Raw genomic sequence first — 288358 nt, 5'->3', positions numbered from 1 at the left:
CTGGACAGTGAACTACCAAAAACACTCGCTATTCACGGTTTCTCCACAAGATGTCGCGATGTTACCGTGAAAATAATAAAGGGTATTAAGTAATGGTCCCTCTATGACAGTCACTGAATTCTACCAGTATTTCATTGCCTATCAACATGATTGATTGGAATTTGTGTTAGTGAGCTCACTCATAAAGCCTTTAATAAAACAATAGCTTTTTGCAATCCCAGGCTGTTGACCTGAAGTCATGCCTGTCAGCTATTTGATTGGACTCAACACAATTGCACTGTGATTATGTTTTTATTTTTATAATCTGTGGCTCAAAGTGTAAATGCAGTTCAGTAAAGTCTTTCATGCAGGCAGGAAACACAAAAAAACAAAGCTTCTTTGCAATTTGTTGGTGTAAAAAATGCCATATTTTGAAATGAACCAGTTGAACTGATCATACACAGAGATCTCCAAAAACGCCTGCGAGTCGACGTCATGCAGTGCTAACCCTATCAAGCCAGCAGTCAGAAGGAGTTCAGGGGTCAAAGTCCCTCCTCACTGAGGGCGTTTGAGGCGTTGATTTGGTGTGTCTGTGCTTCCAGGACTAACAGGGTAGGGTTCTCAGCGTCTGGACTTGCAGCAGTGAAACATGGACCCGCCAACTGGGCCGTCATTGGGGCCTTATGACTATGACCTGCTGGTTATTGGAGGGGGGTCAGGAGGCCTGGCGGTGGCAAAGGTCAGTTTGCTCAGCTCTTACTCAGCTCTGCTGTCAGTCACACAGTATTTACAGTACCTGGCTTTGCTTCCTACTATTCAAGCTTTTTGGCTTCCTGCCTGTCTTTTGAAATAAAATTACGTAAAATAAAACAAGGCAATGGTTGAGTTCATGTTATGTAATGTGAACAATCTTGTCAGTCTTTTTTTACAGGAACAGAACCCGTTTGAGGTGGTTTCTGGTTATCAGTTCTGGAATCTGGGGATGTAATTTAAAGAACTGCTGCTCATCTCTTAAACCCTCAGACTCTGGCCTCAGATTTATTATTGGTGATAGCTGTGGTAATCACCATTGTGTTTTGTATGGAAACACAATAAAGTGGGCTGGTCTTCTCTGGCACAGAGGCGCAATAAAACATTTGTTTATCCATGAAGCCTTTGTTGGAAAGCTTCAACACTACATCTTAATGACGCTGGATTGGAACTTTGGACCCCATGAAACGACTGTCGGATGATTGATGTTCCCTGGGCACGGGCTGAGTTTGGAACGTCAGCGTTTTTCTTTAGTGCCCCAAATTCTTGGAATGATTTTCAAAACACGCTGAAAATCAATGCTCTACTGACCTACTGACACTTTGAAACCACGATCCCAAACGTCGCTTCTTCAATGTGTGACTGCTGTTAACTGAAGTCTTCTTCCTTTTGGGTTTTTTAACCCGTCTGTAACTCGACATCATTATAATTGAGGGCGACCTCAGTGGTTCTTTGAGTTTAAATAACGCTTTGAAATGAAATGAAATTTGAAGATGTCATCTTGGGTTTTTTACATTTTATAGACAATTCAAATTTCTAAACGAGATCTTTTGGGGATAATTTGTGAAGCAAAGATGTTAAAAAGCCTCTCCCGTTCATTATTAGACATAATTCCTGTTATTTTACATTCTTATGTTACTTGTTTAAGGTGTTTTGACGTGCTCTATGTGTAATTCCACATGAACTACCAGTTTGAGGTGAAATTACACTGTGCATTGGCATCATTTATCGTTGCCACGACGAGAGATGACAAGAAATTGACAGGTCGCTTTGGAGAGCTGGCCCTCACAAGATCACGGATGCTGGGAGGGTGTTTGCTCGCAAAGCGTAAACTCATAGAAAGATTTGGGTTCAAATTAAGCTATTAGCTGCACAGTCTGCACAAAGCTTAAAAGCCGGACTGCTAGATATCTCATTTCATTTATCTGAATTTGTGCTTCCTCTAGTTTGAGGTTCCTCTGCATGCATCCGGCTCTAACCCCTGCTGCACTCCCAGTGGTTAGAGGACACTCCACCAACTCAGCCTCGTAATTACTGCTAATCTAGTCAATGAACGCACCCTTTGCCAAAGCACAGCTCAGATAATTATCATATTAATGGGCTTTATGGTAATGGGATGATCTGTGATCAGCTCTAGAGGAAAGTGGGAATGAGATGAAGGGGCAGGAGCTGGGATTGTTGAGAAGGACAAACGCTTAACCCGTTTCAATATTTAATTTCCCTCTTTCTCTTTCGCTGTCTGACTCCATCCCTCTCATTAATCTGTTTTTCTCTCCTCTCGCTCCGTCAGGAGGCTGCAGGGTTGAGGAAAAAGGTGCTGATCCTTGACCTTGCGGCTCCGTCTCCAAGAGGCACCAAGAGGGGTGAGTGGTTGATTCTCACAGTGTGAGGGTTTGTGGTGATTATGAATCATTTCTCTTCTCAGTTTCATGGGTGTGCTCGGCATCATACATTCTGTTCCTACTGACTTGTATTATTGAAACGGGATGATTTTATTTTTTTATTCTATTTTATTTTCATCTTTGCTGTCATGTCTTTCCTCTTGTCTTCTTTTGTCTTTTTCCTCCTCTTTGCTTTCTCTTCCTTCCTCTCCTTTCCGTTTAGTCCTTGTCTTATCTTTTCCTGCTCTCCACTTCCCTCTTATCCTCTCTTTCCCTTTCCTCTCCTCTGCTCCAGAACTGGGAGGTTCCAGTCTCAACACGGACAGGATCAGGAAATTTCTACAACAGGCGTCTCTACTGGGAAAAGCTGTTCAAGACTCCGAGAAATATGGCTGGGGGATGAAAGATCATGGTAATTAAAAAAAGACCATTAATTGTTAATCGTGCTCCTTGTGAAGCTTTAGATGAAGCGACAACTTGGAACAATGCAGCAGCAGAAGACGAAGAAATGTGACAAAATCAATATTATATATTGTAAGAGCCATGTTTTCTGTGTTCGCTTCATGTCAGCGTCTCACGGCTGGAGCGATCTGGTGGAGGCTGTGCAGGAGAAGGTGAAGGCTCGCAGTACGGAGCTGAGGAGGGTGCTGAAGAGATGTGGATGCTTTTACCTCAATGCTCGTGGAGAGATAGTAGCGCCCCACACAGTGGAGGTACACCCTTATAATCCAGCTCTGTGGTGGAAGTATTGCAGGAAACGATGAGTGGTCACAAGGGACGCACTGCATTTCCAAAACCTTTAGGATTATTATTGGTTTTCCATATTATTCAGACAGTTCAGCCCGTATTGGAAGGCACACAGGAGACGATTTACAGGAGCTGATGAGTGAGTGCAAATGTAGCCCCAGAACAGGTGAACAGCTGATTCTGCAGTTTTACTTTATCACTTGCCCTCCTATACTGACTTCTTCAAGAGCCAGAAAATTCAAATTTAGGAAAAACAGTAGAGACTGGGAGGAGTTTAGGAGAGTCAAAAGTCACAACAGCCACTGAGACTGAAATCTTGCTTGACTTTATATTTCTAGAGAGATGTTTCCTGATCACATCCTAAGACTTCTCAGCAAAGCACGTCTGGCAGCAGGTGAAATCTGATGCTTATATTACTGAGTCAGTATAACCATAGAAACCCACACCGATGCTGTATGTTTCTGTGGTGGCACCCTAGTTAACTCTTTATTATTGGAGCCAGCATGCAGTGGCCATTAGCAGGACTGCTTCTTAATGACTTCAGCCTTCAGTGTGGTGGTTCCACACTTGACCCTGACCATCAGGGTCAACTTCAGCAGCAGTGTAAGCTGTGTTTTTTCTTGCTTTTGTTCAGGCGACGGACATGAATGGGGGGAAGAGGCATCTGACGGCAGAGACCCTGGTCGTTGCTACAGGAGACGTACCTCAGTATCTGGGTGTACCAGGAGACCAGGAGTACTGCCTGACCAGGTCAGCCGGCGCTCAGACATTACATCCTGTTCCCACATGCGTCTCAATTAAAAGAGCTGACTGAGCCCCCGCCCTCTCTCACCTCCCAGCGAGGATCTCCTCTCGCTGCCTCACCCCCCGGGCCGGACCCTGGTGGTGGGCGGGTCTGCGGAGGGGCTGGAGTACGCCGGCTTCCTGTCTGGCCTCGGGCTGCCGGTCACCGTCATCCCGCAGCCCGACCTGCTCCAGGGGTTCGATCAGAAAATGGCAAAGAAGATTGAGAAACACATGATGGGTGGTGGAGTGGAGTTCCTCTCTCACTGTTCACTCACCAAGGTACTGAGTAAGATCAGGACAGGGACTGCTGTCAACTACATTACAAAACTGGAAATGGCATTTGATGTCGTCTCGTTTGTGTGTTCATTAGGTGGAGCAGACTGAAGCCTGCAGTCAGGATGCTGTTTCAGGTAAAACAACTATTAAAACCAAGTTTTTCAGGATTATGATAGAAACTGAATATCCAGTTGAAAAAGTACTTAGTGGTATAAGTACTTAGAGGCTAAACATAGTGGTGTGAAGGTCATACATTCTACTCACAACACAAACTACCCCCCCCCAATCTAACCAGAGTTCTGTCCAGGATGTCTTCTGGATTTAACCTCTGCAGCACACAGACAGTGATGGAAAGTAATTGAGTAAATGTACTCAAATACTGTACTTCAGTGTGAAGTATCCAAAGCCAGAAGAAAAGTAAAGAAGAAAAAGCACAGGTTACATTTATGGGGTCAATGCATTGTTACAGAATAAACCAGTGGATTCCAAGCTTTTCAGCTTGGCCCCCTTAGAAAAAAGCACTATTTAATTGGGGCCTTTTGTCACATGTGACATATGAGTTGTTAGCAGCTCCACCACAGTAAGCTTCTGAGACAGTTTTATTTAGATCACAGTTTCAAAGCCCCAAGAGCTAAAACTCAAATATTTGACAAAGAAATTACATTAAATTACATAAAAAATACCAGAAAGCTATGTGTTGCTTTTTCATCTTTCCTGCCCATGCTTATCATGCCATGACCTCTCACGTTTACACTGTGACCCACTGGAGGGGCCCGGCCCTCAAGACAGAAACCACTGGATTCAACTATGTGATAAGTGCATAGTACATGGTGTGATAGTGACAAGATTTCATCAGTATTAATGTCTAGTAGTGTAACATCTGATAATAAAGCAGCCACATGAGTGCTTTTACTTTTACCACGTTTTTACTTCAAATGCACTTCTAAATGCAGGACTGTGATGCAGTATTTGTAAATTGTAGACTTGGTACCTAAGAAAGTGATCAATAAATGATCTGAGTACTGCCTGCAGACCCTTTGATGTCCACCATCACATGACTTATACATCAAACCGTGATCGCCCCACAGCAGATGATCTTTTAAGTTGTCGGATACGCAGTGTTTCCATAGATACCAAATATATTAGACCGAATAGCAGGGAGAAAGCTCTGGCAAAGAAGCAAACTACCCCCAGACATTAATTCTACTGAATGGTGGAACCATATAAAAGAAGAAATGACTGGAATTGACTGACCCTTTTATCAAAAATGATGTATTGTACAGGACTATTGGGTGCTGAGAGCCACAGACAGGGTAGTGAAAGTTTGAGAAATGGACTTATGAACTCAGCCTTTAAAATGGAAATTTAAGGGCTGTAACTGCCATCACCATAAACAGCTACATCTTCTTGAATTACAAGCTATTTATCGTATTATATATTTGATTTTTGAAATCATTTTTCATTTTAATCAGGAACTTCTGAAACAACACCACAGCAGGCCTCTAGGGGGAGACTTCGAGTGACAATCGCCTCCAAAGAAGGCCAAACTAAACAGGACGACTTTGATACAGTCAGTCTAATTAATGCTTTGTGTTGCTCTACAATCATTCTCTTGTCAGTGTTTCAAAGAACAGCAGAAAGCAGCCTTGTTTTTTGGTCATTTCTGTGATTATCCTGCGGCTGTTGAAAGGACAGCTTCCTGGTGAACTGTGTCTTTACACGTCTTTGTGTGTGCAGGTGCTGCTCGCCGTTGGAAGGAAAGCCTCCACCAGCGACATTGGCCTGGAGTGTGTTGGGGTGCAGTGCAGCCAGGAGTGCGTTTAGTCTCTCTGCTTTCATTTTTGCTTCAGTTTGTGCACAGCAGGCTTTGTTAAACAGTCGTGTGTGTGTGTGTGTATGTATTCCTTAGGTTGTGGGGACATAAATCTGTTTACACAGCCACATTGTGGGGACTCGCCCTCCTTACGGGGACCAAATGCAGGTCCCCATAATGTAAATCATTAAATTTAAAGATGAAGACTTGGGTTAAGGTTAGGTTTAGGGTTAGGCAAGTAGTGGTTATGGTTCTGGTAAGTCTCCAGCAAATGAATGTAAAAATGATGGAAACCAGACTGTGTGTTTTTATGTGCGTGCAGCACCGGCAGGATCCTGGTGAACGAGCGGGACGAGACCAGTGTAGATCATATTTATGCCATTGGATCAGTGCAGCATGGACGCCCCTCCACTACAGGCCTCTCAGTGTATGCTGGGACACTGCTGGCCCGTCGACTCTACAGAGAAGACACTAGCTTGGTACACAGTCAGATAATTTTTAAGTCTATGTTGTGTTTTCATTGTATTTTTTAAGGCTTCATTTTTTGGGGGCATTTTTCCATTCTGTGTGTGATTAAAAGCTTGTGTGTGAGCCAGATGTTTTGCCTGCGAGACGACAAAGTTAGAAGTGATTTATGCTAATATCATTTTTCATTTACAGTGTGATTACACCAATGTGCCCACTGTCGTGCTCACTCCACTGGAATATGCTTCCTGTGGTCTGTCTGAAGAGAAAGCCAATCTGACATTTGGAGAAGCCGGTGTAGAGGTACACTGTCACACACACACACACACACACACACACACGCACGCTCACACAAAACAAGAGCTCTCAGCTTGTAGAATTCTCTAAAATCAAATCGTCTGCCTTTTGCAGGTATATCACAGCTCCTACTGGCCCCTGGAGTGGGAGCTTCCTGCCAGGAATAAAAACTCCTGCTACGTTAAAGTCGTCTGCCACATCCCCGACGATGTATGATGCACTAATCAATATTCCCTCAATAACCCTCAGATAATTGTGACTCGTTCTTCAGTTCTCCACAGAGCCTTTTAGCATCTTTTAGCTCATTGTTTTGTACAAGACAGTATAATACAGTCTAGAACAGTATTCTAGTATTAGTATTACTCTCTAATCATATCCAATACTGAGCAGCTAATGAGGCAACTGTGTAGCTCTATGACATCTCCAAACAAACTGAAGGCCCCCACACCTTCTGAAGTGTGATAGGTGGCACAACACCTCAGCTATAAAATAAAGAGATTTTTGTTTTCTTTTCCTCTTGGGATGTTTAGTCAGAATGCCACAAGTCGTGCGATGGTTCTCACCTCATTAATCCACCAACCCTTTGTTGTATTTTTAGCTCTTTCCACAATTGACTTGGCACCACTCGAGATAACTGCATTTCCGAATGCATCTCTGCCAATGTATGAATGTTCTCTGCTCATTTGCACTGATTAGTGTAAATTACACTGCCACCCCCGAGACATTTTAATTGCACTTTATTCCCTGTCTGCAGATAGTGATCATGACTAAAATACGCTGCAGCCATCATAACCGCTAGTCAGCTCTTAATATTTGTCTTTGGTGTTTATTTTTTGTTGCTGTTCTGGTGTGGGTGACCTCCATCAGTCTGCAGACCTGACATGACAGTAACTATTTCAAATTCACATTCAAGCTTGAGAACTCACTGGATGTTATCGCCATGGTAACTAGGATTCACACATGGTGGACTGGGACTCCCGTCAGACATGACCTTGGTGACTTGGGCTCACGCACTGAAGAACAAGTGTTACAAGATTCAGTTCAGACATAGTGACAGTGACTCCGACTGTGACATGGGGACTCGAGTCAGGCAGGCTCTCAGGGACTAGGAACCAGGTTTAGACTTAACCGAGGACTTGGACATGATTTTTCTGACTCACACTGAGTAACTTGAGTATAACCATCTGATTTAACCATCAGAACTCACAGCTCAACCTTTGGTGGACCTACCACAGCACTGCTTTGTCTCAACAGGAGCGTGTGGTCGGTCTCCATGTCATGGGCCCCAACGCTGGCGATATCCTCCAAGGCTTTGTTGCAGCGATGAAATGTGGTCTCACTAAACGACAGCTGGACGCCACAGTGGGCATCCAACCCGGGTCGGCCCAGGTCAGCCTCCCTTTTTCCACTCTATTTCATAAAAAAATGTGGCTTTGATGGCTGTTAAGCATAAAATGGATACCTGCTGCTTTTGACACCTATTGATTTTCCCCCACGGCAGTGATATTAATTCACTGTCACCTCCTTGATGTGCTCTCACTGTGTGTGAGGCTCTGCGCTGAGGTCAGTTTTGAGTTATTACCATGTGTAGTATTTTGAAAAAGCTCTGCTGTCTGGGGTCAATACCGGACCAGCACATTCAAACGAGTCTCCTGCTCTGAGTGCTGCCTGTCTGAATTATTCATGGACAATACTTAATAAACCTCGTCGCTCACAGTCCATCTCCGTGGAGACTGACCCCACAGTACATGAGCGGGTTAATGCTAGACATTTTCAAACTTAATTAACAAAGCATTTAATGGAGTGTTAAATACAGGTCAGTGGTCCTGGTGGTGTCAGCTAAGAAGGCGAACCATACATCCCCCCAGGACTGATTGATTAGGTCAATTGATTGCTCTGAGGGAGGGAGGATCCTGTAATTATGAACCTTTGACTGACAGCATGTTCTACATGTTAGAGCTCAGAGATCTAGACTTCAAAAACCTGCCTGTTTTTCACATATGTTGTCATTTTTTTCACTACATTGAACCATTTTGCAGATTTGCTGATTGATTTTGTCAGTTTCATTTTGTTCGTGGAGAAGGTTCCCCTTTAAGGAGTTGACTGCCAGACCTCTGTCATAGCTGGAAAGTCTGCTAGTTAGCAATCACCATATTATGACAGACATAAAGCACAGACAGACTAGCTGGTGAAGCACTTCAAGGCAATAATAGATAGCGATAAAGCATCTTCCTAGGGAAGGGCCAGATATTTTTGTCAGGAGCTGATGGACTAAAAGCAGAGAGTAAACGTTGGATGTCGTTTCACCGAGTGGACAAACATGTGTGGCCAAAAAACAATAAATGTAGCTCTGTTTTGTGTGTGTGTGTAGAAAAATGTAACAATCTTGCTGAAACTTGGAGCAGTTTCTTGGTTGGATACATGGAGGATTAGTAACGTAGCAACATTGCAGCATTGCTTTATGGCTCTTTTTTGATTCTGCCACGAGAGGAAAGAAAGACATGTTCAAAGCCTACACACGGGGGCTTTAAGCCATTAATTTTGTGGGGAGTTTACATGCTCCGCTATAAATATATGAGTGGCAATGGGTAAATGATCTTACACCTACCTTTGTTTTATAGATCAGTAGTCTTGATTTGGGCTTGCATTTTCAATGAATGAATGTTGCTGATTGATAGAATCTGTTTAATCTTTATATGTAGCAGAGGACAAAGTTAGAGGTAAGTTTTCTCACAGTGCAGTCTGATGCCTGTCTCACAGTACAGTACACTGATGTGGTATTGGTCTCTCTGTGTTGCCTAGGTGCTCAGCTCATTGACCCAAACCCAGCGTATGTCCGAGGCCTTGATGACGCGGGGAAAATGCTGTAGTTAGCCCCCCTGCTGTCAATCACAGTTGCCTATGGCAACAGTGCAAGACAGCAGGGAAGGGCTTGCAATCATCCGGAAGAGTGATGGCGGCAGGATGGCCAACTGACCACACAACGACAGACAGGCGGGCGAGGACCGATGCTCTGCTGCTGACACACTTCTTGTTTTGTGCGCGCTGGAGTCTGTGCTGCTTTTTAGGTTTGTTTGCATTTTTTATGAACTGTTTGCTGCGAGCGTAACTTTGAAATATACAGTACCATTGATGCATTTTCATGGCTTTCAACTTTAAGGAAGATAAGATGCTCCCTAAGGTTCTGTCTCTGAAAACCCCTGTAAGCTTTAATATAGCTGAGTCTTTAAAGGCTGCAGGAGAGTGATAAGACTCTGGGATTTGATGCATTTACATGGAGTGAAAGCTCAGGCTTATGCTCTGTGTTTTTATTGCTATGGCACAAGCCTCAGGGGTTTTACAGCCTTAATTTCATGTAATGAACTAGACGGGGATTATGGAATTACCCAAATTAATTGTGTTTATCGGCAAATGCTCTCACTTTAATTGATGCATGTGGTGTCTTTATTGAGACATTAGGCCAGAGTTCCTGATGCACTCCCTTGTTTGCTTTTCCTCTTTTATATTCCCTCTCTGATTCAGCGCTGCCAAGCGTAGCGTCTGTCTTAAAACAACTGTTGAATATTCATGCGGATCATTAAGTGAAGTGTCTCTGAATGCAGGGACCGGTGTGCAGATATTTCTTAAAAGCATGCCGCTGACCCTCTAAGGTTTGCCCGCCGCCTCAGCTCCACACTCTGCATTTCAATCAGAAAATGTACATCTGTGAGCGTAGAACATGTGTGCGCCCCGTGCAAGGGGCGTCATTTTCATTCCCTTTGTGTTTTGCAGCTTCTCACTAATGCGGCCGCTCCCATCCATTCCATGTTATTGCCCGCGCTGCCGTGCATTGTGCTGTTGCTTGCCGAACGTTGCGCCAGTTAGATGCAAATTTTCCGAGGTTATCCTCCAGACCACCTTCTGATTCTATCCCTGGCGGACCTGCTTGTGTAAGACAGATATCCTAATTAGAAGAAGTGCGCAGGAGTGTCTCTTTTGGCGTGTGCCTGAAAATGCCATTAGGGCATAATTTGATCAAAGCAAAGCAGTTTCTGTGACTTTGTGCAGGTCTCACAGCAAGGTTAAGATGCTGCGTAGAGGTCTATCAATCACTGCCACCTAGTCTTGGACAGCGTTCAGGGCCTCTCACCTGACCCCTGTGCAGTGTGTGCTGTTGCGCCACTAGATGACACTGTAGCTGTATGTGGAATAGGGTAAAAGCACTCTTTTTTTTTTGCATTTTTGCTTGAGAAGAAGAAAATAAAGCTGAATTTTACTGTTACTTGTACTCTGAGCTATATCCATAAACCTCTTATACTATCACTTTCATTACTTACCTCTAGAACTACCACTACTGCAACCAATTATGGTTACTGTAACTTCCACAATAGATAGTTATAGATATTTATATTACTATCACTGCTTGTGCATCATGTGCAATAAACCCATCATGTGTTTTGTATTTGAAATCTTAATTTGTAAAAGTATAAAGAAGCATTACATGGACATGCTCAAGGAGTGGTGGAATATGTGCACATGTACTCCAGTTTTGAGGTACTTATACTATACCAATACTACAGTGCATGCATTCAAACATGCACTCAAGTAAAAGTATTAGCGTCAAAAGTCAAGCACCAACAGAAAAAGTATTCATTATGCAGGTCCATTACAGAACAAGCTATATGACATTGTTGGATTATTTAATTATTGATGTGCTTTTATATTGCAGGTGGTAAAGATGGAGATAATTAAATTACTGTACACACCACTGAGTAGGTGGTGAGTTTGCCCTCAGATTAGAGTTTGCATTACAGTTATCTGACAGCTATTACAAAATATATGACCAACTACAACAGGAAAATGCTACTTACACATTACTGCAGCAGTAATAATAACAACTCTATTTGTATTGTATTGCTCATGCAAAGTTGAGCCCAAAGTGCTTAAAAAAAATGACCAGATGAAAAACTAAAATAACAAAAAAAACACAGTAACAGCAATAAGTGAGAGGAAAAATATAAATACTTTGATCACAATACAATAAAACATTAACTTAAAACATTAAATGAATGATCCAATGATATACAGTAGTAGACTCACACAGTTTGAAAACAGTAAGTTCTTTTTCTTTTGCTGATGATAACTCACATCCACTTTTAAAAGCAGCTTATGAGGTCAGCTTTGTAATTTTTCTGTCACTACTCCAGTAAAGTACAAAAGGGCTCCTAAAATGTATTGAAATACTGTACTTGAGTAAATGTACCTCTGATAAAGCTGCCACTAACTTTCACACCTACTGCAACTAGTTCTGCATTATTAGAAAAAATGGATGACACAGAAGCGGTTTGTATGCCTGTAGTTTTCTCCTAATGGAAACGCTTAAACAGGTTTTAATGCGACGCTCTTGAATAAAATCCCACATCTGGACGCGCTCATTTCCTCCGAGCGGGGGTGCCGCCGCCTTCCCCCCCTCCAGCGGCCCAGCAGTGGTACGCTCCGTGCTGGATGCGTTCAGCTCATTGACCGGCTGACAGTCCTCATCAGTACCACCGGAGCCCCGGAGCGTCCCGCAGACCGGACCCTCATTCCCCCGCAGAGCGAGCAGCACCCTCCAGCCTCTCCGTCCCGTCATGAAACAGACTCTGAGCGAACTGATGAGGATGAGCAGGATATGTCGGATGGTATTTGCCACCTGTTTGGGATCCTTTATTCTGGTCATCTTTTATTTCCAAAGTATGTTCCAACCAGGTAGGATCTCCCTCCTCTCCTGTGTGTGTGCGTGTGTGTGTGTGTGTGTGTGTGTGTATGTGTGTGTGTGTGTGTGTGCGCGCGCGCGCGAATGTGTTGATGTATGGCATCTTGTCTGGCAGCCCTCTGGCATGTTGACACATCGATTTATTTAGGCTGTACAGTAACGCAGCAGATAAATAATTGATGCTTGTGGCGTGTGAGCGCGCGAGTCATCCATCAGGAGCACGCGGCGCTGTCTCCGGTCACGGTGACCAGACTCTGGATCGATCGTCTTGTTGCTCTTTTGTCCGGCTTTTTTTGAGCGGTCTTTTCTTGTGGGTTTGTGCGTTTGGGTGTGATTGGATGTGAGCCGCCGGGCGCTGTTCGCTCGCTTCCTCTCAGCTGACAAGTGGCATGGAGACGGCAGCGGAGGCTTTTTGTCTCCGGAAACGTGGCTTGGCGATGGGAGTCAGTGCACGGGCGGCTGTGGGGTTTCACAAAGTGGGCAGTACAGGCTCGAGCGATCCCACTTTGGTCCGCATAGAGGTTCCTACTGACTGGACTGAAGACCAAGCTATAATGAAAAAATCAATTTGGAACCCACATCTAAATATTAACCTCCTTTTGGGAGCATTTACGACCGATGTCCTCTCTAATCTGTGCGCTCTGGAGACCCGTTAAATATTAATCACACGATAAAGAAAATCCTCCTCGTGCCAGCGGGGGTTCCGGTGGGAGAATTTGCATCAAATTATGTTAAATTAGGAGATTTGCTATGTTGCTTTGCCAAATCTGCGTTACGCCCCTGGATGTGATATCCCAGCGTTGTACAGCGGCGCCTCTGTGCGCCAAAATCAAAGAACGCTGCGTTCAGACGCGCAACGGTGGAGCGCACCGACGCGTCCAGCGGTGTCCAAGCCGTGCTGCTGACACCCACAGCGGCTTTACTGTACGGCGCAGTAGAGACAGTGTTTCTGGGTATTCGCTTTCCACGAACAGAAACGGAATCACCCTCGTGCAGAAATGCCAATCATGTAATGCCGATGTTGGAGACGATTCGCCCGCGAGGCTCAGCGGGTTACTGCTCCCTGCGATACTTCAGGTTAAAGCTTCTAAAATTGATCGGATGCGTGCTTTAGCGTCCACTGGTGAGGTAAAGGATCCAGTGACGGCGGACGTGCAGGATCAGTCCACAGGTGACGGTGTGAACGCACAGAGAAGAGAAACACGAGATGCAAGCTCACAGAAGCCTCATCCACGCAGCGAAACCACACCAGACAAGCGGTCACATCTGTGTTCTCTATCCACCTGCTCCGTGTGAGTCACCGCTGCTGCTGCAGCCTCCAGCGGGGGACAACTCATATTTCTAATCCCCGAAAGGAGAATCAGCACGATACACCACCTCAGGGAAGCTAAATGGCTGCACTGTAACACTGTTGGCGTGAGAAAACACTGAATTCCTGAATCAATGTGCGATGAGAGGGTACCAAACCTTTTGTCAGCTGCTGAGCAGATCAATACTTGGACCATACTCACCCCTCTGTGTTGCTGATATTGGCTTTGACTCCACACGCCCCCACACCTCCACTGCTGTATGCTTAAAGATGATAAAGCTGACTTTTTTCCTTTAATTCTATATTTTCTTTTCTTCTGGCCATACTTTCTTTGCCACAAACTGGGCTTGCACATTAAATAAAGGTGACAAGTCCAGAGATGAGCAGAAGTGTGGTAATATTGTACTTTAACAAATATGTGTTTCTGTTGTTTGCTATAAAAGTCACCCACTAACAAAGAAATGTACAGTAAGTGTTCCTCCACACAGATATTACTTAGACCTTTGGCCATTTAATCAGGACCCAAATAGCACATTAGGGTTAGAGGGTGTTTTGACCTCCATTGCATTGAGATTTTGGGTGTACTGACCCTTTTAATATGATTTAATATGATGCTGACCCTCACCTGAGAAGGGCAGCACAGTGACAGCACCCTGTCGCAGGAACACTGAACAGCGAGACCTTTCCTCTACTGTATACCATTAAAAGAGCTTCCAGGCTGGGAATGGATTGTAAAAATTGAACCAAGACTCCATTAAACCCCTGTCAAGAACCCCTGGACCGTGCTCTCCCAGTTGTGCCAATCTCTGCAGGCGTTGCATCATCTTCTGCCCAGCACACACACACACACACACACACACACACGCATGCACACACAGGTGGATGCTCTGTGTTGTTGTGGTGATGACAGGGTTCTGCATCCAGGATGGTCTGATTGAAGAGGAGATGTGCAAAGCAGGGTGTTTGTGCAGGCGCTGGGATATGAGTTCTAATGCTGCAGTGTGTGTTTATGCGTGATTACACAGGTGAGACAGATAGCGTGTGTTAGTGTTGTTGGCTTCCTTTACGACCCATCTTCTTACCTCTGTCTCTGTCTGTTTACCATCTTTCTCAAATGACTTCATCGCTCTTTTGTAATCCCCTATCTTTGATTTTTTCCCCCCTATTTGCGCTCTCCCTATTCTTGCCTCTTTCTTTCTCTCACACACACACACACACACGGCTGCGCCATTGTTGTCCTTCAGATAAAGGTCCAGGCAAGCATCTCCCTGTTTCAGGCATGTTTCGCAGGCCTGGGAATCCCGGCTGGCCTCCCAGTGTAAACTCTCACCTCTCTCCCAGGACCGGCAGGGTCGTGACCTCTTGTAAAAGAGATTGTGTGTGTTTGTGTGTGTGTGTGTGTGTGTTTGTGTGTGTCTGTGTGTGTGTGTGTGTGTGTGTGTGTGTGTGTGTGAGAGAGAAAGAAAGAGGGGGGGGTAGTGGTATCACACTGTGACCTTAACTAACACACACAAGGCTTAAAGACTTGCTGCGGCCTAATTCCAAATAGAATGGATCTGATGTGTTCATACTGCAAAAAATCAGCTTCACGACCAGACAGAAACGGCACATTTGCCTTGACTGACGGTGTGAAAATACGTCTCTGAACTTGCCAGTGACTTCATTCGTACCCGCCGTCTTCTCCGCTCCCACCGCGGCTCACATGCTCCTCCATCTGGCGCGGCCGCCGGAGAATGAACGAACCTGGAGTACGCTGGCAGTAGCCTGCAGCGCTGTATTCAACAGCAGTTTGAGAGCGTGCCAAATTAGATTTGGTTTGGAGTGTGCTGCCAGTCTTTGTCAAAGCAGACAGAAAGCATGGCGGCAGGGACAACATTATTTAAACCAGTTCTCATGCTCAGTGTCCAGTCGGGCTATTTGTGCCTGTGTGTTAAAGGAATATGCCAATTTTTCTGTTAAATGGTGCCATCCGCCCACTTACTCCTGCTAGATACTAGCCAAGAAGATAGTTTTCACTCTATCTGCTGAGTTTATGTCTATGAGATTTCTGCTGCCATCCAAACATAGTACATGGAGATGAAATTTCTTTTATGCTGCTCAAACTATTGAAAAATTTTAAACTCAGCCACTGCTTGTTGTCCCAGGAACGATGTCTCTGTAACAGTAACCAAAGATATCATTCTGAATTAATTTTTCAGTGCTGTGAATGCACTAAGCTGCTAACTTAGCGACATGCTACAGCATTAGAATGACTGTATTCAGTAGGCTAACAAGTAGTGTGAAGGCATTCAGTGGACTGAGTGCTAGGTGTTAGCTTGGTGTTAGGCTAACTGGCTAACACCCAAGCGAACGTAGGTGAGGATGTACAGTTTCTGCTAAGAACAAACATATTCCTCCCAGTACCTCCAAAGTGGTCTCATTTATGTGTTACGTCTTCTTAGCTGGCTTGCTAACGTTAGCTACTGTGGAGCCTGCAGTCAGGAATGGCCTGGGTTTTGTTTAAAGTTGTCGGCTAACTGCTAACTTTAAGCTAGCTACCAGGAAAAAAACGTAGCTGCTGGGTAAAGACGAAAAGTTAGCACTTTTCTTTGTCAAATGTAATAGTAAGTTTAATATCTTTGCTGTTAGGCTGATGGTTGGACAAACAAGACATTTGAAGCCATCGCCTTAGCCTGAAACTTGTGATGTAAATTTCTGATATTTCGTGGACCGAAGCCTGAAAGAGAAAATGTGTTGTTAAGAAAAATAATATAGTCTTCAGCTAACGTGCCCAACACTATTTGTATTGGTGTGGAGGAACCTCAGAATCAGGGCCAAATACAACCAAAGCTACCTGCATGCACTGATATTAATAGTGATTTGGGTGAATATGCTGTCAGTGAAAGCATCATCATAGTTATCCACCACAGACTAGTGAGTTTGGGCCAAACCTGTCATCACATATTGTATACTAACTGGACAAAATCCCTAAGGGTTTTTGGAGTCCTTTAAGAGTTTATCTTTAAACTGAAATGAAATATCCAGCATTTGTTAAAAGGGAAAAGTAATCTGACAAAATGAGTGCTGGCGTCATAGGAAAGCTTGCATTAGAACATCACTCAAGTTATTTAAGATGCTTACTGACAGCCGTCCTGTCTCCCAGCCTGAAATATTGAGTCATGAATTTCAGGCAGCTAAAGCTTTTTCCAAAATGAACACGGAGGGGCTTTGAAAGCAAATCCCAGCGTACAATGTATTCTCAGCACAGCGCACGCTGCTGCAGAAACACGCCGGCACATAAAACAGCCTGGCGGTGAAACATACTGTAGGTCATTCGCGCCAAATGGAGGTTGTCACGCCTGTTGCTATATTTCAGCCAAAAGGGCCGGCTCATTTAGTTTAGCCCGCGCTCGCCGACAGCCGTGAGCGACGACCCGTGCCCTTCCACCTCCGTCCTGTCTCTGTGAATTCGCTTTGAGCCAAAGGTTACTCTGTGCCTGTGACAGATCGAGTCTGCCTCATCAGTCCGAGTCTCTGCTGCTCCTTTGAAGGCGCTGTAGCTGCCGAGATCAGCATGGCTAATAAGGCCGTTTGCTCTGTGGGCTGCTTGTTTGGTCTCTTTGTGAAGAGCCTCTGGGATATTTTAGAGTTTTTTTGTGTGTGTGTTTGTGTGTGTGTTCGCACACTGTGCTGTGTTTTTGCAGCCTGTGAGTGGTAACCTGCATGTGCACCCAGGCCTCAAAGTCACATCTCCCACAAAGCCTCCAGAGCGGCCAGAGCCAGACCTGAGTGACCCCATTTAAAATCCCAACATGATTTTTTTTTTTTTTTTACTCAATATGTGCCTGTGTGTGTGTGTGTGTGTGTGTGTGTGTGAGAGAGAGAGAGAGATAGAGAGAGAGAGACAGATTCCCACAACAACAGACAAGGCTCAAAGCGATGCTGGTTTGAAGTAAAGACTGGGAAAGTCTTGGGAAAAAATTAACTATTCCTGCCTGGAATTTCGACGGGAAACTCGAAATTCCTCACCTTCGCTGGTCTGTGGTCAGCTGTAACTGATACTGTAGTGCAGAGAGAGCCTGCTGAGTCGCTGGGGTCAGCGACCTCAAACATGAGACCCCGTAATCGCAGAAGAGAACAGTGTCCGTCGCCTTCTGAGAGGCGCAGGTCAAAAAGCGAAAGACGTGGCTCCGGCCATCGATAGGAAGTTTGGTGATGTAGTGACGGCTTGTGAGTCATGTGGCACGGCTAACATGATATCTTTCACCATTCGATCTGTCAGAGCATGTCAGCGTGGCCGTTGCTGGTGAGCAAATGATCAGGATTTGTGAAGATTACCGGATTCAAACCCTGTAGGCAAATTCATCTCTGCTGGGTCATAACTCGAGGTCGACCGATTAATTGCTGCTGATCGTCAACTCTCCATGAAAGTTCAACACAGGTTGACTTCTGTCTGTGATCTTGGTTCTCTATCAGGGATTTTTGGCTCTTTAATCCGGTTTACAGCTCCTCAGGTTTGCGGTGCATCGAGGGGTCGCCCCCACCATGCTCGCGTTCTGATGTTATCACACACAGAGAGGGGATGGCCCGAACAGATGAAATACGATAGCTGTGCCCTGTGTTTGTGTGTGTGATTGCATGCATACTCACGGGTGTGTTTGCGCTCCCCCAGCCCCAGTCATTGTCCCCTGACCCGGCGATGCACTCCTCTGCCCCCGTGCATGTGTGTATTGTGAGAGTGTATCCCGGACGTCCTGTTTTTGTGATCTTAGCGCTACTGCTGTCTTCCTGCCCAACTCTGCCGCTAAATCCCGGATCAAACGTCCCGGCGTTGTGGGGGAGGGGTCGGCCCCCCGCTGTGTCCCACCATGGCATCACAGATTAGCTGCCACACATGCAGTAAACCATTCTGTTTCTGTTACCTGGTATTCGCTGCTTCTTCACCAGGATAATCTGTTGAAGTCCAGGATATTTAAATCTCCCAGTGAAACTAATTCACTGAGTTAGATGTCAGAATATTCAGACTCCACACGCTGGTTTCCCTCTGCTGCTTCTCTGTCTGCCCTCCCTCTCAACCCTCATCGTTTCACATCTAATTCGTTTATTTCAACCAAAACCAGAGTTGGTGGTGATTGTTGAAACAGTGGAAAGATGAACCAAGAAGGTTTTGGTGAGTTTTATTTTCTTCCTGATGAATTTGAATGAAGGGTGTTAACAGTGCTAAAATTACTGTTTCTGTAAATGGAGTCTGGTGGGTTTGGTGAGAGCGATATAGCAGCTGTTTAATTTAACAAAAGGCTCTTACTCTTCAACAAAAAGGTCTTGCTCCGTAGGGATCCCTTCCATAATGTTGTCACACACTTGGAATAACAATCTGAGTCTGTCTGCGGCAAAAACGCCCAGAGAGATTACATCGCAGCCCGATTTGCAACCGCTGCGCTCTCTGGACCAACTTCAAAAGTTATTGTCTTTATTAGTCACGTAGACACAAAAACATGAGAAAATAAAGTCCATAATCATAGTTGATATCTGACCAGAAGTTCACCCGTTCTTCTAGCACATTGAAATTTTCCAGGACCGGCACTAATTCTCACTAACACGTCACTTTCATCTGAAAATGAAATGTAGGTCAGGCTGATACAATAAATAATTGTGGCATTATTTCATTTCTTTTATTATGTGTAGATAGGCTGATCTTTTAAATTACATGTTTATTTTGAAATAATATAGTAGCATGTCTCTGGTTGTATGGAGGACAAGTGCACCAGCACCAGAAACCCTGTTCCAAATGATTCTAACGGCGAGATCTTATTTTGTAGAAATGAGACACCGTGAGGGAAACTGGTGCAGCTACTTGTTGCTTTCACAGCGTTCCTCTCTTTTCTTAACAGTACAACTGGGATGCACCAATGTTGGAAATTGTCATATTGATTATTCTGGCATTCTGGTAAATACACTTATTTGCATTTGTCTCCAAGAGCGAGATAATCTCATGTGTGTGCGTTCAGTACAGAGCTAGAGCCAGGAGGAGATTCATTTAGCTTAGCATAAAAACTGGTTGAAAAATCCACCCACCGACACCTCCAAAGCTCGGCACTCAGCATGCTGATGAACAACAGTGTACACATCCAACCAGCACCTCTGCACCCCACATAGCTCCCCATTAAACAACGACTTTTTGTTTTGTACGTCTCTGTTTATGTACAGATTCAACAAATGTTGGTTATTGAGCTTCAGAGGTTCGCTTCCCCCTGCTTCCAGCCAGCGAGGCCAACCCCCCTCCAGGACCTAGCTCCATGTTTAGCACACAGACATGAGAGGTGGCACTGCAATCCCCTCATAACTCTCAGTGTTATTTCCCAAAATGTCAAACAATTACTATTACACCTGACTTTTGGAAGTGAGCACCTTAATAACCTCCATCGTTAGGTGAGACATCTGAGTCGTAAAGGATCCAATGAATTTATTATCCCATGCACTGAGCCGCCGCCAGTGCCCTTCCATACAATGGCGAGCTAGTGCCCTGGCTCATCTTGTAGTCAACATGCACGCAGCATACATGGTAAACCCCTAACTCATTTGCACAGACTGCTGTAATCCCTCTAAAATCTGAAAAAGCAGCCAGACAGGGCAGAATCTGGCTTCAGATCGTGTTGTGTCTTCCCTCTTTAAGTCCCTTACTGAATCTCTCGCTGAGTGATTCAGAGCAGGCCGACTGCGCCGTCTGGACTGCGGGTCAGGCAGCAGCCGGAGGCCGATGCAGAGGACTCCTCATTTACTACGCCGAGTTGATGACCATCTGCATGAGCGTCTGGACTTCATTAGAGAGGCGATGAAAGGGCTGCCACAAAGGAAGACACACGAACACACACACACTTTTTTGACCTCGATGGAGACTTAAAGGAGCGTGTGAAAGAAGTTAGCCTGGACCGGAAACACTTCCATATTTTTCTAGCCCTCTGAGGACACTTTTGTCCTTGTAAGAATAAAAATGGAACACACACCCACACTAACGCGCACACACACACTCACACAGCCTGTATGACCACAAAGTCATTAACAGAAACAGTGAGACGACAGCTCAGAACAACCAGCTCAGAACAACAAACGGGCTTATTCTGAGAGGAAACAATAGACAGACACTGTCTGCCCTTCAGAGTGTGTGTGTGTGTGTGTGTGTGTGTGTGTGTGTGTGTGTGTGTGTGTGTGTGTGTGTGAGGCCCCTGCAGACATATCTGCCTCCAGCTTTGCATCTCTGATAACTTCATCTGCGTGTCATCAGCAAGGCTTCCCTGTTTCAAGGGATTAACACGCATGAAACACACACACACACACACATACACACACTGAGCCGATCCCTCGCGGCAGACGCATACCGGTAGGGTAGCACATGGGAAAAACGTCATCACCCCGCCTCCCCCCCGAAAAACCACTGTCTGTCTGGAGAGCAGCGGCCTGCTGTGATCCTCCTGATCCGAGGCCAGGCTATACGAGCTCGCGATTGCCGCCAAACTGTGTCAAACAGTGTCGTAAAAGTGTGCGCGTTCAGACTCCAACGGGTGGAAGGCGTGGCCTGCTGTGGCTCAGACGTCTGTATTTAACAGATGACGGTCTCCCAGATGTTTGGGGGGTTTCTGTCAATCCCCCAGGATCGCTCGCTTCGTCCTCCCATGAATCAGAGGCGGGAACATTAATGATAGTAAATGTCGGCATCAGCAGCGCCTCTGTGCCTCGACATCTGCCCGCCACACATCATAAAACGTGTCTCAGGTTGACGGGGCTGTTTAGAGCATGTTTTGACGGGTAGCAATTTGGCTTCATCTTCAGTCGAGCAAGGAGTGGATGCTTATCTGGTTCATATGTAATCACACAGTACAGTTACGTATTGACAGCACCGCTTTTAATGTGATTGGGCTGATGAGCACAGGCGGGTTTAAACCTTGTACAGCAGTAAACTGAAACATGGCTACCATCTGTCAGACTTCCATGTTCCACACTGACATCTGGCCTCTCTGTGGTTGTCCTCGTGTGTGTGTGTGTGTGTGTGTTACTGCTACTGGAAGGAAAAGAGCCAGTACTTAATGGAGTCCCCAAACAAAAGTGGATGCAGGGAGTTTTTAGAAGACGGTCGCTTCAGAGGCAGTGACACAAAAGTGAATTTTAAAGATTTTGGTGACTAAATCGCTCAGCGAGCGTGAGTAAACTTGAGGCATGCTGTATGTTGTGCTTTTTAATGAATAGTAGCAGTGTAGGCGTGAGCTCCTTTCTGTGCCGCTGAGGAAACCATCTAACATATCACTGATTGGTATTGATTTGTCACGTCCTGCGAGCAGACGAGATTTCCTGCCAGAGATCTGCGCTCGGTTCAGAAATGTCCTTAAAAGCTGACAAAAGGTCAGCTTATCTGAAAATAGTGAAAGACGCTAAATGATGTTAAAGATCCTTTTATTTCTTTGGACAGAAAGGAGAAGCTGCGAGAAAGAAATTCCTTGGCCTTATCTGAGCTCTGTGCCTCAGTCATTAATGGCTGGCAAAATGTCACTGTCAGTATGTAGTTCTTTTGAACGCTGCTGTGTTTTCCTGAACAAGTCACAGCAGCGCTGATAACAGCACAATCCAGTTGGAAATCAGTCCTTTTCAGTGGAATCAGTGTGAACAGTGGGTTTGCTCATGGAGACTTTCTTGCAGAGGTGAGCTTTGTTACACAAATCTGTGCAGCTGATAAACTACAAACCAACCATGATACTGAGAAATGAAAATGGAAGAAGGTCTGCTGCATTGCCAGAATTATGCTATATCAAATAATTATGATGTTTTTTGCATGTAAGGGCAAACACTAATCCACGTGCTGCATTTTATGCATTAAAACATGAACCTTTAATTGTAAAAAATTGGGATCTTTGACAAGTTTATCGCTTCATTTGTCTTCTTCTTCACATTCTGTGCCACATGCATCACTGGAATCAAAACTTTAAAAGATCACACACAAGAGAGATTATTTGATAGATGTTTTTCGTGTATGTAATGTTACTTTAGCATTTCAGATAAAGCAGCCTTTGGGATACAAATAAATTATTTCAGAGGATGCAAACAGTGAGCTGTGCACCAGATGTGTATCAGTCCACAGCAGAAAATAGTCCCCAGTGCACTGCACAATGCACGATGCAGTATTTGCTCTCTTTTGAGAGACATTTGTCAAAAACCACGGTGACAAGCTGTTTTGCAAAACTACTTCGCCTTTTTAGAAAATGAAGCTATATATTCATCCATTTTTAAAGATTTATGTCTTTAGCAGGAATGAATGGCCTTGGATTGCCATACACAGGGTAGGAAAGACTGGCAGTATTGAGACACAGTCGAACACATTCTTAGTTTTAGTCTTTTAATGGGATTTGTTCAATTAAGAAAAAAACACTAGACCATTGCCATCCTTTAATTAAATAATAGGAAGAAAAATTAATTGTTATGCATTTAAAATAAAAAAAATACAAACTTTGGGACAGAAATTAATCATTTCCCAAGATGCAAAGCAAATGTATTGCATAATATTTTAATAAAATTACCCCTAAAAAGGACCAAAACTGTTATAAGCCATGTACTACTGCATCTGCTGTGCTCATCTCTGGAGCTACATAATTATAACTTGAGCAAATGGGGTGAAGTATAAGATTTCAATCATGAGACAACCGTCTTCGTTACAGACCCATTGTTTTATTTAGGTTCATAAGATCATTGTGTAGTAACATCACCTGGGTTAAGGTTAGGCTTAGTTTAAGATTAGGCTAAAAATTCACGTTCATCCAAACGGTGGTTATGGATGAATGTTTAGGGTAAGTCTCCGGGAAATCAATGTAAGTCTATGTAATGTCCCCCAAAGTAATGAAATCATGGCTGTGTGTGAGTGTGTGTGTGTGTGTGCATTGACTGCTGGCATGTTGATAAGTGTATAGCAGGAGTGGAATGGTTCCCCATGGTCATTATGCATGGCTGCCCCTGTTTGACTGCGAGCCCTAAGCAGCAGCAGCAGGCTGATAGGAATGTAATCACACCGCCGCTGCCGATAAATATTGATTTGGTTGTTAGGTTTTAGCCCCGAGCGGTAAGTTGGGAGCGCAAGCGTCGCAACGTTAGCCACATTTGGGCATCAATAACGGCAGAGCGGGAGGGAGCTGGGGGGGGGCATTTTTAGGCAGTGACAGAATGGCCTTCAGACCAGATCTTACAGTCAGTGTTTACCTCTGGAGTGCAAGGAGCCAGGGGAGTGTGTGTTTGTGTAAGTGCAGAGCGCCTGAGTGGGCATGCAGTGTGCCCATTATGCGGCAGGTTTGCCCCCAGAGGATAAGGCAACAAGTGTGTGCGTGGCTGGAATCTTTATACTCGTGAATGCATCGATTTAGAAATTAAGGAAGCTCTAACTGGGCACGATGTGGCACTGGCTCTTTGAAAGTCAAAGTGTGTTTGTGTGTGTGTGCTAAAATGAAAAGGGTGACAGTGTGTGCTGGTGTCCTCGGCTGCCAGATGTACTGTAGACTGTATGGCGTAAGAGAAGTGAATCATGACTTTAATTAAGTGGAGGAGGGCTGAGCCGTGTCTCATTTAACGGCTGCTGCAGGAACATTTAGACTTGCCTGCTCTACACCAGCTACTGGGACACTTAACCGAACAACTGGGAGGGATTTTTCCACTCCTCCCCCACCACCTCCTCTCATTCCTCCAGTCTCCCTCTGGATTTTGACTCATTCTTTTCACTGAAGAAAAGGAATAATCCACCCTTAGATACTCTTTAAACACTGCTAAATGTCATTGGTCTTAGCTATTCCAGCCATTCTAGGAGGGCTTTTGTGATAAACGGCTGCAATTAACTTCTTCAATGTACCTATCTTTCAATATGCCACACCTCGCTTTGCTTCAGTTACAGATTTCCTACATTGATCAAATCAGTTGGAGATCAGATTTGAGCCCTCGCCTTCTCCTTAAGAGAAATATTACATAGAAAAGGTTTTTTAGTGGTCTTGAGGAGTATTAGTGAGCCTGGGAATTCACACACATAAAGTCTGAGACTTGCATCATCTTTTATCTTGAATGTCGTGTCCTTTCTCACACTCTCTAATCTTGCCTCTAGTCTAATTTCTGCTACTTTTGCCGTAGAAATCGTGCCTCCGTGTCACTTGCTTGATGGATTTCTCCCTGTAGGACTGCTGAAGATCGGCTGTGGTGCTACATAAAAGCCTCTTTGATTCTGAGAGGCTGACACCAAAACCTGACAAGTATGATGATGTCTCCATCTCCGTTTAGATTGGCTTGCACTTTGTGTGTGTGTGTGTCTTGACGGGGTGAGGCGTTGCATCTTTATTTTGTCCTATGATTGCTATATAGGTTATATAGGCTACCTATTGCTATAACAACTCAATACTACTTAAATGAAGTCATGGAAATGGGGTAAATGTTATGAATATGTGTGTGTGTGTGTGTGTTTGTTTGTTTTGATGAGAAGCTATTTTCCAGCTCTTTTTACTGTGTACATCAATGTCTTGAGTGAAATGACTTTTTTTTCAAAATTGCTGACATGGCAATTCAAATCTGTGGAGATGAAATCATCATGTGCAGCTCTACCTGATTAATTGTGCAGTCAAACACTATTTCCCCCATCATTCACAACTCCTCCGAGTTTTCCCACATCGCTTCGCTCTCCTTTCTCCTTCCATTCATGCATCTCTCTTTCCTATTATCCATCCATCTGGGCTCGGCGTCGGGGGAATTTTCCCAGCCGGGGTTATTCTGCCAGCGTGGCCGCTTTGGCCCGGGGAGATGGTGGAAGCCGCCGCCGGCCTCGCAGACTTCACGGTGTGGTGCTGCATGGCAGCGCAGGGCCCGCTCAGCTGGCCGCTCCGACGGAGACTCAAAGGCTCCTCTCATGTCCCTCCAAAGGGGTCAGGGCGGACATGCTGGCAGGGCCGAGCAAACAAACCTCTCCTCTTCACTGACTCAGCAAGAAGTGGGCATGCGCACACATTACCCTCAACAAACCTCGAAGATGGAGCCGTGGAGCGGTCTGACAAAGCAATCCTGCAGCACAAATGAGCTTATTCTTTCGGAAAGTTGCAGGTTGTGACTTTGAACTGAAAGTAGGGATAGAAATAAGATAAGCAAAGTGTCCAAAATAGAAAGGATTCATCCTCTGAGGATCATGAATGTGAACTAGCCTCACATTAGATTTTGATATTCCAGATACATAACTGGAAACTTAGAAAACGGGCTGTAGAAAGGCCAGGTGACCTTAAATATCCACAACAAATTTCATCAAAATATAGCCAGCAGAACTTCAGTTGCCGTGTCAAGATCAACCACCACCCTCAGTGAGCCCGATGGTCTGCTACCAAATTTCAAGCACAAGAGATGAATGGATGGACAGAACAATGCCATTCTTCAGCCGAGCCAGGTAAAAGTTTGGCAAATTTAAGTAAATATGTGCCGTTCTGTTTAGCTCTCATATTAGTTTGGTCACACAACCTGTCAGTACCAAGCGTCTAGCATCAAAGATTTTGCGATGACGCACCACAAAATTTTGTTTGAGCTTTTCTTCTGCGCTGCTTTTGGACTCACTGGACGCTGTGATTCAGGCTGCTTCCTCTGAGCATGAATATCAAAACCAAATTTGTAAGATATTTAATGTGTTGGGCCGAGACATGGATGGACTGACTAAGCAGCAGTGCCAGTGGTAGGGAGGAAAAATTAAGCCAACTTTAACCAAACACAGTTGTTCTCATGACTTTGCTGTTTGATCCACAAATAATTGTACAACTGTAATTTTCCCATAAGCCTCGCTCTCTGTTTTACTGCACACACAGTCACAATCCCACCTCCCCTTCAAACCACTGTGAACGTAGCGTCTGTGGTGCGGTGTCTGGCTGGGTCACGCCAGGACACACCATGTCTGAACATGGCCCGGGGGGGGGGATATGGGGGAAGAGAAGGAAGGGTAGCAGAGGAAGAGGAGGAAGGCACAAGAAGTTGTGACAGTGATGGAGAGAATGGAGATCGGACAAGGGAGTTGAGGATGCAGAGTCAAGACAACAGGATGAGCAGATGGGCCGAAAAAAGCCCACATCTGATGGGCAGCATTAATCCGGAGCAGACATGCCGTATTCTTTGTTAGGACTGACTGTAGTAAAGCTTGAGGAAATAAAGCTACAGATTCAGGGGTGAAGATGAGCTTCGAAAACCTTTAGCCGTGTTGCTTCCTACCATGACGAGGATGCTGGTGTTTAACTCCCCTCGCTTGTCTTCCTCAGTCGGTTTTCTCTGAAGGCAGACAGACATAGTGGCTTTTACTTCTTCCGCCATCTGCTATGAGGAGAAACTCTAATGTCCAGAGCAGGTCAAAGATTCACAAAGGTGTGAAATGTGTAAAAATGAACTGGTTCCTTCAAAAGTCCAGAGATGCTCCTCTTCCACATACGTTTACGCTCTGCTTTTTAGCAATTCCTGGCTGAAAATTACAGCTGTGCCTAGAGCAAGTTCTCTTCTTAAGTGCTCCTTTTTCTACTAGACGGCTTAAAGGATTAGTTTGACATTTTGAAAAACACACTTATTCACGTTCTTGCCCAGAGTTTGATGAAAATATTGATACCCCTCTTGTTTCTGTGTGTTAACTGTGCAGTTGGAGCCAGGAGGCTTTTAGCATATCTTAGCTTATTATGAGGATCAGAGGGAGGGGGAAACTCGCTACCTGGGTTCTCTCCAGAGTTCAGAAATCTGTGTAACAACAGATCGATCCTGCTGATTAACACGTTATATCTTGTTTCTCTGGCCAGTGTTGACTGTGAGTCAATGCTCCCGGCCAGTAGTTCAGTATGTCACCTCGTGTAAAAGTGCAGCCATTTTTGCACTTTGGGTTTTGTTTTTTAAATTTCAAATTTAAATTGCCTTCTGTACATTGACAGTAAAGTATAACTTAATGATATTCCTTAAGGACCGTCTGCGGTGAGTTTGCAGGGAGAACAGCTCTCTCCTCCTGTTCTGTGCTGTAAAATAATCCATCTTTGTGCTGCAAAGTGCATTTTCCCTTTCAAAATCAAACTGGTGGAGCTCATATACTGCATTTCACAGAGGCTGCCAGAGGCCGTCGGCGTTCTCCGTGATAGCCTCTCTTTACGGGAATTATACTTATGTCTCGAAATGAATGTTCTTAATGCCTTGTTGACATGAGAACGCTGCAGTACACGTAGCACCTTTAAAAGACAAGTTGTTTGCGAGTCTGCTTACTGTACTGGAGAGTCAGAGCCAAACCGCGTCCAGACGAGCAGAGCAGAACGTCATAACACCAGAGGGTTAATGACAGCTGTCTGCTCCTCTGATCTCTACTGTAGTTTGCTTCGCTGCTCCTCTTTTTTCCTTCTCTCGCTCCAGTGTCTCTAACATTTAGAAAACCACAGCCTACTCCTTTCTCCCCCCACACCCTGTTTGTTATTGATATGAATGGATTGATGCAGGTTATTTGACCTGAGCTTTGCTACATATGTGTAGCTTCTATACCTCTCTTGTACTTGCAGCAAATACCATCCCTCTCAACGGTAGATTGATATTTTTCATCACAGAGAACGGTGCATGATTATAGAGCATTAGTAGCTGCATTAACTCTTTATGATGATGACTGAACATGCATTCATGCGGTTCAGCTTCTTGTCTCTCCCAGATGAAACCGGCACTGCAGCAGCCGTTTTTACTGATGTTGAGGCAGAGCTGTCCAAGTCTGTGCATTAAAAGGCATCCAAAATTTATCCTGTGAATATTAAATATTCAGCCGCAGCACTTACATTGGATTCCAATACTGCCCTCTGATAAATCGCTGCATAATCACTGCACAAAACAAGCTCAGCTAGAAGTGACATATGTGGTGATTTCGCAGGCCGGCACAGGCTCCAGATTTCATGGTTATGGCTTCAGGTTGCAGGTGCAGGCTCAGGTGGCTGGAAGGCAAGGCATGAAGCAACACTGATAATCTGGCTATTGACTGGGGAGAAAAGGCCGGCATATACAGTGTACTGCAGGGCTGATGAGGGAAGGTGGAGACGGGGCAGTAGGTGGGAAAAGGGAAAGGGCAGGTGATGCAAAAAGGTGGCACGGGGGGACTGCGGGGGAGGACAGAGTGGCTGGATCTAAAATGATGAGACAGGTGGGACGTGCATGCGGTGGATGGATGCATTTTTGAAGCAAAAATGTACTTGATTCAGCTCACTCACTCTCAGATGTGAATATATGCTGCTTTTCTTTGTTGCATGTTCACAAACTGAACATCTTTGGGATTTGGACTGTCAGCCAGATCAAACGAAGAGCTTACACTTCATAGACACTCGGTTGTTTTAATGATATTTTTGGCCATAGCTCTGTGTCGTCGTTAGAATCCGTTGTCACTGTGACTACAGTTGCTGTCCTCCATGAAAGAGTCAGTCAGAGCAACCTTTCAACAGCCACCTACTGAATCCAGTCCAGAGGGAGCAGGTCTTTGATATAAAGATTAAAGATTTTCAGTGAAATATTTGCTGTGATGTGTTTTGGAAGTACAGACCAAAGCCTCAGTAAATGGAGAGCTATTTACCTCTGACTAATACTGTAGTCTGGTATGAATAGCCAAACACTGGTATGAATGTGTGTCCAATACTCGGCATCATACTAGAATGAAACTGATATTACTCTCTCCTCTCATTCCCTCTGCTCGCCTCTGGCTTTTCCTTTCCTTTCTTCTCTTCTCCACTTTGATCCCGATCCTTTCTCCTCCCTCTTTCTCCTTCTCGCCTCTCCTGTGGTCCCTCGCTTTGTAACCCAGGTGCTTTCACCAGGCACCCCGGGAGAACCTCAAAGTAATCTGTCACCCTCCGCCCGGGAAGGCCCATCTGTCCTCTGCTTGGGCGTATGTGGGAGAACTGTATAAGTGCCCAAAGGTTATCCGTCTGTGTGCTTCATGAATCACCGGCGATGGTGATTAGGAGATATTTATGATGGCTGGCTGGGCATCTGTTACCTGCTGATAGAGGCAGAGAAAGGATGAAGGGCGTGCCAGGTGGAAAGAGGAGCAAAGAATGACAATCCACAAACACACAAAGCTTTTCCACTTTCGTCCTACTATCAGCTTGCTTCGCGGGCGGGATGTGGTTGCCATGGTGATAGGGAGGGAGGGCTGCGAGGGGAGCAGAGCGACGTCCCAGTTGGCTCGGGTACGCCCAACACAGTAGCGTAGCAGAAGTGTGACTTCTCGCTGCGAATGTGTCTGGAAGAGCTTTGTGGGAGTTTATTTTCACCTCACCATTTTGGTGTCGGGGGTTTGAACACATCTGAAATGTAAGGAGATGAGGATGAATAAATTATGGCTGAAGTAAAAGAAATGCCGGTATTTACCATCCCATCATGTCAGCTTTTCAGCGGCTGCAACAGCCTTGTTTACTCCACAACCACGACGCATTTTTGAGTTTATCCAGCGGGGTTTTGAAGGGTTTCATTAGCCCGAGAAAGTGTAATTTTCTCAACCCGTAAAACAGTATCATCCTTTAATTGGGGTTTAAATATAAAATGACCAAATTTGGAGCCTTCAGGTTTCCACGTGGCATTTGCGATGTAAAGGCTAGAAAAGGAAATGAGGTTTGGATGAAGTAATTAAAGATGATAGAAAAATGTGTCATCTACGTGCAGCACTGTGTTTGTTCAGGCATGTGTGTGCTGTAAATACTGGTTTTAGCTCCACTGAAGAGAGCTTTTTTGAATGGGTGTTATAGCAGAGACTTTTATGATATGATATTTTAGGAAGACATCTCCCTCTTTTCTGATCTGCTCCTCTTTTAATTTGCTGCTGCAGCTGTTTGCTTTAAATGCAAACTCAACACTTCCCCCTTTGTCCTATTAAATTCAGCAGATTGTACATTTCCGCAGCGCTAATTCCACCAGAATAATGACTGTCACTCTGTTTTTATGGAGAAATATTATTTCGTATCATTAAAGTTGGGCCAGTTTTGCCATTTTTTTCGATCAGCACGAAGCCACTGTCAATAAAACTCAACACTTCCTGCACAAGTGGTTCACATTAACAGATTCCCAGCAGCTTCAAGGGCATAATCCTTCCCTTTTCTAGTATGATCTTAATGTGAAACATCTGCAAGACCTGGCTTGACACTGAAAAAAAAAAAGGTAACTGCATATAAAGGCTGGTATTTTTCAAACATGCTATCACTCCAGTCAGAGTGTGTGCCATGCTAACTTTACACTCACCGCCGCCATTGTTGAGGTTCAGGAAATACGTCTGTGGCAAAGCGGCATGGACAATATGTAACCTAAGCTCTGCGTGCAGCCACAACTTACCCTGGAAGTTGATCCCTATGCAGTTAGCTTAAATAGATAATCCGTCGGGCCTCTGAATTTACTTTAAGTACAACTCAGTTTAAAAAAAGACCAAATTCAATGCAGAAGAACCAAAGCTATTCTCTTTTTTATTCCATGCTTTCATCTTGTCAAAATCTGGTGCTTACATTACCCATAATGCAATTCAACCAGTTCAGTGAGAGACTGGAGTGTGTTATGCTAGTAGCGGTTAATGTAGCCTGGGGCGGCTAGCCTCAATCAGAAGTGAGGAAAGGACTACAGATGTCTGGAAGATCACTTACTTGCAGCGCCCCCAGATTTTTTAATCGAGTCTTCAGCCCATCAGACTTCACTCGGCTCCCTCTGGAGCTGAGAAAGACTTTCTACAACTTTTTTCACACATGTAGTTTTGCTCCACGACACTTGTAAACACTCTTTGTTGTGTTAAATCAGTTCATTTCCCCTTTAAGAACCAGGTTGAAAAATGCTGGAATTTTTTTCCTTAATGAACTGGAAATGTGCATTATGCTGTACTCCAGTGAAGACCCCTTTGTACCTTTACCAGGGCTTTATTAGGGACCAGCCTTTATTTGTTTATTTGCAGGACTCAAGCTAGTTTTTGACAGTCGCCCTTGATTTAAACTCCAGTTTTTATTTGAGAATGTCAGGTCTGCATCTCTCCCTGTCCATCTCTATAACTTTTCTCTCTGATTCTGATTTGAGATGACTCGAACACATGTTTTCTGTCTCTGTGCCAACCTGAATCGATTTTCCTTTACATCCTCCTGCCAAATCACGGCTGTGGTCAGCTGTAGATCTGACCGACGGACAGCAGAGACACCTAAGATGCTCCTATCCCCTGCTCTGTGTCTCTCAGGGTTCAGCAGCTCCTTGAATCATGCTTGGTTACTCACACACACACACTAACACATGGGCACAAAGGGCCATAATTTCCCCTGCTGTCTATTTTAAGCGAACTTGCAGTCCTCGAAAAAACACACACGCTATAATTTGGCGGTGCATAAGTGCAGAGTTGCGAGAGTAGACAGCATTAAAGGTATCTGAGTGCACTGAGAGAGAAGGACAGACATGCACACAACACACTGGATGTTCCCTCTATCCTTCATTTATCTCTCATTCAGTCTAATGCTATGTTCCTGCAAATTAGCTTTTGCATTTCCTGTAAGTAACTCCGTAAAAAACAAAAATAACACCACCCGCTAAAATAGGCCTGGCTGCGATGGCTCAGTGCTCGCGTGGAGACAGACGCATTTATCGCAGGTCTTGGCTGCTGCGCGGCAATAAACAAATGAAGGCTGGAGTCAATGGCTTGTCCGGTAATCTGTCTTCCTGTTTCTGTGTGGGCCTCAGCGGGGAAACAAAAAGATGAAACAAAGGGACAAAAACACAGCCCTCGGCTCACACGGCTTCCTCCGTGTTTCGTGCGTGAAAGTGTGGCCGGGGCGTCTTTTTCCACAGAAAAACAAGCGAGGATGGTGGTGGGCAGCTGCTGCGTTCAGGTTGTGAGCTCATCTATTTTGGCAGGGCGCCGATGAATCAGGCCGCACGCGACCTTCAAAAGCACTCAGTGTCATGCAGAAACAGTGTTTTTTCAGAGCAACAGTTTTCATTGAAACACAGTTACTCTCTTTAATGGCAAGATAAAGAAAAAATTCTACTAGTTTCATGTCTGTATGATAAATATTGAAGCTGCAGCTAGCAGGCAGTTAGCTTGATTGAACATAAAGGCAGGAAGCAAGGGAAACAGCTAGCCTAGCTTCGTCAAAAGGTTTAAAAAAGAAAGATCAGGCACCAATACCTCTGAATTTTACTGGTTAATAAGTCGTATTTGTTTATTCTGTCTACAGATTTGTGGTTTTGTGGACAGGCTAGCTGTTTCTCCCTATTTCCAATGTTTAGATTAAGCTAGGCTATCAACGTGCTGCTCTAGCTTAATGTTTACTGTAGAGAGATGTTAATTTATCTCACCTAACCTCTGCAAACAAAGTGAACAAATAATTCAGTCATATACTGTTTTTATTCATACTTTCCATAGCTGGCAAGCTGCACCAAATGTAGATGTCTATGAGTTAGCTACGATGGCTAATCTCTAAATAACTGATAACTGATCAGCCTATATTCAGCATTTGACTCTTTTTGGAGAGTCACATTGTTGCACACTGATGCAAAACCTAATGGTAAGCACAGACATATTACAACTACAACCATTAACAAAAAACATGGTTAAACTGAGCATCCTGTGTTTTATATGAAGGATGTGCAAGCTAAATATAAAGGCCGGTTATAAAGGCCAGTCTTTCTCAAATTTAACCAACCAGGTCAAAAAATACAGCTTGATAATGATCCAACTCATTAGTGCTTCTCTCTTCTCTCACATCCAGCAAGCATCATTTCCTGCGTGTGCATTAAATTAGCATATTTGCCTGGAAGGTGAGACCAAGCGAGGATATGGAGGTTATAGAGGAACAGTTGATCTACTTGGTCTGAAATCATGAAAGCAGTGCCAGGGATAGAAAGCGTCAAATGACATTTTTTTGATTTGATGATCTCATTCGTTAACATTAAAAAGCCTGATGACAGGCACATTAAATGTGTGGCTAAAGGTGACCCGCTAGAGCGGTGTTTCATTTCAAAATGAACTCAACGTGCAATATGGAAAAGATTACAGAGAAAGATTCTCCAATGATATTTCTTTAAGTCAGCTCATGATGTTTATAACTAGATAGCTGCAAGATAGTGACGATTTTTAATCTCTAATACAACGTCTGGTTTGTAGACTGTTTGTCCAACTGGCTGCAATCGCAGTCAATGCACAACAGCAGGCCTGTGAATCACTGAACAAACCAGAGATGTGGCCGGTGATTCAGAGGTCTGGAGCCTGGCTGCAGCTGTCAGAAGGTGGTAGAGCTCTTCATGTACAGTAATCCCATTTATGCATCATGGCTGAACTCAAGCAACTCTTCAACTTCTGCACTCTCAAAACAGACTGCAGATCACTTAATAAAGGCAACACCTAGCTCATCAAAGGTGAGAGCGAGGGTGAGCGGAGAGGAATTCCAAGTCTAATGACGGGGGAATGGAGAAGAAAGCCAAAAAGGTAATAGGTTCATTTCATTTGGAGGCGTAATGAGGAATTGATTTCTCTAGATGTAAGCGGAGATGAAAATAAAGTAGCAGCAAGCTGCCGAGGAAGTGGCGCACGGGACTAATGACGAAGAAAATGACAACAGGCGCTCCTGCATGCGAGGGGAGACGCTGCGCGATAAACAACCTATTAAAAGAATTACGCTGCCGATGTGTCTGACACGCTTACACACACACACACACAAACACACACACAGGCACGCAAGCTATTGATTGTATCAGCAAGCTTTTTTATCTGTCAGGAAAACAATTTAAAGGTAATGAGGAAGACTGGAAATAAAGTGACTCATCTTGTTGTCTTTATAATTGTGTGTGCTTGTTGCTACACACGCACACACTCGCACATGTTTAAATGCATGGACACACACCAGCACAAACATACACTCCCGCTGGCCGGTGCACGCTTTCAGTATTATCAATATTTTATAGCCACTGTTGTCCACGTACGCACAAGCATACACAGACACACCATCTGCGGACATACACACTCACTCTGGACCTGTTTTCCAGTGTACACACACATTCATAACCCCACACATTCCAGACTACTTTAAATGGTGCACACACATACACAAAATCTGAGGACATACACATTTATTTTAAGGCTGTTTTCAACCACACACACACACACACATACAGATAGACAATCTAAAAACATACACACTCACTTTGAGGCTATTTTCAACAACACACACACATACCAATACACACACACAGACAGACAATCTAAAGACATACATACTCACTTTGAGGCTATTTTCAACCGCACACACAGACACACACACTGTGGCCTGTACACACACATGTGCATCATTCTTATCCATACACACTCATTTTCTAAATATTTTCAGCTGCAAAGTCATTTAGGTGCACATACATACTCCTACAGACACACACACACATACACACACACGAACACTCATATATCATTCACAATTTAAACCTATTTTCAATGTGCACACACACACACACACACTCCATCCCAAACCCCCACACACATTCACTCCTGTAAGTGTATGTGTGTGTGTATGTGTTTGTGTAGGTCTAAGCAGACAGCAGCAGTATCTCAGTTTAAGTGTACAAACACACACACACACACTCCCCCTCTGCTCCCCGCTGATTAAGGCTTTTATAATTACAGCCCTCCGAGTGCCCAACTTGTTCGCACTTCAAAGCCGCCCAGCCGTGATTGGAGGATGAACTGTCCTATCATTTCTCTCCAATCAATCTGTCATTGTCGCTTTTCCTGTTTTCTTCTTTTTCCTGAGACCAGTGTGTATTTATAGTTCCATCTGCTGTCATAGAAACTCGTAAATACAGCGTATTAATGCCCACTTCAAACGGGCTAACTTAAGGAACAGTTTGGGCTTTTTGACATGAAGTCGGTAATAGCACCTATGGTTTCTTCATTCAGAGCAGAGCGGCAGTCCTTGCTTCGTGATGCAAAGCAGTGGGAGACTTGAGAAAAATAACAGTTGCTTTCATTGCTAAATTAAGAGCTTGTTTCTTTGCTCTCTTGATCTTGGCGTCCATCTGTTGTAAATTCTCATGCATAAATTCCAGTTTATTTTTTCCTGAATAATCAAAACGACTTTTTCCTCAAGTTCAAAGTCAGACATTCTTTCGTCATTAGCTTTGTTTCTGGCTCATTTCTAAACCGTAACAGTTGCTCTAATTTTGAACTTTAAATTTTTTGATTTTGGTTCCTCCAGGAAATTGAGATTAATCTACTATGTTAAACTCATCCAAAAAATCCTATAAAATCCAATATCATCGTGAAGTAGTCCCGCTAATGGATTTGCAGAACAGCCCACAATGGCCTAATACATTCAGACATACAGTTTGTTTGTTCTTTATAGTCTTATTTGACAATTTGTCACTTATTTCACTGTGTGTAATGCTGCTGCTGCACTGCAATTTACCAGCTTGGGATAAATAAAGTATATCTATCTATCTATCTATCTATCTATCTATCTATCTATCTATCTATCTATTATAAGAGCATGTTGCAGAGCCACATTTATTCTATATGCCAGTGGATTTGTTGTTTTTTGGCTTTATTGGGGGGGGTCAAATATGCCAATGTGAATTCATAGAAATGTGTTAAAATTGAGTTATTAAGAGTTATTGGTTGCTGGAATTATTCCTGCTGGATTTTACCTTTGTGGTGTGACCGCAGTGTAAACGATTATCATCCAAACATGCATTCTAGAGTTCAGCTGAAGCTCATTTGAGAGGCGGGCAGTGTATACAAATGAAGTTGTGTTCTTTGTTCTTGTAGTCAACCTTTTTCACAGCGCAGTGCAACATCTGGCAGCACACTGTGATGTCAAATCAAGTAGTAGTTAACACAAAGGCCATAATTCTGCTATGTACCAGTCTTCTGTCTTAGCAACGAACCCGCATGTGACCGTCGTATCCCTCCACCTCCGCTCAGCCAGGAAACATAGAAACAATACAATCACAAACCCACCTTTTAAAGGCATGTAAGGGGAGGTTTGCGAGCTTAATCAATGCACATGCAGAGCTACATGTCCAGGATAGATGACTGCAGTACATCAGGTCCAAAGAATACAAAGGATTTCTATGAGTCTACAAACCCTGCTTCACTCTGCAATGCAAAGTGTGACAGACCTGTGTGTTAAAATCCCTTTAAATTCAAAATTTTCTTCCATATTCACACACAGTGGTCAATAATGGCATCATGAGGTAAATATTCTCAAAAATGTGTAGTACGATGAGACAGTCTATTGAGTCTATTATGTTGCATTATGTTTCTATTATACATACATACATGTATTTGTGCCTCTGTTCAACGTGTGATCGACCTCGATTGGAAATGCAGCGTGTGTCAAATCAAACTATCTTGCGGGCCACCAGCGGCGTGGCTGGCCGTTCGATCGCCATCGATGGTTTGTGTAGACGTTTAGCAGCCAATTGTTAAGTCCCTGCTCCTCTAAAGTGAGCGTGGCTGCTGAGCCAGTGGTAGTGTAAAATCAATCCCATTTGTCTTCCTGTCAGCACCATAACCACACTGACTTTTTTTTTTTTCCCTGCACGTGTTCGATTGGTGGAACCAGGCCGAAACTGGCGGCTTCCTTCTCCATTTGATGCTTCAGCAGCGTCGGTCGCACATGCGATACCACAAATAGAGCCGACGCAGAAAGTTAGCTCCCATCGCTCCAGCTGAGGCCGTGATGTAATCTAAGCCGAAGGCCGCTTTCGCTGTTTTCACCTGGCTCGCTTTGATGCTTTTGCCACGAGATAATTTCATCAGTAAGTCTGCAAAGGAAGTTTATGCTGTCAGACTGAAATTAATAGCTTGATTTATCTTATTCAGCATGTGAGGGGGGTTATTTCTATCAGACCTCAAAACACTGGAGCTGCAAGGTTTGCACACAACAGCAGATATGTGCAGCTTTACAACCTTGGGACAGGAAGTGTGTTTTTACTCCCTCCTTTGTGGTCAAGCACCAGCTCAACACTTGGTGCTGTTTTCTTTAGCTGCCTTCACCATCTCACCACTGCAGAATACATACATACAAGTATCTATCTATCTATCTATCTAAAAGCCACAAAATTGTTTACAACTATTTACATTATAGCACCAACTAGAACAGGGTTCAAACAAACAGTATATGTCCTCTTTTTTCAATGCTTAAATGCAGTAAAAACATCTTTTTTGTGTATTCAAAATTCATTTATTTCATCAAAACAGCCACAAAATTGGCTCACAACCATTACATTGCAACAACAATTAGAACAGGTGTTCTTTCACTTTGACCGGTCCGACGAGAAACCAGTGCTTGCAAAGGTTCCTAGGTGTGTGTTGAATATGCACAAACCGGCATTAGAGGAATGCATGTGCGATTCGGCTGCAATGTGGATTAAAGCGGTGTGATGCGAATTCGCGACAATCGGCGTTAAGGGGTTAAGGAAAGGTGATCTGAGTTGATACCTTGTTTGTTTGAGTATTAGACACACAGACTTAAGACCTGAGCTGCAATACATCAGGACCCTGTCCAACCCAGTTTGACCGAATAGAACCTGGCTTGACCCTGACTCAGGGCTCAGGTCCTGGATCCTAGAAGCAAAGAGGATCAATGAAGATCTCTAATCCAAGATGTTAGCAGTCATCCTCTGAGCAGCATTGCATTCACAAAACTCAGTCCAGAAGACGCACAACAAGAGAACGTGGACTTTCTGAAAAGGATAATGTGGTGCGGTCGTCTCCTGCATCAATAGGTTTGACAAAGCAACCCGAACTCGAGGTTCATTTACCAGCTTCGTTCAACCACATCTCACAGTCCCAGTCATTCATCAGATACTGTAGAGTGTGCCCAGCTGTAATGGAGGGACGACTGTGAGATGCAAATGAAAGCGGTGGAAAAAGCTAGAAAGTGGACCTTACAAACCCAAAAGCTGTTATTTGGGAGCTGAAGGCGGAATCTCGGACGTCTGGGCTTCCCACCAACACTTGAACAGAATGATACACATTAAAGCAAAATGGTAACGTTAAAGAGAACTAAATGGACGACACGTCTCGAGCTAATTTCAAGTCTCTTCGAGTTCACTCCGTGTTGACGTCAACTGAAGCTAATGGCTGACCAGACGATAGCACGAATGCACCCATCGAGCCAGACAATTAGCGTGCTTTGAGAAAACATCACCCGCGATGTGAATGCAATGCAATTAAATGAGCTCCTGGTGCCACAGAGGCTCTGCTGCTGCAGGTTAGAGCGTGTGTGTGCAGCAGGACTGACCGCGGTGCTGCTGCTGCTGTGATCTACTGAGCCTTTTCTGTTTGAGGCCACAGACAGGCAGCACAGCCGGAGCCATCCACAGCGGCGTGTCTTAAATCACCTCACTCCACTGTGGAGGTTGGGATTGTAAAACATGCTCTGTTGTGCTCTCATGCTCTGCTCTTCTCACCATCTTTATTATATTTGTTCCTCCTCCCTGGCTGTGCAACAAGCCAGTTTTTTATCTAAATCGATCTTCCGTGAGCCTCACTATCCGTTTCACCGTTGGGTTTTTTTTCTCGGAATTGCCTCGGCCTGAGCTCTCGCTATATATTTAGTCCCCCGAGGCCAGCTGTGGCTCCAGAGGGGGCTGATCTGGCTCGGGGCCGCCCTCGCCGGGACTCGGCTCTCCCGCAAAACCCTCAATCGTACGGGCCGCACCCCAGAGAGGAGTTAAATGAATGAGATGTTGGGAGGGAGGGAAGAGACCGTGTGGCGGGTGAAAGGTGTAGAACAAGCTGAAAAGCAGATTTGAAAGAGCAGGAGTGTGAAGGGGGGCAATAAAGAGCGGGAGCGAAAGGCAGAAAATGAGCCCATGAAAGCAGCTCATTAGCTTTGAGTAGAAATCTAATTTTCAGCCTCAGATTGAAACAAAAAAGGAGAGAAAAGAGAAACCTGGCGCACAAACACTTGTTTATACCCTTGTGAGGACTTTTAGAGGCTCCATCAACATCAGGTGACTTGCTGCAAACGACTCATGGATGTCCAACTTTTTTTATTTCGTATCATGACTTATTAACAAGGCGGCAATCAATGCCGTTATTAGCATTCTGCGCAGTCTGCAGCAGTGTAACATAATTGCGATTAGCCCTGGTGCTAATATTTATTCATGTCATTCAGTGTCAGATTTTAGTTGTGTGCAGCACAGTGTACATATTTGGCAAGCCGTTCCATCTCCGTGATCCCATGGTGAATAGACCCCATTCACATTAGCCACTCCATCGTATCCCCCCGCCTCAGAAACGTGCTCAGGTTCACTCTCTATGTTGTCCAGCTCACGGGCTGCAAAAGATGCTCCATCCAGTCAGCGTTTACATCAATTCCCCCATGTCTCTGGCGCTGTTCGCATATGACACAGCCCCCGACATGAGCCTGAGATTGTGCATGTGTGTCAGTCCTCTCCGACAAATGTTTCTAGCCTGCACTCCAAGCTGCAAACAGCCAGCAAGGATCAGACACAGTCGAGGATGGGTGAGCACGGCCATGTCTGTGTTTGACACCCGCCTCGGTAGAGGCGGCGTAATAACCTTCCTTGCTTTCTGTCTCTGGGGAACGGGCCCACATGAAGTGGCCGCCATAGTACAGCTCCTGATCTTGATCTCACACTATCCATATTTGCGCCAGTGCTCGTGGCTCTGTGAGGCTGTAGCTAAACATGGCGGTGCTCTGAGATAACTGCTAACTTCAGCATGCTAAGTTATAATGTAAACCTTGTCTTGCATCCTATTTTAATGTCTAAGCATGCTAACATTTGCTAATTAGCGCTAAGCACAAAGTACTGGTGGCAGATGTCGTTAGTTTTGCAGGTATTTGGTCAGAGAGCAAAGCATGTGACAAACTGACAGGTTGACCTAATGATGGGGCATGAGAGTATACCTTAGCAGACGACCGTATGATTTTTTTGTAACAATTCACTTGATCTAGAAACCCCCATTTAAAAAATGTAATAGGATTACATATTTAGAGTGCCTTTAGCGAGTCTATTATTTTGGCCATCAAAAGAGAATTTTACCACATGTCCTTGCCTCTAAGGATGAAACTTTAGACTGAACATCTTGAAACCACTCAGAGCTCAGATTAGAGGTCGCAAACTGGCTGAGTGTAAACAACCAGACACGTACGGCACAGAGGAGCTTGAAAGCAGGAATCTTTTCAGCAATCTAGGGTTTGGCGTCAGATCTCAAGATCACAGAGGCGAGGCTTCTATCTAGAGCCACCATTTTCCACCAACAGTCAACAATCATGCAGTTAGAAATGCATCAGAGAGGAGGCAGGGACCCTTTTCTGCAGCCACAGTAGTCATCACGACCACTCCCTCCTCCCACACGGCTACGTCTTTCCCGCAACTGAACCAATCAGATTTCAGCTGAGTGTGTGTCAAAATGGGCTAAAAATCTTCTGACCGACTCCCAGCACTCACCATAAATAGATGCTGACACACCCATATTTAACCTTGTTTGCACATAAACTGTATTTGTTCTGTCCTAAAGTGTCATGTATAAATGTTAGTGTATAAATCTCTGCTGAGGGACTGTATCCAAACTGAAATATTGTCACTACAGCCCAGCCAGCTCATGCATTATTTGGTGAAACATGCTGAGTGATACATAGTTTCATGGCTTTATAGCAGCTACCAGTTGTTTGTGCATTGCTTTTTGTGTATACACATCCCCACATCTGGCCTTAGGCCCATACATTGTGGCTTGATGAAAGGCATTCTGGGAAGTGTAGGACACCATAAGTGAAGCAGAAACAGTAGGGGCAGCTTTAGGGAATGTGGGTACCTCAAAAAAGCAAAGATTTCATGACAGAAATAACGGATTGCTCTAAGGCGTTGGGTGTCTCCTGCACCCTCATCAGTGCACGATAAAGCCCTGCAGCATCTTTTGCCAGCATTTGTCCTGTTGTCCAGCGCAACCACCATCCAAAAAAAGAAAAGTCCATCAAGATACCCTCAACACATGATCTCTTAAAGCCTGAAGCTCAAACTGCTTCTTACACGGATGAAAGAACAAAGTGAGAACACACACCAGCACACACATGTTATGATCACCTTCCTCATCAGAGGGATGAAGCACATGCACGTGTACAAATAAAACATAAATAGGAGGGGTGCGACAGTGACGGACTCTTTAAAGAGGCCTTCAGGTGCATATGCAGAGAGGAGCGCTGCGGCATGAGAGAATAACAGCATGTCAGCAGCTGTCAGCCATCCTTTCACCTGAATGGCTGACATTGGAGCGCCATTGGCTTCTGACAGAGAGAAATACTGTCGGCTTCCCAGCCTTGTACCACTCACACACACACACACTTTGTGAGAATGTCATCGGTTATTTTACACCCAGCTTTTTCTGCTGACTCCGGCTTTCCGCTCCCCCCTCTCCCCGTCTTTTCTCTCTCTCCTGTTGAAAGACTCACACTCGGTGACGTAGATCAAGGTGTTGTGTCAACAGCACGCTAACGCGGAGGTGACATCAGCCGATCACGCCCTCCGCTCAGAGCGCTTGGCGAGCAGGAAGCTGACAACACAGTTTGTGCACTTGTATGCATGCCCTGCAATTCATCAAGGTTATTTTTGCATGTTTTACTCTTTTTATTACAAATCATGAACATTGTTGCTGACTATTTAGAAAACCACGCTCTACTACTTCATATATTTGAATGGATTTTTTCCCCCGTCCATTGACGACAAACATCCATTAATCTGCTGAGAGACATAAAAAGGCTGTCCCTATAATGGATGTTACCTCATACACATTCCATTTAGACTTTTTATTCAGCATCAAGTATAATACAGGTGACTGATGATACTGGAACCACTGGCACAGCAGCGGGGATTTTCATGGTGCAACAGTAAATAATATTATGTGAAAAACAAACGGGGCTCTGGTGTGTTTACATCACCCAAAGCATGACGGGAGACCTGTTCATAACAGGCCTTTCTTCGGCCATAAAGCTCTCAATAAGCCTGATGACATCATCAGAGTTGTTTTTCTCAGATGTGACAAAAGTGCCTGTTTTAAGTCCAGATTGATTTGAATAGCCTGTTCTCCATTTCCTTATCTAACTTTTACAATAATTAATGTTGACTTAGTATTCCCACTACTAGAGATCTGCTAATAGATTTTGACTGAATGGAAATGAATGAAAGCCTGGAATGTTTGAATCAATACCTGGTTCGCTGTGGTGTCAGGTTCTATAAATGTGATTTGTAGTAAATTGTCTGAAACATGCATCATTTGAAGTGTTCTCAAGGATTAGACTGGCGGTCTACGTAAAGTTTGAATCTTCAAGCTTTAATTGTTACCCCCTCCGTCAGTCGAGTCAGTGTCGTGCTTTTAAAGGTCAGTCGGACCTTCAGCGTGACGCTTACAGGGCAGACTGCCTCTGATCCTCAACAGGTCTCACCATGAGGGCGACAAAAGAAATTCACCTCTTCAAATATGACAGCTGGCTCAAATGTAAGATTAAACGTGACTGAAGTTAATGGATTTTTCAAGCCGCTGCTCATAATACGATGCTGTATTTGATTGTTCCCCCTCAGCCTTTTACAGGCTATCATCATATCAGCTGATGGATGGTGCTGAAGTTTAACATCAGAACAAACAAACATATTTTGAGTTAATTCAATGAAAGCTATAGGAGCAGCTTTGACTGAAGCAGTTCCGTCCTCAGAGGGGCTAGAGATCAGGGGTTCAGGACTGCTGGATGCTTCAGGACCAAGGCACCTTTCTGAAAACACCGCCCCGCTGCCCTGAAATCAATGACGCTGGTTCCGAAGTGCTGCTGCAGCGATGCTGGAGACCTCCCGCGTGGCAGAAGGCTTTGACTTGTTCGCCGTCCCAGGGCACAATGGGAGCTCTGCATGAGGCATTGCTCTTCTCCACAGGGTGCAGGTCATAAACACAGCAGCTCCACGGTTTGATCTGGGGGGCCTGCGAGCGTGTTTGTTCAGCCGGGCTGGATGAAATGTGGGGAAATGAGCATGACCTCATAAAATGCAAATAAGCTGCCTGGTGCACAAAAAGTTACAGAAATGCATTTTCCCACAGTTAAAGGATTATATGGTGGATGACTGTAGAGAGTAGTCATTCTGAGTACTCACACAAAGAGGTGCACAGGGTCTAAACTTTGGAAACATGGAGCATTAGTATTGTAGCAATAACCACTGTTCAGATTGGGGGTTGGTATTTGCATCCACAGTAGGTTGCTTCCCTAACCGAAAAGGAGCACTGCTTATAGAAGCTTTGTGAAGCGCCAGCAACAGTTTACCATTTTCTAAAACTACTGTTTTGTGGCTGTTGTTCAACCAACATGCTGCATTTACTTCATCATAAACTACATTGGTGCTATTTTTGCTCCAAGACGTCATCATCTTGATGGAATCTTGATAGAAGTTTTATGCAAAGATTATTATCAGCTGCTGTGATGGGTTTTGGGAGAAGAACTTTAAAGTTTAGAACATTTTTTCTGGTCTATGGTAGATGCAAAGCGGTCGAAACCATGCATAAACCACGCCTCTCGCCATTTGACATCTATCAAGTTGCTGCAGGTGCAGACAGTTGGTTAGGCTGGGTATCAAATGTCACCCAGATGGAACAGAGACTTGGACCTGGTTTAGCTTTATTTTAAACCTTAAACATACATATTTGACCTTCCTCAACTCAAAGCTGCAATAAATAATATTTTTTGGAAAAAAATAGTTCCAATGACCATGTGAAATGTGAAAGATGTCGCTTGTAGTGACACACGTATCGCCCCACCCTGCAGTTCCCCCCAGCTCTATTGAGCATTATCATTTGATTCAATCTCACTGCTGCCATCAACTGCCTCCTGCTGTAGACAGACAACGTTAGCAGCCAGCTGGTGAACATAGTGGAGCATTAAGAAGCTAAAGAGACTTTAGCTTCTTAATGCTCTCTCCCAGGAGTTGGTGGAGACCAAAACAGAGGGTAAAAGGAGAGTGAACACTGGACTTACATTTATCGTGTGACCACACCGCGACTCCAAATGAATGCTAATGTTGGTCTGTGTCTGCTGGATGTGTGGTTGACAGCTTTATGAGGTGATAAAATGCCTGAAATGTATTTACAGCTTGCTCTGCTCTGCTGTTGTAGGTTATTGCTGCCCTTAACAGTTAAATAAACCAGTTTCGGCCGTTGTCACATAAAATTTCCATTTTGAGGGAATATACTGTAATCCTTACACATAAGTGTCCACAGCGTGCAGTCTTTGCTTCAGGGGTTTGTTTCTGATGTCCTGTGGTTTACACTTTACAGTGAAACAGTCATAGGCTTCCCTAGTGGGAATTGATTCCTAACCACAGGGCTGGGGTCACACTCCTGAACCATTAAGCTATTGAGAATCATTTTGGCTATATAGAGCTTTGCGTGTGTGAGTGTGTGTGTGTACTTGTAAAGCTACCAATTTGAGTTTTAGACCTTGGGAGAGAGGACATTTTTGGAAAGTGAGAACATTTTTGGCCAGTCCTCACTCTCGGACAGACCTTCAGAGTGCTGTTTGAGGATTAAGTCTTGGTTTTAAGGCTTAGGTTAGATTTTGGTTTAGTTAAGGTTAGGGTATAGGGGCTCGGGACTGAGGCTCCCTAGGGCAAAAGCACAAACGTGTGTGTGTGTAACCCCTCTGTGTTATTAAGTGCTTTTCTCCGATTATCAGCGGCCTGCTGAAGCCGTTGAGTAGGAGTTGGACTCCTTCTGGGTATTAACCAGCGTGATTTTTTAATTATCCTGTAATCAATGTGTCTAATGAGCCACATTAAGACAGAATGGAAGGTCAAAGGTCTCAGCTCAGCTACACTCAAGCACTCAGTGTGGGGAGTGAGAGGAATGGGAAAAATAGAGTTCCTCTTGTTTTTGTTGTCTTGTACCCTCTAAGTGCTTTTGACAGTAGTGTATCGTTGGCTGCAGTAAACCTTTGTTATACTCTGACTTGTATTTTTCAAACGGCATCCATGAATACAGATGTTGCGGGCTCCGATATTAGCATCAGAATCTGTCTGGCTCATTATAGTTGCGTTGAATGAATCACATTAATCTTTCATTACTTAACTCATGCACGTTTGTTTTTATTAGTGTGTCTGTCAGCAGGATGTTTGCTAAACTGATGAATGGATTTCCATGGCGACTGGGGAGCAAGTTAGGCTGTTGGCCAAGGAACAATTGATTCAATACTGTTGGGAATCCAGATGTAGTGTTTCTCCAAATGAAACAAATGACTTTCTTGAAGGGTGAAAAACAAGTGTTTGCAATTTGATTTGATTTATTCGGCATATGAAAATATATGTATAACAGCTCGCACACTGCAGCAAATACGAATACACTGAAAATGTCAAGGACACAATAATCCAGCTATCTAGTATCTACAGTATGTAAAGATTATATAATAATAGAATATAGAAAGAGCGTGATTGAAGCTGTTGCTGGTTTTGCAGCAGGACCCTCAGGCACAGCAGGGACGGGTCCAGCAGCCACGCCACCCATTGTTTGCCACGAGAACAGAGAAGGCCAATTAACTGAGCCGAGGATGGGAAGTCACACGCTTCAGCATCTGCTACACCTACACTTCAATCTTACTCTCCCTCCCTCTGCCTCTCTGTCCATCTGTCTGCACATCACTCAGTTTTCAGCTGCCTTTTATAAATCTGTATCTCCAACAGGCCCCATTTCACCTCAGAGAGAGCTTTAATCATCCTTCCTCAGGGACCTCTATGTGTGTGTGTGTGTGTGTCTTCCTAAATTCATTTGACTTTCACTTTGTTGAGTTATTTATTTGAATATTTAATAATGCGGTCATATATCTGAGAGTCTTACCCCAGCAACCTGCTGCTTGTCATGGCTAAAAAGGACTTAGATATATTTTTAATTCAGCAGGTCAGGTACAACTTTGTGGAAGCATTAACTGGATGCAGGCAGTGAAAGTGAAATAAACAATCCCAACAGCAATTTTCTGGCCACTTACTGAGCAAATGATCCCACCGTATGAACAAGCGCACCGGCTTCTAAAACTGAGGGTCAATTAGCATTAAAGCTGTGGTAATCAGTATTTTTATGTAAACCAATCAGTATTGGTTTGTGCTGTTCGGGTTCAGACTCGCTGCTCTAATCTAACTTGCTTCCAGATGGCAGCTGTTTTCACTGAAAAAGCTTCGATCCCGCTGCACACCACCTGTCCAGCACCAGCCTGGACGTATGAATAAAAGGGTGGGTGGGCCACACTGTCTTGTTCACATGAACCAGCACGGTTACTATAATTAAATCCTTTGCATGCTCTGCTGTAGAGGAATGTTGATTAGATTCTCATAGCTCTTCGGGTCACACCTGTTCTGTTGGGGACCGAGCCAGCACAGCGAGGAGCTCCGCGCCGTGTGTGCATTTTCATGCATTTAACCAGCTAAAGCCGGAGCAGCATCGCACTCCACCAGCTCGGTGCACTTGTGTTGCAGTGGCTGATTCAAACAGCACGCTCCCGCACGACAAACCCAACGTCTTTGCTCCCGTTCCAGCATCACTCCAATTACCTCTCTCCAGCGGAGAGGACGGCAGTGCTGGGAAAGTTACAGATTTCAGCTGTAATGGAGGGTTTTAGTATCCCAAAATCTCTGAAATGCTTTTTCAAGAAGCTTTTCCACAAGAGGAAACTTCTGCTCTCTTTAGTCCGTTTTTGATTCATGTTGTGCCAAGAAAATGGTCCAAATTAAAGATATTGAATATTGGCACAAATCTGATTCAAAAAGCCAAATTGCTGGAACCAGGGTGGGTCTGCATGCTGCCTGTGTAGCGGCACGTGTGTTCCTGTGTGTGCCTGTGTGTGCTTGCTTTTGAAAGCCCCCGCCTTGCCTTGGAAGTGTTACAGCTCTCCAGATTTGGAGTAATCTCTCTTGGACGTCCAGCAGCATCTTGCACAAACACACCAAACTCACACTGAATGGAGCTGGACCGGACTGAAAACTGAAATGATAACAGGAGCTGTGCGTATGTGCGTGTGTGTGTGTGTGTGTGTGTGTGTGTGTGTGTGTCACAGTGGGGTGCATATTGCTGCAAGGAAGCATGTTCAAATCTGGACAGACAGCTGCAATCCTGCACTATTAAATATTACATGCAGGCAGTTAAAGAACTGGATAAAGAGAAAATATGAATAAAAGCCGAAAGTCCCACTAGTGACTTTAGTCTGCTCAGTAGACTTTGGGGATGATTATATAGAAGTAGGAATTGTGGTTAGGATGCATCCTCTGTGGAGCATGAATATCCACAGCACATTTAATGGCACTTTGATCCATAGATTTACATGTTGTTCACAAGGACAGAGTAAATTTCTTGGAGGCCAAAAATCTGAAAAATCAGAGCAATGGTGGAGGTTTTTCAGGTTTAGGGTCTTATTTTTGATAGAGTGCAAACATTTTGGTTGTTGGCAAACTTTTTTGAGCTTCCACTATTTGATAACTCCAATAACACTATCAGAGATTGTTTTATCTTTGTCTATGGAGGGTTATTACAGAAGATTCATTGTATACTGCTCATAAAGCTGTCACTGTTGCCTGAGCCAGCGAATGAAAGTGTTACTGACCTAAAATAGTGACTATGCAGCCTGCAGTGTCTGTTCTCAGGCTCACAAACAAAAACTTCTCACATCTGCAAACTACCAAAGGTGAATGTGTGTGCGTGTGTGTTTGTGTGTGTGTGTGTGTGTGTTTTGCACCTGAAACGATAACCAGCCACGGCCCCCACTGTTGCCTTCAGACAACATGGAGCTCGTGCAGCAGAATCCCCCCACAGCTCTCATCACTCATCGTAGAAATGAATAGTGCTATACTGGAGATCTCACACAGTCAATGCCCACCTTGTCAGCCCAGCTGCTGATGACACACACACACACACACACACACTCCCTATCCCTCCAAGGATTTTGAGATAATGTGGAGAATGGATTGTGTGTTTTTGCATGTGGGTTTCAGGGGTTACTGAAGGGTGATGTGTTCCGGAAAGAGGTCAGTTTAGCCCTGGCTAGGAAGGTAAACCGCTAACGTGTGTGTGTGTGTGTGAGTGTGTGTGTGTGTGTGGTTTCCCGTGCTAAGCCGTTTTCACATCAGTGTAATGTTTTGTATTGCCATATTTAGGCTGATGAGCTGGCTGCTATCTGATCTAAAACTTTAATGGAAGTGGTGTGTGCGTGTGTGTGTGTGTGTGTGTGTGTGTGTGTGTGATTCTAGTCACTTAAGATGATTCTTCGTCGTGTGTAGACTGTATCAGCCTGTGGGCGCCTTTGTTTATGACGGGTCTGCATTACTCAGACTGCTTATCTGTCTTATTCCATCCTGTCTTTCTTTTCCTAGTCGAATGTGTGTGTTTGTGTGTGTGTGTGTGTGTGTGTGCATGTGTATGCATGTGTGTATTCCAGCGGCGGTGACCTATCTCATCCCATTATTTAACCTGACTCAATGAGCTGATTCAGCAGCAACAGTGCATGCAGCATTTAGCGACAGCCGGAAGGCGCGTCCCTCCCCGCTGTGCCGTGAACGCAGCACAGCCGCGCTGCCTCCAGTCAGCTGTGTGTGATGACAAGGCTCCCTGCTGGGCTGTGGTCAGGGGCTGCATGGCCAGCCATGTATCATTTTGCAACAGTTTAAATTTCAACAGCAAATACTTCTGGTTTACTGGAAACGTGTCGTACGGCTGCGTTCGCTGGACGCTTTTATCCAAATTGGTTCAAAAGCAGGAAGGTGTATATTTTTAGCATGGGGGGGGAACAGCACAGAGGAGCTTCAAACAGATGAAGAAGAGTGTGTTAGTCATTGATGTTCATGAATTCGTCATCCATCCACAGGGAAAAGTCTGTGCAGCAGCTGGTTAGGACATCAATTCTTATAAATGGTATATTGAGACGCTGAGAGTCTAAAAAGAGGGTTAGATGGGTTTGACAGTGGTCCAAACACACTTCAAGATATAGTTTAAGCCCAGCAGGTTATGAAACAGGCTTAAATTCCCAGTACACTCGCCTTCTTTTTTTTTAAAGCTTAATGCCTAAACTGGTCAGTGTTCAGGCTCATTTGAACTCCCACAGATCATGTTCTTGAACTGTGCCTTTTAGCCAGAACACAGAAAGTACATAGCTTGTACATATCAACACACATCTAAAGACAAACCTGCTCACACCTGGTCAGAAATACTCGCTCTGCACACCTGGCCATTCGCTGTGCATAATGTGCATGCCTGTACGATTGTTTATTTCATAAAGTCTGACATGTCTGACATTGGAAGGTTCTGTTAGAACGTTAGGGTCCGTTAAAAGGTCCGACAAGCTCTGTGTTTAAAACCACAACCACCAGGGACCTGGTTTAACTAAACCACGCTAACAGGATGTTATCCAGCTAAAATGATCCCGTTAACTCTCATTTAGCGAACTTGGTTCATCAAATGCAGCGAAGTGATTGATTTGTTCTTTGATTTGCACACAGTTTCTAAAAACAAAGCTAAGGCTAGCATAGAGTCAAAACAGCGATCAGCTCTTAGCTCTTTGATTGGCAGAGCGCTAGTTGTACTAATTAGCTCATTTAAAGTTAAAGTTGCCCTAAATGATTCCTTTGCAGCATATTATCACCTTGTAAAGGTTTGATGTGCACATGTTTATGAAAGAGGCTACCTATGTACACATCCAACTGATATGTAGCAACGTTAGCATTAATTTAGACCACTCTCCTTGAAGCCCTATTAATGTCTCCTCGAACTCCTTAGGGAAACATCTGTGTATTTAGCAGTTAAATGTTCACTAGCTGATCGCTAATTTTGCCTGTCTGCAGCCTGGTGCTGGACAGACTTTGATCAGACTTTTTTGCCTACAACAGCTGCCTGACACAGCTGGAAAGGAGACTGATGTGAGTTAAGAGCTAAGGGGAACTGCAGAGCTGGGATGTAATTTTCTTTGGGTCTGTCACTACGAGCAGCGCCTTTCACTACATACATGCTCATTTAATTCATTGTTGATTGCTTTAAAGCCACTATGTGTTGAATCTGAGAGGTTTTGATTGTGGCGCCTACCAGTGGTTGAGTCAAATCAATAATCAAATCATGTTGTCTGTCCTGCACCTGGTTTGCATCAGTTACACTAAGATATGCAGCGTGTTTTCTGTCAGTCCAGAAGGAGACAACCCTGATCATTGAGATTAATTCTTGTGGTTTATAATAGCTGTGATGTTAGCAGTCGTGGTCAGTCATTTCTCATCCTGTGCATGCAGGTACTCTCTCTGTGTGTGTGTGTGTGTGTGTGTGTGGCTGATGGAAATTTCACCCTTAAACACTCCAGCGCTGTTAAAAACAGATATTTTGGGCCCATTTTGTTGTCTGGTCACATGCAACTGGCTTAATGTAAATAAATATTGTCGTGGTGAGATGTTTCCAGGAGCTACTGTGGCGTTAAACAGCAGAAAATGTTTGAGCAGAATAAAACATTAGCAGTGAATATGATGCTTCAGTGCGTCAGACAGTAGGGACAGTGAGGACAACAGCCCGTCAGGAGTGACAGAAATGGCCCAAAATGCATTGCAGTCGCATTGGGTTTGACCTCAAGACTAGAACAGACAAGGAACCTTATGCATAAACTACTGACCACACTGATCCTATGAGAACAAGTGTTTTCTCAACACCACACATAATTTGCACTGTATAGACATAAACCCCTTTCAAAAATGCACTCAATTTTGGATGATGGCATCATGTTTGAAAAAGATTCATCTTTCTATAAAAATCTGTCTAATTTAAGAACAAGCATGGAGTAAACATAGGTGGTCCAACTGGTGCAGTGCACGGGGGCCACAAGCTGTCAGGGGCCCATACAGACAAGGCTCAATAATAGTAAAAGCTTAACCCCCTTAACTTTTTCTGTTCATTCTCTGTGGTAGATTTTATCATAGCAGAACTAATATATTTTTGGCCACAAGCCAGCTCCCCCCCTTTAAATAAAAATAAGGAGACCCCCCGTTACTTTTAATGGCTAGAGCCACGAGGTGAGTAGCTTAACTTACTGGAAGCAAGGGGAAACAGCTAATCACTTTATAAATCACAAGTTCTCATCTCTACGTTTCTGTTAAACGAAAATATTAAATGTGTTTATTTGGAAGCTTTGAGCTGCTCTCAGTCTTCATGCACTGAAGCTGGAGGCCTCTGCAGGAGCTGCAGCCTCACACTTCCAGGCGCAGCTTGGCCCGGAAACCTCGCTGAACCCAGCTGCTAGCGCGAACGCAGCCCTCCCTCGCCTGCAGCAGCTGGAGCATCGCTCCACCCGGGCCTCATTCTTCTTCTGAGCTTATTGCCACGGGCAGAGCTGCAGTCGCTCCTTATGTTCAGCTTGAATTGATAACTCATCTTTTTAAGAATCTCTTCACGTCCACCCTTCCTCCATCTCCCCTCTTCTGCTGCTTTTGCCTGATGGATCTGCTGTGTCTGACTCATCTTTCTTCATGTGGTGCTTCTCTGTCTCACTAAATAAACCAAGGACACTGTCATATTCAGGTGCGTTTCTCACATCTATTATTAGACCCCTGCGGTTCTGATCCATGGCCTCTTTATCGTGGGTTGGTGATTTTCAAAATGGAAGGCTTTCCTCAGATTGCGCTTGCTGTTAAGCTCTCCAGACAAACCATAGGCTGGAAGCTGGGATGTAATGTAAATGCATTAGCAGCTGTAGTTGGAAGATTCCCTCAGGTTTTATGCCTCCAGCCTCACAGCAAACTTCAGGAAACAGAGTTTTTCTGTCTGCTGGTCGGGAAAAAAACTCACACCCGGGAGTTTTAGCATTGAATTTATTCATTAGTCTTCTCAGTGTGAAGAACAGCTTTCTGAGCTGACTGAAGGTGACCTTCTGAACGACAATATCTAGAGTTTCGCTCCACAATTAAATATCTGCGATTTGAGCAATGTGACCTCTGCTTCCATGAAATGATGGCAGGTCTGAAGGTAAAAGTCATTATAAAGATAATAACTGTAGCATTAACCCTTTCTCTCAAAGATGCAACCCTTTACTCTGTTAATATTATGCAACAACAATCAGTCATTGGCAAACAGGTGGCAGTCTATGTTGCTGGTCTCCACCTAATGCCACTATGAGGTTGGCTTTTTGTGTATTGAGCCATGCTAGTGCTCTTTGGTGGCGGCATGACTTTCCTCTAGAACCACCATGAGATTTTGGACTGCAACGGAACGTATTTCACACGTTCAAGCCCCCCCTCAGGATCAATTATAAAATCTTTCCATACAGGGCTATTATCAGGCTCTCATCACTCCCATCAGCCTCGGCTGTACTTTTGTTAGTTAGCAAATGCTAACAAGCTAGCATGCTAAACTGAGATGTTGAACATGATAAATATTACACCTGCTAACAATTAGCATGTTGCCATTGTCACTCTGAGCATATTAGCGTGCTAACATTAGCATTTAGCTTAATACACTGCTGCTGCAAGGTTGCTAGCAAGGCTGCAAACTCTTATTTTCTCACATCTATGCTGCAACTTTAATATAAAATGCTTTATACCACTTTACAATAACCCACTTACACTTTTAAAAGCTATTCACCTCATTAATGTTAAATCATATTAAACAGGCTGAAAGATCTTTCATTAAAATAGCTCCGATCCCAGAAAAGTTATTTTTATTCATGTATTTACTTTGACCAATCTGTAAAGTATGAATACGCGATTCCTCATCCATTAATGTAGTCGTTTGTGACTTCACAGATTTTAGGAGTATAGTTATTAACAGAAGGTTTTGATATATGCAGACATATATATTCTGTACTCAAGTTAATGTGTAAACTGTGGTTTTTATTGTGGTCCATTCATGAGCACAGCCCACATGTCGTCATCATCGCTGCTCAGTATCTCCCCTTCCTTGAAGGAGTCTCTCGGCTGAAAACCCTCATAAATTACTCATGACCTCCCGTCAGCTCAGAACGTTCCTCCAACTTCAGATGTTTTATGCATAAGACCCTGGAGTGCAGGCAGAGAGGACCAGGGAAGACAAAGATAATTTCGCTCTGTAGTTTTTTAGGGAATTAAGTGGCTTTGTTGCTGCCGTGCATCATCTGTGGCTTCTCCAGGCCTTCCGTGTCCGCCTGGCTGCCTGTCTGCCTGCCTCGCCCGCCGCTCTGTGATGTCTCGCGGATGACAGCTCAGCTTGTCAGCTCGCCGTCGAGCCTCGGGGATCAGATACCTCCGTCTGATCCCGGCACCTTTTTTCTTCTTCACTTAGTCCATGTTGGCTTCCATTCACGCTCTTTATTGCAGGGTGGAGTGCGACAGGGTGGAGGGTGCAAGGCATGAAGCGTGTGAGACTCCCACAGGGCGTGTGAGAGGAGGTTCAGCGAGTTCACTCTGATCTCTCCGGTCGGCCCGTCTGTATCCAGGCAGAAATCTGTCCTCTCTCCATCCTCATGACTCCCCCCTGCAGTGTCTCGTGGTTTCTGCGGCGTCTGCTCTGGTGCCCTGGTCGGCCCCTCTCATGTGACCGGGTCTCCTCCACGCTTCGCCACCTTCCGACTGAATCGGCCCTCGGTTGACCGCATTTCACCGCTGCGCCGCTTCCACTCAGTCAGATTGTATATATGTGTGTGTGAGTGTGTGTGTGTGTGTGTGTCCCAGGGGAGGCGAGGACTATAAACAGCCATCACTTGTTGACTTCCTGCCATCCGTCAAAGCCTTGAGCTCCATTAAGTCCACGTTCCCTCCGTCTCCCTCCACCCACTGAAATCATTATTGCATTGCAAACTTCTGCTATGATAGAGATCCCTTATAAAACTTTATTTTGTTTGCATATTTTATTTTCTTGCTTATTCAATACAAGTTTTGGAGAACACTCCTCATTTGAAGCCAGTGATGTATCATATAGTTTCTGCACCAATAAAATTTCCCTGAACTCAACAAATTTCCATTTTTACGATTAATAGGGAGACTTTTACTGACAATGGTGTAAAGTCTGGTTCAGAAGCTTTCTCTTGTAAATAATTCTAAGTCTGGAAACTGCCTTTACATATTTGCCATGAAAATCTTCAACTTTAAAGCAATCAACTAGACAGTCCGTGTATCTGTCTGACTCATGCTTTTCTAACAGTTTCCATGCAGACATGCATGCTGCTTTGCACCCACGTGTGTCACAGAGCCACAAAGAGTTAAATGAACATCTGTGGTCATGGTTCCCATCTCACGGCCACTGGGTATGAATTCCTTTCCTTTTTAGTGAAGGGAATGTTGAGTCAGGCTATGACTCAGGCGTCCTGGGTTATAGGGAACAAGCAGATGTGGAACCGGGGAGATGACGTCATGGACGGGAGCTTTAAAGGGTCAGATCACCTAAATAGCAAATAGATAGTTCATCATTCGCCCCTGGTGGTGTCTTGGCATGCAAATAGTTTGGTTTTATTTGTCCAAGTTTGGAGATATTAGTCTCTGAGGTATCAGCGTCTGAGATTTCTGTCTCAGCCTCCACCAGGATACAGAGGAGGGGAATGGATTAGTTTGTGATGCTCACATCACTGATAAACTGCATGAAAAAAAGTTCTTTCCATAGACTGTGAAAAGTTTGTCATGTAAAATGCAATGCAATGCTGTATTCAACAATTTTGGCAATAAAAAATCAGCTTGAACCTGGAAAAATGCAATCATCGCTATCTGCATTGCTAGATACCACTAGGGGGGAGAAGATAATGGAAGACGCTTGTGGTAATTTGGGTGAGCCGACCCTTTCATGCTTTGATAACACACATTATTTTGACCAGCTCTGCCTGTGGTGCACCAAAGATACTAAAAAGCGATGCGATTTAGGAGCAGCAGCAGCAAGCGCTTTACGGACTTCTTTGAGCTGTTTCACTCCTTTGTATCGGAGCACAGCCAGAATCACTGGTGGGGGAGCGTAAATGTGCTCCGCTGCACCTGTAACCACACCCAACAGCGACCAGCCATGGTGTACCACACCCTGGACCACAATAGGCTGCTGCAGCGAGATGAGAAGTTAAACCACTGGAGTTCAGAAAAAAGCAGTTGCCAGCATTTCCAAGGTCACTCTTTCAGCAGGATCATACATTAATAATGCAGTGATTTACACAGCATTCCATCATCATGAAAGCCGTGCTGACCAAATTTAATCATATTGTGGTATTTGCTAGATTAATATAAATGCATACAAATGAAGGTGTAGGTGTGGGATACAGTCAAACTCTCCAGAAAGTTAGTGTACCTTGAGTGTGGGGTGCTTTAGCGCGGTCACAGTGCACATTTCCAAGGTCATCAATCAGAATTTCTAGAATTTTTCTTCACTGTGCTTCCCCGGCCTCTGAAAACAAGCCTACGCCACTCTTGTGAGCAGTTGCTTATGATTGCACCGAATGTGAACACGCCAGTCAGGCGGCAAGTTAAGGCTGTGTGATTGAAGCCCACGTGAGGCGTTCAATGAGTCTCAAAAGCTGCACACACGTCCAGGTGCAGGCTTAACGCTCGCTCGCCGAGGTGACTTCTGGGACTTCTGGGACTTCGGAGGCAGTGATGGAATAGACCGAGGCTGAGGTCTCCTCTCCTTTGATTGGGGGATGAGCGTTGAGCTTGTGGGACCACATTTGCGTATGCGTGGCAGAAATCCTCCCTCGGGAGGATTCCTTTCAACTCGCAACTTCAACTTGCGCGTGAGGAGGAGTTTTTTCGCTCGCGGATGCAGTTCTGTGGGCTCGTATCATGCCTATGCGCCTGGTTTTTATGTTCTTCATGCAGGTTTTGAGACTAATCAAAAACTCTTGTGACTGAACATTCCAGTTGCAGGCCTGCCATTTGACTTTTCTATACTGATGTAATCCTTAATCGGTAAACCTACATTCCCAGTTTGGATGACCTTTAATGAATCAACATGAATGCAGAGAGCTGAACAGAAAGAAAGAAACACAGACACTGTAGTCGTTCTCCACCACGCCTTGGGTCATCATCACCCACCAGAACTGAAGCCATGCTTGTTTGGGATCCCCTATTGCATCCACAACCTCACAGCATAATAATTTTATTAAATACCAAGTAATTAGTGTACTTCCTCTCGTCAGGCATTAATTATTGAGATAATTAATGGAGGAAGCCTTGAAGCTGCAAATGTATTATTTATTTCTCAGAAACAACATTTGTCCCAAAGATTCTCACATAATAATGACTGTATTCATTAAACGGGTTCTTTGGGATCTGTGAATTATCTCGTCACCCTCGCAGAATCACCCGACACATTAATCTAGTGGCTGCGTTGCATTCTGGTCTATTGAACCTTAAGCCAGTTGAGAAGCGATCCTGTGGCTGAAAACGTGGATCTATGCTAAAACATAACACACAGCAGGACTGGGCTCAGGCTTCATGTGCATTATCTATGTACACATACTGCAGCACACAGCCGTGAAATGAATGATGAATGGAAGCGCATGGCGGGACGATGCAGAGCTTGTCTGAGCGAGGCTTTCCAGTGCCTGCTCAGAGACTGGATGTGAGTCTTCTTCTTCATCGCTCTTCCTCTTCCTGACCTGCTGCTTCTGCCGCTGCGCTCTGTGCTCCACTGACGGCTCTGATGTGTTAAAAGAGGCCTGAAAAGCCCGGCACGCTGTTCTTGAGTTATGATGTAGACGTTTCAGAAGCTGTCAGGTGCTATCTTCGTCTCGGCTGCTCTTGCATTCCTCCGTCTCTCCTCTTCTGTTATTACACACACACACACACACACACACACACACTTGCAGTTAGAATCACTCCATTTGCCAGCTACTGTATAAGAAATCTGCTGAAATTTCTCTTGGTGACGGTGGTGCAGGAACATATTGGCTGCAAACATGGTGGAAAGTGGAAAGCACGCTGGTACACATGGTGCAGGACTACAGAAGCTCACATTCTGTGCTGGGGAACCAAGTGTAGGACGTTCAGTAGACAGCATGCTGTCAGCGTGTGCATGCAGGCAGAAATGCATGTAGTCAGTCCAGAAGTGCAGAGTTTCTCTAATTAAATAATCTTGAAGCATCATTTGCTTTAGATTATTAAACTTATTTCAAGGTTACTGATCATCATTTTTCTTAGTTAGATATTCAATCTGTTTTTGAGCCAGCTGAACTAATCTGAAAAGTGGGTGGACTGCATAGCTGTCACAGTGACACCTCTGTCATCTGCTAGGACAGAACTGACTTTTTATCCGCTGAACTGGTTAAAGGCAGTCTTTTCTGCAAAACCATGTATCTAAGTAGGCGGAATAATCCTAATCCTAACGTGTCCAGGGATATTTGATAAGCGCATTTGGGGCAAAGGGTCAAGAAAGATAACTGCTGATGCAAAGACAGGCCTGTTTTCATCATATCTGTAAGAATTACATTTTAAACTGTTTTAAAGAACCAATGCAGCATGTGTACTAGTAACTATTAGGAAGTCAAGTGATCACATGATTAATCACATGTACTGTGTGCAAGGAGGAACAGCCAATCAGAGAGAGTCAATTGTTCATATTTATTTCACAGTTACACTTCCTTTACATTTCCTTCACATGTTTTCAGTGATATGTTAACATGCCAAAAATGTTAAATTATCATTAACATAACATAACATTAATTGTATATGTCTGATTTACAAATGGGATTAAAGCCAACCTAATTTATATGATTACTATAATAATTATGAAGTCAAGTGGGATTTTTTGTAGCAGCTGCTAATTGCTTGCTGCTTTATGCCGAGTTAACATGTCTCAGTATGATCAAAGCTATAGCTTATAGTACAGTCATTCAATTAAATGCCTCAGAGGGAGGGGCTCGCCTCTTCAAAGACAGTTTTACAAACCTTTTTATTGGCTTTTTAAAGTTTCACTGCTTGAATCTGGTTTGCTGCTTTTGAGATCGAACGGGTTTTCCCGTTGGCATATTTAGTTGATATGATGACCTGCGTGAGATGTTTTAGCTTTTTTTTTTTTGAAACAGTGCAATATTCTGCAGCAAAAATACCCTTTTGAAGTTTATCCCATTGTCCCGCCGTTTGGCACTTCTTGCCACATAGCTGTCAGTCAGAGCTTGTGGGATTATAATGATACACTGTGATGATAAAGCCGAGCAGAGCAGAAGGACTATCTGATCTCTCTCCTCCTGACTCTGTCTCTGAGCCTGAGGTGAGGACTGTCAGAGCTGTAATTGCTCGTGCATTATCGTCATGTCAGTAATCATCATTAAGAGGATTAGACTGAGCACTCTAACCAGGAAGAGACACAAGCAGCCAATCATCACTGGACTTGATTGGTTTTACACACAAACACACACACACACACACGCAACATTTGATCACTTCTCCAAGTTCTTATTGAGCTTTGTTTGATGAAGTTGTGCCAACATTGCTAATCACCTGCATCTCCACTTCTCTGCTCTGCATGCATTGTTCATTTAAATCCCAATTAGGCTGCAGCACTTAGATTTGTGTAGGGTGATAACAGCCCTGAACACACACTGACACACACACACACACACACAGCCATAAAGTGGTGTACTGTACATCAGTGTTTAAACCCAATCATCCCTGCTTGTGCGTGTGTGTGTTGGCTGATGTGCGGGCGGCCCAGCGTGAAGCGGATCTCCGCCCTCTCCCACTGTGAAGGTAAGATTAGTGACAAATTAATCCTCCTCCAGCGGCTTCTAATCGTTTGCTGAGAGATGGCGGCAGATGCCGTGCGTGATTGCGGGCCCGCACTGAGCATGTGCAGGAGCGGACCTGCTGTTTGTAGGGCGCCTCGTGTGTAATCAAACGCTGAGAAAATACAGCGCGGTGCAATACTCACTGACTGCAGTGCTGGTTTTAAATTAGGTAACATTAAGGCTTGACGACTGGGTTGAATCGACAACTGACAATCTTATCAACAAACAGGCATTATCGAGTTTGCCAAATTGTTATTTACCGCTCTGTGGGCTGTTTTGATTTGCTGAGTACAAGCCCTGTTTGTCTGACCTTATGATATATGTGAAATTAGGTCAGAGCCTGCTGAAAGTCAAAGATAAAACCAAAAATTCATTCATTTTAATCACAAACATGCATTCATTGAACACTGACACATTTTTATCTTATAAAGCTGGCATTAATGAAGAGGAGGTGATGTCCAGGATAATTCATGCTCCATTCTTTCATTCTCTAATATGTTTCACCGCTCATGATCCACCACGTCTCCAGTCTTGTTACTCGGCAGAGGCAGCTTTGGGTGGTGTTTTCATCGTGATGCCACTGTTTTGTCCTCTCAAAGCCATCAAAGACGTTCGCTCGGATGCTTTAAGTGGATTATGAAATCCATCTGTTTCCAAACTTCCTGGGCACAATGCAGCTTCGTTTCGAGGCGCCGTGCTCCAGGAAGCGGCGTGGGTGCATTAAGTTTGACTGGGAAGCGCTTTAAGCGTTCCCTCCGGGTCTTAGCGGATGACACATGATCATTGTACTGAGCTGGGAGCGGCCCAGCTTCTCTCCACCTGCTTTAAAGACGACTAATAAACTCGAAATTGAAGCTTTTTTCAGCAGCAGGTGACGGTGACAGGGTGGAGGAGGAGAGGAGGCGGAGGGCTGTCAGCGGAACAGTATCCCTGCTCATTCTGCTGAAAGTAGAGCGTGAAAGCTGACTTGTGTGTGTGTGTGTGTGTGTGTGTGTGTGTGTGTGTGTGTGTGTGTGTGTGTCTGTGTGTCTGTGTGTGTGTGTGTGGATGTTTGCCGAGCCCACGGAGCGTCTCTTCCCTTCAGGGTACATACTGACTGCGATGCTGGTGTTTAGTCTGGCAGGGTCACTGCTCAGAGCATCACAGCCGGGGGAGGAGGAGGAGGAGGAGGAGGAGGGGGAAGATGGTAAATGGAGCTCTTTAAAGTCATGTGTCAGCAGCCCTGTTTGCATCAAGGTGTTTTTATGCAAATTTTGGAATATTGCCTTCAAAAAGCTTGGCGGAAATGGAAAAATAAAAAAAAGCTTCCTCAATTTTGTTAATGTATTAAATGGGAGATGGAAGCACGTTTGCCGAATAACTCGTATGACTTCTTGAAGAAGAAGAAAAAGGAGAAAAAGAAGCTGTTTCTGATGTCGTCGTCTTCTCAGATATTCCCATAATGTACAAAAACATGGCTGATAGTACCAACAGGTGCTTGAAAACATGGCCAACGATCAGGACACAGATCCTTGCAGACCTCTCTCCATTTTTCTCTCTTGTGGCTGAGGCTACGCAGCAACGTCGCTTATACCACCAGCTTCTGGTGGAACTACGCTTTGCATAGCCTACTTTATTTTCTAAAACAGTTCATGGAAGCGTGCCTAATTCATGTTTTCACTCTTCTCAACTTAAAATTTGCTTGACAATATATGGAAACACGGCTAATAGCTCACTGGCCAATCACCTTCGAGCAAATTTGGTCCATTTAGAAAGGCTGACTTGTAATGTTGGGCGTCAGTAAAACTTCTTGTTCTACTAACATGGCCTCGTTTCAGGATGTGTTTCATGTCTTCAATAATGCTGTACATCATCAACCACTGACAATAAGCGATAATAACTACAATGTGTCTTAAAGTCATACATATACGTGCTTAACACCTGCAGCACCTACATCAATCCAACACAAATTTGTCACAGTTAATGCAGTTCCTCTACTCACCACTAGATGTTCAGAAAATGAACAGATTCTGTATATCAAATGTTTTTTTCCACCATTTGGAGTGAACTGATTTGAAAACTGCACTCAGTGTACATCCATCCTGTGTGTTTGCCCGTTATGTTTTTGGTCTCATTGATCCTCAGACTGTCAATATCTGTCAGTGGGAGAAGTTTGAAATATTCTTAAACAAAAGTGCACTTTCCACAAAATGCTCCAGGTTCAGTCGTTTTGAGTCTGGATTTGGGATTCTACTTCCTCTGGAGGTGAAAGGTCAAATTTCAGCGCTCACGTTTCTCCTCCAGAGACTCGCGGCCCTGCATTATTCAGAGTGCTCTGCTGGCTGGAGCATCAGGTCAGTTTTCACAAGACTGAGCATGGGGATACGTTTCAAAGCTGACGCTCTGAGCCCACAACACTGGTCTCATATAGATTGTAATGCCTGAGCCTATTAGCACAGCATCATGAGCGTGTTTATGTGTGCACTTTGCAGTGGCACACCTGTCAGCACTGAGGAAATGAGAAGGTTCTGCTTTCCCATGACCTTACCTGATTCCAGCCCGGAGGAATCCAGCCAGCTGGTGCAGGTGAGAGGATGGTGAAGGGTAGCGGTTTCCATGGTTGCAGCTCAGTTCCCACCAACCACTGAGCCAGGTGTTGGCGGGGGACTGTGGGTGACCTTATGTTCCCGTTGACTGGGTGGGCGTACACCGGTTACACACCGAGCTTTGTAAGCTGGTTTTCAGCTTCATCGTACAGGTCCCAGTGCCATCAGCGTGTGTGTGTGTGCGTGTGCGTGTGTGTGTGGGACAAAACAGTCAGTCGAGGCAGCAGACAGACCAGAGACAGGATTACTGACAGATTAAACAGTTCAGCCCTGTGTCAGCTTGCCGTCTGTGGGTATGATGTGTGTGCATACCTGCAGGCATCAGAGCAGACCAGAGCACAGCGATAATGCCTGTGTGGACGAATTTATATGACTCTTATGTGTGTGTGTGAGTGAGTGTGTGTGTGTGGAGAGGGTTTATACACCATGTGAGGACAAAGGGATTTTGAAATATGAGCTTTTCTCATCAGCATAAACCCACACAGACATTGGTTTCACTTTCAAATCGGTTGAGAACAGCGAGGAGGCTGAAGGAAGCAGTCGCTTCCACTTGAAATGGTCAAACTTGTTGAACTCTGACCTTCACAGGTGATTGAAGCAGCCGCTTTGGATCAGGGCTGAATGGCACGCTGCCTTTTTAACATTTTTGAAATGAAGCCTCCAACAGTAAATTGAATGAATGGCTGAAAGTAGTCTGAGAGGAGAGATTCATGAAGCGAGCCCCTGGCGAAACTGTACGCTTCCAGCGGCCCTTCATAATAAAAGCATTTCAGTCGCTCGGAATGAAGCGAGGAGGCGTTGCTACAGGCCGTTTACTGTGAGGCACCTGCAGCTATGTGGCGTCAGCTCAAAAATGCTTCACAACGTGTTGCCTCAATAAACATATGCAAATCTGTCCTTCCAGCACTTCCTGTGTCACAGTCATATATTGATGTTACTGAAAATAAGTTGATTTATTATTTGACCTCATTATGCTCTTCAGTCACATCATTTTGAGTACAAGCGCAACACATTCAGTGTATTGATGAGTTCTATCCGGATCATGCAGCCCAGGCTGATGACATCATGAAGAAATATATCATAAGTATATTGTTGATATTGCAGTGTTAAATGACTGCACTCCATTACAGCAGCACAGCCAGAATTGACATGATATCTATGCCACCTTTATGCAGGGTTGACAGGTTTTCATTAACAGCATTATTCATTAATAATAAATACTTTATTAATGCTTTGTAGGTCAATTATAAGCCATGAATGAGAACAAATTATGAATTCTGAAACTGTAAAAGTGATCTATTAAAACAAGGATTTGTATTATAACCTTTATTTCAATGATACCTCAATGACCCTATTATTAGCATCTAACTATATTAGGCATATTTTGTGACGAAAGCTGTTTCTTAGAGGTTTACCCCTTAACGCCGATTGTCACAAATTCGCATCATATCGCTTTAATCCACATTGCAGCCGAATCAGGCATGCATTCCTCTAATGCCGGTGTGTGCATATTCAACACACACCTAGGAACCTTTAGCAAGCACTGGTTTCTCGTCAGACCGGTTAGTGAAAGAACCCCTGTTCTAATTGTTGTTACAATGTAATGGTTGTGAGCCAATTTTGTGGCTGTTTTGATGAAATAAATGAATTTTAAATACACAAAAAAGATGTTTTTACTGCATTTAAGCACTGAAAAAAGAGGACATACTGTTTGTTTGAACCCTATTCTAGTTGGTGAACCCACCTGAATTTATATCTATTGTATGTGCTACAGAAAAATTAAACTCCTCTTAATTTAGGATCAATTTGAAAGCAAAACCACAAAGAATTATTTTTTTAATATAATTCTAAATAAATTCAGGCGTCAAGGTGTTAAATGTAAAATAACTGACATGCAGTTCGTTGTTTTTGCAGTTTTACAGGTGAGAGGCACCACTGTAGCAGTGGCGACAGCCTGGTTCAGCCTATCACAGAGCCTCCTTTTCCACTGCGCTGAACCTAACTTGACCGTCCCTGATGGGAAGGACAGATGACTGGAAGTATTGAATCTGCTAGCGTTCACACTCAGCACAGACAAGCTTTCACCCTGATTTATTTTGGCATCCGTCGTCATTAGCAGTGGGCTCACTGGTGCTAGCACATAAATATTACCACGACTCTGCGACCCATCGGTGCCGCTCGGCGCAATCACACACACACACGCCAGGACTGAATCTCCATTACCTTGAGCTCCACCTCGAGCCTGTGTCCACAGCAATCAGTAATCACCGCTGCTCTGCTGATTCAGCCTGCTGGGAGTGGAAGTGTGTGTGTGTGCGCGGGCGTTGGGGTTGTGCTGTTCTGTGCGAGCGAGCCCAAGAAGCAAATATTCCATGATTGCATTATTGCACCGACAGCTCTCATCCTCAGAGAAAGCAGTAATTGCCTGTTTATATCATCTAGAGTAGGACAGAGTGTTGAACTGCATTATTAAGGACCAGCTTTAGCAACAGAGTTATCAATCACACTCTATGTGTGTGTGTGTGTGTGTGCATGATTAATCATGCATGTGCAGGCATGTGTGTGCGCGTGTGTGCGTGTGTGTGTAAAGGCATCCCTCGCCTCTCGCTATCCTCCCCTCTGTGTTTGAAGGTCATGGCTGTCTGTTGGGGCTCGTTACACTAACAAGCGCTCAGCTCGCTCCCCAGGGCTCCGTCAATGGATCTGATTTGGGCCAATAGAGGGATTACAGTTCACATATACAGGGATACCGGGTGTATCTGCGGTAAGCACAACCTCAGCACGGCCCATTCTTCAATTTTTAACCAGGATTTAAAAAAAAAATCAACAGCCTGCTGAGAAATGCGAATCCCCTTCTTTGCTTTGATGTTCCTCCGACACGCGAGATGAGAGGAAGAGCAGACGAGCCCGTATTGATGTTTGAAGGAATATTTGGCCGCTGCGGCAGCAAGGAAAACAGAATATAAGAGATGAAAACACTGACAGTCACAGACAACATCATCATTATGCCGACACTGAGCGTGTCCTGGCTAGAAAGCAGAGACAGATTTGCATGTTTGCAGTCAACAGATTTGTACATTTACAGTTCAGCGCATGAGCAGGTGGGCAGAGGAGCCAGTGTGGATTCTGACATTAGCAGCTTTACACGGCAGATGTGCAAATTTGCATCCTGTACTACTCACCATGCACATTGTAAAGAGAGGTAAACATATATACAGAACTATGTCCACTAGTGATAATGTGTATAATCAGCTACTGATTATGAGTCATGGGCTCCTGGGCACAGGCAGAGCAAAAGGCCCACCACGCCTCCTGACTGGAAGATAAACCAAACAGTTTTGCATCTTTCTATGATGGCTTTCAGTGACATTCTGCAGGTGGAGAAGAAAGAAATGCTCCAGATCACAGAACCTTAGCCAAACAGAGTGTTGTGTGGTTCCATATGTCTAGATATGGGTGTCATTTTAGATTTTTTATTAGCTGCTTTTAACAAGCATCATTTCCCATAAGCCCCGGACCGCCATGCGTTGAACACCAGCTTGACAGAATGAGATGAGAGGACTGAACAATGTTAAAGCACAGATTATGGAGAAAAAGTTGTAAAAATGACTTAAAGAGGGAAGAAACCAATGACGATGACATAATTACACATGCTCCTGCTGGTAAATTATCATGGGGAGAGGGGTTTTTTTTTGCATTCTTAACTAAATTAATCCTTATTTAACTCTTCTAATATCTAATAGGCTTCAACTTGTGATAGTAAGTGTTATAGTAGATGCTCAGAACCTTAAAAAAACTAAATCCTAGCAACAAACTTTATTATCTCTTTAAATACTGATGAAAGAAATGCTCAGTAAGAGATTGCATTCAGCTACAGACGCTAATGGATGATGTCTGGACTTCAGCTCTCAATGATTAGTGAAGTTACACAGTCCTGCCAAATTATTACAAAATTATGGGTCCGTAAAATAGAGCATTACAGTTTTATTGCCCATGATGAAGGTCTAAATGGTGGTTCAAAGACCCTCCATGCTGCCAGAAGCGCATATCTGAGGGTGAAATACTGAAACTTGGTGGAAAAACCCGGAAATTAAGATGAAAAAAGCTAAAAGCTGTAGAGAGTGCACTCCCTCAGCTTAAACCCAATGTCCCAGAGAAAATACCAAGCGCATGGCATCAGAGTCCCAAATGGAAAAATGGAAATGATCAGGACATAATACAAAGGAACAAATCCTCACACTTGAGAAGCTGGAACCACCAGAAGATTTGCAGTTTTGACAGTTTATTTAATTATCAAATCGTAATTTCTGTTCATGTGCTGATCAAGTGATGGAGTAATCAATAGAGTAAGATTATAAGTACAACAGTGTATCAGGCATAAGTTGTCGTTCACATTGTTGTAAAATCTTAATTACTTGCAGTGTTAATAGCAAACATGCATTACTGGTAAGGTTTCCAGGTGGAGATGTGCTGCACAGAAGTGAATCCAGCGTGAATATGCATCATTTGTTATTCTCATCATCATCAGCCCTGATGGCAGCAGCACATGTTCATCCATGAACATGAGGCAGATGACGTGTGGAATAAACTGCCATTAAATCCTTGGCTTCCTCGTTAGCGCTTCGTTTTCTTTCCCTGTCGATCCCGCGCCGTCCTTCAGCACTTTTCCATCCAGAGTAATTGGAGAGAGTGTGCTGGTGGGGGCGGAGTGTTGCGCCGGGCTGCTCCCGCCGAGCCGCTGCCAGGAGCTACCGCTCTGTATCGAGTTGTGTAAAGAGCTGAGATCCAGCCAAACAAACGCTGAACTGTGGCTTCGCCCTTGGCATAGAGTCACTGCTCTCATTATTTATCCCTGTAGCTTTCCGCCTCCTTCTCTGTGCAGTTGGCCATTTAAAGCGATGGCTCCCAGAGTGGCGTCCTTGAGGAGAGGTACGGGGGGACCACAGCAAAACAAAGCGTATTTAGATTTCACTCTTGCATGAATCACAGGACCATGACCCTTCTGATCATCGGCCTTTTCTCTCCACAATTAGCGAAAGAGGACAAGAACGTTGCATAAATAAACATGGCTGCCAGAGTCTATATGAGGGTTCTTCTTCAGCTTGAAGATACTGAAATTAACTCAGAAGGAAGGGCCAATGTGCAAAATGCTGGGACATATTTGCTGTCTTTGTCCATTCATTATGTCCAACAACTCCTCAACAGCTTTGCTCCTTTAATGGCGAATGAATGATGAAAGTCCAGTGAAAGTTGTTTAGCCCGGATAAGAATCACTTCTTGAGCGTGAGAGTCGAGGTTCCCGAGCGAGGGAGGATCCGTCTGAACTCTGCTTCGATTAGGTTGCTTTGAAATGCCCTCAGTTCTCAGCGGTGTCTCCTCTGTTTTTTCGCAGTCATGCGGAGGAATCCCTTCGTGGTGGACGGCTGCTGCAGGAAAGGGTCCCGCAACGCCCTGCAGGAGCTCTACAACCCCACACAGGTATGAGGCTGGCTCTTTCTCTTCATGTATCTCATTATCTGTCTCTCTTGACCCTCATCTGTTCCTGCTGGCGCTCCCGTCCTCACCCAGCGGTCAGACGTCTGACCCGGCAAGGCCCTCCGAGGCGCTCACCCCAGCTGGCTTTAGTTTAGCATTTTTCATGCAGGCCTGTTTTCAGACTTTTTTCAGCATCCCTGTTCCTAAAAGTGGATTGTTGCCGAGCCTCCAGTGACAGTGATGAGTGCATCAGCGTCCGAAAGTCAGCGTGGAAGTGACAGCAATCTTCCACACTGACTGCCCCGTGAAAACTCCAGGGGACGGCATTAGCATAATGACCGTCCACCTTCCATCCGGTAGTCCGGGAACTTTTCAGGCCCAAGGCGACAAAGCCATCCTCAGTCAGTTCAGGAATGAGAACAGACAACGGGGGTCAAGAAAGGACGAGGTTCTGCTGAAGTCTGAAGATTTACCTCCCTCAAGGACAGAGCAGAGAGGACAGTCTGCTAAAACGAAGTGTTTAGCATCAGCAGGTAGTGCTCCTCACTTGTCTCGGGACTATTATTGCTCTGTGAGTGTCTGCTCCAGCCAGTGGAGCCTCACTTCATTTAGGTATAAAGAGCTTCATGTGAGCCTGGCACCTGCTATAACTGCACGATTGCCGGCATGAAATTAAAACATATTATTGGTCGCGGGTTTTAATGGCTTTTCTGCTTTATCGGGCAGTTTACAGTGAGGGGAGGAAGAGGGAGGACGGCGGAATGGGATGGAGATGGTGACAAAGGTCTGAATGTTAATGGTTAGCCGACAATTAAAGCTGCACCAGGCAAGATTTTTAAGTAATAATTCACCCATATTAACAGTTTTACAAGTCAAAATGTGGAGCAAAATGTCATCAGTATTATAGTATTATAGGTTCATTGTATTTGACCAAAGAGTTCCGGTGGTTTGACACAATGAAGCCTTTTCACAACAAATGTGTGTTTTATGTGCGTTACAGCTGACCATTCTCCAAACCATATCATACGTTTTAGGATGATTTCCTACCTTGCAGACAGTTATTAGCTTTAAGGGAAGAAAGAAGTTTTTTTTGGCAGCCAAATCAGTTTCGATGCGGCTGCCAAAAAGTATTGCATTCATAAGCTATATTGTAAGGAAATCAAATTTGGAAGACAAAGAGCAAATGTTGTGAAAAAGATGCTTACTGAGTCACTGCTGACCTCAAAGCCCCTGCGCGAGTGTAGAATTTCTTCGCCGTTAAAGCTTTCTTTCAACTTTTTCCGACGGCATAAGCTTTTTGCTTTCTAGAAAAAACGAGACGATCCCAGAGACGACTGGTGCAGGCTGAGCGCGGTGCAGGGTTGATTGATTCTCGGTGCAGGGAGGCGGAGGTGCAGTATCGGCATGCATTGCTAATAGCCTCACTAACAGCTGCAGAAACGCCAAAGAACAAAAACGAAACGAAATCGAAAATGTGCATGCAAAAACCAGCAGTAAGCACACCTGTAATGTATCTAATTTATTTACATTTAAAAGGCGATTCGGCCTGTAATCCTTGCAATGAACCGTTTGTCTTGTGACTGAACCATCTGACTACATGCCAGAGATTCAGCCTGTTGCCACAACACAACAGTTCTATCACAACCAACAGAGCTACGAAAAGCTCAAACTATGAGCCTGCAAGGAAAACTAAACCTAAAACCTAACTGGTAATAAACCATAAAAAAATGATGTTCCTTGGCAGAGACCTCCAAGTGTCCTTGAACGCATCAATGGCGAGAGTCCTCAAGACAGTGCCTGCTTGCACAGATAATGCAATTCTGACAAAAAGCAAGGCGACTTAATGTTCACTGTGATGGATTACCAATCTCAAGCAAGTGAACTGAAACCAGTGGGTGCCTTGAAGGTAGGAAATCAATTCTGCAACCGAAAAAAGGAAGAAAAGTGGACACAATGTGTAGTTTATAGGCTACATCATGCAAAACCACGTCCTCCCTAAATGGACATTTTGGAGCATCGTGGAGGGAAGCCAGCGTATATGTTTTGCAGAAGCTGAAAAACAGTGCTTTCATCAGGCATGGGTGTTGCGTTCGAGGACAGCCTATCAGCCGTGTGGGGCAGCAGCTGAAGGGAGAAGCAAGACAGGAGGACGTGGCTGGAGGTGATGCTATCACAGTGACGGATTGGACACTTTCTGCTTCTCTTCTCCTCTCCCATCACTGTACTCCTCACTATCTATCACGCTGTCTGCTGCCTCTTTCTCCTGCAAGTGAGCCCGGCCTGTCTCCTCACACCTCCACCTGTCCTTTATTCCCTCAAACTCACTTTCCCCCTTTCTCACATTCTCTCTATTCATGTCTTTCTCTCCACTGGCCATGTATCACCGTGCACCTTTTTAAATGCATACAGGGGGCTTTAAGTGGTTTTCTGGACAGCTAAGAATAGAGCCGGCGCACGTGGACTCAAACTCACCATAGGTTCATTTTCCCGTGGCGGATTTTTCCACACGTTCTCACTCATGTGAAGTCCCATTGATATGTTTCTGTGTGCACAGGCGGGTGTTACTGCAGCTAGAGTAAACTTTAGCAGGGTGCTTGGGGTCAGTGGTCAAGACAGAGCTGTCGCTGTGTGTGTGTGTGTGTGTGTGTGTGTGTGTGTGTGTGTGTGTGTGTGTGTGTGTTTGTGTTTGTGTTCCTGTAGCTCTGTCCTTGTCAGAAGCAGTTAGAATTGCAGACCTTCAAAGTCAGGACGTTTTGACATATTTTGGCAAGGATATTAAAGAAATACGCAGAATATTTGGGGAAATGGGCTGTTGGTTGGCACGCTCGCAACATGCTGACAACATAAAACAGATACCCAAAATGTTAAAACAACAACATGTCCTTTTAGGAAGGGGAACTATTTTGTTGTTGTTTTTTATCAAACATAAGCCAGGTGCAGTGACTGTGGGCCGCTTCCCAAAGCCTTTGACATCACAGCGAGGTTGCCATTTTTGGTACCACCGTGCCTGTACAGAACCTGGCAACCTGCGCTATAGCCAAAGACCAGACTGATAAACTGTTGCTACATCAAGGAACTTAATTTGATGGAACACTTAAAGGTCAGCTCTTTCCAGAAATGACTTTATTATAAATTGAGCACAAATATACTTAATTAGCATAAAAAGCTTCAAATAAAGTCAATGATTTCAGTCTCTTTGTCTGCATTTACACCTCTAATCGTACAACCTGTGTCTGGATAAAAAACTGCTTGTTGATGCATCATTATAATCAGAATGCTTTCAAATTGGAAGTGAACTCAACCCTGTTCATCAAAATTGCACATTTAGTTTGTCCAAGAAAGAAATCCCTTCATGTGGCACATGGTTTAAATATAAGTCTACACCTTTGCCTTCATGTAGCACTCCCTGCTCCTACCCACGCCCACCACTCCACCACCCACCTGCGGCCCTTCCCATCAAATACACACACCTCATCAGCAGCCGAGCCACCCGACAAGCTGTCCTGAGCAGCATTTGCCGCATCTTTGTTCATCAACACTCTGGAGCCATGAAAAATGTGCCTGTCAGCGTTTGACATGAATCATCATGCGACTTTAGCAGGCAGTGGTGGTGTTTAGGCAGAAAATAGTGAAACTTTGCTTGCAAAATACAGATACAGATCTACACCTGTTTCTCCTCTGATACCCCTCGTTTCGCTGTAGACCCCCTGTGGTTTCCTTACAAATACAAACCTCACATTGAAGAAATCTGGAGAGAGAGAAAAAAAAACATTTTGGAGTGAATTCTCCTATTCAAGGCTGAACCTCCCACTTGCCGGGGCTTGAAGGTACAGTAGGCAGGGAGCTTATGTCTTTGTGGCTTCCAAAAGCTCACAGAGATCCTCTCCTGTGCTATTTTTACTCACTGTGTGTTTGCAGTGCATTACAGTAAACCTGGGCTGCGTGACCTCGGGGCTGACGCTGGTTTCATTAATCAGAGTTAAAATCAGAATGAGTTGATTTGCCAAACGCAGTAAAGCTCCAGAGGCAATGATTTGATGTGGCCACACACATGGTCAGATATCATCTAACTACAGGGAAGGAGCCTAGTTCCCTCACACAGTAATAATCGTTCCCCCTGATGGAAATGTCTTTTTCTTCCTACCAGTAATCACAGGCTGGCTCGCGGAGCCATGTAGACACCATTATTAGCAAGCCAGAGCCTGGCTCATGGTTAAATGCTGATTCAGAGATCAGAGCCGGGGCTGGCGGACAGGATGTGCACATTTGTGCGCAGTCCCTCAGTGGTTTGAATCAGGGACATTTGACTCAAAGCTAACATGAGCACCAATGGAGTGTTCATGGTCTACGTGTGTGTGCGTGTGTGGAGGATCAAATGTCCTCACAAGGATTGAGAGTCGAGGAAAATCCACCGAACCAAGAGCCTTTGATGATCTGTATTTGATGTATTTTTAAGTCTGAGGTTTAAATTATGGATGGTTGAAGGTTAAACATTAGACAAACCCAACCCTAGACAAAAGAAGGATGAGACTACGGCTTCAGAAAGCTGCTAAATAAACAAATATTCCAGCAACATGGCATGTTTCCTCCAGTTGTTTGTGTTCAACAGAGAACTGACAGCATTGGTAGTTTGTCCAAATACTTATGCTGATGCTTTCATGACATGCAGTGACTCTAGGACTGTCGTCTCCGAGGAGCAAAGGTGGAATTAGTGTGATGTTGATGCCGCAAAACATCATAGGTGCTGGTGGCGGATGAATCACTTTCGTTGTGGTCGTTTGGAACTGAAAGCTCCGTCCTGATCTTGGAAGCAGCAGTTGACGAGATGTGTGATACGATCAGACTAGCTTCTACTGCTATTATAGCTGTTGCTTTACATTACAAGCCTGCCTGTTATTACTGCTATTATTATTTTATAATTACCCTGTTATTATTATTACTACAGCAGCAACACCCCCTCTTGTTACTTTAATATGACTGTATGAACCGGGCTCTCCCACTGGGTCTGGGGGCTGTTCATGATGGGTGACGGGTTCTTGACCTCCAGCAGCCAGCCAGCAGAAAAGGAAACCCCTGCCTAGTAGTGAAGTAATAAATTGGGAAAAAAAGAAAGAAAGAAAGAGTTTTTTAAGCGCTCATATCCACACATACACACAACAGACTGCCCTGCACCCTTTTCTTAAACCCACACCCCACATAGGAACTACAGCACCTCCGTCACATCAGTCTGCACTGACTGCTGCGCACAGTTAGCCCCCATCCGTCCTCTGTCCAGTTACTGAATTCACTGGAGGGGATGTTCCTCGCAGTATTCGATGGTGGTACTCTTAAAAATCCTCAGAGGAAATGGCGCCATGACAACTGGGTGACTTCATCTGCTGAGGATGACTGCAGTGTCGTCCAGGGGGTTTATTTTGGCAAATGACCTGTTTTGTCATCTAAACTGGATGTCCTCCTGAGACAAAGCAAAGCCTACCACACGTCTCTCTGCCAGCCAGCTCTTCCCGAGGGAATCCAAGGTGAAGCAGAGGCAGATGGGATCCCTCCAACGTGTTCTGGTTCGATCCCGGGGTCTCCTTCCTTTCAGACGTGCCCAGACTACCTGCAGGCAGCTGGAGGCTTCCAGAAGGCCCGGTGCTCGCATGCTGCTCGGAGCAGCTTCAGGCTGTTCCTCTGGTCAAAACGCAGAATGGCCCCAGAGCCCCTGATCACGAGGACGGACGGACGGGCAAATGGACAGACTCAGACTTTCAGCAGCGAGGGCTCCGCTTGTCACTTGATTGAATTTTCTACAAATGGAAATGATGAGGAGGTCGTCAGTCCCGGTTTGACAACCAACACTCATTTTCGGAAATGGTCGGAAGCTAACCTGCTGAATATTCATCACGCTGTGCTAATGTCAGCGTTTGAAAATGAACGAATCTCTGCGTGTGTCTGTGCCACTAGATAATACCTGCCTGGATTGTTTCACCAGCTGCAGATATCCTGCTTACCCCCACAATCCCTTCACTTCAGTTGAGTGTGTGTGTGTGTTTTTCTCCCCCCCCCCCCCCCCCCCCCGGAATTGGCACCAGATTATGCAGGAGTGGAGCGGCAGAGGCTGGCACAGACTTGAAAGAAGCGTCGCACCTTTAACCCACAGCAAAGAAGGGAAAGCAGCTGTCTGGGTGTTGCTCTGCTGTAAAACCATCAGACCAGAGCGCAGCCATACGCTTACTATGAGTGTGTGTGTGTGTGTGTGTGTGTGTGTGGGAAGCGGGGTAAGTCACTCTGGGTTTAAAAAACAAAGGGATTTAGAGGAGGAGGCTTTACTCTTTTTGTGTCTGTCCATCTCTGGAGGCTGCGTATGAAGAGGGCTGAAGAAAGGAGGTGAAAGGAGAGAGACAAAGGGATTTAGAGGAGATGAGCGCTCTCTGCTCTCTGAGAAGATGTAGACAGCAGAGACTGTGCAGCACAGAAGGCCACAGAGCACATGTATAAATAGGATTTTTAGTCTCTTCATTATGGAAGGGAAATTGTTTAGGATCTTGGCTTTTATTGCTTGTTCCTTCGAGGCCGTCAAATAATTGCGTCACAGTATACATCATTCAAATCCAGCTGGGGGCCTCGTTGCGTATCAGCCCTGCCTCTTTCTCAAGGCGTCAGACTCGTTGTTTCTCACTGAGAACACATTTGTGTAAAAGAAACTTGGTTTAAACTGTTTTTCCAGTGGCGCTCCTGTTAGTTTCTCCTGTTCACCGCCGCTCACAGCGAACACAGCCTCTTGTGCCGCTGACAGCGGAGAAAATGCTTCTGGCTTAAGGAAATGAAGAGAAAATGAAGAAGCTGAATAAGCACCAGCGCCCCTCGAAGTAATGACGAAATACAGCGAAGCTAAAACGAAAGTGAAACCGACAAGAGAGCTGAAACTGTACCGTCAAGGCAAAAATAAATGCCCCAACAAAATAAAAGATACACAAAAGTTTGGTTGCTGTGAGCTATTTCCTACATATATGTATATATATATGTATTTTTCGAAACATTTCTGTAATTGCATTAATGTGATTGTGGACAAAATGACATATCACATGCAAGTATAATGCATGAATGAAAAGAGCAACCCACTCACCATGGGTTCAAAATGTCTATGTAAGTACATCTGTGGTTTGACTGCAGGAATTAGTCATGCAAAGTAATGATGCTTGTTTACCGAAACTCATCGTCTGGCATTTTAAACTTGTGTTATTTTGCTTTAATTTTTTGGTCTCTTTTGATTTTTTTGGTCTTACAGTATTACGGTGGCGTTTTGCACAAGAGTTTGGGTAGATAGCAACCTTTTTCGTCTGTTCAGCCGTGCAGCCAGGCTCAAGAACTAAACCTATGAGAGGCAAACCAGGTCTGCCCTATTATATAATATATAAAATAACCCTATTAATAAAACAAGCTTTATTGCATGCAAATGCTTCCTACACACAGCTACACTGAGGCTGATCCGAGCGTGCACACACGCGCAGCTGACTGTCAGATTCTCGCAGATTTTCTCTTTAATCTCTCACAGGCTGATGCATAATACAATGCAACGTCGCAGCCAGTTGTCACAGCACAGTACGAGTGCGAAAAGGGACGAAAGGGAACTGCGAATGCTGAGCCTCAGGCAGCTACATCGGCTCATTACTTATTAAACAAATGACGGCCAGTCAATAGCTGTTGACCCGCCGTGCGGTGAGGGCATAAATTGTGAAATATCCTGCTTCATTAATTACTGTTTGCATAGCAGGGAGTGATTTTAGCTTTGCGGGCTGTCAAACCCCTGATTGGATCCTGGTTTAGAGGTCTGGGAAGCAGTCTCGGTGTCTTCTATAAGGGTGTCTTCTATGAACATTTTGGATGCTGTAGCTGGTGCTGCTGTCAAAGTGTCACGCGTTACCCCGACAGGTGTTTCTATCATTTTGTCCACCCCATTTAAACCAGTGAAAGACTAAAAAGCAGGAACGTTTGCCTGTAGAATGCATAAAGTCACAATAACAGCGATGCAATGGACAGGTAATCCCACAGTTATCTATTAGAGGACCTGTTCAGTCAGCTTTAAATCCAGCATGAGCAGTGACAAACAGACAAACAACCCATTAGCATCCTCATGTTTATCACCAACCAGCTTTGAAATGAACTGACACACTACATGACTTCTGGGTAATGAAGCCCCTTTAAAGTTCAAACAAATTTCCTCCTTGCTGCCATTCGAGTCCAATCTGTGAGCTTTCCAGATTCCAGTTTCAAAACTGAGAGCACAGTTGCTGCGCGATAAGTGAAATCCTCTATTTCACTTTTTTCCCCTCCTTCACCTCCTTTTGCTTCTTCCTCTCCTCTGATGTTTTGCTCCCTGGGGGGTAAAAACACCCCATGCACGGAGAAAAAGGGTAAAGTGCTCATGAAAGGAGGGAGAAACTTTGATGGCTCTGAGGGAAAGTCACAGCAGTTTGTCATTATCTTGTCTGTGTTGCTGTAATTATACCCCCACTTTTCTCTTTGAGATATACTGACACACACACGTGCACACTCAGACACACACTGGCCTCTGCACAAGTAGTGCTGCATCTTCACATGTACAAGTACACACAAGTCGCACATACACAAATAGTGTGCCACTGCCTGCAGTGTGCATCTGCAACGTGAGCGACACTTCTGCTGTCCTGCTTTTCACGGCAGCACTTGGGTCCGAATGAAAGCGTGCGAATGTTTTGTGGCGCAGTCTCAGGCAGGCTAGCTTTTCCCTGGGAAGCAGGCAGGTCGCCGAGCTCAGGTTGCAGGTTTAATGTTACCGTGGGACAGGCAGAGCCAGGCTTACCCAGGTGTCAGATATCTTTACCCTGAAGTGACAGCAGCAGAGTTCACTGGCCTCAGTTTGCTTTGTGTTTACATGATATACGAGTTCATCAGCAGTCAGCTGGTCAAACCATTCACTGCATTTATTTTTAAATTTTTTTGATCAAAATGACATTATGGAGCATTTTGCGGTTGCACAGCTGTGAGACGGATGGTTTTCCAAATGCTTTTATGGGCAGGTGGGGCATTCAAGGACACACCAGAATCAGTGAGTTGGAATTTGGCTGATGAATAGCAATCCACTCAGAGGCTACTTTGGAAAATCTGATCTAGGGTAAAAAAAATAAAAAAGAATCAAAAGCTTGATGGCATGGACAGGACCATTTAAAGAGGAGTTTTTAAAACAGTCTGTGCTCACAAATGCCTCATTGTTAAGTGATAGTGTAACACTGACTGCACAAATAGATGTTTTTACATGTACTTCTTTCTATGATCTGTGCATGCCAACTCTGGTATGGTTATATCAAAGGAACTATGACACCGTTATGGTAGGGTGGGCTAAATGTTATGCAGGCAGGGTTAGGGTTGAGCGGTTGGGGTTGAGGAAACATGGGTTTTCATTGGGCTGTGTTGAATCCATATCAGCTCCTGGTTGCTGCTCTGAGCAGCTTTTTGGCAAAGGGCCTCAGCTTTGAGTTGAGCGTTCTCTGTTTTTACCAGCTTCCTTTGAGTCCTCCAACTTTATCGTGGTGAAATACTAAATCACTGGATTTGGATCACTGGCTGCTTCAAACTGATTCCACTCCTCAGTTAGTCTCCAGCATAGTTCTCTAAAGGAACAGTTGATTACCAATATTGAATATTCAGTCCTGTTAATTCTGAACAATTTCCTTCCAGCAAAAGAATCTCTCCATTCAGTGCAGTTGCATCCCTGTCAGAGTGGAAAACGCCATCATGGGGCTTTGTTGATGGTCTGTTAACAGCACCTTTAGGCGAGGTGAGGCCGCAGGGTTTTACTGCAGCTTTTACAGACAACAGACAACGACCCCTGAAGCGCTTCGAGTAAAATAATATCCACACTCCAATCACGCTTCGTGGGCTGAACGACTCATTTAGGTCTGACTTTTGCCGGAAGGGAAATGTTGGGATTTAGCAAATGATAGCATTGTTATTATATAACATTAATTGCTTCTGAGAAACCCTGCAGCAAATACATTTTACTGAATCATGTATTACTTATGACATTACTCATCAGCACCAGAGAAGATTTAAGTGGGGTGGACCTTGAGACAATCACAGCCAGTGGCATCTTCCAACCACCCAGCCAGACCAGCTGGACCCTGGTATTTTTATTGCAGCTGGTCATTTTAACAACACAGATCTCAGAACTGTTTGACCTTAATTTTTTTGCAGCTACAAAGCCTCCCTAGCCCCGTTTTGGTCAATCAGTCCATGCTGATGGTTTCATGATGATTTCGGCTCAGCATTCAACACCATCTACCCCAGTGAAACGCAAGCTTAGGGCTCTGGTTTTCAGCACCACACTCCAAAGCTGGATGTTAGACTTCTCGACAAACAGACCCCAGACAGTTCGGCTTGGCGGCCCCGCCTCCTTCACAGTGGGGATGTGTGTGATTAGTCACTCAAACGCTGCTGCCCTCGCTAGCCTGCACCAGAAATGCTCGTCTTCTGAACTTATTATTATTTTATCAGTGTACACATTTAAATTAAAGGATAATGTGCAATGTTCATAACACACAGTGCAAAGGGCCACTTATTTCACTGGCATTTCAAATACGGTTTCCTTTTACGTTTTTCGCCTCATAGACTAAATTGTGCTTAGTATTGACTGTTTATTAGTCTATTATTGGTTAACAGTCTGAGTTTAAACATTTAAACATCGGGGAAATGATCGGAACAGCTCCAGGGCTGTGTGCTCTGCCCCCTCCTGTCCATGCTGCACACCCATGACTGCAATACCCGGCAGGGAAAGATGTGGAGTTTGCGGTGAGACAATGAGAATTCATGTTGGGAGGAAATCAACAGTCTTGCAGAGTGATGCTGCTGATTAGCGTCTGCAAAACCAAGGAGCTGACTGTTGATTTTAGGAAAAAAAGAGGCAAAGACACAAACCCCTGTCTGCACCAGTGGAGCTGAAGTGGAGCAGGGGAAGAGTTTGAGGTGCCGGGGGCATCAGCATGGGATGGCATGGGCTACGGACAGGAAGGCTCTGCAGCGGGGGAGTAAAACAGCCCAGAGCCCAAAGACAATACCCACCCACAGCACCCAGCCACAGCCCCGTCACCCTGCTGCTGTCTGCCAAGCAGCATCTTCTTTCCTCAGGCAGCGAGACTCAGTTCATCCTCCACACTCCACCACAGATAACAGTTTATTTTTAACACTTATTATTTATTCATCCATTTATATAATTTTTGTTTGGTGAATAGCATAAAGAGACTACAACATGCATTTCATTGACCAACCCTGTGCTGTACAATGACATGAACCTCGCGCCTTGCATCGTGTGTATGTGTGTGTGTTTGCGTGTTTGTTTGGCCACGTCGGCCCCGGCGGGGGAAGCCCACTGCTTTCAGCCCCTGGCATACACACAGTGTCCATTCACGGCCCCTCTGCAGTGCCCTTACATAACAGGCATCAGCACAAAATTCATGAATCAGTAGATTCACAGCTTTTAAGTTTGCTTTTTTTATTTTCTTTGGCTGCTGTTCGAAAACTTTTCGGGATGTCTTGGATGTTAGAGGAGCTGGATTGTGAGTAAAAGGTTGCTGGTTCCAATCCCAGCAGCCTGCTGTGCCAGCTATGTGTAAATTCAAATGAAATTAATTAGTTAGTTGCACCATTATTGCTTAAAATGCACACCTTCTCCCAGAGCAGGCGGAGTCATTAACCAAACACTGAAATTGATTACTGAAGAGGGATATGATAACTAATTTGCATTGAAATGACATTAATGATAATAAATAAAGAATATATTTGTTATATATATTAAAAGACTAGTGTAGTGGCTGTTGTCTGGACTGTACGGAGGCTGAACATTGATTTTTACGATGCATTCACTTGAAAAAATCCTGGTACAGTTCAAACGGGGATAATTCCCATAAATGTGACCACTGTGACTCCATGGATCATGCTAGCTTTGCAAAGGGGGACTCAAAGCTGCATGAGGCTCCTACTGCTGCCAAATATACATTTCTATATAAATCATTTCAAGTGTGTGTCTCTGAGTCTGACAGACTGTGAACACAGAGAGCAGCCGCCTTTAATAGGCATAGCTGTATTGGGATCCACATCCAGGGAGACCTGCTGCCTTTCCTCTCAGCTGATGTTCACATTGTCATTTCAGATCATCGTCGGTTAAGGAAAATGTGTAACCTGATACTTCCGTTTATTGCTGCTGGGTCACAGATATTGTAATCCATCACGTAAAATAGGTTTTTATATGTTGTTGATGGCTTTTTTTCCCCTGTTTGGAGAGCCAGTCGGCCTCGCTCTTGTCTTCCAGTTGATGCTGAGGAGGTGAAACACAGTCTCTCCTGTATTATTCGAATGCTGTGTGCTTTATTTCTTAATAAAGGCTGTGTGCTATATTAAAATATGAGGACTTTTTATCTAAACATTGAATACTTCCCCCAGTATTCCCTTTGCTTTCCGATGACTCGCCTTTGATGAACACATTCACCCCGGCCCCTCCTTCGGCGCTGCTCGGCAGACGTCTGTGGTCGAGCTTTTTCCAGGTATGAAGACGTGGAGCTGCATGAATATGAATCAGGCCACTCCAGAAAAAGAGCATGTGTTCTCAGTCGTTTCCCCCCGGATAAAGAAAGGTAAAGAAACGCTTCCTCGGGTCTTTTCCGTGTCGCAGTGGGTGCAGGTGGTTTGCAGCTGGCGTGTCACGGCGAGGGCCCGGGCCCCGATCGACTGCTCGTAAATGACATTATGGAAAGTTAATGTGACGGCGGCCTCAGTGGAAAGGATGAATCCTCCTCATAAACTGTCAGCATTGTTAAGCTTTTATAGAGGGGCCTTGCCTTGTTGCATTTTACAGAGACTCAGGTGAAGCATTACACACTTGACAGTCAGGTGTGTGTGTGTGTGTGTGTGTAGTACAGTTGTGTTACACTGGCAGCCTTATTCCTGCTCTATGAATGCCAGTCTGTAAGCAGAGAGGGTCAGAGAGACAGACTGCCTTTAGTGCTCAGTGTGTGTGTGTGTGTGTGTGTCTGTGTGTCTGTGTGTCTGTGTGAGAGTGAGAGGGAGTTTGATGAATGCTATTGATCTTTGTTTAGATGACTTCACAGGCGGCAGGAAGAGAGGAGCTGATGCGGCGTCAGAGGACGAGGCAGATGGATCAGGTTTTAGGAGGCTAACTGCAGCAGGCCAGCCAGACTAAAGCGAGGAGAATCTTTTCTGCACCGCTTTGCTTTCACCTCACTCACTTCGGATGTCAGGGGGCATGAATTCACCAATTCTCCCAGTGTTTTTTTTTTTTTTTTTTGCTATGTGGCCTGTTTCCAGACACTTTTCAAATCTTCCAGAGACACGAGGGCGTAAATACCTGGGAAGCAGCCCCAGAAAATAAACAGGGCCGCACAATTCATTGAGGAAATATCTAAATGGCGGCATTGACTGCTGCGGTGTTTAAATTGCGATATTTTCTTCTTTCATTTCTTAGAGGAAAAAAGATGCTTCAGGCATCTTGCCTAAACAAAGTGCTGCGATGCTCTGCAGGATCCCTCGGCTACAAATCACGATGCATTAGCATCTCATTTCCTCCACAACAGTATTTAAGACACATTTCTCAACTTCTGAGGAATAAGTGATCAACACAAAGCTGCTTCCATATGTATGCTAATTCAGAGTGTGAATGGGACACTCTCAATGTACATCTCCAGATGATTTCAGTCACAAATTTTATATTGTGATTTCACCATGGTTAAACTGTTAAAGGGCCCTGGACCCCGACTGACCGCATGTCCCCATTGCACCTGTTTGCAGTGCCTACCTTGTAGATTTTTATTCTTCTTTTTAGTACTTTTCACCAAAATCTAGTGAGTACTGTGTGTATCACTGAAGCTGAACATATGCATTGAAAGCATTTCTTAAAGCATATTATAAGCTAATTTAGCAACCCAATAGCTTCAGGCTGTTTCAGAATCATGTAAGGTTTCCAGGAACAAGCTGTTTTTTCTGTTAAGTAATGAGCTAACATGGCCAAACACTACATCGCTCTTTATTATTTTCTCTCAAAGGAAAGAGACGACTGAAAACAGCCCAACGCTAAAATATATTAAAACAACGCAGGGGGCTGTGTGGGTGGGGGTGTGTTGCTTCAGGCGACGGTGAGACAAAAAAGTTGATACAGGAAGTCCAGAAAAAACTCTCATATTTAATAGAATTTAACGTTCTGTTGTGATGGTTGTGAGGAAATCGAGGGTTGCGAGGTTACAAAGTAATCCACCAGGAATGTGTGCTCGCATGTGTGACTGTTTGGTGCTTCCACCTTCCAACTCCACCTTGCTGGATAACGCTGGGTTGCAGCAAAAGTTGAGCCACGTTCAATTTATCAACCCTTTTGTTTTTGTTGCCAGAGTACCACACATTGGCAGGCCCACTGTGTTGCAGGACTGGCCTTCAAATGAATGAGAGAGCTGCGTTTTTCAAGCAGAGCTCAGTCAGTCATAAACCAACGTATACAAAAGCCACAGCCAATGAGAAGCTCAGAAATGACCGATGCTCCATGCTGACCAGCATGGCTTTGAAGGTATAAGGTAACATGGGGTTCTGCTTGTAAATGTATTGCTGCATAGCATGGTCCAAAAGTCTACAGACTACTTTTAAGTACAGTGCAAATGGCGTCTTCCTGTTCATCACTTGTCTTGCTGTTTGTCTGCTCAGTAACTCACTTATCCTTCCTCCATGTCTTGGCTTCCTTCCTCAGTTTTTTCTCTCTTTGCAACCATCAGCAGATAAGCACGAACCTATTCATTACCGCCATTGCGTCTTCACTTCAACACAATCGTTTGTCAGACTCATAGCTACTTTTAGCGAGGATGATACGGCCGCGGCGAGGGAACGAGGATGGAACCTCAATCTCCACGTTCCCCTGTCATCAGTTTCTCACACGTTTTAGCAACAAACGCGCAGCAGCGGGAAACGGGCGCCGTGAATGAACAATGGGCTCGTCTTGAACCGCTCCCGACGTCTGAAGATAAGGAAAAAGAGATTTTTCTATTTGCATGTGCGCCGCTTATAATGACTTCTGTGGTGAGATTAGGTTTGAATGTAAGCGTCCCACTCCTCTTTGCATGGTCCCCCAGTTTGGATGCACCAGTTTGGCACAGCGAATGGATACAGGTGCAAAAAGAGAGTGAAAAATCTCCCACACACTCTCTCATTTCAATTAGTATATAGTATCTGTATGCTGTAACACTAAGTCATTTATCATAGAGAGCAGCTGCACAGGGAAACTGCTGAGCTGAAGGGTTGAGGCCCTTCTGGGACATTGACCAATCGGAAGAGAATGAACTAAATTGAGCATATCATGTGAAGCTGCTAACTACTTTTATAGCTGTGGTTTTATGACTTTTTCTTGCTCTTATCCGACGCTGGCCCGCTAGTTCATGTCCACGAGGGATTAGCGGAGTAATGTGCGAGCAAATCGCAACTAATGGCATCCGCTCTCCCGTGGGAATGGCTTGACATGGCCAGAGGTCAGCGATCTCCATCACGGCTTCCTCTCAGACTGCATCGACTTATCGCCTCTCTCATCTCCTCTCCCTCCTCATCCTCACCCTTTCATCGAAAGCGACACAAGAGACTTGACTGAGTTGCTTGAGGAGGAGATAAAATGGCAGAAAGTAATCCTGCGGAAAGAAGAGAGATAAGGAGAGGAACACAGAGGCGAGAGATGACAAGATTCCCTCCCCTGCCTCCTTTTCCCATGTTAATTACAGCGTTTGTCCTCCTCTGGGATGGAGGGCTGCACGCTCGCCGCAACGTTTGTGTGAATCATGGCTCGATGTCTCTGAGAGGGTATAAAAAGGAAAGATTTTCCTCAACAAAGAGCCGCTGTGTGCTGTGCTCTGTCGCGCCTTAGTGGGCTTTGATGATGAACAGGGAGGAGTGGAGCGCACACAAAGAGGGAAGAAGTGGGAGGGGTGCAAAACGAGGCCTTCTTCTTAAACAGAGACGTGCCTCGTCAAATCGTTTGATATGGCGGGGAAAGGTGAACTGGGATTGAAAAGAGTGTAACAGGTCAGAGCACAAGTAACAGTATGGAGATGGGAGGTCGGTATTTGCATGAATTCCCTCCAAGAAATTAAAGAAACTGATAAAGTTCTGAAATTAACAATGGGGACAAGCTTATAAGCTGTAGGGGCAGGATATTAAATTGTCCACATGAGATATTATCATGGCGAAATATGATATTATGTTTCGGGGACAGTCTTGTGCGAGCAAGATCAAGACTTTGTGCAAAAAAATTCCTTCTTGCAGGAAGATTCAGATGTTGTGCGCACAACCTATTAACTCCTGGGAACAAATCATGAAGTTGCGGATGCAATCCTCTGAGAACGGGTTACATCCGGTATCCTGTGAGCACAAATCATCATCTGGTGGAGGTCAGATCCACATGTGTGCACACGTTATTATTTTGTGGCATCCATATGTTCCACATACAAGTTATTACCCTGTGGGAGCGAGATCCATATTGCGCTCACGAGTGAACGTCTTGTGGGAACGAGATTCATATACTGAGCCACAAAAATCCCCAGAACTGTGGCGTGAAACCAATCCAGCCCGTTAGATACATTCAGCAGTATGAATATTTTCACTTATGTGGTTTCGATTAACCAACTACGGAGTGCAGAGTTCCTGAATATACCAATGAAGCGCTATGAATATAATCTGATGTCATGGCTCTGGATGGGATCCTCTCCATAGCAATCCCCAAACTAAGTGTAAAAACAGAGCAGAACACGCCTTCTCAGACGAAAGAGAAACATTGTTAGCATAGCATGAAAATGTATTTAGCATTTTTAAAATCTTAGAGAGCGTTAGTGCGGTAAATATTGCTAAAATGTGAACTCACAGTGGGAAAAACCCTTCCCCCCACCTCTTCACCCAATTGATTTCTCAAGGAAATGAAGACAGAGAGCATCGACCAATGGGCCGTATCCCCACGAGACTATCCTGCGGAGCTTATTAAGAGAGTAACAGCCCGTGAAACATGACTTCTACAGACATCATTCAGAAATATCTCTGATTTTAAGGTCATGCTTAGGACTCTTTCCTTCCTGACTGCTTTTGCACGACCACGAAAAAGGTTGGGACGCAGAATGTAATCATCTGCAAATGAACTGTGTTTACTCCTTCATCCAATCGTGTGTTCACAAAGTGTTGAACCTCGCTCCATCCTCCCTGTTGAATGACTGAGCCTTTCCAGGACGCTCCTTTCATATCCAATCATGATGTTATCACCTGTTACCAATCAACCTGTTTACCTGTGGAATGTTCCAAACAGGTGTTTTTGGAGCGTTCCACATCTTTCCCAGTCTTTTGTTGCTCCTGTTCCAACTTGTTTGAAACGTGTTGCTGCATCAAATTCAGAATAAGCTGATATTTACAAAAATCAATGAAGCTGATTAGGATTAGCAAATTATTCTGCTTTTTTTGGAATCAGGACTGTATGAAAAAGGTGGAGGACTGGTTTCCTCCCAGGTGCATGATGAATTGCCCACTTGGACACAGATGAAGAACGACTTCAAACAGAAATACATACAGGGCTCTCGAGTCAAGCTGCCTTCGTGTGAAGCGCTCGGTGGTGGTCCCTGAGTTATTTCAGCACTCGGTGTCAGCGGCCCTCCCTCCCTCTCAGTGCTGAAAGGCCACACTTGTTGTGAGTGGGACGGAGCGGCGAAGATGCAGGCCGCAGCACAATCAATTTAGATTCCGCGAGGAAACCGGGGCACTGCCCTGGAGGGGAATCCAGACCCGGAGGAAAAATAATCAAGAGGCACAAGAAAACATTCTTGCCCTTCAGATGCAAAACCCTCAGGCTCCTCTCTGCCTCAGACTCTTTTAATTCCTCCCCAGCCTCCTCCTCTCCCTCCTGCCACGGGCCACTTCATCACAGGCTTCACGGCGAATATGAAATATGCCTCAGATGAATGATTGCTGACTGGATCTGCGCATATTGAACACTCAATATCTGTAATATCCTCCAATATCATTATTTTCCTCCATGCCTGTGGACTAATCTCTATCACAGCCTGTGGAGTGACTCAGATAGAGGGAAAAGATAGAGTCAATAAAGAGATGAGTATGATAATGAAGGCTGAGATTAATAACTCTCTCACTATCTGTGTGCCTGTCTCTTCATCTCTCTCCCTCTTTCTGCTTTGGTTCAGTTTCATTCATTTCAGAGCGCTTTATTGGCACGGTAAGGTTGTCCTTACACTGCCAAGGAAATTCTATAGTAATACATATGAAAAAGATGGAGAGACAACAAGACTACAGAGATGAGAAGTCGTTGCTTTACAAAAATAATGTGTTGATATACAACAGCCAGGCTGCAAATAGATACACCTGAAAGCAATATCAGCAATAAAGACTTATTTTTGGATGGAATATAAGATGCATTGAAAATACACAAAATACATTTAAAGCGGAATGTTTTTCAAACCGAGGCTATTCCATACAGCACGCTGCATATTTGTTCTGATTCACTGAAGCAATGTTTTTTGCAAAACAACTTTTTTTCTCCCTATTTCTTCTCCAAACTTGGATTACTGTGACACACAAACAACAGCCCCCTTCCATTCCCCTTTCGTTAATTTACTAAACTAAAGCACATGACCGTTGATTATATATGACGAAAGTCATAACTACTTGTTGAGGTTTCGGAAAGAATGTGGGTTGCAATAAGCATGTAACTGGAACATACGTGACGTGAAGTAAGTACATTATGTGACTTACAAACAGGTCAGCAACTTTTAGCTTCTCACAGGTCGTCAACCACGGGGGCCTGGGTGAAAGAACTGTTTGTTTGACCCATCCATCCACCCCACCGTCATCAATATGTGGACTTTCTTGCTCTTTATACCACCTCATCTGACTGCCTCCTTTGCTCCCGTCATAATAACTACAGACACTAGAGGTCGCTGCCTAACAATAAACATTAATATGCTCATAATAGCCTACTTGCAAATTTGACTCATAAGGTTTCTTTTCTGGTGAGGGCGGGCTCTAATCTGAATACCAAAGTAATTAACTTTGACGCCCCAACTAGCATCGATTCTGTGCTAGCTAGCTTCTGTGTAAACCAGACACCCTAAAACTGTTTCCATGAAAGATGAAATCCATTAGATGTATGTAAGCACCATGATTAGAAAGTCTCTCTCCTGAAAGCCCTTTCTTTAAGTTTCACAGCAATGTCTCTCTTTCCCCCTTCTCTGATTCTCCAGCCGGAGCTGTCTGGAGCAGCCGTCCTGCACCAGGCCAGGAGGGATCAGGTCGTGGATGCCTGTCGAGTCTACAGTGCATCCAGCCGGAAGCGCAGAGTCCTGACACCCGGAGACCTCAAACACCTCGTGGTGGACGAGGACCATGAGCTCATCTACTGCTACGTCCCCAAGGTGGCCTGTACCAACTGGAAGCGCGTCATGATGGTGCTCACAGGCCGGGGCAAGTACAGGTGAGTCTAGTGCCTGGCAGACTGTGAAATGGGCTTAGAGAGTATTGTGTGCCATTTTTAAATGTATTGCTCTGCATACAACGTGTGTGATGTAGTACAGTACTCTGCATGCTGCCTATTACACTGGAATTTTGTGATGATTCTCATGAATTTAAACAGCTTTTTTGAAAAGTCATGTCTTAAAATGTCCTTGATATTTATAATTTGTAGTCAACCCCATCCTGTTTTTTTCGGTTTTTAGTTGACTAATAGTCTGGGATTTTTACACTTATCTTTGTCAAAGAAAACCATAACTATTTAAGTCGATTTTTTTTCAATGAAAACTCTGACATTTTAGTCTTTTTTAGTCAGATTATATTGAACAGCATTTTTATTTAATCAAATTCATGCCAAAATACATCATTTAGTTAGTTAGCTGCAGGTGTTAGGTGCATATTAGGCCATTGCTCTGATTGCAAGGCACATGCTTTTTAGCTAGTTAACTCACTAGTTTTAGACTTGCTCTAACTCTAACTTACTAGCTAATTGAAACATCAGCGTTTCCCGTACAGTCATGCTCACGCACACTGACCAACTGCTGACTCAGCTCACTTTGTGCTGACGTTGTGCTGACAGGCTAAAACATTTCATCTCCTCTCATCTGTCAACAAAAATAGAGAGATTTTGGTAAAGATGTTTTTATTTTCCAAATTAAATTTTAGTCTTTCTTTATTAACAATATTGCATGCTGGCAAGGTCACAGTCAGTGTTGACATTGATGATGACGTTGGTGCCGTGTTGTCATCGTCACATTTCAGTCGTGGAAATTGTGAAGTCATAGAGTTTGTTTTGGCATTGTCCCTCACTCTCTTTGTGCCACTCTTCCACAGTGACCCGATGGAAATCCCTTCCAATGAAGCCCACATTCCCTCCAACCTGAAGACGCTCAACCAGTACAGTATTGCTGAGATCAACCACCGCCTCAAGAACTACTTCAAGTTCCTCTTTGTTCGTGAGCCCTTTGAGAGGCTGGTCTCTGCATACCGCAACAAGTTCACCCTCAAGTACAACTCATCCTTCCACAAGCGCTTCGGCACTCGCATCATACGGCGCTACCGCAAGAATGCCACGCAGGACGCCCTGCTCAACGGGGCTGATGTCAAATTTAAAGAGTTTGCTGAGTACCTGGTGGACCCGGCCACGCAGCGAGATGGTCCCCTCAACGAGCACTGGCAGACCGTCTACCAGCTTTGTCACCCTTGTCACATCCACTACGACCTGGTGGGCAAGTATGAGACGCTGGAAGACGACGCGAACTACGTGTTGCGGCTGGTGGGCGTCGGCGACACCTTGCGCTTCCCAAGCTACGCCAAGTCCACTCGTACCACAGATGCCATGACGGCCCAGTTCTTCAGCAATATCAGCACTCAGCAGCAGATCCAGCTCTACCAGCTTTACAAGTTGGACTTCCTCATGTTCAACTACTCCACACCCAGCTACCTCCGGCTGGACTAACGGAGGACAGAGCCGGGACTCTGGCGATGGCTGCCTTGTTTAGGTAGAGGCGACAAAACGAGTGAAGGGCAGAATTTTTCGGAAGCAAACTTGATTTAAAAAACTGTTGCTGTATGCAGGCGTGGGGTCTGAATTAGACATGAACAGGTGCTGATGGGAAGAAAGGTAATGTGCGCTTGTCTGGGCATAAGGGGGAGGATGTCCAGTCAACTGTGGGTGACACAGAGAGCGCTGATTGGATTAAAATGTGGACTCAATGAACCAAACGCATGCAAAGACTAAAATGTGTGGGTGAAGCAGGTCTTCAAGGTGTTTTAAAAGGGGAACTTATCCTCAGAGGACGGACTTGAAGAGGGATTCTCCTGATGATGTTCCCTACATGTTTAAACTGCTGACAAATTAGGCTGCTTCAGATTCTACAAGGCAAAACAGCGGCCTTGCACGCGCCCTGACCCCAATGCATCGTGGGAGCTAAGCTTATCTCCCCCTCCCCCCGATCAATAGAGAAACTCCGTGAAATTGTAAAAGCCAATTCATGTCCTTTGACCCATCACCCTGGCCCTCATTAGATTTATACATTTGAGAGGGAAACTGGCTCACCACCATCTCAAGGATGTCCTGTAATCGAAGGCTACAAGACCTCTACAACTGTAACCGTGGCGACGTGGTCTTTGGCCAACAGCTACACCGACACGAGTTGTCGCTACCCTCTATCGTTATGATGTTGGCAAGAAGGGACCTCATGTGGAACAACCCGAGGACCCTGTGACTCCTGTCGCAGCAGTAAAGTGTGGAAGTGCTTAATAAATCATTGCCTGTAACACCAAGCATCCTTAACACTCCGAGCCAGAGGACGTGGTTGGATGCTGTCACGGGAGCGGGGGCGCCAGCCGTAAGAGATGAGTCTGCATGGAAAGCCTGAGCTGGAAGAGAAGAGGCAGCCTGCGGGGTCGTGAAAGGGTTAAAGGCACTGGAGCCCACCCAGGGGCTCAGCGGACGCACCCAGGGCATGAAGCCCCTTCTCCAACGACCAAACGCGTTTCAGTAAATTAAGATTATCCTTTGTCTTCTTGCTTATTTTTTTTGTTTTTATTGTCTTATGAAGCATTGCTGCGAGCAGCAATGACAAAAGATTATTTAATTTGCTTTGTTGATTAAAGAGAGACAGATTTAACTTCTTTTTTTTTTTCCTTGGCTGATGAACAATTTAGGAAGTTTTTCAAGTTGAACTGTTGTTAAGCGTTTCGTTCTGTCATGTTGGTTTCTCCTCCACAACCTGCCTCCGATGCATTATTCATCCTGAAGGCTGTACGGTACATTTCAGCCCGTGGCTTTGTCCTTCTGTGTCTGAGATCATCAGAGATTTATGGGTTATTTTCTACTTCCTGTTGTCAAACAATTGGTGCCAAAATGGCTGTGAGAGCCTCAGAGATCCCCCACATTTCTTCCCGACCAGAACATGAGAACTAGCTGCTGTTTCCAGTGTACATATCAACAATCTCCAGCCCACATCGCAGAATCAGACACTGTATCTCATACTGTAATGTGATTAACGTTAGCGGTGTTATGCAATGTCAAGGTTAATAATTGCACTCTCCATCACGCTGTGAATTGGATTACAGGCTGTTGTGTAAGCATTATACAGGAGGGAGAGAGGGAGAGACAGTCATTTCGATGTTTTTACACCTCTTTGTAAATTCTGAACCACTCCGGCTTTAAAAGCGAAAGAGGAAAGAGAGAGTGGAAAAGCTGCATCTCTTTGTATCTCTTTGTCGACTGAAGCAGAAATAATGATTTTCTCATACACTCCGATTTGGACTGTTTTTAAATCACCTCCGAGTCCCCCAACCTTTTGGGAGTGCAATAATCAATAACTGGGTCCCACCTTTAAAGGCAGAACAAGTGGGACATTTGTCATTGCAGCCCCTCCTCCCCGGCTCAGCGGCATCAGAGGTGCACGCCGCCTGACCGCGATCAGGCACCACATCCCTCTCAACAGCACGGCTGGTCACTACGTTTTTATAGGTCCCGCCCTCACACCCTGCGCGCTGTTACCAGCCGGGAGCTGCACACCCACTGCCCAAACGACGACGTCCAGGAACGTCCCAAACAAAAAAAGCAGCAGATGCTTTTAATGGAACATTTCCCTTATGTGCTTCATAGCTCATACTGCAGTTCCACATCAGTTTCACGATAAAGTGAAGTCTCGTGGTGCCCCCGTGTCATTAAAATGAATCTGGTGAGCGAAATATCAGATTAATTGATAGGTGTGATGACCAGACCTCAGATTATAAATAGATATTTCCTTCAGGACACATTCTGGTGGATGTTTTACTGTACATGTGCTCATGCCTGTGTGTGTGTGGGTTATAATGAGAGAACAGCCGTAGTTTTCTTTTCCTTTTTTTAGCCCCACACAGGCATCTGGCTCTAATAAAGAAGAAAAGCTACTGGCCTGGCCTGAAGCCCCGGCCGGCGTCCTCCTGCAGAAACAATGGCTGTATTCTCAGCACGGCCTCCTCCTGGGACAGGCGCACAGAAACACACACACACACTGAGCTTGCACATTAGCGCTCCTGCTGATGTTGATGCCACGCAGCATCTTACTCAGCAGTCTTACGCAGAGGCACAGCCGGGCAGGACCTCTCCACTTTAACACACTGGCTGAGCCTCGGCTTAAACCGCTCATTTAACCCTCAGAACAGAAGACGGACGATACACAAAGGACCTCTTAGCCTGCAAACAAGCCATTACAGAGGCCTCTCTCCTCCTCGCTCTATTTTCTCCTCTCCACCTCACTCAAAGAGTGGCCTCCTGTAGAAAAAAAAAAACAGCAGCAAGTCAGTGTCGATGATCCCTGCCGTCCCTGCAGGGAAAGGGCAGCCTGCTTAAGCAAACACAACTGGTAGAAAAAAAACCCCACGGGGAGCCAAGAGAGCACAGAGAGGCCCCGGCTGATTTTCGGCCTCAGACAAAAACAAACAACCACATTTTGAGCACTTTTGTCCCTATTTTAAACTCCCCAGTGTGCGTGAACCCAGGCCTGTTCACCACCTTCTGCTGCCGGAGTGTTTATATTCAAGTCGAGCCAGCAGGTATATTTATGCTGTTTTTGAACGACGTCTATTGTTAGACTGAATTACATACTTGCTGTTTTGCTGAGGTTTTTGTGTTTTGAGTGGATGATGTGATTTTCTCTTATATCTTTATTTTGTTATTTATGCAGAGATTAACACATTTTTATCGAGGCTCCAGTGAAGCGTAGTGTCAGAGCAGGTTAATATATGAACCGATTGAAGGGATAGTTGGACAATTTGAGAAATGTGCTTATTTGTCACCTGACAAATTTGATGAGAAGATTAATCCCACTTTAACAAATATGGAGCTACAACCAGATGCTCGTTAGCTTAGCTTAGCATGAAGACTGGAACAAGGTGGAAACAGCTAGCCGGGCTCTGCCAAGACTAACCCACTCATTCCACTGGGCATGGCTGCACGGCTTTCCAGCTGCCACTATAGACAATGCTTATGATTCCACCAGAAGCTGTGGAGAGCGCCCACGCCGTATATTTTTGACAGAAGCCGTATCAAGCTGCACAAAGCAGATCGGGCCAGGCAGGAAGTCAGACGCAGGCTCCTGTGGGGAGCACAGATTCCTATGTGTTTACTGGCATCCAATCAATAGAAATATTGAGATATTTCCCATTTCCAGTTTTAATGCTAAGGGAAGCTAACTGGCTGCTACCTGTAGCTTCATATTGAATGGATGGAGGTGTGTGGTGTCTCTCATCCTCCCAAAATGTCAATCTATTCCTTTAAAGGGCAGAAGATATCTTGTCGTATATGTGAAAAAAGGTTTCTGTAGTTTGGGGGGTTTATTCTTCCTTTTTGGCACCAAAACTACAATATTTTTAGATGTATTTCTCCAAAACTATTAGAATATGTCACATGGTGAGCACAGATGGACAAAGCCAGGAAGCTGTTATCAACCTCTGTCATTCCCTGCCTGTTTCATTTCCCACATACCCTACAGTGTAGCCATGATGTCATTCATGCTGCTGTTGTTTTTGAGCTGTCATGTTTGGATGTTTGGGTCGATTAATTACTCCGGTTGCCTCACACACACACACACACACACACACACACACATTATACGTTTGTGTGGTACTCTTGTTTCTCTGTGCCTTTCATTCACAGCAACACAGAGCCACTGAAAAGACCGGGAACACCTTCTCTCTGTGGTCACCTGGGCCTTCGTCCATACTGACACACACACACACACAGTAACTATTCATTACAACCCACAACTCCACACTCCCTGCTATTGCTATATTGTTATAAGTTATCAATATAATTCTTAAACAGTTGGGACCCTGGGTGAAAAGACTGTCTGCCTATCCTTACATCTACACTGCATTGAATGTTTGGGTTTATATTTTGGATTTGCTGGATTACTTTGCAGCATCTTAAAATCCAGCTACACTGGACTTTTTTGGCTTTTAACCCTCCTCTAAGAACCATTCATCAACAGAGGAGACGAGCATCAACACGCACTTTGCAGCAGGAAGCACCCCAATTCAATTCAGATTGAACTTGCAACACAGGCAGTGACACCAGTGAGGATGTGCTTTTTACTTACTCCACTCACACTACCCCTACTACTACAGTACACACACACACACACACACACACAGACACACACTGTTGCATGCGCTGACTGTGATATCACACAGCGCAGCACCTGCGGAGGCCCATGTGACTGCACACAGAGAGCAGAGGGAAGCTCCAGAAGCTCACAGGTCATGCTAACACCCATGTGGATACATCTGAATCTTCTTTCATCTTGAAAACGTTCTCAAACATGGATTAAACAGACTCGTGTTATGGGGAAGATTCTTTTGTGTAATTGTCATGAGATCCATATTTGAGAATGATGACTTGCTGGCACGCCTGCTTAGAATGTTTCATTGATTGCAACCTGGGCCTTATTTCCAAAATCCGGCCATCATTTGTACAGCAAAGCAACTGAGATCTAGGAAAGAGGCAATATCACTGAAATGTCACTAATGATCCCTCATTGTGCCGAAGAGCTGCGGCAAGTATGGCAAGCACTGTAGGTCAAAGTTGAACCTCAGAGTTGGTCTCTAACAGGCTGGTTCCAAAACTCAGATTTGGTAAAGAATATGGACGTCATCCTTCTACAAAGCTAGCTGGAGCTACCAAGCTATGGTGGAAAACAATGGTGAGAAGCGTACTGACTGTGACGCAGCTGCACAGGTCGACCAGCACAATTAACAGCTATTAAATCAACATATTCTTCATTCTCATGGGGAGTACAATGTTATCATAACCAGTAAAAATGATGGACAAACGAACCAAAATATGATCCACGTTGTGATACATGATACATGATTACATGATCTCATTGTTGTTAATGGAGCAAGCATGAAAAAGGTTCCCGGCGGAACACATTTAAGTAATTTTCTTTGATAAATTAGTGTGGGTGGAAGGTTTGTCACATTTTCAGACTTGTCCACATTAGCGTGGCCTTGGTGGGCCCGCCAGTGTCTCTGTGTTGCCCTGACATCTCGTACATCCTCTTTCAGTGAGCAGGGGGTCACACACCCTCTGACCTCCTGAGCATTTCCAGCAGCTTCATGGTGTGGGTGTCGTGCTGTAACCTGTACAGTCATGTGTGTGTGAGACCTTTTGAGGAATGAGTCCTATGTCGGCCGTGTCTGTTACTGAATTTATACCATGTCATCAGCATTTTTCACCACGGTGTGCATCAGAGTGCCTCATGTGCTGTATCTGCAAGTGGAGTGGCTGGATAATGGCTGCGTGAGTGTGTGTAGGTGGTCTGTGTGTGTGTGTGTGCGTGTGCGTGTGTCAACGCTCTGTGCTGTACCCACTCTGCCTTAGAGTGAACGTCTCTGAGGAAGGCGAGACTCTCATTCAAACAGGCGCCACTTATTTATTTATTTATTCTCAGACAACTACCCTTACTCCTTCCTCGCTATCACCATGGCAACACACCTAAACTCTCTGTATCTCTCGTTTCCTCCCAGGACAGCCTCTCGCCGTTCTGTTTTACTCCGTTCGTTTTCAGGCGCGCTCACTGAACTCATGAATAATTGACTGTGTACTGTACACTGAGTGTGGGAGAGTGTTGTCGATCCTACAGCAGCGCGGCCTGCAGGTCATCTGTCTGATGTTTTCACAATAAAATAACACTGAAACTCCCAGCGCATCCCACTGCTTATTTTCTCGTGTGGAACATACCAGCCGTGCGTGACCTCTGACACAGAAAAATCCACGCAGCACTGGAACACACCATTCTGAGCAAGAATAAAGGCTTGAATCCATCTCACTTTGCATTATAACGTCTACATTTCTGATAGAATGGAAGATAATGGTGATCTAACACGAGCGGTTATCACACATTTTATAGTTAGTTACAGATACTTTAAGTCTTTCTGCCTTTTATTTATAATCCAGTGATTTCAGTGGGATTTGTTGACAGGCTTTCAGGCAGTGATCATCCTTACTGAAGGATATAATGTCTCCCTGCTATCATCACTTCACCCCATCATTACCAGTCAATGTCTCATCTATGGCTCCCTGGAGGGGAGGGTCCCTGAATGGCTTCCATTTATAAGCTTTTACCCCTTTCAAATGATCTAATTGACAGGATTTCTTAGCATATGCACACTTGTGGTGCCTTTTTAAATAATAGATACTCAGTAGTTTAGAATGAGCAGTAAACTGTGAACTCGGTTGCTTATGAATAATCAACATTTTGCATTATATTGGTAATTTTTGCATCTATAAAATGTGACCATTGCATTGTGGGATCGTTAGCAGGAAGAGGTATACATGCCATGCACATAAGTTTTCATATTTAATTGTGTGAATGTTTGAGGGCTGTAAATATAAAGTAAATATAGTGCTTTACACTGCTGAGTGAAGACAGATATTTTGGATACAAGCATGCAGGTATTTGCAGTGCCCAGAATACATCATTAGTTGATTATTACTTTAGAGCTGCATTGACTGACTTTATGGAACACAACACTGACATGTTATCATCTTGTGACATTGGGTGAAAACCAAAATAATGAGCCACAAAAGGCAAAAGGTCCACAGAGCTGCAGACTCAGGTGAGAATTCTTGGCGGGTTTGTCACTATGAGCAACACCTTTCACACTACACAGTCATTTCATCCATTGTTGATATAAAGATATTAATTAATGCAGCTTTAATGGGTCTATTCACCTATTTTTCTCACTTGAAGTATCCATTTCTAAGCCTCATTGTTTCATGGTGATGATGATAGAGATATCTCAAAAGTTATTAGCATGGATACCACATACACACCACCAGCCATAAGTTAAGACATGTTTTGATTTGGGTGAACTGACCCTTTAAAACCTTTAATTTTGTATGGTTGCACATGACACATCTGAACTAGACTTACCTAATTTACCTGAATTACAGGTGCTCCCCAAGCGTTTTGACATAAAGACTGTAATGTACAATACCTAATATGTATTTTGGACTTCATGCACATCATGTTATTGCTTTTTAAAACAACAAGCATGACAACAATTTTCATCACCACCTGAACATGTGTTTAAGCAGATATCTTGACCCTCCACATAATATTCTTGTATTATTCATACAGTATCTATCCAATAGGTCGCTGTTGGGTGGACTTGACATGATTTATGGCCTCCAGTAGCACATCATGTTCCTGCCACTGATGCACCTGCTAGCCGTCAGCCACAGCTCATTAAAGCTGCAGCTGCTGTGTGTGTATCTCAGCCTACATCTCTGTCCGTCTCTGAGCCTGCACAGCCTCGTCGCAAAGACCGCCATCTCTCTCATTACGCCAACACGGTGCTGTGCTGCATTCAGTGGTTCCTTTAAAGTGGCCCGCTTTAAAGAAAAGGCCCTGGGTCCAAGAGCTACCGCATGAAAAATGCAAAAGAAAAAAAAAGAAAAGAGAAAGGCAGGGTAAGATTGCTCTCATCCATGAGCGCCACGGACTGGAGTGTTGTTAGTAAAATATACAACCCACTGGCTGACCCTCTCTGACCTCCACGCAAAAACTCTACTAGTGTAGGGACTGCAGGCCAAATTTAACCCTTCAACGCACTCGTTGCTGCTTCACAGTGACTTCCACATAACTGTTGCATATTTTAGAGACTTTTTGAAGGCATTTCAGGTTTACTGGACAGTTGGCAGCGCAGAGATGAGAGGCATGGGAGATGAAGTGATGAGATGTGTCCAAACCCCCGGGCCAGCTGAGTATTCTGAATGCTGTGCTTATTTACTGAAAGTCTCCGGGCCAAACTGGATGCAGATCTGAGGAGCGTTTCAGTGGGAAGACGTTTTGAGCTGAAACAATGGAAGTCCTTCAAAGTAAATGAATGCAGAAGCAAGTACCTATCCAAAAAGTTAGATGAATTGATTAGTTAGAGTACATATTAATTCAGTATTGGACTTGTTTAAGTTTGTGTATGCGTTGGTGTTGGCTTGTCTCCACACCTTCAATTCTGGCAGTTCAAAACAACTATAAACACTTTTGCCTTCCGAAATAGTTATTTTCTGGCAAAACGTGGCCCTAATTGTGCTAAGCTAAGCTAAATGACTCCTAGCTTCAGCTCCATATTACTGTTAGTGTCCAGACACGAGAAATCTGGATCTAACCCTGAGCAACGAAGAAAATCAGCTTGTTAATACCAAACTGAAATGTGAAAATGTGAAAAATAACTCATTAAAACAGGCTCAGTTTGGCTGTGGCTCAGGTGGGGAAGCAGGTTGTTCGTTAATAACAGGGGCTGGTGGTTCAGTTCTTGCCAGTCCACCTGTTTAAGTGTCTTTAAGCAACACGCTGACACTGATGAATGCATTTCCATTCACGATATTTCAGCTCTCGGGCTGAAATAGAATCTGTGACAACGTCTTTTTCCGTCTCCTCATAACAACACTGTTATAGTCAAACACTGCACGTGTCCCGCTGTAAACAGGACACACTGAAATGACAGGGAGCCGTGTTGTTGTTGTTTTGATGGGCAACCGAGTGCAACCACCTGCCTAACCCCCGCCCTCCACCCCACCCCCCCAGCAACCACACATTTAGACACACACACAATTGGCAGCGTTCCTCCTCCTGGCTGACCTTGTGGTTCCATCTCTGAAATACACATTGCCCTTCCTACCCTCTCCAACTACACACCCTGTCATTAGCGGGACGCCAGTAACTGGTGAGTGTGTGTGTGTGTGTGTGTGTATCTACTTGTACGACTATCTTTGTGAGAACCAATTTGGCTTTCAGACCTTGGGAGAGAGGACATTTCTGGAAAATAGGGACAAGGAATAGCAACAGAGGGGGAGGCAGGCTCCCTAAACAAGCTATGCGCCTTTGGTGCCTTTAGGAGTGCAGTGGTCATGTGACCCAGACAAGCAAGACACAGTGGGAAACTGCCTCGTATCTCTCTCGTGTCCATTGCAGGTTTGTTTATGACCATAAATCTGCAAAAATCCAAATTCTATGTGATGCAAATCTGATCTACTCAACCTAATCTTTTTCTAATCTTTCAGAATTATAATTAATTCCTATTTAATGCTAAGTTTAAGATGCTATTCATAGTTTTGCTATGATTGAATGTGGGTGCATCACTACTGCAGTTCAATCTCAGGCCATTGGAAAGTTTGGAGGGAATTTAAAAAGGATTAAAGGACTAGTTCGCATTTTTTCAAGTCTGTCTGGAAACAATTATGAGCTTTGAAGCAGGTTTTGCCTGCTGTAGTCGCTCATCCCGGTCAGAGTTTAAGAGAGGGTCCCTTCCTAATGTGCTTTTAATGTAAGAGATGGGGGACAAAATTCACAGTCCTTGTTCTGTGCAGAAATGTATTTGTAGTTAATGCAAGGCTTCAGATGTCTGAGTTAGACAAATCAAGGCGGCGTCTTCCAAAGAAACAGGCTTTTTAGTATAAAATTCCCTCTTTGTGTTTGCCCAGACAGTGTTTCTCTGTGGAGCTGCAGTGTGGGGACAGTCACAAAAAGAGAATTTTGAACTAAAAACAGCCTAACTAACAGAAATCTACGTGATCTGACTCGCTAAGGCTGCTGAAGCCTCGTATTAGCGCGGCATTTATGCACAAAACGAGGGCTGTGGATTTTGTCCCCATCACTTGCACAGAAACACATGAGGAAGAAGATCTCTAAAGGGTCAGTGTGAACAGGAGGAGTGATCACAACAAGCCAGGACTGATCCAAAGTTCATATGAACATGTGGGTATTGTTATAACTGTGAACCTATTCTTTAAGACAAAAGCAACGTGGATGCTGTGGACAGCCTCAGCAGCAACAATAGGAAAGCAGGAAAGCATCAGAGGACTGAGGGAAGGCTTAGATTTTGACATGGATTACTTGGAGTACTTTAGTGAAAATGAGGAAAACCAGCCAGACAACTTGTCAAATTTAAATATTCATTAATATAAGGCTTGGTTTAGTTTAAACCTACCTGAATTTACTTTTTTATGATATGAAGGTTTCAAGGTGAACTTTCTTTACGCATCCGGCAGACACAACAACAATAGCATCCATGTGGAGTCCAGCTGACCCTCTTTTAGCTCTGTTTGTGTCTCTTTAGCTGCTCAATGCTGACGTACGCTCACCAGCCAGTCACTGTGCATGCCTGCTGTGTGATGCTGGGGAGGTGGTGTACGGCGGGTTTATCAAAGCTTTTGTAAATGTAAAAGTGAGGGCCATAAAAACCAAAACAATCAGCTAAAACTGAGACAAACCAGTCTGGTGATAATTCTCTGTGGGTTTGTCACTAGAACCACTTACTGTCATCGCTCACATAAAAACATCGCTGGCTAAATTTAATATGATAAACTTCCAGGTTCAGATAAAAGCTCTGACATAAGTCACCCTGTGTCTTCGTATTGTACCATAAAACTTCAAACTGCACAGGGGTGAGAATAATTCGTCTGGACCGTGCAGAGGCGTGTGAGCGCTGGTGTGAAACCTGAACTGACACACTGCAGTGAATGAATCAGATAAGATGGTTTTCATGCCTCGTTATGGCAGATATCATCATATTTACGGAGGTTTCTGGTTCAAGTTTCCCATGACTGGGATAAGGAGGCTTGTCAGCACAATGTTACAGGTCCAGGTTCACACCAGCGACACTTGATTCTCAGCAACACATGTCAGGATATCTGCTGTGATGCTTATCTCTGCCCTTGAGCAAGGCACCTTCTCCCCCGCCGCTGCACACTGGCAGCTTTAAAGACCTGTCAGAGCGCAAGTGTTGGGGAGGGTTCTTGCTGTAAAACATTATGCATGTTTAGTCGATTTTTCATCCATAAAGATGAAGTGTTGGCAGGGATGGATTACCTGATGTGATGATAAATCACCCGCTGATTTATGCAAATGATGACATTTAGAGTTAAGGGCTGAATGAACAGAAGAGGGGCGGGCCGCTCCACTCGCATCACAGGCGTTTTGCTTCCCGAGGGTTTACGCTGCTGTAAAAACATCATCTGTCATAACAGGGAGAATTTGTAGCGTAAGGCGGCCCGGTGGTTCGAGGCACTGGGCTTTTAGCTGGGGGAAACTGTGAGCCAATCACACTGCTGCATTGTCCAAGGACTAGACTCTGAATCCCCACCAACGGAAGACACTGCAGCTACATGTTAAAGCCGTGGCAGTAGCTTAGGACTCGGTCACAGCAACATATTGGAACAAAATTAAGTCACTTCAATGGGATCACTGAATTCACTCACAGAGGTGAAGCATATCCGTGTAAAGCTCAACACAGGTGAGCTATAATGTCCAAATTTAAGCAGACAGTATAAAAACACTCCCTTGAATTGACTGTACTTTTCTAATAGTCCCTGTGTCAACAAGCTTGTTTTCGAGCGATCCGATTCTTTTCCATGGCTCTTTGACAAGAATGAAGGGAACCACCTGAAGAAGTCGTTCTTGGAAACTGGGGCAGGCACTTCCAAAAAAAAAAAAAATGTTTGCCAGATGATTGGATGAGCCACCTGTCTATCGCAGGCTAGCTTCAACCAATCAGATCAACGTACCACCTGATAGATTAAATCAAACTCTTATCAAACCCAGCCAGGGGGAGAGCAAAAGCATGTTTTCCATTGAGAAAAGCCTTCAGCGCTGTTCTTATCAATAAATACTCTCCAGCTCTGATTGAGCTGACGCTGCAGCGTTGTTGTTGTGTTTTTTGCAGTCACTCTGCACGACTTTCGGTCTGGCAACGCGAGTAATTTAGCGCTGCTGAATCTAGTCCACACATGCAAAATGAAATGAAACTGTAGGAATGTCTCAGTTTGAATTTGGTCCAGATCTTACCCTATCATTATCCTGGTGATTATTCCACAGATGAACCTAGTGACCTCCACACCCTAAAGAGAAAAGAGAAAACGGATGACGAGGCCGCCTTTTGAACGGTACCCGGTAAGCAAAGGAGCCGTGAGATCCGGCTCCCTTCAAAGAGCCGTAATTCCCGTCACTGCTGCAGAACCCCCTGCATGCAAGGGCATGCAAAGATGATTGAGTGGTAAACTCAAGCACAAAGCCATAAACTGCTCCTTTAAAACGCAGCGGCCGACAGCACAGATGGCTGTCCGTGTCTCCGCACAGTCTACGAGCCTTTACAGGCCTGTGCACAGCTCTGAATGTGACCTCTGATCTGCCTAAAGTGGCCACGCAATAAAACAATTTCTTCACAGGGTTTAGCTGCGTACATTTGCTTTCCTTTCAGGACAACCCACATATTGAAATAACACGGTTATTGATGGTTATATAATGGTTTTGTTGGGCTAGAGCTGCTTTTTACGGCCTTCCGCTGCCCGTGAATTAAACTTCTGTCAGAATCCCCCAGCAGCAGGTCTGCAATTACACGCTGTTTTCCAGCCTGGATATGAGGGTGGGCAGCTACATATTCAGCATGAATAATTACTCTATAAGCTCTAATATGCAACGTTTCACCTTCAGGCTGCACTGTATATGCCACTCATCTTGATGAGCTGTCTGCACCGAGACAGTTTCCAGCTTGAGGCTGAGCTAAAGACGCCGTCTGCGCTGGGCAAACAGATGGGGGGGAGCAGCCAATCGTCGCTTTGGCTGATGTGTGGATGGAGGTACAGGAAGCGTCGGATCAAAGTTTGACTTCACTGTTTTTTTTTTATGAGGACTTGTTTTGGGTGTGAGGTCTGTGGTTGCTGCATTGCTGAAAGGCAGAGAAGTGTTCACAAAGGAACATACTGTTCTATGCTGATCACACAGATTGCAGTGTGCTCTGTTTGCTGATTAGTTTAATGTGAAATTGCACTCGCCTCGCTTCGTAAGTTATTTGTATTTCCAATTAAAAGAGGAGGTTGAGATGCTAAAACAAGACAGAAGCGAAGAGTGGCCAAGTTGGACACATTAAAATCTGTTTCCAGGTGCTCTGAGTAGCACAAAGTGGTATGAAGCCTACTGTGTGTCCAGAGGGAGCTGTGGGAAGTCTGATCAGTTGCCTCAAATGATGTCACCTGAGTCAGCGTTGACTGGGTCTGAAGGCTCCAAGTTTGAAAAAGACTAAACTCTGGGGGTGTGGGGTGCAGGGAAGGAGCGAGCCTACCGGACTGATGCAGCTCGCTCTCTGCTTGAGGGTCCAGGCTGCATAGCATAACAGACCAAACCGTCAGTGATCGAGCTGCATTGTGGGTAATGACGGCGCCAGGTTTTGACGTGTGAAATAAAAAGGTGACATCTCTGATTCTGCGCCACTTTCAGTCCTTTTTAAAGAAACTGTCCATCATGAGTGGGACACTGCTGTTGAGTTGTCACTAATACTGAGTGCACATCATAGAAAATAATAACATCCAACAACATGACACAACTCTGGCATTTCCAGCAGATTAGACACGTTTTCACACCGCTGCAGTGTATGTGCTGTCGAAGCTGTGCAGCAGGTGCGTGGCGTGTCATGGAGGATTAGTTGACGAGGTGAACAGGGCTGCAGCAGCTTGCACGTGCGGTGATCCATCAGTGTTGGCGTGCTGTGTCTGTGAGGCCCAGTTGTGGCTGGGTGGAGGGTGAAGGACAGTCGCTGGCTGTTTCCTCTGCAGTCAAGCGATGACATGTGAGGATCAGTGTCCTCACTCTGCGTCCCTCCGCGCCGACGGCCAATTAGTGTGCCTCGGGAGTTCACGAGGTGGCACTCACGCCGTCGTGAGTCTCCCCGCAGAGTAAAGGCTGCCAGCCTCCTCCCGCTGTCTCAGTTTGGGTTGTGGTGCCAAACGAGATTGATAACCGCCTAAATAAAGACGGATCGACCAGCGTTTCACTTCAAGAGCACTGAACACCCACTACAGGCTGAGTCATCCGTCCTCGGGAGCGGCGCTATCGATCTTCCCCCGTCCGGTGTACAGTTACTGTCAGGGTAAAAGATAGGGGACACTGTGGTGGAATAGCGTGAAACCACAGCAGGAACGAGTGACGCAGCAACCCTGCGTGCTGGTGGGGGCGGCCTCATAACAGCAACAGATGACGCCAATAAGCTCCCGTTAATCTGACGTAGAACTGATGTTATCGTGTTCTCTAACTGGTGCACATGACGGAGTAAAACAGCAAGCAGGAAAAAAAACACAGATTTCTCTCTCGTCCGCAGATGCAGGCAGGAAGTTTCAGCTTCATTTGCAGCACACTGAGGCTTTAAGAGCTGAGGGTCTCCTACACCAGCATGTAGGGGTGTTCGTGTGAAATCCCCCATAAGACGATATAATACAGCGCAATGATGCGATTGTTCTCGGTGTCACCCTCACAAGGCTTTTGCTCTTGTACTTGGTGCAGTTGAAGGTCTGCGGTTTCAATGTGACACTGTTCCAACAAGCCCGAGCACCTTGGCTTGACTGGCAAGACCCGCAGGCCTCCGGAGAAATCTGCTTCCAATTACTCTGTGTATGAAACATCTATTGTTTTCCTGCGCGCCCAGGGAGCTGCTGGGGGATTCACAAGGTGCCCCGCCAGCCACCGGCAGGCCTCTCAGAGCCCTCCCTCTGTCTGGAGGATCCACATTAACATGCCCTTAATAGCCCTGAGGGTGGCTGGATGAGTGACAGAGGGGGGTCAGGTTTCACAGGCCCTCCGGTCCTGTCTGGGTCACCGCTGAGCCGGCGGACCCCCAAAACTTCACAGCTCGATTTATCAGGCCAGCGCTGCGTCCTGCCGACCTTGTTAAAAATGAACCGTCTAGACGCTGAAACAACACGTGCTCGCACACCAGCTGAAATATATTAATCATAAGCTGTTCGATGCAAGCCTCCTGAGCCGTAAGAAGTCCTTCATCTGAAGAACACGGCGGATTCTCTCAGTCCATAAGCATGAGTAATCTATATCTGCTGCCTTTCGGCTCGGATCACGAAAGGTAAGAAAATCCATTTGACGATGTCGAAAAGTTGTGAGGAGCGCTGGAACGTTTCTCACCACGTTGGAAATCCGTTGGTTACACAACCCAGGACTTTGAATTTCAGCCACGCACGAGGTCTGCAGTCCCTCCTTTCCTTTTGATCCTTTCACTGCCGCTTCCTGTTTCCAAGGAAGACACACCTAGCGACGTCCAACTTCGAGGCTGTATCTTCTGTCCGCGCCGACGTGTTAGCGCCGCTGTTTCCGTGAGAAGCCGCGCTGCTGCTTTCATCAGCTCGCGCTCGCTGCCTTATCAGCTGCGGCGAATCGATTCTGAGGCTACTTCTGAGGAAACTTTGATGTTTGATGGTGTTACAGCTGCAGAGAGATGCTGCACTTTTGCCAAATTAGCGAACCGATCAGTGCTCATGTAAAATGGCAGCTGTCGTGCTAATGAGCCATCAAGAAGGGAGACGTGAAATAGATACAGAGACCTGTAGATGAGGTCAAGGGTGCACTTTTCTCTGAAGGGACACCCCACACCCCTGTTTTATACGTTCTGTTTTCTATAAATATTCTCTATCCTGTCATGAACATCTCTTTCAAAAAGCTTCAAAAGTGTGTTTCAAAGCCATCTCCACACTGCCTGGAATACAGTTCTGGTGACTCCTTTATTCTGTCTTATGAAGCCCCTGAAGTCCTGACAAGTCATAAGGGCCTCAAAGCACACACAAAGGGACAGATGGGCCCGGATGGGTCCTTGCTGCATTAATTTTGTGCAAGTGCCACCCATTTGAAAGATGGATGGATTAATAATATGTATGAATGCAATAAAGTAGTAGCTCAGAGGGCACGCAGCACTCAGGGCGACAACAGGTCTCAGATCAAACTTATAGAGGAAAACTGAGGGTGATTAGCTAACTTGTCCAAATTCAACTTTTAGTTTGAATTATTTAAGGAGACCGGAGCACAAAGACAATGAGGAGCTCTCTTGAAGCTGGACCAGCAGTAGAGGTGAGCCCGAACTCCGAACCGACATGTTGGCTGGAAAAAGCCTCTCGTCAGCCCCATTCACAGCACACTGACCCCGGCTCACCTGCCAAACCCCTGATGCCTCTGAGGCAGGATCCGGTCCAGGTGATAGACAGCCCCGAAAGTCACCTCTCCGCGCTAAATGAACCAGCCTGTCAATCCAAACTCAAGTCATTCCCGTCCACGCAAACAGTGACTGACATTGCTCAGTAAGCTACTGTACATGAGTTGCTTTTTTATGAAGAACTTTGTTTAGAACCATCACTGCCTTCTGTGTTGTCTTGTGTGTGTGTGTGTGTATGTGGCTCTGATGCTGTAAAGCATAAAACCTGTTTTCTTATGAGGGTTATTTTATATATCATTCAATAAGACAGAACTGATGGCCTTCTTCCTGGCTAATCTCATACTTAGAGACAGAAGTTATCCTGGTGCCACCCAAGTGTGTGTGAGGCCCATTCATAGCATTATTGCTGGCTATGCCATGAAAGAACATGTTTTTCATCATGTGATCCATTTAATATCTCGTGCATGTGATAGGAAAATAAACTTTTGGAATGTTGGACGCTGCGATGAACCACAGTACAAACTGTGCTGGTAGCCAAGCCCGTTGACAGGCGGGGGGCAACCGGGTATGTTGTCCCGGGCCTCAGGACCATAGGGGCCCCTGAATGACCCTTAATTTATTTCACTTTACATTCACATATTTATTTTTAATTAAATCATTGCCTGATGAATTAAATATTATTTTCTACTCAACATATACTTAAAAACTTTAACATATTAAATATTTCAAATATATATATTTTCCTTTTTTTGCACAACACCCCTACCCCCCGTCTTAGCAGAGAATGGTTTGACCCCACTCTGGCACACTTAAGGAGGGAGGGGAGGGGGGTGCTGGGGGGGGGGGGGGGGGGGGGGCCCTATGATGTTCTCTTGTCCCCGGGCCCCAGCAAGTCTGTTGACAGCCCTGCTGGTAGCATCACGTTTTGAAGCGATAGCTCCGTTCCTACAAACCTGAAACCCAACAGCAGCTTTTTCGGGAAAATACAAGCTGCTGTATGTGTAGGAGGTGGGCGTATGTGTGACATCTGTGCAGAAATGCATGTTTCCCCTAACGGAGGTCAAGAGGATGAGCATCGCCTGGGCCCGTTGTCATGGAGACCAGATGGGAGAACATTCAGAGGTAATATCTAGGGCTGATATCAGGCGTTTTTACTGTTCATTTCAATCATGACTCCTGCTTTCATTCCTGGCTCAATATCTAAGCTTTCATCTGCTGCATTCAGAGCTCGGTGACGGCTGTCTCTCCCTTTCAGAGCGGTAATGACTGCTGCTGTGTGCCCGCGTGGATAAGAGGACGGCTACTTGTCAGCTAAACCCTTCAACAAAAATAACCAGAAATGAGACGCTTTTCAATTGAAAGACATTTATTTCGACATTTTCGGCCCACGTGAGCCGCAAAAGTAAACACAGGGTTTCATACCAAAAGGAAATATGTCCACTTTGAACCAAATTCATGCCATTCTGACAACTTTGATATCTCCAAGTAGTTTCATGCCTGTGATTAAAATGGCAGATATTTCGTCTTGGAATGAAACTCTTCAAAAAATACAAGTCGTTGTCGTAGAACTGAAAGCGAGTACAAAAAGAAATCATTGCACGGTATTAAAATGCTGTAGAGAGAAAATTGCATTCATGGCATGGCGGAGAAAAATACCTTGTTAACCAGTGAATCTCGAGAGGCACATATTGGAGTTGAAGAGAGCCACTGGCTACGTCCACATGCGCACTACATGCTGCTCAATGATCACATGAAGGAGCAGGTTTGGTTTAGGAGTTCATTTTTAACCAAGGTGGATTTCCCAAATCTTATTTCTCCTGGGGTGAGAGGGATTTGGTTACTAATTGCAGCGCTTCATCTGGATCAATGTTCTCTGACCTTTTAAACACATGGCATATTCAGAAAAAGTGAATGAAACAGCAGAATCTGGCATTTAATCAGGTTATGTATACACTGATTGTTCGATTAGTTTAACACGAGCAGAAAATCACTGTGCTGAGATGGAAACTGTTGAATAAGTGCATGCATGCCTGTTGGTACCGTGCATACATGCACTGTAAACGGCATGTGACTAAACATCCACCACTGTAACCCCACAACCGGACCCCCACGGAGGAAAACAGGCAGGACAAACAAGCAGAGGAAATGAAGGAGAGGGAATGCAGGTCGACATAATATACAAAGGCTTTCATGGTTTGTTTTACATGAGAGTCAGTTAACGTTTACAGGAGGCTATGAATGTGGACATGAAGTAAACATCTCTGCCGATTGGTTGATCCAACTCAATAAATGACCGTTCACTGAACGCTGCTACCCTTTGTTCCTGCTACGCCTGTCAGGCTTCCTGTTCTCACACAGCCGCACGCAGCTTATAATGATTATGTTATGTTATAGTGTAACAATGCATCCTTGATTTCAGACAGTAGCAGACAAAAGCATCTCCTCATTTCTACTGTTTGAAAACATGAACAAGCTAAGCAGCAAAACCAGATTAATGTCCTTTAACATACCAATAAGACTAAAACTAATTACCTCTACACTGCAGTACAAGACCAGTCTGTTTCTCCAATTAATGCTACATCTCTTTCACATCAATCATTAACTTGTTGACAGGGACCGGCAGCTTTGGCCTCAAGCTTTTAACCACCAGCTGCATGTCAGAATAGGAATATTGGCAAGTCAGCTACAGATGCTGCTAATGTCAGCTCAGTTAGCTCGCTAGCTAAAACTCAGCAACAGCCGTCATGTCAGTCAGCAACATGAACGGGCGCCTGTACGAAATGAGGAGCTGCTATTGTCTGAAAGAGGGTTTTAGGGCGAGGACTAAAAAGGAATGGCTTCCTGGGTAAAGTTGAGGTCTCTGGACTGTAACCTTTCATCAATAAAGAGCAGCACATAGCTGCCTCTGAACTCTGATGGAATCCAGGAGCAGCTTCCACACTCACGTTAGAGCCCATGAACACATGTTAATCCATTCCCTACACTTCTGCTCCTGTGGTTTTGGATCGGTAACAGAAGAAAAGCACGCTCATCCAAACATTCCAACATAGCAAATGTGCCACCATGATGCAGCCCCATGCACACCGCCCCAAAGCTTGCTGTACAAACCTGTCATGCCTGGACAGTCGCTCTTCGGGGGAGGGGTTTAGCGAACAGGACCAAAAACTGGCATTAAGGTACTTTGCTGTTGGGCCATGAAGATTCTTTTGAAGTTGAACTAAATTAACTTGAACTTTATTGATTAATTTTATTTTGTCACCTTTTTGTATTTCTTTCATGTTCCTACGTAAGCATAGTTTGCTAAACTGAATCTTGGTATAAAATCATTTGCCTCGTCTCAATTCAAAATGTTACAGTATCGGTTCACAAGACTGGAATTCACGAGGCAGGCTAGGAAATGGAAATAGAAAAAAAAAGTGTGTATGTACGTCCATAGATTGCTGACTTGCAGACGGGATGAATGTTCCAGTCTTATCCTTGCAGAGAACACTGTGCGATAACTCAAAATACTAAACTAGGAAAATTATAACTGTACTGTGCACATACTGAGTTTGGACTCAAAAACTGAAAAACAAAAACAGGTGGACAATGGATGAAATTTCCACTTCTCGTACCATCAATGCAAATTCATGTTACTCCCTTTTAAGTGGTGGTTTGGTGCTGGTAGACCTGCCGTCACAGCAGTTCAAAGTGTGCGTTCGTGAGCTGACCGTGGACTTGCCTCCACCCCGGCAGTATCTGAGTCCCTCCACTGACTTGATGAAGCAAAGCAGTAATACACAAGGCAGGTAACAGATTTTGGGGCATGGCGGGTGGTAAATCACTAAAATATCTACCTGTCAAAGAGACTTTTTTGTAAGCAGAAGTCCTCTGACAGATGCTCGGCTGCAGAGTAGACCACCTTGCCAATACCAGCAAGGTTTCCTCAGCATTGTGGGTGGTGGTTGGTGTTTTCCTGCTCCTCTTAATAAGACCAGCAATACGATATGCAAGTGCTTTGGTGCAAACTATGCAGATCAAAATCTGTGCTGAGAACAGTCTAAATTTATGGAATATAATGTCTTTTGTTTGTACAAAAAAAAAAAGCCAGGAGCAGAAAATAGTTTTCAAACCATCATGTGGTTGAAGCGAAGTGAAGCGGAGGAATGTGCTGGTCAGTGACAGAGAGCACCCACATTCCCACAAGGCTTAAGGGCGTGAGAATTCGGATGGCAAACAGCAGGTTTCCCGTCTCTGCCAACGCCTTATTATCAGAGGCTGTCTCAGTCGCCCACGTCGCTGTCCTGGTCTCCTATGACCCACAGGAAGTGGAAGCTGAGTGCCAGCAGGGCGGTGCCCAACAGGTCACCCAGAGCTGTCAGGTAAGGGATGGAGAAACTGTCTGGATCCTTGCCACTGCGCCACATGGAGTGCACCATCCAGTCTGCTATAGACAACAACAGCAACACCTGGAAGGGAAAGAGAGGCGGATTAGACTGCTGCTTCCTAACATGAGGACACTACAGGAAGCCCACAAACCTACCCTGGTAGGATCCGAGGGTTTCTCTCTCTGATAACACCCTCATGTCTGTACGTTTAGCCGGAGCCTGCAGCCAGTTAGAGACTGGACACACTAAATCCTGGTGTTTACACTTGTTGTCCACCAAATTAACATTGCCAAGAAATATCTGGCACATAAGCCCCCATGTGGAAACGTGTCGCTGAACAAACGACATATAACAAACATTTACTCATTTAATGAGTGAGCTCTAGAGGTGCTGCTAGGTGGCTTTTCCCTGTTTCCAGTTTCCAATGCTAATGCTAAGATAATTGTCTGCTGGCTCCAGTTACATATTTACTGTCGGGACGTGAGAGTTGTGTCAATCCTCTCATCCCCTTTCTCAAAATGTCAAACTATTCCAAACTAAGACACAAAGTAATGACTTCTGGTAATACTTGTTTTGTCCTTCATTAGGTTCACATTTGTGGTTGTGGGTAAAATGTCTCAACAGCTACTGGATGACTTCCCATGAAATTTGGTTCAGACATTTGGTTTCCCCACAGGATGTACTGGAATATTTGTTCCTCTGTCAACATGTTTCATTTGTCCAATACTTGGTTTGCAACCAATTTCCAGTCGCCTTCAGCTGTATTTTGTCCACCGTGCTAATTAAAATGTTAGCATGCCAACACGCTAAACTTAGATGGCGTACACGGTAAACACTGCACCTGCGAAACGTCGGCATGTGACATTAGCATTTCGCTTACAGCCCCGCTGAGCCCAGGCACAGCCTCACAAAGCTCGTGTTATCAAGGCTGGGGGGGGGTATAAGTGCTTCAAAATGCCGTGCTGAATGCCATAAACACTTAAACTGTAGTGGGAACAGAGAGGAGAAAGAGTAATAGACGGAGCAGCAGACCGAGAGACGAGTTAAGAGGGTGTTATTCATAATTCAAGTTTCCACGCATGGAAGGAACAGCGCAGAGAGAAAAAGAGAAGTCTATTAAAAGATAAGGACAAGTCTATAATTTAAGGGGAAATGAGCTGTCTTGCGTTGGCAGCGCAAACATTAGAAAAACGTACAAAAAAAGCATTGCAGTCACTGAAAGATACTGACATGCTCACAACACAAGCAGCAGTGATGGTATCAAGATGCAGCAAGGAGAATTGATTATGATAATAAAGCATTTTGTGGAGAAATGTCTGAGTTCTGATTACCTGCTGACAGGTTTGAGTGTGGGGGAGTTTTGTTATGGGACGCGTTATCCTGGTAAACAACATCCCGCTTTCCTATCCAATGATGCTCATTCACGGCACGATGAAAGCGTCTCACAGGTGAACAACAAGCTGTCAAACCCGACTATCCGCAAGCGAGGGTGTCACGGCTTCGCCTTTTATTCCCGATGACAGGGTGGCGCGGTCGGACATCCTCTCAGCTCGTGCAGTTGTTGCTTTTGGACCATCGCCTGCCTCAAAACTGTCAACTACAATCCATCATTTACAGTACACGGCTCCCATGGAGGATATTTGTTTGTGTTTTCCCTCGGACAAACAAAGGAAGAGAGGCGGGTGTGCAAAGTTTCACACTGTCGAGCATTAAGATCCAGTTTCCACATTTTGGCAAAACAAATGAAAAATGAAAGAGACAAATATAACAGAGTGTCGATCCATCATGCAGTCTCTTTTCCGTCTCTGTATTTGGTTCTTTAATCATGTCTGAGTGGCTACAGAGAGGAAGTGTCTACAAGATAAAGCTGTTTGATCTCCTGAGATGGCCACATTCGCCCACATCTGCCTTTGTGTCAGTTTCTCCAATTACAAACCACTTACACAAGAGGCGGACAGACGCATGCGGCTGAAAATGAGCATCTGAATGTTGTTCACTTTGTTGTTCGTGGTGGGGAAAGGATAGGCTGATTGGAAGGAAGCCTGAGCAAAATGCTCAGTAAACACTCGCTCAAACAAGTGGAATCATGCAAAGTGTTGGAAATGTTCTTTCTGTACAAACCTGTCGTCAGGCGATGGGCAAAAACATGTTTTATTATTGTCAGAAATCTGACTTTTTTCAAATTAATGATCCGATACTGATCCAGGCCTAAAGAACAGCAGATCCCAGCGTACTTTAATGGATCAGTATTGGCTAAAAAAAGCCCTCATTGGTCTTGCAGCCCTGCATGCGCGAGACTGTGTGAATGTGAAAAATCCTTTGGGTGCGACAGTGTGAGTGTCTCTGACTTCTATTCTTTTTCATTGAGTTCTTTTCCATTGAGACTGAAATTCACTTTTTTTTGAGAGCATCCCAGCCAAGGCAGACAGCAGAACAATGACATGGCTGCAGACATAACCCAAAAAAACAATACACGAAAAAACAAAGAACCAATCAAAAATACAAAAGAAAATGTTATCAATACATCAACAGCCTGATGAACTTGCTTCCAAGTGATTTGGAATCACTTAAAATGTAACCAGCCCTCAAAGATTCAGGTAATTTGGAACTGATTCCAAGCTGAGAGAGCAGCATATTTAAACACCCTTTTCCCAGTTCAGCATGGACGCTGGCAACAGTTAGTAGGAATAAGTCCTGGAAGCACTAACAGTAATATGGCGTGCTTTTTGAAGGGTCGGGATCCGTGGGTAAGATGGAAGCAGACCGAGAATAGCCTTACAAACTAACACCAGCGTTAGCTAAATACACAGAACTGAAGACGCTCGCAGATCTGTTTCTCCTTCTTATCAGCAAACAGCAGTGAACGAAGCATTCAGGTGGCAGCGTCTCATTTTGAGCCGCAGCACGACGTCACTTTCGCTGGCTAACATGACAACCGTCGCCAGCGGCAGAGCACGTCAGCTGTCACTAATTTATCCTCTGAGTAACTCGATGTCCAAAATGAAACTTGCTGTGTCTGAACTTGACCAAAGTTTCCAACAACTCCAACAGAGTGACATGTTTTCTCCAGGTTAACGATCCGGCTGATTGCATCACATCACAACAGCTAAAGGAAAGCTTTGATTCTGCTTTTAGTATTAATACAGAGTATATACAGTACTACCTAAACTGGAGGGAGATGTGTTATTTAAATGAAGTATCTGATCTGACTCAGGGACAGCAGATACCAAATATTAAAGTACTTTGAGGAATTAGAATCAAAATACCTTGATTTGAACATCTCTGATTGTCATTCCTGTAAATCCTGTAGTGAAAACTGGACATTAGATGCTTAAATCACAGCGCATTTTTTTTCAGTGTGGCACATTCATGCACCCACTCAAACAAAAGCCCCGTTTTAACCTGCTCTCTCTTATATTTACTCAGACTTGCTCCTCAGCCCGCTCTGCCTCTGTGCACTACTTAATGCATGCAAGCATACACAACCCTCAATCCTGTGCTCAAAGAAACCTGGAAATCCTGGCTGAAAGGACACACGCCGTATCACTTAATGCCACTCTTAGCTACTCTTGAACACTGCAGGTATTTATCGTCGGGGCAAACATAATTGGATTTTGCTGTACTCTTCCAAAAAAAAAAAAAAAAAAAAAAAAAGCCCACAGAAGTGGTTGATTTGCAGACCGTTACAAGCTGTTTCACATCGTTGATCCGATATTGCGTAATAACTTATTCTAGTGCATGACTTGAATAAAATTTGGCTCAAGACTGACTTGAATATACACAAACTCATGCATGTTATTAAGGCTTTTTCTTTGTATTCTGCCAGCTTTAAGTGTTTGTCTTCGGAAATTAAGAGAAGAAGATGACTAAGTAGGCACATATGGGCGGTTTAAGAGAAGCAGTCACACCAGTTTCCTTTTATTTAGAACTTTCTCTTTGCACATGCTGTTTCCTAATGCTTAGCTGGTAGAGAGATGTGTGGGAAATACAATGACCTTTGTCAGGCTTTGATGCAATTTATGATAAGCTATGCTAGTTATACTCTTGGGTGACATTTTTGTGAATGAAACCTGTCTGCAAATGGGTGAAACCTATAGCAGTAGGTAGCATCCTCTACCATTGTTACAGCAGGTGAGGAAATGTGTCCTGATGAGCAAAGTTCAGCACTTCCTGAAATGTTCGAGTCAATCCAGTTGCTGTGTTCGGACATTGGGGCATTTCTAGGCCCTCTCTCAGCCATTTGGACGCTCATTTCTGGTGCTTGCGCGTTTCATTGCTGTGTAATTGCCTGACAAAATGAGTTTGGGACGCATTAAGGTCCAGAATTACTTCAACATCACACTGCCACATCCTGTTCAGGTCAACATCTTCATTCAGCTGTAGTGGGCACCCTCTCCGGCTCTCACAGAGAGAGCGGTTTGACGCAAAGCAAAGGGACAGAGACATCCTATTTTTAAACTCCGGATTCTTGCTCTGGCCCTGAGTTAATCATCAACAGCTCTCTTCTGCTCTCCTCGAGCAACGCTGTAACGCTTAGTCTATGTCTGGTTGAGATTTACAAGTGTTTCTTCTCCTGTAACATCTGCTGTCACTTTTGGATCACCTATATCTAGACATTCCTCTTGGCAAGCTGTGTTTTTCTCATTTCGCAGAGGAAAAGGCAGGAATTTGTAACATCTCAGTGGAGAAAAAGCATGATAAATCAATCTCACACTTAACTCAAGTCGCCTATTCTGCTTTCTGTATCTGGACTACAAGGTTGTAAAGAAAGAAAAACAACCTGCTGTCTGTCTTTTCATGCCTGAAGCTGGATCCCATTAGCACTTTGGGCCCTAAGCTTCAATTCACTGATGATATAAGAGGGTCTAAGTCTGCACTGACACCTCATCATGTAGTGGACACCAGCTTTGGGAAGTTCTTCACCCAAACGTTGTGACACATCAAACACAAACAGTCTTCATGAGGAAACTGCGAATCAGGATGCAGGTCTTTCAAGTGTCTCAATGCTGACCCATGAGGTGGTTTCAGAAAGTGAGCGGTTGCCACCACGGCTGCCACCTGGCAACATCACCAGCAGAGGGGTGCAATGCCATTACCGATCCTACCAGCCCGTGCGCCACAGGCTGCTACCGTCCATCTACACTCAGAGATGAGACCCCAGATCTTTCCAATACAGAACATCAGCATCTAACATAAGAAATATTTGTTAGATTGTGTTTTTGGGAGCCTTGTTTGTGAGCCAAGCTAAAGCTAAGCTAGATGTGCTGTAATCCTGATCCGTCAAGATAACAGCGATGATACCAGATACCCAGCCTTGACTGAAAAATGAGGTTTGGGATTCAGAGCAAGACACATTCAGTGACTTTTAAAGAGCCCTGAAAATTACTATTATAGGTTTGTATCTGACCATGTGCTGACCCTGTGACTTTTGGCCTTATTATCATTAAATGCCCCAGTATCATGATTCTCATGAATGCTACATTACCATGGCCATGCATATTCATCACTGGTAAACTTTATGCAGCCTGTCCACAGTTTCTTGACTCTCAAACTGCCGAGCTAACATCCTCTCCAGTTTTCTTTGACCCCTCTGTGGCTTGTTGCACTAGTTTACTTCGCATTGCCTCATTCTTTGTCTGAATACACGATGGCCTCACAGAGCATTGTTAAATCGTGTCGTCTCGTGCATTGTTCAAGTTGTGTTTTCATGTTTCTACTCTTGTTTGGTATCGCCCCTGGTTATTTATTCACTGTGGACAAAACCATCAACCACTGCACACCAAAATATGCACAAGTCTGGGCAATTCAGTTCTTTCCCAATCAGTAACTGTGCCATGAGGCTCGCAGAGATATCACAATGAGCTGAGCTGTTCTGCAGAAATGTTTCAATTTCTCCCCTAATTTTCTATGGCTTTCACTTTAAATAGAACATTATCAAACCACAGCATATGCAATTTCTGCTTATCTCTGCTATTAAAGAAACAGGCTGTTACAGTACTTTTTACTTCAACTGAATGACATTAGCAAATTCCACCATGTTACCGACATCTCTGCCAAACTGTGTCCAGCCCCATATTAGAAATATAAAACGATGCTGTAAGGTCTGAATATACTGAATCTGGAATGGATGTGAGTCCATGTTAGGAGTCTGGCTACTGGATATTTGAAATGTAGGTCATGTGAGAATTAAACATTCATTTTTTTTTACTTAGGGTTACATTAAATAAAATACATGTGCATGGAGAAAGTGATTTCAGTTTTCAGATATGCAGTGATACACCACACCAGGGTCTTTTGAGGGCACCGCCTCAGGCTACTGACATCCATAACTAATGCTGCTGTCTACCTCATTCAAGTGTCTGAACTGAGCCCCTTTGATTTCTCTCTTACCCAGATTTGAAACAATCTATTCCAAACATGGACAGAGAACATAAACATTTAAATTAATGCTCCTCATGAGATCAGGGATCATGCATCGCTGCAGAGGCTGGCTGTCCCGTACCCTCATTTGACACACTTAAAATGTCAAACTTATGTGTTCATTTGAGCGTAATGTCAGGCGAGATGATGAGAGCGGCAGGATTTTTATTACTGTCATTAATGCCTGGGTTGAAGTGTAGGTGGAGCGGTTCACTGGAGGTGTAGCCACTGCACAAGTATATACCCTGCTCATAATTCTCAGCCACACGTTTGTTTTCAGATAGATAAGACATCAGGAAGAGCCGTGCACTCATGCCCATTGCTTTACTACCTAATGCTATTCTGTAGCTGTCCAGATTAACATTATGTATAGATATGTGTGGGTGTGTGTATGTTTTATGTTATTTTACATGTGTGCACACGTAGTCATGTATGTGTGAATATACTGTATACATCAGGGGTCACCAACCTTTTTGAAACTAAGCGCTACTTCAAGGGCACCGACTAATGCAAAGGGCTACCACTTTGATAATACACTTCTGAAATAACAAAGTTACACAGTGTACCTTTAATTTTATATTATTATTAATGATATTCTATGTGACACTGATCACAGTGAATCACAATAGTTATTCAGAATGATTAAAAAAGGTAGGAAACAGATACATTTCAATATGCAATATCCAATTGTTTCATTTTCAAATGATCACTTCCACAACATTTTGCAGGAAATCTTTTTCAATTTTTACTAGCCACTAACAGTTTTAGCTTTTGTGACATGTACTGAAGTGTCTCTCCACGTTGTGCCGCTTAGCCGACATCACAGTCGCCACAAATGAGACACACACAGTTTTCTTTCACGTTAGTAAAAAAGAACTCTTCCTCCCATTCACTGTGAAAATGATAAGTTTTCTTCCTTTTTTCTGCCATGTTTTTGTGGGTAGAAAACGCGTTCGTCTCCTCATCTTTGCAGTGCTCACAAGCTCATCTCAGCAAAGCTGGCTTGTCATGCGCACTAGACTGACCTCCGACCCATACTACGTCACAGTTCGTATATTAAACTTTTTTTATGATATACATTTTTTTACGTTTTTATGTATTCGTTTTTAAATTTACATCACTGTAAATGTAATTCAAAAAGAATAGCAACACAATTAAATAAAATTTTAGACAGAGCTAATTCGTGATTAGTGCTATTTTTAGAACTGGCTTACGGGCGACTGATGTGGATGCTGCGGGCGACCTGCTGCCCGCGGGCACCGGGTTGGTGACCCCTGGTATACATAAAAACATGTCCTCCTATCTCTGTAGTTTTCATGTGAGACAGATTTCCCTTCTAGAACAATAAAGACTATCTGCCTGAAAAGCACTGCAATTTCTGGTTAAAAAACCCGAACACTGAACACATGGATTCTGTACTGTGTAGGAGTTTCATCTTTTTTTTTCTAATACATTAATACAGAATCTGGCATTTATCCATTTTGCAGTATTAAAAATGAGCCTCGGATTGAATATGCCATTAAGAAAACTTACAATTAGTATTGAACTTCCATATTATGTGCTGCATTCAGCCTAATAATTAGTGTCTGCTATTCTGTCTGAGTCTGAGCGAGTGGCTGATGACAAAGCAGATGAAATTCTATGAGCATTCTGCGGCACGCTTCAATAAGCAATCATTCCATTATAACCTTGCTGCTATGTCGCTGTGGAGAAACCGTCATTCAAAACAGAGTTCAGGCAATTTCCCCGAGATGATCCGGAGACAAATCAACACAGGCAGCAAAGAAGGTCAGTGTCTTTTGTCTGCCTTTTAGCCTGACCCACTGTGTTTTCTAACCCAAACAATAAATTGGTCAGTGTTCCTTCTTTAATGGCTGTAAATATTAAGATATGAAAGAGGCTGCATCCAAACTCTTTCTACCCTTGCAACTCCATGGGCCTGTTTCTGCCATTTGATATTCTATCTGGGACTGAAGCACCCTTAAAGCAGCTCTACTGGCTACAGACTTAATTGATTTGGAAAGTCTCCAACTCCTCAGTGGCCAGGATTACATCCTAATGTTCCATGTCTGCATTAAAGATTTAAGGCCTTAAAAAGCCTTCGGGCAAAACAAGCTCCCAATGCATGCTCCAAAACACGCCAACGACATTCTTAAAATTCCAGACTTTAAGACAGATCATGGTTCACCTGAAGAAGTTAAAGCAGTCATTCATGATTCAGGTCGTTCCGTTCATAATTATCTCAACTGCTGCCAGAACAAAAACATACAGACGTGTGAGATTCCTTCAGGCGTCGCCTGAAACCACAACGCTCCAGGAGCTCGCAGGGTGCACACACCTGCTTCTCCTCCTTTACTACAAGTGTTCTGAGGGAAGCACGTGCACAGATTAAACTTTCATAGAAACATATTCCTACTCACTCATGAGAAAGTAATGTTGGCTTCCGAATATTAACGGAAATCACTACAAGCTGAAAGCCCCCTTATTTCCATATTAGCTCTCATTTTGAGTTGTGTTTGGGTCCACTTGACAGTAAATCCGATTTTTCCTGTTCTTTTTTCTCTGTTTGACCTCCACCATGACAGCGAAAGACATGAAAGGCTCTGTAGAACTGGGGGGAACTGCTCTGTGGGTGGGTTCATCACTGTGAATGACGTTTTGCATATTACACATACTCACTTGATCCATAGTTGATATAAAAATGTGGATTAGTGCAGCTTTAAACAATCTAAAAGACAGGGGTCTGCTTTTTTTCCTACTCACTTTTATATTGGGGTGAAAATCATGAAAATGAAACTCCTTCAAGCTGCATTAATGTCTGCTATATTAAGACTGGATTGTGAAAATGGCCCTTGAGCTTGAATAGTTTTATGTGGAATGATGAGCAATGGATGCAAAATAGACTATCTTAGAATTCTAAAGCTTCTTGAATATTAATGCACACTGGCACTGAAGCCACCAGGTGCTCACCTGCAGCATGGCAGCAGCCAGGTAGACGGACATAAAGATGGGCGTCAGGGTGGTGTGTCCGCTCTTCATCAGATGGATGGTGTAGAGGAAGATCAGGTGGCCGGGGATCACTAAAAGGAGGAGCACCTGAGCAGAGCGATGATTGGCTCCTGAGAAAGGATGGAGGAGAAGGAAGGTTAAGGGTTAATGGCAGGGGATCGCTTCTTTACACTATGACTGAATAGGCTGGTGACAAATTGTGCCGTTTGAGTCAGCCCACCTACTGTCCCCGAGATTCAGAGTCCTGCTGGTTTTCATTCTAGACTTCTAACAAGGAATTAATTTACACCTGGGACAGCAGGGGATGGCAATTAACTGCCTGGTAGGGCAGAGAAGCAGCAGTACTGCAGCTCAGCAGCCAGAGCTGAGAGCCACAGCTTCAAACTGTGGACTTGGTACACAATTTAAAGCATGATTATAATCCTGGCAGCATTTTGATTGACCATCATGTCCAAACTTACTTGTGTATTTATGTGAAAGCCAAATAAAACATGTCAGGCCGAGGGCTTCTCATCAGCAATCAGCACAGCATTAATAATCTAGGTGCCTCTCAGCTATATTGGAGTTGGACAGTAGTGCTGAGACGATATGCTTGTTGCACAGTTCTGACCTGTACCACAGAATGTACGGCAGGGGTAGTAGCAGCCCTTGGCCTCGTCAGGAACCTCCCCAGGAGCACAGTGGAAATGCAGGTGGGTGGAGATCCTGCTCGACTGAATGGCCACCAGGTTGCCCCCGATTCCTGGACAAGACAGAGGAGTTCATGGTTCATGATTGGAGCAGAAACTTCAATGTGGGGTCAACTAAATGAAGAGACACAGGCAGGGAAATATGGCTATATAAAAACGCTGCAAAAAAAAAAAAAACTTTTTCTTTTTATATTTGGCAGAAGGTGGAAAAGTTGGTGTCCTGATAAAAGCAAAGTGCGACAACGTAAATAAATGATGACATACAGTACATGAAGCATGAGACTTCAACGTCCACTGCAGCTTCCACTGAAGAGACGGCACCATCAGGTTTGTGTGGAGTGATGAGGAGACTGTAACCTTCCTCACATTAATACATGAGGCCCACAGAAAATCCACATTGTTTTCCACTGCTCAGTCGCTCTTTTAATTACGTCATCTCATTGGGCCTGACTGGGGAATGTAGCACCACCAGTTCCTAACATTTACACAGCAGTGTGGTGGAAACATTCAATGATTTGTGTTTTCTTTTGGAGATTTTCAGCTACATCTGGGTGGAAATCTGTTAAAAATAAGTTAGATGTGAAAATATTCAGCTCTATGCGCTGTTTTCCCTGCGTTGCTCCTCTGATGTCTGCCCTCTCTCTCGCTCCTCTCCTGGTGATTGCTGAACAGTGTCAGGTTTTGGTGAGTATATTTTGTTCCTGTCGTGTTTCAATGAAGTGTGCTTGCAATGACGAAATGACTGTTTCTGTAAATGGAGTCTGGTGGCTCGGTGAGAGTGATACGGCAGCGGTTTCTGGTTAAACAAAAAGGATCTTTCTCTTTAACAAAAATTAAGGATCCTTTCCATAATGCTGTCAGACATTTAGAACAACATCTGAGCCTGTCGGTGGCAACAACACACACTTTTAGTGGATGTACACTGATGGTAGGCAAATGTTGCAGCCCGTTTCGCTGCCACCGGCTGCAGCTTTACACTGGAATACCGATTTCGAAACATGTTGTCCCCATTCATCACTTAGACATTTGTTTGGGACAGTGAAAACTTCCAGGACACAACTGACTGGTAGATGCAGTCCAGTGTGCACCTCAGCTGAAAGCTAACTGGTTAGTTACCAGTTAAAAGCTGCTGGGCCATCAAAAGCAAAATAAGCCGAAACTGACATCCCAACACTAAGTGGTATTTCTGTAGTCTCCGTAGCCTCTAGTTACATTTCTGAAGAGGCATAAGTCAGATACAGAATGCAGATGCAGCTCTGTGCGAGGGCTCATTCACCTCAACAGACAACTATAAATGCAGCTTCAGGCTTTGCAATATAATTACCTTGGCAGAAAAGAAAAAAAATCGAATCTGTTTTGAACAAACTATGATTTTCCTCTCATCTCTGTGTGCAGTTCTATTTTCTTCATGTGAGATTTTAATTAACATCAAGCAGATGAACAGTCATGAGAATGTGGGACGCCATCTGTACTGACAGAATCCAGGACCACTTTACATTCACACGCTGCGGCGCTCACACCTCCCTTTAGCAAGTAACACACAAACTAACTTCCCGCATCTTTCGTCCTTGTAGCCACAGTCTGGTGACTAAGCCCTGCAGGAGAGCTCGCATACATGCAGATATCAACGACAAAACTGGCTGACAGGTGGGCGCAGAGCAGCCAGGAAGAGAAGGGAAAAAGCTTTGCTAAGCGTGCCTTTGTGTCTGTAAGAAAACTGTAGAACTGAGAAAGGAAGTGTTTCTTTCTTCACAATCATAAAAAATGGATCATTTAAGTGCATGCAGTGCAGCAGGTAAACACATCTTCTATACGTAGCTGGCTTTCAGTCACTGAAGTGGTCGTGTGCTGCAAACCGTGCACGGAGAACAAGAAGCCGGATGTGTTTGTGTGTGTGTCCAACCAGGCCTGTTATTGTGATGAGTATATTAAATTAGACACTGTCAGCACCTCAGGGCGGTGTCCACTTAATTCAATCTATTGTGGTTCTTTGTCTGCCTGGTAACATTTTATTGGAGCGTTACCAGCGCTCCCACTGGGCCTGTAAAGAGACATAACTTCACAACGAGCAGTCACACTCACTCTGCCCCGTCTGTCCCCGTCTTATCACAGTCCTGCCCCCACAATCTGAATGTGCTACTGGTCTGATGTTAAAGAACAGTTCAATGCACTTGCTTGCTTCCTTTCCCAGAGTGATGTTAAAAATGGAGCTGGAGTTAGGAAATAGTTAGCGTAGCACAGAATCGCACATATTTAGGAAACTAAACTAGGGTAGCAGTCTTTATGCTAAGCTAGGCTAACATACTGGAGTTAGGAAGTTAGAAATAGTTAGCCTATCTTAGCATAAAGACTGCTACCCTAGTTTAGTTTCCTAAATTTGTGTGATTCTGTGCTACGAATCCCATTTACCTTCTTTTCATACTTGATTCCTTTTCTTATGCACTCATTTCCATTTGAGAAGATGTAGTTTGTGGTGCTATTGAACCATAGTGCATTATTTAGAGAGGTGTTTCTGTTATTTAGCCTCCCGACCAATACAATTCAACAACACAACAAATTACATACATACAATGTAATTTACTGTTAAGTACAGGTAATGCAATTTAAAATCACCATGTTACATTTGAAAGACCAAAGATCTGCTATTTATTTTCAATATTTAGTTATGTTCAGTTTATTAAACTCATACTATTTTTGTCACTTCTTCCCAGGCATGAGTAACTCCTGCTGATGGTGTGCATTATGATTTTGGGACAGCAACACATTAGTAACCCGCTAATGAACTGAGTAATTTCAGCATGCAATTTCACATTTCAAATATATTCTATGCACTTTGTATTGTTGTCAAGTCATGGTTAAAATCGGAATAATTGGCACTGATTTGACTTTCTGGCTTTCTGTCCTTAGGATGTTTGGGGTGGGTGGGGGGTAAGAGGGTGGAGGGTGTTCTTAACACCTCAGCAGGGGGCAGAGGTAGAGTGAAGCAGGTTTGGGGGCGATCTGGCTTATTCAGGTCACTGGGTCTGACAGGAGGAATGGGGATGAAGAGGATGAGGAGGTCTGGGCTGCAGCGAGGCCGCGTGGGGGAACTGCAGGGGGTCTGCGCTCCTTTCAGCTGGGCCACTGTGCCCGGAGGGGGGAGACACAGGAACTGTCTGCCCGGCGCCCGCTCATCTCATCTCTGCCCCTCTCCTCCAGGTATCATTTCATTTTGTTTATTTGAACACCAGGATGTGACATGAAAGCAAACACAGATAACATATAACAATATATCTAATAATAATGAAGAAAAAGGTGGAAAGAAGAGGAGGAAAATACTTATTGCTGGAAGAGAGACGTCATAAAGCAGACAGACACCTTATCTCAAAACAAACAGCAGAAGGACTGCGAACAGGCAAATATGCCAAGATGGCAAGCAAAGATTAAAGACTGTATTCGAGTGATGTCTGGTAGAAAACTGCAGAACAAGATGCAGCGATCAGCAGGGTCAGAAAACCACATCAAAGCCTTTTTAAGACCTTTCTAATGACCTAAAACTGAATTTAAAATCAAAATGAAGGGAGGAACACCAGGCCCATTTGTGATGTGATATATACTCGAGCTAATATAATGGGTGCAAGCGCATCAGGAAATTAACTGGCACACTACCTGGATTAACCATACCTGAATAGCTTTTAAGTCATTTAAATATTAATATAATTTAAGCAGCCACAGATACCTTCTGTAGCAGGAGAAATTGTACAAAATAGGCATGTATTCAAATGAAATAATGGAGGTCAGTGTGGTAAAAAGGAGGGGTCCTCCCTCCGTCTGTCTTTTCTTATCACGCGCTACACATCTCCTTCCCCACTCCATTCTAATCAAACACCCACACACCATCCTCTCACACTTTCTCTTCTGTCCGCCCTTTGTTCAGTTGTATTTTTTATTAGAACAGGAACCGTGGTGCATTTTAATCAGCTGAAAGACACGAGTCCACCGCCTCACTGCTTCCTCACCCATGAATAAAATGTTGTAAATCTGAGACAGTTAAAAAGTTTGCTGAGACCTGGGTTTTTCCGACACGCCGCACACGAAATCACACGTCGGCGGCCTCACAAACAGACATGCGCTTGATTGGCCAGCTGTTTGTGCCTGGGGTACGTCTCGATGGAAAACCAATTAGAGTCAGAATCGTATTCCATCTCGTTAAATGTCTCTCATTAATGGCATTTAAATTAAAAGCTTATCTCTTGTTGTGGAGGTGCCGAGCCCCGAGCAACCGTGGCTGAGCCAGTTAGCAGTGGCAGATAGAATGGAGAGGAACTGGAAGAGGACCAGTTTCGTCAAGTGGAGACGGACTGGACTGCCTAAACCAGACTCATTGAATAACTTATTTATGATGCTGAACATTTGGAGTTTGGATTTAGTAGCCTTCATTTATCCAGGGACTGTTGACAGAGTACAGTCTCTCCTTCTGTTTTCACATTCACATACATTCACACCTGCGAGCTGGACAGCACAAGACAAATAGACTCTATGGCATGCCATCCATCTTGTGTACAAACACTTTGTCCGTATCTCAGCTCAAAGGGTCAAAGTGTGCATTAATTGCTGAGAGGAACAAATGAGACAAACAACAACAGAGTTTCTTTCTTTCTAAACTTGCAAGTTAAAGCATCTCATAAAGAAACCTTTTAACAAATCACTGCATTTTCCAAGTTTTACTATACAAACCTATCCAGAAACAGACTTAAATCAACATACACATGCATTTCTGACTCATGTTCAAGTGCATTTGAATATTTGCTTTTACTATTAAGCCACGTTTCCAAACGAACGTAAGTCTTTTTTTAAATACACAGTCATGCTATACCTATAACAGGTTACAGTAAATATTTGATCTTTCTTGCTGGGATTTCACATCTTAATTACCCATAAGTCTTAGAGACTGTGAAAAAAGACACCAATGTATTCAGAACACTTACAAGCAGGAACAACCCAAGATATTTGCAGATTGATCATAAATCTAAGCAGAACTCAAACTCCATCACAAGAGGACAATTTCTCCACTGACAACACAGCCAGCCCATTAGACCAGAGTGCAAGGCGGCCGTAACGCAGCATGTGCTTTCAGTAAGTGGCGAAAGTCGTTCTGGAAAATGCATGACGTCACCAGCTAAGTTCTTTTATTACGAGTGGATGTAGACAAGGGTCAGCAGGTTGAGGAAAAGTGGCAATAAGCATCCCAGAAGATAGAATATGATAAAACACTCTGTCACACTATCCAAAAATGCATTCTGCCTTATGGGTGTCTTATGAGGCAGATGAGGGATGGGACAACTGGTCTAAAGATCTGCTGGGGATCCAGACTGACCAGACCAGTCTTAGACTGGTACCCTTGTGTTTCCTAACACATCATTTAACCTCCATTAAACAAGGTTTAAAATCTCTTTATACAGGTTGAATACTCTACACACATGGGCCATTGATGTCTTAAGCGACCATCCAAAAGCAAAAGCTAAGCGCTAAATCACATCAGCATGCTCACAGTGGCACTGCTAACCTGTTGATGTTCACCAGGTATTTTGTCATTAACCAAACTATAAACAGACTACACTTGATGATGGTGTTAGAGTAAAGATCAGGGGATGAAAGTTTTTACAATTCATCCTGACGGGGGCATGGATGTCTGAACCAAATTTCTGTGCAATTTCTTTCAAAAGCTGACGGGATATTTCAATAAAAGCCCAAAAGGTCAACTCATGGTGGCGCCAGAGAAAAAATCAGGGGATCAACAAAGTCAATAGGATTCATTGTCTGGAGACCATGACAGTCTGCGCCAAATTTCATGGCAATCTATCCAATAGCTGTTAAGATATGTCAGTCACTCACCAAAGTGGTTGACCAACAGACTGATAAACATCTACATCCTAAGAGCCAGAGTCCTAGTGCCACGAGAATGGTGACAAACACTGACCTATTAATATCTGACCTGTAATAATTTCCAAATCATTCCAAACTGACTTGAAATTAGAAGACTAGTATATAGCGCTCCGTGTGGAGGAATGTTGGACTCATACATTATGAGATCATAGGCCATACTGTTTGTGGCTACAGTACATGCATGCACGCAGGTAAGGAGGGATCAAGAACTTGTAAATGAAGGTCACTGACCTGAAGACCTCCACCTGAGCTATACATATGTTCAACCCCAATCTTGTGGTGTGACTGGTGGGTGTTGTATGTGGGTCACTGAGCGCAGCACAAACTAAAACCGACTCTTAGGAGTTGTGTCCTGCACTTTCACAGAGGAGAAACACGGGATGTGGGATTACAGCAATCTAATTGCACAAGCTTTGGGTTTTATTTACGTGTGTATATGTCTTTTCTAAATCCCCGGGGATTTAGGAAGCTATTATATGAAAACCTTCGGTGCACGCTTCCACCAGATTCTCCCTGTCTGTTCGTACCTCTGGGGGAAACAATTGCAAATCAAACAGTGACACCTTGAAGCCATTCAGAGTGAAGGAAGAAGAGGTGCAAATACTGCGACTCACCGTTGATAACCGGGGTGTACACGACAATGCCGGCCAGATTTGGGTCAGACACTGTTTTGTCCAGGATGAGCCCTCCGATGCTGCAGAAAACAACATAAAAAGATCATTAACTGGTGTCACTGTGTGTGTGTGTGTAGAAGATGGAGATAGAGAGACAAAGAGGGGCATGGAAACAGAAAGAGAGAGCATTGTCTTAATCTCAATGCTGTCCACAGTGAATTTGTGTGCTGCTCTACAAAAGCTACTCAAAATGCATCATCGGTTGCACTGAATGGTGAAGATTAGAGAGAGAGACATACAGTACAAGAGAAAGAATGGAAGATTTTTTCAGTAGTTTTAGAGCCAATATTTGTGTTTTCTTACTCCTGGATAAAAGCCTGGGAAATGTTGGATCACCTGCACTGCGTGTTGAGAGGAGGGCGTAAGAAAGAGTGAGTGAGAGCGAGCGAGACAATCAATCCTTTCCTACGGGATGTATTAGCGAGGCTGCCAGGCTCAAGGGGACTGGAGGGTGTATGTGCTCGGGTGCTGCAATTTGTTTAGGGGATGAGTCATCAAGCAAACCAGACACCGGGAGTCGCAGACACAGAATAGCTGTTCTTTCCCCTTTGAAGACTAAACACACACACACACAGTTACATACACAAACACACACCTGCTGATGACCATGGCAGTGATGACTGGCTCCCATCCGGAGTAAAGCAGGGTGCGGCTGGCTGGGTGCTTGGAGGAGATGACGATCCACAGAGGAGTCAGACACATGAAGAAGGCGCAAACCAGTGATGACACGTAGGAGTAGGAATCTGGGGAAAGGGAAGAGATGCATTCATTTTTACTCTTTGGGTGGTGGGGGTTTGAAGCCTATCCCAGAATGCACTAGAGAAATGAAACCTCCTGGGTACTGTTAGAATTTTTTCACTATCAGTGCCAATATGATATCAGTTACAATACCAAAATGATTTCTCCAGTAACTTAGTTTGAGGAATACAAACATGTTTTCTCCATTTTGCACTTTGCATCAATGTTTAATGCTGACCATGGTTATTTAACGTGCTAAACATGAATTGAGGCCCCCACTGACCTCATATTCCACTCTGTGAATTTGAGTACACAAGTATCTCTTTGATTAAATGTATTTACTTGGGAATGTGCACCTTTTAAACAATTTGAACTGAAATAACAAAATTACTTAAATCTGGATTTCCATACACTCCACATCTCTCTATATTTAATCATATTTTGGCCACTCAACAAGAAAGGATCCCAGATAATGCAGAATCTGCATTAAGGCCATTTCAGGTGATATAGAGCTGTGTTGAGATTACGCCACAAAAATTTCAATTAGTCAAATTGCAGCAATCAAACTGACACAATGTGGATTTACAGTGAGGCTGCAGCACACCTTGCCCTGCTGCTAATCCAACCTTGGCTGTACACAGATTGAAATGTGGCTTTTCTTGCACACAGTGAGAAAGTTTATTCATGACACATGATGTCATCCATAGCAAAGGGGTCGGCCCCACCCTTCTCTTAGCTGAGGAGTTCTCTCCATTCCTCAGTAAAAGTCCTTCTCTGCAGCTATGTAAATAGACTGAAAGAGGAAATTCTTAACTGGGAACTTTCAGCACCATTTAGACTCCTGCTGGTAAAGTAGGTTACTTTGTGAATATGGCTCAATATCTCCTCACTGAAGCCAGAAGCATGCTTCTCCAGGCCACAAGTAGGCAATCATGCGGGGAGGGGTTGAATCAATCAATCAGCTTGCATGATGTGAAGGTCCACACAGGACCGTGTTGACAATTTGGTTAACCATAACATCCTTCTCTGCGTAGGTTCTCACAGACTTTTATGTGTCTCTTTATAGAAGGATAATTCCAGCTGAGGACTTACAACTGTCAGTCAACTGTCACGACTGTTGAAATGATTGACTTCTAAACAACACTAAGAGTTCACAGACAGCATGCTAACACGTTTACAGTGAAAGCATTAGCATGCTGATGTTTAGCAGGTATAATGTTTGCATGTGCACCATCTTAGAGCTGATGATGGCTGAGGATGAAAAGTCACCAAAGTCACAGGGGCAATGAATGTCTGGACAAATTCTTGTGGAAATCCATGAAAAAGTGGTTGGGATATTTCACCCAAAATCAAACATGGCAAACTCGTAGTGGCGCAAGATGAAAAATCAGAAGATCAGCAAAGGTATTAGGCTTCATCATCTGGGGACCATCAATGTCTGTACCAAATTCCACGGTAATCCATCAAGACATGCTTAAATCTGGACTAAAGCAGTGGACCAACTGACCAGCACTGACCTCCCAAGGGCCACTGCAGTATGGTTACAGATCTAGGTGCTTTAAAGGTGCTTAACTTACTTTCCAATTTTCTGAACCTGAGGTACACCAAGCAAACAAAAGGAGACAAGATTTGAATTTCCCAAAACATTTGCTCCATCAACATGTACAGTGGATGCTGCAAATTTTCCATTTCTGACAAATTTCTCCCTCACCACTTTCCTTAACATTAAGCTGATTTCCACTGAGGTTAAAGGAAAGTAATTAGGTAAGGGAAAATGATGGGAAAAGTCTCCAACCCATGAGAGCTGCATATGTTGTAACTGTGAAAGGAAAGTGGAGCACCAAGAGGAAACACCAACACAGGGAAGGTTTCTCCTGCTTTCTCTCTACAACTATACCTCTTTGTTCAAACTACAATACAGCACAACACAGCTATTTTGAAAGAGTAATTATGGTAAAGCACCTGCTTAGAGCCACCACCAGATGTTTCCAGCAGGATTCTGTTCCAAGCACTAAATAACTGTCATTAGGAAACAGTCCCAGATTTATTATCTCCACGGTCTCATAGGTAGAGAACAGAAAGGGCCCACTGTTCAGTTCAGGGTATAATGGGCTCTAGCAGACCTTCAGTCCTAAAATATAAAGCTGAGGCAGATATACTGAGGCACACATTTGAAAGGGGAGCCTTGTCCCACATCAACACAGCTGCCTACCTAAGCTGCAGACATTCACAGGGAATCAGACAGTGAGTTGACATACACAGAGCAAACTAGCTATCAGCCGTGCTCTAATTAAGGTCTTCTACAGGTTAAACTGTTTACATGAACCTCTGACACGCCGCCACAGAGTATCGCTGTTGCCGTGAATAAACCACCAAACTGAACAATTGATATTCCTGTCCATCTCTGCTGGAATACATTTTGCTAAAAACGCTCTGCCAGGAAAAAGAACGGCACGGCTGCCAGCTATCTCCTTTAGCTGAGAGATGGCGAGATGCTTCTAATGCAGGGGAAAGAAATGATGATCCCAGCAGTGATGATAAGCACTGCAAGCTTACATGGTGTATGATGACAGAAGTGCCCGAGGCCCAGCATGAGCTCGCAAATGTAAAAACAACAAGTGAGAGAAGTAAGATGGTTCAATCCTGGTTAACCAGACATCTGAAACAGGATTACACAAAGAAAGGACCTGCCAGTTACTCTCACGTTGATGTGTTGACATGGTGACTTGATGGGTAGGGACTGAAAGTTGGATGCAGTGGCAAAAAAATATACTGTAAACAGTAAAAGAGCTATTTTAGGCCTCCAGGTCTCTGGGAGTCCTATTCATTTTTCTACATAGACGATGTTACACGAGTCTGGAGCACTTGAAGGACATAAAACCTTTCTGGTTGAATGATCAGCAAAAAAAGATCAACTGAGCAACTGAGTTAGAAAAGAGTTGCTTCTTTGATACTATTTGATCACATATCTCTGTGTCCACAGAGATATGTGATCAAATAGTTAACATTTGGCAAGCCATCCAGTCACTAAGCTTAAAGCTGCACTAACCAATATGTTTTTATTAGCAAACGGTTAAATGATGACATGTGGAAGGTGTCACGAGTAGCGACAAACCAACAGAAAATTATGACTAGACCCTACAGTTGCCCTCAGTTTGACACAGCTTAATAGCAGCTTTCGGCCGATTGTGTTAGTCTTGCAGCCCACATCTTACTGTTTGGTTCACCCTCGGTGCTCTCCTCAACCCTTTTTGGCAGCTGGCAGCTGTTTTCAGTGAAAAGACTCTGATAAACCCCCCGTAAACTCCCTCTACAGCACTGCACAGCAGCCAGACACAGCTGGCAACTAGCTGGTGAACATAATAGAGCGTTTAGCACCTAAAGGTCCAGATATTTTTTTCTCAAGACTTAGTGGAGATCACAACAGAGCATAAAAAAGAGTGAGGGTGACAGAGTGAGAGTTTAAGGACAGAGGGTGTCGTTTTATAGATCGTAAAGATCTTTGTAAAGATCTCAATTTGTGGTATCGGGCTAAACAGATATCATACTGGACTTAGATTTGCCAGGTGGTCAAAAGAAGACTCAAAATAAATGTTAATTTTGCTCGGTATGGAGTGTTTGCTAACATGTTGTCCATATCACCTTCACAAAGTGATACAGTATGCCAGTATTGGGTTTATGGCTTGTTCTGCTGCCCCCTAGTGGCCAAAAAAAATTAATTAATGGAGCATTAAAACTCTGTTGTGTCCGATACTAATGGCAAGCTGACATGATAAAACAGCAGTGTTTCAGATTCAGGGTCAGTTCTGAATTAATTCAGCAACTACAGCAAAATGTTTTGTTAACTGGCAAAGCTTTCTTTATTAGCTCCAACTGATTTATGCCTCCGGCTGCCTTTTTCTCCACAGCAATGCTCATGGGTATTGTAGGGATTACAGCCATACACCATGACAAGCTGATGAGAAAAAAAAAAAAAAACATGATTTCTCAGAAACAAAAAATGCATCTGTATTATCATTCAAATATCCTGGAGACTCCCGTGTTTCTGTGGAGTGACATGGTGGACACCATTTATAGAAACCTGTCATGGAAATTTCCAGTGAGAGAAAGCACCAGAAACCACTCCCACTTTGCAACTCTATGTGGTATTTTGGTTGAAAAATGCTACTTTAAGTCGTCTGTGAATTCTATTAGCGGCACACATACTTGGATCCAGACATTTCTACTACTCTCTGGCACTTTTTTATGGCACAGTCTTCTGCCAGTTTATGGCTCCATGTAATGATGTGGTGAATAAAAAAATAGTAATATGTATTGTAGATAACGCTCTCTGTCTTTATTGTGGGCCAATTCACAGGTGTAAATGCAGCCAGTGTCTCAGTATTTGAGTGGAGATCCAACCTGATTTATTAATCTAGCTCAATGCCGGCAAATTTAATCCCATTTTGTTTACATCATCGATTCGGTTCTCTGGTGGACTGCCCTGAAATGGCCCAGCGTTGCCACATCCACACCAACACACAAACTGTGCTCGCACACAAGCTCTGGCCCCATTTTTAGTGTTTGCGCTCCATCTCATGCTCTCATTATCCCTGCTTTTATCTATTGTTGAGCCCTCTCACTGAGGCTCCCTGTAACAACCCTGTTTGTTGAAAGCATTTTAGAAATAAACTTGACTGGGCTCAGCTTGGCTCCTGCAGCTACTACGTCTCGCTGGTGTCTCATCTCTACTCTGGTATGCTTCAAATCTGGAAGCACCAAGTTCTAATCTGCATAGATAATCAAGTGATTTAAATTCAGTTAACTGACCATTAGTCCGCGTGGCTGGGCTCAAGAACAACGAGGCCACTGTCCTGAGAGTGACACAGCCAGACAGCCTCAACGCACTGCCCTGCCATGGAAATATGAAATCTGAAGTGTGTTTAATACATTTAGCTCACAGCGCTAAACTGTTCCTTTCATAGTGGTGAACATCTATGTCATATAATTAGACCTGACAGGGTAAGTTAGCACGAGACGCTTTCCAAGAGGAAACAGCTTCCAGTGTACGCTGCATTAAGTAATACAAGGTGGTGCAACACAGGTCTGGGTGTGATATGAATTAAACATGAGGAATGTGTGGTGAGAGGAAAAAGAGATGGTCTGTTCTGCAACTTGAGGGTAGGACCGCTACAGAGAGGCAGGAGGGACCTCTACTGGCTGACTGAGGAAGTGTTTTGTAGTAGACTCCATTATAAAACCATGTATGATTGGCAATGTGTTACTTGTGTTAATGAATTAATAACTGGAAACTAGGACAAAATCATATATCACTTCAGTATTAACATCACATCATCACATGTCTGCGTGAGTAATGGACAGGATATTAAAATTAGACGAATCAGGCATGCCAAGGCTGCTTTCACTCTTTCAGTTCTGGTCTGGTTCAAACTGACACTGACTCTCCACAAACCAACAAGAGTTGTAAGCATGAAGCCATACAGACTGATGGGTAGCTCACTGATTGGACAGTTTTGGCAGCTGTCATCCTGCATCATCAGCTCTACGTGGACCCACCTGGGGAAATCAAATTCTACTGACTGACAGCAGGTCAGGCTGTACGTAACTGAGCCTCATGAGTTTATGCATGTTCTCTGGTGTCACAAAGAGAAGAAATGACTGATTAAGAGCATTACTAGTCCAGACTGCAACTACACCTCAAATGTCCAGAAAGGGTGACAAACAAAAACGTATTAAAAAAATTAGGTACAACACACAATTCATTTTCATTTTACCAGGGAGAATTTGCTTGTTCCCTGTAAAAGCAGGCGGCTAGAAAGGGATCTGCAATGGCATTTACACTAGCTAATAGCACTGAATGTGCATGAATAAAGTTCTAAAGTTGTGTTTTTGTCAAAGTTATACATTTATGTCTTTATAGACTGACAGAACAACAGATGCTGGACAGTTAAAGTTAGAATCTTGAAGATTTTCATTTAAATAGGCCTAAATGTCTGTGACGTCACTATCTTTTACGAGTGAATGAGTTAACACAATGATGACTGAGCCTATGGCCCCTATCACAGTGTTGCAATAGTTAAATATTTGCAGCATTTAAAAAACTGCAAATATTGTATTAAGTTACTGCTAACTCAAACCGAACACTTTCTACTGCTGCAGCTTCATATTAAAAGCATCTGACTGACGAAACATGACTGGACTTTTATTGTGAAGCACTCACAGGCAGTGCTGTGTGTATGTCAGTGAACTTCACTAGCCATCAAAAATGCGTCTACAAAACAAAACAGTCATTTTTGGCATTTTTTGACAGCGTATCAGGTTGTATTAATGGAACAAGAAGGAGCAGCCACAGTGTGCAGTTAGATGAAGAGCAGCAGGCGACAGACTGCAAACCATGTAACAAACTCTGTCTGGTTTCACTGCTTCCTGTTGTCCGCAGACTCTCCGTGTGCAGCACAAAATCACCACAGATCACACACGCTCGCAGAATGATGGAAAAACGTCAGTTGTTGCCTGACTTCCTCATTAGTGCAAGAATACTTTGTTTCACTGCCTGCAGTATTAAACCGCACCAGTAACAGTAACAGACCGAAATCTGGCATTTTTAATGAACTCATTAAAATCAGAAGTGTCATGCTGTGTCAACCTTAATACTGACATACTTTCTGCCCCAAAATGGCCCATGGTAAGTCATGAATTGTTTTCAAATGAACTTTGCTGTATGAATCTGACGAAATTATGCAACTTTAAAAAAAGAATCAAACCACATGCCACAGAACCACTCCCTCTAAATCTCTCTGCTTACGGCCGTCCTTCCCATGCAGCCTTACCCCAGCTGCATGTGTTTACTCTTGTGTTCTCCTCTTAGCCTTAATGGTGAAACACTGTAGGAATTGTGCTCCCTCTGGTTTTCTGCCACAAATCTCTTTTATGTGCCAAACACAGTGTACAATCCTGAAGAGAGATCGGCGCAGGCTGTAACTTTTTAACAGCGATGGAAATGTCAAAATTACTAGTTGTGTCTCAATTCCACGTTATACGATATAAAACAATTAAGTATGTCAACTCCTTGTGTACTCACTGCAAACAGTGTGCTATAAAGATTACTATATGGCATTTGCTGTGTATATTCAGAGTGTACTCTGAAGGTAGCAGCTGTTCACCTACCCAGGCACTTGTAGAGGCCTTGGCTTATCCAGGCCAGGATTGCCAAGGTTATGAGGTCACCAAAACTGGCAGCGATGGGTGTGGCTACGTTGTCCGGGTTGATGCCCGTCTTCTTCGAACCCACAATTACACCAACCATGATAATACCTGAACATGACAAAAGCAGGGTGGAGCACTTGACTAACAGTCAGCACATTACTGCTAACTTGCAGGAATTCTTACACACACAGTCTATCATCAAGAAATATCTGTTTTTTCAATGCAAGTGAGATCAGTTACAGACACTGTTTGTGAAGACGACAGGATTGACGAAGCTTCTCCACAGCAACAGTATTAACAGTTTATTTTAAACCGTGGTACTCAGCTGTGTGTGTGTGTGTGTGTGTGTGTATTTACCCTGCAGCAGGGAGGCTATGAAGGCCGTGGCCACGCTGCTGGAGCACAGCAGCACAGCATGGCTCATCTGGAACTTCCCCTCTGGGATCCAACCAAGAACCACGGCAGCTACGGCAGCCAGGAAACCCACCACAGTGGCCTGAACCTGGGGGAGAGAGGCGGGGGGATTCACCTGCTGTGCTCTTTTACTGATAATAGAACACAAGCACTAGCGTTGCTTTAGGGAGGTAACTGTCCGTAAAAACGTGATACTGTAACTTACATCAGATGCTATTGCGTAACACATCAGACAAACAACGGTAAAACGCTGCAATGTTGCATGTTTTACGATGTGTTTATCAGTGTGTTGGTAGATGATTAGCAGAGCTTGTACTCAGTCTTACTACACAGGCAGGGCTCAATAAAAGAGTCTGAGTTAACGCCCACCTATGTCCAACCAATTACCAGCACTGGTAGTGGCAATGTGTATCAAGAATATAATACACCATGTCACATTTAGAGAATTATATACATTTGATAGTATGTAGGTGGGGCTTTGTGCTGATTAAATATTATTACATTTGTTTATTTGATTCTTCATTATAATATTTAAAATCAGTAAAGGTGCCTCTGAGAACTGCATTCAGCTTGAATTACTTGTGCATATCTGCGTAGAAGCTAATAAAAAAACAAACATTGTGGCCTAATACTGATTCGGTTTTATTGAAAAGTGTCTGTTATGTGTAAGTGGTCAGGTCAAGTGTGTGTGTGTGTGTGATTACCTGCTTCAGTGCCAGGTTGCCTATAATTAGATTCCACTTCTCTATTGGAGAATCCATCTTGCCCACATTGACCTGTGTTGGGAGGGAGGACAGAATAAAGAAAAAGCAAAAGTAATATTCTATGGATTTTCAGTGACTATGCCATGACCTGAAAAGTCTGTAGCCCCACTATACATAGCTCCCCAGTTTTAGAGGACCAAAACTAAGTGGACAAATCATGATGAACTTAGTATTGTGTGTTCATAAAGTTGGGGGCGATATAAGAGACAGATTAAAGAATCGAAGCGGTACAGGCAGAGATATCCTGACTTTCAGGCCCTGCTATGGGTCAAGCTCCCAAAACACTGGATCCTAAAAATGTTTTCTTGAAAGCATCCCCACCCAGTAGAACCGAGCATCTTTCAAGCTCCACAGCCCCAGTATGGAAAGCAAATTTGTCTCCAAGCTCAAGCAGAGGCAGCGTTGTGTTTACACAGGCTGAGCAGTACTTCCTTTGGAAATGAATTCCTCATATTTAATATTTGATGTCAGATTGTTTGCAGTGAATGGCTGTCTGAAGTCTACCAGCAACAGAAAACCTCACCGGTGATGCTCTGTCAGGCCTGTGTTTCTTGCTCGTTTCAAGGATTTTTTGGCGACAGTTTGGTTTTGATAAGTGATAAGTCTGAAATTCATCTGATTTGACCAAATTTGGTGTTATTTTCAAGCAAATATTTTCACTTGAGAAACCAGAAATAGTTCATTTTTGTCAGGTGTGCTACCCAAAAGATTAACTAATTACAGTCTTACAGTCTGACTATACAGGCTGGTGTTGTGGTCAGGGTTAGTAGGCTGTGAAAACATGCTGGAGTGACTCTTTAGTCAACTCACAGATGTTGACTAAAGCTGTTTTGCAGCTTTACCGCATAAATTACATTGAGCTGGAGGTGAGCCACGGTTTTAAATATACATACATATGCCTTTGGACTGGACAGGTTTCATCCCTCCTTAAAAAATCTTTTCCTGTTACACAGCTGATGCCAAAATCAATAGTTAAATCCAAACAAGCTTCATAATCTATAAATACTCTATGCAACATTTTCACTAGTTGAGTAACTGTAAGCAGTCCTGCAACATGTTTCAGTGAGGCACAACCCCCCACACTGTGAATCACTGTCTGTTTCACAGCTGAGCCGGAGGAGAACAACAGTAACACAAAGACAAACAGTTTTTTGGGACGCTGAGGAGTATCGGCTCACACTGAGCTCTGCTGTCCGTGTTGACACAGCACTGTGAATGTGGAGCCTGTATGTGGGGAGCCAGGGGCCAACGAGAAGAGCCAAAAACCAAACAAAGAGACGATTCTGCTCTGTCACTTCTTCAGCTTCTTCGACTTCACTGTGTTTGAGTAGCGGAGACAAACAGAGACCTGCACTGAGGACTCTCTGACAGGTTCTGCTGAATAAGTGCTTCATGCCCTTCTGTACGGGACTGTAAATGCACAGGTTTGTGCAGAGTGGCTTTACAGGAGCTTATGTAGGGCTGCTTGACTATGGCAAAAATCCTAATCAACATTATCTTGGTCAATACTGAAATCACGTTTATTTAACACAATAACTCACTGACTTTGGAAAGATCATGCATAACAGTGGATTTCCTTGAACTTTAAATAAGAAATATCTTATAATAATAATAATAATAATAATAATAATACAAGAAACGCCGGCTTGACAAGGATGTCACGACTTGTCACTTAACCACAATGAGCTGAATTGAACATGCCGCAGCCTGGCTCAGGGTGAGGTTGGACTTTTAGGGAGGGGTAAAAACGCACAGCTGTACAGGAAAGAGGTGCCTGGAATTGTAACACAAAACAAATGACAGCGTCATTGCGTAATGACGCTGTCATTGCGACACAATAATCTTTTTATCTTGATTTTCTTGGTTTTATATTAGTTGGAAGCCAAAATCATAACTGAAAATAAAATTTAATTCATCGGCCAGATGACACTAACAAGCGAACCTGTTCCCTCCTCACTGCTCTTCCCTTTTTACTGCTATTGTTCTGAGACGTCGAGGTGGAGCAATAAATTTGCCATCTGACTGTTAAACCGTCCTGGTTGCAACAGCCCCTCTCACCTCCCTCCACAGGAAATCGCCCCTCACTCTGCTGCATCAGCAAATTCCTCGACTAATTCCTAATCCGCAAAGCTCTAACACCAAAAATCCATTCAAGAGGCTCCGAATTAATTCTTACTTGAAACTCTCCAAAGTGATTAGAACATGAACTTAGAAGGGGACGGTGAGAGCAGAGAGAGCTGGACTGTTTTTCTCCATTTCACCTGACACAGTAGAAGACGTTCAAGATGTAATTACGGCCTGGAGCGGCTGTACAGAACGTGACAGAGATGACCAACGACAACCATACACAGAAAGAGGCTTAGCCTGTGGAGATGAGACACCCCCACAAAAAATTATGTCACGCCACACAAACAAACACACCCGCTCAATAACACCGCACATCTAGACCTTCATCCACAGCAGCTAAAAGGACGTGTCATGAGGCTGACTGGAAACTGTCAGCCAAGAACAAAATAAAAAACTAAGAGGCTTTCTGTCGACTAGGCAGAAGGGAAAAAAAAAAAAGGCAAACAGCAGTCACTGCAGCATAATGCTAGATTCCAGCCGTCTAATTACAACTAGAACAAGTTGTGGCAGAAAATTAAACATGTCATCCAAAGAAAGAAAAACAGACAGACCCCTCGTCAGGAACTGTCGTCTGCGTAGCTCTTTCAAATCAGCTGGCGAATATACGGGGTGTCAGATCCTCCGCAATGTTTGTTATGTCTTAATATATGCATATTTTACTGTCTAAACTTTTTAGTGACAAAAGCTAAATCCATCCCAACTGAGTATAAAAACATTAATTACTTTGTTTCCTCATGTTTCATACTGCTGTGTATGTGCGTGTGTGGACATGTCTTACTCATGTTGTGGGGATAGTCCCCATACCATAAATCATTCAATTTAGGGTGAAGACTTGGGTTAGGGTTCGGTACAGGTACTGTTTAGGGCTAGGGTTAGGGAAAGTCTCCAGGAAAGCGTTCGAGTTAGGGGTTAAGGGGGATGTAAGTCAATGTACCGTCCTCTGAAGTGATGGAATCATGACTGTGTGTGTATGAGTGTGTGTGTTTGGCTCACCGCTGTTGACAGCCTTGAGGCCAGAGTCATCTCCAGGTTGCCTTTGAGGCCGAGCAGAGCAGGAACCAGGATGAAGATCTCTGTGATGTACTGAAATGCCTCCCAGTGCTGTGGACGACACAAGGAAGCCATACGTTGAAAATCATTTTAATATGTCTGACCGTCTAATCACTCAACTTTCACACAGACTCATTTGACATTCAAATTCAGATGCTACGCTGTCGATTAGATAAGGTAAATTCCTCTCTTGCATATGAACTTCTGACCCTGCGGACTAGATCTAACTGTATCATCAGACTGGTTGTCTCTCTTGTAAAAAAATCATGGCAGTAATTCAATAAAGGTCTCAGGGGTTTAAAACTGCAATTTCAAGTGTGCTCACTTTTGGTTTTTACCTCCAAATAAAGTGGTTTAGATAATCTGATAAACTGGCTTGTTTGCAACCCGTCTGAATGTCTGACCGATGGTGTTTTTTGCCATTCAGACTTTGTTCTTGTGATGTTACTGTATTCCCACGTCTCAATGGCCCATGCTATGAAAAAAAACCCCAAGCGTAATAAACTGGACTTAGCCTTTAATGCTTACTGTCTTGAGCTCTCAACTATGCTGGTTGTTGTTTGAATAATAGCTGTATTGTGGCTCAGCTTACCTGCACAATATCCAGCACCATACCAGCTGATACGGTTCCAAATCCAGCGAGCAGGAAAGGCACCAAGATCTGAAGCGCCATGGCCAGCGGCGACTCCTTGGGCATATTTTGCACATCAGATACCAGCCCTTCTTCCTCACCCTCTTCCTCCTCCACATCTGCCTCCTCCCCAGAGAGTCTCCTCTCAGCCAGCATGGGCTCTGTTTCAGAGTAGCCTCCATCTCCGCAGTCAGATAAAGTCACAGAGGACCGAGAGGCCCGATCCAGGAGCCGCCGGCCTTCTGTGTGTGATGCCTCTTGTCTGTAGCCATTCTGGAGCGAGCCGGCCTCTGGCTTAGCTCCGAGGTCCACCATGGCTAGCCGCTCTTCCTGTAGCTTGGTATAACCAGTGGGGACCATGGTCTGGAACAGAGAGGCAATCCGACCAGAGGAAACAGGCTTCAGGGAGAGAGCACTCCACCCGCCACCTGCTCCGCTCATACGCACCGTCAGGCTAGAGCCCAGGGAGTCGCCTATAGCTCCTCCCAGACTCTGGATATTCATGATGTGGTCTACGGCTGCAGTGTCTCATCTCCTGTCATCAAGTCTGAGAACGGTGTACAAATGATAGACAGTCAAACTGGTTTACTCTGGCTCAGGTGCACCATCCATGTTAGACACTGGATACAGGAACTCATCAGCCTGGGGAGAGCACACAAGGAAAAACAACAGAAACAGAATGGCTGCAAGGACAGCAAAACACATCCTGGAGCAATAATCAGCATGATATTACACTAAGCCGGAGCAGCTGAGTCACCTTATGAAGAGGAACTCAGTCAGAAACCAGAGGAGGCTGAAAAAAGGAGCAGCTGTTTTCTAATTAATTACAGACCGGTCTGAGGGATCAATGCAACTTTATCAACATGACTGGTAAGTGTTTGAATCAAAAGTTCCCACATCATTACAGCAGCTACAGGCTTTCTGTTTCTTGAAGATATGGCCATTGACATTTGGTCCTCTGTCACCAGGAGAGTCTTGCTCATGATCACAGCTGAGTGTCGGACACTTAGCTGGCAGCTTCAGGCCATTAGCACAGCACACAACTGCCAACGCTACTCGCCATGTCTCTGGATGTTGAAACCACAGCAGCGCAGATAATGCGACGTTATCATCAGTAACCTTGTGTCAACAAATGTAAAGTGGAGGGACACGATTTTTTTTACGCTGTCTGGTTATCAGAGCGCACAAGCAAAAGCAGCAAATATACGTTTTAAATATGTCATTTCGGTTAGACCACTGTTGCGTGTCTTATGCTGACGATGCAGTCCAGAGACCACAGGCTGTATATCGTTACTTTGCCCACCCTCTATCTCGCACTTCATCAGTCTTCAGGCCTTTCATATTTACTTACCTGTCTCAGTTCACAGCAGTTCTATTTAACGGCTTCGTGTGGCACAAGCTAATGTTTACTGATAACCTCGCTAAATACGAACATTTTGGCTAGTTGTGGACATTTGTTTATGTTAGCTAACACTGTGCTATGTAAGCTAGCTGTGTACGAATCAAAACAGTAGCAGACACGGCTCCCTACTTTCTTATGCGTTAACCGGGAGAATACAGTGTCCAGTGTTAGCTAGCGGATACCAAAAACAAAGACAAACTTAAAACTAAAAACGAATTCTATTCTACTCGTCACCGGATTTAATTTCTTTTCCAGGAGTTACCTTTCTGCTCCGGGGACATTTTATCCAGCAGAAGAGATGCGAGTCTTCTTCCCTGACAATCGGCCAGCCAGAGGACCGCGTCAGAGCAAAAAGTGCCAACAAAGCTCGTCTATGTTGGGAAGATAATCCACCCAGTTTGAAAAACGGTGTACGTAATCTCCACTGCATAGACCGGCAGAGTTTTAAAAAGTTTAAAGACAGTTGCTTGATGCACAAGAAAAACAAAATATGTTTCCTTCAGGTCCTAATACTTTAATAATTTCTGATTGTATTCACTTATTCACTCGGCGGAATGATGCAATTATCTGAAATATTATGTTGTCACTAAATCAAATCACCTCTGTGCTTTCAACAGATAGAGATAAATTCATGATGTACGTGATTTTCATTGAAATCGACTGGATCAATCCTACCTGAAAGGTTTCGCGGTAACGAAAGCAAGTTAGAGTGAGATCTCCCGGTACACTGCGGCCTTTCTGGTCAGAACAAAAAGTGCCAGAGATATTTTGATTGTAGTGCGCAGTCGCAGTGTACACTTTACTATCGTAGCTGTCCTTTAAAATAAATAAATAAATAAAGCTCATAGGTTTATTACATTTACAGATAATTTCAGTGAAAGTGTGGCCTAAACGACGTTTTTTATAATATTTTTGTTTATTATCGTTTTTGTTTCTTGTATACGTGTGGTCGGTGAAATTTTTACAGCCACCTTCACAGTCTGATGTGGTGAATTCTTCCGAACAGTAGAGGGCGCTGTCTAAAGCATGGCTCAAATATTTATATCCTGACCTATCACCCGGATGGCTGGTCTTACTTGTGACACACATGTCGCCGAAAACACATCGTGTTTCGTGTAAAATGGAATTAAACATCAAGAAAACGAGTTCCCAGGCTTTGCTGTCATGTGGCAACGGAGGAGGTTTGTTTTTTTTTAGTTGCGCTTAAAGTGTTGGAAGAAAAATGCCCAGAATAAGAATGTTAAAAGCCGGTGCTCAGCTCCGGCGCACTCAAAAGTTAGCTAGCTCGGTTTCATTCAGCAGTGTTTCAGACATTGTTATGGCTTGCAAAATGTATTGATATAATTTCATACACTGTCCTGTACAGTTAAATGTGATTACTGTTGAAGAAATAAACAAGCCCTTAAATTAGACACAGGACTTGGGAATATGGGAAAAATCAATATCAGGATATTTCTGAGGATATTTTCTGTCATCAACATGACAAATGTTTACAAAATCACACCTAAATTCGTTAAATAATGTTCAAAGCAATGAAATGTGTTCCACTGTTGAGCATTATATGGGAGACAATTCTTTGTGTCAAATCAAATGACAGAATTTGTAGAATGATGCCATGACCAAAACATCACAAATATGATTTAAATTAAATTTCAGTTAACAATAAAGACTTTTCACCCACATCTCATTGGACAGGGTGCTGCTGCAGAGCTCACATTACTTTGCATTTAAAGGAAAACGTCCCTCTTTTACAGTCCACTGTAGAGCTTCAGTGATGAATCAGTAGTTGTAAGCTATTAAACGCCAACTATTGTATTAATTGATTAATCTGTTTGAGTACAATTTTTCAGAAAAAGTTAGAAGTCAGGCACCATAAATGTTATCATTTTCTGCCTCTTCATTCTTCTATTGAAGAGCCAGTAAACATTTGAGGAAGTCCTCTTGGCCTTTATGAAACACTAATCAACATTTCTCTGCATTTTCTGACATTTTATTGACCAAACAGCTAAAAGCTCAATCGACTGTGAAAATAATTGTAAGTCACAGTCCTGGTTCACTGTAGTATGGACCAGGGCTGTCACTCACAAAACTGCTGCTTGTTTGGAAAAGTGTGATAATAAGGACCATTCAGTGACTCTTTAATGTTGGGGCATGTCTTTATTGTGACTTTATTGTGCCTTCTTCAACTTTTTATATCACATTTTCTATCTTGATTGAACCCTATTACAGTCTAGAGACAATCAGATCCTATATAGTAACTCACTGTGAGCTTGTTTGTTGTGCTGCCAGGTCTCAGTGAGAAACTTCTCCTCAAGCCAAAAGCTGGCAGCTCCCTGCAGACAGAGAGAGTCCCGAGAAGCAGCGGTGAGACCAAACATCACTTCCCTGCATGCTCTCTTGCTATTAGTCACAATTTAGTATTTACTTTGACATGATTTTGTCTTAAAAGTAAGAACAAACACCATCTGAGGCAGACGTGTGGTGATGTGTTTTGTTGTGTTGTGTGTCAGTGTTGGAGCGGCTGCAGAGCTTCCTGCCTCAGATGGCCGAGGCCAATGAGAAGTTGAAGCAGCAGATGGAGGAAGCTCCTGCTGGATGCTTTGACATAGAGTGTGTGGAGGAGGCGCAGAAGGTCATAGAGATGGTGAGTGTCAGTCTGCTGGTAAATGGAAGCTTTTCTGACCCCCTCAGCTGAACGAGAAGACTCCAGATGTATATATAAGAAGGCTTCTTGTAGTTGTTTTAACTCTATTTGTTGTATGTTTTGATTGAGTCATGTGATTTCTTCCTCTTGTCCACAGGACGTAGCACTGGTGGAGCTCAGTGGGTCCGACAGCGACACAGAAGATGAAGAGGAGACTTCAGACTCTGAGGGGGAATCAAACTCTGGTGAGGAGAGTGAGATAACAGAGCAAAACCTCAAATTACCTGGAGACAGAGGCAAGAAGAAGGCCAACATCCAGGTTGTCGATCAACAGGGAGAGTAGAAAAGTTGGCCACAGACTTGGCAGTGATTTCAGTTTCTTTACCCTCTGAGGTGATGTGGGTTAAACTGACCAATGGCAAAGCCTCTGCCTCAGGTGTGAAGGGATTTTAACCTACTTCGCAGACCCAGAGTCGGTGAACAGAAAGCTCCTGTGTGGAGACATGCGGATCATCCTCATCCCTATGGGAACAACAGTAAATATTATTTTGAACATTTAAAGGACAGTTGCAAAGTGCCTTCGGAGCCAGAACAGATACTGTGATGATGTCATCCAGTCTGGCAATCACATGACCTTGTGACCTCCCATTGTACACAATGTTACATTGAATTACATGATGTGAATATCCTTGTTTTCATGAGCTGGTACACATTTTTACATCAACTTAGGCTTCGAACTATTAGTGCTTTCATGAGGCATAGTTGTGATTTTCCAGAGGAACAAGGGGCATCAGGAATATGGCAATAAGGATAAAGCCTCGATACACATACAGTACACTGCTACATCCAAATGTGTAATTGCAGGCTCATATGTTAGCTTTCTGATAATCCTGTTAATCCCTTCAGATTGTCATAATAACCATGTTGTCTGGTTCAGCTGGTCCAGAAGTTATGTCCTTTACTCAAAATGTTGCAAACTGTATTTGGATATTTGGTTCTTCTTCTTTTTTTAATGAACTGTGAACCATTTTATCACATATAGGTGTTGATCTCATTTGTATGAAAATTAAATTGTAATGATCATACTAACAGAGATGATTATGCTAACAGCTGATTGCTTCTCATCTGAAATCATAATGTATATCTATGTAACACGTACTGTATGTCAGTGTCTCTCTACTGGTGCCTCTTTATGTTTGGGGCTCGACTTGAAAAGTCACGATCCAGATAACTGAACAAGCTGCAATTTGCAGTTTGGACTAAAGGCCTTGTTGCTCAGGCAGCAGATGTGTTGAAAAAGGTGGCTCAGAAAAGCACTGCTTGTTTTGAAAAGCCTGTCTTGAATGAATTAATTTGCCTGCCAAACTGAACCAGAATCAGTCCGTTTGTAAAGCTGGTTTGGGAAAAATGTGATCAGATTCAGGCCTTGACCACACGTATGTGGATATTTTGCTAAAAAAAACCACTTTCCTCTGCGTTTAGGCTGCTCTTCCACTGCGAACATTTTTCAAAACTCCAGATTCTGTGTGTGAAACAGACCGTTTGGGACACAGTTTCATCACCTCGATTCCCACATGCTCGTTGTTGCTTTGTGCAATGAGCGTCTGAAAACAGCAACAATGCTGGACTACTGGTTAGTGTACATTTAGAAAGTATCCACTTACACATGGTCAAGGCCTGAGTCGAGTCTGATTATTTCAGAACTTTAAAACACAGAAAATGTTCACATATGCAAATCAACACATATTAAACATGGTATGGAGAGTAAAATATTAGAGCAAGATTACACCAAAAACTTTGTGATGCTGTGTAAGATGTAAATAAAAACAGAATATAATGATTTCCAAATCCTTTTCTACCCATGTTCAGTTGAATGAAGAATAAAGACAACAGATTTGATGTTCAAACTGAAACTTTGATTTTTGTAAATATATATATTCTTATTCTGAATTTGATGCAGCAACACGTTTCAGACAAGTTCGGACAGGAGCAACTAAAGACTGGGAATGATGTGGAATGCTCCAAAAACACCTCAAACAGGTTGATTGGCAGCGCCCCTGTTACAATCTATAATGCCAAAAGATTGAGCGAATCTGTAGAGATCTCTGCATGAAAGGGGCACGGCTGAAAACCAACGATGAGTCTCTGTGACCTTCAATCCCTCAGACAGCCCTGCATGAACAACAGACATGGGGTTAAGATGTTTCTCAGCTGCTAAACAGGTCTCCACTCATCAGAACCGACTGTGACACTTTCTGCTTCCTGTATTTTAGTTTGAGCACGTTTCAGCTCATTGATTGCAGACACACACAACTGAGAGCTCGTCACTTGCAGGAAACAGGAAATTAACAGCAGCCAGCAGGACACAAGCTGGTCTTGGGCCCAAGTGCCGCAGGTTCATCCAGTGTTTTGATAAGTTGATCATATCCAGCTTTCCTTCTGTTATTAAACCTACACTTCAGAGGTCATTTTTGAAACCTTATGTTAACCTTCATGTGAATCCTGGAATATTCTGCTCACTGTGCTGCAGCAGTGCATGTGTGCGCGACAGTTTTCTTGTCACAGAAGTCATCCCGTGAGGAATTTCCACGTTTTAAAATATCTAAAACTGAAGTCTTTGCTGCTCGTAGTTATCAGACAACTTTCTTAAACACCACATAAATTGACAAAAGACATTTGAGGGAACCTTGACAAAAAAACTGCATGCATTGCTTGGCACTGCTGGAGCTACACCTGGATATGACTCTCCCCAACTACTGCAACTGTTATGCTACATTTTAGCATTTAGCTGTGCACAATGAGCTCAATATTCCATCTACTGTTAATACATTTGTAGGAACACTCTCCACATGAGGCTCGATGGTGCAGCGTCACTCTGTCCTCCCACTGTGCACGATGTCAGCGAGTAAAATCAGCAGTACGCAGGAAAGTTCAAATCAAAGTTTATTTACCAATGCATGACATTACTGGCTTAAGACATACTGTTTACTGAAGAGGCAGCTCTCACCTTCACCCAGGGAGAGAGAGAGAGAACTAATGTCACAACTTCTTCACATCTGTGATGCATAAAAACATCTAGCTGGTGTGCCTTTGCTGAATATAATACAGTGCTGTGACACATAGTCTTCCTCTGACAAAAATATATCAAAATGTCCTTTTTCCCTCTATTGTTAAAAAATATTTACAAAAAAAAGTCAGATTTTGCATTGAAAGACGTTCCGACGTCTGAGAGCTGAGAGCCAAACGGCCTTTTTAGTGACAAACAACTACGGTGGCCTTACTCTTTTGTGTTTGTTTTCATGGACTTCCTCACGCCGCAGCTCGTGACTGTGACGCTGTGAAGCAGCTAGATCTCAAATATGCCAAGAACTTAGGTGAATAATTAGAATAACCTAAAACATAAAAGTGGCCGAATGTAACTGCACAAGTTTCGAGTCTCTGAAAGATGATCGGCATAGTGTACAGTGACTGAAACCTCCAGCGGTTGAACTCCTCGCTTCGCTTCACTGATGTAGAGGTGTGCTCCAGGGGGAGCCAGCATACTGTGACATCACTGTTGGGTGTGGCTACAGGTGCGGGTGCACACTTCCAGAATGTGACTGGGAAGCGGACTTGAAGACGTCAGCCGGAGCAGGCGGTGAAACGCTGCGGTCGGCCTGGTGCTTAAGCAACTGTGCAACTCTGAGTTGTGTCTATTTTCTAATATGGTACACGACAGCCCAGCAGCTGCCGCAGCGCAGACAAAGAGGTATTAAAGGAAAGGTGAAGGCAGCATCATAAGAGAATGAGAAAGGCATGACATCAGATGATTTTAACATTTTTCACAGAATTGACTGACGTATTTGATGATGACAGGAAATCAGGCTTCAGGTTGAGAGGCGGTGAGCGTGTTTTAACATAAAACACACTTTCGGGAAACTGAAAGCTCGAGTCAGACCCTGCTCGGCTCCCGTCGGGAGTCCAGTCGAGGGTTTCATGTGTGGATATGCAGACGGGTATAAAAGCGGGCGTCCTTTGTTCGTGATGTGAATTTTCACGCAGAAAGTCCAGAAAAGACAGGCACGTTGTCCCCGCTGAGACGGACAACAAAGCTCTCCTCTCATTCATACACACACACTGTCCAGAAACAATGCCAAGTGAAGCTGGATGTCCGACAGGAGCAGACAGACGAGTCTCTTCCTGTTTCGGATGTGGGTCACAGTTCGTTAGGAGGGTCTGTGCCTCAGTACTCCACAGTCACTGCTTTGGTCTTGAGGTATTCCATGAGGGCGTCTTCTCCTGTGGACGAGAGCAAAACAGCGTCAGTCATGTCAGTCACGGACAGCTGCAGGTGGACAAACGGTGAGATACGTGACCATGATCCACATCCAGAATCACCACTCCAATCTCATTCTGACTGTTACCATAACATTATTGTCCCTATGCTCTGATTTGGCTTGTGACCCCAGTGTGCGTCACAGGTTATGGCCTTGTGTAGGCATGAGTTCAGCCAAATTATTATTATTACTAGTAGTAGTAGTAGCGTATTTTTTGTTTAAACATCACATTTTCTTTCCTGTTTGGGAACCACTGGTCTATGCTGTGAAAATCCACTCCTCTCCTCGACGAAGGACCTCAGATGCAGATAAAAGCATCCTCACTAAATCATCATTTCTTTTTGTGTACAAACCGTGTGGAGCTAAAACTGCTCAAATACACAGGCTGAGGCCATTACAATTTCTGGACGTAAATATGAAACCACGGCCCTGAAAAGGTTGAGGAACTACGATTTAGAACACAAAAGTAAAACATGCATTTCCAGACTGACAGAGGGAGCCTTGAGCATTTAAGTCATCCTGTGATGACATCATCAGGGTCATTTTCTCAGACTTTGTAAAGCTCCCCCAGAGGCACAGACCAGCGCAGGGCAGTTTAACTGTTTCAGTTGAGCTGTCTAACGAGTGAACTGCCAAAGACCACGTCACTTCCATGCCACCACTCACCGAGGTCTTTGCCGAAACCGGACTGCTTGAAGCCTCCGAAAGGTGAAGCCACGTCGGTCTTGTTGTAGGTGTTGACGAACACAGTCCCCGCCTCCAGCCGCTCGCTCACGTACATGGCCTTGTTGATGTCGCGGGTGAACACGCCCGAGGCCAGGCCGTACTCCGTGTCGTTGGCCCTCTGCAGCACGCCTTCCACATCGCTGCGGTTTGGAGAGAGAGGTCAGAGGAGGTCAGCGATGCAAACTGCGCAACAGCAACACCTGTAGCAACACCAGCAAGACAACGTACCCGTCTTTGAATTTGGACACCACCATGACGGGGCCGAAGGACTCCTCTTTGGCAATGAACATGTGGTCCTCCACACCAGTGAACACTGTGGGCTCCATGAAAAATCCTGAGGGAAAATCACCATATTGATTATAAGCTAATGCTAACAACAATGCTACAGAGAGACTGAAAACAAGAGAAAGCAGCTCCACTGGGTCACATGCTGAGATGATAAATTACAGAAAATTATTCTATTATAATTGTGCAAAGCTCCTGTCCAACAAAGACAAATCCAGACTCACCAGAATAATACTAATGCATTAACAAGGTTTTACATTATTTTGATAATTAGACTAGCAATTGTGTGTTCGGTGAATCAGCCTTCTCCTTGCTCAGTAGCTTTATTTTTATCTGCATGTTTATTTTATTCTAGTATCTTTTTTTATTTTATTATCTTTATTATCTTTCTTATTGTTTCTAACATGGGGGTCTTGAATTACTAACCGTAGGTTGCAGCCAAGAGGACAATGGAAAAAAACTCCTCACTGTTTTAGTGTCAAAGATCTCGGCCTGAAGTATAAAAATCTATTATTAACAGACTGGAAATTATAGCTATTATTTTATCTTTTACCACCCTAATTTCAGGATTTGAGAAACAAGCTGTCCTCTGTATCACAGCATTCAAAATGACTATTTTCTTTGATTTCTGAATGGTAAAACCAGACACCAAGAAAGAAGCCTTTAAACAAAACCTTGCATTGTGGTAATAAATGTGATTATATTCATGGGAAACTGCAACTTCTTAAAAAAGCACTAAAATGTACTCACAGACAAAATATATAAAAAAACAACTGTAAATCTGATCTGGATTGAAAATGAGTCCTGTCAGCTAACAGACACTGTGCTGCCGGTCGGCAGGCGTAGCAGCCATGTGCCTCAGGAGGATCGGTGCGTGTTCTACCTGGCCTGTCCACCTGTTTGCCTCCGTACACCAGCGTAGCTCCCTCCTTAACTCCGACCTCACAATACTCCAGCAGCTTGTCCATGTGGGCTTTGTGATTCTGCGGGCCGTGGTCTGTGGAGCGATCCAGTGGGTCTCCAATCTTCATCTTCTTGATCTCTTCCACCTTACAGGGAAAGGATGGTGAAACAGAGGCAATATGTTTCATGTTTAATAATGCTGTATTTGTTTTCCAGCTCAGATCAACACTGTTAAGCTGCAGTGAAAGTGTTGAAGCTGTGTTTTTACATCTGGACCCACGCTAGAGTAACTAAAAGTTGGGATATCTCGGCCTCTACTGATCTAATTCTGATGACTGTTTTTTAAATCTGTCTATCATGAACTGTGCAGATGTACCCTTTTAATGTACACTATGTACTATATTATTCTAGAGGAGGGAAGTGTCAGGGCTTTGGCTCACTCACTGTAAATGACCTAAATGGTGACGTTTGTTCAGTTTATTAATGTTTTCTTGTGATCTTTGTTGATTTGTCTCATTTGGCTCAAGTTCTAAAATTGGTGCTTTTATTTTGAAGGCGGAATGCGGTAGGAAGTAGAAAAGACGTATGTGACGGCAAACATGTACAAGTGCTTCTTCCAAATGAGGGAAAACGTCACGCTTTTGTTTACTTAGCACCTGGTTGAAAAGGGCACAAGGTTTGTCTGTGTTTGTGTCATTTGTGTGCAACTTTGAGTCACATTATAATGCCTTTTCTGAGAAGTTGTTTAGAGTTTATATTGAGTAGGCTCCTATGTGTAGGCTAGCTAAATTGCTATATTAGCCATGATACATTGAGATTTGTTATCATTGCTATTCCTTGGTTGAATTTATGCTTGCTTACATCATAGTACTCTATTGGAGATTGTCAGTAATTGTGAAGAACAGGTTAAAAAAGGGTCATTTCATGATTTTACTGAAATAGCAAGGTTAATTCATTTTTTAGATTTCAGCTTTAAATTCAAGTAAAATGCATTTGAATTGTGGTTAAATATTGGAAGATTGTAAGGCTCAAAGGGACAGAAGTAAGACATTTATATTTTTAAATCAGAATGGTAAAGTATTTTCCTGTTGTGTTTATTTACTTCCTAGCTCTTACGGTGTGTTCAGAACAAGTATTGGAGCAACAGTTAAAGATGTTGTGAACCATCAGTTGGAGAGTGAGATCATCATTCAACCAGGGATGCTACACTCACCACTCGGCTGATGAACTCGTCATGAATGGACTCCTCCACAAACAGACGTCCGGCAGCGATGCAGTTCTCACCTTTGTTGAAAAACACAGAGCTCATGCCCTGTGGAGACACAGCAATCACAGCAATCATATAAATCCGTTTACACAGCCACTTTGTGATGCTGCAAATGTTAAAATGATGCTTGTTTACGTTTAAAAATATATTAATTCATTCAAAAACTATTCATTGCATTAAATGATTAACAATTAACTGGGCTAGATCAGATCTGGGTGCATCAGTGTTGTTAAGACTAAATTCCTTCACACTAAAACAAATGTTTGTTAAGGAAAGTTTGATTATGACCAAACTTCCAATAACCAGTAACAGCAGACATGATGTGGTGTTATCTTCATTGATTGATGTGTCAGTTTTTTTATTTATCAACGAGTCTAGCAAGTCAGTCAACGAGTGAAAAAGACAGTCCAAAACCCAAACATATTCTATTTAAATCATATAAGCCAGTTGAAAGATGTACGCATTGACTACACTGACATGGTGTAAAAGCAGCCTGAGTACCCTCCAGCATGCAACAAGTCTAACACAGGTCTCCGCCAGCGTCTCACCATGCGAACAGCCTTGTCCATGTCACAGTCACTGAAGATGATGAGAGGCGACTTCCCGCCCAGCTCCAGAGAAACCTTCTTCAGGTTGCTGACGGCGCAGCTGCAACAGGACATCACAGGAGAAAAAAGGCCATGAAGTTTCACCTGACACTCACATCAACCAACGAGCGGTGAGTTCGTCAGGTCATACCTCTTCATGATCTGTTTGCCGATCGGCGTGGAGCCGGTGAAGCCCAGCTTGCGGATGTCAGGGTGGTCGGACAAACGCTGTCCCACCATGCCGCCTGCAGGAGAGAGGTTAGGAGGGATTATGGATGGACGAGGACGCTTCCTAAGTGAACTGAGTCATAAGGATCACAGTGGCAACCATGCTAGAGCTGGTTGACTTGCTGAACAGCACGTCCTTTTCTGTCTCTGCCAACCCATAATTTGTGTTTATGCAGTCAAAATGATGTTTACAGAAAGGGAAAACAGTGGAAGGTGCACACTGAACACACAGGTGGGCTGTAATAGGCAGGTGTTACTGTATATTTTCTCACTGTCAACAAATCCCATAAGAAGACCAAAACCAACATGTGTTTGTCCATTGGTTCCTACTGAAGATGGAAATCTCACAAATATGTTGCCATTTGAAAAAAGCCTCAGTGGTTTAGTAGCCTTTAGTAGCAGCTGAGCACTGTAGTTTTTAACAAATGTGCATTTGTTGGGGACTATTTTCAGCGGCGCATTAATCCACATTTGGTGCTCTAGTGAGTATTTGGGACAATAGACCTAAATTACAATGTGTGTGTGTTTATGGTAATGAAGGAACACTGATCTGTTTGTTGGACAATAATGGAATAAGATGTATCCGGCTTTAGTACACACACAGTACTGGTCTGAGTCTTTTTGTGGGATTTGTTGACACTACAAACAAATATATCACCAGACTTGTCCTTTAAAATGTGCATTTTAGAATCTTTGAAAAGCTGCAGATCTGCATGGGTGCATGTTGTGTAAATGCATCCTTTTGCAACACTTCCAACCTCAGGCTCAGAACACAAGAGGTTAGGGGATGACTTTTGCAGACTTTTTTTGTAATTTCTGCTTTGTCTTCTAAAATGCTGTTTTGCTTTTCTGGGCATCTGAAAATTATGAAAACCCAACAGACTGTAAAGGGAATATCCCTATTTGACTGAACTGCTCACAAATTCTAGATGCGTATCGATGTTGGAACAGCTGGCCTGTGGTATGATCAGTCAGGCTTTCTTACGCTGTTTCCTTATAATTTGTAATGGATATGTTTCCTTGAACTCACGACATCAAGAGCAGAAGTCACATGTGGTAAGGAAAGGAAAAAGGACTATGTGGATCCTGTATTTGTGTTCATTACCTGAGCCTGGCAAAATGTTCACAACTCCTTTTGGAATGCCAGCTTTCACTGACAGCTCAGCAAACTTCAGTGCCGTCAACGGAGTGACCTGCAAAGACAGGAAATGATGGATGAGACATGAACTACTCTCAGTCCACTTGACTGGCTGGGAAGGATGAAATAAGACATGTATGTAGGTGAATATTCAGCTAAAGCAACATCATTACAATTAGAGTGTGTGGTATGTTGACCTCACCTGTGCGGGTTTAAGAACGAGTGTGTTTCCAGCTGCGAGGCAGGCAGCACTCTTCCACGCCAACATCATGAGAGGGTAGTTCCATGGGATGACTATGGCACACACACTGTCACAGAGAGTACACAGTATAATGGATGAACATACTTACTGGACAAAAACACAAATCAAAACAAAAGCTATGCATATAGACAAGCATCAGCTAATAGGATCGCACAGCTGAATACAATGACGATATTCCTTTACCCCAGAGGCTCTCTCTTCGTGAAGGTCAGATTGCGATTGGGCCGGGCTTGGTTGATGGGGATCGTCTTGCCCTGCAAGAAACAACCGCGCGTGTCTCTGCTGTCATAACCAGTGTTGAACGTTTACAAAACTGCATTTTGCCTGTGCTAGAATTTTAACCTACCTGGATCTTGTCACACCAGCCGGCAAAGTATCGGAACGTCTGGATGGACATGCCTACGTGTGTCTTGAGGGCCAGCGTGTACACGGCTCCCGAGTCGATGGACTCGATGGTAGCCAGCTCCTCCTGGTGTTCCTCCATCAGGTCTGCAAGCCTGGGGGGTCGAGGTCAGACGCAGACCATGTTCATTATACAGGTAATGCTACAGTCCTCTAGCTGTAAAGGCACTTCATAGGACAATCGTTCTCTAATTCTAAATCCAAGTGAAAATGTTAGTTAGAGAAGAAGGAGACTTAAGCAGGAAAGCTAATGTGATATATATTCTATAGCGGACACACACAATTATTTATTTGTATTTATTTATTTATTTATAGCCTTGGGGAATTTGAATGAACCTGAGTGTTTCTTTTCTGCTCGTGTAATCCTGCTCTAGTCCTCTAGGTGGAGCTACTCACTTGTAAAGCAGACTTCCTCTGTCTCGAGGGTTCATCCTGCCCCAGGGTCCATTATCATAAGCCTCTTTGGCAGCTGCCACCGCCCGGTCCACATCCCCCACTGAGGCGTAAGACACCTTACATATCACCTGGTGGAGGACGCAGTGGTCACACACAGTCCGATGATTAATATGAGTGCACCAAACGACCCTTCAAACAAAACCTTCTCTGTGTGTGTGCGTGTGTGGATCCATATGGTGGCATGTTCATGGGACTCACTGATCCATCTGTAGGGTTGATGGTATCGTAGGTCTTCCCGTTTTCTGCATCCTCAAACTTGCCGTTGATGAAACACTGGTATGGCATTTTCACTGTCATGTTGTTCACGTCTTTGGTTGCCTGGGAACGATAAAGACTGTCTTTAAAGGCCCACACTTTAACTCAGCCGGCCTTCACCGACACGATACAAGCAGGAGACTCACATAGTCGATGACCAGCTCCTCCTCCTGGTCCTCTCCTCTCAGTTTGCGGACAAACATTTGGATGAAGTCCTGGAAGGTGGTGGCCATGTACACGTCCTCGGTCTGCAGCTGGACGCCGGCGCACTTCTGCTTCACCTCCTCCACCAGCCTGGACACAGAGAAGACATCAGTGCATGCACTGCCAGTGGCTTCCTCTCAACAGCACCTGCACAGCAGTGTATCCAGACTGTGAAGGGTTCACGGGGTCAGATTTTTTGGTCTGAATTTGCATTATTCACATTCACATCACAAATTCTTCGTCTCATTTCACTGGTTTCTGGTATTTTGATGTGCGCTGTCGGCTCAACAGCCTCGTTAATGAGTGGCTGTCATTGGTACACTGGTGACTCTGTGAAAACCAGGTCTCACACTTGGACGCAATATTTTCATTTAAAAATCTTGTATCCTTTCAGCTGGAGAAATGCTTTCCAGATGAGGTTAAGAAAATAAACAGAAGCACTGTTTTTGCTCACAATGGGGCCTCTTGATAAGTAGCTTTGGTACTAGTTGTACTGAACAATATTTGGCGACGTACAGTGAGAAATGGTTGCCCTCTTGCTGTATTTGTGGCAAAACAATCAAAGCATGAAGCATTTTATTTCAGATAACATAACTGCAAATAGACAAGGGAAGGATGCTAATCATAAAAGTATCAAACGCGTGTGTGAAAATAAAAAAAATCATTTCTAAATCACTGGATGTTCTTGAGACTTAAGGGCCAAATTTTGAGATTTCTGATGCTTCAGCTCTAAAAGATGCAAATTGTTTGTTTGTACAAAACTTATTTCCAACTTTCTGGTGAATCATATCTGACCAATCGCTGCTCCGGCCTCCTCCCTCACCTGACCACATCCATGGAGGCTGCTCCGGACTTGAAGAAGTCTGTGCTGTCCTCAATGGCTGGGACGTTACTGAGGATGCCCTTCCAGATGTTCTGTGGTTTAAAAATACATATCATTCACGATCAGTATTCAACGCTTCCTTTCTGACTAACACAGGGAAATGAAGTCGTCTACTTGCCCTGATCTCCCCTGCCATCTTCTTCTCATCATCAGTCAGCTCAACGCTGGAGCTTTCCCCAGAGGAGAAGTATTTAGAAGCGGGGATCATCTTCCCGTCTTCAAACTGCAGGTTCTTCACCAGCAGCTGTGGAGCAAACACAGGGTGGAGAGAGTCAAGTGACAAGCAGCCGTAAATCCTACTGTTCCTGGAGTGCGGCGGCATGACAGCAGACAGCGGCGTGAGCGTTGCCACACTCGCCCGGTTCTACTTTTGTTTGCTCTGAATATTTGTTTTGTAGTACAACAAACTGCAGAAACACTCACAGGCTTCCCGTCGGTTCCATACAGGACGAGGCCGTTCTTGGTGACCAGGCCGGGCTGGGACGCCCCCTCTACCTCCAGGGGCTGACCGGCTGGAACCGATCCCCCCAACATGGATGAGCCATACAGGGTCACAGACTGAGAAAAAAACACACACAGAGGAACATTAAAAACAGATGTGTTGTGTGTCTCTTAAACTTTCATTAAACTGAAGTGGTCACATTTAAAATGAACCAAGTTAACACATTTTTGTAATGTCATATTGCATTCTTCATTGTGTGTGGGACTGTCCTCACATAGCTGCAGGCTCAGGCCTATTTGCTGAGGATTAAAGGTGGTTCAATAGTTTGGGAAAATGGGCTTTCTGGCCAAGAGTTGGAGAAAATCAATACCACTCTCATGTCTGTACACTGAATGATAAGTTCCCGCCGGGCTAACTGCCAACAGGTAGCCCAGATCCATCTAAAGGTAACAAAATCCACCTAAAAGCACCTCTAAAGCTTATATATAATATCTTGCTTGTCACAAAATCAAAGTGTAAAAGTATCAGTTTTATACTTTGGCTGTTGTACAGCTACAGAGCTGTGGCTCTGAAGGACAATCTTTCTTATCACATTAGCTGTGGGACTTGGACAACATTGGGGCACAGAGGAGACCCAAAGACTGACTTCTGGGATGAGGGTTCAGCCAGGAAAGAGGACCTATCAGATCTATAGAACTGCTGTATCCAGTGTAAGTTTTTAGCAAAACAACAGGAGAATTTTATGTATTTGTTTTTCTCTTATTCCGTAATAAAGTAATATTATCAAACCTTTGATTTATTAAAACTTAAATATTAAAGTTTTGATTTGATTAATATTAATCTAATCATCTTTTCAAGTCCTTCACATGTCAATGCAATGAAAAGTCAGCTATATTTTATTATTGACTCAAAAATAGAAGGAAAAGATGACAAAATCCACACTGTGAAACTGCAACATGTCTAAGCCTGTATTTCAAGATTCCTCCAGGACTTGCAGACACCACGTTTAAGTTACTCAATATCTGTCTCATGGCAAAATATCAGGATCTATACCAGCCATCAGAACCAGTCTGACTTTACAATAGACACCTAGTGTGTGTATTTTCTCGTGTGTTCCAGGAAACGCACCTGACCATCAATGACGGTCCAGGCACCGGGGACTTTATCATGGCCACGGATCCAGTTGTGGATGGCTTCAGCTGGCTGGGCCAGGTTGACCTGAGGGACAGAGAGACACCGGAGTCAACATGCTGTAAGGTCAAGTTCATTTTCAGACCAGGTCTCCTAAATTTCTGAGAATGAGAAGGAAGCCCAACAGCTGGCTGCTGCTTGCTGAGCGACACGTGGAAAAGCCATGCTGGAAACCAACCCTCTGCACTAAGAATAGCACATTCACAAATGCTGCCAGCAACGTGGCTGCAAGCGACAAATCAGAAAGCAGCTATCCTCGGCCCCACCTCTGGCTCCCCCCCCGGAAGATAAACATCGGCCAGTCCCTCAATCTTACATATTTGGCGCTGAGCAGCATGTTGAGCTAACGGTAAATTTCCATGCTGTTGCACTGAGCAGCTGTCCAGCAGCTGAAGGCAGCAGAGCACATGCTGTCTCTTCTTCTTCTGGGGAGAAATGTGGCATCTTGAGCGTCAGCACCATCGTGTTGGAGTGATGTAAATAATGAGTGAATCAGTGTTCGATGTCAGGGTTTTAAACATCTTGTGTTTAGAGTAATTCGAGTCACCTCACCCACCATCTGCTCTAGTAGATATTAAGAATTATGAATGGCACTTTTCCCGTGGGATGGACCTCCAAATGCTGCGTACTGCAAAGCTGCTGCTCTTATCCCCTTTTAGCTTGAACACAAACCCTTCATAAATTCAGGAAATGTGTTCAAACCCATGCGCACAACCTCCTTCCCGCTGCCCCGTCCCTGTGGTTACCCCACTTCCACTGACACTCCCGCCCCCACCTAACAGCTCCGGCAGATCGTTGCTACAGCGTCTTATCTTTCTCCACGACTGTCTTCACCAGATGCATTTCAGCCATGCTAATGCCTACATACCACATCTGATGGTCATCCAGAGTTCACAGAACAATAGTTTTAGACTCACTCCTGATTAGTAGAATGAAGTTTCTGTACACATAACCTGCTAAAAGTAGATTTTTAATGTTAAGCGACTCTTTAAAACAATGCATCAAGTGGGAATAAAACTGACTGAAATACCTGCAGTATTACTGTGAAATTCCATTGTTACAAAGGACAGTGCCTTATGATGAGGTAAAAATTCAGCAGCCACCTTAAGGCCCTTATATTGTAGTTTAAATTGTGCTGTGGTGGTGCATATTACAAAGCAAAATTTCAACCAGTCAAATCACCACAAAATAATAGACAGCCTAGGGCCTTTAGGGTCCCTGACGGTCTGGGGCCCTGAGGCTCTTTGCTCAGCTTAAATGAATGAATCATGAATAATCATGCCACATGACGCGGTATGTGAGTGACAGCTCTCACCTTGGCGTTGGATTTCTTCTGAATGCCCTCATAGCTCGCTCCTTCCTCTGTCTGGGGAACTCGTGGGGCCTTTCCATCAGCGATGAGCTGCACCGACTCCACCTGCGCCAGGAAACAGCATGAGTGAGACACTTTGGTCTGCAGTGCCGCATGTTTTTTTATGTGATCAAAAGGAGCAGTTCAACCAGTAATATGAAATTCCAGGTGGTTACCATCGCCTTGATGCCCTCTGGGAAGAGGAAGCGGTTGTAGATTGTGTCCACGGTGTCGTTGGGTTCGACAGCACACTCCCTCTGCAGCAGGATAGGTCCAGTGTCCAGTCCATCATCAGCCCAGAACACTGTGAAGCCAGCTTTCTTATCACCGTGGATCAGGGTCCTGGACACACACACACAGACAGGAAAAAACAGCACACACACCCACATGAAGTGATGCCATAACACTTGTATTTTTACAGCCGATAGGGGACATAAAGTAGACCGTAAACCTGAGCAAATGGAGCAGACTCAGATAAAGAAAAGATAAAAGGTGATTGCACCTGGAGAGAATGAGACCGAGGCAATCAGACTGTGAAACAATCATGCTGTCGACCATCGGGTCTCACTGGGAAATTAAATTCTGGCAAGCAATCTTAGAATATATTAGTTCGATTGGATTCATATCATAGATGCCAGGAGTTCCAAGTCAAATCAAGAATCAGAACTATTTGTCAAAACACAAATGTGAGCATCTTAAAGCGGAGCTTTGACAAGCCACAACTAAATCGACATTGTGAATTTGAATTACCACAGGTCAAAATGACCTTGTGAGGTGTAGCTGGGCTCTCGCCAGCCTCAATGAACAGTATGTGCTAAAAAGGAAGAAGATCACATTCACTCTCATGTTTGTCAGTTAAATATGAAGCTATTAAGTGCATTATGCAAAATCATTTCTTGGCGAACCGTTGCAGTTCAGGGCATTTCTGAACTTTGAACAGAGCTAAGCTAGCTGTTTCCCTCTCAGGCTGTACAAGCTACGCACTTCCTGGTTGTAGCTTCATTCATACAGGACAAACATGAGAGTGTTAGACAAACATCTGCATATTTCCCAAAGTGTCAAACTATTCCTTCTGACTTAAAAAGACTTCTTTAGCAGCTGGTAGTAGTGTCACCACTACCAAAGAGCCAGATTTACTGTGGGCGTAAATGGGGCATAAATGGTGACACAGGTTCAAACCTAAAAGTCACCGTCTTGGAAGAAAATATAGTCCAGGTTGTGTTTTTACAGTTAAAAACAAACGGAAGCCATTCATTCACTGATAAGAGGAGCAAATAGATAGTAAGGGTGGAGAACAGACTGGCAGGAGTTTCACAGATAAGAAAACCAGCTTGCTAGGAGGTTGAGGTCAACCAGAACTGGTTTAGACCTCCTGTTAGCAGCTAAACCTGCTCCACCTCTGGTCCGACCTGGAAAACAGGCAGGACTTGGGCCTGTGAGCTGTATGCTTTTACCCCTTTAGCTGAAGCACAGCCAGCTACTAACTGGTACAGCTAGCTAGCTTGTAAAACTCTTGCTTACCAGCTGCCACTGTAGCCACAAGTACAGTTCCTGGATAACTTTACTTATGAAGAGCCATAAAGTGAACACATTTACTCAGAGTAGCTTGTTACCGTTAGCGAGCTAACACAATATAACATTAGCCATCACAGGCTAACGGTCATACCGGATCATGTCAGGCTGTAACAACAAGACCCCTGAGTGAACTTAGCAAAGATATGTTTCAGTGCTTATGAATCGAACTTTTCATTTGTATGAGAAAGAATGTCTTTTTTTTTCCTTCAAAAGTTAGTTTTAATGCTCTCTGGTACTGGTACTGTGTTGCATTGTGGGAAATGTAGGATCCAGCTTTTTTGAGGTCTGATCCATACTAGAGACCAAAAGTAAGAAAATATCAGCTTCTGCAGCCTCAATTTGGACCATTCTTTTTAAAATTAGAATAATCTGCCTCAGCTTTTTAGAAGATCAACACTACTTCACTTTCACATATTGGATTTCGACAAAGTGTGTGTACTGCAACAATGTACACACTGTATATTTCTCCACAGGTAAATGATGTTTCAAGCACCACATCATGTTGTGCTGCTGAACATATTTTTGGATATTTGAGGTCACATGACCCATCTGAAAAGTAAATTTAAGGATTTAAGGATCCAGCACCTGTGAGGATGTGGCATGCGTGTTGTTCATTTTTTGAATCCCTGAGTCACTCATGTTTTCTGCTGGACAGATGTGTGCTGTATTGTCATGTAGTAAACAGAATTTATCCCCTGGCTGCTTCCCACTCAGGACCCACCAATGTATGATGTCAGAATATCCAGTCTGGCATCAAGACATTTTATCGAGCACACATCACACCTGCACCACACCTGTTTCTACTCCCTAACTCGTCACCACACCAACCCAAGATGCGATCTTCAACATCCTACTGAAAGCGGAGACAGATTTAAAGAGAGAGAGCGACTGCTCTTCCTCACCAGTTGATGGCCGAGGCTCCTCTGTGCAGCGGCAGGATGGAGGGGTGGTAGATGATGGATCCGTGCTGGGGGTGATCGATGATGTTCATGGGGATGAACTGGGAGCAGAAGGGCATGACGTTGAGCTCGGCGCCCACCGCCTTGTAGGCATCCACCACCTCCGGGATGGGCTTCCCCTTGACCCGCCACCGCGGGAACTTGAACACCGGCGTCCCATCCTTCTCTGCCGCCACCGCTGAAAGAGGAGAGGAGTGTTTACTAATAAAGCCCAGGCTCTTCATCATCGCATTTCATCATCTTTATATAGCTGTTCAAACTTGCAGTGCATTTGCAAGCAAGGGCCTTTTCTGAGACTGCATGGCTGTCTATGAGGGTGTTCCAAGTTATGAGATTTGACAATCAGTAACTGTCAGTAACTTTTCAACTTTGTAGCTTGTGAATGCCATGTTTTTCGACTAGTTTTCTATTGTCCCTTTCTTGCATCCTTAAAGTGGAACAACCGTGACCGTGACAACAAACAATAGTAATAAATTCTTCTCTGTGAGGAGCCCTTCAGACCGGGAATCACAACGTCAACATCAGTCAGATGAGCTTTAATTCCAGTCAGAGAACCAGTTCTACCTGCTGTACCTGCATAGACATGTGTCTTCAGTCTAACAGCTGGTCTGATGTGCTACAATATGCCACTGAAGTCACAGGAAACAATCAGTGTCCCCACCAGCTCTCACACCCAGAGATACACATCAGCTAGAAAATGCAAACTCGGGCTGGTCTACATCTGAGGAATGAGGTTAGGCTGGCATAAGACATGCCCTAAATGCAATAACAATGCAATAAAATATGGTTGGCTTTTTAACTATTTACAATATGATCAGAATTGCAGTTTGTAACAGCAAACTGTCTTCAAAGGAACTTCATTAAGATCTCATCAATACTGGTTTAATTCTGATGTCATGTCAGTCTTACTTGGGTGGAGGCTATCAATGGACAGTTTGCAAAGAAAAAAAATCAACATTTTGTGTGAATCAAAAAACAGACCTTATTGTGCAAGCACTCTACATAGTCCCAGACTACAAGGTGAGGATTTCTGTATTGATGACTGTACTGCAGGTATGTGTAATAACAGTAAATGTGCATTTTGAATATCATAGTATCTTTGCTGTATTGACCACCTCCACTTGTTGAAGGGCCGAAAAAAAAATCCAAACTAAATATGTGAGCGACTGGAAATAATAAGAGAGCAAAGAGTTGAGTATTGGCTGCAAAGCCTCAGAGGAAAGGAGGATGACAGGCAGAGGTCAGGTGGCAGCTGATACTCATGGTGTTCCTGGAAAGATTGCATCACACCAAAGACTTGTCACCTCAGAGCTGCCGGGCCACACGGGGCCTCTTCCCACACAGACAATGGAGCCACTATCCCGCAGCTAACGCAGGATAAAGGCCGGTCATTGTCCAGGAGCGCTGCAGGCTCAACACGCATCTACCTCAGCCACAGCACAGGCCTCTGTTGACCCAGAGAAGTCCTGGGACATCGGATCATCAGAGACCGTTGTTGTCAAACCCAATTCAATTGTAGAAAATGCAGCAGTTGTCTGTTTACTTTGTATCCCAGTACTGAAGCACAAAAATGATTGTGTTCACTACCTTAAGGGGCCATTTTCAGGAAGTAGACAGAGCCACCCTAACACAGTGGATCTAACTGTCAAGGTACTGTGCTTCACAGCGACATTTGAAACTGTCACTTAAACAATAAGCACGCTTTCTTTTTAGAGAAACTTGTAGATCTAACTCATTATAAACTAATGTGTTACCCTCCATCACTACTTTCAAGTAGAGTTGTGACGACCACTCATCCTGCAGGGTTAGTGATGTTGACAGTGAGGGGGGAGCAAACGCGTGATGGACTCAGACAGGACATCAAGAAAAGGCTGTGCATCCTGTTAGGCTGCAGCTTGTTCTGCTGTTTTCCAAGCATGTGGAACTCTGCTGGCTCTAGGGTGACATTTATGCCTTTATACTCATAAAAGCTGTATTTTTATGTTGTTTCCTGCAGTCACTTTGGACAACACACCCTTTTTACAGAAAGACGGAGGTTTGGATTTTGAGGATCGAGTGACACCAACTGAGGCAAACTGAAGGAGTAAACAACTCCAGAGATCAAACCAACACACATTGTGAATGCATAAATACATGATAACCCTTCAGCAATACCAGCTCAACAAAGCACCAGGAAGAGTCTGGCTGTGCACAAATCAGAGAGAAAGAGTGAACCAACAGGTAAGAGAGAATGGGATGAACTCACCCAGGGGGTCGGCCTTGCCGTCCTTGTCGGGGACTGTGAACACACCCACCACCTTGTGACCCTGCTTCCTCAGGTTGCTGTACACCTCCTGGCCGAACAGGCTCTGGCCAATTATGGCCAGTTTAAGCTTATTCTGGTAATAATGCTGTAACGAGAGCAAACACAAAGACAGCTTTACCCATCTGCAGTATGTCTCATTCAAACAACACTGCTTCGCGGTGTTTGCACAGTACACAATGATTTTCAACACCCTCTATTGACCTCATGTTGGTTCCATTGATATTATGCAAGTCACAGTGGCAGAGCCAATGCAGAGGCGGTCCAAACAGCAGGCAACTGCAGCACTCTGCCTTTAGCACCAGGAGCCAGAGGGGCCCACAAAACACAGCTCTTGATGGGCCGCTCCAGCACGACCGTGACGTTTTTTGAAATAGAATGGTCAAAACTGATGCAGCTGAGGCTGAGAAATCCTGAATTTACTCTCATATATGGGTCAAGTCCCAAAGTCCCAGTGACCTCTTCACACCTGGTAAACACCCAGGTCTTTGAGACTTCATACTTATTGTCAGATAACCCTGATGACATAACTCTGACCTCATCAGGGTTATTTACTTGGACTTGACAGAAAGCATGATTCAACTGTTGAACAGGTTGAGTGGTGCTCCTTCATGAGTACATGTCACGCCTCCACTACTTCACCGACAGATGATCGAAGGAACCATCATCATCTAAGGTTGCTGCAAACAATGACAGTATCAGCTGGCTGTCTTTTTTTTTTTTTTTTTTTTTAGCAATTACTTGATTTGGTTTACAAAAACAAATGATGTGTCTTCAGATTGCACTTTTGATCAGATGACATTTCAACATCCACCCAGACCTGAGGGCTGAACCCTCAGCATCACTTCCAGGCATCAGCACCGCTTGGTGTGCATTCTTTCTCTACTAAATCTCCTGTCACTACCCTTGAACAAGGCACTGGCTTGGAGCTAAAGCTGGTCCCTGGGTGCTGCACAGCGGCTGCCCACTGTTCCTAACACTGAGGACGGCAGACAAAATCTCACATCTGATAGACAACATCAATTAATTGATTTGTTTTGCACTTAGTGAAACCGTACGGTTGTTCTTATTTAATGTCAGAGATGTATAAAACGTATGCGTGTATAAAGAGCATGAGCTGAGAGGAGCTAGGGGTGAGATTCAGGGGGCCCCCCACTTGCCTTTACCGGGGCGCCCCCTCACTAAATCCACCCCTGGCCCAATGGTTACTTAATGTTAAAAGCCATCTCTGAGAAAAGCTATTGGCTGCCAGGGAGCACAGCCCTCATCCACAGAGTGAGGAGTTCCTGGCTGGAGCGGCACACGTGTGAGGGACTGAGGTTTCAGGTTTCCCATGCACAAATGAGCGGTGCTGTCAAGTGCATGGGGCACCCTCTCTGGCTGTTACACTACAGTCTGCAACGTGCTCCATGATGCATTCAAAGCCATTCATTCTAAGCGACCACTCACAGTGAGGTAGCTGGCACATTGGGGAAATGACATGAAAAACATCCCCGATAACGGTGCATACCCGGGCGGACTGTCCGTATGTAGATCTCCTCCGGCTTAATGCAGGCCAGCAGGATCGGAAGTAAGCCGCTGTGGATCTACAGTGTGAAGCTCATAGGCTGATGCAACTCCTCCACATCTTATACAGTAAAGGCCAGTTCAGTCAGAGCGTACAGGGAGAGGGAGGGGGGGCAGAGGAGAGCGTACAGTAACGTGGCAAACCGGCCTGATACCCCATCATTTGCTCTGCCGACAATGCAGCAGCAGAGGGACTTGTGAGGACCTGGACGTGAACTATCACTCACTGATCCGCAATCAGAGCCGAGCCTGGCTCAGTCCTCTTCATGTCACCACGACCCGACATGCGATCAGTATTTACCAGCGTGATTTATTCATAATGTTAGTCAATGCAACATAAGTATGAAAAACACTGTTCTTTCTCTGGTGCAGCAAAAGCGGCGTTACTCACGGACGAGGTGGAGAATTTCCTTAAGACTTGGCTCGCCGTCCACAACATAATGGCGGTGTTTATGTGAATAAAGATGTATCAAAAGGAAGAATTAATCCAAGTGCTGCAGAATTTGTCCGACCCCGCTGCTGAGGTAAGTGCGCTGCTGTCCACACACACCTGCCTCTGTGCGTGCGTGTGTGTGAGTGTGTGAGTCAGAGGAGCGGCCGTGGTATGGGCTCATCACAGCCAGCTTATACTCGACAGCAGCGGAGTACGTGCTGCTTGGTACTGTACGTGCGCGCTCACGCGGCGCTTACTATTTCGTCGACTGCGCGGGCACGCTTGGGAGTTGATAAAAATTCGCACTGTGTTTGTTGTAGGCGAATTCACCGTAGTGTACGTCTAATATATGTCACTGTAGAAATTAAAAATAAAATAACACTAAAAGCATTTTAAAAGAGGCATTTGGTTAAATATATACATTATTCAGAAAGCCAACTACAAGAAACATGTCTTTCAGTGGTGCTAGTTGTACTTAAGACAGCAGCTAATTTGAGTTTTAATGTTAACGATTCGATAACCTCAGGGAGTGGTTAGTTCAGTGTTATTAAGCTAACGTTATCCTAATTGAATAATGTCAGCCTATCTGTTGTGACGTTATCTAAAAGTGTGGGCAGCTGGCTAGCTAGTCTATAAACACATTTTTAAGTGCTTATTTTGGCATTTTTCAAACATAAAACTACAGGTTGATAATGTTGATATGATTTGCAACTTCTAACGCAAGACAGCAACTTCTTAAGCAAGACCACTTTTATTAAAAAAATAATTGCTAATATTCCTAATGTTTCTAGCAAACACTTAGCAAGGTGGTAGCCTATTTGGTAGCAAAGTTGCTAGCATGCCAGTGAGGCTAATATGAGTAGAGTCAACATAGTGATACAGGGATATTTTGTAATTTGATGATGTATTTGGATTTTTTACTCTAAACTCAAACATAAATCAACATATATATTGTTTCACTACACATTTCTCTGCTGCTTCTCACTCCAATAAATAGCGTTAAATTAGCCTGTAACCTTTGTGTAGCTGTTTGATGGCCAGTGCCAAAGACCAAAGGCCATGTGGGTATAAACCATGAATCAGTCAATGTACAAAATTGAACTATAAATCACTTTTTAATGTGCTGGCACTGTACCAGCCTTTACTTTCTAATATTAAAGGGCAAAGGCTGACTTGGCCTCAGATATCATAGAGGCATTAAATTAGCCACAGCTTTTTAAGACACACAGCCCCTTTCTGCACCACCAACAGCAGTTTGTTCACAGTATCATAGCTATTTCTAATTTCGTTTAAGATTAATAAAACATTACTTATTTATATATTTGTGTATTTTTGTGCTGGTTCTCACTCTGTAGTCCAACAAAAGGTGTAAAATTAACTTGTAACCTTTCTGTAGCTGTTTGATAACCAGTGGCCTGTAACAGTAAAACTAGCAGGGTAGTATTTAAATCAGCCACAGATAATACACACTGCACAATGTTTAACCACAGAGAGCTTTTAAGGGTGCTGCCACTCTTCTACTTATTATTTTGCAATTCCAAAGGTCCAAGGTCTGCACCAATACTTTTTTTCACTTTAAAGATAAACCTCTATTTTTATTCCCGTTTCACTACACTTGCATAGCACCAGATCTTTGCAGCATTCACCTGCTGTACGTCTGGCCAGATTCCCACGCAGAACAAGCTCTGCTCAAACACACATCTGGCACCGTCCACACTCAACTGCCCTGCACAGGTTCCTGTGGAGCAAAGGTTCCACCAGTCAGCTCACAAGCTGCAGGGAGGCAGGGCAGTGACACACCCACCCACACACACACACTTCATGCCACCTGCAAAGTGCACTCAGCCTTAACCAGTCTGTCTCATTCAGTCTGGACTGGACTCCGTAGACCTGATTAACTTCCTGGCAAGTGCTGTTGCATTTATTCCACCCACTGGATGACCCATAATGTGATGTGACTATTCAGATATGAAATTATAATGGACCTGTCCTGTTGCAACACTGTTTTGCTGATATCACTGATAGCTACAAATCAAAGGTCTTAACTTTTGCTAGAAGTGTGGTCCCAAATGTTATATACCTAATCAAGGTTAGTCCCCAAAAAAGACTATACCTCATTTTGAAGGCAAGAAACACCACACAATAAAAGATATATGAATCAATGCACAGTATCCAGAACTGATACCTTGTATTTGAGACACCACAAAGGATCCAAAGAGAAACAGGGGAGCAGCTGTGATTTATTTGTGAATAGCATCAACAACATCAAAAAGAAGACTAACGGTAAGAGCACTGGTGGTGGATGTTGCTCAGGGGGAGTTTTCCATCACAGGGATCAAGCCGCCGTCCTTTGCATCAGACAACAACGTTCGAACAAACTGCTTTGGCACGTCGGCCGATTCCCTTCGAACACCGCAGCTGTGATTAAAAAGTGCTGGTTTCTCTCGCTTCGTTCCCTGGCTGAGAGTGTGTGGTTTATGGGTAACTGTCAAACAAAATCATCAACAAGTCATGCTCCTGGGTAAGAAGCAGTCCTGGAAGGCAGACAGGGAACAACGCTCTGTAAAATAAGTTACTTTGTGTCACCACAGGAAACACAGTGGGTGAAATCACTAGTGGCCGACTTTTTCCCCAGACAAGGTGCCAGTGCTGGAGATTTCAAAAACTAAACCATCAATCAATAATCTACTGGAGAGAATAATCACAGATGTGTTGTTGAGATTTGTCAAAGATTCATCATGATTGTATTTTAGCTGTAGCTGTCATCATGTCTTGAGGTTGCTCCTGTATCTGGTACCCTGGTCTCTCGAATTGGTGAAAGTCTGTTCGGGTTGTGCATGGCTCAGCACTGGCACTCTGCTGTTCAAAAGCCTTAACCGGTGCATATCAAAGGAGGGCAGGGGGGTCAGGCACGTTTCCCCAGGACATATGACCCATGCTAGTGTTACACACTCTACAACAAGTTACAGTTGACAAACAACAAGACGTCCTCCCTTTTCACATCCCAGCCTCTGCAAGAGCACTGAGGGCCGTGACGAGGTTACAGGAAGCGGATTCCTGCTCCAAACTGGACACCATCACATATCCTATGACAGGAGAGAAGGATTACTGTCAGACAATTCTGAATATTACACAGCGATATATGTAGCATTTCAAGTTTTGGCCACCATTGGTGTAATGTTTTTTATGAGCATGCATGCTGGTGGTATGACTGATGATGACGTTTCTGCCAACATGGCCGGGAACTAATTTCATTTAAACTGTTGGATGCATGCTGACAACATCTGAAAATTGGTTTCGCCCTCATCAGTTAAAAAAAACATCGGTGAGCCTTCCTCCTGCATATCCAGAAGTAGAAGTGAACAGCAGCGTACCTGTCTCCGCTCTGAACTCCCATGGGCACACAGTAGTTGAGCTCCAGTCTGGCGATGTTGCCGAGCCGCAGCACGATGCCCGCGCCGTACGACCAGCGAATACACTCAGCTAGCTTCTGAAGGTGCGCCCGAGGACCATCGCCTGTACACGTAACACTCAACATTACAATCCATCTGAGACACTGAAAGCTTTCCTAATACAGGCTCCTCACTGAGTCTGTGATGTAACATTTCAAGACTTTTTGTGCAGCTATGAATTCCCTGTTGTTTCATGACTTTCCTGAAGAATTTCTTAAATTCTGTGGTGTCATTATAAGCCAAATATTGTCAACTTTCCACAACTAATTCCTTTACATTAGGGGTTTTTGTCATTTCTATTTGATGGCTCAGAACTCCACCCACCATAGTTGAGGTTGCAGAGGTTGCCTGCATTGAGGAAGAAGTGCGTTCTGAAAAGGTCTCCAAAGCCGCCCTTGCCTGGTCTGAAGGGCAGTGGAGTGTAGAGGTGCAGTCCACCTGCCCAGTACGCCTCCCCACCCAGATAGTCACCTGGAACACACAGAGCATTAAACCAAGACACGCTGCTGTGCTACCTGACATAATGGGACACACACAAATCTGTTCTGTGGTAGGCAATTTCAGTTTTTACCTTCACTCTGTGGCCCGATGCTGTACATCCCAAAACCTCGCACACTGGTGGGACCTCCAAGGTAGAACCTGGACAAAACACATAAGTGTCATTGAACCATCAGCTCAGGATGCACTGTTGTCTCAAAATCACAAATCCACCATTTGAAAACAGTGAGCTTATTAAGAGCACACAGTTAAAGCCAGAATAATACTTAAAAAAGCAAATAACACGTAGAGCTTCTTAATGATAACCTCATGACCATTAACAAGCAGCTGGGTGTGACTATGTGTCAGAGCCAGGTGACAGCTCATGGATAACCAGATGTACCTGTCAGCGATGCAGGACGGCTGTCCTCCCAAGGGATAAAGCATCCCACCCCACAGAGAAGCAGACAGGACCTGACAGGACACAAGATCATGTCTTTATATACACAAAACTTATTCTGTCAAACTCCTCTGCTCCTCTTTAATAATGTACTGCTGCTTTATCGCCCCCTGGTGGTTCTTTAATACAACTAAAATTACAAGCGCACCACACAAACAGTTAATTCTACAGTCACTTGTTTTTGATAATGAAACTTGATAGGAGGCTTGAAGCATTACAATAAAGGTCCATGGGGCCTGTTCATGCATTGTCTAAGAACAAACAATGCACCAAAACAAAACCCTAACATGTTTTAGAAGCAAACCCTGTTGAAAACGAACAAATAGACTAATTTCTGTCTTACTGAGTCCCAAAAGAGCCGTCTGTTGAGCTGCAGCTCAAAATCCTCTTTCAAGAAGCTGGCGTCTCCTCCTGTGTACCCAGCCAGTTCCTGCAGGGCAAACGCACACCTCAATAAAATCTTCATTATCTTATCTTTGTTGGAAAAAACAGGAAGAATACAGCTGGCTGTTTCAACACACTAACGGATAATGTCTTTGTCGGTCGAGAAAACAACATAAAAGTACAAAAATGTCCTACTATATATGATACATAGTATATATATTATGTTATATGGACACAAAGGGTACACTCACCTGGTTGATCCGCAGTAAGGCACCTCTGCTGGGGAAAATGGCAGAATTCCTCGAATCAACTGACACGGTGTGCTGCAAACAAACAAAACAGGAGTTCTACTGAACTGATGCTGTGGACAAAAGGGTCTCTAACAAACATTTCTGAAAAATTCTATACATCAAAAACAAGTATGCAAAAGAAAATTATATTTGACAACAGACTAAATTATGTGAAACATAAAAACATCAGAAATGTCAGAAGCACTAGGAGGTAAGAAAAAGGCTCCGGGCGAGACCGAGAGGGCAGATTTCAGCGAGTGTCCGCTCTCCTCTCGCACGGCGAACGACGCACTGCGTGCCAGGCAGCCCAGCTCCCTCCAGACACCCTCCCACTTCAACGTGTGGTTGGTCATTCCGAGAGGAAACTGCAGGAGCACAGGAAGGTGGAGGATTTCAGCCAGCACACTGTACAAATACAGTGAGGTCAAGAAGCTCTGACATGTTCATGTCGTGCAATACAGATTGCTTTTAACATTTATTTCGAATGGCCTTAGATTTTGTACACACACACATATAGTATGGTGGTTTCAGATTTTTGCTGGTCGCTCACTCTCTATGTAGTTAAAAATCTCTCTCTCTCTCACACACACACACACACACCCTCTTACATTGACTTCTGCAGACATGCCTCTGTCGGTCTCCTTCAAGGAGCTCCATGGGAACTGGCCGGTGACTTTGTACATGTTGAGGGTGAGGCTGAAACACAGGACACCAGGTCTGAAAAGACAGAACTCAAAACCGCTTGTCTTGGTGGTTCGTTCAAGCTCACACTGGCATGCAAGATTTGAGAGAGATTTGAGAGGGTCGTAATGTCTGCGCTTTCTTGAACGCACCGTCAAAAGACTATTCAGAACATTCCCTTTAAGATACAGCAGAAAACAGATAAAGTGTGACAGGCAGGCTTCCAAAAAATTACTATTCAAGCAGTATCAGGAGAAGCTGAGAAGTTCAGATTTGGTTCACTGAACCCTGCCAATGCCTAACACTGGACTGCAGCAGCCGGTCTTGCCCGACAGAAAGGCAGTGAGACAGGTGGGTTTACGATCTACGACACTGACATACTTGCGTTCGAAATGTCCGGGCTGGGGCTTGAAGAAGGACAGGCCATATGACGTCTCCTTGGTTCCATAGGAGAACTGGAAGGTGAGTTTCTCAGCTCGGCCCAACATGTTAGGCAGCTTCAGACCCAGCACCTGGAAGACATGACGCACACAGTTAGCTCTATAATCCTTGAGGCTCACAGTGCCACATGTGTCATCAGTCCTAATTAGCCAGTTATTAACAACTCACCGCGGTGACACCTGTGATTTTCTGCTGTGACAAGTCAAAATGTCTCCTAAGATTCAGCAAGTATTCTGCTATAGCAAAGATCACCAATTAACAAAACTGTTGCTTTTTCATTTTCTGTCCAATCAAATAACATCTGTCTCGTTGCTATAGTTCCAGCAGTCTAATCTCAGCTCAACTGGACTCTACTCGCCTCCGTCGAGGTTCCAAGTGAGCTGAGTCAAAACTAAACGGCGGAGCGAAAACACTGCAGGCCACTAATTGGTCAGACAGAATTGTCACTTTCGCGACACAGACATCCTGCACACCAGCCGCAATTTTTATATACTTGACCCAGATTTTAATAAACAGCAGATCAAAAACATGCTGTGGCAAACTGTGCAGACGTTCCTCTGTTTGGCTGCAGATGAAAGGATCTCAAACTGAAAAGATGTTCCTGTGTGTTTGTGTCACGCTGATGATGATATCACGGCAGTTTCACTCGGTGTCGCTATGACGATCAGCTAAATCATCCCAGCTACACTGAGGGCGTACCAGCTGCAGTGGAAAACAGAGCCGAGAAAAGGACCTGGTACCAAAAGTGAGTCACGTTGAGCCGAGCTGTAGCATCCAGGATACACAGAACAAAGAGTCCTGATTTAAAACAGTGATCAAAATACCCACTGGCACAATTTAAATTTTAACAGACACCTGGCAGCCAATCAGAAAGTGTGTTCCATGGCTGTGGTTAGGATTTTGTCAATGCTTGAGAAACCTCAACTAAACAAAAGAGCTCAGAGAGCATGTCCATAATACAGAGAGTACATGAATAATATAGATAGATGGATAGATAGATACTTTATTCATCTCCAAAGAGAAATTTGCAGTAATATGTAAGTGTTTCTCTCACCATGCTTCCTTCATTGTTGCCAACCATGGTGTTGTAGCTTCCTGTCAACCTCTTTACCTCCGTCACCTCAAAGGTGACATCCAGACCGTTAGGCAAAGCGTCTGTACCTGAAGAGGGACAACCAATGACGGCGAAGAACGTTTGTTTCCGCATATTCACATCAGCTGAGCACAAAGCCATTAAATCCAATAGAAAAACACAGAGCGGTCACACTTCAAAGGATGCATGAAAGAGTACAAATAGTGATCCTGGGCACTGAAGGCCGGTGAATCTAAACATCCAACTACTTAAAAGTGGAAATGTTAAATGTTCACTATAAAAGAATTCTGGGAAAAGTTCTTTCTTAAACATTTTGGTTTTGGGGAACAGAACGTGATGCTTTTTTGGAAATGCGTTACCTTCAGACGTATCGATGAGAACCTCCACCTCTTTGAAGATCCCCAGGCGGAGCAGCCTCTGTCTGGCGATGTGAGCTTTTTTCATCACCTGTAACCAACACAGAGCTCTGAACTTAGCAACCCTCGTTAACCGCACTCTTCATCACTTTCCAAAACTTTTTAAAACCTGAAGGTGACCACTTCAGGGCGCTATCATGCCAATACATACATCAATCAGGTTTTTGGCGTGGAAAACATCAGAGATCTCATAGCCGAGCAGATCCTCTTTAGTTCTTCCAAGACCCTGGATGTTGACATGTTGGACGACCACCTGTAATCAAACAGATTTTACTTGACATCTGCTGGTCTTTTTCCAAGCAAAAGCTCTGAGAGCATTGTTAAGTATTTCATACAGATTTAAGTTATAATGTCTATGCACTTTTAGATTAAATGGTACTGTGGTTAGCTACAGTGATACTAGTTCTACTGCTCCTCACATCTTTGTTTTCAAGAATCTCCTGTTTGGCGTCCTGCTCCAGTTCTGGGGTCTCCATCAGGTCATCAGGGTTGACGCCCAAGTCCCGACCATGCATCGGGAGGGGATCCAGACTCTGCAGCAACGATAAAGGACAACGGTTTAAAATGACCCCGCCTGGAGGATCTAAAGCAAAGACATAACAACTCTGTAATAAAGCCTGGTTAGTCGTTGAGTCTGTGTGCACCGAGGAGTCGAGTCATTTCTGAGTTTGGATTTTGGTTTGTTCCTGAGTGAAACTGTTAAGTGAGGTAGCAACAACATTTTAAAATGAATCCTGAAGGAAACAGTATGTATCATAGCTTTGAAGGGCAGCTACAGCAGTAAAGGCAATGGGTGGAGCTTTGAACAGAACACTGTGATGTCCTACGACCAGTGAAAGTCACAGCACATAGAGAGAGTTGACTAGTTCATTAACTCAGTCCAGTATGTGATGAATAAGGATAGGAGACTGTATATTTTCTGGGATTGTTGGTTATGTAAGGTAGCGACACAGGTAAATATTTCGAGTCTAAGTCTATTACAGAAGAGTGAAATAACTGTCTTATAGTATTAAGTGTTACATTGTTTTGGATTAACGTTTATACAATGGCTTCTTGTAATGTCCTCCTCTATAAAAACTGTCTAAATGCACCATAAGTCCGCTAAAATATTTAAAAATACTGGCAGCCTTACGGCCATTTAAATGAACTAAAGCCAGGTTTACATGGTTTCGGCGCCCACACGTCGCCAGAATACACTCAGGTTCAGCCGTCACTTCTCTCTATCGTTCGGGGTGTAACAGTACATCGAGTACAAATGCTGGGCAGTCTGCAGCCTTCAGCACTGGCTGAACAGGGAGGTCATGGTGAAAAATACACAGAAAGGCCAGCTGTCAACAAGAAAATTCATTTTACCTTAGCATGGACAGTCCCCATGGTAACTACCCGCTCCTAAAAGCCTCTTCAGTCGGGGTTAACTGCCCTTATACAGGAGAAATCTGATAAATGACAGCGTCTACTTTCTCCAGTACCAATCCCCCTTCAAGGGAGACGCCATGACAGTTGGTAAGGTCTCGTGCTATGTTCAAGTACTCCTCGTAATGTAAATGAACTTCAATAAGGTCTTCCATTTCCCCCATCTCGTTGTTTATAAATCAGTATGCATTTTTACAGTTTACGTGTAAAATCTACTACACAGACATACATAAATAAAATCTCTCGAGCGTCTAAAAAAATTAGCTGAAAACTATGAAAAATATAGTGTTTATTTTATGTTACAGTTATAACGTACAAGCACCGCTCCTGTGAAGTAGCTCCACTGTGATGATGCTACAAACAAATTCAGCGGCCACAATGTGGTAAATGTTACTATCGTAGTAAATGAACGGCGCCAGACAGCAAACGAAAAGTTACTCTAAGTCTAAGATTACGGTGTGATGGTAAAACATTTCTTGCTCTTAAAGGCATCATCATGTCTTCTCTCTGATTGGATAGAAACGAGTACGCGTTGAAGTGCGCGGAGCGGAGCTAAAGTCACGTTGGATGAGTTTGTCCAGTAGATGGCGCTGTTGGTCCTCTATTCACCGATTCACCCCCACGGCTAAGATAATAAGAGTGGAAACGGGCAGCATGTGGACTAGACACCCGAAAATTGTACCTCAGTTGGAACATGTTTGTTGGGTTCCCAGCCAGAAAGGGGCCCTGTCTGGAAGTGTGCTCGGTTGATGTAGCCTCTGAATCATATCACCAATAAAGCTATAGCTAAACTTAGACACAGGTTATTGATACATTAAATCAAATAGGGGAAGTAGTGGGGAGCTTTACATCTGTGACTGTTTTAGATATAATGGTCCAACATAATGGTTCCCAATATTTTTCCTTAATCATTGAGTAAGCCATCAACCAGTTTACTCAATAACTGACTTATTTTAAGGATACTAGATATTAAATTCAATGCATAACAATAACAGCATGGAACAACTGATAATTTGTACAATTCAATCTTTAACAGTGAACACAACAACTGCAGGATGTTTGTTAAAAATGAGGGATCTGGATGAATTTTGAGCAGATTATTTCCTTCATTTTGACAAATTCACTATTTGCAGGATGAGACTGACCAGCAGCAAGTGAATGCTCTCTGAATATAGTTTTCCATGTCTTGATTATGCTCTCATCCTGTGAGACTGTTTTTAGTTTATATTTTAAATAATAATCTGAACTTTTAAAATGACAATTCAATTTAGCTCTCTTCTCAGAAGCAATGAAATGCTATGATGCAGACCTACTGTAGGTTCAAAAAAAATTCTTACACCTCTGAAATCAAGGAGGCCCTATGACCCCCTGTGATGCTTTGGCGACCCCTGGTGGGGGTCAGGATCTCCTGGTTGGGATCCAGTGGTCTGGCCACAATATTCATGAATACACAGTGACACACACATTCCCACAAAATAAAGCCCCACAAAGCAGCTGGTACTCCCACGCTGGAATACTGCCCTGCCCGAGGTTTGTGTGTCAGCTAGTGACTGATCATTTAATTATTTCACATTGTGCACAATGCTTTACTGTGCTTTGATACAGTAAGGGATATACTGTATATTAGATAGAAAAACTGATGTTTTCCCTGAGCAACGAGGGGCCAGAGAGCAGCAGAAACGTTTCACCTTCAGTGCAAATGATGAACGCGCTGTCGTATCTGGATGTGGAGACATGTGTGGACAGAGAGACAGTAGATGAATGAATGCGTCCACCTGATCCGTTTCAATGACTCTGTTGGTGAGCCATTCTGGACCCTTGATGTCAAACCACTAGGTGTCAGTATTTCTTAATCCTTACACATGTTGTCTCATGATGCAGAAAACTGTGCCTCTAAATACTGAAGAAGAGCAACTGAGTGTATTCAAGCCGTCATAGACTGCCTGAGCCTGTGCACGCAGTAACGCCTAAGAGGTTCTCAAACACAGTTACAGGCACAGTTAGTTTAACCAGCAGTGCCATGAGTCTGTGCGGATCATGACAGAGCAATCTGCTCAACAAAATCCACCAAGACTCGTTTAAATCAGTGATTCGCGACTTTTGAATGATTCTGGTGACCCCACATGAGCAGTGAGCGGTCTCACCAAGTTAAGCAGGCTAGCCTTTTTCTCTCTGGTAGTTATGTTTGAGGATTTCTGTGGAGTATTTCACAGGGGAAAAAAGCAGAAGTGAGAGAAAAGTCAGAAAAAAACACATTTGATTCACTTTGTCTTGTATTTTGTTTTTACCAGCTGGCAATCTGGTGACCCCTCAGATAAATCTTTAGGTATTTTGGAGCCCTGTTCCCGTGGTTGGGGACCAGGGCTATAAATTCTATTTGGGGTTCATTATAACGGTTTTATTTATTTACCATTTCATCTGGGATCTGGGACTTTTAGGTTTGGGGAACCCTGAACATCTCCATCATGACGCTGCTCATCCCATCATTTAACTCTCTCTCTCTCTCTCTCTCTCTCTCTCTCTCTCTCTCTGTCTCTCTCTCCCCTCTACCGGCACAAACAAGCCAATCAGATGGCTCGGATTGCCTCCACTCTCTCTCCTGCTGTTCCCTTTCTCTCTCTCTCTCTCTCTCTTTCTCTCTCTCTCTCCCCCCGCCGCTGCCAGTCCACCAAAAGCGGTCCTCCTCCTCTCCTATCAGAGACACACGCACACACACACACACAGACGCGCACACGTATACACACACATATACACACGCACACACAGTCCAAACCCCCAGAAAAGCCCTGCTGAATCCTCACACCGTCTGTCAGCATGGGGAGCGCTTGTTTTTCCCGGGACGTTTGTTTGTTTATCCTCCTCATAAATACTTGCAGGGTGATGGGGAATGTCGGACTCGCAGGTAAGAGCTCCCCTTTCCTCTCTGTCTTGCTTTCATGTCAGGCATTGACTGCACTTTTTGGTGGCTTCGGTCTTCCCGGCGTGAAAAGGGAAAAAAAATGATGGAAACATGAGTGAAAATCGGCTGGGGACATCCTGACGATATCACTGGAGATTTCAGGCCATTTTAAACTTGTCATCCAGTAACACATGCGCAGTGGAAGTTCCTATAATAATATTACAGCGTACTTTATTGCTTTTATATCCACTGTGTGATTAGAGGAGCAGCGTAATGATGCAGAAATGCACTTAGTGGCACCGGAGACGCACATTTGCGCACCGTTTTCTCCACGGTTGGAGCTGTCATAAATCACACATATTTGCGCGTTGAGTTTGGTCACTTCGTGAATCATGTTTGACTTATTAAATGCCAGAGCCTTAGCAGAAACTGCTTTACATCCCAGCTTTTTCCCGAGAGGTATTTGTGATGCGCAAATGATCTCCAGCCGGTTAACCAGCGTGCCAGACTTCACTGGAACTTCTGTTTCCTGCGCGCAAAGGTCAATTTCAATCGGAAACCGCAGCTTGATCTCTGGGTTAAGCACTCATTTGCTTTGATTTTGGAGTGAGAGAGCTGCCTGTTGGAATATTTCACCGTCTGCAAATGGTGCAAATGATTTACCGAAGGGGGTTTTAGAAGCTGTCCGCTGAGCCGCTAGAGAGCACCTTGGCTCCGGCTTTGGTGGCCTGTCCGGAGCTGGAGGAGGAGGAGGAGGAGGGAGGTGGAGGCTGTGTGTGTGTGTGTGTGTGTGTGTGTGTATGTAAATGTGGGTTTAGGGGGGGTGGTGGCGGCAGGAGGGCCGTCAAAGTCCCAGGAGGAGCAGGCAGGCAGGCAGGCAGGCAGGCAGCAGGGGCCCAGTATCGACCGGCCAGCAGCACATTGTTCAGCCTCCCTCTGCTGTGAATGGGTGAGGAGTCAATATTGAGACAGTGAGCCACCACGCAGGCAAGGCTTTGTGACCAGCAGGAGCAGAGAGGCTGAAAAGAGGAGGATCTGAAGTGAAAGTGTCCCCTCAGTCCGGATTCACATCAAACACCCGAACTTGTTGCTGCTTTTCCTCTCTCTCTGTCTCCCTCTCGGCTTTGGCTCCAATAAAACTGCAATAAAACTTCTTTAAGAGAAAAAATATTTATTGTAAATTCCCTTTTATCGTTTATTTATTGCCTCTATAAGGCAGAGCCTGGCGGGGGGCCAGGCAGAGAGCAGGGGAGCAGGGGCTGAACCACATCAGCTTCCAGCCGGGTTGCCTAACTGACACACAGGCTATTTATACTCAGCTGGAGGCAGAGGAGCTCTGTGGTGATGCAAAGCTCTGCTGAGCGGTAGCCATGCATCTCTGTGCTGGTCTCGGGGTCCCCCCTCCCTCTCTCTGCGTGTGTTTGTAATGAGCGTGCCCTCTGCTCTGGGGCTCGGGCTCTTCTATCAATAACCGGATCAATGCGGGAGCTGTTTAACCTTCTGTTCTCTGTATGTTCTCTGGGGCTGGACCTTGACTTTAGAGCTCTCTCTCACTGTCACAGCGCTTTAGAATTTATCGGACCCGTTTGGGAAGGACGTCCTACATTTTCAGACTGCACACCCCAGGTGTGCCCCAGCTACAAGCCCAAGCTGAAATAACCCTGATGACATCATCAGGGTCATTTTCAGCTTCTACATAAACGAATATGAAGGCTGATTTACTGACTTTCATGTGCAGTCAGTGGCCTTTTAAAACAACGCAGAGTCTACTTGTGACCCATTTGTCACTGGGTTATGACCATTTTCATTTTTTTCATGTTTTATTTGAAAATTTAAAAGGTCTGAAGAGGTCAAACAATTCAGTGATTCATAAGAGGAAAAAGCAAAATCTTTTAATTTTGTGTCAGATAAATGATTTTTCCATTTTCCTATCCTTGTTATCCTCCTGTCACCAGTCAGATTTATCTTTAACCTTTTGGGAGGTCCACACCCCAGGTTAGGAGCCGCTGGTGTAGGGTCACTATACTTTCATTAGTGTCACTGTGTATGTCGATGGAGGATGAAGCATCCGTCATTTCGTCCTCCTGTAGGTGTAAAACAAGCTAAATGAAACAGAAGCAGTAAGTAAGTCGTGCAGACCTGTTATCTGCCGCGTTCTGTCATTTGAACTGCTTGTAATGTGACATCGAAACAACAGCTCAGCTCCACTCAGGGTGTGCGCTGCTCAGTGCCAATCCAGTACCAGGATTTTCTTTTTCCTTAATTTAAACTTCATTGTGTAGAACTCACTGGGTTCAGGGACATGGCTGATGGAGGGGCAGAAGGTCAGCACGGGCACCGAACGCTGCTCTCTTCGTCTTACCCAACACCGGGGTTGCTGAATCCACAGGGACTAATAACTAACTAAGTCTAATTGGGTATTGATTTGTGATTTTTGTGCAGATGCAGACGAGTGCGCCGAGGGTTCGGACGACTGCCACATCGACGCCCTCTGCCAGAACACGCCCAAATCCTACAACTGCATCTGCAAGCCGGGCTACAAGGGAGACGGCAAGCAGTGCGAGGGTGAGTGGCCTCTGGACACCGTCATACGTCTTCACTCACTTCCTGTTGTGTCTGGCCTCATTAACTCTTACCCTTGTTAACACATCCACAAATTAAAGATTCGTATTGGAGCAGTGTGTAAACTGCAGGTTGACCGTGCTGCCTAAAAAAAAGTGTTTGCTGGATTGTGTAACGGTGTCTGAAGCCTCTTTCCGGTGAAGGAAAACTTAGCAAAATCGACTGATCTGACAGTTAAGTTGTGCAGTGATTGACAGGATGCAGAGGTGTTTTTGTCACGTGCACAACAGAATGCATCTCCATGAATGGCCGCCTGCATTTCATTGAGGCGTGAACCTCAGTCCGTCTCAAACACATCGAGACATAATCTGGATGGATCTGGGTGCAAGAACTGGGCCTGTGATGTAACGGCCGCTTAGACAGCTGTTTCACAACCCCCACACGCACACGCACCCCCCTCGCCACCACCACCGCCCCCCCACAGGTTCTCCTAATTAACGGGGAGGAAGTGGACTGAGCGAGGGTGTTAGGGTGAGACGGGGGCAGCACCTGGCTGTGCGTTCACACCTCCACTCACTTCTGCCTCAAAGCACACCACAGCTGGAGCGCCGTCCACTGCACAGATACGCGATCCCTCTCTCTGTGTGTTACGCTCACACATGTATTTACACACACACACACACACACACACACACACACACACACACACAGTGTAATCCTCTAATCTTTCCCCATGTACTGTGCACTCCACTGTTCATAACAAGACAGATTGCCTTTATATAAATGATGCTATGCTCCTTTCGCACATTTGAAACCTCGATGACATTAAAGGATAATTTCCTACAACTTGGCTCTTATTTTTGGAGCTTTGTCCATCAGCTACTATAACATTCTGCTCACTAAATGAATTGCTGAGATTTGGGAACACAAAGACGAGGAGTCAGACAATCGTACAGGTTTTAAACAGTTTAACTAGTTTATCAAGTTCTAATAAACTGGAATTAAGCTTGTAGCCAAACTCACTTCATTTCCCTTCGTCTTTCCCATTATACGCACATTTGGAGTTGACAAAACAATCCCACCTCAGGGTCCATTTAGTGGTTGTTCTGGAGCTTTTGGTCGTATCGTTTGCTTGTCATCACTGGTTGGATGCAGAGGTGTCATGTAAAAGTTCAAAATTCCAAGTTTTCCAAGCACCCTTAAGGAATTCTCATCCATGTTTTGGAATATATGCCTCAATGACAGCTTGTATGCAGTTATTTCCTACATTTCCCAGAATGCCCTTAGCTACTCCCCGGAGAACTTGGCCGAGCTTGTTCTGCTCCAGCTGCGGTGAATATGGAATTAGCTGTCTGACTGATGTGTTCTGCTCTCAAACCTTCTGCGTTGGGTGAATTTTTCCTGTAATCCAGGAATAACTGACACTGTTTGGTCATCTGCGTGTGTTCAAACTCACACACATACACACATATACATTGTACAGTACAGGTGTATTAGTATATTTTGCAATATATAATTACCTTACCGCTCCCTTAAGCTAATGCATGAGGCTCTTTAATTTCAGGTACTTATGTACAATTTCCAGTGAGAAATGGCAGATCCATCCAAAGCCACTGAGTGCATTGATCATAGGACCTGACAAAATTTTCATCCAACACCCGTTAGCATGTTTTAACAATTCAATCTGTGTTGCATTAAAACCGTGGTTTTGTTCTCACCAGTCCCAGTGCAAAACTATCCACCACTTTATCAAAACCCAGGGCTCTAAACCAGAGAGTTAGCTCTGCACTCTGACTCAAAACCAAAATTTCCAAGTTCTGTTCCAGGAGTAAGAAAATCTCATGCAAAACCATCACCTTTAATGACCGCCATTTCCCATAAGCCCTCAGACCACTGCGGGGGTGCTGTTATTGTCTGTAATAAGAGCAATGAGGACTGAATGTTCTTAGACAGTTTACTTAAGAAAAGAGCATTAGTGGATTTTACAGATACAGACGAAACCATCGCTAAGGCTTCAGCTTGTAATAGCAGCTGCTGTTGTGGACAGGAAACTGCAGGAACTCACTTCGTTTTTGGAAAGAAGCGCTGAATGACGGATTGCGTTGGGCTGCAGAAGCCGGCGGAGGAGAGGTTAGCCCAGACGTGACGTCTGTACGGTGGCGTGTTGATCTCATTTTCGGTCGAACTGACCCTTTAAATGTGCAGGATTGATGACTGTGTCGGTCTGTCGTCAGCTGTGTCGTCTTTTCTGTTTGCCGTATAGCACATGATGTATGACGCACACGCGGCCCGAAGGAGGCTCCTGCGTCCTCTGAGAGGAGACAGCAGAGGGTCTGGGCTTTTCAGGAATATGAACTTCCTCCCATAAAGCTGCTCTCTGAACAGACCTGTCCTGCCAACCACTTTTTATTACATCACTTCACCCAGGCCAGCATCTGAATCATTGTGTGTGTGTGTGTGTGTAAGTGTATGTATCTCAGAGTGTGTGTGAGAGCTATACTCCCCTTGAATGTCAACTTTTATTACATCACCATTCTGCATCCGGCATTTGAATGCATCTGTGTGTGTGTGTGTGTGTGTGTGTGTGAAACATGCCTCACAACACACTCTCCCCCCTTTGCCTCCCGACTGTACGCCGAAGTCTATTGAACTTCCCCCAGCGATGAGGCAACAGCTAACGACAGGGACGTCAAATGAAGACAGATGGCGGACGGGAGTTGACCTCTGACCCCTGTGATTAGATATGGGCGCTCTAATTGGCTGGCTGTGTTTTCCATCAACAGGCATTACGGGCCACTTTGCCAGCCAGCGCCATTAGCGGCTCTGCTATTCCTGGAAGCACCTGGAAGCAGCAGAGCGGCTGTGCTGGCTCCCCCCATCCCTCAGGTCCTCTCCGCGTCTTTATTATCAGCGTCGTTCCGTATCAGCGAAGCCTCACTCAACAGTGTAGCAAAACATACCGAGGAAGATGAGAAGCTGGATAAAACTGAGGGTCTGTCAGCGACATTTTAGTCCACTGGCTCAGAAACGTACGATCCGTCCACGCTGTTATCTCATTCATCATCTTATCAGGCTTTTCTGTCCGAGGCAGCGGGTTTTATTCACAGACCTCCAGATGCACTCTTCATCCTCCATATCCTTGGATGCAGCGTACTATTTTCATTGTGACACTCGAACGTTCTAACATCTAGGCTCCTCTGTGTTGTTTGGCAGGAAAACCAGCAGCAGTATGTGCAAAGTCAACAGTAACAAAACTGAAAAAGGGGGAGCTAATTAAAAAGAATGAACTGTGCGGGCTGTCCCAGCTTCCAAACTAATCATGTAAAACGTCTCTCCTACTCCATCAAAGTATATATGTTTGTCTCTGAAGTGGTTTATTTAATCATTTCAGGGTGCGTGCAACATAACAACTAGCCCGAGCAGCTGCATATAAGATGCAAGCAGCATGTTGGGGATGTATCTAAAGGTTTCTGTGTGTGTCTGGGTGTGTGTACAGTATGGATGTATTTATATTCCTAAAGCATGGACAGCACGTCGTGGAAACAAATATCCCCTGTGGGCTTCTACTCAGCTGTGAGTTATATCAGTGTAATATCACAGAGACTGTCAGTCTGTACATCCATCCAGAGGCTCACGGTACAGGTGGAATATCAATGACGCAGGATCACCACACCAACTGCACCGACAAACTGCTGCTGTTATCAGCTGCTCCCGCCTGAACTACAGCCCCAAACCTTAAAGACTGAAGTCTGTTTTGTCACTGACTGTTTAAACAATAATTACGGTTGCCCCAACGTTGGTCCTCAACATCAAGGTCAGATTTCATGATTTTTCCATTTCCGTTGGAAATAATGAGAGATTCATAAAGTCAGTCCATCATATGTCAGGACAGGACTCAGATCAGGACTCAGACGCAGAGATTTCACACACAGATCTTTATTCAGGCAACCAAGTAACCTCTTAGCTTAGTGCCAAACAAACAGGCTATGAAACATACGCTAGAATGAGTACAGGAAATCACTAACAATATATAAATATGCACGAGAATAAACAAGATAGCAGAAAATGCTCTAAATGAGGCTAAGAAACAAATCTCTACGGCTATGAAATTAGAAAACAAAAACGCTCCCAAAGGAGGAAGAAAACAATGATTAACTGAGCAACAAAATGAATCGAATTAGCAAAACTACCAAAACAAAATACACTCCTAAAAACCTGGAGGAACAAGACTCTAACTAACAGAACAATCAAACAGAAAATCACTCTTAATCGAGGAAAACAATTCGGCTAAGTTATGAATAAGAAAAGGAAAACAGAAAAAATTTAACACGTGGAGGGTAATCAGGAACAGGTGGAGACAACAGGTGATCGGGGCGGACACACAGGACACATGAGAAAGGGCAAGTGCTCTGAAACAAGAGGAGAGTTAGACCTTCAAAATAAAACAGGAAATGACAAGACAAAACCCCAAGACAAGACAGACCTCACCACGGTGTGACAATATCGTCAGTTCCATTTTCAGTCTTCTGTTAATTTCAGTCTTCAGTTATGGCTTCCATCAATAAAAGTCCATTTTATTCTGTGAGCTTTGCTGACTGTAAATGAATGACAGCAAGCAGGTTCAGTTGAATGTTCATCTAAAGTGAGGACATCCAGAAGGACAGGAGTTTAGGGTCAGGTTCCTTTTCTTAAGTGCTGCTGTTGGTTCAGACCTGTGTGTGAACTGTTTTGATGGGTGTGCAATGCAGGTTGTATTTTCAATGCAGAGACGAAGCATCATATCTGAATATCTTTGTTAGTGGGGGTATCCGTCAGTATCAGTCAGCGAGACAAGGTGTTGCAATTCTGGAAAGTGATCGTGGCGTGGTATGTTTCTATAGGATGTTTTATTGGCAACCTGGCAAAGGCTGATCCAAATTAGACCTTTTTACAAGATTGGACTGCATTTGGACTCCTGCTGCATCCTCGCTGTGGTCTCATTGAAGTGAATGAGGAAACTGCCTGTTTGTCACATGTTTGTCTGAATAAGGCCTTAATACAGAACTGCTTTGGCCTAACTGTGCAGCAGCATCCATCTGCATTGGCAAATATTCAGTAATAAAAGACTTGGATCGGGATCAGGAGCTAAAACACTTGATGATTGAGACCCATTAGCGATTGACCTTATGTCCAGCTCTTGAAAACTTTGATATTTCCTAATTAAAACACTCGTGTTCGTGTTCTTGCGGATATTTCCCAGGAAAATCTTCTCGTTCGCGGCAGATTTATGTTTGCAGTTTGTTTCGGCTCTGGGAAGAACGGTGCAGGAAACATCACAGCAATTAGAGGAAGACGCTGCCAAAGAAAGCAAAGATGTAAAGTAGTTCGACCTCTCACATAGAAAACAATAGCTACAGTAAATGTGCTGGCTCAGGCCGAAAACCAGATGTACCTTAGTCAAGATCGAAAGGGTCTTTGTGGTCAAAGTAGCAACAGAATTTTGTGACTTGGTATATTAGAAATCAATGTAATTTACAGGAATTATTTTATTTATTTCTTTTCTTAATAGAAAGCAAGAAGAGAATCCATGATGACATTATTAACGTGCAGCTTAGAGGTTCCAGAGGCATGTCGCCTGTGTGGCTCCACATTGAGAAAACTCTGGCTCGCTCTTGTGTTTTTGTAACGGCTGGGATTCAAGCCTCGGTGACCAAGGGAGACGACCTGCGCGCTCAGCCTCTGCTACACCTCGCCACTACAAATTAGCAGCTCGCAGGCCTCATTGTTCTGCCCACCGTCCGGTAGCTCGGCAGGCCTCGGCGGGACCACGTCCCGGCCGCAGCCAGCTTCACCCGGACGGGTGACCGCGGGGTGCTGTGCTTTTCACCCCCCGTCAGGACCGTGTCCTCAGAGGAGTCGCTTTCTCAAGCGAATGCGCTGCTCTGAAAAGTGCGCCGCTGAAATCTGATCTGGCGTTTATGAACGCTGCCCTCTCTGCAGACTTTTCCACGAGCTGATGCTGTCGGCTCGTTATGGAAAAATGTGAACTTTTATCCCTGCGCTGTCAAATGAAGAGTATGTGGGAGGAGCTGTGTATCCTTCAAGGCTGCTTTACTGAACATGTGCTTGTGTGTGTGTGTGTGTGTGTGTGTGTGCAGAACAGTGCCAGAGTTATCTCCCTGTTTATGGAGAGATTCAGCAAAACTGTTGAGAGAGTATTGTGCACTTGTTTACCAGGCGGGTAGTTAAGAGTTCTAATGAGACGATTCCCTGTGAATCAAAGAGACTCTGCCGTGTTTTCACAGCTCAGGGAAGAAAAACTCTCAGAGCTTTTTGAAGTTAGTGATGGCATCCCTTCTGCAAACACCCAAAACCAAAATGCAGAGTCACTTATTATTTTCATTATTTTTATTATTTTCAATATGGTGTATGTTAGGATTTATTTTGGAGGTACAGAAGGTAAAGTTCAGGTCATAAAAAAAAACAACAGCATATCGAGCATCAAAGTATTTCATTTTTGGGAAGAAGTGTGATTTTTGAGACTCTTTTACAGGTTCAGCGGCCAGATTTTTGACATTTTTAGCAGAGGCCTGCAAAAGCACCCAAATGTTTACTCAGCATTTGTCACTTACGGGCTAATTGATTGGCTTTCACCGGCGCTGCGCGTTGCAGTGAATTGCAGCGAGCCTCTTCTCTTCTCTCTCATTATGTGTTTTAACACCGAAGCCTCCGCCTCTCCATTCACAAAGAGTGTGTCTGTCTGTGCCAGAGCAACTACTTAAGTATGAGGCAGGTGGAGGAGAATATCACTTATTACTGTAAGCTTTGGCTGTGTAGTTTGCCTTACTGGGCCAATTAGTTGTGTTGTCCTTTTTGTATTGATATGCTTAAAAAGCTAAACATAGACAGTGTCATGCAGATTCTCAACTACAATGGACTTCATTAGCAATGTTTTGACAGGAAACTGTGCAGGAGTGTTCAGATATAATGCAGCACACATTTTAGAGGCATCACAATTGCATACAGAGTCAATGGAAAGAGGCAAACTGAGCAAAAAAAAAAAAAAAAAATTCCCTTGTATCTGAATCTGCTTTGTAAAGGTACAGAGGCTAAGAAATTAACGGAAAGGAGAGCTTCTGGTGAACAAATCAGTGCATCGCCATGGAAGGCGTAGAGTCCTCATTGGACGGTTATGTCACCTGGTTCAGGGTTTTCATGCCTCCTTTGAGTATGACCATCCAGAGCAGACATACACACTTTTGTATTCTGGTCAAACACACGTTTGTAAAACCAGTTCATTTCAAACACACAGTGGCTTTTATGATGACAGACTACAAGCTGCAGCACTGTTCTTCCAGCCAGTGTATGATTTGTGATTAACATTTCATCGTTACTTGCATGGGAACAGCAACATCATGTCCTTTATCTGGGACTGGAGCATGTAATGAAAGACACCCTGCCAGCTTCAGGACTGGATTGTACCCGCAGCTCCTCCCTTCCTCTGCGCCACAGTGACGAACACCTGACCTGCTTTGCACAGACGCAGAGAGAGAGGGAGACAGGGCATCTCGTGGGAAGGATGGATGGCGAGGGAGACGGTGCAGGTGGGAGGGCGAGAAGGAGAAGTGGCAGACAATTACTAGGCCATTGTCTGCCTGGCGTCTGCGCCTCCGTCATCAGTCAGCCGCTCTCCTCACTGGCTAGCTACGACACACACACACACACACCTCAATCCACACGCTCACACGAATGCACTCAAACCCACCCGACACAGATCGCGCCCGTGCGCCTCCCTCCCTCTCCTGCCTCTGTCTGCTTCTTCCATGCTCAGACTCAGTGGAGCAGGTCAGATTCATTGAGGCTCAGGCTTTATATATAGATGCAGTGACCTCATGCCAGCATCTCCAAGCCGCTTCCTTGTCAATCTTTGACAGATGATGTCTGGCGCTGCGGGCTGGAAATGTCACTTAGGAAAAGCTCACAGGGAGGAAAGAAATTCCCTGCAGTAGCTTTCACTCCACAGCTGAGATTTAAGTGTGTGTCAGAGACCTGCATAAAGTCTGTGGCTTCATATTGTAACACACACACACACACACACACACACACTGTTTGACTCCGTATGAGAGGGATTCAAAACTGAAAGAAGAAAAATCCATCAAAACGAGTGGCCTTGACTTTAGAGTCAGGCGGTTGCTGTGGCTTGTTCTTGACAAAGCAGCCGACCGCACTCTTAGCCCGGGTAATGGAACGTGACATACTTAAGTTAAAAGAAAAAGCCTCTTAAAAAAGCATCCACGGTTGTTATTCTAGGACACAATCAAGTGGAAATGGTTGGTGGAGAGACATTTGAGACCTTTGTTTTCTGTCCTTTTACAAATACATTTTTATCCCATATAACATAGTGACTACTTGTGATGGAGAAGCTTAGGAAGCCACACTGAGCTACATGCTTGCTGTTGCTGTAGCTGCACCCTGGGTCCATCACCAAGAGTAACTGCCCGAGTGTTTAGCTTACTTTGAAAGCAGTTTTAATTGGTTGTGGCTGCAGGTTGGATGTAGAGCTCTGACACACACACACACACCGCCTTATATGTCTTTTTCATTCAACTATTCAGTGGGCTGTAGCAGTGAGGTGTCATGCACCAGAGCAACCAAAATGGAATGGAGCCATTGTTAATGTTATGAACTACACTTGTGTCAAAATTTGAGCATTATCTATTAAAATTGGCTAATGTGTGAACGAGCTAATACACCTGGACCCCCTGACACAGTGTAACATTACCATCCATCTAAAGTTGTGCATCTGGCCACTTGAAGAATGTAAGTCCAATATTCAAGCTCCACACAGCTCTGTCTTGGCCTCCAGCAACTGCTGACGCTGCACTCGCTATTGATTCTCAAAAAAAAGTCAAGTACTATGAGATAACTGCCAAGACGATATTGGGACAGGAGCAACAAAAGACTGGGAAAGTTGTGGAACACTCCAAAAACACCTGTTTGGATCATTCCACAGGTAAACAGGTTGATTGGTAACAGGTGATAGTATCATGATTGGGTATGAAAGGAGCATCCTGGAAAGGCTCAGTCGCTCACAAGCGAGGATGGAGCGTGATTGTATAAAGGATCTTACTACATGGATCATATTGTGCCCTCAAAAAATCCGCAGTGGATGAAAAAACAATCCCACAACGCAATGCGCTACATTTTGGAGATGCAAAAGTTGTGTGACTGTGCACCTGGAAATGATGACACAGAATGAGTCAAATCAGTGAGTGCCCGAAATTTCAATTTACTTCATTTACTCACTATTCAAGAGTCAACTATTGAGTGTCGTTACATAGGAATTACTGAATGACTGGACAAGGGAGTCCTTTTGGACACAGTCACTCTGTTAGCTTGCTAACATTAGATGCTGACTTTCTTTGCTAACGTTAGCTAGTTGCTAACTTAAGTGCCTCAACAGTTTATTTTACTGCATGCTACCTTCACATGCTAAGAAAATAGCTTGTTTGTGTTTTGACAACAGGGGACAGCACCCTCAAAACACACTGACAGACACTGACGTGACATCTTGTCTTATTGTTTTAACGGCTAATAAAAACTGAATGGCAAATAATTGCTGGAACTGTCTTATCCAGCAGACAGTAGAAAATACGTTTATTTTGAGTTTTGGAGGTTCTGACAGACACAGTGGTGTTCCATCTTGTCACCTTACAACGTTGATTAGGCTTACATGCTAGCAATAGCAAGCAAGCAAAAACAAAGCAACATTAGCATTCATGTAGAATTGTGTTAGCTTGCTAGCATTGCTAGCAACATTGTTTTTTTTATTGTCATTTGGTGCTGGGCAGGTAACACACAGTGGCTTTATTAGGGCTTTCTCAACCGTGCCCTGAGAGTTATTACCTTAGCTTGCTCGATGTTTGACTTTCTTCACTATTTATTAACTCACTTTACCTTCACATTGGTGGTGGGCGGGCGGCATTTTGAGTTTCTCAGCAACCTCATGAGAATCTAGTAGCCTTAGATTTGAGTGATTGTTTTACAGCATGCTAACTTAACTTGTCAGAAAGATTTGCTTGTAGTCCTTTTTTTCCTTTCTTCTTGCTTACTGGGGGTCAGAAGAAGCTGAAAGGAAGTTGAAAAACGCTGACCTGACATCTTATCGCCTTGTGACCTTACAGCTAATGTGTAGAGACAGTTATTTACGTACACATTGAGCAGACATGGAGTAACATTAGCATTCAGTTGGAGTTGTGCTTACGGCTACCTGATGAATGTAAGTATAATATTCACTGTTCTTTTCTTGGTTTGGTTTCCACCATTTCCTGAGAGAAATATCAACCATTATGTCAGCTTGCTATGTGCTATGTGTACTTTGTCTGTCATTTGATGCCTGGCAGGGCCTGCGTGGTGTGTTTATCAGAGCTTGTTGGCCATGTTGTTTGCTAAAATATGCTTGAATATCTGGAAAGCCAATCCTGGCAAGCTTTTCTTCTTCAACCAGAAATTAATGGAATGCAGCCATTGGTAATGTCATTTTACAGCCAGCATAATTAGCTAATGTGTCAAATAAGACAAATATTTATTCACTTTTTTTCTCCGTTTTGGCCTCTACCAAGTTCATGTAAGCTAACTAGATATTGAAGTGTCTTCACTAGGTGGTCACTGAAGCCTTTTTCACACATAGTTGCTGGTAAATAACTGGAGTAACCTTTCAGGCACAGCTAGTGACTATTCACACATGCAGCTACATTCAGGAACATTTCCGTCTTACGCCTTTTCACACATGCCGAGGGAATGCTGGAATAGATGGGGCAAAGGACAGTCCAGCAGATGGCGGTAATGCAACACTTATGGATGCCAACCGCCATAAAACCTAAGAGAGGAAGACGTTGGGGCAGGGCTGGATGGACATGTATGCGGCTATATGGCTAACATGTTAGCAAACAGTCGCTATCAGCAGACATGGGGCAATGTTAGCAACTTAGCGTTGTGTTTCCAGCCATGTGGTGGGTTTAAGTCCATTATCCATTCTCCTTTTAGCTCTGCTTTGGTCTCACCAACTCCTGAGTAAAGTGCATGGCTTTTTAGCTCCTAAATGTTCCATTTTCCTCGCCAGCTAGTTGCTAACATTGTGTGCTGTTTGGTGCTGGGCAGGTGACATGCAGTGGGTTTTTCTGTGCTTTTTGGCTGAAAAAAAGCTGCCTGAAAGCAGGGTCGATAGGAATGGTGAGGCTGAACCGTACAGTGAGCGTGCTGTAAAACCAAAACTATGATCAAAGGTGACAGAGCTTTGTAAACCTGCAGAGCTGAGTGACAATTCTGTGTGAGTTTGTGACTGTCAGTGACTCTGTCGCGTTACATGTAGTCATGTTAATGTAGGAATATAATTTAGTGAAGCTGAAAACAACCAACACACTGATTTTGTTTTGTAGCCTCCTCCCCCTAACCCCACTGCTCTGCCTCCCAGTTGTGTACTGGTGTGTGATCCATGGTCATTTGCATAATGCTTCCCTCATCAAAGTGCAGAAGTTTAACACCATTTACTGGAAACCAATCTGGTGTCATTTTAAAGCATGCAGGAAAAATGTGCGGGCAAACACATAATGACATGTAAAAAACACCCCCCCGTCACCACCGCCACCCCCCACCCCGACCCCACCCCTGAAAGCTGGCCTTAAATAATATTTTAATGCTCATACCTCAGCACATATTCTGAGTATGTAGTTTCCTTTCCGCCCTGGGCCCACCATCATCCTTCTTCATGAAAATAGTGTTAATCGTTCTATAAATTTAGCTCACAGGAACCTGCAGACACCCTGCACGAAATGAAAGCAGCATCCCCTCCTCTCTCCTTCTCCTTTTCTCCCGCCGCCCTTCAGTGCGTCTGTCCAGTTAGGGGGCACAGGGACGTCGGCGAAGGCGCCTAATTCACTTGATGAGACGTGGAGCATAAACATTTCCCCGGCAATTAGAGAACGTGCGCATGTGAGCGGAAGCAGCAGCCGGTCCAAAGCTGTCGGGGCACCGCTGTCAGATGTCAACAACAGCTCAGGGGCAGGAAGTGGCACCGTTTGGGGCCGAGTAGACCCAACGAGGCACCTTCCTCCTCCCTCCACGAACCTCTCCCACCTCCATCTAATCTCTCTGTCACACATAAGCCTATGCACACTTCATCCCTCTTTCCCGTTCTTTCCGTCACCTCTACATACAACATCAGCCAACCAACCTCCGTATTTTTAGGACAAGCAGAAAACCTAGAATACATGTGCTTTAAATCAGGGTTTTATTCTAATGTTTTTGTGCCTATTGATTGACTTGATCATCAGTGATTGATGAGCCCTAAGTGTATATGTAAATTTTTGAGAAATATGAAATATTGTTGAGAATTATACTGAAACAATTAATTAATGGAGCACAGAGAAGTGACAAGAAGTGACAGGGGCTTCAGTGTTGTTAGTGATGGTGAGAATCAGTCTGCCTGTGAAGTAACTGGAAGTCTGCAAGACATGAGAACACTAGTAATCTATATCATGTTTTGCCACTGTACCACACAGAAGCATCTGGTGTTGTAGAGCCAAAACCCATGTTCATTTAGCTGAAGTTGTGAATTCTTTGAAAGCATTTGCCCTTAATTTTCAGTTAGTATTTCAGTTACTAGTAGATAGATGCACCTGTTTTGATACGCAGATACAGCATACCAGGATGGATTTGTCCATTAAAGGTGCACCCCCTGTTTCCTGGTTGAATTATGGGAAATGTAGTTTAGTGTGTTGTTTTTAAAACTGTGACAGGTCCCCCTAATATTTTGAAAGGTCACACATCAAATTAAAGGGCCATTTTTAATATGATTGAGCCGGTAAATCCTTGCGGCAGGTGTCACTCTCCCCAGTCTTTGCTTATATGTCCAAGTGACTTACAGCCAGCCTGGTGTTTTCAGGTGTGTTTTTGTAAACTCTTCTTCCACTTATTCTCTTCAGCACACACAATTTTGCATTACAGATATTGGAGGCAGATTTCTAAATGCTTTGCTTTTGCAAAAACAAAACAAAAAAAACAGCTGCTTAGTGCGAAGGGAAGGCCAGAACAGAGAGAGGAAGATGTGTTTTCAAATTTAGCCAACTCAGTGTGAATGTAGTCTCAGTCTGCCTGTTTGAAGCAATTCAAGCACCAATTAATCACCTGCTGCTTTTCATTCACCCTCAGCGGTGAGCCCTCCCCCCGTATGCGCCCGTAGTTCTAGTCTTTACCTTCTCCCTTCATCTCTGACAGATGAAAAGCAGAGCACATAGGAAGTGCCACATCGTGCTGACCCACGCCATCTGAGCTGGCAGCACAGCAAAGTGTCCAAACAACCTTTCCCCAAACAGTCGCCCACTCCAGCTCACCCTAATTGGTTGCAAATGCCTTTTAGGATGAGCCAGTGATGGCTGTGAGGAGTTTGTATACACAGCGCTCATGCTTTTTAATTCCACCATGACTGATTTTTCGTTTTTTGGTCATTTGTTATGTTTTCCATACCTTTAAGATCAATTCTGGCGTTTGAAATTAAAGCTGTTTTTACGTCATTTGCGAACCGTTTGAAGGAGGCTCCGGCCACTGTTTCATATTATAGTATTTAAAGTTAGGTTGTTATTGACCTTCTCATCTAACACTTGAGAGTATATGTGGATGTGAGTATTCATTTAAACCCCAATCATGCTGCAGTGGTGCTTCAAGTACAGAGACAGGGTTCCTTTGTCGGAGATCAGACAAACAGAATTAAAATGCGCTGATGTGTGTTGGCCTGCATAATTGGCTTCCGGTAAACATGTCTGCGGCGCTTCATGGTGCAGAATGTGGCATTGATTTGGCTTTTGTCATGATGGTTTCTAACCAAGTGAAAGCTCTCAGATGAGGATCTTTTCATGTTTATGTCCGCCTGCTTTTGGACTCTTCAAAGCGATCATACTCGAGCCAAAATCACGATGTTAATCAGCTGAATGGAAGTGTTTTGTGGATAGCTTTCTGTGAATAGTGCGGTAAACGAGTGTGTTTGGTTGTGTGTGTGTGTGTTGTTGTCTTTTCTGTTTGTGCATTGGCATTGTGTGAGTGTATTCATTGTAAATCCTCATGTGTATGCACGTGTGTTTTCTGTGTGTGCGTGATTACGTTTGCATGTGTTCTGGTGTTGGTGCCTGTGCATGTTGTACATTTGTGCTTGTAGAGTGTTTGTATATGCTCAGTATCCAGGTCTGGGTTATGTCCATGTGCAGGATGTGGAGGCAGAGAGCCACGTCTGTGTGTTTGTGTGTGTGTGCCCCCATCGCTGCTATGTGCCAGCGTCTCAAATCCTGCTCGGAGCCATCGGCCTCCACCCATCGATCAAACCTGGCAACCCGAGTCACCGACAGTTTTCCACCACTTCCTGAGAAACTCCGCGATCCAAACAAACAACGTCTGGTCTCATATGTGAGGCCGATATTAGTGTTGGAAAAAAATGCAGTCATCCACCGCCGATCTGTTGGACCTGAAGTTTCATTTAAAGTCTGCTTCAGTCACACCAGTGTGCAAGTGCCACACACTGTCACACCCACCATTTCTCCTAGACATTATGTCTACATAGTACTAATTTGTTTTGCCAGATCCACGTACGAGAAACTGTAACTGTGGCTTGGAGTGTGCTCATTGTTGATATATATTTTTCCAGTAAAAGAAGTGCTACATTCCTGTACACCGCAGAAGTTGCAGGAAGGTGGTTGGGGTTGTTAATAGGCATACAGCATACAGAGCACAGGACGTTGCATCCAGTGTCCAGCATGTGGTTTCATTTAGGCCACTAAAACACTTAAATATAAATATTTAAAAAGTAAACACATCCTGGCTTGTGCTTACTTTCAGTGTTGACTTTTTTCCTTTGCTTAGAAATAACCATTGAAACATTAATTATGCTTTAGTTGCTACGAACAGATATTGTTGTAAAACATCACTGTCATCACTGTTCTGCAGATACACGTCATGTGGATAGAAAGCGTCTTTCAGACAGCATTATTATCTTCTCCAGATTTATTTGCAATCACATGGTTGGTTGTTTCTGTTTTAATGAACAGGCTATTTTAGCAATGCTAGCAGCATGGCTGCATGGATGCTGGTTGGTTGGTCTGTTTGTCTCTTTGTCAGTGGTCAGTCCACTACTTTGATCCAGACTGAAACACCTCTGCAACTGTGACACAGATTATCATGAAATTTGGTACAAACATTTGTGCTCCCCAGGGAGTGAATCCTGCCAACTTTGTAGCCTCAGCCATACTAATTAGCAAATGTTGGCATGCTAACACGCTAATCTACAAAATAAACATTATACCAGCTAAAAATCAACCTGCTAGAATTATCTTTGTGAGCATGTTAGCATGCTGGTGGTACTGTTTAGCTCGGGTACAGCCTCACATAGCCCCCTAGCATGGCTGTAGAGTCTTTTGGGTCTTTGGGGCCACATCATTACCTCCACTATAAAAAAATCAGGGTCTGAGATTATTCACACTTTTTAGTGAACTGACCCTTTAAATCAGGGCTGATTGATTTTTTTTACTTGACTGTTTAATTATTACCTCACAGCTTAAAGTAGTAAATTCACCAAGCACATCAAATTGCCATATAAGATATATTCAGTTTCATTGGACATTCGAATGTCTTCATTGATATCAGCTGTCAAACTGTTGGACCACCTGAAGGCACAGACAGACAGTCATACTGACAGACAGGCAGGTGAGCAGGCAGATAAGCAAGAAGGTATGTAAGCTGAATATTGACAGACAGCAACCATGCTGGAAAATCAAATTAAAGCAGGTGGAAAGGCAGAGTTCAAGAGACAGGAAAAGAGTGGAGGGGGGGAGGTTGAACAGGGTGGACAGACTCTAGAATGAAATGCCACAAGTGACTTTGCATTCATCAAACTCACATCCTATTTGGCACGAGGAAGAGACCGAGAGAATGAGACGGTCTGTACCTGCACTGTGTCATCCTCAGCACAGAGGGAGGAGGAGGAGGAGGAGGAGGATGTGGGCCGGGGTCTTCCTCGCTGCCTGGCGGATCTCCTGCTGTTCACACGGAGGGGGAGGACTGTTTGTTTAAGTGGCTCTGCATGGCAACCACTTGTGAGCGGCTCCTGTGAAAGCCTCCGCTGGCTCAGCACGGAGGTGGGGGTTGGTGGGGGTGAGGGTGCATCCCCAGACGAAAAAGGAAAAGACTGCCACTCTCCTTTTCTTCCTGACCCTCCACCCAACTTGCCCTCCATGCCCCCGTTACTGCCCTGCAGTGCTGCTATTGTAGGATAACAGTGATGTTGCTAAAAGCAATCTATTAAAACAGAAAGGTGTCACTATTATCATCATCAGCGTTAGTTTGGATGTCTCATCTCTCACTCCCCAACTGCTAACATACTGTAATAATAAAAGTGTAATCAGTGGTGCTCATCTGGGAGCACACTGCCAACAAGAGCAGGTGACACAAGTGGAAAGCAATTTGGGAAATGATGACTCAAAATTCAAACACCCTCTTTATTTTCTCCATTTGTTAATTTTATTAGTGAAATCAGTCATTTGTGCTCTAAAACTGTCCGCAGAGTGTTGAATTGTAGTTTACTGAGGGATTATTTTTATAGCATCAATTTGTCATCGCTGTTTAAAACAAAAACGTTGCACTTTACGGCTCCAAATTCCACCAAAGTTGCCTTAAATGAAAAAAGAGAAAGAAGAAGAAGGTGTCCAGTGATTGACAGGAACACTGCGTAACATTATGACCGCTGAGAAGAAAACTGTGAGTAAATCACAAACTTTGACCGCGGCAGTTGCAGTTTTATGTTCGCGATGATGGATGATCTCACTCTGGAAGAACAAGAACTGCTCAGGAATGAATGCCAGCAAATAGCTTCAGAAAGAGGAAAACAAGCCTCAGTTAAACACTCTGACTGTGTTCAGACGACAGCAGCGGAGCTTCAAACCCGAACTACTGAAGCTAACTAAAAAAAAAAGAAATAATTAACGTTTCAGTAACAAAACTACCTCTCTCTTTCAGACATGGATGAGTGTGAGAACGACTACAACGGGGGCTGTGTCCATGAATGCATCAACATACCTGGCAACTACAGGTGCACCTGCTACGACGGGTTCATGCTGGCCCACGACGGCCACAACTGTCTGGGTAAGAACAGCCTTTGTTTAAAGTTCCTCTCCTGGCGTCGATGAAACCCATAAAAACTCACCTCTTTTCCTCAAATGTACATATTTAGAAGCTTGTCCATGAAAAAAATCCCTTCATGCTTTATAATGGCACAGATGTAACCCTACACCTTCATTTAGTGTGTGTGGATCTATAAATATAACTGTTTCCACCCATCCCTGAGCAGCTGGCCTGCATCTCCAGCACACCTGCTCACCTTCAACCATGCATTGAATATGAGGTGTTCACTGCTTATTTATCCTCATATGTCTTGTAGGATATAGAAAATATCCCACGGACATGTAAGCAAGGGTAAAAATATGATTTTACATTCCTCCTCTGAATGTGTGTCTGTTAACAGGGTTGATGAAATTGATGATTAATGGATGGATGGACTAAACGACAACATGGACCATGTAGAAAATAATCATTTCTTGTTGTAAGACAAAATTAGACCCCATAAAAGTCATGTTGCTTCCTCCTGATGTTTACAAATGCACCATTTTTGATTATCTATCTGCTGAGGCATACTGACACACTTGCATGTTGGACAAAAGCCTTTGGAAGTTTGTTTTTAATGAAATATGTGGTCGTCATTTTAGCTGTGTGTCTAAACGTTAATCTATCTGTGGTGTGATCATACATGGATCTGTCTGTCTGTGCTTGAGAGTGTGCTTAAGGATGCATGGACTTTCCTCTCTCTCTGTGTGTGTGTGTGCGTGCGTGTGTCCTATCTCGTAAGCCTATCTGGCTCAGCTCGCCTTCCTCCAGAGAGTCCCTCTGTCATCGTTTGGAGGGTTTCCATGATTTGTGCTGTTTTGTGCTTGTCTCTCCGTCCTGTTGGGACGGCGGTCGGGGTTGAAGAGTTCTCCAACAGAGATCTGGCTGTGCTTTATTACTGACAGATCCAGCCCATTTAGCCCCAGCGCTGCGTTATTGACTTAGTGTCAGCCAGACTAATGTTTTTTCTGTCCCGAGCTCCACGTAGCGCTGCAAGGATGTGCTCAAACACATTTCATCCTATCAGTCCTCCGCTGCTGACTGACGAGAGCTAAATAAAATCAGAAACCTAGAATAACAAGACAAAACTTGTGATTTTTGGATGCCCGTGTGTCTTTGGTGGGATCTGTTTTGGCATTTGTGAGTGTTGTAGCTCATTCTCTTGAGTGAGAGATTGAGTGCTAATAGCAGCGGCCAGCAGAGCCGAGCGGCTGCTGAGTTGTGGATTCACCTCACAGGAATGACTTTCAGGCAGCTGAAATAAAGCAGAGTTAAAGACGCTGCGCCATCAGAATTCAAATTTTCCTCCATGCACAAACATGAGCAAAGGTGTCAAATGAAAACACTGCTAAAAGAGCGATGCCCTTGCTGAGGTTCCAACTGGCCTCTGCGGTTTCCGCTGGATGAGTAAAGTTTGGCCGTACTAATAAAGTTATGTTTTACAGAAGTTAAACTGTCACAAAGTTGATGCAAACTTTTTTTTTCATCACAACTCGATTACCAAACACTGCAAATATTAGCCAGCTACTACATCTTTGTTTTCAGCTTTTAGCTTAGCAGCATTTATGCAAACACACATTAGGCTTTATGATGATTGACTGACTGACTGACCCAAAGCTGCTCTGCACATGAAGTTTATTTTCTTAGCTTTTGCCACCATGCATATCCATTATCATAGCATTTTGCCCCCTGGCTAATTTTACATAATGCAGGTCTAAGTCGATAGGTGAAGAGCTACTCCCTGGTTTTTGGTTCTGTAAATCCAGTTAATAGAGTGTGTCATGAAAGCTGAGCCGTGGAGTAGCTCACTCAGCAATGCAACTGATTATAAGGGATGAAATGCTCGTATAAGTTTCATATTAGTTTTCACTGGCCAATTCTACATGAACTGAATCATCGATCCTTTGAAAGGCACCTTGGAGCTAGAGCTGAGGTTTGACAAGCACATGTCAGCCACGACGGCTGGATGATGCCCGTCAATCACGACAAGAAAGACCTAGCGCACACTATATAAAGCATAGCTTCAGGTTTCTTCACATCTGCCTTAAAACAGCTCAGATGTGCTTTGAAACTGTTCTAATCATTCCCCCTGTTCATACGAGCTGCTGAGAGACTCCTTCTGAGCAGGCTTCCACTGTAAGTTCAGAGGGACAAAATCACAGTTTATATACACGCTGAAATTCATCTGAAGCTAAGTCAGTCTCAGTTAGTTTTTTCCAAAATTCTCTTAGATCACACCTTAAATTAGCTTTGGTTAAACTTTGGAATGGTCTTTTCAGTGTAGATAATGTCCCAATTTTCTTCCATTTGAAACACATCTGCAGGCTATCTCTGATTGGTCGGTATGAACAGGAGGAATTATTACAGCAAGCAGAGACTGTTTTACAGATACCGGCACTGGACTGTTGCTTTAAGACAACCTGAAAAACTGTGAATCTATCCTTTAAGCCTATGTGTCTGCAATTACCACCAAGAAATACTCAAGACCAACTCAAATTAGCAACTTGTCTTGGTGGAAAAAACACTTCTGTAGAAAAGTTATGGGGTTTCTTGTTCACTTCCTTAAAGTTGGGTTTCCTTTTTTAAGACAGCACCTAGTGGTCATTAAATGAAGCGCAGTTTGAGTTTTTTCCCATGCTACTTAACCTTATGCAGTTTCACACAATGAATCTGGTGTGTGAGATGTGATCACATTGGGAGACATGATGGCAGCAGCTCTGAAAATGAGACGCTGGTGGTTAAAGAAACAGATATGTGCTTGGGAAAATGACAGTTTTCCACAGCGGAGCAGTGAGCTGGAGGCAGGTGCCACTGTAATCGTGCCTGACAGTGTTTTCGTGTTGTTTGTTTCCTGCTGGCTTGTCTGTGAAAGGGCTGTGACTGTCGGCAGCCGTCAGCTCAATGGTTTGCTGCTGTGTCGTTTTATGTGTTGTGGTTAACTGGTAAGGTTAGTGGGATTTCACCGCACGTGTTTGTGCCGCTAATTCAAACGATACCAACTGAGTCATGTGAGAACTGTCATCACCTGCTCTTTATGGCCTGGCGAGAGGAAGCCAGCCCACGTCCGACTTGAACCCAGAGACTTGCTTTATTGGATGTTGACTGGATGCGGCCTTAATGAACCTCTGCTAATTACGAGTGGGTTACTGAGTTCAAACGAGGCAGTAAAGGGTGAAATCAGATGTAAGATCTGTGTGATCACAAACAAAACCAGTAAATGCTCTGTGACTCTTCTTTTCCTTTCTTTTAGCTTCTTTACAACTTCCCTTTCTTTCTCCTTCCTTTGAGTCTTCATTTAACTTTGTTCTTCCTTTTTCTCATTCCTTCCCCTCTTGTCCTTCTTTTTTCCTTCCTCCTTTAACCCTTTTATCCATCCATGCTTTTCTTTCCTCCATCATTTTTTTTCCATTCTTCCACTTCTTCTTTATTTCTTTCCCCTCCTCTTCTTCACTTTTGTCTCTTTCTTCATTTATTTTTTTCCACATTATTACTTTCTTCCCTTTGACTTTTTTTTACTTCTTCTCCTCCCTTCCTCATTTCCTCTCCCCTCTCCTGTCTCCTCATCTTCTCTCCTGTTTTCTGCGGTTCTTCTCTCAGTGGTGATGAGGTTCTTCGTCTATGTGATGTCTCTATTTGGAACATCTCTGCTAAAGCACAGCCTCACTGCCCTCTCTCTCTCTCCCTCTCTATCTATATCTCTATTTCTCTTTTTCCTGTCTTTGATTTGTTCTCCTCTTCCTGTCTGTCTGCTGACCTTGTACTAACTTTCATCTAATTACCTTAATAGCTGTCTGGTGTCCTTTTCTATTTCGTCTTTTCTCCCATCACTTTCTATTCTATTTGTCAGACAGATCACTGAATGTTTTTGCTACACTTTCAGCCTTCACCAGGCAACAGCAGCAAAGATATAGACTAACTAGTCAGTGTGTTTATGGGGATGATTCTTCCATAGAAATGTCTATTAATGTGTGTAATGACAAGTTAGCTCCCTGGGCTTGTTGACAGTCGCCTCAATTCATTGGTGGGGTGAAGAGCATGTAGTCTGTTCAACTCATACAGCTATTGGCTTCTGTGGTTGCTGGGTCCATGTGACAGACTGTGATTGGTCAGGTAAAGTGTCATTTGAAACTCCAGAGGAACCTCCAGAAGTTGAAAGGTGGAAAACACAGAAGACAAGTGCAAGATGAGCACATTGCAAGCTAATTTCAAAGGATAAAACGTTTTTGTGGAGTATTATCATGCTTTGGACTAAATATTTTTAAAGCAGTGGATCGTCAATGTGACCAGACTGTTTTTGTTGGTGTTTTATTGATCCGTGTATGACTGAGAGACGTAATCAGTGAGTTGCCTCAATGTTGCGTCAATTAAGGTTGTTTGTGTGCTGCTGGCGTTTATTATGCCTCCTGTTGAGATTGTATCTTGAAGTGGTTCGCATCAATCGATTCACGAGAATCTTAGCTTTCTAATGGTGTATAATAATGGACAGGAAGAAAAATGAACAGCAAGAAACAGTAAAGGATTTAAAAACGTGACATTGTTTGCTAGCCAGCTAAAGAGTTAGCCCACCGGTGTTGGCTCGGCAGAGAAGTCTGTCATGACATGTCCCCATCCACCCTCGGCAAACATCCGGTGGAGCGAAATCTCAGAGCCACCAGGGGTGGGAACGTCGGTGGTACATTTCTTTCAGTTTCATGTTTGACAGTTGGTCCAAACTTCCCGTTCAGCTCTGTAACAGTTTCCAATTTCCATTTCAGAAATTCACCAGCATCGTAAAACTCAAGTGGGTTGAGTCTGTCCCTTCACTTTATTTGACAAACTTGATTGTTTTGGGCAATCCATCTCAAAAACTCAACCATTTAAAAAGTGTAAGTTTAAAGTTAATTCTAAATCGCATTTTACATTGGAGTTTTGGTGCAACTGAGTTAAATAAAATCTAATTTAGGTCTAGATTAAAAGTTGAGCCATAAGAAAAGGTTTGCATGTCATTTCTCTTAATTCAAACTACATTTAATGTTTGGTGCAAAATTATTTCAATTTAAACAATAATTTCACCTGGTTTGTAGATTAATCCTTGTTGGTGCAACCCAACCATAGTCCTCTAGTTGGCAGAGTTAGCCAATAAAAAAACAGTATTGACCTCAGGAGTTGCAGCAACAAGTGCTTTGTTTTTCTATTTTTTCAGCGACAAGTCCTGCATTATTTTTACTTGTAGCTTCCTGTGTGCTCCGGGAAAGGGATTGTGTAAAGTGACATCTGCTGCCTGTGATCACCTTTACCTTTATTTTAGCAAATATCTGAACAGTTTTCTAATCTAATGTAGAGCGTGAAGGATCGACTGTCCTCCGCAGTACTGACAGCTGTTTACACAGCAGTGCTAATTAGATCAGTTCTCCTGCACTGCTCTGTGATCAGCTGGTCATGTCACTGTTATAATAAGCAGCAACGTGTTGCTGGCATCAAATTCAGAATAAGCATATATTTACTAAAATGAATGAAGTTGATAAGGTTAAACATTCAATATATTGTCTTTGTACTGTTTTCAATGAAGCGTATGTCAAAAAGGATTGGTACGTTATCACATTCTGTTTTATTGATGTTTTGCACAGTGTCCCAACTTTTTTGGAATCGGATTTAATTTAAGAACCTCTGGCTGTCTTTGATAAAAGTTTAGCAAGTGTACCATACCGAGCCTCATATTCAAAGGTTTACATAAGTAAAAGTATAGGAGCTAGCGTTATCATTAAGAGCATTATTATTATGGAAGCATTAAATGTGTAAACGAGGTGAGATAATAACTACTTTATATACTGCTGCGTATATATATATAGCAGCAATGCATCATTTGTATGTATAATCTCATCTTATTCCTGTAATCACGATTAAATGTAATTACACAATTGTAAAGAGTAAGAGGTAAAAAAAATTTAAAAGTTAAATATTTCCATCTGAAATGTAGCGTAGATGTGTATAGTATTAGAAAATGATCAATCAAAGTATAAATACCTGCGAACAGTACTTGTATTTTCTAACTTCATCACTGTGAAAGATTGAGTAGCATTTGTTGGTTGTGGTTTGTAAACACATCAGAATAAGAAATACAGGCAGAGGGCAGGTCTCCAATACAGGCACCACCACAGAGGGAGGCAGATTGAGAGTAGAGGCTTTTAGCACCAGATCTTACCAATACTACCACTGGTTGTCATCAGCTTACACTATGCCAATAATGTTTCATAGTACTGCCAGCAACAGGAGGCCTCAGGCTCGCACAAGCCGATGAATGAATACAATTGTAGCAGCATCTCGATATTGAATGTTGCAGGAAAATCCCCCCATCAGGCAGCACCCGAGCCTCAGAGGAGAAAACTTGATGGGTTGTCTTTGGATGTTGGATCTCAATTTAGACAGAGTGATGGGTCTGGGCTGCGTCTGAAACCTCTGACAGGCAGAGCAGCTTTTCTCCTAAATCTGTCTCACACACACTTAAGATGTGGCTTGTTGCTTGACCTTGCCAACATCTCCGAAAGTGATGCAAGATAATATGACGTACTCAGGCAAACTGGGAGCCTTTCCTTCAGAGCGGTACAGATATATTGTCTTGTTGATAATAAATAATGCATTGCTCTTACAGGAGATAAGGGAGATCAAGATTTATTTTTGATAATTGATTGCTTGCTTAGTTGATTTTGTACCCAGCGAAAGCTGACTCCCTGCATGGTTTCAGCTTGCTGTGCGTTCATTGAAGAAGAAAAAAAAGAACCCCAGACAGTCGATATTTCAAAAAGAGACAAAACCAGCCTGTTTGTAAGCAGAGGTGTTGAGATGATTCATAGTTTTAATAAGAGCCTGTATCGTGTGGCCTGCTCTGATGCAAGCAGGACGTCTGTTTTTGCAAATGTGGTTTATTTAATTTTGGGACAAAATACTTGCAATTCCCATTTCCCAATAACAGTAATAGCAATAATGATGATAATAATAATAATGTTCCAGGCAGAGGATCAGGCTGTATTTGAAGTCTGATGCATGTCATGTAGGATCAGTCTGTATTAAGCCCACTTTGAGAAGATATACGACTCTGCAGATGCCGTAATGCGTTCCTGTGTATTGACTCACGGATGCTGTATTGTCACCAGCCCCTCTGATGCTTTATGTTTACTGTCATCGCTAACTGCGGAGGTAAATAGTGCCCTGTGATGCATGGTAACCATATAAACAGAACTCTGAGAGACTGACATGTCGGCCTATTGTCAAACCGCAGTTTAAGCTCGGCTCCAACCTTCGTCTTCACGCTGCCCGTCACCGAGGACCTCAGTGTTTGTTATAATGTCTCACTCTCAAGTGTCTCATTCAGCACGAGATTTACTGTGTGAATGAGGGCACGCTCTGCGCCGCACAATCACACACACACACACTCCATCTCTCATCCCATTTATACATGCATACACACAATTAATTCTGGCAGCCTGCGTACATCCACAGACAGGAAGCGTCTCGGCTCTCGTGTGACTCGGGCTGTCGTACGTCAGAGCTGTGGCTCGAGTCAGCTGCGATGAGTTCAAAGATGCCGTAAATTAAAATCACATGTCTTCAACGACTGGTAGAGATGTAGCTCCTGCTAAGTGGAACCCCTCTGCTTTCTGACATGACCAGCCACCGTCTTCAGAAGACATTTGTTTCAGTAGACTGTTGGGGTCATGTCCCTGCAGAGGCTGCAGATACTAAACACTGAAGCTCAGTGCGGAGCTTTGGTGTAACACTTCAGGCCTCTTAAATGTATTTGGAGTAAACTGCAGCATAAAGTCACCATCAAAGTGCGACAGCTCCATTGAAAACATTTTTTGTCCAACTTGTTTGTTTCTCCATCAAAGTTCACACTCAATTTATGTCATTTTCTCGCACGCTTTGGGCCTGCCTGTGAAAAACAATAAAGGCTCTGTGGCTTTTAATAGACCCAAAGCATGATATTGAGAAACCTCAGAACCTTGTGGTGTTCCGAATGAGCCTCGGATGACAAACTACACTTGGGAAAATTGCAGAGTGTTGAAAAAAAGAAAAAGAAATCAGCTTGCGTGCGCGTGCAGGAAGTCACTCCATCATCTCCCAGATGCACTGTGTCAACAAGTTAGGGCACTAATTGATTTAAGATTGCCTAATTGTACTCTGATTAAAGAGCGGTCCTGTTCGGCTCCTTTCTTCCTTTTGATTTTGACTTTATTTATTTGGCTTTGGCGTGGACACAGCTGGGCTCAATGTGTCGGTGCCCTCTGTGAAGGTCTGGTGCGCTCGCAGGAGTTTATTTTCCTTCCGACGCGTCCTTTTCATTCCACGGCGAGATCTGAGAGGTGGCTGCGCAGCGGGGAGTCAACTGTGTGTCACACAGAGTTCCAACATGTAGCAGACAGGAGGCAGGAGACAAGACAGAGGGGGGGTCAACATTTATGAGAGCCGTTTGATTTGTTTTAGAATAAGGGACCAAAAATTTGTTTCTATAATTACAAAATGCTTGATTACAAAGCAGGACAGAGACACAAACATGACAAGACACAGACAATATGATGTTAAGCCATGTCATCTCATGTGACACCCATCCCCATCTCTTAAAGTTCTAAAGATCAGCTGAAGCTAAAATGATGAGGCTTCACCAGTCTCAGTGAGACAAATGAAAGGACGGTTTTTAAATCGTCAGGTGCCCAGAAGAACACTGACTCTGGTTGATCCACGCCACAGTGTGATGATTCTCTCTGACCAATCAGAGGTCTGCAGTGTTTTCAGTCCACCTTTTAACACCAAGGCAATACCAAAAAAGTGCCGGGTGCCAAGTCATCTCCACAGCTTTTGGAGCTTTTTTGTTCTTGTGCCTTTCCATGCTGCCTCATGATTAAATCTTCTAGAGAGGTTTGTGCAGATGTTTGAGATAACCTGTTATAGTAAGCCCCACAGAGCAGAAATGGAACAATGAAGTGAAAACATACAGCAACCTTTATCAAAATCTTCAAATGAAGGATGAAAACCCCCTGAATACACCTGCGTAGCTCCGTTTTGTATAATAAAATCCCCTGCATTCGAGCTATTAAATGCTGATTTCAAAAATTCTAAATATGCAGCATTTGAATCCTAACTAAGTCTTTTTTCCCCTTCACCCTCTATCCTCATCTCTCTTCCTTCCCCCCCTCCTCTTCACCTCACTTGCTCTGCCTCCCCCTTCTTCTTGTCATATCCCCCCTCTGATGTGTCAAGCACATCCTCGACGTGTCTAAACAAAAGTTTACACAAGTTTACACAAGCACAATCAAACAAAACAGAGGGGCTTGGGTTGAAACTCGAAAAATGGCCCCGCGGCCTGAGTTTATGCAGAAATGTTGGCAGAGATCAATTAGACTTGAAGATGGCTGCATCTTTTCTCTCTCTCTCTCTCTCTCTCTCTCTCTCTCTCTCTCTCTCTCTCTCTCTCTCCCCCTCCAGCCTGAAAATTAAATGCATCCATCATATTAAGGACGTCCGCTAAACCACAAGATTTGCCTGAAACCGTGTTCGGAAGTGAGGTTCAGGACCTGGAGCTCTGTGGGTGTATGGGTCCTGGACAGAATAGAGTCAGCATAAAGCTCGAGTTCCAGTGCACATTCAGTGGCAGAAAATGACGGCCATGCAGCTCAGATCATCAGCCATCGGATTTGTGGGCAGTTCTGCTTGAACCCCTGACTGCTCATAGAGTTAATCATGCTTGTAGATTTAAATGAACTCTCGCGGCGACCCCCAAATGACTACAGCTTTCAGTCTAGAAGTGGGACTGCAAGTCCTCAGACAGCATGCTGGATGCCACGGCACATTCGAAGCATCAACCAAGTGTGAGAGTTGTGCAGTTGTGTTGTTCAAAGGGTGGTAGCAGGTGGTCCAGAGGCAGACCTCATTCAATGAAAGGATAGTTGGCAGGTGTTGGCAGAGGCTCTTAGAGCTGCACGGTGGACGGCAGTGTCTGTTCATCTCTGCTGTCTCCTTCCATCTTCTGTGTCTTGGCCTCTCTTCCTCAGCCTCCGGCTCTGGAGCTGAGGGAACATCAGTGCCGGCGCATGCTTTGTTCCTGGCTTTTTAAGGTCCCCTCGGAGCTGATCTCCTTTCTCTTTCAATCCACGTTGGGGCTTCAGTGGACAGACGTGAGAAGAGCGAGAAAGTGGAGGGGAAGAGGTGAGAATGGGAAGAGCATCTTGCCATGTTGCTGTCCGGCGGGTGTTGCAGCTGCATCGCTCCAAACAGTGCGAGGCATGCAGGAGAAGATGGAGCAGATGGAAGAAGAGGCTCCATCCTTAATGCTGGAAACTGAGCGTAGATTAAGAGCAAAAGAATGGTGTTTTCCTCCTCTCCTGCCTCCCTCCACCTCCTTTCTCCCACTCGGGTAAACATGATAGTTAAGTATTGCCTCTCTCTCCTTACGCTGTTAACAAGGCTCTTAAAGGCTCTGTCCACTCTGCAGGGGTTTAACAAGCCCACCCCCACCTTCTAAAAGTGGAGAAATGAGTTTCCAGGTGAAGCCGCAAATGAAAACCTCACTGTGCCAGTGGAGAAGTGTTAAGAGCTAAAGAGGACCCAGGCAGAGCGACACATGGGGACAGAGCGTCAGATAAAGACGGACCAACTGTATTTGAGTTTTTTGGCCACATGTCACACAAACCTGACTTGTTCGTGTCAGTAGAGCATAAAAGCTGCATGGAGTGCTGCAGTTTAATTAATGCAACGTTTCCGTTTCTTTACGATTGAGTGGCAGAGCCCTCTAGTGGCTGTAGTAATTACGTCACCAAAGGAGGAAGTCATGTGACAAAGTCCATGAAGAGTGGAGGCCAGGGTGGATGGATGAGTCAACAAGACGGTGGACTTAAACACAGGACACCACCGTTTGTTTCTTGATTCAGACAGTCAACACAGGTGTCTTTTGCCCATAATTTGAACCCAAACCGCGACGTTCTCGAAGCTAAGTACTTATTTTAACCAAAACATCGTCCCTCCCTAAACTAATCAAGTTCATTTTGTGCCTAAATTGAATCAAAACTTAACCATACTCTTGTCACATCATGAAACTGATTTAGACCTCATCACTGATTTGTTTGCAGTTTTTGAAGGCACAGACAAATGATGTCATCCTGCTGCTAGGGGCAGGTCAGAAAACACTTGGACAAATGACAGATTTTGTAGCTTAATGTGGAAGACTTGTCGATTTAATACCAAAGAGGCACTTTTGAATCGTGCAGAATTCAACTCAAAACGCAAAAAGATGTCGGAAAGAGAGGAGTACACCACCTGATGATTTCCGCCTTTCATACTGATGATTAGTGAAATATAAAGCTCCGTGGACGCATATGTGGAGAAAGGGATAGAAGGAGACAAATGGAGACCAAAACAGAGACACAGTGGGTGCTGTTTGTCATTCACTGATCTGCAGCTCTAGCAGCAACCCTTCAAAGCACAGACTGTTGAAGGTAAACCAGGGGTCAACTGTAGAGGAACTCCTCACATATGAGGCGGGAATAGGAGCAAAACCAAGTTAATTTAAACACAAGATACTTGTGCTCAAAAAGAGGATTCATTCTCAGTGAAGAACCTTGGAGCTCTAATCTGCCTCTATACCTGCCAAAGAGCAGTGATTCCTAACACGTCTCTGGGGGTCATCAGGTGGAAACCTCCCTTCAACAGTGTTTCGCCTACTTAGTCCCACTACACCTCCAGGAGGTTAGGCAGTGAACTCCGGCGTCCCAGAGTCACCCCCCCTAGTGCCAGTTCACACTGCTCCTACACAATCCAAACAGCACCGCCACGTTCAACTGACCCAGAGATGCTCCAGGTAGTGGCCAGTACCGATGCTACCATTTAACTATTGCTAATGCTACTGCTAACCGCTAGGAAGAACAGAAGAAGACAATACTGTTCCGATGCTACCATTTAGCTAATGTTATGTGCTAACCGCTACCTGCTAAGAGGAACAGAAGAAGACAATAACGCTAGATTCACCTATACTGTTAATGTTAATTGCTAGCTACCAATACTAACTGATAAGATACTATCATACTCTCACCGCTTTAGCTATTGTTAGCTGCTACAATGCTACCACAGGCCTAGATGCCACATGTAACTGCCGATTGCCACACTACCATCATCTACCCCTGCCTCTCACCAACTGCACCAAGAAAAAGCGGGGTGGGAATACAAACCCTGGTTCGGGTAGGGGATAGAAAATAAAGAGGTAGAGTCAAAAGATGAAAGTAGGGATTGGATACAGACCCTTGTTCGGGTAGGGGGTGGAAAATTTAGAAGGTGCTGAAGGTGGAGGCCTAAACCACAGACTAGATTTAACAGCCTCTTCTAACATTTCCTTCAAGAAGCAGCAAACCCTACCATTTCCTTCAAAAAGCAAACAGAGCAGGAAAACAAACCCTAACATTTCCTTCAAGAAGCAGACAAAACAGGAAAACAACCAAAAAGATCAAAAAACAAGCCAACTCTGTGTCTTACCACGCAAACTCACCTGAACAGGCCGCATGGTCCCAAAGAGAGACTCTAGCTGGCCACACCCCCACCTTATCTAAACTTCCTGGTTCTCTTCCTATTGGCAGAACGAGAAGATGGGGCGGGGAAAGCAGAGCAGAGGAGAGGTGTCTTGTTCAGACTTTAACCTCTTCTCTTGCCGGGTTAGGCATGCATGTCCTCTGCCTGCCCCCCCACTGTCCCTATTTCACCCCCCAACTACTATTATTTCTCCTGATCCATATCCACTGACTAGACCTAGCAGCCTCATCTGACATCTCCCTCACTGTCTTTCTTAAATTTTGCCCATGCACTCCCAGCTCCCTCAACAGTGAAACAGCTGACCCTGCAACAAAACCTCTACACCCCACTTCAACCGGACAGACCCTGGTCTTCCATCCCCTCTGCTCAGATTCTGTCTTTAAATCTGCATACTTAGTCTTCTTCCTTTCATAAGCTGCCTCCACTGAATTTTCCCAAGGGACTGTTAACTCAATAAAATACACAGTCTTTTTACTCATGGACCATAAGACAATGTCTGGCCTCAGATTACTATAAACTATTTCCTGGGGCACAACTAGCTGTCCTCCCAAATCGACCTGCATTTGCCAATCATCAGCCCCTACCAGGCAGCCACCTCCCTGCTTTCTCCCTGACTTAGCAGCTCTATTTTTCTCCCCCTCTCGAACAAACTGCACATCTAACCTCTCCTTTCTAGAACTTCCAGAATTCACCTGCTTCCTTCTCTCCTCAATGCCTGCGGCTAAGCTTCTCAGCACCTGATTATGCCGCCATGTATACCGGCCTTGTGATAAGCTAATTCTACAACCTGACAAAATGTGCTTTAAACTTGCTGTACCTGAGCAGAGTGGGCACGATTGATCGCCCTGTACCCAGAGACTTAGGTTCTGCGGGGTTGGCAACACATCGTATGTCGCCCCTATCAGAAATTTAATACGGCCTTCCTCCATATTCCACAGGTCCCTCCAACTAAGTTTCCTCTTCTCAACACCTTCCCAATTCAACCATTGTCCCTGTTTGGCTTGACCAACTGCTTTTGCCCCTCTTAACAACTCCTCCTGCCTACGCACCTGTTCCACTACAAGCTTTCTTTTCTCCTTTAGACCTGCTTTATTCCACACTGGTTTGCCTGGGCCAAGCCCCAAGCCTCCCCGGCCAAATTGAACATTTCCTACTATTTCTGCATGCCTAAGAGCTGCCTCTGCCTCCTGCACTGCTGCCCTTGGGTTCCATTTCCTCCCCCCAGAAGGATTCGGAACCACATTGCTAACTAACATGTCCTTACTCCCAGATAGTAAAAGTTCTGTCCTAACCTTAGTGCATTTAAACTCCTCTGTTAGACTGGATACTGGCAGCTGAAGCATTCCTTTCCCATACAAAGCTACATTGCTTAAGCACCTGGGAGCACCCAACCATTTTCTAATATAAGAGCTAACTAGCCTTTCCATTCTCTCTGCTACAGATAATGGGACTTCATATACTGACATTGGCCACATTAACCTAGGATACAAGCCAAACTGCAAGCACCACAACCTCAGTTTTCCTGGGAGCCCTGATTTATCTATTCTCTCCAGCCCTTCTGCAACATCCTTTCTAAATTGCACAACCTGTTCAACATCATTCAGGTCCACATTGTACCACCGTCCTAGACTCTTAACTGATTTCTCCCTAATTGTTGGGATTTCCTCACCATCTATAGCAAACTTTCTATCACTTACTTTCCCTCTGTATATTGAAATACTCCTTGACTTACTAGGCTTAATCTTCATACTAGCCCACTTGAGATTCTGATTGACTTTATCTAACAACCTCCTTGTACATGGCACTGTTGAAGTTAGCAGTGTCATATCATCCATATAAGCCCTAATTGGTGGAAGACGCATTCCATTCTGCCGTCTCTCTCCACCTACGACCCACTTGGAAGCCCTAATAATTACCTCCATAGCCATTGTGAAAGCTAGCGGGGACACTGTACATCCTGCCATAATACCAACCTCCAATCTTTGCCAGCCTGTTGTGAGCTCTGCGATACTTGCACACAGTCTGATGTCTTGGAAATATGCTTTCACCAAGTTAACAACTATCTCCGGCACTTTAAAGTAGTCAAAGGAACTCCAAATAAGGTTATGTGGCACTGACCCAAACGCATTAGCCAGATCTAAAAATACAACATTCAAGTCTCTTTTCTCCCTCTTAGCTGTCTGAATCTGATGCCAAATCATGCTAGTATGCTCTAAGCATCCCGCAAATCCTGGTATCCCTGCTTTTTGCACTGTCGTATCTATCATACCATTCCTTTCTAAGTATTTAGCCAGCCTCTGTGCTACGATACTAAAGAAAATCTTTCCCTCAACATTTAGGAGAGAAATCATCCGAAACTGGCTAAGGTCCGATGACTCCTTCTCCTTAGGGATGAAGACACCTCCTGCCCTGCGCCATGCTCTTGGAATACTTTGTTTCTCCCAAACTATTCTCAGGTATCTCCATAGTGTCCTTAAGATGCCAGGTGCACTCTTATAGACACGGTAGGGGACTCCATTAGGCCCTGGGGCCGAAGAAGCCTTTGCACGCCTAACCACCTCCACCACTTCTCTCCACCTAGGTGGGCTCACATCCATCTCCTGCTCCACTTCCCCTAATGGTGGCATGTCAGGTGGAAGACCTATGTTCCTATTCTCCTTTGAATCTGAATACGTCGACTTCAAATACTGTTCAATCTCTGATTTCGTTGCCTTAAGTTGCCCTCCTTTTTCTTGATTAAACAAGCCTTTCACAAAATTAAAGGGGTTCCTAAAAAATGCTGACCTTGCACGTTCCTTCTTCTTTCTCTTCTCCCTAAGGTGTTCTGCCCTTCTGAGTACTGCTAACCTGCTTCTCAGTTCCTCCTGCAACACCTTAATTCCCTCCCTTTCTTCTTCTGTCGCCTTCCTCCACTGCTTTCTTAACTGCCTCCTTTCCTTTACTAACTTCTCTATTTCTCTTTGCCGCCTAGACTTGCCGACCTGCACCCTCTCGCCTTTCCTTTTGACAAGCACCCCAAATCTCTCTCGACCATAGGAGTAGATCACATCTCCAATTTTATCCAATTTCTCCACTACATCTCCTCTAAGCCTGCTTAATATGACTGATAAATCTCTATCAACTGCCTCCCACTCTTTGCTATCATTAGCCCTCGGCCACTTAACTCTAGCTTTCTGCTCCATGCTTCTCTCCTTGGCTGGCCTGTTGCCCTCAACACCAACTGCATCCCCTCTCCGTACCTCCTCCTCTCCAGGGATAGTGTTACTGATATCCTGCAAACTGTGGTTTTCTACCTGTCGCTGGACTTTATATTGTTGAGCCCAGTGTGTGAAGGTGAGAAAATATCAAGTCTTTCTCAAGCTCTCAGGCCTGCTATGAAAGAAGGGAGCACAGCGAGCTCTCTCACAGGTGGAGATAGGGCACGGTCCAGTGTGGATTTTGACATAGAGTATGACAGTACTGGATGTATTTGGTGATGGATGAAGGGCTAACACAGTCACAGCAGCTTTATCACCTCATCCCTGACCGTGGTCCTTCTGAGCAGACACGTACAGTAAGGCTCCTGTTGGTCCCCCCGGTGTCTCACTGAAGATTTTGTCCTTGTTTCTGTCTGTCTTGTCTCTCTCTCCTCCCCACACATGTCTATGTTTGTGTAACCTGTCTGCACTGGCTGCTAGGTCAACCTCAGAACCACAGACTAATCACAATGCAAAGTCATCCTGGTCAGACACTGCATACACACACACACACACACACACACACACAGACACACACACACACACACACGGGAAGCCCTGTTTGATCCCTGTTAAAGTCAGTCAAGGGTGTTACATGTTTGCAGTTCACTTCAGCCCCATCAAAATGCCCCATTGGAAATTTACTGGCCTTTCAGTGGCACAGTGGGGCCCTATAAACACACTCATGTACCACTACGTGAACATAACACACTCGCGCACACTGTGGATGCTCACGTTGTCGGACCCCTGTTGCCACCCAGTGCCAGGAGTTTGAATCAGCCACCTACGTTGCCAGGATCAGACGCCTGTCGGGTCGCCCTGTCTGCCCTCTCTGTGCTGTGTGTGTGTATGTGTGCGTGTGTGTGTGTGCGCGCGTGGCCCTCACATTCCTGACTCTGGTGTCATCCCTCTCATCAGGCATTTCCCGGCACATAAACCTTCACTGACACATGTTTGTTTATGAAGCGTAATTAGCTGCTATTCCAGCGTGCTGCCACGGCTGACTTTATCTCTCCCGCTCTCCTTTATCTCCCTCCCCCTCCGTCCCTCCATCCAAACAGATGTGGACGAGTGTCTGGACAACAACGGCGGATGCCAGCAAGTGTGCGTCAACACCATGGGGAGCTACGAGTGTCAGTGCACCGAGGGCTTCTTCCTCAGCGACAACCAGCATACTTGCATCCACCGCTCTGATGGTAAGACTGGAGCAGAGAGAGAAAGAGAGTACTGTGAGAGCGTGTCAGTTGTTTTCTTCCTGTTTCTGAAAATGAATCACTTGAGAGGAGCAAAGAGAACATTTCGAGCTTTATTTCAGGGTTATATAAAGCTACTTGATGCTCATTGCTCAATATTTAGCAAACACACAGGCATTACATTGTCTGAAATGTGGGTTTTGGGGTAAATGGATCAGTTTGCTAGACTGGCTTGAGGATGTGGCAAAGCATTTTTTTCATTATATGTGGAGTCAGTTCTTGCAAAGTGATTGGACAGAGATGGACAGATGGCTGCTGCTGTGCTCTAGTTGGTGGAAGGAAGAGATCTTTATCCCGCTGTCTTCCACTGGACGTGTTAACAACAGACCAATGCAGACGTTTGTTCTTAATGCACTGAAAGGCTTGATTGTTGAACGTGCTTTTTCAGACAGGTTATTTGTCGACATGTAAAAGCCCCCCTCCCTCACATATTAGCGAGACACCCAGGTTGAAGCATTTTCCTAAGCCGCGTCTTTTGTAGTCATTTTGTGTGTCTTTTTGTGTCTTTTTGGAGTCTCCAACAAGAAATGTTAATAGTCTCTTCAAACAGAGGCTCTGGATCAGGGCCCCCATGACCCCTTGGGCCCCTGGGCCTGTGCCCAGTGAGCCCATTCAGTAATCCATCCATGCCTATTAGGACCCTAAAGGCGTACAGAGGCTCTTTATTGAATTCCAGACAACTAGTGGAAGCAGACCTTCATTTTGGTTTCATTTGGGGCTTTTGTAAAGACTGTACAGTGGGAATAAAGTGCTCATTTGTTCTGAGTAAAAGGGGAGACTACATTTACAGTGGCAGGCATGTTGTTTATTTTTAGCCATGCTCGCGCAGCAGGGCTCTAGGGATGGCAGTGTCGGCCGATCTACCACTTCGGTCCAGACTGAACTGTCTCAACGACTTAGTTGGATGGATTGCCATGATATTACAGTACGTACAGATACCCACGGATGGATGAATCCTAATAACTCTGCTGATCCCCTGGCTTTTCTTCTAGCGCCACCATGAAGCTGACATATGAGGTTTTTAGTGAGATCTATCGCAGGGATCGTCATGAAATTCGGTTCAGACTTTTAACTCGTACGCAGGGTGAACTAATTGAAGGAATAACTTTGGTGATCCTCTGACTGCATGTATAGCACCACTGTCAGATCAAAATTAACATTTGTAATTTCTGACATTCCCATTACAGTAATGGTGCAGTTTGAGTTCAAACATCACTGCAAAACATTAGCATGTGAGCACATTAGCATGCTAAAGCAACATCTTGGGCTCTGATTGTTGCCTCAAATTCAGATCTGGCTGAAACATTCCCTTCAGTGACCTATGGTTCACATCCCAAACATTTCATTTGTGTCTCTCCTCAGTCTATAAGTACATGTTGTCATGGCAGTAAAGCTCATGCAAGGAAAGCTCTATGAAAGCTGATCCTTATGAACATGAAGCTACAACAGTCTCACTTCTTGTCATCTTTGCCGTTGACTGAGTGCCTCCTGAAAAGTAAAAAAGCCAAATGTCCCATGTGACAGGCTCTCTGGATCACACGGATTTGAGGGCACTGACATCATTCCTCTGGCTCGGTCAGTCGCCCTCCACACCCACAGTGGCAGTGACAGACGCTGGGCGGGATACGCGACTTGTGACACGCGTGTTTGGCATCCATTTCATGCCGCTCGGCTTTCTTAAAGTCGTTTGACCCCGCTCCCCAGGCATCCCCACCCATTAGGCCTGTCACGTTTAATTTATGGGCTCAATCAGCGGCGGCGAGGGGTGCTGAGGGAGCGGCGATCCTGAGGTGCAGAGGGGCGGTCCTCTCCTTCCCTACACACTCACACACGCGTTCACGAAGCACAATACTCACACGCATGCGGCTGTGAATGGGGACAGTGTGGCAGTCAAGTTCAAAGACGGATGAGAGGACGGTCATCTGTCATCTGTGCGACGGCACAAAAAGGAGAAGCTGGAGGAATGTGGCGAGGGGTGAGGACTGAGCGGGAGGAGGGCGAGATCAAGTAGAGGAAGAGGCGGCGGCAGAGTGACCTCTCATGTTAGGAGCCAGTGTCGGGATGTTAGAGGATTCACTGAGGAGACGTTCAGAGAAAGAGGTGAAAGAGATGCAGAAATAGAAGGGTGTTTGCTCTCTGGAAACCCCATAAACCAGCATGTGAATATACCCCCCTCTCCCTCTCTCTCCGCTCCTTCCTTCAAAACTATTTCTGAAAGTCTTGGGATCGCTCACAAGGGGGGAAACAAATTCAGGTGACAGCCATTGAGAGTTGTTTTTATTTTGTGCGGTGGATTAGGAACGTTTTACCACCCAATGAGACCACAGATGACTGCATATACAGAAAAATAAATGGAAAATCAAAGTATAACTGAAACTGTAAATCCACTGATTTCCCTCATTAAACAGTAAAAATATATTTTAAGCTCTTTATTCTTTAAAAGTGTTTCATTAAATTTTAGTATTTATGTAATTCCGGTTAGTGTGAATACGATCCTCCATATCTAGATCAAAGCAGTTACTGTGTTAGCGTGTAACTCGTGCTTCTGTCAGAGGGATGTTCACGGTAAACAAGCCGTGAAGATGCTTGTGGTGCAGTCCCGCTGCCCCGCTCCGGCAGGCTGTTCTGAACCCGGAACCACCACCACACAGCCCTCCACCCGTCCAGAGACCCTCAATCAGACACTTGTCTCCACCTCCCTCTCCTGCACAGGAATAGCAGCAGCATCCCAGCGACCCACAGGAATCTCCTTTCACGTTTTCTTTTCCACCTCGCCCTCGCTTCGTCTCTCCCTTCTTCGGGTTGTCTTTTACTCGCTTTCTCTATGTCATCCTCTCGCGGCTCTTTCTTGTCGCTCCTGCTCTCTCTCGGGTTTGCTGCATCCATCGCCTTCCGAAGGTTTCCTCCTTAAACCAAATTAGGACGTCTCACACTGCACACTCCCACATGGCTGCACATACTCTTGTACAGGCATACTGTGCAATATTAAGTATATATTATTAACACTTATACGAGCATGCAGAATGGTGATGCACTAATTAGGGAGACCATTGTAGCTGTCCAAGTTTGTCTACAGCCTGTTCATGTTGATGTACATTGCAGGTCTTCTCCTGTAAGTCAAATTTGCTGCCGCATTCTTGTCATGTCTGCTGGCGACCTTTCCAGCAATCTGCGGAGAGCTCAGTATGACAGAGCTTTGAATTGAATGGTTTAGGGGGAAATGCAGACACGTCTTCCACTGCTGATCTCGCCTTGACATGCCATATTCACCATAACTGCAGCGATCGGGAGTTCTGGGCTCCAACCGGCTTCTCAAATTATAGTTTAGTAGAAACAAATGATTACACACTCCACTGTTTTGTTTCTATGTTCGAGGCAGCGTGTGCGTGTGAGGAGGCAAAGACAGTTTGTGTTAGATTGTTGCTTTGCATATGGTAAGTGTCAGCTCGCGGCTCATTTCTTTCTCCCTGACACCCGCCTGGGGGATAATAAAGCCTAGCAACAATTGTTTGTTCCATTATGGTTTGTTTCCACTCTGTTGTGCTTCACAGCTCCGTCTGAAGCACATCCAGGCGAGAACCGAGACTTTGGCCTGCGAGCTCCCAACCCCGAGTTGGGAAACAGCTCTCCGAGCGAATGTTCCTGATCTGTCATGATGTGGGAGAGCTATGAGCGCACGAGTCAGGTATGGCTCACTGGCCCTACGGTGACACGCTTGTAGAGTGGAGAGACTCATTTCCATTTTGGGGAAATTCGAGGATCTCTGAAATGGAGGATATGGCTTGTCATCGAAAGTCTTGGGTTACCTGCTCCCTTTTGAAAAAGGTTAAAAATGTGTGCTGTGTTCGCGCCAGCAATGATTTTAGTGAAGGTGTCTCATTTAATAAAAACGGTGAACGTCTCATTTAATGAAACATTTGTTCACTGTTTCCCAGTCGTGTCTGACTTGCAGCAGCGGCGCAGAGGCTGATTAGCTGTAGTGTAGTATTAGACAACAAATTGATGCCTCCAAGTTGACCGGGCCTGCCTCCGTCTCTGATTTATTAATTGTGCCTTTTGGACAATGCAGCCTCCGCCAAAACAGAGTGAAAACAATACGCTTGTAAATTCTTCTCTGAGCTCAACACCAAAATTCCTGGCAAAGTTGGAGTTGGCAGTAAGTTGGGAATTTTAAACACCATCTCATGCGGACGCCGTGCCTGGCGCTCCGAGAGAATGTTTGTTCGTCTCTGAGCTGCGGAGCACGATGAACGGGCCATTCTCACCAGTGGACCACGGACAAGAAAAACAAACCGTTTTTATCAGCAAACAATCGGGAAAGAATCCTTACGCAGCAGAAAACGTCCCCGTCGGTTTTGCTTTGTTTTCAAGTCCCATCTATTACTTGTCCTCCCTGTCCGAGCCTTTCCTGACAGTCTGAAAAATCATTAGGCGGCCGCTCAGCTCAGTGGGTATGAGCGCAGCGCCGGGCGGGGAAACAGAGGCTCTGTGTGATTTATGAGCCCAGTCGGCAGAGATGAAAATGGCCCGTCGTCATCTCCTGGAAGGCAATATATAATGGTAGGGATTACAATTAACAGGAGGCTGATGCATGGCGCTCCAGCTTGCAGGGCACTTACGAGGCACTTGTGGGCAGTACTGGTAACTGGTGCTGCTCCGTCTAACGTGAAAACTTCTGGGCTACAAACAGTAGTATTTTCATTATTTTGACTATTATAAACACATTATAGCAGGCTATGAATTATTGATTACATCTTTACATGCTGCTTATGAATGCTAAATGGAGGGGGCGCAAAGTAAAGTGTTGTTTATTATTTGAAATAATGACATAGTTTATACATATGTGGATAACAGTGTGCTGTGTTTTGAGAGAGAGGAAGGCAAAGAGAGCAAAGGATTGTGGGAGCGGGGGACGGGGGAGCTGTGCATGATGGGGGAGAGAAAGAGAAAAATAAACAGAGAGAGACAAACATGGTGGAGTGGACCAATGCGTGCGTTTATTTGGAGTTGTGAGGAGAGGAAGCAGACTGAGGCTGAGGCTGCTGCCGCACTCCCACACACACACACACACACGCACACACACGCACACACCTATAGACACAGATGCATAGACATATTTTCATGCACCACAACTCACACACACACACGCCGACATGCACATACTCTTCATGAAGGAGGAATTCTCACTTTAAACAAACCAAAGCAGGAAATTGGAGGTACGCGGAGCTTTTAAATGACAGCCCAGGGGCACGTGGGAAGTCTAAGTACAGGGAGCTCTGTCTACCTGGCTGTTATCATCATCAATTACCAGCATCATTAAAAGCTAGAACCACTCCACCTGTCATACACCTAAACTCCTCCAGCTCTGTCTGTCAGATAGTGTAGCTGCTCACCAGTTCTAATTTAAGAAAGCCTACTCTGCGTCGAAGCACGTCATCAGCACGTTATGACTTCTTAAAGTACAGTCAACTTAGCAAAAGTGATTTTAAGCATGCTGAAATGTACGTCCTGTCTGGAGAACGTGCACCATGTGGATTCCAAATGTGTTCGACTCCTGAATCATACACAAGCTGGCAGACACACAGAGGAGCATTTTGTTAGCTAACTTGTATTTTGCACATGTCTGCTTTATTCTGGTTTATCACTGCCAGTCTTCTGATGCAGACGCCTTTTTATCTGTCATGCACTCGTTATTTCTCACCGAGAAACACTGGCACCATCAGTCTGCCTGTCGACAGGGCAGCAGATAATGTATAGCCCTTTGGGATAGGTTTAGAGCTGTGGTTCTCAGGGTCAAATACCATCATTTTTGTTTTTGTTTGTTGTATCACACTTTACCTTGACCAAAGACACATTGCTAAGTGTTCAATTTCCTGAAATCAATTAAGTTCAAAAGTTTGGATCAACAAAGTTTATCTTCTCTGAGACTTTTAAGGAATATGATGCACAACTTAACAGGCATGTGTAAATGAGCTCCTGTCTCAGCCTCTGTTTGTGTTTTGTATTAACTTCCTCCCCTCTCCTTCAGAGGTCCTGGTGTGCGGAGCTGAAATCCTGGTGTTTGTGTGCGTCTTTGGATGCTGTCAGTTTAGCATCACCGTGGGGTCTTTTATATTTTTCGTTGTTATCGTGTGTGAGTGTGTCGCATCCCGCCGAGCATCTGGATCCTGTTCACCTCCTCTGCTGCCTGCTTTTGTGTGTCCGAGCTCTCGACGTGAACTTTCCTCGAAGCGCCAGGCCGATTACACTCATCCACGCTGAAAGTGACTAACGCTTTCCTTCCTTCATTTTATAAATACTTAGTTTAAATATTATTCCAGCGTGTGATTTTAACTTTGAAAACAAGCTCTAATGACTTAGCAATCTCTCTCTTTTTCTCTCTCTCTTTGAGGTAAACATGAGTTATTTACCTGCGAGCGGAAGGTGGAATCCACGTTTTTTTTCTCAGCTCTGCCCTTTCCACCCGATATTTTTAGGCCAGAGTTTGCCTTTGGTCGGTGGAAATGTTTAATACGAGGGCGTGGAGCTGACCTGGTGTGTAGCTGCTGCTCGGTAGCAAACACCACAGGAAACACGGGGAGTGGAATTAAAACACACATGAAGTAAACGTCCATCACTTCCCAGCCTTTTACAGGAAACTAACATCTGCCTCAGCCGGAACCGCTCTGACACACACACACACACACACACACACACACACACACACACACACACATGCTTTGTAGTCAGACTATTTCAGTTAACAAGGGCTGTGTGAATCAAACAGTTCCCCAAAAGTTTTTCCTCTCTTTAACGTCGGCAGCTGGACTCTGTTAACATAACACACTGAACTCTGGTTCGCCTGCTCTCTGGCCTCCATGTAACACCATAGGTGTTCCTCAGAGGACACGGGAACCCACACTGCATGAGTTTTTTTAGAACCATACCCTGGGTTCGCAGGTTGTAGTTCATTTACTACAAATTAAGTATACTTTACATGACTGATGACCATTTTCCAAAGAGCACCGGCAGTTTTAGACATATTTCCTATCTTCCAGGCAGCCTTTCCAGTTCACTTCAGGGCACGCTGAAAATCAACTTGCAGGGACTTGAAACTTGCTTGATATAGCCAATCCATCACAGTTAACATTTGGTTGCCTTTAGTCTTTTGTCAAAGCAATGTTATTTTGTAGTGCTGACATTGCAGGCAGGCGCTGCAACAAAGGAGTCATTTTGTGTATTGTTTGTCTGTCAGGTTTGATTTCCAGCTCTGCATCCAGCAGCTACATGTGCTGCGCCTTTTTGTAAATGACTCTTGATGAATGAATCTGCAAAGATCCAAGGGAACGATGTCATGGCTTCTTACTGCGAGGCATGAAGTTTTGAAACGGGATGTGGGTGCAGGACACTAGTTATAATACGATAATTGAAATGTGTAGTGGCTTAATTGGTTGGACTTTTAGTTCCACCCACTAGTGCATTCCGTGATCATCACTGAAGATTACTGGGACTGCAGGATCCTGGGAATTTTTTCCTCCAAACCTGCCATAGGTTTAGTTTGTCATTGAAATGTTATGACAGGAGCATAAGTGAATCAACCTGCAGTGTTTTTTTCCAGTTATCTTTCATGCTAGAATGACAGTTTATGATTTAGCTGGGTGGAAAAACTATTTTTAGCCATGCTACTGGCGTGGCTATAGGCTCGGCAACGGCGGTTAGTCGGACTGTCTGTCAGTAATGCCCTGACTTTTCCTCTAGCGCCACCATGAAGATGACATTTTTGAATTTCAGTGAATTGTTTTGACAACTGTTGGTGCAAAAAGTTTGTGGTGACATTCATGATGCCCAGATAATGTATCCTAATTACTTTGGTAATCCTCTGACTTTCCTCTAGTGCCACATGAGGTTCATTTTTATTTTTCAATTCCAATTTCTTAGCATTTACTGCCTGGATTACCATTAAATTTGGTACACACATTCATCTTTTCCCACCATGACTGAATAAACTAGAACTGACATTCCCATCAGCAGCGTCTGTTTAATACACGTCAGCAAAAACCCTGAACTAATGCAGGAAACAACCCTCTATATCTGTATTATACCTAAATTTACCAACATCATATCCCCCAGATATGATGTCAGCATATAGCATACATATAGCATATAGCATAGCAGTAGGACTGAGTGCAGATTGCTGTCAAATTGGTTGAATATTGAGTTAAGCTGGCTTTTACAACTAAAAGTCCACAACGGCAATGCTGTGGTTGCACAAGCTGCAAAAAAAAAATAAAATAAAAAAATGCAAGGATATTCCTTCCCTTCCAAAGCTGCAGTAAAGATGACCAGACACTTCCACATAACCGCTGGATTGTGAAAGTGTTAACAGGATATATAATGTTCTTTAAAGAGAAGTTCTTGTTCCTCTAATGTAAAAACATCTGAGGGAACAGGAGCAGAAACTCTCTTTAAAACTAACCTTCATCTACGGCCAGAGATCCTGGTAATCCTGGGAAAAAGCTGAATGATTCCCGGGAGGAAGAACTTTAAAGTGCAGGAAAAGCTTCAACGCTGTTGTCCGGGTAGTCAAACTGGCCATGCCGTGTGACCTTTAAAGGTACTGTAAATAGAGGAGAGAACTGTCAGGACAGTTTGTCAGCAGCGAGTGCTTGTTAGTGTTTCTCTAAATTAAGACCACATTTCCCATTGACCCTGCTGCTATCCGTCACAAAGCTGATTTTACTTCTCGTCCCCTCTTTCTGTTATTGCTCCGGGCGTGTTCATTTTCTTTTCGGATTCACCGAAGCGGAAGATAAACACGCTATTTATGTTCCAGGTTTCACAACCATTCACTACCGAGCTTCAGCCTTGTTTGCTCTGGAAGAACGGGACCCGGAGCCTGTTTAGGGCTTTAATTCAACAGGTTTCCTTCCAAAGCCGAGCTGACGGAGCGCGATGTATAACACAGCACAAAGAGTTCCAGCTTGGTGTCGTGTTTGTTACAGTAATAATTACTAAAATGAAAGCTGGACTCATATGTTTATGTTCAATCCACAGTCCTTGTACTGTGCTGTGTCTGAAGCTGGAGTGAGATACAGAAAGAGAAAGCAGGAGAATGAGGGAGAGGGATGTGTGTGTGTGTGTGTGTGTGTGTGTGTGTGTGTGTGTGTGTGTGTGGTGCTTGTTTCCTCTAGTGTTTGAAGAGGAGATTGGGGAGGGTTATTAGAAAGGCGCAGTCCTTATTTAAAGGAGTTCAATGCAGCCAGTTGAAGAAAGGCTCTCATTGAAATTCATGGCTTAGCACCTATAGCACTGCGGTTTCAGCAGAGCAGCGAGAGAGACACACAGCCAGCATCTGACAGATTTCAATTAAAATGGCATTTACAAGAGCATGGATGGAAAAGCGGAGGGGGTGGGGCACGGTTGAGGAGGGATTTTGCTGTCTGGTGAGCTTCTCACTCCAACACTCATAAAGAATATTTTGTCACACTTCATCATGTATTTAAGCCTGAAATGTAAGACTCCTCCACTTTTTGTAACAAGTGACCAAACTGCCGTGGCTGGGTTTATTTACCCGGGTTTACAGGTTAATGGAAACACAAAAGCACGCCTTTCCAACACACTATCCCAATTTTGATGAACACAGAATCACCGATTGCAAGATTTCTCCTTACGTGGGAGAGGACTGCTGCAGGGACTCGCTTCTACCACCGACAGCAGTGGAACCACAGAGCAGATGAATGAAAAGCAACACAACCATACATTCACTAAGGCGTTGCACATCACAAACCAGCTGTGAGAGCTCCTCTCTGCAGCAAGAGGAAGCTTTACAGCAGAATAAAACGGTCCTGTTTGCTATAGAGTTTGAAGTTTATTTAAAGGAGGCCTTTAAGTGGAGTTTTTTATGGGTGGCTTTGTGCCTACCATACAGTCACAGCACAAACACTGCTAATACGTGCGGGCACACACAGGCATGCACGTGGTCATTAGTGAGTGTGCATATACAAGCGAACATGCACATGTATAGTAAAGTGCACACAAGCACTCTTATTACTGGACAGGGGGTCAGTCTCTTTTGTCATTTAGGTTTTTGCGAAAGTATGTTTTATCGATCGAATGCAAACAGTTAACATCATATTTTCTTCACGGCTGACTGAAACTGAAATCTCCCCTTCTCCCCGGTGAGGAGATCAGGTTGTGGGACTGGCGTTCAGCATCACCTCATTCCTCATCAGCCTCAGAGGAAGCAGGGAGGAGAGCGACCGCGAGGCTCTAAATTATCCATCTCTCTCTCCGTCTGTCTTCCCCTCTCGTCCACATTCCTCTCCTCTTTCTTCAGATTTTCTTCCTCGATCCGTGTCTGTCGTTCGCTTCATTCCTCCTTTTTTTTTTTCTGTCATTATACTCTGCCAGTCAGACTTTTGGGGCTGTGGGGTGTAACGCTGCGAGAGTCAGGTTGTAATAACACGGCTGTGATATGCTTGGACCTCATCTGTAGTCAGAGCTCCTGAGAGAGAGAGAGAGAGAGGTGGATAAAGAAAGGCAGGGAAAGTGAAAGAGAGAGACAGACAGAGGATAATAAAAGAGACAGAGGAGGGACTGTGTGAGAGACAGACTGTGTCCTGGGGGCTCTTGCTGGGCCATGACGACGTGTCTCAGTGTTTTATCTGGACCTGCTGGGGCTCCGAGTGAGGAGCTTCAGTAGTTGTAAACCTGCTGAACTCCCCAATCTAAACAAAGCTGCACACCAAGCTGGAAAGGAGAAAGTCAACCCTCTCTCCACCTTTTCATTGCTAATTGGAGAATTACTGTCAAAACTTAAGGTGCGTTTCATCCACCTGTTTAGAAAAAAAAACTGAGTGGAAACACAGGAAATTCAAAAAAATCTCAAAATATTGCCAAGTTTTTATGCCTGGTGGAAAAAGTCGGCGCTTTGATAAAAGCAAAATGCAATGGAGGCAGACTTAGCAGACATTCATGAAGACTGCAAAGCTTTAACGGCACAGAATTAGCCGCTTATCTCACCGAACCAATCGCATAACGGTCGTGGATAGAAACACATGAATTCACATTTTCTGTCGCAGATTTTTGTAAAACGCAGCTAAAACTTGCGCTACATTCGGCTGGAAACCTGTCTACAGCCCATGCTTAGCTGGAACAAAGTAGGTGCATGCTCGCATACCGTCATCTCGTGCATTGTTTACCATTCATTTTAGGCAGGCTCTGATTTCAGTTCATGTCAGGAGATCCATTCACGCCTGCACGCAGAGCTGACAGCTGCCTGCAATGAACGAACTGGAGCCAGCTGCAGACTGATGATTGGTTGTTCATGCAAAAGAGCAAAAGAGCATCCCTATGAAACATTACAAAATACTACACACAATATCGGCATCCTGTGCTGTCGTGTTACTGCTGTATATTTATATTTTATCTCTCTTGTGAAGGGCTTTTTTAGGAATTATGCAGAAATTGTCCTACAGGATGTCTTTCTGCAGTGCTCCACTGGTCAGTCACTTTCACACTCGCTTCATGTGGCTGTGTCCGTGCGGTGTGTGTATCAGCAGGTCGACGCTGAATCTGTTTCCAGGGAGCCGTGCGGGTTATCCGGCTCTGACGGGTAAACGTGTCAGTGAGCTGCAGGCTTCGTCACGTCGGGCACGCTGAGAGGCCACAGTTCGCGGCCGCCGCTCTGTTTGTTGTTTTAGGCTCGATTGTGCTGAGTTCCAGGCCCGCGTCCACCTTCTCCCTCTGCCTCAGTTTATTTAACTTCTCCCAGCTTCAAATTGATTGTAGATACTCTGCTTTCTTATGAGTTTAGTTTTCAAACAGGATCTGTGCATGCTTTTGCGACTGTTTTTACTCATTTTGCTCTCAGTTTTCTGGATCGTGCAGGGCCCAGATTTGGCCGTGCATGACACCTACCTGCATTTAATATTAACTGAAATATATTGTGAAATTACAGAATGTTGAACAGAGGGGCAGATTCTGTTTGATCTTTTGTTAATCATGTAAATGCAAAATTTCCTTTGGCTCCTTTGATTTTGGACTTTGATGGAATGGTCCTGTTGGGAGTGGACAGCTAGAATGGCAGCATTTAAGAAAGGACTTTTTGTTTGTGGAGGGGGCTCTCTGGGGGGAATGGCACCCTAATGAGGCACTTGAAACACTCTTGGGCCCCATGAAGGGACATTATTCAACATGGGGACCAGGGAAGGGGTGTGTCGTTGAGCCAAATCCACGTTGTAGATGAAGTGTGGTGAGCGCTACCACATGAACGCAGATCCTGAGGAGTGAAGGTGGAATTTAACGACAGTCAAGTTAATCACTTATCTGATATTGTGTCTCTTTTTTTGGGGGGGGGGGGTCATGTTTCATTCATTGCATTCTTTGAATGTGGATTATCGTTCAACTTAAATCTTTCACATGGTGCTGGGATTTGTTTGCAGAGCGTCCAAAAGCGCACAAATACAGCTGTGTCGGCACATATCTCTGCTGAAGCTGCACATGTAAAACATTGTCAGCATCAGCGTTTGGATTGTAGTCTTCATCAAAATAAACATAGTGATGGGCTGCGTTTTAAAGGATAAATCATGCTGGATGCAGGAACTCTCTCAGTAATTCTGTTCTTTGGTCACTGACATTTTGTTGTATTGAAGAACAGCGGTGTTTATATTCCATAGGATTTCATGAAACTCTTCCCCCCAAATCCAAATATGTTATAAATCAAATTGGGTGAAACTCGGAGTGGTGAAAACATTTTGGAATTGTGAAAGGTCTTTGGTTAAGGTGGGTGCATTCTTGATGCCAGGAGTTCACAGCAGTCCCACTGTAGGCTCAGTGGTGTGCATTGATAGCAACTTAACACAGGACAGATATTGGGACTTGAATAATTATATTGCCCAGTGTTGTATTCACAGTCTTTCATGAACCATGTGACATAGACAAACAACAGTTAAATATTCTCGTGTCTCATTACTGAGGAGGAGACTTCCTCCATGCAAGGTTTGCAGTGTGGATGTCTTTGCTAGATGTTCGCTCAGATGCTTGGAGAGAAAATTTGCTTTGTGCTTCATCTCTACCAACAATCTTCACCAGCACTGGAAACTTGCTCCAGTCACAGCTGTAACACAGACGTGTAGTTACAGCACATGACAGCTATGTATGTGCTTTAGGTTTCATAGCTTCACTCTAAGTCCTTAACACAGAATCATAAATTGTCCTTTAGGAAGAAGAAAGCAAGTTCTCCAAATTGATTATAAGTAATTTGTAGCTGCCCTTTAGAATGACAAATAACAGTGTTTTATGATCTGACGCCCCTATTGGCAGAGTGACATCATTTGTCCATGTCTTCCAAAACCATTCCACATCCCTGTGGGAAAATCAATCAGTTTTATGATCTGACGGTCGGGTTGAAGTCCTGCAAGTACTTAGTTAAGGTTAGGGGACTTTGTTGTCATGGTTACAATAGTAGGCATGCAGTTATGTAAGTTATGTAATGATCATGTCCATGCTTTAAACAACAATGGTGACTCAGCTAGAAATGGCTTGAATATATGACACCATCACTTCACTTGCATGTTAAGATGTCATGTTCTTTTGGTCATGAGACCAGGCTGCAATATTAGAGCAAGCGCAATAGCTCTGACACTCAGCCATCAACACTAGAGCTACAAACCAGCAAAGATTGATGCTGAGGATGTGTCAGTGAAAATGCTCCAAAAGAACAATGGAGTTAATTCTTTACCCCGCATCTTCATGTGAGAATGGCTCTCCCATTAACAGGTGCACCTGGAGAACAGCAGACAGTGGACCGAGACACACAGGGATTATGTCTGGGGAGCAGGAGTGTCCTTTTAAGGGAGCTCATTGTGTTCATTTGATGTAAATCTTTCATCAGCTTGCAGGGCATCGTGCTTTGCCGTAAACACACAAACTTCGTGAAGGAAACCGTCTTCTGTGAGTGAAGACATCTGATTGTGCCATGACGAGCAGACATCCGAACACTCCCAAACTAACTTTTCCACTTCTTCCCAGAGCTCAGTAATGTCTTTGGCTGGCCCTCCGTCCCCCGCCTCCTTGCTTCCTCCCCCAGCTCCTCTCCCTGATGATGAAGCTTTAAACACTGGCCTATTTCAGATATTATTGCCACAGTGTGTTCTGTAAATCACCGGGATAGGAGGCCACATCAAACAGGCCCGGGTGAAGGAATGACGGGACGGAGGGGATGTCGGTGCTGACAAGAAGAAGCCTCGGATCAGTGACGGCTGAGAATATGGGCTGAGCAGAGACATAAATTAAGGCTTAATTAGTGCTGATGCAGAAGAGGAAATGTGTCTGCATTTTAGTGTGAGAAAGTGGGATTCCAGAAAACGTCAAGCTGCCTTTTAGCTATTAGGAAAAGCAAACAGTGGTCTGATGACCCTTGGCTGTTCCGCTCAGCCTGAGGATCGTGCTCGCTGTCGCAGACACCAGAGAAACCACAGGCCTTTGGTTACAAGTCTCCTCACTGTCTCTGAGCTGGTCCTCTGCTGTGATTATGGGTGTTACGATGATGCGGGAGGTTAAAGTTGTCAGCAGTGGAGTCCGCACACTCACAGTAAAAGCATCAGGAGTTCCCTTTTAGAAACACACTTTTTTCTTACGTACACCTTTGCTTCAATTACTATTATTCACAACAAACAGCCAGTTACAGTACCATCCAGATCGTGTGCAGAGCAACTGCCTGCAGCGTGTTTTACATGTGAGACCCACATTTGAATGCCTTTGTTGATCTTCTGTGCTGTGAAAACATAATATTTCCACAAAGTCGGAGAAATAAAACATGTGCGTCCCGGTCATAATTCAGTTTAAGAATCCTAGCGGAGCATCTCTCCTCCCAGCTGCTGTCAGTTAGTTTAGCCAACTTGCAGAGCTGAGTGCAGAAACAAGTTGCCCTGCCCTCCGTTTCCATCAGCCCTCTGTTCCATTGCAGTATGTTTTGTAGCCAGGTCATTTTGTTTTTAAGGTTTGCACCTGCCATCATGTTATCCACATTTGATCCATCAACTGTGGATCAAACCACACCTGTAAAGTCACGACGAAGAATTTTTCTGTTGCTTGTTTCATCCTGAATTTTTAATGTTATAGAGACATACTTCAGATTTGAGGACAGGTTTTCAAGTTTTCTCTTTACTGCATAGCTCTGTGCCAGTGGAGATGATGACCTCTCAGCTCTTCTGTACTATCAGGCTTTAAAAAGTGCTTAAAGTTTCTCTGCTGCTCTGTCTCTGTCCCCTGCACAGACGGGATGAACTGCATGAACAAGGACCACGGCTGCGCCCACATCTGCAGAGAGGCCCCGGGCAAAGGCGGGGTGTCGTGCGAGTGCCGTCCTGGCTTTGAGCTGGCCAAAAACCAGAAAGACTGTACATGTACGTATCACACCTGACCTCAGCGCTAACCTGCACACCCCAGGAAGCGACCTCTAGCCTCCCATTTACGTGTCGGCTTTGCTGTTCGTTGAGCAGCGCACATATGTAGGAGGTCTTGAAATCCCACATGCAGTCAAATGCACTTTTGCGTAACACTTTCCATCATCTGTTAATCTTTAGTCAGTTGAGTTGTCACTTTATTTTACAATCCACATGGCAGCAAGGTATTAATAGTTTGTTTCATAGACTTGATTTTATTGAGGTTACGTACTGGTGTGATGAAGGATCTAAACTGTTCCTGTAATAAACATCTGTAATAGCAATGATGGACAGGATCCAGCTGGCCTTCAGCGGTAAAATATGAGGGTGGACATTTAATACCAAAATCAGTTAAGCATTTCAGGCCAAGCTAAAGGTGCTGAAGGATTCAGTAGAGAGAATTCATGTGTCTAACCCCCCCCCTCGCCACTCCATCCCTGTTTCTCACTCTTCACGCCGAGTGCCTGCAGCCATGGAATTTAGTGCTGCTGTTTTTGAGGGGGAAAAAAATAAGCTTTTAGTTACACTTTGTTTGGCAACACATCTTGTTCTCCTCTCAGACGGTGAGAGTGTAAAGATTGTGAAAGCCTCTGAAAGGCTCTAATGCGTCCCCCGCTGTGGTAATATTTCATTAGCGGCGAGGGACCCAGTGCTGTGCCGGCCTGTTGAGCATGGCGGCACAAGACGGTAGTAAACGAGCGATGAAAGAAATGGTAGTTATGTCTACAACGCCTCCACACACACGCACACACACATCTTCCCGTCCTTCTCCTCTCATGTCCTCTCTGTCCGTCTCCATTTTCACCTCTCTCCTCCATTTTCTCCTCCTTCTGTCTCCCCCACTCGTCTCTCACTTTCTCATCCTTTCTGCTTTTCCTTTCTTTTCTACTCTTCTCTCTTCCCACCTCCTCAGAGTCACTAAAAGATCCAAAGTTGGTCCAGGTTAGTGGGCCGCAAAGTTTAGGAAAAGCTCCTGTAGAGCTCACTAAGTGTGTCTGTGCTTGCTTTTCCTTTTCACCCCAAGAACTGTGAAGATTAGGCAAATGAGGAGAAAGTAAAAAATGTTGGACGAATTGCAAATGTCTCACGTAATTAGTGTTTGACAAATCAATTCTGTTTATTATGGCAAACTCCATCTCCAGAGTTTGTGGCCCGTGACAAAGTACCACTTAGCTGGCTGTTTTCGGGCCAAGGAAGTAAAGCTGAAACCTGGTTTCTCTGGTGGATGAAGGCGAAGGTTTGTGAGTTCTCAGAAGAGCTCCAAGAAAGGTTCTGCAGTGAAACTCGTGGTAGCTCCTCTTCCTCCTGTTTCTCCCTCTCTGTCTCTCCTCCATGCATGCATTCGCTCCCTCAATCTTCTGCAGCTTTTCTCGTCTCCTTTCTCAGTTTTTTCCTTTTCTAGAAAGACTCACCCTTGTTGTCTCCCTTTCCTCTTTAGACCCCCTTTTTAAGGAAGTCTCCAGGAAGTCAGGATGCTCATTGAGAACTTCAGAACTAGTCCCAGTTTATGTGGGACTAGGTTTGTGGTTATCATTTAAACCTTAACAAAGTAATCATTTCTGACCCAACCAAATCTAAAGGTGAAGGATCTGAAAACTAACCCAAAAGAGACTGAGACTCTGTAATTGGAGAAAATACTAATTTCTAGTAATGTTACAAACAATAGATCCTTCACTTGCTGTAGAATATATGTTTGCTCTTTCTTCTTCTCCCCAAGTTTATGCTTCATTCTCCCTCTTTTATATACCTCTCTCTTTCTAATTCTCCCCTTCTCTTCTTTCTTTCCCCCTTTTCTCCCAGTTTTAGCTTTACTATAACCTTCCTCTTTCTTTTACTTCCCCTCTCTCTCTCTTTTTCTTGCTTAATCCTCTTACTCTGTATTCTTCACTCTTCCTCTGGATATGTCTCTCACCCCTTTCTCTCTTCATCTCTGTGTCTCTCCAGCTGTCCTTCCCTCATACTCATCCTCGCCCTGTCAGGCCATGTGTCCAGTTGTGCATCGTTGTGCTTCTTTGTTGCTGCCTGTTTGGTGCATCAGGCTGAACCGTCTTCCCACATTATAGCGGCTACATAAGGAATTAGTGGACATCTACAAAGTCAGCAGCCTTGTGTTGCTCATTATATACAATCCAGGAGTAAGACTTGAATGTGTGTGTGTTGTCTTCAGTGACGTGTAACTATGGAAACGGCGGTTGCCAGCACACGTGCGACGACACGGACACGGGGCCGGTGTGCGGCTGCCACCAGAAGTACGCCCTGCACTCAGACAGCAAGACCTGCATCGGTGAGTGACAACCAAGATGGCTTCCCAGCTCACACACACACACACACACACACACACACATACACGCACACACACACACATACCCCGGAGCCCTCACAGCTGTTTGACAGTAACATCTGTTGTATGATAGAAGCCCCTGGACAGTTTCAGTGTAGCCGAGATGATTTAAAAGAAGAAAAGTAACAAGATGAGGAGGTGGGGGGGTTGGGGTTGGAGGTGGTGAGTTGGCAGATAGATCATCTCCCAGCTCCCCAAATTTCCTCTCCCCTTCCCCCGGCCTCGTCTTATTTAAACACCCTGCTGTACACAGAAGAGACAGGGAGCTGCTCGCACAAACACACAGAGAGAAACAGCACTTTCATGGAGTCCCATCCACATCCAGCTTTGCCCAGATTTAGATATGTTTATAATCAATCAGCACTGTCAGCAATGAAACAGATGAGACTCAGGTGTCATTCTAGCCCTGCTGCTGATGAGAAATGCTGTCAGGGGGGAAAAAAAAATGAAGGATAAGACCTTCTTCAATCAATGTAGTCCAGCTGCATACACACTTTATCCTGCATCTAACCTGCATTAGTAGTGCAAACAATTCTTAGTGTTTACAACCCACCAGAACCACAACTGCAGGCCTGTCAGTAGACTCCAAAAAGAACAAATAATAACCGGATGATTAAAAATAATAAGAATTATAATAAGATTCAGTTTTTCACAAGCTGAAATCAAGTCAAGACAAAAAATGTAAATTATTGCTCACAATAGGTGAACATTGTTCTACTTGGAGAGGTTTGTCCTTTTCTTCATATGTTAGCCAAAGACTTAGCAGCTAGCTTGGAAATGAGTGAGTGGGCTTTGTTGCCCTGAGCCGAGCTTCTCAGGCTGCTTCGAATTCTGCATCAGCAGGACTGACAGACTGGTAGAGCTCTCTCAACTTAGATGTAAACACAACTGTAACAGTACATTTTATCGCAAAAGGTTAGTTATAGATTTCACTTTTACATCCTAAAAAAAAGTGAACACTTTTTTTTTTAGAGGCAAGGAAGCAAAGCAAACTGCAGCAGGGTTTTCAGTAAATCAGAATGTAAGGGTACAAATAGAAAAGCATGATGCCCCAGTCTTCTCTGCCACATAAGCATCTATGTCTCAAACACACAAACACTATGATAACGCCCAAAATATGTCTTGGAGGGAGTATCACAGTGGTACAGTGTCACTGCCAAGAAATGAGCAGTAATATGTTTTGAGTATTAAAGAAGTGACTGAGTCGGCTGGTGGAAAATGAATGACTGACACGTCTTCCACTCTGGCTCTGAAAAACCCATTCATCATGTCGAAACTCGGTTGACTCAGTGAGCCCGGCCAGCTACCAGCAGGCAGCTTTCTCTGCCCAAACTGCCCATTTGTATATGGCTGTCAACAGAAGCATGCCTCCGCACCCTGGCAGTCACGTAGAGGATATTCATTTCCATCTCGCTATTTTTCTAATCAGTAGAGGATGGATAAGGCGCTCCAGGTAAGTGGAGTTGTTCATAACTCTGTTTTCTCCACCTCCTTCCTGCTGATATAAATGTTGGAACTAGTTTGTAGAGCCTGAAAGCAGTTTTCATCACCACCTCTTTGCTGTCGTAGCCAGTCTACCGCAGCTTGTTGCACCCACGTTGGTTGTACTTCATGCCTCTTGGCCTCTCGGGCCTGCAATCTAAGGTATTGCTAATTTGTGTGCACATACTTGTAATTTGCACCCTCAAATTGTTTCATTAATAATTTGGTCACTCAATATAATCACCCAATTTAACTTTTAACTTTTTGTCAATTTAATTGTAGTATTGCCTTCCAATGACTTAGCTGCATAATTGTTCCTGTGTAAAGCAGCACTAAATAAACAGAGTGGTCAGGACATGCACAGCCCAAATTGGATGGTTGGGTTTAATACAGTTTTATGCTGATTTTGGAATATGGTATGTACATGTGTTGTCTTTGGCAGCATATCGTTTCTGTTCTGTCTTCATTGTGTTGCTGTTATTAATTTAAAGGTATGAATGAATAGACTGTGCACAAATCTTATCAAAAATGTTCATCAAATACATATTCTGGCCTCAGGTGATAGCAATAGTCATGTCTGTTAATAATAACAAACACGAGTGATTGTGGCTGATTAAAGGCCTTTGAATTCCGGTGGCACCAAAGCCCCGAAAACAGGAAGGTCTCTGTCCATTTTGTTTGACAAGAGTAAGTACGAAATCTAACTCAATTACAGGAAACCTCCCAAAAATCCAGGATCAACGGGTGGAATGAGATGGAGTTTGACATCTAATAGCCAGCAGTTCCTCAAACTTGGAAAGGCTAGCCTGGTAAAATGAACCAAGACCAAATCACAGTCTGGACTGGTGTCATGTTTGGCTGTTTCTTCAAGTATTCAGAATTGATACAAACACCAGGAAAGGTGTTCACGGCAGTTCATTCTAGGCAGAAATCCCTGAAACAGTAATCACTGAAGTTCAGAGCCTGGAATCAAAATCAGACTTCATTACAGAGACCACAATCTGTAACCTGGCAGGACGTCAGGTCACCAAATTTCTGTCCAATTGCTGCTTGGGAGTCCGTGTGATTTTTGTTTACAAGTTCGGGCTCAGTCATAATAGGCAGTGTAAACCTTAAAGAACCAAATTAAAAAAAATCTTTTCCATGTGGTTAAAACCAAAGAAAGCAGAGTGTAAGTGTGATTTAACGCTTTGTTCCATGTGACCTGGTGAGATTGTAACCACCTGCGCAACCAGGAGAAACATCTCGTTCCCGACTGAACTGAGAAACGTGATGTGATGTCGATGCTGCTGATGTCCCACATGGACACACGATTATCTGATGTCTCTTTGCTGCTGTGTTCAAACACTGGAAACACCTCACTCTCTCTCTCTGTCTCTGTCTGTCTCTCTGTCTCTCACCCTCACCACTCGACCAGACTGCCGTGCTGCTTTTCGGCAGCGCCGGGTTTTGACTGCCAATAACCCCTTTTTCTTTCCAGCTGCTTTGAAGAACTGAAACACGGCGTCAAGGAAAGGCTCCGAAGAGGAAGCAGAATGAAAGCAAGCGGGAACCCTCCTGTCCCTCCTTTCCAAATGTCTGCTGTCCTTCCTCCCTCTCTGTCTCCCTCTCTGTCTCTCTTCACACTTTGACGAGAGAACGGACCTCTGTATCTGTGGTTCGAGTGTCCCACCTGCTCCAGGGGCCTGCCTTTAACCCCCCCACCCTCCCCTTTACCCTTTCTATGTAGCGCTGTCCCTCTGCTCCTCCTTCCTCCCTCCTCCTCCTGCTCTCTGGTGATAGTACCTGATTGCCTGTCTTGTCTGAGCATCCATGTTAAAACCAAATCAGGTGGATTTAGAGGATTAATCCACAGTGCACAAGAGGAAAGAGTGACTCTGGGTTGGGGGAGGGAGGGGGCCACGCGTTAGACTCGGCGGTCTAAAACAGACATCTCAATTGCAGCCTGATCTTAGGTGCAGCAAACCTAACCTCCTCGTCCTCCAGCTCTCTCACCACCTCCTCATCCTTCACCTCCTCACAAGTCCCAAATAAAAAGCGACCGACTCATCGCAAAACCAAATACCTGCCGACCCCCCCATCCATCATCTTTCACCATTCACCTCAATAGAGAGATAGAGAGGCAGGGACTCGCTCCGCTCACCTTTCTCCGCTCTCATAACATGCCGTTTCTGCTGCATGTGTCCACTCACATCCTCCATTTGTCTGCCAGTGCTCCTTCCACTAATCTGTCTGTCCGTCCTCTTGTCCAGCTGCATGGGAAAGCCTGCGCTGTATTTGAATGGTCTCCCCTTTTTCTGTTATTTCTTTCATTTTCCCCTTTTTTGAATTGAAGTACATTTTTATTGTTGTTGTTGTTTTTAGCGACCCTGGTCCTTCTGTTTCCTTCCAGTGCATCGGTTTCTACCATTCTCCTCCTAGCTGTAGTAGCGTAGAGTGGTTTAACTCTTCCCCCTCCTTGTCCTGTGTAGGTCTGGCTCTCTAAAACACTACCCTCTCTGTGGGCCTCCGACCACCGCTTAGTCCCACAGACTCTTTAGTAGTGAGTGGGACTCTTCTCTTCCCACCCCCTTCTCAACCTGTCTTACACATCCACCCCTCACACACTCACACACACACACACTCGCATTTTATCTCCCTCTTTGACAGATTTTTTCACACACTCCAGCAAGCGGACGGTCAAAAGCGCGCACGCTGGTATGCACAAGCGTTCGATTCAACAATCGCACTCACACACACATTCACACAGCCACATTTCACCCGTTAGCCGAGCACCAGAAAGCCTCCATTCATCCCTGAGTGTACTTCAGAGAGTCCTCCACTTTGTCCATCAAGCGCCTGAGAGAAAACGGTAGTGGGCCGGGCCCGGGGAATGGAAGGGACATTAATTACCCCCATATCCAACTCCCCCTCCCACCCCTCACCATCCCATAGGTCTGTGTGTGTGTGTGTGTGTGTGTGTGTACATCAAAGCCCAGTCCTATTGCAGCAAGTGGCGTCCTTTCACAGAGCGATGCTCATTCAGGCCCTAATGACTCAGGCCCAGTAAAAAGCCGCCTCCCTCTCCCAGCCCATCATCCAACCCTCCATCCCCAACACCACACCACACGCATGCCATATTAACAGCGACCTCACCCCCTCCTACAACCATCGTCATCACCACCATCCCCTTCCTCCCTCTCCCCCATCACCTTCCTCCCTCCACCCCTCAGCACCACCCCCCCACCTCCGCTGCCCAGCTTTGGGAACTTGGTTTTTCCAGCGTTGACTGTTAAAGCCAGTTGTGATGTGTTCCATAGACAAACAGGCAACCAGCGCTGCCCCCAGACTACCTCCTCCTGCTTTTTTTATTTCTCTGCATGCACTCCCTACACCCCCCCTTCAAACCCCATCTCTCAGTGTGTGCGCCCCTCCTTCCCTCATATACCTCTCCCATTGTGGGCCATGATGGGGACTGACTCTGTGTTCCTCCATCCTTCTCCTCCTCGCTCTCTTCTCCCGCTCCGTTCATCACTCCCTCTCGATCATCTCGCCATCGCTCGCTTCTTCGAGCGCCTCCCCCTGCTGTCTGACCTCTCGTCCTCCCTCTCTCCTCTTTCTTGACGTCACCATCACCCCCTTTTTCTTTGCTTCTGTCTCCGTGCCCACATTTAAGGCAGCTTGTCTTCGAAGTGTTGGACGTGTATCCTCCCCTACTTGTCTTTCTCGTTTTCCTCCTCCATCCTAACGCAAGGAATCATTGCTGACAAAGTGCGGCTGTTTGATATGGAAGACAGAAACTCCACCGGCGGCAACATCAGCGTCAACGTCAGAATTAAAATCCCCCTTAATGGACACCCCAGTCCCATTCCATCCCCAAAACCCCACACCTCTACCTGCCTTTTTGACGACTTTTTTTCATATGTAAGCCCTGAACTTCCTCCCCTCCCCTCCCCCACCTACCTTCTTGCCTACCTACCGCTTCATTTTGTAAGCTACACACTGATACTGATCATTTTCATTTATTTTGTTTTGTTCTTTTGTTTGCTCTGGGGGATTTATCATTTGTTTGGGGATTAACACTCTAACAGGGATTTTGGCGCTTCTTCATCGCTTCTTGCTTCTTGGCTTTGGTTTTTTGCTCAAACGCCAAGAGGGGCTGAAGGTCTGGTCATTTGGGCTTCTCATTAACCTGCTGCTCACTGTTTGTCCCCTTGTCACTTGTGTTTTAGAGAAAGATGAGGCTGCAATTGAGAGCTCTGAGTTCAATGCCACGTCAGTAGCTGATGTGGACAAGCGGGTGAAACGGCGGCTACTTATGGGTAACTCTTTTCTTCCTCTTTCTATGTGTTGCCATGGCGCTTGTGCTTGTATCCCCGACTCCACTCCTCTCCGTTCTTCCTCGTCCTCCTCTCTTTGTCTTTATTTTGTTAATCTTTTTTTTGTAAACCTTTGATGCCCACTGTGTCTACTCCCACAGTCGCAGTTTTGTTGCAACAGTATTTAACGTGATGAAAACGGAGTAAAAGAGGTCGCTGTTTTCCTTTAAACCCTTCCTCCCTAACTCTATCTACCAAATTTCTGGATGGCTCTAAGGTTTTCCAAATGACTAACATTTACTTTCCCAGTTGCACCTTACTCCAAATGTTTTGTGCCCCATTCCCCTCATTTCTGATTACCCATGACACCTTACTGGCAAAGCAAAATGCCCGAAAAGGTCGGAGACCCAACTTGGCCCATGATTGCACATCTACGCCACGAAAGTGAGGTGAAACTGTCTCAGACCTCCCAGTCCTTTGTACCAATTGAATTATTTAGGCTTCATGTTCAATCAGCGTTAAAGTCAGCAGACTGGACGGCACTTTCACCAAATACATGTTTGCTCTTTTTCACGGTAAAGACCTCAAATCACACGTTAGCCCTCGTTTTATGAGATTTTAATCATCAGATGTGTCTTTTGAGACTGCGTCAGTGTCTGTTCTGTGATGGTAGGTGATACAAGTGAAACATAAGATGACAAATAAAGCTTTTGATCCATGAAACAAACTCAGGAGCTCCTGGGCAACCTTGGACCACATTGTAGGAACCACTGGTTCAGCCTGATCTGTGTTCAAGTCTGTCTTTGGGAGTTCTTTTCATACTATGAAAGCCATTAGAGTATTCAGGACTTCTACTTTAAAACATATTTGTAGGTAGGCCATAATTTGCTTTCTGAAAGACTTCACCCTGCCACTTTTTACTTTCAGGCCTTCTACCCATCTTTGAATGAGTTAATGAATGTTTTTCCAAGGACTTGACCAATCAGACTTACCCAGACTTACTGAAACGGGTGTTTAATTTTTTTTTTCTTTTTTCTGAAGCACCACTTCCATTCTCTACTATTTTGAATTTCACCTTTCCTTTATTTTCTAAGACAGATGTTCATCAGAAATCCCTCCTGCTATCCAGAATTCCATAATGACGCTCTGTGCAGTCTATAGCCAATTAAACCACAGTTTAAGCTTCATTTCAGCAGGTTCTAGCCAGTGTGTCTCGGAGGAAGAGTGGAGAATTTGATTTAGGGACGCTTCCTCATCCCTCTTCAACCTCTCTGACCTTCTCTCTCCTCCCTCAATCGCCTTCTAACTGAATATTTTATTTCTCCCCTCTAACCCCTGCTTCACCTCCCCTTGTACCAGCATGCCAGCGGCCTTGATGGCATTCCACTTGTAACCTGTTTAAGGTTTTCAAATCAACCCCACAACAATGAGGATCAGCCACAGCAGAACATCTGGCTAGTGATGCAGAGTGTTGCTAAAGACATTTCAGACTAACCCTGGTCCAGGGTTTGAAAAGCTCTGTCGCCTCAGGATTCTTAATAATCTGAAGATTCGAAGTAATGGACTAAAGCTCTGCTGCAGTTGTCTTGACCTTTAAACATCCACCAGTTTGACTGGTGTTAAACGTGAACCATGCAGCATGCAGCTTGAGAGCTTGCACCACACTGCCTGGATGGCTGTGGCTCAGCAGGTAGAGCGATTTGATCCCCAAGTGTCCTCGGGGAAGACACTAAACCCCAAATGGCTTCTATGGTAGCTTGCTGCCATCAGTGTGTCAGTGTGTGGACTGGAGTCAAATTTATAATGCACTTTGTATTAAAGTGTTGTATAAAAGTCCATGTTGTCCAAACCTATTAAGTAATAAAGTAGGTGGAATTCATGGACAAGAATAAACACTAATAACCCTAACCCTAAATGTGAAATTACCTGTGGTGTCTGTGCCTCCATCAAGTGCCTGAACGAACATGTGTACACGCATGTGGTAGCGGAGAGCACAGAGGCCATCCCGATGCAGCACTGGCACAGCCTGAGCAGCATCAGTATGTTAGATTTGACACTGCTATCTGTTTGTCTGCTTCCCCTGACACGCGGCGCTCCCGTCTCTGCCCCCACCGCCATCACAGGCTGTGGACAGCACGCCGATCAAGACAAATGGAGCTGCAACCGAGGCTCTAATGAAAAGGTGCTGCTGAGATGAGGGCAGGCTATAGAAAGAGAAGGAGTGAGACGGAAAGGAAAGAGAGGGCAGAGTAGAGGAGAAGGCGTGGGTGACGATGAAAGTAATTCTAAGACATTTCGTGATGTTGATGTTGAAGGGATAGCTAAACCAGGAGCCAGGTGCTGGACACATGTGAGCAGAGTGTCAAAGGAGAGACTCAGTGGTGCTACAGTGGCTGTGGCCCTTGATTCCAAATAAACTATCACGTCAGGACAGATGGAGCTAAGATGAGGTGCGTGTATGTGTGTGTACAGTGGGTGTATCCATATAGCTTGATTACAGGCCAGAGCTGTGCTGACTGACGGCTGATTTAGGTGCCCGTCACGGGGCAAAAGGGGATCCTGTTGAGCGCTGAAAGGTGATCGTGCTCCTCTCACCTTTTTACAGCAGTGCAGCAGTTGTTGTAACTTGGCATGATGCTTTAGTTTACACAGTGCACATGGTTTTCTCTCCCGTGCTCTCCAGCTTTAATCAATAGAACATGTGTCCTCCTCTCACGCAAAGAGCCGTTTGGAGCGGTCAGCGTTTCCATGCGAGGAGTGTGATGGACATGTGTGTACTTACTGTCGTCCCCCTCTTCCCTCTGCCCCTCGCTGACATGTTGTGATCCCTGCAGATGAAGTTGCGGCCCTCGACCGGGCAGCGAGAGGAGAGTTGCATTCAGTTGCTTTCATCTTGCTAGCCTCACCTCACCTTTGATATTTCACCAGTTCCCTCTTCCTCCTTTCATGTTGGTTTCATCAAGAATCAAAACACCCAATGAGTGATCTTTATCATCTAAGGAAGCCTAATGTACCACACTTAATAATGCTAACAACTCAAGAGTTTCATTACAAAATGACACATCTTATAAACGATAGTGAAAGAACTATTTTTAAGTCATTTTGTAAAAGTAATAGATGTATAAATGTACATGATGTTCAGGTTTATCTGACCTGAATCGTAAGTGAACAACAAAGTTGCTAACCAGCTTGCCAGTGGCATGTCCAGACTTTTTTGGCTGGGGTGGCCCAAGTGGGAGCACTAACTTTTGCATGGGTGGTCTGAGGTACATGTCCATGCACACACACACACACACACATCAGAAAGGCATTAATGTACCATTTCCCACATTCATCCAAAGTGACTTCCAATAAATGCATTTTGAAGACTGAAAAGATACCAATTACAATGCAACAGTGGCGCCAGACAAATAGTGGCACCAGTGGCAACATATGAATACAATATAAAGAAGAAGAAGATGAAGAAGAAAAAGAAGAAGAAGAAGAAGAAGAAGAAGAAGAAGTTGTACCTCCAAAAGAAGGCTACAAACCAAAGAAAACATTGCACAAAAATAGAGACGGGTATTAAAACATACTCATCAGACAGGTGGCATGAACTTAAGTCCCACCTCTCACTGCACAGAGAGCTAATCATACTTGAGGATAAGGGGATTAAGGTTTTGGGATGGCCAATCAGATTTCAGGGGTAGCCAGTGCTACTCCAGGGCCCCTTTCTGGATCACCCCTGCAATATGCATCACCCCGGTGACATGCAACAAGTATAGAAGTGGCTAATTTGTACTTCAAAACCTGTTTAATCCTTCTTCAAATATTTTAATTCAACAAAAAATGAGTGAAAGTTCAGGAACTGACTCAACAATCAGTTGCCCAGAATGGACGATTTTTTAGACGAACACGTCTGTACTGTAAATATGAGGCTACAGCCAGGAGCCAGTTAGCTTAGCTTAGCATAAAGACAGGAAACTGGAGGTAACAGCGAGCGTGGTTTTTGTGGAGTCAAACAATAGTGACTGAGTGAATAATTAAAAAGGCATCAATTTTCTCATCTAACTCAAGAAAAGAAGTAAAAAAGTGCATTTTTGAAAAAAAACGTTGAACTATTTCTTTAATCTTTGCAACAACTGCAGCTATTCACGGACATGTCTGCTCGACCAAAAATCAAACAATATGTCAATGTTTATTTTGTGTTTAGTCACAAATAATCAGCAGCTGATTGGCTTTCTCTCAGTTGTGAAATTTCGATACAATTGACATAAAACCCACCAAAGAATCCGAAAACATGAAACAAACAGGACAAAGTATGTTATCAGAATCCATCATTATTGATTCCAGTCCTCAAGCCCCCAAATTACGTTGATGCAGAAATATGCCCCGCCACACACACACACAAACCGGGCGAGGACAGAAATATGCAAGGTTAGATGGAGGGTGTAGAGGCTTGGAGAGGGGGGCTGAGGGGGGGTACGAGGAGCTTGTCCGGCACATCAATCAGGCCCAGCGGTGCGTCTCTGTTCCCGCACTCGGTCTGGCCCTGGGGCTGGGCTGGGCGTGGCCTGGAGAGAGAGGGGCTCAGAGCAGGGCTGTGCTCACCCTCAGCTGTGCTCACCCTCAGCTAATGATAGGGCCCACTGAACTCAATATAAATCACTCTGACCCATAAACACCACCTCCACACGCATCAAGTCTACTCACATCCACTTTTATCGTCACACAAAAAGTCTTAGTGACTGCATACACCTGTGCAGGCATTTAGACCATAACCTTCAGATATCAGTTAATACAAACTGTCACACACACGCGAGCAGAGAGGGGACAGGGGTCCGCTGTCGTACCCTACAGGGCCCGTCAGACTGGCTGCCTGGATGATGGAGTGTCTCTCTTTCCCGCCTTCCTTCCTCTCCTGTTTTTTGACATAGTTTTCTACTTGGCCTCAGAGCTCCTCCAGAGCGAGTGCTAGACATGCAAAGGATTGCAAACGATGAACACAGAGCTTTGACGGATAAACACAGAGAGGAACAAATGCCGGCTCGAAAACAGAGATTAAGGGAAGAAGCCGTGAGATTGATGTTGTTTGGAGCTGCATGAAGAAACACAAACAAATCTACAAATACCTTCCTGTTTCGTGATAGAAAGCATCAGCCGCGCTGGCTCCGATGTGTTTGTGACTCCGCATTCTGAAAGGGCATTATGCTAATGCCTTGACCTCTAGATGTGGATGTGTTTGCCAGCCTGAAAGGGCCTTTCCTGTTCCCCTCTTCACTTCTCTCCGGCACACAATCTCCTGGCATTTTAATTAAATTGGAAAAGCTGCCAAAATTGAGGGAAACACCCTCGATTTACACGTTGCTGTTGTCGAGCAGAAGCCTTTGAATTCCAAATGTCAACTTTTATAGCAACTTTTATTTGATGACTTTGTCTAACTCATACACTCATTCACAGCAACAGCAATATGTAGGACTTGGATGTTCTCTGGAATTACTTAAGTCAAACCCAGCAAAAGCAGAACATTGAGTAAGTGAAACTTCCTTATTAGGTGCAGTTTTATTTGAATCCTTTTCAACAAACACGAGTCAACGTCAAATTTCAGCCTCCTCAGCACTTCTCCGGGCCCATCGGGAAAGTGTGTGCTGAGCTTTGCTAAAGCAACAGCGGCCGGGCAGGTGAGCTAGAGTTACCATGAGCTCGTGTTTGTTTTGGGATCAGCTCAGGCAATATTCACAAGTCCGAGCAAACCTTATCTACGCCGCGTACAAGAACATTTTTCTGGAGTAAAATATACACGCTGGTTCTACCGAGTGTGCTCTAGACTTACAGCACTCAGCCTTGCACTAACTTTATTTTTCTATCTACTTACTTTAATCCCAGCTTTTTTTTCTCGTGTTAACTGATTTCTTGTCACGTTTGGAAACAGGACCGACCTTTGGGCCAAAGAGTTCTTCACCCTCCTTTATCAGCACAGTGTCATGTGTTTTTGTCTTGTTGTAATGCTACACTGTTGTCCATGATAAACAAATCCTGATTGTGACTTTCTGTGTATGGACACTGTATTCATCTCTATAAAATAATGTCTCTACTCATGAAAGCTGGGGTGTGATTTCTTCATCTGTGTGTTGACAAAGCTACATGAGAAAACACAAGAATACATCATATCCTACTGTGCTGTTGTTTGATTGTGTATTCTTCGACCGCATGAAGCTTTGTCTCAACCCACATCACATCTTCAGTGTCTCTAGCTTCTTTGTCATGGTCTTTCAGAAGCAGGGGTCACATGTTAACACCCCCTTCTTCTCTTTCTATTCCCACCTCTGTCCCGCCATCTGCAGAGACCTGCGCCGTGAACAACGGCGGCTGCGACAGGACGTGTAAAGACACGGCCACAGGGGTGCGCTGCAGCTGCCCCGTGGGATTCACCCTGCAGCCCGATGGCAAAACCTGCAAAGGTCAGTGAATGGAATAAAAGTGTGGGAATGTACATGTGCGAGGCCTGCGGGCCTGCTGTGAGGGTCAATGGTGCGCGGCCGCTGTTCACTGAGCGCTCTGTGTACGCACCTGAGCCCGCTATGACTGGCATCTGAGTGATCCAGAGCCAAGCCCAGCCCCGCCGTCCGCTTCACTTCCAACCGCTTGAAGCTCCGGTCGCGGTCACTGCCACTGCCGCCGCTTTTCGTTGTTGATTTTGCCGCCGAGCGTTTCTCCACTTCCGACAGCCTGCCAGTGACGTCAATGACGGTGGTCCGAGGAGAAGGCCGCCACAGAGCGTGGGCCTAAACATCCCAGACATGTTATCGTAGTGTTTTGGCTCTCGTCTAAACAAACAGCCTCACTCACACTGAGTCAAAAGCTGGTCTTTACAGGCAGAGATGCTTTATCCTCTTCAGGGCTGGGTAGAGCAGCAGTGTCAGTGAGTAGGTAGGATGAGGTTATATGGTACTTTTTAAAGTCTGCTGTAAACCTTTACTCACATGCCCATACGTAGGAGATGAGGGACAAAGTTTACTGTCCTCGTTTCAGGCAGACATGAAAGCTAACATAGAGTCTAACCTCTCTCAATCAGGTCCTTAAAATTTACTGTGTTTTCATTGCAATATTTGCTCTTTGTGTTATCCCTCCACCATAACTCAGCAAAGGAACAGTGAGAGGCACGTTTATCCTTAAAAGACTATAACTTTGGATGATACCCATTACTCAGACTTCTGAAATGTCACTATAGCTACATTTTTGCACAGAATGAGGCTGTGAAACTTGTCCAGGAATGATTACATTAAGCAAAAGCTGTTTCAGTGTCGTTTTCAGAGTAGCAATGCATTTCTGTGTTTATAAGACTTTGATATAATGACTACACGTTGGTGTGTTCTGGTTGGTGTACAGTGTGTACAGTGTCAGAGAGAAGGATAACGAAGCACCACATTCTGCCACATGCACATGTGCGGTGGTCCTCACAGAGAGATTGAGCGGTGGCACACAGCCCCACATGTGACAGACATGGTCAAGGAGATACGAGAGTCGTCATAGCAACAGGGCGCAGGTCTTGTGACGGCGATGCCGCTCTTTGTGTGTCAAAGTCTGGGCGCCTCTCGTGTTGAGAGTGTGCCCTTTTAAATTGTATAATACCCTATGTGTGAGTGTGTGTGCGCTCTGCAATATGTGAGTTTCCAAAATGAGCGTCAGGCAGTTTGAGAATGTGGCATGTAGGTGTGTGAAATCCTGGAGCCGGAGCTGTCTCAGGCCTGGCAGGCAGACGACGCGTCGGCAAACTTTGAGATGTTTGAACAGTGAGGCCCACGCTGGGCACTGTCTCTCTCTCTCTCTCTCTCTCTCTCCACGACACACACTCACACAGACAGCACCATCCAGCTGCAGATGCAATAAATACAGCAACTGGCTTTCAGATGTGCTCATCTACACGACAGGACAAGACAGTCAGTTCCTAAGTTGAAGGAGTGAGCGCAAGAACGCAACATAATGACCATGTTAGCGAGCTAGCATTAATGTTAATCAACGTGTAATTCAGTCCTGTCCTGTGGGGTTTGATAAAAGTTCTTCATTTACTTTGGAAAGTAGTTTGAAAAGTTGAATTGCAATTGCAACATAACATTGTCTGTAAATGCTCTCAGCAGGACACATGGAAGTGTTCACTGATTTGTCAGTGTCTTCCAAAACCGTCACAATTAAATTGCTGTTGAAAAATGAGGAGACAACGCTCTGGTTAAGGTTTGGGTAGTTTTAGGGAGAGAGAATGGTTTTATCGTCATGGTTACAATAATAAACACTTGGTTAACATAATGGAACAATGTTGGTCATGATCTATAAAACCAACGCTAACTGGAGATGACCAGCTGACTTAACCGTTAAACTGTGACGTTTTGTTGACTCATCCATCCACTCCGACCTCCTCCCTGGACTTTATCGCCGTATAACAACGTCACTTCACTTCCTCCTTTGCTGCCATCCTAATGAACACAGCTGCTAGAGGGCTTTATCGCTGAGCTTAAACAGATGTCATGTTGGGGCACTTGCTGATTCGACTGATGCTGTCGTTTTTCATGGGAGGGCGGCACGTATTGAGAATGAAAATCCAACCATTTGGCTCTCGCAGCCCTTCTAGCAGCATCGTCTGCTGACAGGCATGTAACACTAGAGTTGCATGCTGGGAGAACATCACGTCCGCTGCTCTGATGTCAAGTTCAAGCCCAGAAGCTTCCACTCTGTTTCCCCGGGTGATTTGTAGTCCTGACAGAACCCAGCATTTACAGCGGTGGAAAGATGAAAAGTTCCCCCTCTTTTTTTTTTTTCTTTTCTTGCGCCTGAGTTGAGTGGGGAAGATGGATAGAGGTGCAGTCCAGCTGTGACCCGCCCACATAATTTGGCTGTGGATCGGCCCCCGGGCTTCATAAATCCCAGAGCGGGGATCAGTGCTGAGGGGAGCTGAGAGACACAGAGCAGGCAGCGCACATCGATCAGTCTATCACCCGGGCACCGAGCACGAAAACACGCCCTCACGCAAACTCAACGCAACACTGCTGCGTGCTGCTGCCGTTCGTAGCTCAGCTAGGCTCGGACGGTGATGAGCAGGGCTCACAGACTGCAGTGTGACATCATCCACCAGCAGTGGCTTTACTCCACAACTCCATCTTTTTAAATTACTAGAGTGAGCCGGTGATCACACATCCGTATCTGGAGGATGTGTTAGATCCTGGGTGGAGCTGAGGTGGTAGGAACAAGTGGCAACCACATCAGTTTCATGGCTTAAAGGCTTGTCACAGAGTGAGTTCTGCCTTTTTTTTTTTCTTATTGACTTTGTCACGCTCTGAAAGGTCAGGTCACTTAAAAAGTCTTAGACAGAAATGAGGGGGGTGGGAGATAGGGGATGAAATACAGCTAAGGTCCTGCATGGGATGTTGCCTGTCAGCCTGTCCCAGCATGCAATGGGTAGAGGGCAGTTTGCACATATACAAGCATTCACATCTAGAGCAGTTTCTCATTCATTTGAACTCCATGTCTTTGGAGACGCTGCTGCCCCAGTTTTAAACCCTGCTCTTATTTACCCGACGCTGACGATGCTCTACTGTATACGACCATTTTCATCAGCTTCATCCACGTTAATGTATCGCCTCTGGTTTTCAATTTTAGCAGCGTCATTTGCCCGGAGGCCGCTTCTCCCTGCTGGAGTGAGTTCACTCCTTTCTTTATTGACGCGGCCTTAACAGCATTCAGCAAAGTCCTTCCTGTAACCTTAGCAACAGCATGCACAGGTCGCAGCGGCCGTCCGAGAGCTAGCTAATCAATATCCCCTGCCGAAGCCCGTACGTGCATGCGTGGGCATGCGTCGACTCTGGTGGCACATGTAATCACAGTCGTGTTAGCAGCGTATTGTAGTGCACAGACTGGAGTATAATTGCTGGCATTTAGCAGTTTACTGAACATAGTAGTTAGCGGCAACATAAGTGCCACGCTGTGAGGTGGTCTCATCTAATGTGCCACTAAATTGCTTGATAGAGACAGACAGCTCTCTCTCCACCTCTCTCTCGCGCTGTCTGCGTCTACCTCGCTTCCAAGCCGAGGGGATGTGCCCTGTCGTGTCTGTCTATCATAATCATTTCAATATAAACTATGTAGGGCATGTTTAAAACCCACCAGCCCGATAAACGCCCTTTCATCTTCGCTGACAGACGAGGCGGTTCAGCCTCTCACGATGACAGACGCGGCAGCCCGAGGAGGCGTTTCATCGCGGGGCTCTCGTGCCGACAACTGGGTGAGGGAGAGAGAGAGAGGCTGAGGGAGAGAGAGGAAGAAGAGTTTTTTTTTAACAGCTTCCAGATGTTTGATTAGAAGGTGCACACAGGAGGTTGGATGAGTTACTGTGTGTGTGTGTGTGTGTGTGTGCCTGGTTTCTGTGGGTTAATTAACACGAATTTAAGTTGCATGTTAGTCTGTTCTATTTTGTGCACATACAAGCTCGCTGGAGGTTGGGTATGTGCCCCCTCGCGCTTGAGGTTTTGTGTGTGCTCCTGTGGATAGCATGTGGTCGGTGTACTGTTATGTACAGTACACGGTGTGTACTGGCACCACAGACACGTCCCCACTGGCCTGCATTCCTCCTCTACCTGAAAAGACCTGAACACACACACACACACACACACACACAGTCAGATCACACTAAGAGGAGGACATGATCATGTCCATTCACCAGGAAACTGAAAGGCTTCTAACAAAGGAACATCATGACCATGTATGCATATGAACACACGCAAAGAGACAGTTGTGAGGTTTCCATCCAAATTTAGCACATTTTATTCAAATTTTCCACAACAGTGCAAAAGAAAACCCACGTCATTGTGTGTTTCCATCCACTAGTGTTAAACCATTGCAGAAGAGGAGGACACAATGAGATGGTGTCACTTAAAGAGCTCCAGTCAGAGCTCAAACTATGGAAAACAATGCAGGAAACAGGATGGAAATATGACATTTCTGCATTGTGTGACGAATAATTAAACTGACAATGCAAACTTCAAAATGAAAAGGCAGGATTATAATTTTCCATTTATGTATGTGTTATTTTGGTCGAACTGAGAAAGAAAATGCAGTAATCCTATTTGGATTGTTGTTTCCATTTTCATTTTCTAGTTTGGTGTTTTCCTCTCTTCAGTGGAAGCCACACGCTTGTACATGCTTCATGTACGTAGTGATGCATTTACTAAGTCTGTTTCCACACTCTTCTTGTATCAACACAGCAAATATTCCACCTCAACCGACTTAAAAACCTTTTTGGGTTTACTCGTTTTTTTCTCATTTTCAGTGTTTCCACTCAGGTTGACTGAGACTGGGCCTGTTGGCTGTCATTGTGGCTCTTTCTATAAATGCACTGTCACGTCCGGATGAAGTCATAAGGAACATTGTGGTAAAAGTCACCTCTGACTGAGTGACACAAAGCCATCGCTGTAACAGATGGCTGAGCAGATGGTGGCTGTCATGTGCTTGTAGCACTGTCAGAATTAAAGTTTATTAACTGCGTCACTGTAGGGGATATTGATGGGGGACAGTGCCTGTGCCACTTTGGAAATATTGTTTCTAGTTTATTACAATGGTTATAATATAGTACCAGATAGTGGCCCTCAGCATTCACACTCATCAGCTGCACTAATCCAGTCATAATGCCACCGTCTCCATCACCTCACATGACTGCAGCACGGCCAAACCAGGCCCAGATCACTGCCTGTTTTATTTTTGTGTAAAAGCGAGAGTTTCCTTTGGCCCACATGCGCCCGTGGAGTGTTTGTTATTAAACAGGATCGAGCGCCGGGGTCGTTTAATACCTGTATAAATACACGCTATCTCCCGGCCTGATGTCTGTCCTCGCCACCGGCAACACCCTCCGAAGAAAACTAACGCTCTCCAAGAAAACTAGATCCCCTGTCCTCGGCCCGTAATTATTTGTAGAGGTTCGGGTTTCTGTAAATGTATTCCATTTAATTGCTTTCTACTGCAAATATTTGGTAAAACTATGTTTGGTAAAACTCTCCACTATACGCAGCTCGTATCCTGGAGGTATGAGCTGCACATTCCTACAAGTCTAAATGCAGTTGAAGTGACAAAAGTTTTATTCCTGGTCGCTTTGTTCCCTGCGTTTCCATCTCAGTCTATGTGTTAGGTAGACGTACAAGCCTCTTACATAACAGCCTGACCCATTGCTTGACCTCTGGATGCTACATGGCGTCGGAGGCGTGCAGTTAGGGTTCATTTACTCCACCCTCATTGATGGCGGGTCGGTTTAGGCTGCAGCGCCGATCGATCAGGTCAGTTCTATCAGGCAGCTGAGCGCCACAGCAGCATCAGGGTCTTTCCTGGAGTCAGGTTTCTCATTCCAAACACTGGACTCCTCAAACACAGCCCGAGGCTCACAGAGGAGCAGGCAGGGGGTGGAGGGCTTGTTTCCTTTGGCCCAGGTGGATGTTAGCAAGCCTTCTCATTTGGCTCCCTGCCTCTGCCGCGGCCAGCACAGTCTATGTGAAGAGTTCACTTCCAAAATATCTACCCTGGAATTAAAATTAATTTCCTCAAGGTTACCATTCAACAAGCAGCAGATTCAGTTCAAATTCCGTTGTATGGGAGGCCTATTATTTGGATTACCGAAATATTACGTTAAAAAATGACACAATATGTTTTTCCTAACCAGTGCAGGCAGACTCTGGAATTTTCCGATCAATTACTCACTTTTTGAAGCTCTGAAGGATGCTCTCATGGTCAGCCATACAACTCTAGCACATCTTCCTCTTCTGCTGAACAACCACTTACTCATAAAACTAGGACTGCAATGCAGTTTCTTTTCTTTTCTTAAAAGTGTGACATAGGACTGCACATGTGAGAATGTGTTTAATTTTTCTAATGTCACAAGTTAATTTATGCCTTTTTATTTGCATTTTCCAAATGCACATGGAAACCCTTAGGAGAAACTCAGGGAAGCTGGAAAAGTTGGTGTAATGATGAAAAAGAATATGCAATGCAATATTATTCGTGCCACCAATTGTTTATCTTGCACCCAGCTCATAATATTTGCATCCCAGCAGGGGATGGTAATGTGCAAAAAAATGCATTTTCTTTTGATGGTTTTCTGACAGATTTGCTCTAAATTTGGAACAAAGCTTGACTTATATTAATGACCCCTCTCTCCTTGCTGAGGTCATGATATTTTGGGACCTATAATGTGGTCAGAGCCAAATTAAGTTGAGAAACTGTTTTTTTTTATTTTCTTTGTATTTCTTATTAAATACAATAACTGCCCTAACGGACGCTTCATGTTTCATTCTCTTTGTGCAACACTGGAATGACATGGAGAGAGGAGCACAAGCAAAATAAAAAAGGGCATAAAATGTGTAGCTTCACCTCCTAAAAGCTAACTAGACCAACAACTTTCAATGAACTTGCTCATCACAATAAGCTGACACAGAACATGGTTAAATAACATGACGTCATGTTTTCACTAAATGTCCTTTCATAACATATTCTGAAATTATTTCCCTAGAACATTTTGTAACTTTCCTTCTACACTCTCAAAACTTTCATTCGCTATGCTCAATTGGAAATACACTGCTTTTGCCAGCTTTTTTAATTCTTCATTTTGGTTGTTAAATTGCTCTTAGATCCAAGTCTGAGCAGCTTTATGAAGGTCCTAAACAGTCCTAACTATGACTTTCTGATGCCTGAAATTGCATGTCATGTGCAGACAGTAGCAGGTAGCCTGTCTGTCAATAAGAATATCAGAGAATATTCAGAGAGACATACAGGTCTTGGCAAAGGATGGAGCTATTGATCGAAGGCGAGTGAGATATTGATCGTCTAGAATAAATGTCAGATTTGGATCCCAGGAGACATATAGTGTGTGTGTGTGTGTGCGTGTGTGTGTGTGTGTGCATGTGTGGGTAGAAACACACAGCAGTATGTGCAGGCCTTGTGTAGTGAAAGTGACTAATGACTCGTCTCTCACAAGGGCAGACAGAGATGGAAAGAGTTAGGCGTTTGTGGAGGAAACATAGGAGTGAGAGACATAACATCACCACCGTGTGTGTGTGTGTGTGTGTGGTGTGCACGTTTGTGTGCATGCTTTTCACTTATTTGTGTGATTGTTTGCATTAAGCAGAGATGATTCTGAGTGTTATTCAACCCTTTTTTATTGTTCATCTCAGTGCTGTCCATGTGCAGTCCCATGTGAAGCGTTAATTAGTTAATTAAGAGCGTCCTTATTGAACAAACACTTCAGGCTAGATGGCCTCTGGCACCCCAGATGCTTACATGATGACATCAAGGTGCCCATTCATGTGAACACCGCATTTATTCATAATTTTATTCTTCCACTGCCTATATTCTTATACAGACAGTATAACAGGCATTGTTATATCGTTAGCCACGCTAGCAACATGCAGCTGTGCTAATAAGAAACACTAGCATGTTAACACAAAGACCTAAGATGGGACCAGTGGTAAACTTGGATGAGAACACTGATGATGTTTAAAGTGTGCAGAAATTATGAGCAGTAACACATTACAGTTTCTACACAATAATCAGAAAAATAAAGACTGCATTTCTTTTTCGATGCTCATTTTCCACATCTTTTTTCCTCCAACACTAAATATGGTACCCCTCGAACACTGACCAAATATTACATTTACTTCATACCTTTTATCTAATGGCTTGTTTTTCTGTACAGTGAGCATTACAGCCTCATAGAGCCAATTAACTCAATAAACTGATATAACTGCTGTTGCACTTCCCTCAAGATGAGCCATGTTGCACTGATGTTGCTCAACATGCTGCAGTAATCAGGAAAAGTACCAGGGCGAGCAGCACCAACTCTGCCTTCCATCGCGCCAGCTCGGATCTCAACCAAGTAATTGAGTTGTGGTAAAATGGCAGCCTTCCTCTGATCAGCTTTTAGAGAAAAAAAAAGCAGTACTGGAGCAGTTCTGCATAAACGAAGGTGAAACACCAGAAGGACGACTCTGTCAGGCCAGGCTCCGTTCTCCCGTCGCCCACTCTGCTGACTCGCTTTCATCTGTCCTCTCTCTCTCCTCTCCAAACTTTATCATTTCAAGATGTTCCGAGGCTTAATGTATTTATTTAAGCTCAAAGCTTATTTAAGCTCCATTAAAGGTAATTATATACCCTGTTATAAGGCTCAGCCGTCCCCGGAGTGGCCATTAAGTGTGGGTAGATGCAGTGTTTCTGCCAGTGTCTGTGGCTGCCAGAATGATTACGAAGCTGTGTCTGTCTGTGCTGGGTAGACCCGGGGTGGTATCCACTGTTTTCACATAGGCATTAGAGCGGAAACGACGTGGGCAGAGGGGGAATGTTGTGGAATGGTGTGTGTCTGTGTCTGTTTGTGTTTTTCACTTTGTGTATGCTGTATGTCTTGCTTGCCAGCTCCACACTTCTGCACTCCTAAAGCTTTCCTTCTTGTGGTTTCTCTGCCATATATTTGTTCAAAATTGACCAGAAGCAGGAAAAGATCGTCTTAAAATTTCCTCCTCTTGAAAAATCCCTTCACTTTTTCAGTCTCGGGGTTGGCAAGTGTGTGTAACCTGGAGGGAGAAAGGCAGCCATCTCTCCTGCTGTCTCATAGATAGAGATCATCCCTACGAGCTGCTGTCAGCATGTCAGAGAAAAAGAACAGGAAAGTGGCCATGATTGATTTGAATCCTTTGAGGCAGCCGGCGCTGCAGGTTAGGCTTGAGACAATGGAGCATCAGAGGAGCACAGACAGTGGTAATACTGAGAAAAATGAAAAACTCCAGGGTAAGACGGCAGCTAATTGACTGGCAGTGGAGAGCAGAAAGAAAATGAAGCAAGCTAATCAACCCAAACGCTTCTCTCCTGGTGTGACATCACTTTTTGGGATGTTTGAAAGACTTAAGTGTACTTGAACACCGTTACCTGCACCGCTCTCCTCAAAAAACCCCAGAGCCTCATTCTGTTCCCCGCCAGCCACGGGGAAATCCGTTTTAGCCGAGTCAGATGGAGGGACAATCCCTTTAAAAGGCCGCTGACAGGGCACAGCGGGACACGCAGTTTACTACATTTTTACCGCGGCGCGCGGCCAGCTCGTTGTGGATTCCTGTCTCGGCTCCATATTTAGATGAAGAGTTCATTCAGCAGAAGCTCCCTGAGGATACAGAGCGAGAGGATCAGGCCAGGGAGGCTTGAGTCTACCCTGATGGAAAAACACAGTGGCTGAGTTACTGGCTGTTTTATAAGGGCTCCTATCACGCTACACTGAGGGCCATTTGAGAGCGTGTGTTGACTGGACCTTTCTGTGCTCTCGCTACCTCCTCTTGACCCTCTTAATAGCCGGGTCTGAACTGATAATGCACACCTCTGCATACTAATAGTTTAAATATGTGCAGTGTTAGTATAACCCCACAAGCCGGCCCACGCTTCTCACTTGACTCATTGTGGCCTGTGACCTGCCGACATTTGATAAGCACTTGCTGGGGAAAGCCATTATTATGGTTTGTCAATGACGTGTGCTCTCACCATCACAACATCAAAATCCATCAAAATCACACAGGGAAAACTGAGCTTTTCAAGTTTAGACTTCTGTGAGGCTCATGTCAGTATGCCCATGTTGTATGTAGAAGTATGCACACAACTAGAACTAAAGCATCGGAGCCCAGGGTCAAAACCTCTCCCAACCACTGACTGTCCAATCATAGCTTGGCATGCAGCTAGGCGCGGCAGGCCTGTCAAGCTTTTGTTTCCTCCCACTGATGTAAGAACTAGATACCAGACTTCAAGATGGCGCCCAGTCGCTTGAATGAAAACTGCTGGCTGAACACATATCCAAAAAAAGTGTCCATCTTCCTGGTTTGTGCTGCGTGGCCCACTGCACATGCATTAGTGTCCATTTATTTTGCAAATATAAAAGGTCAAAGGCTAAGAAATTCACAATACAAAGGGTAATACAGTCATTGGCCTTGTTTATAGTGTCTGTCCTGTCAGCAGTTTTACAACTTCTCTTTTATAATGAAAGTCTTGGTGTTTATAGCTAATATCCCCGTTCATGACGGCTGCACATGGGGTGAATTCTGATATAACTCACTTGTTTAAGTTGTAATAAGGCTAAGGCTAATTAAGGCTAAGGCTTGCAGCTAGGTTTCAGCACCCAGGCCTCATTGGGCCCTCCTCAGCTTCACCTCTTTGTCACACTCTTTGGATTAGAAATGTCCCAACCACAGCAAAGTACATGCAGTTCTGTCTGTGTAGAGTAATGCTGATACTGAATACAGTACTTGTGGGTTACTGTCACCAAAATAAACCGCAGAAGTAGCCTTAGCCTTAGCTATATTATTGTTTGTAATAATAATGCTATGCAGCCTCGGCATAACCTGGTTTCTTGTTGTTTAATTGCTGGTTCTAATCATCATAGTAGCACAATATATTCCTTTACTGCTGTGCTTTTGTAATGTGCCAGGGCTGATAAAAGCTGCCAGCCACAGTTACCAGTTCAGCCGTAAATGTTGCCAGTTGAACCTGGTTTTTGTCTGGAATCAAAGACCCATTATTTTAAAAATGACCATCACTTTAAATCTGCCTCCATTATCATTTGTACACTGCATTATGTATCATTTGCGATCAGAAAGCTTGACCTCCACAGGGAGTGGGACTGTCTGTATGTGGGCTTTGCCTTTCGTATGGAGACGATTTTCTGAGCAACTGAACATGAAAACGTTCTCTCTTCTTTCCCTCTCGACTAGTCATTCCCTCGGTTTCTCTCCCTCCTTTTCTTCCTTCTTTTTTTGCTCTCCACCTCTCGCCTCCTCCTCTGTTTCTCTGGAGTGTCTTGCTCGACTTATTCCCCGGCTCGAGGAGGTAATCCCTCACAGTTTTCATCACTTAGAGCACCAATCAAAAATGGCTTAGCCTGTGTAATCTGCCAGACTATTGTCCTCTCGCTCCCCTCCTCCTCCACCTCCACCCTCACCGCCTCCACCTTCTAAACCAGCGGTGCCCAAACTTTATCTTGGAAGGCCAAAACTGAAACGTAACGGTGGGCCGCAGGCCAAAAGCAAACATGTATTGTATTGTATTGTTTTTAAGAATAAAAATTGGTACAAGGATCCCAAATTCCCCTGTGTCACGCTCAGATTATGAAAAAATAGCTACTAAGTAGTGCGTACGTATTTAAAGAGGATTTTTACCTAACAAAAATAAAATAGCGTAAACACTGATTTGCATGGATATATCTTTAATTCATCTTTAATTTTTTTCAATAGAAACATCTGTTGGTCCAAATCAAACCTTATGACGGGGCCAGCTTTTGCCCCTGGGCCCTACGTTGGCCAGCTCTGTTATCAGTCTTTCCTGTCTGATCACTCATGATGGTGTTTTCATCTGAAAAAGCCACTGATTATTAAAAAGGAAAGTTGAAGACCCGACTCTGAGTTCATCCGAGGGCACCGCAGGCCGGATGAGCCGGGGCCGTGAGGCTGGATGCTCGGGTTCTCTGAAACCAGATCTGCCAGCAGGTTTGCGGTTGGCACAGAACATGCTGCCTCGGGGGCGACTGCATTCACCTTATTATTATTTTAGAATCCGTGCCTCTGGATTGCTGCGCCACACCTGGACTAGAGCTCAGGTATCCAGGCTTTATTTCACATGACTTGAGCAGACGTTTTCTCCCAGGACCACGGCTCTGTGGGACCAACATCAGAGCTAAAAAAAAAATCTAATTTTTAAAACCAGTTTTAGAGCTGACCTTCATTTTTACTTGGTTTGTAGGTTCACATGCAGGTTTAAGCTGCAAGACATTATGTAAGAACATATTAGGTATAAATCAGGCTGAAAGGAGGACAGCAGAGAAGACTCAGCTATCGACTCTGGATTCCAGGATCAAGAAATTAGTTTTTACAACAAGGCCAAAAAGTAGAAAAAGTGATTTTAATGATTTGCATTCAGTTTTCTTTACTTTCTATCTTTTCCTTAGTGAGGCATAAAGTTGATCAGCTGGTCTTTATCTTCTGTTTAACTTGCTAAACTGGTTGTAACTGGTTACCACCAAAGGGTAATAATGGTAAAATAAAAAAGCAACACAGAACTATAGTCGACTAGTGCTATTTATTATTGTTATTATTATTATTTCTTTCAGAAAAGTTTTGCAGGAATGGAATTGCTATTATGTTCAAGTGCTGTGAACAGCCTAACCACAACCATAACCACAACCATAACCACAACCATAACCATAATCATAAGCATAACCAGTTTAATTATGCTTTAGGCTGCCATGAGCAGACTGGAAGGAAAACAAATGAAATACTTTTTGCAGATCCCTTCAGGATCAAGAATGTGTGACTCTGTAGATGTGCTAACTCAGGTGGCTTAATGTTTCTCTCTAAACACATTTTCTGTTTCAAATTATGAGTTTACAAAGACAAAAATAGACAGACATGTCCGGCAGCATTTCCACTCATCATTTCCTTTTTTCTGTAACACTTTGTTGCCTTTTATTTCACTCTTAAGCACCTGAAACCACCACCAATGGATGTCTGCTTTCTGTTGATGCTCCCAAAGCAGAACAACATTCAAAGCTGTGCACACGGCTCTTCTCTCCAGGCCATCTTTAATCAGCAGGTGGTCATTAAAAGAACACTATAATGAATATTTGCCTTTTCCAGTAAAGTTCTGGATTCAAAGATGAAGGAGATCAGATATAAAGAGGTGACAATCACCCCTTTTTATCGACCATCACCCACCCTCCGAAAGGAAGGGGCATTAATAGATTTATTTCTCAGTGATAGTCTCTGCCTGTCCTCTCCCCCCCCCTGCAGCTAGACGCCATTAGTTCCAGGTAACTAGCGTATCATGGGATGAGACAGTGGGATCCCTATGAAGAAGTACGAGCTAAGCCTCCAAACACAGATCCACGCTGCCTGCTGGAGCCCTGTTAACCACTCCAGTACGCAAACCACGATGAAACGCTGCACCTTATCTGGAAAAGTCAATAAAAAGATCAATGCACAGAGAAAGAACGAAAACAGAAAATCACAGCGCAAGTAAACGCGACAGAGTCAGTCAGGCAAAGACAGCGTGTCCTCTTTGTGTTCGTGTGTGCTCCCTCGCCAGCACGCCGGCACTGTGGTTTGAGATACGGTGGAAACTTGACGACAGTCTTTCAGTGCTGCCAACTCTGTTTGCCTACTGAAGCACACAAATAAAGAGCATAAGGAAAGCAATCAAACATGCAGCATATTCGAGACCTGATGCCAGTACACACCTTTTCAGCACAGGCTTTGAATAGAATTGCAGCTTCAGCCAGAGAAGGGTTTTCATCTCTGCTGCCTTTCACTTTATAGGTCTGATGCTGATGCACAGTAATAATGGCAGAGGTTTTGTGTCTTTGCGTGGACCCACACTGGAAAGAAAGTTGTCTGGCAGACTGGTGCAACGTTATTGGCATGCTCTAGATTCAGCTGTACCACAAGCAGCATACCACATGTATGTTCCCCCTGTGTTGGGCCACGCGGTCCTCATTTGTACCTGGAGTGCTGTGCACTCTGACACATGGGCTGCATTTGTGACTCAGGTGGACTCATGTGAACATGATAACGTGATGTGAACTTGTGCTCCTGCTGATGGCCCTTCTGTTTCTCACTCTTGTATCTTCTCCACCCAGACATCGACGAGTGCCAGGAGAACAACGGAGGCTGCGACCACTTCTGCCGCAACACGGTGGGCTCCTTCGAATGCAGCTGCCAGAAAGGCCACAAGCTGCTCACAGATGAACGGACGTGCCAAGGTCAGTGACTGACAGCTGTCAATCACACGGATTCACGCTCTGCCATCAGGCTCAGGGTGTCATGCATCAGTCAGGTCAAAGCACACTCAGAGACAATTAGCTTTTTCAGTCCCTTCGGTTTTCCCCGACAGTTTTTCAGACAGTAATTGTTTTATGATGAACATCAGCAGTGACTGGTGATTATTTACCTGTTTGGTGCTGCAGCTTCTGCTCACACACTAGTAATGTGTTACATATACTCCACAACTGAATCAGAGAAGCAAACACACTCCATCCAACAGCTCAGCATGGCTACTATCTGTCTAGCTTGGACCAAAAAAAAGTCATAATTAAAAACATTTAAATTCAACATAAAGCTTTTTCATAAAAGTAACAAAATATTCATATATTAATCTAATATGTACACTTTCCTGCAGAATTCTGAAAGAGACACTCTTTCTGTGGTAGTTGCATCAATGGCAGTCTGCAACAGCACATATAAAAAATGGCATTAGCCCACAGTTGCAGTTTCATCTGTTGCAGATGAGCAAAAATGGCTAATATTGTAGTAAAGGCAAAGAGGCTGCTATAAGTGGAGATGTTATTGCAGGTCATAATGTGTTTTTGTAAGGTTGGTGAACTTTCCATCTAGTCCAGTGCTTGCATGCTTTCCTGATGGACCTACTGGACTCACAGCAAATAAATCTGGATTGATCGTCTCATCTCTAGAGTTAAACATTTATGCTTTGCTGAAATGAGAAAAGGTCCAGCGTGCACGGCCATCTTTCCCTGAGAATACATTCTACAGTTTGCTGCACGGCTGGGTGTGTAGGGTACATGGAGAAGCCTCCTTGTGATAAGCAGATATGTTTGCACGACCAACGGCAGATTCCTGCTTACAAGTTGCAGCAAGTGAGACGGGAGAACAGACTTACACAAAATGATTTTTATTAACAACAAAACCCTGAGGGGCTTCTTTCTCCCTGGCCCAAAACCGCAAAACGGTGCGTGTGCATGTGTTGGATTAACTGTGCATCACCGTGGTGTGTTTGGAGTCTTTAATAATGTGGTGTTGAGTGTTGTCCGCCACATCACAGGGTCGGTCTGACACACCTTTGCCACCATACCGTGGCAGCCAGCGGCTGCCAGGTTCATCCCATCCACTGACATCTGGACTGCGCCGCTTCAACCTGACCTTAAAATGAAATATATTGTTTAATTTGTCAGCACTTTCAGTGAGCTTTTCCAGAGAAAACAGCTCCTGGTGATACACTACATGCCAGCGCGAGAGCATTTGCCAGAACTGGCTAAGAAACCAAAACAGAAAGATTAATCGTTTGCCATAGTTGCATAAGCAATTCCCACAAATTATTCCTTCTATTCTAAATGTTTAGAAAGGCAGCGAGATAGAGCGAATGTTGTCAGCAGTTAGATGAATGTCAGCCATCACTGGAGAAACACCTCATCATGGCCGAGGGTGTGTCTCACAGAGAAACTCAGCAGCCGCACCAGAAACCAACATTTATTTGCTATATCTTCCTTTTGCATTAAACAGCTGTAGACAACTCCTGTGTGCCCAGCTCAGATTATGTAAACTCTGCTTGTGGGCTAGCTCGAAAACAGGCAAGCTATTCCTAAGTCGTCACATGGACAGTTGCCTGGAATATTTACCGAGCCAACATCCAGGCCTTAACAACTTCCTCCACATGACAAACTCCATTATAACATGTCGTATTTTTAGCCCCTGTAAAGCCCCGCGGAACAGCCTGAAATAAACCAGGTGAGCTTGAAACGCTGGCCTCCATTCCTGATAGGTTAATAATATTTGGTGCTGGACAAGTATACATAAACACATGTGCAGGCGGGCACACGCACACATACTTACACAGACATTGACGTAACGGTGAATGTGAGCCATTTCAACCTCAGTCCAGTGGAGTTTTTCCGGATTGGTTTATTAGAATGAGCTCTTGTCCTAGTTTAGCGTGGAACGCATGTATTTGTTTGCTATAGCGTCCACCGTGATTAATAGAATGGCCTCTTAAGTCTTTGGTGAGCAGCCTGTGTTTGTCCATAAATGAGTCATTAAGATCGCAAGGTCTGTAAAGCACTCATCCCACTGCCTTTGCTTCCACCAGTGCAGCAGGACAAAACCTGCGTGCTCTCTCTGGACTGATTTAAACCATGACCTGACCAGCTCATAGTTCCATTACTGTGTTTGGAGTCCAGCAGCACCTGTGTTGCAGTTGTCACCACGGACAGGACGTCAGCAGGATTTCATGAGACTTACAAGGCTGGAATAACATCTGAGCTGGTGCAGCAGGCCTTCAGTGTCTCTGATCAATATGCAAAACATGTCAAATCTGATCTAGACCTCATTACTGAAACCTTAAGTTGAATTTTTCTGATCATTATATCATATTGTTTTCTTATACATATAATAAAACACAAATATCAACACATTCTGTCCAGTCATCATGACTATTATAACAGTAACAGCTGATCCCAGAGCTGTGCAGGAGAGCTGATCTAATTAGCACTGCTGTGTGAACAAACATGTGTTTGTCAGACTGCTGCAGAGGAGCTGCTGCTCCGTCAGCCTTCACGCTCTGCAAGATCATTGATTACACATCTGCTCTGTAGGATGTTTGCTGAGCTGCAGGTAAAGGTGATCACAAGCAGCAGATGTCAGTCTGCGATGTAAAACATTCCCTTCATGACTCCCCCGCCCGTCAACCTCTCTGACCCCAGGTTGTGACACAAGCTTCTTGTGATACATTTGCAGTCATCATCAGGGTTATTTTAGCCAGAGAGGATGTGATGCAGCAGTTTTCTCAGGGTCAGCAGGACTAACAATGATGGATAGATTGACATTTATGTGAAAAATCAGGGGAGTTTCCCTTTAAGATGATTCTTTTTTAATGGCCACTTGATGCTGGCTGTAAGAAGGCATCGCTGTCCTGATGTGAATGGGAAACCATTAGTGAATGAACAAAAACAAGCCTAATGAAGCCTGATTTGCCAAGTCACTGATGATGATGTCTCTTGCAGTGACTGGTTTGTCCATTTCCTGTTTTCAACCCTTTCCGCTGCAGTATTCACAGTATTTCTCAGCAGTGGGTATCTCTTTGTTCTCCCACAGACATCGACGAGTGCTCCTTTGAGAGAACCTGCGACCACACCTGCATCAACTACCCTGGCAGCTTTGAGTGCTTGTGCAACAAGGGCTACATCCTGTACGGCCTCACTCACTGTGGAGGTGAGTGTCCAAATCTGTCCCAGCAGAAACACAAACTGACACAGCTGAAGTGTGTGCGTGACAGAGGAGCTAAAACGTGCGTGATTGTGTGTATGCATCTGAAAGGGAAATGCTTTTCAGAGTGTGAAGGTGAGGGGTCACTGAGCATGTGCAGACGGCTGCTGCTGAGAGCTCTCTCACACCTCAGTTCCCCTGAATAACTCCTCCCTGAGTTTTCTGGATGCTGATGAATGGATGTGGTGAGGGTGTGGGTGCAGTTCAGACTGTCCTGACATCACTGATGGAAAGGTGGAGTGAGTGTGATCACAGCTGCAGGAGCGGGACTGTATTAGCTTGGTCCACCTAATAAATTGGTTAGGTATAAGAAGAAATGGACAAAAACCTGAGGATAATGTCCCACAACTATCAATGAAAGAAAACATATATTGCAAACTACATGTAGAACTGAAGTTAAGTTGAGACTCAGGCCCCCAGGTCTGTTTGAAAAGGACTGACACACTTCAAACCAATCAAACCACACCTGGTGTTACCTCTGTGCTTATATCTAGTGTTGTTATGTGTCATGCTGTCTGTGGTTGTGTCTCAGACATTGACGAGTGCAGCATCAGCAACGGGAGCTGCGAGTACGGCTGCGTAAACACCCAGGGCAGCTACGAGTGTGTGTGCCCACCTGGGCAGAAACTCCACTGGAACAAGAAAGACTGCATCGGTGAGCACCAGCTCTGTGTACGTCTGTGTGTGCGTGTGCGTGCGTGTGTGCGTTTGTCTGCTTTGGACTTTCTGCACATGTGGCGTGGTGGATTCCGCACAGCAGGCCTGAACAGAGGTGTGTGTGTGTGTGTGTGTGTGTGTGTGTCCAGGTGGTTGTCATGGTGATGTGACTCTGTGTGTTCCTCAGAGGCGGTGAAGTGTCTGCCCAATGGGAAGCCAGCACCCCGAGCCCAGCTGACCTGCACCAAGAGCGGCGGGGCAGAGGTCTGCTCGCTCTCCTGCCCCTCCAACGCCCTCTTCCTTGCAGGTACACACACACACACACATCTCCTGTACTGAACCATTATAAAAAAGGGTTATTATGAAGTGTTGTGCTGTACCCAGCTTGTTCTGTCCAACCTGTAGTGAAGATGCATTCCCTATATTCACTTCATAATCATCTGTGACAAAGAAGAAACCATGTCATTGTTTTTTTAATCTCTGTATTTTTGCTGCCCTCTGGTGGCGACAACTTGCAGGCGCAGCCTTCTGAACTCTCCTTTCCTCTCGATGCCACTGATGCTTGATGATGGCGCTCACGCTCTTTATTGCTACATTTGTTGACTCCTCAGGGGGCTCTCCACTCAGACTGATGTGTTTTTCACTCCGCGAGGTTTTCTTGGCTTCACCCACCCCAGCACTTTGGCTGGCACCCCGGCCTCTCCTCCTGTGATACTACTTAACACACATCTGTAAATCGATTACATTCTTTGATCACGCCATTTTTTCCATAGCGTGGCCCTAGCTCCGTTTAACTTGGCGGCCGTCGTGTTAGAATGATGGATAGCTCTCAGGAATGAGCTGAAATATTTGTTTTTCTGTCTTTTTGGAGTGCGTCTTAATTTTCGGGGGAGGGAGCCATGTAAATTCCTGTGGCTGAACGCAGCCCAGGCTCTTATTTAATCATCTCTCTTTTATGACCTCTGAAAGCTTCATCCCTCATTTCTTACTTGAAATGCGTCTTTGTGTGTACGTGTGCATCAGCGTACAAAGACAGGGTGCATAGATCTTTCATTTGGGCTGTGTGGGTTTAAGGTCACATGGCAGCAGAGTTTCCTCTGGGCTGTCGATCTAGTTCCTGAATGCAGAAAATTGCAAGGTCATACAACTTGAATAAAATTCTTCAGAATCCTCAGAACTGTGCCAAAGTGCAGCCAAGTGAATGTGTTTTACTTGGCGGGCGTACCAATGTACACACACTCACAACTGTTTGATGCTATGGGAGGACCAGGTCACTCAGTCCTCCAGCCTCCCTTACCTCTCTTCACCATGTCTGATTTCTCTTTTCTCACCAATGTGTGTGTGTGTGTGTGTGTGTTCCTTACAGACTCAGAGAACAGCTACACACTGAGCTGCGGAGTGCCGGTCCAGCCTGGTAAAGCTCCTCAGAAGAGGAATGCCACCACTGCCTTACCCACCTGCGCCGGTACAGTAGGCCAAACATGATGGGAAACGTAGTAGTTGGGACCAGGTTTACGTAGTAAATGGCATTGTCCAAACGTACGCTGTTGTTTTCATTGAGATGAGATGTGCCAAGACAGCAGCTCATTATGCTGTCGGGTCCTGGACTGATCCAGGTACTGCCCTGCAGACGCACACTGCCGGTGAAGGAGAGCTCAAAGGTGCAGTTCAGCAGAAAAACTGCTCCTATTACTCAAAAGGTTACAGAAACAATTAGGACATTATAAAGTGATCATTAATACATGAGGAGATGATGAAGACGTTCATGGCAAAGAGAAGATGAGGTGATATTCTAAAATATATTAATGACAGACAAACTATACACAAGACATCTCAGCCAGCGAAGAGAAGGAAAGCAGCAAGACCAGCAGCTCTGAGTGCAGCAGGTGGAGGTGGATACTGAGGTACATGCAGTACCTGTAGAGATTTTAAATTCACTGATGGTTCAAAGTTCAAATTTAAGTTTTGACAAACATAAACCACAATAGTCCACTGTTTGCTTGCATTGCAGTAATCAGATGTTATGTTGTATGTTGATAACAGCCTCATTGCTTCATTATTGTATCTTATAGCCAGTTTTTAGTTATATACAAGCCGTTATTTAACGCCCGTGTTTTCCCCACTACAATCTTCCTCCTGTAAATCCCATCTTCACTGTGTTTACGCCTCCTTTTCAGAGGTAGAGAATTTTCCTGGCAAAAGTGACAGTGGCAAGTAGCGTGACCTCAGTAAATCCAGCGGAATACGTAATCGACCTCTGTTGAACATGTCTCCTACTATTATTTGTGCGATCCTCCCTTAAATTCATATGCAGTGAGGCAAACAGTGACTCCAGCCTGCTGCTGCATCTGTTTGACAAATACACTTTATCTGAGGCACAAAAGCAGCAGTAAATCTGAATCAACTCTAACCTGCAGATGACCAGATTACTACACAGCAGGGTCAAAAGTACACTGCCTTTTTTTTTTGTTTTTTTGTTTTTTTACATTTGACCAGTTTGAGATTTCTTCCTAAATATTCATGCATCACAATGGCTAATAATCACTATCGGGCTGCTGTGTGTGATTTATGTGAGTCTCTGACCAGTTCGAGAAAATAAGCAAATTTACTAAAGTATAAGAACATGAACTAAAGTGTTAACGCCACACAACACACAACAGGAGGAAATGTCAAGTAAAGCACTGCTTCAGCAAAGCAAAGGAAAATATCAGACACCAGAAATCATTTACCATTAATTTCCTGTTACTTGGGGCAGTGAATGCGAGCGGGACGCTCATAAAGGATCTTGCGCTCATGTGTGCTGAAACAGTTCTTTACTGGTTGGAGGGTAGTGTAAACGGGTTGTCAAGACAAAAGAGATGCAGATGCAAGCATTGGAGGTGTGAACGATGAAACAGTGCATCACAAAAAGGTCAATAAAGACGATTCAGTCAATTCAGATTAAAGGGGCAGAAAATGTCATTTTGCATTATTACTTGAGAAAGACCAAAAATGTATACAGGTGATCATTTGCTAAAAGTAAACAATATACACCTGTTGTTTATACCATGTTATGATTAATATATAAAACTGTATTTTTTTGTGCTGTGTACGAATAAAGACACCCTGGCCCCACCCATCAAACAGAAGGCCAGGTTTAAGATCAAAGACGCCAAGTGTCACCTGAGGCCCCGCAACAAGGAGAAACACAGAGATTCATCCAAGCAGAACCTGCAAGGTACACAACAGATCAGCTCAGTGTTTAGGAAGCCTCTGTTAACACACACGACCGCCTAGAATATATATTTTAACTGAAAGGTGAAAAAGTGCACCTATGTTTAGTGCTTAATTATTGCATATTATTCTAACACATTATGATCTGCATCTTTTATCTTACGGCTCTCCTTCTTTGCCTCCTCCTCCTCGCTCTTCGCGTCCGTTTTATTCCCCTGGAAGGCGGCCAGTTCCCCTGCACCGACGACTGCCAGGTCACTTTTGTCAACCTCAAGTGCGACTCGTCCAAGAAGCGCCGACGAGGACGCAAGTCTCCTTCCAAAGAGGTTTCCCACATCACAGCTGAGTTTGAGATGGAGATGAAGGAGGAGGAGGCCTCAGGTGTGACGGTCTTTCTTTCTCTTGTGGTCCCAAACTATACAGAATACAATATGATGTCATTCATAGAACCAAAAAAAGACATTATCACCATTAACACTGATTGTTGCCTCAGACTCGTGTAATGTGGAGTGTGTGCGGGAGAGGATGAAGCAGAAACTGCAGAGTGCCATGCGGACGCTCAGGAAGTCCATCAACAAGCAGCAGTTCTACATCCAGTTCTCTGGGACAGAGTATGAGGTGGCCCAGAAACCGTCCAAGGTACCGGAGGGTGCCGAGGCCTGTAGCACGGGACAAGTCCTCCGAGACGGAAAGTGTGGTGAGTATTGCTCGTTGTCATTTGTTGTCATGGTGTTGCTGTCCTGTCATTACGAGGAAAACCAATAGGAGCTACCGAAAAGTCTTCAGAGTTCTCCGCTGTGTCGTCCTCCTCAGTGAGCTGTGGCGTGGGGACCTTCTACAGCGGAGAGCAGGAGCAGTGTGTCCAGTGTCCTCCCGGCACGTACCAGGACACGGTGGGTCAGCTGTCCTGCGAGCCGTGTCCCAGCACTGAAGGGCAGGGCATCGCCGGGGCCAAGAACGTGTCTCAGTGTGGAGGTAACTCACCATCCCATCATTACAGCTCCTCCATTCTTCCCCCCAAAGTACTGAAACCATTATATTCATTAAATGAACGCACAGGAGCTGGTTTGTCGTTCACTTTGCTGAAATTGGGACATTCGGGGCAAAAGTACAAAAGTAGTCTTATCTACACTGGTGACACACGTATAGAATGTGGTTGTATAAATGTGTTGGGTTGGCACCACCTTGTGGCCATTATTGTGAACTGAGTTGGAGCGACAGACCGATGCTGCTGCAGATACAGATAAATGAAGAAAAGAGGTGACTTTCCTCTGTCCGTCCCTCAGGTCAGTGTCCAGCAGGTCATTACTCTGCCGACGGTTTCCGTCCATGCCAGCTCTGTCCGCTGGGCTTCTACCAGCCAGAGCCAGGCCGGGTGCTCTGCTTCCCCTGTGGAGGAGGTCTCATGACCAAGTATGAAGGATCCGTCTCCTTCAGGGACTGTGAGGCCAAAGGTGAGGCTTTGTGACAGTGTGTGTCTCTTTCTGTCTTCAGTGTGTGTGTTTATACCGTGTGACAGTCGTGACCGGAGGCATTTTGTTTTCAGGTTGTCCGTCCATCCCATCCTCATAATCGCAATATCTCAGGAACACCGGGGGTGGGGGGCGGTTTCTTCAAATGCGCAAAAGTTTTTGGCCATAGCTCAAGAATTCGTCTGCTAATTATGACACAATTTCACCCAAAATGTCTCATAGGATAAAAGGATGAAGTGATGCCATCTTATATCCAAAAGGTCAAAGGTCATCTTCACTGTGATCATAATGTTGTGCATTATTCAACACCATAACTCGGGAACAGAAGGGCAGGTTGTGACCATATTTCACATGATTGTAGAGATGTTCTGTGCTGCCAGGTTCAAGACGTGTGTGAAGCATCCCCGTTTTACAGTTTGGAGCTTCTTTGCAGCAGCATCTGTCTTTATTGTCTGCTGTCATGGCTACAGCTTTGTGAACACAAGGAACTTCATTCTGCGTTTCGTTTCTATTAATGAACTAACAAACTAATAGACACACAGAAAAAAACAAAGCTTAACAAAGTGAGGTGAATTTTATTCACACATCCCAATATCACAGATCAAAACATTTGCCTCAAGTAGCATCACAATCTGTACGGCAAACTACATCATCTATCCTGTCGACGCAGAAACCTCAGGAGGAGCAACAGAGGAGGGATCCCTCTCCCAGGACGGACAGATGTGCAGTAGATGATGAGCAAACCTGGGTGTCGCCAAACAGACCCGAGCTACACGAAGTGGACACTCACAAGAGCAAAGCTCAAACGCGTCATTCGCGCAGGAAGTAGAAAAGAACAAAAACTCAGAGAAAGAGAGCGAAAAGGACACTATGCACAAACGTAGAGCGAGAGAGAAAAGCAGGAGGATGAAGACTCAGATCCAAAACATCTTGAATGGTTCACCGGCACCCAGGGGACAGGTAGAGGTGCAAGGATGGTTGATGTTTCAGCTCAGAGGAACCTGAGTGAAACAAGGGGACAAAGAAGAGAAACTAGGGGTTAGTGGGACACAACAACAGAGGGTCAGGGAGATGCAACATTGAATTTACAATATGGCAAAAGGTAAACAAACATTTGAACTATTATGTACATGCTGTATATACCAGTAGGTTAATTAAACGGACAGACTGCAGAGCCTGACAGGAGCAAAGTGTTGTTCACACAGGGAGGAGAACAGAACAAACTGACAGACAGATGAGGGGGTGGCAGAGGGCACACCTTTATTACACCTGAGTGAGATGATCCAGTAGCTGAAGGAGCTGCCCACATGCCACCGCTCATTGCAGAGAGGGCGAGTGGAGATATCTGAGACAGCTTTGATTTTGTCCTTCATCCTCCTTCCCGCCACTGCCTCCACACAAGCTGGCCTACCTTAACGGCTCGTCGAGAGAGCTGACCTCCCTGGTAAACACAGAGCGGTAGAAGATCTGCAGGAGCCTGCTGCACACATTGAAGGATCTCCTCAAGAAGAACAGTCTGCTCTGTCTCTCCCTGAAGGGAGCTTCACTGTTGTGAGACCAGTCCAGTTTCTTTTTTACTGATTTAGACCCCAGAGTCCACCCTCTTCACCGTGTCTCTCTGGGTGACAACAAGGACAGGAAAAATGACAGACATGTATTTGAGGGGGTGATTATCAGAAGCTTACCTTCAATGTCTCACCATTGCATGATGGCGTTAAAATCCACTTTGGATTCTCACTGAACACCTGCGAAACCACATTCTCATCTGACATTCTCATCTGCCTCAGCCATATATTGTGTTCAGTGCTAATCCGCTAATATTAGCATGGTAATATGCTATGATGGCGCACATGGTAAACATTATACCTTCTCAGCATCGGCATGTTAGCACGGTCACTGCGTGCTCATTAGCATGCAAAAACTGCAAAACTGCGTATGTTAATACTGGCATTTGCAATGACACAAGCCATTCGTCAGCAGCTCCATCGTTAATGCCATCGTAAAGGAGTGTGCAGATGTGCGTGAGATGGCAATTTGCACAAGCAGATGATAAAGTCGTCCATACAGGGGGTTTAGTGCTTTGTTTATCTGCCCGTTCTGTAATGGAGGCATGAATAACATCACAGCTGCGCGGTGTATCTTGTGGATGGCCTGCTGTTTATCTTCATTCAGTTTATGCTGCGTGCACACTGAGCCCCTCCTGTTTCCCCTCAGTGCACTGCGCTCCTGGACACTACTACAACTCCAGCACCCACCGCTGCATCCGCTGCCCAGCAGGCACCTACCAGTCTGAGTTTGGGCAGAACTACTGCATCACCTGCCCGGGGAACACCACCACGGACTTCGACGGCGCCACCAATGTCTCCCACTGCAAAAGTAATTCTGCTCAACTTCTTCTTCTTCTGGGAAATTTAACTGAGACTATCCAGAGTGACTGATAATGAGTGCCGGAGGAGAACAGGCTTCAGGGGCAGTAGTAGGTTTTTTCGACACGGTTGAAAAGTGTTTCCATTATTTTGTCCTCAGACCAGGTGTGTGGAGGTGAGCTGGGAGAATACACGGGCTACATCGAGTCTCCTAACTACCCCGGGGATTACCCGTCCAATGTGGACTGCGTCTGGACCATCAACCCGCCGCACAAGAGGCGGATTCTCATTGTGGTGCCAGAGATTTTCCTCCCCATCGAGGATGAGTGCGGGGACGTGCTGGTCATGAGGAAGAGCGGTAAAGAGAAATATTTTGTTCATGGTCATTTCCTTTTTACGTTCTTTTTCACAGAACTGATCAGACAGATACATGGTCTGCATGTGGACAGTTTACAAGTTACTGATTTAGATGATACTCATATTTAAAGCACCATAAGATTATTGCGTTAGCAGCTTTGGCAGCTGGCACTTGTTGTTTCTGAATAGCATCTGGGAAAGCATCCTTACAGTCCTGGATAGTCACAAGGACGTGGTGTGCCCTTCTAACACGTTTGTACTCGTCTTCCAGCCCTTCCCACATCCATCACCACCTATGAGACGTGTCAGACCTATGAGCGGCCCATCGCCTTCACCTCCCGCTCTCGCAAGCTCTGGATTCAGTTTAAGTCCAACGAGGGCAACAGCGGCAAAGGCTTCCAAGTTCCGTATGTGACGTACGATGGTGAGTCAATATATAATCTAATAATATAATCTCTAATCTCTGGTACAGGCTGCCATTAGTGATTAAAGATTCCAAATGTCCTCGTGAATCACATGATTAGTCTCATTATTTTTTCTTGCTGCTATTTATTTTGCCTTCTACTATAACTCAACAACACTCAATATACACAAAACCCTGTTGTGTTCCAGAGGACTACCAGCAGCTGATAGAGGACATAGTGCGAGATGGCAGACTCTACGCCTCCGAGAACCACCAGGAGATACTGAAGGTACTGAAGGTTACAGCATGTTACCCGCCTCATGGCCGTATGGTGCAAAGCACTCTGACACTCTGCCCACGTGTCCTCCCTACAGGACAAGAAGCTGATAAAGGCCCTGTTTGACGTGCTGGCCCATCCCCAGAACTACTTCAGGTACACAGCACAGGAGTCCAAAGAGATGTTCCCTCGCTCCTTCATCAAGCTGCTGCGCTCCAAAGTCACCAGGTTCCTACGGCCGTACAAATAGACAGGGCGTCTCCGCTGCCTGTTAAAGACCTCTGTCATCCTGCGTCATTCCAAGTCCAGCAACCTAAATGTAACCCCCCCCCCCCCAAATCGACTTCTCTCACGCCCTCCCCTCAGTACATTGATGTACCCTTTCTATGACTAAACATCTTCATTTCCTGTACTTGTCAAATGATGCCTTTCTTCAGCTTTGACCCCTTTAATCCATCATTAACTGACCCCCCTCCCTCCAGCTGGTGCAGCTATTGTGTAAGGTTTGACCGATATGGGTTTTTGAGGGTTGGTATTAGTATTTTTAGAATGTAGCAGAGGATACCTGACATATATATTGTTTGTATATATTTGTTTCTTTAAAATTGACCATTTTATACCAAACGTACAAATACTGAGTGTTTTTAAAGTAGTGATGGTATAGTAAAGTTTAGCAGCTCCTTAAGGCACGGTGGCTCACACAACTGTACGCTACGTCAGTGAAGGTGCAGTATCGATCACTGTGGATGGTGCGTGGCCTAATGGAATATTAATACCAAATTGAGTATTTGTCAACAAAATCAAAACAATATAAAAATAAAGTGTCCTGTCTTAGGTCAGTTTCAGTGACAAGTAGCTCGATCATTATTATTGGTTGATGACAGATACAGATACATGACATAATTTGGCTTTGATTGGTGCTATTAGTTTTTCATTATTTGTTCAAGCTTTACAGAGCAGTAATGTGCCACTACATTGCATAAATGAGAAGAAGCGTGAACCCAGTTTCAGTTAAGTATCCTTTTGGTTTGTGTATATCCTCTGCAAAGTGTCGTCTTTTAACTTGAAAACTAAAAAGGCAAATCACAGAGGAATGACAGGAGATGAGGGAGAGAGACAGAGATGCAACAAAGGTCCCCAACCAGACTAGAACCAGGGATGTCACAGGATGCCATCTTAACCCCCGCCACAGGGCGCCACAGCAACCAAAGAATTACATGTGGGCTCACAACCAAGAAATTAAATAAATCTTTATAGAGCATTATATTCATTAAAGGAGACTGTTATCACTCAAATGTCTGGATGGTAAATATGAAGCAACAGCCAGCAGCCAGTTAGCTTAGCATAAAGTCTGGAAATGGGGAAACAGCTAACCTTACTCTGTCCGAAGGACCACGCTGGAGCTAACTTATCAACATGTTGTATCTCATTTTATATAATACAATTTTAAAAAGTGGAAACACAGCATGTTGTGGGTTTACCGGGGGGGGGGTGATATGCTGGACTATTTCTTGGCTGGGCACAGTGTCTTCCTGGACCTTAGTGGTCCGTGTAAAAGCAGATTTTTGCACCTTTGGACGGATGTTTCCAGCCTTTATGCTAAGCTAAGATAACCTGCTGTGTGCTGTAGTTTCATATTTGATGGACAGATATGAGAGTGGTATTAATCTTCTCATCTAACTCTCGACAACAGAAGAAATTTCCCAAAATGTTGAAATAACCCTTTTAAAAAAATGTGTAAAGCATGAAAAAGTCATTAATTATGACATTCCCAAAGTGAGTCAGTACTATTACAAAAGTGCTACCCCCAGTATTAAATACAAGGCCAGCATCAGCAAACCAGTATATCGGTCAAACCCTATTTCTGCACATCATATCCTACACCTTCTTCTCCCCCAGCCATTCCCCGGTTTCCACTCCTTCATTAATTACTTCTTTTTTTTCTGCCATCCTCCTTCCACTCCCTCCACCTCTCGGTTATTTTTGCTCCGCTTTGTTTTCTGTTTTCTTGTTTTGTTCTTGTAATATTTATGCTGAACATGTCAAAGCTTGCAGAAGCCCGCACCACGGACGCTTCAGACGCGACGTCGTCCGCAGCGTGGCGTGGTGAGGCGCATTGGCCCACACAGTGTGCATGGATGTATCCCAGATTGCATTTCTTTATTGGCTCCGGTGTGCACGAGACAGAGACGAGGGAACAATCGGTGCACTTAAAACACATTTTAACATGGAAAATGGTTTGAAATGTTAAAGTGAGGAAATGGAAACCGTTCAGCTTCGGTGGGTGCTTCATCCACTGGAGCACAGGGAAAGATTAAAGGGGTGAATCAGAAAGTCTATATTGTAATTTTTTAAAAATAATAAAAAAAGATATATAACAAGATGAGATAAACTACCTGCAAGTAACAGATTGTTACTTTAGAGAGAAATGTATGTGATGTAACTAATATTTGGAACTTTAATTGCACTTGAATTTTATATTTTAAACTGTAGGAGGAAAAAGATCTAAGTTACGTATTTGTTACCTTTTTTGTGTTGTTTTGAAATGTGCCACATGTGGCGGCGACGAGAGGGAAAGACGGCTGTGTCTCCTGTTATCGCTCCCGCTCTGTAGCTTGCAGTTACCCCCCCCAAATCTCACAGTAGCCAGTAGTTCAAGCCCCATGCGTTCACACTGTGAGGAGACATTTAGGTCGGAGCTCCCGCGTCTCAGAAGCGGAGACTGTACGTTAAGCTAATGCGCACAGAGGAAAGACAGTGTAAGCGTCGGGTCACTCGAAGCTGCCGCCACCACTACAGTTCGTCTGTGTTTTCACTGCCCAGTCCTGCTTCATCCTGCAAACATGGCCTATAGCTGCCAGAGAGAAGAAGCTTCGCCGTAACGGCTTCTTGTATGATGGCATTATACATACATACATACATACATACATACCACAGTATATGCCTGTTTCTAAAAAACTACTTAAAATATCTGCATTCACCCAGATGCACTCTCTTTCCATTAAATAGGAAGTATAGTGTGTATACTATGCTTTTTCTTTTATAACCCAGCTAAATGTTTCTGTGTCATTCCAGTTGGTACTAATATGTCTTTGGAATCCTATACCGCGTATTGAAGATGGACTCTATATGTGCACAATGCGAGTTGAAACATGTACGGTGTGACTGGAGTGTTGGTCTGGAGGTGAATGTAGTGGCAGGGACACAGTCGGAATAAGAGGCATCTCCCTTCTGAGTGTCCGTAGCACTTGCAGCTTCAACTGTGAGCTAGTGAACTTTATCTGTGTGTTGTGTTGTTCATAAAAGAGCGAGCTTGCCCTGACAGATGATAGAAGCTCCTCTACAAGCTGAAGCTGTTCGCAGTGTCACTCATGTGCAGAGAGGGCTTCTAGTCTTTGTGCCGAGCACAAGGAAGATGAGGATGTGTCAGTGCTAATTTAGATCTTATCAGAGCCCAATGATTAGGGACTAAAGGACCAGACTGGAGGTTTGACATGACCACAGATCAGGTACACTGATAAGTATCTTCCAAAGCACAGGATTTCAGGTTTCCTACAGTGCACTGTGAAAATCAATGTGCAGAGACATGCACGTTGATGTGACGGCCGTCTAGCTGAGCTGATTCATACCACTGTCATGTCTGTGCAGGAAATATGTAGCTGAAGCCAGCAGCCGCTTAGCTTAGCTTAGCATAAAGGCTGGAAACAGGGTGAATCAAGTAGCCCAGCTCTGTCCAAAGGTAAGAAAATCTGAAATCTGAACATCACTAATTAAAGTGTTATATCTAAATTGTTTAATCCGCAAGAAAACATCTTAATATTCAGCTTTAGAGAGGATGATATGATGATGAGGGCTGCACGGTGGCTCGGTGGTTAGCAGCGTCGCCTCACAGCTAGAAGATCCCTGGTTCGATCCCGCCTGGGATCTTTCTGTGTGGAGTTTGCATGTTCTCCCTGTGCAGCGTGGGTTCTCACCGGGTTCTCCGGCTTCCTCCCACAGTCCAAAAACATGCTGAGGTTCATTGATAACTCTAAATTGTCCATAGGTGTGAATGAGTGGTGTTTGTCTGTATATGTAGCCCTGTGGTAGGCTGGCGACTTGCCCAGGGTGTCCCCTGCCTGTCGCCCGAGAGACAGCTGGGATAGGCTCCAGCCCCCCCGTGACCCTGCAAAGGATTCAGCGGTGTATAGATAATGGATGGATATGATGATGATGATGAATTTGTTGCCTGTTCCAGTCTTTATGAAAGAACTATAGCTTCAAATCTACCACACGGCCATGAGTATCTTCTCATCTAGCTCTCAGTGACAAAGCAGATAAGCATATTTCACAAAATGTCAAAATCTTCCTTTAAGATGATTGATCCATCACAGTGAACAATTAGTTGCCTTACACTGTTTCTGTGCAGAGGAATCACATTCAAAGCAGCTTTTTAAACAAATCCCAAAGCCAGGATGAATTAACACTGCAACTAGAGCGCACTTTCCAGCTGCGTCATGTCAGTATATTAGCAAAAGGAAAATCCATGAACGGTGGTGCTACGTTGCTCATATCAGTCCAGGTAACAATAATTCTCCTCAGCTTCTTACTTTCAGAAAAGTATATCAAGCTCCAGAAATATCACAGAGGGTTCAAACCTCAGGCCTGCCTGGCTACAGGCCTGTTTTTAATGCAACAAATTCACATTATCCTCTCCATGATATCCACATTTAATTATTTTTAGTGTTCTGGATCTGATGTTGAAGTCTCTGCTCGTTGATTTTCATAGAGTACTGAAATAAAAACCAATACGTCTACGACAGGAAATCAATCAAAGCTGTGTTCACTGGAAAATGGTCTGCAGTCATGTCAAGCGTTTGTAATTAATGGGCTGAAGCCGGCAAAACCACAAGTATGGTCCTGCACAGTGCTGAGCTGCTCATTGTGAGGCTTTTCTTCCAAAAGAACATGTTGAACAGTTGAGAGAACAAATATCCAAATGGGAAATCATTTCGAAACATGTTTTTACAGACATTGGCTGATAATCACATTGTTAAAATGGACTCTTTAACTTTAATGTCAAATGTCAGTGAGGTCACTGGATCATCGGATCTCCAAAAAATAAAAGCATACTGTCATTAGGTATTGTTCCGGGCCTTGCCAAATAGCTGCCACACAGACATGTTATGGTACAGCCTACTTCCTGTTTGAGGTGGGCGCTGTTCAATATGAGTGTTATGAAAAAAATGATATGAAATGCTCTAAAATTTATAATTGACTGTTTTTTTGTTTTGTTTTTTTTTTTCCTGAGAATGTATTCTATTATGAATGGGTGTGTGTGTGAGAGAGAGAGATTGTGCGAATGAATGTGTGTGCAGTGGGTGTTTCTGTGTGTGTGTGTGTGTGTGTGTGTGTGTGTGTGAGCGAGCAGTGAGTTTTCGTGCTGGGTGCCTGTGATAGAGAAAGACTGTGTATGTATGTACTTTAGTCCAATTTGTAGAGGAATAATTTTAACGTTTGTGTTAGTCGGTTGTACCCAAAGAGAGAAACTGTAACGCAGTGTTGTTCCATTGTTTGGTCCATGAAACTCCAGTACTGAACAAATTAAATAAAACAGTAGCAGAAAACAGACTCGACTTGTCTCCTTTGTTTGTCCATGCAGCGTCCCCCCCCCCATCCACAGAGACACAGGCAGAGAGGAGCCCTCGGAGCAGCCTGTATCTGCTCATTATATCTCTTATCTTTCCTCAGATGTGGCTCCGTGTGCCGTTAGACTCAACCGGCCTGAATCACGCTCCCGGAAAATTCAGCTGACAGCGCTAATACTGCCGTTATCTTCAAGCGACGCAATCTGTGCGGCAGATCTGGATGCTCCACAGGAACGCTCAGCATCATCCACACTGGGAGGATTTTTTTTCCCATTCCCATTCAGAGACGGGACTGCTCTACTGTCAGGATAGTCCTGCTGCTCGCTCGCCTGCATTATGACTGCTGCTTCAGTAGAAAGCTTCTGAAGTGAAGTGTAACTGCAGACCATGCAGCCTATGTTTGTTGTCTCATGTTAGCAGGATGCAGGTTCTCCACAAGGAGTAGCTGTTCAGTCATTGTCGGAAAAAAGCAATACTAGAACCCTTAAGGCATCAGTATGCTGTAAAGGAAGCGCTTGCTGGATCTTCTAATAGTCTGAAACAACTCCGGCCAGCAGAGGGCGCAAATAAATTAATTGCTACTTTTTAAGCATGTTTATACTTCAAATGAAGTTATATTCATGGCAAACTTACGTACTGGTTGCCGACCCAGCAACACATTCCGCAGGATCTTCTCAGTCGCTGAGTAAATGTAACAGTCTTCCACGTCGGAGTCAAAGCTTAGTGAACCAAACATTGCTCACGTGTCAGCAGAAGCCCTCAGCGGCTGCAGCCCCTCACAGGTAAATAATCACCAGCCGCCATGAATGAGGGTAACATCATGAACATCTTGGAGGGGAGGCTGGTCTGAAAACCGGTATTGTGTGTCGGCCTTCGCCCCACCTCTCAGTGCAACAGTTTGGAGCAGCTGTAAGCTAAGCGTTGTCAGACGTGGACCGATGATATGTATATTCTGGACCTGAGAGTGTTGAGATCAGGGTGGTGGATGGGTGTTCAATAGAGAGTCTGCAGCGTGTCACAGCCCCAGCTCACAACAGAGGAAGTGATGTCTGCTCCAGGAAATGAACATGTCACCTTACAAGCTTTAGTGATGCACCCATGTCCTCTTTCTTGCTTTTGTCTTTTTATGTGTGTGTCTATAAAGTTAAACATGATCATGAGTGTGAGTGTGTGAGTAGACAGCCTTTCACTCAAACAGTGGCAGTCTCCTTTAACGGTGGAGTTCGCAGACTTGTTTAGAATATGACTGTAACTTCTCAGCTGCTATGCTGCTGGTCATTAATCACATTTGACAGCCAGATCTGATATTCCCTATGTGATCTTTCCAGGACGTCCAATCAGCAGCCAGCATCTGCAGGCAAATGCGATTGTGCCAGATGCTGAGATTACTCGCCCTTCACTATCTTGCTGCCTTCCCTCCATCAGTCGTTGTGCTGAAAGTTCACTGGATGTGAAGTGATAAAGACAGAACATGGGCTGATGGGTGATAAAAATGTGACAAAACTACTGCAGTTTGGTGTAATTACCAGAATAGCGCAGTGCGGGTTATGATTTCTATGCCTGAGAAGGAAAAAAGACTGGAAGACACCGATGGTTGTGAATCGTGTCACAGTGCAGACATATTGACGGTACTGTGGCTGAACAGGATGTCAGTGGATAATGGATCATAAAGCCGAAGTACCACACAGAGCTAAAAGGAGTGAATATTTATGTGGTTTTTGATCTATATCATCAGAAAACGTTCATTGACAGTGTTTTTCATTTGTTTTCCAAAGAGTTTCCACTTTTACAACTACAGCATGATTTCATTTCGCAGTGCTTCTTGGACACAAAATCAGTTAATGCACGTAGCTTGAAAAGTCACATAAACCTTTATACGAAAAGTTCAAGTACTGAAGCCAACAGGTGTAAGTAGCATGACCGTCATAGGCTGCAGGGCTTTCTCGTACTGTGCTGTTCGCTAGAATAGTCTCCCTCTAAAGTCATTTAACTCATCTTTTCACCTTAACTTTCAATTAATTAATTACAATTCCTTCCAATCCTTCTTCTAAATGAGTTCTCTTGTCTCCCTTCCCCTCTGTGTGTCTGGTTTGTCTCTTCTTCCTCTGTGCAAGTGGTGTCCTCATCTTGTCATCCTTTGTGTGAATGGTGCACTTGTCTCTACTCCCTCGGTGTGAACGGTGTACTCGTCTCTTCTCCTTCAGTGTGAACGGTGTGCTCGTCTCTTCTCCTTCAGTGTGAACGGTGTACTTGTTTCTTCTCCCTCTCTGTGAGAGGTGTCCTCGTCTTTTCATTCTTTGTGTTAATGGTGTCTTTGTCTCCTCTCCTTCAGTGTGAATGCTGTACTTGTCTCTTCGTTCTCTGTGTGAACGGTGTTCTTGTGTCGTCTCAGGTGTGAATGCTGTACTTGTCTCTTCTTTCTCTTTGTGAACGGTGTTCTTGTCTCGTCTCCTTCGGTGTGAGTGGTGTCCTTGTGTCCGTTCCCTCTGTGTGATTGGTGTTCCCCTGTCTCTTCTCCCTTTGGGTGAAATGTATCCTTGAGTTTGATCTCTTGTGTGTTTGTTCAGTATGAACTACGGAGCAGGATTTGGGCAAGATCACTTTAGGTTTAACCCGGGGTTTTCAGGGATACAACAGCGGTTCACTACTTACCGGTTATGTGTCCGTAGTAACTTATGCTGCCCACCTAACCTGCAGTGGAGCAGGGAATGTTTGTCATTAGAGATCAACACATATAAAAGCACCACCTACTGGCCAACCAGTTCTCTTAGAAAATAGCATCACCATGTGTAGGTGATCAGGAGTAAGCCCTGGCTTTCCCTGATGGTTTTAGAGAGACATAGCTTTTGTATGCTGATAGCCTCCTACAACAGAGACTGATTGAAGCACTAAAGACCTGCGGTTGTTGTACATAAGAGTTGTACATAAGATTCAGAAAGTAAGCCTACTTGATCTTTTATCTTTTTTCTCCCAAGTACATTTGACGCCGCTGGAGGTGCAGCTGTAAAAATAAAGGTAAATTTGTCATACATGTCATAAGAATACATCTAAGCAAGCTAATGGAATACAAATGTAATATAGTCAGATGTACTCATGCCCTAATGATGGGGAAGTGATTTTATAAGTCTATTAACTTACACACTGACACAGTCGGCCATTTTTTGCCAGCTGTCCTTCCTGCATTTGGCAGCTGCGACTGTGTTGCTTTTAGCCTCGATTATGTGTTTAAACTCTTTGCGTTTGCTTAATATTATATTTTGCTCTTTACTTGTAAAATATGCTGCTCCTCCCTGTAATTTTGAGACCCTTTACTATGTTGGCAAGTGCAGAGATGAGCTAAAAATAAACAAGTCCTGACTCCTTCAGGTTCTTTGGTTGTTGCGTCATCGTTTCCATTTCTCCCCACTTTCTCAATGGGGATGTATAACAACAGACATGTGCAGCACACAGTGCAGCAGCATGTGTGAGATGCAGCACACATCTGCAAATTATTAAATGTGGCAGCCTTGAAGTTGCTTGACGTGTTCCCAGATCAATATTTTCTTCATATACGTCTGCAGTACATCCCACCAAATTACTGGAGCTATTAGCATTTCTTATTCTGTACAGACATCGCCCTGCAAGAGGGGATCTCTCCTCTGTTATTCCTTCCAGTTTTCCTATTAAAGATATATATTTTTTGTACAGATTGCAATGTGTTTTTGTGTGATTTGACTGTAGCATAAGCCATGGTTTTAATGCATATTGAATATATTTTGCTCATATACACAGACACTAACCCTTTAAAGAAACTGGTCCATCTGTCAGATGTTTGAATTGGAACAGAATATTTAGAGATAGGGCACTTTAACATATGTTTGAGATGCTTTTCTTGAAGGAATGAAGGCAGACTCACGTGACAGGCTACTGATGTCTTCTAGAACTGTAGAAACTTTGTCATTTTGCCCCTTTTTGACTTTACGTTTGTATAATCGTATCATCCCAGCAGTGCTGCACAGAGGGAGAAAGGTTCAGCAGGTGGAAACTCATTGAGGAGTTGACCATCTTTGTCCAGCAGATGGCGGACTCACTCCAACCTGAGCCTCTCACCTTTGAGCAGGGTGGCTACGGAGCCATGTGTTCGTGCTCCAGATTGGGGTCTATTTGTTTAACTCATTACAGCCTAAATCCCAGCCCAATTACCTGCGGATAAACAGGAGCAGAGGTGGTGATACGCCGTAACGCTGCAATTTGACTGATTATCCCTTACACAGCCAATCAATGCTGGGGAGTTTCATTTCAGCACAAGCACAAAGATTTAACAGACTGGAACCCGTCAAGGTTTATTAATAAAATACAATTTACTGCTCTGTTTGGGCTGAATACAAACCAAATGTCCTGATCAACAATAATAATAAATCACTCAAAAATATTCTGGCGAACAGGATAGAGGGGTGTCAAAGGTGAATGATGGGATAGAAAACGAGAGATGTGGTGGAAGGTGAGCACATTTCCTCAAAGTCCAGTTTTGAGGCAATTATTTTTTTTTGAGCTCTTGACTCCAGCTGAGATATTGTAGTTTCTACTCCTCCACATATAGCAGCATGGATTAATAGCTACTTTTCAGATCTTACACTAAAGTCACAAGATAAGCTTATAAATGTGATACACTGTCCAATCAGGCGCCTTGTCACATGTTCACCTCGAACAGGAAAATGCTGCTGATGATTCACTGCATCATGTTCTTAGAATGATTGTTTTTATGTTCGATACTTTAAGCACATTTTGCTGATAACACTTCATTACTCAAGTCGGATTGGTGAAGGAGCATTTTTACATTAAAGGAGTGGCACTTTTATTTAAGCAAATATGATTTCCACTGCTGGCAGAGAGGTGTGTTACACAGATAAGGGTAAGCTCTGGCACTGTGGGTAGCAGGTGGGCCCTTTATGTCTCCTGTCCTCCTGCTTGGAGCCCATTGTCTCATAATCTGTCTGTGGTCATATTTGTCCATTAACTCATTTTTTTTCTTAAATCAAGAATAAAAGTCTGTCGCTGAAATGAGATAATTCCACTTCCCCTCAGTCTCTCTCTTTAACATCTCTCTACCAGGGATTTGGAGAAATAAGCTTCAGGCTCAGTATCATAAAATGAGAGAGAAGAGGCAGATTCATGCTCTCACATCAAGAAAATGACGAATGAAGGAAAACAGTTGAATTTCTAAGTCAAAGTATATGACTCCTCTGGCAAACTGAACAATTGTAGGACTGAATGAAAGACTGAGCAACGTGTAAATATTGAAATTTTTGCAGCGCATCAAATCACAGTTCTGTTGGAGCTCCCTGCAGGGATATCACAGGGACGAGAGCTGAGACGATGAGTCCAACAATTGATGAGTCCATCCACAGCAAGATCATTTCATTATTTAAGTAAAATTAAAGCAACAATTAAAAAAATGTCCCTGGGTCCAGCTCCACGTGAACAGTAGGTAAATTTGTTGTATTTTATTCTCCATGATAGTAAACTGAACACCTCTTGCTGCCGTCTGAATATGTCAACATGGGCTGTAGGATATTATGATAATAACGTCTCTATTCTCTGAGATTTTACAACCAAACTGATTAATAGATTAACTGAGATTGGGATTAATGACCCTGAAATATTGTTAAAGAAAATTATTGTTATTTAGGCCTTTCTCAAGAACTAATCCACCAATCAGAGCCTGGCAATCCTTTATCGGCCACGTATGTTCACATGGAAGGAGATTGCTTGTCCTCAGTTGGCATTTAAGGCCACAGCTGCCACTGGGGTCACCAAGTGTTGACAGGGTTTAATTAGGAAGAACAGCAATACAAATGAGGGAAAATACATGAACTTAATCCATTTGAGAACTGTGCTGAAGTATCATTGAGAGGCACGTGTACTTGAGTGTTGAGTCTGTTGCTTTATCTGCTCCACTACATCTATTTTACTGCTGGACTATTTACTTTGAAGATCAAGGTTTTACACAAAATAACAAAATATACTGCTAATTCATGAAATATGGTGCAAAATCATAGATTAAATACACCAGAGGTACATAAAAACAGCTTCAGTGTAAATCACTGAACACACACACACACACACACACACACACACACACACACACACACACACACACACTTCACTATAACAGTATCTAATGAGTAGTGTGAGTGCTAATACTACAAGAAAAAAGTGAATGTGGGTCTTTTACTTGGTGACCAGCCTCGAAACAGCCTTTAATGCATCACGCTGGAAGATAAAAATGAACAGAAGACATGTTTGATCAGTGGTATGAACAGATGTAGTGGGAGCTTCTTCTTGGAGGCTGTTTTTTAGGGGTGGTGGGGTTGATAGAATAATGGACTCATGGCCTCAGTATGTCTGAAGTCATGGACCGGGAGCCTTCAGGAGCGCCGTGATTTGTGTCGCTGAGCTGTGTGGAGGCGCGCAGCAGCTCTGGGTCCTCCCTCCCTCCCTCCCTCCCTCCACCCATCACTCCTGATTGTAGAGCTCACCGGGAAATACGGTGGGCAGGACTGAGAGAGAGAGAGAGGAAACAGATTTCTCCGACGCTCCACCGGTGCACCACGGGGTGCGCATTCAAACTGACCAGCGCGCCTCAGTCACAGCGCAGACACCGTCCTCCCTCCGCATCCATCCGCCAGCAGCCTCCCCGCAGCTGACCGCAGGAGCCGGTAGGTGCATTCCTCTTCTGCGTGCATGTATGCAGCGCTGTCTCCTTAACGCATGCGAGACCGGAGCAGAGATTTGCATTGAACACGCGCGGCGCTGCGTCTTCCCGGGTTCATCACGGCTCTGGACTCGCGTGAATCTGTTGATTTTTCGGGGGGGCTTCCGTAGTCCGGCTTTTGATAAAGGCACGCGCTCACGTCCCCAAACACAAGGCTTTGCGCTGGCGCTCGCCGGAGCGCATTTTTTAAATGTTAGATCAGATTTGAGGAGCCGCGCATCCAAAAGGGCAAAGTGTCCGAGCGCAGCGCAGCCTGGAGAGGCTCCGGCAGCGCAGCATGAGGGACCGAGCGGCTCAAAAGTTTGATTAGAGTTGAGCTGAGCAGAGCGCGGACTGCGGGATCTCCTCACTGCGGGGAAACTTCTGTAAAATGCGCACGAAGCGGAGGATTGACTGGAACACATCAGTAAACCAGCCGAAAGGCTGCATGGAGTGAAGGTTTGCCAAATTCTGCCCGCGCACAGCTGTTTGAAACGTTACGTGTGCGTGAATTAAAGGTGAATGAGGCCACATTAACAGGTTAGTCAGCGGCTCAAGTGAATGGAGCAGTACAGAGAAAGATGTGAAATGTTTCTCATCTATTCTCATCACATATCCATATTTTTTCCCATCATATTTCACAGAGCTGCGGCTCCAAATCAGCCCAGCACACGCTCTTTCAGATCTGCAGGCTATGCATGAAAGTGTAATACTGCGCCACACTCAGATGCACTTTAATTTTCTGCGTGTGTCCGCATGTGGCCGAAAACGAGCCAGTGAGCGCAGAAGATTGGCACAAAGTGTGATGTGACGGAGAGGAGAGAGCATCAGTCAGACAGCCTCCTCTCTGCTGCTGCATTGATCAGCCCTACACCACACTGCTCTCTGCTGTGCTGCTGTCCTCAATGAACTGACTGCTGAGTGAGCGGAGGGCCCGGAGGATTCAGGGGGCCCCTAAGATGAACCCTCTGTGAGACCTGAGGGGCACTAACATCTCTGGATAAAGTGTAGTTTCTTGACCAACAGTGATCAGAGCCTACCGCCTGAAGTGTTGGCATGTTAATCTTAATCTTTCTATTTTTCATATTTTATTGCTGAGCCTTAATTAAAACCAATTCCTGACATGGAAAAATTTATTTTTTTTAATGCAACCATGGGTGCACATCTTTAGTCACCAATTAACTGAGTGTCTTGCAAAACCTGACACTGTAAATCTTGAGCTACAGTTTCCACTTGAGCACGACTTTAAAATGCTCCCAGCTGCACACCAGAGGAAAGCCTGAGCTGCACTGCACATCACAGGCAGCGCTCACCCTCACGCTCCACAAAAAATGCCTCTCCAAAAAAGCCGGTTCTATTGACCACTCCGCCGAGGATTTCACAGAACACTGCGAGATGATTGTTTGTGGCCAGGGGATATGTGTCGTAGGTCTGGAGAAAGTCCTGTGGATGTATTAAATGGACCACGCAGGCTGGAGAGCCTGGAAGCTCTTTGTCTTTTTTCATCTCTTACAAATAGAAATCCTTTCACGTGAAGACAGTGCCGCTCAGTAAATGTTAGCTGCTGGTTCAAGAAGGAGAAGTGTGCGTGGACTCGAGTGTTTTTCATTTTGCGAAGCGTGTTGAGGAGTGCTCTGTGAAATACAGCAGAATGTTAGGCCGACTCTCAAGAGCTAAAGCAGAAACGTAGGATTATAGGAAAACACTGAGATAATCAGACAGATAAAACTGTAAACGTGTCAGCATGCAGTCACCTTTGACCTCGGTGGTATACGTGTTTGCCACGTGCACCGTGCATAACCGGCTAATTCACCGAGGTCACGTCTCTTTTCACATCTTATGAGGATTCAAAATCGCGTAGAACCTCAGCCGTATTCTAACTGTTTCCTTTCCTCTTAGCACAAACGAACCAGGAAAAAGTGCTCATGCCTGTTTTCCGAGCGGGCACACTTTAAGTTGGTCCACTGTCATGGCCTCCTGGCTGCATCACACTGCCTCCCTGATCTCCCTCCAAGAATTCGGTGTCTTTTCGGTGTAGTTTTGATGTCATGAATAATATGACTGGGGAACATTTCCCCATGGATGGATTACTGAGGGGGTCTACAGGGCACATGCCCAGGGACTCAAGGGGTTCAGGCACCCTGCAACACAGATTCAAAACAACCACAAAGAGACACAGATTGACTAAGAGACAGAAAACAACCACAAAGAGACAGAAAACAACTACAAAGAGATGCAAAAGGAAAAGACACAAAGAGAGGCACAATTACTATAAAGAGACACAAAACGACTACAAAGAGATGCAAAGCAACCACGAAGAGACACAAAAAGACACAAAGAACTGAAAAAATACTACAAGGGGCACAAAGCAAACACAAAGAGATGAAAAATGGCTACAAAGAGACAGAAAACAACCACAAAGAGACAGAAAACAACCACAGGGAGATGAAAAAATTAGGATGTCTGGGTGTCTTACTCCGACGCACGTGGGTTTGGGGGGTCTTTTTACATCAACCTGTGGAATGATCCAAACAGGTGTTTTTGGAGCGTTCCACATCTTTCCCAGTCTTTAGTTGCTCCTGTCCCAACTAACATTAAAAAAAAATGAATGAAGCTGATGAGGTCAAACATTAAATGTTCTGTCTTCACCAGGTCTCAGCACTCATCCCACCAGCAGCACTGTGGCGCTTGGTGCCACATTCATCCTGACTCCAATTCTAGACCGTATCACTAACAGGCTGACCACACAGGACACGGTTTAGTTATGGGTTTCAGCTGTCGATCTCATACGCACCTGACAAACAGATGCGCTACAGTTTTTACTTGCACTTTCCACCGCTTTGGGTCAATTCTCCTCCTCCTTCAGTGCGTATTGCGCTGTGAATGCCGTCAAAATGCATCTGAGCCCACAGCAGTACTGTGGATGAACACAGTGAAAGAAGCATTTAAACACACTCAGCTAAGGTCTCAAATAAAGAATTGCTTTTGTATCTGCACTAAAACTCAGGTGAAGCATTGTTACAGAAAAACAGACTCTCAGGCCTGAGCTTCACAAACATCACTGACCCAAAGATGGACGGATCAGAGTGACTGTGAGGTGATGGCAGGGGAAGATCTTCCATTCATGAATCTCTTCTTGAATATTTGTCTCTCCTCATCCTTTTTTAAACTAGTGATCAAGAAAACAGTAAGGCAGCATCAGCGGCCCGCTCATTCTGTCCTTCATTTTAATGATTCATCAACAAAACTGGCTTTCGGCAAGTTGTGTAGCGGCATAATGTAACACAACAGGCACGGATCTTCAAATTGCACTTATTTTAAACTTTTGTTACACACGTTAAAAGGTAGATCTAGATGGATTTGATAACATGTTTGAAAGGATTTAGATTTAATAAAATGCTATCAAACCCCAGCTGTAGTCACAGATGACTCTGTTGGTATAGACGCTCACACTGGTCAAAGGGATGGAACTGAAGTCAGGAGGAACCAGATTAGGGCAGCGACGGGACAGAGGGTGCTCTTAAAGTTTGGGACCTGGAGATCCAGTCGTCCTGTGTCGCCTTCATGGTCTAGAACACTGCGTTTGGGCTCCTTGTGTTATAATCTCGCAGCATCTGCTAATGCATCTTTCTGTCTCACACTGGCAGCGTCACTGTCACATTCGCGACAACAGAAACACATTTAAATATGCATGTACAAGCCTGCGTACACATCCACCTGTGCGCACACGCAACACACACACACACGCACACACGTAATGTATGCGCTCCTGACACACATCCACAGAGCATGCTGGGATTTGCCCGTGACAAACAACCGCGGTGTGAAGTGCGAAGTGTGTATCTGTCACGTCAGTGTGCTGTGTGAGGTTGCAGTGAATGAGGAATTGTGATGGCGCGCCGACATCGCGCGGCGGTCCAGGCAGACTCTGCCAAAGCCGCCCGTCCCCAAATTATCACCTCCGTCTCCCATCAGCGCCGTCATCTCAGCACCTCTCAGCGGCTGCGCTCCCTCCCAGCAGTCGCCAGAGCCTCCGCAAATGAACCGCACAGCTGAATCCAATCTTAATGGGCGACACAGGCGCGCAGGCCTCACACACCAGGGACGGGACTGAAAGGGTTTTTATCAATTCTGTTTATTATTTCACGTCCCCTGAGCGAGCAAATCAAATGAAAAGAACATACTGGACGGAGCAGCGTATACAGGAAACAAGAAAGATTTAAAGAACATTTGTAAATAATAAATCACCGGAGCTCCAGACCTACAATTTACAGCCTGATTATCATTCCGCATATCATCCGTGTTTTATTTAGCCTCCTATTCAAGTGCTCACGCTGCCTGTGATGCTCTGCTAGATGTAAATATCTGCTTTAACCTGAGCTCACAGATGCATTTGCAGCAGCTACAGGGGACGCAGCACAGTCCTGTGATTTCATGGAATACATCTCCTACAAAGGGTCCTACAGTTTTTCTCCATATATTTAAAATGCTGCTTTTTAATGCTTGTATAAATAACACATAAAACATACCATTAAATGATTCTGTCAGTTTATTGGAATTTGTCTGTATAGTTTACAGCATGCCGCATAATGTCCTTCAGTCTGTCTTGTGTATGATTTTAACTTTCTTGTTTCATCCTGTTCCATTTGTTACACATTACATGTGTATTTACAATCAGACAACCATGCTGGCTTGGATTTAGGGATGCACTGATGTAGGACATTGGATCATTATCAGTGACAGTACTGACCTTATTAAGCTGACTGGGTGTTATTATTATTATTATTATTAATAATAAAATTAAACTATTTTTATTTTTATAGCACCTTTCATACAGGAAATGCAGCTCAAAGTGCTTTACAACACGTACTTACATTATAGAGTGAAAATAATATCAGGTATAGAAAATGAATGTAAAATAGGATGAATAAAAACTGCTAAATAATAACTGTACAGATAAGATAAAAAATAAGGGTGAAAACAGAATAAAGTGAAAGCATAAGATGGAAAATAAAACCCAGTGAACAATAATAATAAAAATAAAAAATAGAGTACATAGAATGCACAAAATCAATTCAAATACAACATTTTAAAGCAGCAGGGCTTAAGTGTGAGGCAAAGCACAAGAGTTTCAGACCTGTGAAGTTAATGTGAAGAGAGAAGTTTTTAGCTTTCTTTTGAAAATATTCAGCGAGCTGCTTCCCTGATATCTGTCGGCAGTGTGTTCCAGAGCTTTTGGGTGTAATGGACAAAGGCTGCAGCACCGATTTTCTTTCTCCTGTTGCTGGAAACCTCCAGCAGACCAGCAGCAGATGATCACAGCGTTCTTGAAGGCAAATAATAAACGAGGGAGTTAGCGTTGTAGCTCGGTCCCAGTCCATTCAGGGTTTTGTATATAAGGAGGAGGGCGTTAAAATCAACTCTGAGTGTAACAGGAAGGCAGTGCAGAGCAGCTGAAACTGGACTCATGTGCTCTCTCCTCTTGGTTCTTGGTTAACAGCCGAGCTGCAGAGTTTGAATGAGCTGAAGTCTCTCAGTGTTTGTTTTCTGGAGGCCGGTAAATAATGTGTTACAGTGATCGAGTCGACTTGAAATAAATGTATGAATCAGTTTTCAGCATATTTTTAAATTAAAAATGGTCGTACTTTAAGTTTCTATGGTGGAGAAGGTGGGTGATAGGGACGTAGCAAAAAAAAATTCTGGACCCTGTACACAGGGATTCTCTACGGGCCACTCCTCACATCCACAGGTATTCACGAGGACCCTGTGTGCTCAGGCTCCTCTTCCCGTCAGTCGGACACCTCTGTGCATGACATGCACTTTGTCACTGTCCCTGTAAACATCAGTGACAGCACCTTTACTCAGCTCCTGAATTTTAAATTCCACAACGCTGCCGTATTCATCAGTATTTGCAGGCTTCTCACTGCAGGACTGCTGTCGTTTCGTGTTCGCCTTTGTT

At 44.4% G+C, this 288358-nt stretch overlaps 7 protein-coding genes across 11 annotated transcripts in view; 4 read left to right on the top strand and 3 right to left on the bottom strand.

Annotated features, from left to right (window-relative positions):
* The window catches only part of LOC121625493 (thioredoxin reductase 1, cytoplasmic-like), a 12050-nt gene extending 855 nt beyond the window's left edge, over positions 1 to 11195 (top strand). For both annotated transcript variants that reach the window (XM_041963591.1, XM_041963590.1), the window contains exons 2-15: positions 582 to 718; positions 2300 to 2372; positions 2686 to 2802; positions 2961 to 3103; positions 3772 to 3887; positions 3977 to 4202; positions 4294 to 4333; positions 5672 to 5769; positions 5937 to 6013; positions 6335 to 6491; positions 6673 to 6780; positions 6889 to 6984; positions 8029 to 8163; positions 9577 to 11195. In XM_041963591.1, the coding sequence (XP_041819525.1) occupies positions 629 to 718; positions 2300 to 2372; positions 2686 to 2802; positions 2961 to 3103; positions 3772 to 3887; positions 3977 to 4202; positions 4294 to 4333; positions 5672 to 5769; positions 5937 to 6013; positions 6335 to 6491; positions 6673 to 6780; positions 6889 to 6984; positions 8029 to 8163; positions 9577 to 9648 (1548 nt within the window). In that variant the 5' untranslated portion in view covers positions 582 to 628 and the 3' untranslated portion in view covers positions 9649 to 11195. The remainder of the gene's footprint in view (positions 1 to 581; positions 719 to 2299; positions 2373 to 2685; positions 2803 to 2960; positions 3104 to 3771; positions 3888 to 3976; positions 4203 to 4293; positions 4334 to 5671; positions 5770 to 5936; positions 6014 to 6334; positions 6492 to 6672; positions 6781 to 6888; positions 6985 to 8028; positions 8164 to 9576) is intronic.
* Positions 11196 to 12383: 1188 nt separating this feature from the next.
* Positions 12384 to 89526, top strand: chst11 (carbohydrate (chondroitin 4) sulfotransferase 11). 2 transcript variants are annotated; one of them, XM_041964264.1, is made up of 4 exons: positions 12384 to 12486; positions 67481 to 67566; positions 86850 to 87079; positions 87949 to 89526. In XM_041964264.1, exons 1-4 carry the CDS (start codon positions 12384 to 12386, stop codon positions 88571 to 88573), a joined length of 1044 nt encoding a protein of 347 aa, XP_041820198.1. In that variant the 3' UTR covers positions 88574 to 89526. The 2 variants fall into 2 exon arrangements, with proteins under 2 accessions (XP_041820198.1, XP_041820197.1); XM_041964263.1 differs by having other exon boundaries at positions 12384 to 12501.
* Positions 89527 to 106454: 16928 nt separating this feature from the next.
* Positions 106455 to 141256, bottom strand: slc41a2b (solute carrier family 41 member 2b). Of its 2 annotated transcripts, none has more exons than XM_041963728.1 (11): positions 141191 to 141256; positions 139075 to 139755; positions 138426 to 138533; positions 135246 to 135317; positions 134485 to 134629; positions 134089 to 134235; positions 126779 to 126926; positions 126124 to 126203; positions 119506 to 119637; positions 118857 to 119005; positions 106455 to 109547 (listed from the first exon to the last, which is right to left on the bottom strand). In XM_041963728.1, exons 2-11 carry the CDS (start codon positions 139615 to 139617, stop codon positions 109362 to 109364), a joined length of 1710 nt encoding a protein of 569 aa, XP_041819662.1. In that variant the 5' UTR covers positions 139618 to 139755; positions 141191 to 141256; the 3' UTR covers positions 106455 to 109361. The 2 variants fall into 2 exon arrangements, with proteins under 2 accessions (XP_041819662.1, XP_041819661.1); XM_041963727.1 differs by lacking the exon at positions 141191 to 141256 and adding an exon at positions 140778 to 141077.
* Positions 141257 to 141573: 317 nt separating this feature from the next.
* On the top strand, positions 141574 to 145040 carry nopchap1 (NOP protein chaperone 1). The gene is made up of 4 exons (XM_041963729.1): positions 141574 to 141696; positions 142805 to 142879; positions 143026 to 143159; positions 143317 to 145040. Exons 1-4 carry the CDS (start codon positions 141603 to 141605, stop codon positions 143500 to 143502), a joined length of 489 nt encoding a protein of 162 aa, XP_041819663.1. The 5' UTR covers positions 141574 to 141602; the 3' UTR covers positions 143503 to 145040.
* A 1095-nt stretch (positions 145041 to 146135) lies between these two features.
* Positions 146136 to 164965, bottom strand: aldh1l2 (aldehyde dehydrogenase 1 family, member L2). The gene is made up of 23 exons (XM_041963588.1): positions 164849 to 164965; positions 162835 to 162979; positions 160533 to 160767; positions 158232 to 158397; positions 158020 to 158121; positions 156642 to 156731; positions 155495 to 155629; positions 155190 to 155315; positions 155012 to 155103; positions 154131 to 154278; positions 153928 to 154047; positions 153670 to 153797; positions 153218 to 153368; positions 153055 to 153125; positions 152812 to 152917; positions 152577 to 152664; positions 151395 to 151488; positions 151205 to 151304; positions 150603 to 150701; positions 149370 to 149535; positions 148430 to 148535; positions 148142 to 148341; positions 146136 to 147437 (listed from the first exon to the last, which is right to left on the bottom strand). The coding sequence occupies exons 1-23, from the start codon at positions 164894 to 164896 to the stop codon at positions 147382 to 147384; spliced, it is 2772 nt and encodes a 923-aa protein (XP_041819522.1). The 5' UTR covers positions 164897 to 164965; the 3' UTR covers positions 146136 to 147381.
* A 2145-nt stretch (positions 164966 to 167110) lies between these two features.
* On the bottom strand, positions 167111 to 174079 carry samm50l (sorting and assembly machinery component 50 homolog, like). The gene is made up of 15 exons (XM_041963640.1): positions 173938 to 174079; positions 173004 to 173117; positions 172736 to 172837; positions 172528 to 172615; positions 172130 to 172236; positions 171016 to 171146; positions 170562 to 170649; positions 170190 to 170318; positions 169915 to 169986; positions 169623 to 169709; positions 169223 to 169293; positions 168914 to 168981; positions 168667 to 168813; positions 168265 to 168406; positions 167111 to 167976 (listed from the first exon to the last, which is right to left on the bottom strand). The coding sequence occupies exons 1-15, from the start codon at positions 173956 to 173958 to the stop codon at positions 167931 to 167933; spliced, it is 1413 nt and encodes a 470-aa protein (XP_041819574.1). The 5' UTR covers positions 173959 to 174079; the 3' UTR covers positions 167111 to 167930.
* A 2669-nt stretch (positions 174080 to 176748) lies between these two features.
* scube1 (signal peptide, CUB domain, EGF-like 1) lies at positions 176749 to 273995 on the top strand. 2 transcript variants are annotated; one of them, XM_041963638.1, is made up of 23 exons: positions 176749 to 176899; positions 179339 to 179461; positions 196493 to 196618; positions 213483 to 213617; positions 228932 to 229060; positions 231267 to 231383; positions 237134 to 237223; positions 243544 to 243660; positions 257880 to 258002; positions 261124 to 261240; positions 261827 to 261949; positions 262139 to 262258; positions 263318 to 263416; positions 265052 to 265168; positions 265387 to 265545; positions 265658 to 265861; positions 265978 to 266139; positions 266451 to 266618; positions 268851 to 269012; positions 269163 to 269360; positions 269631 to 269783; positions 269972 to 270051; positions 270137 to 273995. In XM_041963638.1, exons 1-23 carry the CDS (start codon positions 176812 to 176814, stop codon positions 270287 to 270289), a joined length of 3063 nt encoding a protein of 1020 aa, XP_041819572.1. In that variant the 5' UTR covers positions 176749 to 176811; the 3' UTR covers positions 270290 to 273995. The 2 variants fall into 2 exon arrangements, with proteins under 2 accessions (XP_041819572.1, XP_041819573.1); XM_041963639.1 differs by lacking the exon at positions 237134 to 237223.
* The last annotated feature ends 14363 nt before the right edge of the window (positions 273996 to 288358 follow it).

Source organism: Chelmon rostratus, chromosome 22, assembly GCF_017976325.1.
Source record: "Chelmon rostratus isolate fCheRos1 chromosome 22, fCheRos1.pri, whole genome shotgun sequence".
Taxonomy (NCBI): Eukaryota; Metazoa; Chordata; class Actinopteri; order Chaetodontiformes; family Chaetodontidae; genus Chelmon; species Chelmon rostratus.
This window is presented reverse-complemented; position numbering and strand designations above follow the sequence as displayed.

Excerpts from the sequence above, each read along its gene's own strand:
- samm50l (XM_041963640.1), bottom strand. The coding sequence starts at position 173,958 with ATGGGGACTGTCCATGCTAAG. Across the intron at positions 172,616-172,735 it reads ACGCCAAAAACCTGATTGAT|GTGATGAAAAAAGCTCACAT; the intron begins GTATGTATTGGC and ends TGTTGGTTACAG. Across the intron at positions 169,987-170,189 it reads CGCTGAAATCTGCCCTCTCG|CACACCGTGTCAGTTGATTC; the intron begins GTCTCGCCCGGA and ends GTTTGTTTGCAG.
- aldh1l2 (XM_041963588.1), bottom strand. The coding sequence starts at position 164,896 with ATGTTGTGGACGGCGAGCCAAGTCTTAAGGAAATTCTCCACCTCGTCC. Across the intron at positions 153,798-153,927 it reads TCAACCCTACAGATGGATCA|GTGATATGTAAGGTGTCTTA; the intron begins GTGAGTCCCATG and ends GTCCTCCACCAG. Across the intron at positions 151,305-151,394 it reads GGCAAACAGATCATGAAGAG|CTGCGCCGTCAGCAACCTGA; the intron begins GTATGACCTGAC and ends GTCCTGTTGCAG.
- slc41a2b (XM_041963728.1), bottom strand. The coding sequence starts at position 139,617 with ATGAATATCCAGAGTCTGGGAGGAGCTATAGGCGACTCCCTGGGCTCT. Across the intron at positions 126,927-134,088 it reads AGGCCTCTACAAGTGCCTGG|ATTCCTACTCCTACGTGTCA; the intron begins GTAGGTGAACAG and ends CCCTTTCCCCAG. Across the intron at positions 119,638-126,123 it reads GTACACCCCGGTTATCAACG|GAATCGGGGGCAACCTGGTG; the intron begins GTGAGTCGCAGT and ends TGTCTTGTCCAG.
- scube1 (XM_041963638.1), top strand. The coding sequence starts at position 176,812 with ATGGGGAGCGCTTGTTTTTCCCGGGACGTTTGTTTGTTTATCCTCCTC. Across the intron at positions 196,619-213,482 it reads CGACGGCCACAACTGTCTGG|ATGTGGACGAGTGTCTGGAC; the intron begins GTAAGAACAGCC and ends CCATCCAAACAG. Across the intron at positions 269,361-269,630 it reads GCTGGTCATGAGGAAGAGCG|CCCTTCCCACATCCATCACC; the intron begins GTAAAGAGAAAT and ends CTCGTCTTCCAG.
- chst11 (XM_041964263.1), top strand. The coding sequence starts at position 12,384 with ATGAAACAGACTCTGAGCGAACTGATGAGGATGAGCAGGATATGTCGG. Across the intron at positions 12,502-67,480 it reads CCAAAGTATGTTCCAACCAG|TCATGCGGAGGAATCCCTTC; the intron begins GTAGGATCTCCC and ends GTTTTTTCGCAG. Across the intron at positions 67,567-86,849 it reads AGCTCTACAACCCCACACAG|CCGGAGCTGTCTGGAGCAGC; the intron begins GTATGAGGCTGG and ends CTGATTCTCCAG.
- nopchap1 (XM_041963729.1), top strand. The coding sequence starts at position 141,603 with ATGTCGCCGAAAACACATCGTGTTTCGTGTAAAATGGAATTAAACATC. Across the intron at positions 141,697-142,804 it reads GTCATGTGGCAACGGAGGAG|GTCTCAGTGAGAAACTTCTC; the intron begins GTTTGTTTTTTT and ends TTGTGCTGCCAG. Across the intron at positions 143,160-143,316 it reads CGCAGAAGGTCATAGAGATG|GACGTAGCACTGGTGGAGCT; the intron begins GTGAGTGTCAGT and ends TCTTGTCCACAG.